This window comes from Moschus berezovskii, chromosome 21 (assembly GCF_049115385.1).
Source record: "Moschus berezovskii isolate FMDL1 chromosome 21, NW_MosBer_1.0, whole genome shotgun sequence".
NCBI lineage: Eukaryota > Metazoa > Chordata > Mammalia > Artiodactyla > Moschidae > Moschus > Moschus berezovskii.
The window spans coordinates 40,268,908-40,557,265 of NC_142480.1; the positions used below are offsets into that span (position 1 = coordinate 40,268,908).

Genomic DNA, 288,358 nt, shown 5'->3' on the forward strand with positions numbered 1-288,358 from the left:
ATGATTCAGCTCTTTGTGTCAGGTGGCCAAAGTATTGGAGCTTCAGCTTTATTATCAGTCCTTCCAGTGAATATTCACCAGGAAAGGGTCAGTCTCCAAGACAGAAAGGTCTAGACAATAACCACCCTACTTCAGCCCAACTTTACAGAAAGACTTGAAGGTCCCGGTAACCCTTGAAGGCAAGGGCCAGGTACTGGGCCTAGCCTTCCATGCTTGCCCAGCTGCAACAAGATGACACACATGCTCCCTTACACCTGTGTTGTATTGGAGAAGGCCAAGTGGGAGGCCAGGACTTCAGTCACTAACCAGTGCTAATAAGGTCCGGTCCCCTTGAGGTACCAGTGGAGACCACATGGGTTCATAACAAGGCACCTTGCCTCTCTGCCGGTGATATCAGTGGGCATCATGAGAAGCTGAGCCTCCCACCACTACTAAGCAGTAATGAAGAATCCTCCCCTTCAGGAGTGAAGATTGGCCAAGGTAGGAATCTGAACTTCAACCCCTACCTGGCACTAGTGATGCTGAACCTTCTCCATCCATAGAAGTGATGTCAGAAGAAACCTCTAAACAAAAGATTTAGATAAGATCCAATTTCACAATATAATATTTCAAATATTCAGGTTTATTCACCCATCATACCAAGGGCTAGGAAAGTCTCAACTTGAAAGAGTACGAATGATCAGTAGACATCAACACAGAGATGACAAAGATGTTAGAATTTTCTGACGAGGATTTGAAAGCAACCATCATAAAAACACCTTGAATGAAAAAAGAATTGCCAACATCAGGAATGAAATGAGGGATATCAACATGGACCAAACAAATGTCTTAAAGATAATAAAGAAATATTATAAACAGTTCTACATACATAAACTTGACCTTAGATAAAATGGACAAATTTCTTGAAAAGCACAAATTACTACAATCTACCCAAAATGAAACAGATATTTAAATAGTCCCATAAATATTAGGGCAATTTATTTTGTAATTTGAAGCTCTCCCTCCCAAACTCTTTAGGTCCAGGTGGTTTCACTAGGAGAATTTTATCTAAAGTTTGGGAAGAATTAGATTTTCCAACTAATTTTACCTGATCAGTATTACCCTGATATCATCTAGACAATGGCAGTACAAAAAAAGAGAAAACTACAGACCAATATCCATCATAAATATGAACACAAATGTCCTTAAAAATATTAGAAATAGAATCAATGCATAAAATAAATTATACAGCATAACCAAGGGGGATCTAGATTAGAGATGCAAGGCTGGTTCCATAATCAAAATCAATTAATACTAAAAAAAATCAATACCATTGTCACAAGCTAAATCAGAAAAATTACATGATCATATTAAATGATGTAGAAAAAAGCAAGTGAAAAATTTCAACACTCTTTATGATAAAACTCTCAGCAATCTAGGGAAAGAAGGAAGTTCCTCAACATGATGAATATATACAAAACCCCTCCAGTCAATAGCACATTTAATGATAGAGGAGTGAATGCTTTCCCCCTAAGACTGAGGATGAGGCAAGAGATCTCCTCTTGCCATGTTACTCAGTAGTCCTGGAAGCTCCAGTTGATACAATCAGGCACATGAAGGAAATAAAAGGCAGATACATCATAAGAAAGAAACCTGTGTCTATAATTCAGATGACAAGGTGGACGAGGTAGAAAATTCTAAGGGACTTGCCAAAAAAAATACCCCAAAACCCTTCTAGAGTAAGAGAGTTTAGCAAGTTTGCAGGAAAGAAAGTTGATACACACGCAAAAAAAGCAGTTATATTTATATATGCTAGCAATGAACATGTGGAAACTGAAATTCAAAATAAAATACTAATTACAGTCACTGAAAAAAAAATGAAGTACTTAGATGTGACACTAACAAAGCACATGCAGGACTTATACTGAAAACTAAAAAAAATCACAAAATTACTAACACTGAACACAAACATGCCAGACATATGTAAGTTGTACATATAACCTAATCTGAAGAAAAACTTCTGTTTCTTGCTGTACATATTTTGATTTTTTTGGTGAATTCAATACATTGTACTATTGTATTTATAACATAAATCTTTAAAAAGTGTGATAATGCTAAGGATGGTTAAGAACATAGTTGATAGAACTTCTATTGCAACTCACATTGGTTAACCAATTTAGAGAATAGTTGGTATTACCTTTTAAATGACTAAATTATATTTAAATTGACTTGACAACGTGAATAAAGCACTATTTTGTGCTATTCACTGTTCTAAGAGCTTTCCATAGTCTGACTCATTTAATTCCTCCAATCCTCTGAAGAACATACTGCTTACAGCGCTACTTCACAGTTGAAGAAATTGAGGCACAGAGGCATTAACTGTTTTGCCCAAGATACATCAAATAAGTGGCAGAGTCAGCATCCAAATGCAGGTCCTCTTGATCTAGTATCTATCTATTCCTCTGTTGACTCTGCTTTGTGCACACTGACCTTACGACCATCAGACTCCACTCCTAGGTCATGTCTTTAAGACTTCGTTCTAGAAAGCATACACAAAGATGTGCATTGCAGCATTGCTTGTGATTATGTACGCACAATCCAAATGTTTATGAACAAAACAACAGAAGATGTATTACGACTTTCACACAATAGAATTTTGCTGTTTTTGTTCAGTCACCAAGACTCTTTGTGACCCCATGAACTGCAGAATGCCAGGCTTCCCTGTCCTTCACTATCTCAGAGAGTTTGCTCAAATTCAAGTCAATTGAGCCAGTGATGGCATCCAACATCTCATCCTCTGTTGCCCCCTTCTCCTCTTGCCCTTAATCTTCCCCAGCATCAGGGTCTTTTCCAGTGAGTCTGCTCTTCCGATCAGGTGGCCAACATATTGGAGCTTCAGCTTCAGCACCAGTCCTTCTAATGAATATTCAGGGTTGATTTTCTTTAGGATTGACTGGTTTGATCTCCTTGCTGTCCAAGGGACTCTCAAGAGTCTTCTCAGCACCATTGAAAGCATCAGTTCTTTGGCGCTCAGCCTTCTTTATAAGTTCAAATCTCACATCCTTACGTGATTATTAGAAAAACCATAGCTTTGATCATATGGCCCTTTGTTGGTAAAGTTATTTCTCCGCTTTTTAATACACTGCCTAGTGTTCTCATAGCTATTCTTCTAAGGAGCAAGTGTCCTTTAATTTTGCTTCTTCAGTCAAGAGTCTACATGGATTTTGGAACCCATAGAAAAGGAAATCTGACACTGTTTCCACATTTTCCCCATTTATTTGTCTTGAAGTGATAGGAATGGATGCCATGATCTTTGTTTTTTGAATGTTGAGTTTTAAGCCAGATTTTACACTCTCTTCTTTCACTTTCATCAAGAGGCTCTTTAGTTCCTCTTCACTTTCTACCATTAGGGTAGTGTTATCTGCATATCTGAGGTTATTGATATTTCTCCTTGAAATCCTGATTCCAGCTTGTGCTTCATCCAGTCTGGCATTTTGCATGATGTACTCTGCATATGAGTTAAATAAGTAAGATGACAATATACAGCCCTGACATACCCCTTTCCCGACTTGGAACGAGTCCGTTGTTCTATGTCCGGTTCTAACTGTTGCTTCTTGACCTGCATACAGGTTTCTCAGGAGGCAGCTAAGGTGATCTGGTATTCCCATCTCTTTAAGATCTCTGGGTCATTAAGATCTTTTTCTGTACAGTTCTTCCATGTGTTCTTACCACATTTTCTTAATTTCTTCTGCTTCTGTTAGATCATTGCTGTTTTTGTCCTTTACTGTTACTATTTTTCATGAAATATTCCCTTGGTATCTCCAATTTTCTTTAAAAGATCTCTAGCCTTTCCCATTCTATTGTATTCCTCTATTTCTTTGCATTGTTCACTTCAGAAGACTTTATCTCTCCTTGCTATTCTCAGAAACTCTGCATTCAGATTCAACATACACTAGATCATAGAAAAAGAAAGAGAATTACAAAAACCATCTACTTCTGCTTACTATGCTAAAGCCTTTGACTGTGTGGACCACAACAAACTGTGGAATATTCTTAATGAGATGGGAATACCGGACAACATTACCTGCCTCCTGAGAAAATTGTGTGCAGGTCAAGAAGCAACAGTTAGAACCAGACATGGAACAACAGACTGGTTCAAAATTGGGAAAGGAGTACATCAAGGCTGTATATTGTCATCCAATTTACCTTGATTCATGGACCTAACATTCCAGGTTCCTATGCAATATGGTTCTTACAGCATTTGACTTTACTTTTACCACCAGACACATCCACAACAACACATTAATTTTACACAGCAGTTAAAATTAATGTACTAGAATTACATGAAACAATATACACAAATCTCAGAAACATAATGGTAAGTGAAACTAAGAAGATAGTTTCCAGTAGAGGAGTACCTAAAGGCTTCCCAGGTGGCTCAAGTAGTAAAGATTCTGCCTGCCAATGCAGATGTGGAATTCGATCCCTGGATCAGGAAGATCCCGTGGAAGGGGAAATGGTAACCCACTCCAGTATTCTTGCCTGGGAAATCCCTTGGACAGAGAAGCCTGGATGTTTCAATGTGAATTCCTGGAGGGCTTACAGTTCATGGGGTTGCGAAGAGTTGAACACAGCTGAGCATGCACACACAGAGGAGTACTTAGGTAAAGCTACAAAGAAGTAAAACTAAATGGCATGTGATCTAGAGATACATGCTTTATGGTAAGCACTCTTTTAAGGAACAAAGGCTAAAAATAGTCATAATAGTGCTTTCCTCTGTTTGGAAGGAGGAAGCAGTAGACAGGGAGGAGCCAAGTTTACTTTGCCTGCCTTGTTTCTTAAGTTGGCAGGTTGGTTCACGGTTCAGTATTGGTTTGATTATCATTTGTTAGTCTTTGGCTTGTGTCAGTATAATAAAATACAAAATTTTTTAAAAAAATTAAAATACAAACATGAAATTAAAAAAAAAAGAGTAGAGGAAAAAATAGTCAATAAGATAAAAAACTGGCTCTTGGAAGGATTCCCCCCACCCCCCAAAAAAAATCAAACTAGACCCTGGCAACCTCGATCCAAACTAATAACAAAAACAACAATAATAATACTGCAACAATGACCACACTGGAAAAAAGGAAATATACTATAGATAAAAGGAAATATATTAAATGTATACAATATATAGGTGTTATTTCAGCAAATTTGAATTTATACAAAACTGGTTTTATAAATTTTAAGTGCCCAAAATTGATTCAGGAAATAGGTTTAAAAAAAAAAAAAAACCTACAATAAGCTAATATTTATCAAATGTTTCCAAGTAACCAGGCAACAAATCCTGGCCCATTTGGACTGCATGTTGGGTCTGTTTCCCAGTACTACAGGCATTAGGACTCACCTGATCCTTTCTATCATCCTCTGAGGTGGGAGCTGCTGTTTCCTTTACAGATTTTACAGGTGTGGATACTGTGGGGGAGGAGAAGTAAGGTAGCTTCCCACATTTAATCAGCTTCTAATTGATGGGTGCAGACTTGAACCCAGCCAGTTTTACTCCAGGTGGGAACTGGAACCTAGCTGGTCTGGCTCCAGAGCCTGACGTTGTGATGGCCCTGCTGGGCTGGTGATGACCTGCAAAGTCTCTCCAAACTCCCCAGGAGATCCCAGACCCAGACATTACGTGGTGTCCTGGGAGCGGTGATACCTGTGCGGATAAACCGCCAGGGCAGAGACAACCCCCCGCCCCCAGCCCTGAGGTGATGAGGATGCCAAGGAGCAACAAGGGTGGGGACATCCTGGTGTGTTTCCTGAAGCAGATGGGGAGGCTGGGGATTGGCCTGCTGGTGTCGAAATTCACAGAGCTTGAGAGCTTACCGTTTACACTCTCCGCTTCGGTTCAGTCCCACTGTTTCCACTGGCCCTCAACAGCCCTGCACCGGACACTACTCTGACCCTCATTGGAAAGGTGATCAGTGCCCCCTGTCCCAGTGACACTGAGCTACAAAGAAAAGTGACTCCTGCTCCCAGAAGGGCTGGGCTGCGGTTCAAAAATCTGGACCCCACAGCCACATTTCCAGTAAAAATAAATAGACAGTGTCTTCCTCCTGCATTAAAAAAACAAGCAGAACTTCCTCCAGACTGAACATGACTGATTATATAAAACTGTCCAGGAATGATGTCCCTCTTGTACCCATGCCTGTTTAGGAGCAGATGCAAAATGTGACATGGAGGCTGCGTAAGGGTACTTGGCCTTTGTATTCTACACGCTTCTGTTGTCTGTTATTCATCCCAGCAACGAATTCAGTTTATTATCCTGATACCAATTCCTATGTGTGGATTTTACCCCCACACCACAAAGCAATTCTTCTATACCAGCTGGGTGTCCTACAATTCAATCCAGTTCTGATACTCTTTACCTGGAGAAGGCATCTGGTCCCACAGGGAGAGGGCTCAGTCCTACAAGTCTGCCCTCCCCCTGCTCCGACACACATTTCAGATGCCAATCAAGTCCAAGTTGTCAGCTGTGCTTCTGATCCATTGGCTATAATCAGAGGTCCCGAAGGCTCCCCCACCTTGGGTTCAACTAATTTGCTAGAGTGGATTAGAAAACGCAGAGAAACGCTTACTAAATTCTTCAGTTCAGTTCAGTTCAGTCACTCAGTCGTGTCTGACTCTTTGCGACCTCATGAATCGCAGCACGCCAGGCCTCCCTGTCCATCACCAACTCCTGGAGTTCACTCAAACTCATATGCATCGAGTCGGTGATGCCATTTAGCCATCTCATCCCCTGTCGTCCCCTTCTCCTCCTGCCCCCAATCCCTCCCAGCATCAGAGTCTTTTCTAATGAGTCAACTTTTCGCATGAGGTGGCCAAAGTATTGGAGTTTCAGCTTTAGCATCAGTCCTTCCAATGAACACCCAGGACTGATCTCCTTTAGAATGGACTGGTTGGATCCCCTTGCAGTCTAAGGGACTCTCAAGCGTCTTCTCCAGCACCACAGTTCAAAAGCATCAATTCTTTGGTGATCAGCTTTCTTCACAGTCCAACTCTCACATCCATACATGACCACGGGAAAAACCATAGCCTTGACTAGACAGACCTTTGTTGGCAAAGTAATGTCTGTGAATTTTAATACACTGTCTAGGTTGGTCATAACTTTCCTTCCAAGGAGTAAGCGTCTTTTAATTTCATGGCTGCAATCAGCATCTGCAGTGATTTTGGAGCCCAAAAAAATAAAGTCTGACACTGTTTCCACTGTTTCCCCATCTATTTCCCATGAGGTGATGGGACCAGATGCCATGATCTTAGTTTTCTGAATGTTGAGCTTCAAGCCAACCTTTTCACTCTCTTCTTTCACTTTCATCAAGAGGCTTTTGAGTTCCTCTTCACTTTCTGCCATGAGGGTGGTGTCATCTGCATATCTGAGGTTATTGATATTTCTCCCGGCAATCTTGATTCCAGCTTGTGCTTCTTCCAGCCCAGCATTCCTCATGATGTACTCTGCATAGAAGTTAAATAAGCAGGGTGATAATATACAGCCTTGAGGTACTGCTTTTCCTATTTGGAACCAGTCTATTGTTCCATGTCCAGTTCTAACTGTTGCTTCCTGACCTGCATACAGGTTTCTCAAGAGGCAGGTCAGGTGGTCTGGTATTCACATCTCTTTCAGAATGTTCCACAGTTTTTTGTGATCCACACAGTCAAAGATTTAGGCATAGTTAATAAAGCAGAAATAGATGTTTTTCTGGAACTCTCTTGCTTTCTCCATGATCCAGCGGATGTTGGCAATTTGATCTTTTGTTCCTCTGCCTCTTCTAAAGCCAGCTTGAACATCTGGAAGTTCACAGTTCACATATTGCTGAAGCCTGTCTTGGAGAATTTTGAGCATGACTTTACTAGCGTGTGAGATGAGTGCAACTGTGTGGTAGTTTGAGCATTCTTTGGCATTGCCTTTCTTTGGGATTGGAATGAAAACTGACCTTTTCCAGTCCTGTGGTCACTGCTGAGTTTTCCAAATTTGCTGGCATATTGAGTGCAGCACTTTCACAGCATCATCTTTCAGGATTTGAAATAGCTCAACTGGAATTCCATCACCTCCACTAACTTTGTTCATAGTGATGCTTTCTAAGGCCCACTTGACTCCACATTCCAGGATGTATGGCTCTAGGTGAGTGATCACACCATTGTGATTATCTGGGTCATGAAGATCTTTTTTGTACAGTTCTTCTGTGTATTCTTGCCACCTCTTCTTAATATCTTCTGCTTCTGTTAGGTCCATACCATTTCTGTCCTTTACTTGCCCATCTTTGCATGAAATGTTCCCTTGGTATCTCTAATTTTCTTGAAGAGATCTGTAGTCTTTCCCATTCTGTTGTTTTCCTCTATTTCTTTGCATTGATCGCTGAGGAAGGCTAGATTCTTAGTTTGTTATAAAAGAATATAATTCAGGAACAGTTAGATGGCCCAGGACGAGGTGTCAAGAAAGCACAGAGGGTCCAATGCCTTTTTTTGAGCCTTGCTAAGTCACTTCAGTCGTGTCCGACTCTGTGTGACCCCATAGATGGAAGCCCACCAAGCTCCGCCGTCCCTGGGATTCTCCAGGCAAGAACACTGGAGTGGGTTGCCATTTCCTCCTCCATTTTTTTGAGCCTTAAATATGCCTAAAGTCTCCACACGATCACCACATTGGAAGCTCCCCAAACCCAGTCCTTTGGGTTTTTATGGAGGCTTCATTACAGTGATTAAAATCACTGGTTACTGGAGATTGATTCAACCCCCAGGCTCCCTCGCCTCCCTAGTGGGTGGAGCTGAAAGTTCCAACCTTCTAATCACAGGATTGGTTCCCCACCTCCATCTTTAGGGGCTTTCCAAAAGTCACTTCATTAACATAAACACATGCGTGTTGAAAGGGGTTTGTTATGAATATCAAGAGACCTCTATAGCTCCCATCACTTAAGAAATTCCAAAGGTTTTAAGACCTCTGTGCCCAAAACAGAGATGAAGACCAAATACATATTTCTTATCATAATTCACAGTGTCATCAAATATATATTTCTAATTATAAGTCACAGTGGATTGTACAGAGTTTTTACAAATATTAAAAAAGGTCTGGTACCATTGACACAGCAGAACTGTTACAAAGGATCAAAATTAACTTAAATGTTGCATGGTCTAGAGCATAGCAGATGCTCAGAAAGAACATTATTTCGACCCCTTAAATTGCTTTATGGAAGTAGATTAAGTGAGATGATGGACTTTCAGGCCCTGTGCCCTTCTGGGAATCAGCTACAAAAGATATGGGGATTGGGGAAGGAAGAGAGGGCTTCAGGGAGTCAAGACACCTTCCCCAGATGGATGTGCTGTGTAGCTGAGGTCATCACCTTCTTGTTTGAAACAGCCGCCTGCACTCACCGTGGGCCAAGCACCTGAACAACAAACAAGATGGAGGAGGGGACGACGCCAATATTACCAGGAAGAAGAAAGGAGGGAGCAGAGGCTCGGCAGGAAGGCTCAGCTGCTGGGCTTGCGGGACCTTACTTAAGTACCTGTGCTGAGCCAGGAACTTCCTCCTTGTTTGGGAAACTGCTTTTATCTTTTCACCCACGAGGAAACTGAAGCCCACAGGCTGAACTCCAGCTGCCCAGTTTTCTGGTTCGAGGCTCCTGCTCCCTCAAGCGGGCCTGTGCCCTTGGCTGTTGCCTCCCTCCCAGTGCTGCACAGTTTGCAGGGCTGAGAGAGAAAGGCCAGACCAAAAACCACCAGATAGTTCTGTAGAGTGTGAGGTCTGCAACACCCGCACTAAGAATTTTTTAGGCCCCTGTCATGAATACCTGAGCAATTCTAGAATTGCCCTGGCCTGGGGGGAGCGGTTAGGGGCTGGTACTCAGACCCTGGCAGCCTTCTCACATCTGAGAAGGGTGTGGCTGGGGTGCTCAGCATCTCCCCCTTTCGTCTGTTCTGGGAAACTCCAACAGGTCATGCAGGTCAAGCAGTGTGCAGCCTGGGCCTAAGGAAGGGAATTTGAAGTTCTGCTGTCTGGCTTTGGCCTGCCAGGGGTCTGGCTTTCCTGCTCTCTCTGAAGTCATGTAGAGAGGTCCCTCAGGGACTCACTGAGGATGCTGTTGGTGCTGCCAGAGCTGAGGAGGGTGCAGAGATAAGGCCGCGATGCCCAGGGCCTGCCCCGAGCACAGCAAGCCTGGACTCTCCTCCCTGAAACCCTGCAGGTCCATGGCTGCTTTGCCAAGAAGAAGCTGTGTGCTGGGGGAGTTGCTCAAGAAAGGATGTTTTAAACAGTTTTACCCATCTTCTCATGGATTTAGTAAACATTTGCCAACCACTAGTTCTCCTTTACACGGGTGCTGGGTAGGAAACAAGGTCACTCGGCCCTGAAGGGTGAATGGTGATCTGCAGAGGAGTCTATGTTATTGTATTTCTCATCAGGGAAAGCAAAGATTTGTATACAAAGCATTTCGAGTTGCTTGAAGATGTTGCCATACTTGCCAGATTCTAGAGGTGCAGTTTTCCTTGGGGCTAAATTTCAGAATCTTCGGGAGGAAAAGAAATCTCTGGAGAGGAAGGTCAAAGGCATCACATTGCTTAAACAGTTACTTTGGGGCGCCACCTAATGGCAAAAGGTCCAAATTGCTCATCTCAAGGTCCAGGGGATTTAGGGGTAGGGAGGGCCAGAAATGGGGAGAGGAAGGGGAGGCAGAGAGATGGGAGGGATGGTGGCTTCTGGGATTTGGGATTTGGGACCTGGGAAGAGCACAAGCTCTGAATGTCACTACAATTCTAGGCCGTTCTACTGGGCATGCTCTGCCTTTCCGGGTGGAAATGCAAAGGAGCATAGCTCAATGGAGATAAGTGGCAATATCGAGCAAAATCACGTGTGCTTTTTATAATTTTATTTAATTTTTGCTGTGCTGGGTCTTCGTTGCTGCATGGGCTTTTCTCTAGTTGTGGCGAGCAGGGGCTACTCTCTAGTTGCGGTGTGTGAGCTTCTCTCTGTGGTGGCTTCTCTTATCGCTGAGCAGGGCTTAGGGCAGGCAGGCTTCAGTAGCTGCAGCACATGGACTCGGGTCCGGAGTACAGGCTCAATAGTTGTGGCGCATGGGCTCAGTTGCTCTGCAGCATGTGGAATCTTCCAGAATCAGAGATCGAACCTGTGTTTCCTGCACTGACAGGTGGATTCTTTACAACTGAGCCACCAGGGAAGCCCCAGAGTCACGTGTTTTTGTCCTTTGCCCTGGTATTCTAGGGAACCAAGCCAAAAATTATTTGGCAAAAAGATAATAATATATAGACATACTATGGAGAAGGAAATGGCAACCCACTCCAGTATTCGTGCTGGAGAATCCCATGGATAGAGGAGCCTGGTAGGCTACAGTCCATGCAGTCATAAGAATCGGACATGACTTAGTGACTAAACCACCATCATAGACATACTAGGCACTGCATGATTTTTCGTTATAGCAAAGGACTCAGAATGACTCACATTCCCATCACAGGAGTCTGATAACATACATCCACGCAAAGAATTCCAACCAGTTGTTCAGGCTCTGCAGTGGTGACCAATGACACTCAGACCCCAGGCGGGAGTGGGGCTGGTCCCTGGGGTAGTGGGTAAGGAGAGCAAGGCTAGCCCAGAGCCCTGGGTGAATAATGAGCCTTCTGCTCACACCTCATTCCTCACAGCCAGCTTTGAGTGCCAGTTTAGTGTGCCCACCGTTGTGTCTCCTACGTCTGTGGCCAGTGCGTTCCTGCTGCACACCCATCATGCGTCCTGATTCTGTGTGTCTGACTTGCCACACTCATACAATGCACCTGGTATTTGGCACTGGGCACTGTGTGTCTGATTTTGTGTTCACAGCACTGCATGCTGGCTGTTGTTTGCCCAGCTCCATATGCCTGGCAGCGTGTGTGTGGTTCTGTGTGCCAAGTTGTGTGCTCAGCGTTATGCATCTGACACATGTTGTATGTCCGGGGTGTGTATCTGGCATGTGTGCTCAGTATTTTGCTGTTGGTGTGTGTGCATGCCCGGGCTTGTGTATTCAGCGTTGTGTGCCATGGGCTGTGTGCCTAGTGTTGTGTTCTCAGAGTCTCTGACTGGTGTTGTGTGTCTAGTTTTGTGTGCCCAGCATTATATATAGTATGGTGTTGCCTGATGTTGCATGTCTGGCATTGTGTTCCCAGAGTCTGGACCTGGCATTTTGAGCTGAGAGTGTGTGCCCAGCATCGGGTGTCCAGCTCTGTGTTCCCAGAGTTTTGGTCCAGCTGTGTGTATCAGATGTGTGTACCTGGCCTGTACTGCCATCTTGTGAGCTCAGCGTTGTGTTCCCAGAGATTGGGCCTGGTCTGGGGTGCCTCCCAGGGGGTGTCTGATGTGTGTGTCTATCAGCTGGGGTCTTGTGCATAGTGCCAGACAGTGTGCTAACTGTTGTGTTCATGTATATGTATCCTATTTGATTTTCTGGCATACTCTGAGCATGTGCCAGGCTCGTGTGCCCTGAGTGTGTACCTGACACGTGTGTCAATGTTTTGTGCCCCTGACAGCATTGTGTTTTGGCATGTCTGGTGTGTGTTATTAGCATATGCTCTTGCCATGTATACCTGGCACTGTGCATTTGCTTCGTGTCCCTGGGGTGTGTATCAGCTTCTGTTCCTGCTGTGGGTGCCAGGCATGACCCTGGTGTGTGTGCAAGTGTGTGTTCTTGGCATGTGTGCCTAGCTTGCCAGGCTGCCACTGTAGGCCTTAATTGTTTGCCAAGAGCTGTGTGCGAGGGTTGTGTTGCCGGTGCTGCCTGTGTGGCAGTGTGTTCTTGGCATGTGTGTCCACTCTCCCGTGCCTGGAGTGTGGGCCTGTAAGTGTGGGGCCAGTATTTCCTGCCCAGTGTATGTGCCCAGCGCTGTGTCCTGGCGACGCATGCCCTGTGATGTACACCTTGTGTTTCCCAGTGTGTGTTCACAGCCTGGGCACTGGCAAATGTGCCCAGTGTTGTGTGTCCAGCCTGGTACGTGTACATAGCATTGTGTGCATGGCACCCAGCAGCCTTGACTCACACCTGCTGTGGGCACCTGTGTGGGGGTGCCCTCCCTCCGCAGAGCGGGATTCAGGGCCCATCCTGTTCTTGGCCTCTTGAGGGTCCCTGCATTCCCTCCATCTCAATGAGCTCATGTCCCTGTTAGCACATTCCGGAAGACTCCCGAGTTTAGCCTCTCTGAGGGATCAACCCCCACCTCAAAAACACCCCATTCATGTGGGGAGTCCCAGCAGGGTAAGGCACCCCAAGCAGGCCTCGTCTCCTGGGCCTGGGGAGGCTGCAGACAGAGCCAAGATCCTGGAGAGGCCACAGGCCCTGTCAGGTGCTGCCATCCAAGCCTGAATGTGGAGGAGACTTGTTCCCCCAATTCGACGTTGTCCCCAAAGCAGCACGACTCCCAGCTCACATCTCACAGACAGCGCTCCCAGGACCTCCTTGGGGAGTGGTTCCCTGCTCTTCTCCCAGCCTCCTTCCTGACCCCATTTTCCCACACACGCATGGGCTTGGACAGGCCTCCAGTTCCCAAGGGTGACGTTTGTCCTGCCAAAAGCCCGCGTGCAGGGTGTCCACCCTGTGGGGTTCACCAGCTCCGTGGGGGTCTAGTCCTGCAGGCCCAGCCACCCGGGAACAGCAACAAATCCAACACCAAGGCTAAGGACAGACTATGAAGCATGTCAGGTACCAGGCCTTGAAATTTTGAGGTGATTTTAGATTCCTGTGCTGTCAAGATGTCTAAATACTTGAACTCAATCATATATTTTTAAAAAATTTTTCCCAACTATTTTGTTGTTCAGTCACTCAGTCATGTCTGACTCTGCAACCCCGTGGACTGCAGCACGCCAGGCTTCCCTGTCCATCACCAACTCCCGGAACTTGCTCAAATTCATGTCCATCAAGTCAGTGATGCCATCCAACCATCTCATCCTCTGTCGTTCCCTTCTCCTCCTGCCTTCAATCTTTTCTAGCACCAGGGTCTTTTCTAATGAGTCAGCTCAGGTGGCCAAAGTTTTGCAAAAATGAGCCATTGTTACATTGAGAGTCATAAGAGGGGCACTGTAGAAACGTTAGTTAGTTGTCTGAAAGTTAGGGACACTAATTTCGTTAAGCGCCAACTATGACGGGGATCATGATTAAGATGAGGGATTAGAAGCACCATCTGCCTACGAGCAGTCTGTTTCCCATCCATGAAACTTTTATTCTAAAATGTGAATTTGTAACAAAAATGTCTCAATAAAAAAGCAAGCGGCTTCCCCTCCTGCCTTGTGACTCCCCCCCGCCCCCACCCCGCTTTGACTGAGCCCAGTTCCCAGGTCTCCTGGCTGAGCACGGCATATCCTGATTCGGCCACCAGGTGGCAGAGCTCCCTCTGTCCAGGAAAGCAGGCCCTTTGTCACCTCTTCCACAGCTGGATAGGGACTATTGCCTGTTGCAAGAGCCTATCTCATCTCGGATCTCTTCTGAATAGAGATGGAGATGTAGACACCAAAGTTACTCATTGACCTAGATCTCCAGACAAGCGGAAGGCATGAACATCACTAGAAACAGGGAGATGATCATACTTAGTGAGATAAGCCAGACAGACAAAAACAGATGTGTGATTTTGCTTACATACGGAATCTAAAAAAATGATACAGATAAACTTATCCATAAAACAGAAATAGACCCCACGGACATAGAAAACAAACCTATGGTTACCAATAGGGAAAGGGGGAGGATAAATTAGGAGCTGGGATTAGCAGACACAAACTACTATGTATAAAACTAGATAAACAACAAGCACTTACTGTATAGGTAACTATACTCAGTGTTTTGTACTAACCTACAAGGAAAAAGAATCTGAATATATATATATATATTCCTTTGCTGTACACCTAAAACTAACACAACACTGTAAATCAACTATACTTCAAAAAATTAAAATAAAAGCAGGGAGAGCTTTAAAATGCATAGAAAAGCCCAAACCCAACTATACAACAAACATTTACAAAACTTTTGTGTGTGCATGTGTGTGTGTGTGCTTTCACATGATTACAGAGCAAAACAGCTAACTTGGGCTATAGATGCTTTAATTTTAATTTGCTGTTTTAAATTAAATCAGGACTTGCCTTTGTTTTACTGCTGGCCATTGGAGGTGTCCAGTGCTCCATCTCTGTTTGTCTCCTTAGGACAAGGGTCTGGGTGGGAAGGGGCTGAGTAGCTGCATTCTCTGGGACCCTCTGACTGAAAGGAAGTCAACCAGAGACATCCCCTCCGGAAACTCCAGGACAGTTCAGGTGTGAAGCAAACCTGACGTTTAGGTGCTGTTGTCTGGAGCTCAGTTCTCTGGATCCTGCAGCATCCAGACCACAGTCCTTCCTGCTGGGTGGCTGTGCTATGGTCCTGCCCTGGCTCACAGGTTCCCTGCAGTTCCTGAGATGCTGATGTTATTCTTCTCATCAGTGTTCTTATATATCTATTTTCTTCTCCTTTCTAAGGGATTTCTTCTCCTTTTCATGGGGTGCAAAGATGTGTGTTAGGATCATCACTGACCAACACCCACCCTGTCAGGCCCAGGACAGTGCCCTCTGTTCTGGGAAACCCTCAACACTCCCAGGGGGACCCCCCAGCCACACTCATGACCCAGAACCCAGGGAGCACATACCCCTCAGCCCCGTGCCACCCTTGGCTCTGGGGAGTCCAGGAAAGTGCCTCTTCTAGAGGGCGAGGGTGGGGACTTGCGTGTCTATTCTGAAACATGTCAGAAACTAAATCTCACAATGCATTTTGCAGCTAATTATGTCCATGCCCTATCTTATCTGGCTCAGCTTAAATGACCAAAGTCCTCCAAGTCCCTGCTGCCTTGGGGGAACTCGTTCTATGGTCCATCCCCCTTGCGCATCTTCTGGAAAGGACATTTAGGAAAATAGCCTTTTGAATTTTTAAATTTACATTTAAAAGTAGTTATTTGATATCTGAATATAGTCAGTCAGGCTCTGAAATTGTGTGTTTTAACACAGAATGAGTGGAAAGTGGTCAAATAGAGGGCATTCAACTAAGAGATGAAGAGAGTGACAGCCAGTTCATGACAAGGTCACTGCCACCAGCCTTCCAGTCCCCATGATTATCTGCCCTGAGACAGCTTGTGTGAGGACGGGGACCTTCAGGCTGGGATCTTTGCCTGAGGCTATCGTGGAGGGCAGAATTGGGCCTTGGAGAGTGCCTGTGAGTCTGAGAGTCTCAGACTGTTTGCTATTTGAGACTCTTATTATGTCCAAGTCTGGGCCATTTCTTAATCTTTATTTCACTCCAAACAGTTCTCCACGTTCTCAGAAAGGAGAGTGAGCTGAGTAACAACCTTCAGTTTTGGGGATCCCACTGGAGCCAGGCTGTGACTCTGGTATCCAACCAGGCATTTTAGGACATGTCCTATGTAGTTTCTGTTTGATTTTGGGGGGAGACACACATGAAGCCTACCGTGATTATCCAGTCTGTTTACTGGGTGGCAGGGAATTCATGGGTCATGGGCACAAAGTATCTTGCTTCTCTTGGGGAGTTCATAGAGGAAATGGGATCCATTTGTATCTTGAATGGGCTTGGGGACTCACAGATGGGACCTTGTTCACAGAAGGAAGGTTTTCTTTTCAGGCTACAGTAGACGCATATGTTGAGGCTGGAGGTAGGGCCAGCCCTGGATTTTAGTAGGTGGTGTAGGATTCCTAGTGCTGATGGGAATGACACAGGTAGGATTAGAAAAGGTGGACAGGAGCCAGATCCTGAAGGCCTTGATCGAATCTGAGATCACAGAAGGGTTTAAGTCTTTAAGTAGCTTGCTTGATTTTTTGTCCTACACCCAGCAATCCAAGTGGGGAAAGACTGTAGAGCAATCACCGTGCGCCAGTCCCAGAGGGAGGTGAGGCAGGGCTGGATAGCACATGGGATGCGAGGCTTCCATGAAACCAGGTTCCTGGCTGGTCAGGGAGTGGAAGAGGGGTCGGGGCTCCTGGGCTTCCATGCAGGATCAAGTAGCTACTCAGAGCCTGAGAGTCTGGCTGTCTCCTCTGTTCCGTGGTTCATCTTGAATTCATGTATTTAGTCACATCTTTCACCTGTGTATGAAGAGCAAGAGGACCTTTTCCCAATTAGATGAAAATAATATTAATAATAAGGTTTTTTTTTAACAGCTTGCCTTAATGGTTACCTTTAGGACATAGTATGTCAGCCTAAGGCTCATAATATCATTAACTTGAAAATATTACCATATGGACAAAATGCAATGTGAAGCCACTTGTACATTTCATAGCTTGACATTGCTGAATGTAATCAGGAAATATTTCCTTAGCATTTTGACCTGGTTGTCTCGCTTAGGGAGGGTCAAGGGGAAAGGCATGCCAGTGGGTATCAAGTGTGCAGATATAAGTGAAGACTCAGGCGGGCCTCGCTTTGGCAAATTGCTTCCAAGCTCTTCTGTGCAGGTTAAGATTGAGTAGGGAATTAAGATGGTCCAGAGGCAAGCCTGCTTCCCTGAGTGCTATGGAAGGAGTGGAAAGGCCCTGGGGACTCTTCAGGGTTGAGTGCCACAAATTTTTGCTGTAGTCTGTTCCCTGGGGTCCCTACCAAGCCCTCTTCCTGGTTAGAGAATGCTGCATGCCCAGGGACATCCTGACACTGGCTCATAATTAGGAAGGAAATGCTGACAGAATTCCAACTATAGACATGCAGGGGATCTTGGCCAGCTATGCCTTTTAGCGATCAACAGAATAGCCCCGGGAAAGTCATTAGGAAATTACAGGCTGAAGATTAGCTGAGAAAAGGCAGGAAATTGAATGAAGTCAGTGTGAGTGCACAAAGAGGCATTTTTCTAGCTGTCTGCTCAGAAAGGTCTTTGAAGGATGGCACACCAGTGTCGCAGAGACTAAATTGGGCCCTGAGAGTAGCCCCTGCAAACAGCCCGTGAGAAGGATGCTAACTTGCCAAATATGTAGCCTTCCTGGATACCTTTCCTTTTCCACTGCATGTTTGTGGTCAGCTGAGAATCTAGGTGCATATATCCAGCTAATTTACAGTGGACAGAAGAAAACACGCAACAGCTCACTTAGAGGGTTGCACACACGGGTGTGCAAATCAGTCATAAACGCTGCCTTGGGCCTCCATCCCTGTGCCCAGGAAGGACAGGCAAAGCACTGTCAGGTCCACGCTGCTTAGCTAGATCCCCAGAGGGAGGCTTTACCCTGTCTAGGGAACTCTACTTATATCTGCCAACAGAAAAGTTCCCTGCCAGTACAGTGGCTACATGAGATTTCAGGTGAGCACAGGATGATAGAAAATCAGGGCAGAGTGCATGATGCTGTGTTTCCCAGGCCTTCTGCCAGGTGCCTCCTAAACATCTCTGCCCAAAAGCAGAGGCTGCCTCTCGGTAAAGGCTGGAGTGATCCTAATTCCAGCTTTATTGCTAAATGTTCTGTTCTCTTTCCTCTATGTTCAGGGTTTCTTTCTTTTAACCAAAAGCACTTCTCTCTTAAGATGTGCCCAAGCCACAAACATATGGAGAGATATACCATGTTCTTGGATTGGAAGAATCAATTCTGTGAAAATAACTATACTACCCAAAGTAATCTACAGATGCAACGCAATCCCTATCAAAATACCAATGGTATTTTTCACAGAACTAGAACAAAAATGTTCACAGTTTGTATGGAGACACAAAAGACCCCAAATAGCTAAAGCAATCTTGAGAAAGAAAAAGGGAGTTGGAAGAATCAACCTTCCTGACTTCATACTATACTACAAAGCTACAGTCCTCAAGACAGCATGATCCTGGCACAAATATAGAAATATAAACCAATAGAATGAGATAGAAAGCCCAGAGATAAATCCATACACCTATGGGCACCTTATCTTTGACAAAGGAGGCAAGAATATACAATGGAGAAAAGACATTCTCTTCAATAAGTGATGTTGGGAAAACTGGACAGTTATATGTAAAAGAATGGAACTAGAACACTTCCTAACACCATACACAAAAATAAGCTCAAAATGGATTAAAAACTTAACTGTAAGGCCAGAAACTATAAAACTCTTAGAGGAAAACATAGGCAGAACACTCTGACATACATCACAGCAAGATCCTCTTTGACCCACCTCCTAGAGTAATGGAAATAAAAACAGAAGTAAATAAATGGAATTTAATTAAACTGAAAATCTCTTGCACAGCAAAGGAAACAATAAACAAGATTAAAAGACAACCCTGAAAATGAGAGAAATGAATAGCAAATGAAACAACTGACAAAAGATAAATCTCCAAAATATATAATCAGCTCATGAAGCTCAGTACCAGAAAAAACTGGGCAGAAGAACCAAACACTTCTCCAAAGAAGACATATAGATGGCTAATAAACACATGAAAAAATGATCAACATAGCTCATTATTAGAGAAATGCAAATCAAAACTACAATGAGGTACCATCTTACACCTGTAAGAATGGCCATCATCAAAAAAATCTATAAACAATAAATCCTGGAGAAGATGTGGAGAGAAGGGAACCCTTTTGAACTGTTAGTGGGAATGCAAATTTGATGCAACTACTGTGGAGAACAGTATGGAGATTCCTTTAAAAACTAGGAGTAAACCTATCATATGGTCCAACAGTACCACTACTGGGCATATTTTCTGAGAAAACCAGACCTGAAAAAGACACATGTACCCCGATGTTCATTACAGCACTATTTACAATTGCTAGGACACGGAAGCAACCTAGATGTCCATCAACAGATGAATAGATACAGAAGTTGTGGTATATATACACAATGGCATATTCCTCAGCTATAAAAAGGAATGCATGTGTGTCAGTTCTAATGAGGCAGATGCACCTAGAGCCTATTACACAGAGTGAAGTAAGTCAGAAAGAGAAAGACAAATGTATGTCAATGCATATGTATGGAATCTAGACAGGCGGTACTGATGACCCTGTTAGCAGTTCAGCCAAGGAGATACAGACATAAAGAACAGACGTTTGAACACAGTGGGAGAAGGAGAGAGTGGGATGATGTGAGAGAGTAGCGTTAAAACATATCCATTACCATACATGAAACAGACAGCCACTGGGTATTTTCTGTGTGATGCAGGGAACCCAAAACTGGTATTCTGTGACAACCTAGAGGGGTGGGATGGGGAGGGAGTGGGAGGGAGCTTCAATAGGGAGGGGATATATGTATAATTATGGCTGATTCACGTTGATATATGACAGAAACCATCACAATATTGTAGTCATCGTCCAATTAAAAATAAAATGAAATTAAAAAAAAAAAAAAGACGTGTCCAAGCAACAGGCAAGACACTGTCTGTGTGAGTGTCGGGGGAGCCTGCCCTCCTCCTGCTCAGGTCAGGCTCAAGGCAGTTCCCACAGCAGTTGTGAAGCTATTTGGTCAGTCCTTCCCTCCACATTTGTTCTCCTCGTGGGCATTCTGCCACGTGTGTTAACAAAAGGACAAGAATGGCCAGAGCAGATCCCAGGAAATCAAGTGTGGCCAGCCCTGTCAATCACCCCAGAGAACAACTCCTCCCTGGAGAAGGTGTGTAAAGCAAACACATTTTGGGTCAAATCAAATAGCTGAAGCATTCTGCAAAGCTGCTTTTTATAAGGCTTCACATGTGCATATGTGTGTGGGTGCCTGGGGAAAGGGGTGGTGTGCACAGGGAGGAGGAGACAGAATGGAAGCAGGATTGAGACAAAGCTTCCTTTTTTTTTTCTGATTGTCTACTAAGAATGATGAGCATCATTATCAGGATCAGAAGTGGGATCTCCAAGCTCACTCCCCCGACTTTACCCAGGAAGTGGGGAGCAGAAGGGGACACTGAAAATCCAGAAAAAGTCACAGGACTCACATTCCAGCCTCCTGAATCCCACACCCCTCTTGCCACCTCAAGTCCTGGGGATGCAGATCCTGATGGCAAACATCCACTCTGCATTTTGCACAGTGGCATTTCCTCTGCTGCTCTGCTCCTTCCAAGATGAATTCTGCATGGGCCACTGAGCAGGGTGATTGGGGTGCCATCAATGTGCACAATCCCCCAGCCTGCCGATGAGAACTTAACTGATTCCAATTTTGTTAAGGAAGCAGAAGATAACTCGAAGTTATGTTGGATTGAGTCCTTTTCCAAAGTAAAGAATATTTAAGTAGATCACAATTTTATATTCTTGGCCATTTTCTGTTGACTGGTAGAGGGATTGGAGGGAGTGAATAATAGAGTCACTTCCTAGGGCAGAAAATGGCTTGTTTCTGGCTCATAGAAAGTTCCATGGCTTTTGAAATATGATTAAACATGGTATAAACAAAGCCTTGGGGCTTTACAGATGGCTCAAGTGGTATCTCAATGCAGGAGATACAGGAGACTCGGGTACGATCCCCGGGTCGGAAAGATCCCCTAGAGGAGGGCATGGCAACCCACTCCAGTATTCTTGCCTGAGAATTCCATGGACAGAGGAGCCTGGTGGGCTATAGCCCATGGGGTCCCAAAGAGTTGGACACAATTGAGCGACTGAGCATGCATGCACGCAAACAAAGCCTTGGCGCATGTTCACTGTGACAACGTTCCTCTGCAAATCTGTTCTGCCCCAGGTCTGAGCTATGCTCTTGGAATATAAAACTGAGTGAGGCTTGCCATCTTCCAGCCTCACTGCAAACAAAAAAGACTTCTGGTGTTGTGAGAACACAGAAGACAGAGCCATTGACACTTCCAGGAGGTGGATGAACTGGAGGAAAGCTGTAGGGGTGAGGCAGAATTGGAGTGAAGCTTGAGGCAAACCAGGTCGGGGTCCAGGACAGATGCGGCAGATGGCCATGAATCCCGGGGCTTGTTTGGGCAGCCAGAGTCTTGGCACTTGCCCCTGGAAGGCCGACTACCTGGTGGAGGTGGCTGGACTTAAAGGAGGACTGGCAGGTGGGTGTCCAGGAGCACAGTGCCTTGAAGAGCGGTGTAAGGCAGGAAGAGGAAGGGTGTGGTCTGTTTCAGAACAGGGACCTGGACAGCAGTAGGAGGACGGGGCCGCGCTGCCATCATTGCAGAAGTGCTGGGGGTTTTGTGTGGATGACATGGGACTGAGCCTGGCTCTGTGGAGGAGGGGAGGGACAGGAGCAGTGGACCTGTCTGGGGCAGAGTGGATGGGACCGGGGGGCTGGAGGTGAGGGAAGGAAGACTTGTTTCACAGCTGAGGTCCACAGCTTGGATACTGGAGAAGGATGGCACCCCTTGGTGACACAGGGCACTTGGCAGAGGAGACAGGTTCAGGGAGAAAAAGGATATACTCATTTATTTTTCACTTTTTATTTTAGGATAATTAGACTTATTCTAATTATCCTATAATTAGAAGTGTGGAAAAAGCAGTGCCAAAAATTCTTATAGACACTTCACCCAGTTTCCCCTAATTGTTGATAATGGTACAATTATCTAAAATAGGATGTGAACATGGACACAATACCATTAATTGAGCTACAGATGTCACAGAAATTTTATCAGGCATTGTGCCTGTTTTTTGGGGGTTTCTGAGTTGAGGTGTTAACAGACAAACTCTGTCTGTTACTCAGCAAAGTAACATGAATAATAAGATCTTTGTTTCCTTTTTCCATGAGTGCTCTGTACTTTGCTTTTTTTGGTCGCTACACTCTTAACTATTTTTCAATCCCCTTGATGACATTTTATTTTACATAGGTATACACATACATACAATATATACACATATGCCATATTGAATGGTATGTCTCCCTCCTCTCCACTGTCTCAGAATTATTTTTACTTGCAAGACTTCAGCCCCCTTACCTGTATTGTAAGAACTGCCCTAGAAGTGTCAGCTACCTAACATCACTACGTGGCCCCATGGCACTGTCTGCTCCATCAGCCCTGCAGGAAGAGGCACCAGCTCGAGGTGGGGCCCGCTGAGCTGAGTCCTCCAGCCACGAGGCAGGTGTGAATGCCAAGCCCTGCTTCTGAATGTCTGCCCGCCCATACACAGCATCGCGTTACGCTGCCACTGCCTTCCTTACTGTCTCTTTTGGTTTCTCTATTTTTTTTTTTTCTATGCAATGTTATCATGTGCTCTTTTTCGCAGTAAAGAATCTGCCTGCAATGCAGGAGACCGGGGCTCAATCCCTGGGTCAAGAAGGTCCCCTGAAGCAGGGAATGGCTACCCACTCCAGCATTCTTGCCTGGAGAATACCAAGGACAGAGGAGTCTGGCAGGCCACAGTGCATGGGGTTGGAAAGAAGTGGGCACAATTCTTTAGTGTTAGTGTGAGCTACTAACACTAACACTTAGTGGTGTTGAAGGAGACATTCTCTTCGAGCTCCTAGTGGTTGCCTTTAGGTTGATGGAAGTCTCCTGCGGGTTCTCACTGAAGGTCTCCATGCTGTCCCACCCAGGGAACTCCTGTGGCCCTCAGTCCACCTGCCTTTCCATGACTCTCTCCACAGGACACTCTCAGGACACGCATGTGCGCTGCTCCCCTGACTGCCCCTCTCCTGCTTCACTCTGAGGTTAGATTGCCTCGGGCCTGGGATGTTTCCTTTTCTCTCTCTGCATCTGTCCCAGTGACTTGCCTCATCCTATGCTCGAAGTTCCATTTCCCACCCGCATCTCCAGCTGAGCTCTCTCTTCTGGGGTTCAGACTTACGTAGTTGACTAGAGAGCTCAGCTTGGATGCCCCACAGAGAACCCAAACCTAACAGGTTCCTAACGCGCTCAGGATCCCCACTGCTCTAGTGGCCCTCAGTGCTTGTGGCCATTCCTCTTGTTTGCCTTTTCTTCACTTGTCACAACCTAACCATCCACCAAATCCTGTAAATTCTATGTCTACCTATCACTTGTTCATGTCTCTCTGGTTCCTCATCACTCACCAATAACTCGTTTTCTGAACAATTGTAAAAGCCTTCCAAGTGATCTCATTCACTTCCCAAAACATTCTCTACTCAGAGGGTGGACTGGACTCTTGTAATTGCAGGCCAAATTATGCCACTTCCTTGCTTAAAGAAGCACAGGCTTTATCTGTTGACATCAGGAATACAGAATGTTACATTACAGAATGCAGGGCAATTGTGAATTTATATCAAAATGATACAATGCACTTAGCTTTTGATTCAGCAGTACCTTCTGGGAATTTGTCTCCTGCGTGGGTTTTTACATATGGGCAGTGATATACATAATAAATACAAGCTTATCCTCAGCTACATTGAAACAGCAAAGTATGGCAAACCACTCAAAAGCCCACCAGGAGGAAACTGGATACATAAGCTGTGGTCTATCACCACAACAGAATTCCTTGAAGCAGCAAAAGAAATAAAGATTGAGGAAGGTCCCATATGCTGCTATAAAAATATCTCCAGAAAATCCTGTTGCATGAAAAAAAGCAAGTTAAAAATAATATTTTATAGTATGTCATCTTTTATATAAGAAAGAAGGGAAAAGAAGAGTTTATATTTGCTTGAGGTTGAGGTTGGTAGGGTAGACCGGAAGGCTCTTCATTGGGTTAAGAATTAAAGTGTTTTGATTTTTGAACCTTCTTGAATATATCATTGACACACACACATACACACACACTCTCTTCCTGCACTGACTCTCCTGCCATCCGGTGGAGACCCATACCCCCTAGCACAGGCATCATCAAATTTCCCTCTTCTTCCTCTCTGCTATGGGATGGGCTTCCCCTGTACTGACTGCTCAGTTCTCCACCGACCTCAGTTCTCTTCAAAATTCAGGGCCTGCCTGAAACACACATTACCCTTTTCCTGCAGCTGGGTTTTCTCAGATTTCAGCGTGCAGTGTACATGCCACCCTTTCAGAAAGGACCTTGCTGACCAAGCACACAGACACACAGGAGTTTGTCTCGTAGCATTGTTTGCTCTTAAAGCCCTGAGAGCTACAGTTTGCAATTTCCTACTTTGCTGTTAGTTTATCTCCCCTGCTTATCAGTTAGTCCAAGAAAGAAGATATCACTTCTTCTCATTCAAAATCCCAGGCCCTCAATATATTTCTTGAAGAAATGAAAGGACATGCTTATGCCTATATTTATCTGATCAGATTTTTCTAGCAAAATCATGAACAAAATTACTTTTATCCCTCATATTCAAGGAAGAATTTTGCTCCCTTGACATACTCTTAGTCTGTCAACCCTGCTTTAAAGTTGCAAGACTGATTAATATTTAAATGTTAATATTTAATAACATTCAAGTGTTAGTATTTAAATGTTAATTTTTTAAAAAGAATTTTGAATTTTGCATGCAGCTTTGTTACCATACTTACATTTATTTATACCCAAATCCATATGTTCAAACTGTTTCGATGTTCAACTTCCAACTCTTCTATGACATTTTAGTTCTTTGTTTTCATGCTTTTTCTATTTTCATGTTTCTCTCACTCTGCTGGAATAAACCTTCAAAGTTTTTTTTACCCCTCAGGAACTGTATGGGAGTGGTGGATTTTCTGAGACCTGGTAATGCTGCCTTTCCTCATGGCCCACAGATTGTCTAACGTTTTCACTCTTTCTTCTCCACATATTCCTCCCAAGGCTCATAGACACTCTAGAGCATCTCTGACATTGGCTGGCACAGAGTTTTTAGCTTCTTTCTTGTTAAAATTAAAAAAAATTGCTATGGTTTCTGGTTGTTCTCTGGGCATTAATTTTATTTGACAAAAGGAAGACTATCATAAATGTGGATTAAAATCTCGGCAATTGCAGCAACATTGATGAACCTTAAGATTATCATACTAAGTGAGGTAAGGCAGAAAAAGAAATACAAATGCCGTATGACATCACTTGTATGTAGAATCTAAGAAAAATAATACAAATGAACTTATATACAAAACGGAGATAGACCCACAAGAATAGAAAACAAATTTATGGTGACTAAAGGGGAAAAGGGTGGGGAGGGATAAATTAGGAGTTTGGGATGAATATAAACACACTGCTATATATAAAATAGATAAGCAACAAGGACCTATTGTATAGCACAGGGAACTCTGTGATTTGTAACAAACTAAATGGGAAAAGAATTTGAAAAAGAATTAGATACATGTATATGAATCACTTTGCCTGTACACTTGCCTGAAAGTAACACAATATTGTAAATCAACTATCAGTTCAGTTCAGTCGCTCAGTCCTGTCCGACTCTTTGCGACCCCATGAATCCCAGCACGCCAGGCCTCCCTGTCCATCACAAACTCCCAGAGTTCACTCAAACTCATGTCCATCGAGTCGGTGATGCCATCCAGCCATCTCATTCTCTGTCGTCCCCTTCTCCTCCCGCCCCCAATCCTTCCCAGCATCAGAGTCTTTTCCAATGAGTCAACTCATCGTATGAGGTGGCCAAAGTATTGGAGTTTCAGCTTTAGCATCAGTCCTTCCAATGATCACCGAGGACAATATAAAAATGATAGAATTAATATAAAATGAAACTAAACAAACGGTGGGTTATTTTGTTCATTTTTGTTTTACTTAGGAAACATTTTTCTCCTATAATACCAAGAACTATTATTTTAACTGGCATGGGAGGGAATAGGTATTATTAAGTTTTAGTTTTAAGGAGTTAATTTTAAAATTTATTTTTATAGGGCTTCCTTGGTAGTTCAGCTGGTAAAGAATCTACCTATAATTCAGGAGACCCCGGTTCAATTCCTGGGTCGGAAAGATCACCTGGAGAAGGGATAGGCTACCCACTCCAGTATTCTTGGGCTTCCCTGATGGCTCGGATGGTAAAGAATCTGCCTGCAATGCAGGAGACCTGGGTTGGATCTCCAGGTTGGGAAGATCCCCTGGAGGAAGGCATGGCAACCCACTCCAGTATTCTTGCCTGAAGAATCCCTGTGGACAGAGGAGCCTGATGAGCTGCAGTCCATGGGGTCGCAAAGAATTGGACATGACTGAGTAACAAAGCGTGCACGCATGAGTAAAGTATTAGAAGTTAAATTATCCTATGTAAATTCAGCCCGAGAGTCAATGCCGTGCAACTAAGCTGCTTGTTTAAATATAAGAATGTGGCTGGTTCCACCCTACATGCTTCCCAGGAATCGATTTCACTTTAATTTTTACATCACCCTTGTGAGGCCTGCAGTGTGAACATGTAGCAGATCTAGTTGTCAAGCTGCTTGGATAATCTTGGAGTCAGGAGATCGCCAAATCTTATTTGTAAGACTCATTGCTCCCAGCTGATGCTGCAGAAGCAAGTAAAATCCTTCTAAAGTGAGCAGTAAAAACAGTGCTGTACATCACTTACAGCAATAGAGAGGCAGAATGACTTCAAATTGATGGCGTATTTTGAACCCTTCGGAAATCTGTGGTCACAGAACAACTAACCACCCCAAATCTAAGGAGGGTCAGTGCCTGCAAGGGAAGATGTGATGCAGGTATTCACTCCCCTGAGGTCTATTCAGCTGGACCCTGATAAGAAAACTTCAGCTAGTATCATTGATAAATTAGTTACCACCAAATGGGGGCTGGTGAGACAGTGTGGAATCTCTAAGAGGCCACAGAAATTGGGATACCAGGGTCTGTTCGTGGGCTCTTTCTCTGTAAAGACTACCAGGCACTTGGAGAAAAGATCAGAAGAAGATCTGAAGTACCTATTGTTATGCAGTGAGCCAGTGGATGAGCAACCATGTGAGGGGGCAAGAAATTCCACCTGAATCCTCCTCCTCCATCAGCACCCTGGAAAAGAGCCTTCATTTGTGGGCAGAAGGGCAACAAATGGTTCTTCTAGAGCATTAGTAGGAAGGGAATAGGGAGTCAGGTGCCACTTAATTCGGGGGGTGAGTGTGGTGGTACAAGAAAACCAGGAGAGCCACACATCTGAGACCCAGGGTCCCAGTGCAATCCAATGACAGAGGCTTAATCAGAACAACAGAGGCTTCAATTCCCTTTCCACTGCTTTGATGACGTTTAAATGAGAAGTGATAGCAAAACGCTCCAGGAGAATGTGTGTTAAGACACTTCGTGAGTCAAAGTTCAAAAGGAAGAGCTTAAACTCTGAATCAGACACTGTTCTGAAAAAAAAAAACAAAGATTTCCCTTATACAAAAAGAATATTTACTGGAATTTGAAGCTTGGGTTTCAATGAGAGTAACCACAACAACCCCAAATTTAAACCAAGCCAAATCTAGATTAATTAAAATCCCCACACAAAAGGTGTATCAAATAAGAAAAAATTTACTTGTATCCAGGCATGAAAACTATTGAACATAAGATGTTCACCTTTTGGTAAAAAATTTTGAGGTAATGAAAGGGCAAGAAAATAATACTCAGAAGACATAAAAAAATCATTAGAGCCTGACGAATATGGCACAGATGTTGAGACTATTTGAAAGGTAATTTAGTATAATTATGATTAATATATTTAAGGTGGACATTATAAAAGATAAGACGAGTTATTTGAGCAGAAAGATTGAAGCTAAAAAAAAAAGAATTAATGGAAATAGTAGAAAAAAAAAACAAAAAATAGTAACAGGATAAAGAAAGCCTTATGAACCATCCATGCTGAGAAAAGAATTAAAGAACTTGTAGATAGGTCAATAGAAATTTTCCAAACTGAAGGGAGACAGTGAAAAAGTTGGAACAATCAAACTTTCTAAACTACATGCTGTTGGAATCCCAGAAGAAAGGAGAGAAAATGGAGAAATAAAAAATATTTTAATTAATAGTAACCAAGAATTTTCCAAAATTAATTACAGACACCAAAACATAAATACAAGAAGCTCAGAGAACCTCAAGGAGGATAAATATCAATGCACATGCACACGCAAACATGCCTCTGTTCATATTACACTAAAACTACTGAAAACAAAGGAAAAATAAACTATAAAAGGTAGCTGCAGAAAAGAAACACCAAGTGTAAGGAACAAAGTAAAGAATTGGAACAAAGTCAAGAATAGCAGTGGACTCATCAGAAACAAAGCAAGTTAGAAGGCTATAGAGTGACGTTTTAAAGAGCTGGGGGAAAATACCATCAACCCAAAATTGTATACAAAGTGAAAATACCTTTCAAAATTGAAGAAAAAAATAAAGATATGCTCAAAGTAAAGCTGAGAGAATTTACTGCCAACATATTTGCACTACAAAAGAAAAAAAAAGTGATCAAGCAAAAGAATATGACCACATATTTAAACACAGAACCTGTGCAGAAATGAGGACTTCTGTAAATGGAATGGTTGAAGGTAAATTAAAAATATGCATATTTTTAATGTTTAATTGAATAAGAGATAAATGCCTAAAGCAGGGTTGGGAAACTTTTTTAAGGGGTCACATTTTTGATGGCTTGTGAATTCTAGGGTGTGTGTTGAAACTATATTTGACCTTTGAACAACAAAGGTTTGAAGTGTGATCATCTCCTTATATGCAGATTTTTTAAAAATAGTAATGCTAAAGTATTATATCATCCTTATGTTGAATGTATGATTGAATCTGTGGATGCAGAGGAACTGCATATACAAAGGAATGACTATAAATGGATGGATTTTCAACTGCATAGAGAGTCAGTGTTCCTAAGCCTCCTATTGTTTAAGGCTCAGCTAAACTTAGCTCTGCTGCTATACTACATCCATAAAAAATACATAAATGAGTGGGCATGGTTATGTTACAATACAGCTTTACCCACAATGAGATCCTTTATCCTGTAGTGTGTCAACCCCTGCTCTAAATTAAAGCATAACAATGCAGAATGTGTTTATAGAATATGCAAAAGTAAAAAGTAAGACAACAACATTGCAATGAATAGTATGAAGGAATTGGTAATATACTACTGTAAGTACATTATTTGTGGAGCAATATAATATTACGTTAAGGTAGACTGATTAAAAAATAAAGCCTAAGGCAATGCTAAGATTTTCAGTTCAGTTCAGTTCAGTCGCTCAGTCGTGTCCGACTCTCCGCGACCCCATGAATCACAGCACGCCAGGCCTCCCTATCCATCACCAACTCCCGGAGTACACTCAAACTCATGCTAAGATTTTAAAGAGGTGTAAATAAAATAAATAAATAAATAAAGAGGTGTAAATAATAAATTAATAGAGATGGTAAATTGAAATCATATAATGCTCTGAATTAACAAGACAGAAGATAGAAAAAGAGGAAAAGAAAAACAAAGAACAGACGGATCAAGTAGAAAATAGCAAAGAGGATAGATTATAATCCCCAAACACAAAAAATGATACTAAATGTGAAAAGTCCGAAACCACTAATTAAAATATAGAGATTTTCAGAATAGATATAAAATAAAGACCTAAGTACATGCTGTTTTCTAGAAGCATACCTTAAAAATAGCTACATAGATAGATAAAAACTAAAAGAATGGAGAAAGATATACAAGTAGTACCGCCCAGAGAAAACTCTAAATTAATGAAAGCCAGAGTAGTTATATTAATTTCAAGAAAAGCAGATTTCATAAAATGAGTGATTATCAGTAATATGAAACCCAAATCAGTTCAGTTCAGTTCAGCCCCTCAGTCGTGTCCAACTCTTTGCGACCCCATGGACTGCAGCACACCAGGCCTTCCTGTCCATCACAACTCCTGTAGTTCTACACAACCCAAATAGATCTATGCTTAATTTAAAAATCAAATTCACAGTTTAAAATATTCCCAAAGAGAAACACTAGGCAGAGATGATTTCTCTGGGATGAATTCTACCAAATATTTAAAGAAAAATTGATATGAGTTGTATAGAATTTTCTCAAGAATAAAACTATTATTGATTACTTCCAAACACTTAATGATGCCAGCATTATCCTAATAACAAAACCAGACAAAGACATTACAAGAAAAAAGTACTGCTGATCAGTATCCCTAATGAACATAGATGTGAAATCCTCAAGAAAATGCTAGCAAATAAAGATTATCAATATATAAAAATAATACCTCACAGCCTAGTGGATTTTATCCCAATATGTAAGATCATCACCATTTAAAAAAATCTATCAAAATATTTCACGTTATTAACAGACTAAATAAGAACAGTATTTGATCTTCTCAATAGATATAGTAACAGCATTTGACAAATTAAACATCTGTAATACTGTCTGACTCCATTTACAGTGTTTGATATTTACTCTTTTCAACTCCATCATTTCCCCTTTTCCTTCTGATTCACATCTTTGAAAGCTGATAAAAAAGCCTGTGTGTTCCTCCCATTGGTGTCAGTGAAAAGTCCAAACAATGCAAGCACTGGCCAGTTAAGTGTGAATTCCCACCATAGCCCCATGCCCTAAGCACAATAAAATTCCCAAGCCACTTAAGGACCTGCTTGGGAGCCTGCTCTGTTCTACCCAGAAAGCCTTCATTATGCAATTAATAAATTTTTCTTACTCTTTTGATATATGTTTGGCATCATCTGAACCAAATGATAAAATTTTGATATATGTCTGACATCATCTGAACCAAATTTTGGTTGGAATCTATCTCCTTTATATAGAGTATCCACAATGACATCCATTCACGATAAAAACTCTCAACTAACTAAGAATAAAAAGGATACTTTTCAAATGAAGAATAAACAAACAACAACAACAAAACATAGAGCATCATATTTAAAAGTGAAAGAAAAAAAATGTCCTTTCCCTTAGACTGGGTACAATGCTTGGATGGCCTCTTTCACTGTTCCTAGTCAACATGAATGAAGAAGGAAATGCAACCCACTCTAGTATTTTTGCCTGGAGAATCTCATGGACAGAGGAGCCTGGCGGGCTGCAGTTCATGGGGTCACAAAGAATTCGGACATGACTAAGCACACATAGTCAACTTGAAAAGTTTTAGCAAATGTAACAAAGCAACAAAGAGGGATAAAGATGGAGGAGATGAATAAAACTATTCCTTTTCATAGGGATATATGCAAGGAAAAATATCAAAGAATCTAGAAAAATCACCTAAAACTAATAAATGAGCTTCTCAAGTTCACAGTACAAAAAGTCAACCTTAAAAAGTTAGTTGTGTTTCTATATAAAAGCAATGAATGATTGAAATTTGAAATTTAAAAATCAATACCATGTACAATAACACCAATAATAGAATATTTTAATATGAATCTAACAAAATATGTTCAAGATCTGCAATTTGAAAACTAAAAAATGTTGATGAATCAATGAAGACCTAAACAAATGGAAAGATATACCATGTTCATGGGTGGGGAAACATAATATTGTTTAAGATACCAATTTTCCAAATTTGAACCATATATTCAATGAAATTAAAAACAATAATTACAGCAAGTTTTGGGGATGGATATTAACAAGCTTATTCTAAAGTTTATACAAAAAGCAAAGAAACTAGTTAATTCAATTTCGGGGAAAAACGAACATAGACTACTCATACTACTGTATTTCAAGGATTACTATAAAATTACAATATTCAAAATAGTGGATGTTGGTAAAAGGATGGACATATAGATTAATAAATAGGATAAAGATATGAGATATATTAGACAAAGATATCAGAAATAAAGCCAGACAAATACAGTCACCTGATTCTTAAAAATATAAAGGGCAATTCAATGTAGAAAAGATAGACATCTTACACACAGGTTTTATAAAAATTTTATGTCCATATGCAAAAAAGATATGTCTTCACTCACATCTTTCTATTAAATAAAGCTGTTCAGATAGTGAAAATAAAAACACAGATTCAGTTCAGTTCAGTTCACTCAGTCGTGTCCGACTCTTTGCGACCCCATTAATCACAGCACGCCAGGTCTCCCTGTCTATCACCAACTCCTGGAGTTCACTCAAACTCATGTCCATTGAGTTGGTGATGCCATCCAGCCATCTCATTCTCCGTCGTCCCCTTCTCCTCCTGCCCGCAATCCCTCCCAGCATCAGAGTCCCTTGCAGTGAATCAACTCTTCGCATGAGGTGGCCAAAGTATTGCAGTTTCAGCTTTAGCATCAGTCCTTCCAATGAACACTCAGGATTGATCTCCTTTAGAATGGACTGGTTGGATCTCCTTGCAGTCCAAGGACTCTCAAGAGTCTTCTCCAACACCACAGTTCAAAAGCATCAATTCTTCGGCGATCAGCTTTCTTCACAGTCCAACTCTCACATCCATACATGACCACGGGAAAAACCATAGCCTTGCCTAGACGGACCTTTGTTGGCAAAGTAATGTCTCTGCTTTTTAATATGCTATCTAGGTTGGTCATAACTTTCCTTCCAAGGAGTAAGCGTCTTTTAATTTTATGGCTGCAATCAGCATCCACAGGATTTTGGAGCCCCCCAAAATAAAGTCTGACACTGTTTCCACTGTTTTTCCATCTATTTCCCATGAAGTGATAGGACCAGATGCCATGATCTTAGTTTTTTGGAGGTTGAGCTTCAAGCCAACTTTTTCACTCTCCTCTTTCACTTTCATCAAGAGGCTTTTTAGTTCCTCTTCCCTTTCTGCCATAAGGGTGGTGTCATCTGCATATCTGAGGTTATTGATATTTCTCCCGGCAGTCTTGATTCCAGCTTGTGCTTCTTCCAGCCCAGCGTTCCTCATGATGTACTCTGCATATAAGTTAAATAAGCAGGGTGACAATATACAATAAGCACAGATTAGGAGAAAAATATTCACTATCACATTTCTGACAACAGACATGCATTCAGAATAGAAAGAACTCTCAAAACCCAACAATAACAAAACAAACAACCTAATTTAAGTTGACAAAAGTTCTGAAGAGATATTTCGCTAAAGAAGATGTGAGGGTGGCAAGTAAACATGTGAGGTTTACTATCTTTATCCACTAGTGAAATTGAAATTACAACCAACCCTCCCTATCTGAGAATTCAAGAAGATGGAAAATACAGCACATGGAAAACACTTTGCAATCTGTGGTTGGTTGAATCTGCCCATGCAGAATTAAGCACCAACTGTAAGGGATTTCAGCATGCAGGAATGGTGGTATCTTTAGAGGCCCTGAACCAAACCCCTGTGGATACCGAGTGATGACTATAAAATCACACACACCAAAAGATGGCTATACTTTGTGCTGACAAGGATGGAGAGCAACTGAAACGCATACACATTGTGGGTGAAAATGCAACTTTGGGGAAAAATGTAACAGGTTTATTATTTTTATTGAAATTTTCATTGAGATAAACATAGATTCACATGCAGTAGTAATAAATAATAAAGAGATATCCCTCATATGTTTGCAGGAGTTTCCAACATGGTGACATTTTGCATAACTATAGTGTAGTATCACAACTAGGATATTCACCTTCATACAAACCACTGACATTGTTTAGATTTTCCATCTTACTTATTCTCATTTGTATGAGTGTGTGCTAAATTCAGGGGAATTTTATCACCCTTGTATGCTCTTTATCCATGGCCTTCATCAACACACTAAGAAATCACAACACAACAAAGATGCCTTCTGTTGATCTTTTAAAACCCACTTATTTCCTCACACCCTACTTTCATCTCTAAATTCTGGTAACAACTAACATGTCCTTCATTTCTAAAATGTATTATATTTTAAAAGTTATATAAATGTAACCTCATACATAACCTCCTACATAACCTCAGGGGATTTCTTTTTTTATTCAGCATAATTTCCTAGAGTTTGTAAATTGTTACATGTGCTAATAGTCATTTCCTCTTTATTAGCAAGTAGTATTCCATGGTATACTTATATCAACCACAGTTTATTTAACCTGTTGAAGGGCATCTGAGCTGATTCCAGTTCTTAGCTGCTTTAAATAAAGCTGCTCTTATTATTAGAGGTCAGTGATCACGTTATTGTGACTCTCTTGATCATGAAGATCTTTTTTGTACAGTTCTTCTGTGTATTCTTGCCACCTCTTCTTAATATCTTCTGCTTCTGTTAGGTCCCTACCATTTCTGTCCTTTATCGAGGCCATCTTTGCATGAAATGTTCCCTTGGAATCTCTAATTTTCTTGAAGAGATCTCTAGTCTTTCCCATTCTGTTGTTTTCCTCTATTTCTTTGCATTGATCACTGAGGAAGGCTTTCTTATCTCTCCTTGCTATTCTTTGGAACTCTACATTCAGATGTTTATATCTTTCCTTTTCTCCTTAGCTTTTTGCTTCTCTTCTTTTCACAGCTATTTTTAAGGCCTCCTCAGACAGCCATTTTGCCTTTTTGCATTTCTTTTCCATGGGGATGGTCTTGATCCCTGTCTCCTGTACAATGTCACAAACCTCCGTCCAGAGTTCATCAGGCACTCTATCAGATCTAGTCCCTTAAATCTATTCCTCACTTCCACTGTATAATCATAAGGGATTTGATTTAGGTCATACCTGAATGGTCTAGTGGTTTTCCCTACTTTCTTCAATTTAAGTCTGAATTTGGCAATAAGGAGTTCATGATCTGAGCCACAGTCAGCTCCTGGTCTTGTTTTTGCTAACTGTATACAGCTTCTCCATCTTTGGCTGCAAAGAATATAATCAATCTGATTTCGGTTTTGACCATCTGATGATGTCCACGTGTAGAGTCTTCTCTTGTGTTGTTGGAAGAAGGTGTTTGCTATGACCAGTGCATTCTCTTGACAAAACTCTATTAGCCTTTGCCCTGCTTCATTCCGTGCTCCAAGGCCAAATTTGCCTGTTACTCCAGGTGTTTCTTGACTTCCTACTTTTGCATTCCAGTCCCCTATAATGAAAAGGACATCTTTTTTGGGTGTTAGTTCTAAAAGGTCTTGTAGGTCTTCATAGAACCGATTAACTTCGGCTTCTTCAGCATTACTGGTTGGGGCATAGGCCTGGATTACCGTAATAATGAATGGTTTGCCTTGGAAACGAACAGAAATCATTCTGTCGTTTTTAAGATTGCATCCAAGTACTGCATTTCGGACTCTTTTGTTGACCATGATGGCTACTCCATTTCTTCTAAGGGATTCCTGCCCACAGTAGTAGATATAATGGTCATCTGAGTTAAATTCACCCATTCCAGTCCATTTTAATTCACTGATTCCTAGAATGTCTATGTTCACTCTTGCCATCTCCTGTTTGACCACTTCCAATTTGCCTTGATTCATGGACCTAACATTCCAGGTTCCTATGCAATATTGCTCTTTACAGCATTGGACCTTGCTTCCATCATCGGTCACATCCACAACTGGGTATTGGTTTTGCTTTTGCTCCATCTCTTTATTCCTTCTAGAGTTACTTCTCCACTGATCTCCAGTAGCATACTGGGCACCTACCGACCTGGGGAATTCCTCATTCAGTATCCTATCATTTTGCCCTTTGATATTGTTCATGGGGTTCTAAAGGCAAGTACACTGAAGTGGTTTGCCATTCCCTTCTCCATTGGACCACGTTCGGCTGTGGTCCATGTGATCAGATCAACTAGTTTCCTGTGATTATGATTTCAGTGTGTCTGCCCTCTGATGCCCCCTCGCAATACCTACCGTCTTATTTGGATTTCCCTTACCTTGGTGGTGGAAAATCTCTTCACAGCCGCTCCAGCAAAGTGCAGCCGTTGTACCTTACCTTGGGTGAGGGGTATCTCCTCAAGGCCTCCCCTCCTGACCTTGAACGTGGAGTAGATCCTCTCGGCCCTCCTGCGCCCGCGCAGCCACCCCCTGTTTGACGTGGGGCAACTCCTCTCGGCTGCTGGGCCTGGCCTCAGGCGTGGGGTAGCTCCTCTTGGCCACGCCTCCCTGCCTGATCGGTTGCGCCGGGGCCGGCGTCTCTCGCGTCTGCAAGATCTTCACGAGCAAGATAGTCACGATAACGTGATCACTGACCTAGAGCCAGACATCTTGGAATGTGAAGTCAAGTGGGCCTTAGAAAGCATCACTACGAACAAAGCTAGTGGTGGTGATGGAATTCCAGTTGAGCTATTTCAAATCTTGAAAGATGATGCTGTGAAAGTGCTGCACTCAATATGCCAGCAAATTTGGAAAATTCAGCAGTGGCCACAGGACTGGAAAAGGTCAGTCTTCATTCCAATCCCAAAGAAAGGCAATGCCAAAGAATGCTCAAACTACCACACAATTGCACTCATCTCACACGCTAGTAAAGTCATGCTCAAAATTCTCCAAGCCAGGCTTCAGCAATATGTGAACTGTGAACTCCCAGATGTTCAAGCAGGTTTTAGAAAAGGCAGAGGCACCAGAGATCAAATTGCCAACATCTGCTGGATCATGGAGAAAGCAAGAGAGTTCCAGAAAAACATCTATTTCTGCTTCATTGACTATGCCAAAGCCTTTGACTGTGTGGATCACAATAAACTGTGGAAAATTCTTCAAGAGATGGGAATACCAGACCACCTAACCTGCCTCTTGAGAAACCTGTATGCAGGTCAGGAAGCAACAGTCAGAACTGTACATGGAACAACTGACTGGTTCCAAATAGGAAAAGGAGTACATCAAGGCTGTATATTGTCACCTTGCTTATTTAACTTATATGCAGTGTACATCATGAGGAACACTGGGCTGGAAGAAGCACAAGCTGGAATCAAGATTGCTGGGAGAAATATCAATAACCTCCGATATGCAGATGACACTACCCTTATGGCAGAAAGTGAAGAGGAACTGAAAAGTTTGGCTTGAAGCTCAACATTCAGAAAACAAAGATCATGGCATCTGGTCCCCTCACTTCATGGGAAATAGATGGAAAAACAGTGGAAACAGTGTCAGACTTTATTTTTTTGGTCTCCAAAATCACTGCAGATGCTGATTGCAGCCATGAAATTAAAAGACGCTTACTCCTTGGAAGGAAAGTTATGACCAACCTTGATAATATATTAAAAAGCAGAGACATTCCTTTGCCAACCAAGGTCCGTCTAGTCAAGGCTATGGTTTTTCCAGTGGTCATGTATGGATGTGAGAGTTGGACTGTGAAGAAAGCTGATCGCCAAAGAATTGATGCTTTTGAACTGTGGTGTTGGAGAAGACTCTTGAGAGTCCCTTGTACCGCAAGGAGATCCAACCAGTCCATTCTAAAGATCGATCCTGGGTGTTCATTGGAAGGACTGATGCTAAAGCTGAAACTGCAATACTTTGGCCACCTCATGCGACGAGTTGACTCACTGGAAAAGACTCTGATGCTGGGAAAGGTTGGGGGTGGGAGGAGAAGGGGACGACGGAGAATGAGATGGCTGGATGGCATCACCGACTCTGTGGACGTGAGTTTGAGTGAACTCCGGGAGTTGGTGATGGACAGGGAGGCCTGGCGTGCTGTGATTCATGGGGTCGCGGAGAGTCGGACACGACTGAGCGACTGAACTAAACTATTATTAGAGGACAGGTTTTTGTATGAACACTAATTTCCATTTCTCTGAGATAAAAGCTCAATTTCTGGGTCATATGGAAATTGTACATCTAGTATTCTGAGAAACTGCCAATGGTTTTTCAGAGTGGCTGTACCATTTATATTCCCACCAGCAAAGTATGAGTGAAGCAGTTTCTCTGCATTCTCAACGGTATTTTGTGGTATCACATTTTATTTTTTTTAATTTTTTAAAAATTTTTATTGGGGGCTAATTATTTTACAATATTATATTGGTTGGTTTTGCCATACATTGACATGAATCCGCCCCGGGTGTATATGAGTTCCCCCTCCCGAACCCCCCCCGCACCTCCCTCCTCCCCTTATCCTCCCTCTGGGTCATCCCCGCATACCAGCCCAGAGCATCCTGTAACACGCATTGACCCTGAACTGGTGATTCGTTTCACATATGATAATATGCATGTTTTAAATTTTGGACATTTTATAGTTCTATAGTGATATTTCATTGTGGTTTTAATTGGCACGTCTCTGATGGCTGGTGAGGCTGAGCATCTTCTCATGTGCTTCATTGCCATGTCTGTTCATACAGTTTGCCAATTCTCTAATTGGATTTTCTTTTGACTGGTGAGCTTATATCTTCTAGCTACTAATCTGTTGCAAGATATGTGATTTGGAAACGTTTTATCAGTCTGTTGCTTGTATATGCATTCTCCTTAGAGGGGTATTTATCTTGCCCATTTTTTTTTTTTTTTTTTGGCTTAGGACGAGATAGAAACCTTCATTTAAAAACATTCTGTTCCTTTAAAAATATATACAGAGTAAAGGATTTGGATAAGATATGATAAAATCACAGGAAGCAAAGCCAAATTCTGATACAATAGAGGAGAAACTGGTGACACTTAGAAAATCAAAACCAGTTATAGCAGTTACAAGAGGGTCAAAGCAAATAGATATTGGGACAACAAACCACATCAAATTTCCCTCAAGCCCTCCACCTGGTGTTTTTGTTCCATAAGTTAATAGACAGCTCATAAATTTCAAGTTATGTAGAGTCTTATTTCTACCCACCTCACATAATGGTGAAGTCATTTATTTAATATCAGAGAAAAGGGATTGTCTCCACTCAGAGAATACAGTAGGAGAACCACTTGCTCAAAGTGACTGAAAATTCTTTGGGGAATAAAATCATCTAACCTAGGAAGCATAGTTGATATCCAGGCATGTGAAAGTCAGGTGTTACCTCAACTCAAACAAAACTGAATTCCTTTCTGTTTGCCAGGAGTGTCCCTGGGATCCTTGGTAGGTAGGTAAGCAGCCTTGTAATCCTGCATGGGGTTTCTCTCAATCCAGAAGCCCATGCTTTCTTGTTGTGCATCAAAAATCTGAGGAGTGAACTGTTGACAGGTGGTATTAGGAATGTAGCAAGAGAGAAGAGAAATGGCTGCCAGTGATAATACCTGTGACCAGTGCTGCTAGGAAGCACTGATCTTGGCTGAAAATACTAAATTAGGAGTGTTTTTCGAAATCTCTGGCACCCAAGACCATTGGTTTCTCCCTTTACAAGAGAAACGTTGACACGGTCAGTATCTATCTGGGGGGACAAAGGAGAGTTGGTGTGAAAGGAGTTCTTAAGAGGAAGCCTGCGCCAGTGAAACTTGATTTGACACTCTTTCCTCCCAGAAGGCCTATGGTGCTTCTTGACCCTGTGGGGGTCCCAGTGACCCCTGGGACTCCGTGGCATTTCTTGAGGGACCAGGCCAGCTGGGCTTCTTTCAGTCCCCTTTCCAGTGTGACTCTCTTGAACCTTTCCAAGCTCAACTGCTGCTGAAGCTCTTCTGTTTTCCCCCAGATGTGCTCTCTGATGGATCGGAGTGGATCATGTTCTTAAGTAGTTTGTGAAATTCTTTGCAGAGCTCCTGAGAAATGTCCAGAAGATTCCCCTCATGGATGTGATGCCTCATGGTGCCAATGGTGGGTAATGACTCTGCTTCTCCAGCCACTACAATGGTCAATCCCAAGACAAATATTTCTGCTTTAGAAAGGTGCTGATAATTCTTTTGCAAAATCTCATTATCCAGGAAGTGATTGTGTCCCTCTTCCACTTTGGATTTACTTATTGATGTCACATGACCCAAGTCACCAATTCTATACATCACATTGGCAGAGAGAAACCAATCAGCTTAATTTTCAACCTTTTTATGGGACTATGAGAAAGTCACTTTGCATCTTATGACAAAGGAAGTTGTTACTAGGTATGATGTCCAGGTGCACCATGCCAGAGTTGTGGATGTACTGAAGCTCAAGGGAAATCTATAGAAGGATATCCTGGAGTTTGGGCTCTTGGAAATGATTGCCAGACTCTGCATTTTCAGATATAGCAGCCGACAAGCTCCCACCATTGCAGTATTTATTCTGAATGATCATGTGGTCATCTTGTGCTGACGCAGAGTAGTAAGGTACCATATGGAAGTGATACCCCAGCACCGCATGGGCATAAACTTCACGCATAGCCAAATTCTCATCTGATAATCCTCCCACAGTTTTCATGGAACATTTTGTTGTATAAACACATCCATCCAGCCTCTTAGTGCACTTGTGGACTGTTCCAAATTCCCCAACCCCATTTTTTTCTACCTCCAAGAAATCTTTTTCATAGCGGGAAGCCATATTGGTTTCTCATACAACACATCTCTTGGCAGGGAACACTTGTTCTACCTTGTCTTCTCTTCTCTGGACCAGCTTCCTCTAGATCACCTTGGGTTTTCCTCTTGCCATTGAATTTAAGGAATTGTTTTCTAGGACTCCAGGGTGAAGGGATTAATGTTGACCAGAGACATTGAGGTCATCTCACCAGTGAAGGGGCCAGATGTGAGCTTCAGATGCTTAGAGCTTCAGGAGGGGAGCTTCCCTGTTGAAGAAATCATAGGCTGGCTCACCTGGCCTCTGGGAGTGAAGAGGTTCTCACAGAGTGGTGGCTTGCCCTTGTCTGGTGGGTCCGGTGCTTCAGGATGTGTGAGAGAGTGATCTGGACTCACTTGGTCTTTTCCCTGAAATATACTGAAGTCACATGCATTACTAAGGGGCAGTTCTAGAGGTATAAGCTTTGCCTTTGAATACTAAACTCCAGATTTCCCTGGGGTTTGACTTGGAGCCGCCTTTCTCGCTTGTATTTCCTTCTGCCCTTTGTTCTCATGCTCCTCTTCACAATAGAAGTTTAATCTCTGCTTCGGTTCTTTGTTCTCACGGTTGTCACTCTTCTCAGCCAAAGAACTTCACAACCTAGGCAAGAAGAACTATCAGGAGGAAACACTACAGAACTGCAGAAATGCGAAGAAAAGTATGTAAGCTGTCAAGTTCCCCAGTGCTAGCCTGGCTTTCCTTCTTCCAACTAACAGCTACATCAAATGTATTTAATTTTGATAAGCTCTGAATTATCAATGTTTTAGTGTCAAGTCAAAGAAAACTTTGCCTAGCCCTAGATTCAGAAGTTTTTCTCCTATATTATTCCAAAACCTTTATAGTTAGCATTTTACATTTAAGGCTATGAAGAATTTTGAGTTAAAGGTCCATTTCTCCCCCTATGGATTTCTCATTGCTCCAACACCATTTGTTGAAGAGGCTATCCCTCCTCCATTGAGCTGTTTTTGCACTGTTGTCCAATCAGTTAAGCATATTTTTGAGGGTCTGTTTCTGATTCTCTATTCTGTTCTGTTGATCTATGTTCATCTCTCCCCAATAACACAATGTTTTGATTACTGTATAGTGAACTTTAATATCAAGTACAATGTTTCTTCTCATTTTATTTCTCTTGTCAAGGTTGTTTCAGCTATTCTAAAGCCTATGCCTTTTTACATCAATTTTAAAATAAGTTGTTTATATCTACACAAATTATTACTAGGGTTTTTACAGGAATTGCATTAAACATATAGATCAATTTTGGGAAAATTGACATTTTTACTATGTTCAGTTTTTCAACACATAAATGTGATACATGTCTCCATTAATGTAGGTCTTCTCTATCTTTCAGCAGTATTTTGTAATTTTAGGCACATAAATAGGACACGGGTTTTGTTATGTGCATGCCTAACATTTCATTTTATTTGGAGTGATTGTCAGTGTTATTGTGGTTTCTACAATTGTTAGTACATAAAAATATGATTGATATTTGTGTGTTGACCTTGTAAACTGGGACCTTGTTGAACTAATTCATTCTAGGACTTTTTTAAAGAGAATCCTTGGGATTTTTACATAGATAATCAGATCATTTACAAATAGAAATAGTTTTATAGCTTCCTTTTTCTGATTAGTGTGCTATTTCTTTTTCTTGCCTTTCTAACAAAATTAATTTTTATTTTATATTGGAGTATAGTTGATTAACAATGTTGTGTTCAGTTTAGTTCAGTTCAGTCACTCAGTTGTGTCCAGCTGTTTGCAACCCCATGGACTGCAGCACTCTAGGCTTCTCTGTCCATCACCAACTCCTGGAGCTTACTCAAACTTGTGTCCATCGAGTTGGTTATGCCATCCAACCATCTCATCCTTCTTTGTCCCCTTCTCCTCTTGCCTTCAGTCTTTCCCAGCATCAGGGTCTTTTCCAATGAGTCAGTTCTTCTCATCAGGTGGCCAGAGTATTGGAGTTTCAGCTTCAGCATCAATCCTTCCAATGAATATTCAGGACTTATTTCCTTTATGATTGACTGGTTGGAATGTTGTGTTAGTTTCAGGTATACAAGCAAATGACTCAGTTATACATATACATATATCCATTCTTTTCCCAGGTATATTATTGCAGAATATTGAGTAGAGTTCTCTGTGCTATACAGTTGGTCCTTGTTGATTTAGTAAATGGCTAGAACTTTCAGTACTATGTTAATAAGAGTGGTGAGAGCTGGTATTTTTGTCCTGTTCCTAATCCTAGGGGAGTAGAGAAGCATTAAGTATAATATTAGCTATAGTTGTGGGGTTTTTTTTTCTGTAAATGCTTTTTATAAAATTCAGACAATTCTTCCCAGTTCTCAATTGCTAAAAAAAATTCTTAACTCATAAATGAGATTTGTAAAATGTATTTCCTGTGTATCAATTAATAAAATCATATGACTTTCCCCCCTTAACTTGTTGACATGATGGTTTGCATCAGTTGATTTCAAATGTTGTACTAAGATTGCATCCTGGAGTAAATCTCACTTGGTCATGGTATATAGTTCATTTTACACTTCGATAGATCCAGTTGCTAATTTTTTTGAGGATTTTTGCATCTAAATTCATGGGAGATATTGGTCTGTAATTTTCTTTTCTCTTATACTATTTTTGCCTAGCTTCAGAATCAGGGTAATACTGTCCTCAAAAAATGAGTTGATAAGCCCTTCCTCTGCTGTTTTCTGAAATGGATTGCATAATATTGATTTATTTTTTTTTAATGCTTTTTTAGAACTCTTCTGTGAAACCCTATGAACCTGGAGATTTCTTTTTCCAGACATTCTAAATTGCAGACTCAATCCCTTTAATGATTGTAGATATATTCAGATGACCTATTTCATCTTGCATGAGTTTTGTAGTTTGGGAATTTTATTTGGAATTGGTCTATTTCTTCTAAGTTGTCAAATTTATGAGTAATCGCACAAACCTTCCCACTGTTATCTTTTTAATGACTGCAGACTGCATATTGAATAATAATATCCTCAGTTTCATTCCTAACATTGATGATTTGAATTTTCTCCCTGTATTTTTTACAGACTTGCTAGAGATTCATCAATTTTATTGATTTTTTCCCCCAAAGAACCAGCTACTTGTTTCATTTATTTTTCCCATGTCTGAAATTTCACTGATTTATCTTATCTTTATTATTCCCTTCATTTCTCTTGCTTTGGATTTATTTTTATCTTATTTTCATAGCTCTTGGGTAGGAACTTAGGCTATTTAGACCTTTCCTAATTTCTAATGTAAACATTTAGCAGTATACATTTCTCTCAATGCTGCTTTGGCTGCAACCCACAAACTTTGATATGATATTTTCACTTTCATTCAGTTCTATGTGTTTTCCAATTTTCTTTCAGATTTCCCTTTTGACCCAAGAATTATTTAGAGTGTTGTTTACGTTCTGCATGTATAGAGATTTTCCTGCTGTCTTTCTACTATTAATTTCTAGTTTGAGACTCTTATGGTTCTATAATCACAGTACACTCATATTGAACACACACTCGATACAACTTTGGTTCTTTTGTATTTAGTGAGTCTGATTTTTGGCCCCAAGATAAGGTTTATCTAGGTGAAACTTCCAAGGGAACTTGGGGAGGGGGTTGCTGTGTGTATTCTTTTCTGTTGTTTTGTGGACTGTTCTGTGTGTCAGTTACATCCTGTTTTTTGTGTCGTTCAAATCTTGTGTCTCCTTCCTGGTTTCATAGTCAGTGGGGATGGGTGTTGAAATCTCCAACTATAACTGTAGATTAGTCTCGTTCTCCTGGCACCTCTATTAGTTTTTGCTTCATGTACTGTGAAGCTCTGTGATTGGCTAATTCACATTCAGGATCACTGTGTCTTTTTTGGTGGATTATAAATCCACCAATTATCATTATGGGATGTCCTTCTCTGTCTCTGGAAATTTTCTTTGCTCTGGAGTCTACTTATATATTAACCTACTCAATCTTTCTTTTAAAAAATATGTTTACATGGCATTTTTCCCCCTCATTTCAACATACCTATGTCATTGAATTCAAAGTGAATCTCTTATATAAAAATTTGTAGTTGGGCCCTGTTTTTTCTTTTTTTATTTCCACTCTACCAAACTCTGTCTTTTCATTGGTATATTTAGACCACTTGTATGTAGGGTGTTTATTGATATGATAGATATTAAGACTGCCTTTTAAAAATGTTTTCTGTTTGTTTCCTCTGGTTCCCATTCCCCTGTCTCTTTTCCTGCCTTCTTGTGGATTTTGAACACTTTTTAGGATTCTACCTTGATATATTTGTAGTGCTTTTGGGAGTAACATTTTATATATTTTTCATTCTAGTTGCTCTGAGTAGATATTACAATACAGATATGTGACTTATCATAGCTACTGATATCACTGTTTTACAACTTGGTGTTATGTGTGGAAACTTCAATTTCAGTTAGGTACTTTGCCCCATTTTTAAAAACCATTGTCTGGGTGTCAGATGGTGTTACAGTTTTTGTTTCAATCATAAAATATGATTTATAAAGCTCATTAAGGATAGAAAAATAATGTCTATATTTTTACTTTTACCATTATTTACCTTCATTTATCATTTCCTTCCGTTTGATGTACTTGCTTTAGTGAGTGAATGAAAGTCGCTCAATCGTGTCTGACTCTTTGCGACCCCATGGACTATACAGTCCATGGAATTCTCTACGCCAGAATGCTGGAGTGGGTAGCCTTTCCCTTCTCCAGGGGATCTTCCCAACCCAGGGATCCAACCCAAGTCTCTCGCACTGCAGGCAGATTCTTTACCAGCTGAGCCACAAGGGAAGCCCAAGAATACTGGAGTGGGTAGCCTATCCCTTCTCCAGTGCATCTTCCCAACCCAGGAATCGAACTGGGGTCTCCTGCATTGCAGGTGGATTCTTTACCAACTGAACTATCAAGGAAGCCTTGATATCAGGGAAGTACTTGCTTTAATCCCTCTTTAAGAATAGGTCTGCTAGCACCAAATTCTTGTTTTCCCTCATCTGACAATGTTTTCATTTTTCTGTATTACTGAAGGATATCTTCAATAGATACAGAATTCTTGGTTTTTGACAGATCGTTTCTTTCAACTTGAAAAATCTTGTGCTACTTCCTTATGCCTCCATGATATGGGTTCCAATAAGAAGGGTGAGGGTGGGATGATTTGGGAGAATGGCATTGAAACACGTATGTTGTCATATGTGAAACGAATCACTAGTTCAGGGTCAATGCATGTTATAAGATGCTCGGGGCTGGCATGCGGGGATGACCCAGAGGGAGGATAAAGGGAGGAGGGAGGTGGGAGGGGGGTTCAGGAGGGGGAACTTATGTAAACCCGGGGCGAATTCATGTCAATGTATGGCAAAACCAACCAATATAATATTGTAAAATAATTTGCCTCCAATAAAAAATTAATTACCAAAAAAAAAAAGAATTGTGTTGTTATTTGAGTTGGTGCTTCCTTATTGATAATGAATTGTTTCTCTCTGCTTGCTTTCCAGATATCTCTCTTTGGTTTACAAAAATTTCATTATGATGTATCTTGAAATGATTATTTGGATTTATCTTGTTTGGATTTTCTTAGCCTTATGGGGCGTCAAGTTTGTCACTTTTGCCAAATCAGAGAAATCTTCAGCCATGATTTTATTTTTTCAAAAAAAAATTTTTTTTTTTATGTGGACCATTTTTAACGTCTTTATTTAATTTGTTACAATATAGTTTCTGTGTTATGTTTGGGGTTTTTTGGCCATAAGGCATGTGGGATCTTAGCTTCCTGACCAGAGATTGAACCTGCACCCCCTGCATTGGAAAGTGAAATCTTAACCACTGGACTTCCAGGGAAGTTCAAGCTATTATCTTTTCTAAATACTCTTTCTGCCCCATTATCTTTCTTTTCTCCTTCTTGGACTTTGATGAAATGATTGTTGGATTCTATGTTATTTTCCCACACATCTCTGAGGCTCTATTCACTTTTTTCCATATATTTTCTCTTTGATGTTCAGATTGGCTGAATCTTATTGGTACATTTTCAAGTTCACTGATTCTGTCCTCTGCAATTTCCATTCTACTATTGAACTCATCCAGTGAGTTATTTTTTTCTCTGTCCTGTATTTTTCAAATCTATAATTTTCACTGGGTTATTTTTGTAGCTTTTGTTTCTTTGCTGAAAACTTCAATTTTTTCCATTTGTTTCAAAAGAATTTGTAACTGATTATTGAAACATTTAAATGACAACTGCTTTAAAAGTCCTCTCAACTAAGTTAAAGAGCTGATTCATCTCGTTGGTGGTGTCAGTTAGTTGTCTTTTCTCATTTAAGGTGATTCTTAGTATGACAGGTGAACTTCAACTGTATTCTTACTATTTTCTCATTAGATTAGGAGGCTCTGACCTATTTAAATATTTTGATTTAGCATGCTATCACCCTTTGGAGATTTAGTGTGGGGTTCTTATTCTAATTTTGTGAGTTGTGGTCCCAGTGGCAGTTTAGTGTTCAGAGACTTAGCAGTGTTATTTTCCTGTTTGGTTTATTTGGTCCCCTGAAGATCCTAGTATTGTCAACCAGTGCTGCCTGAGGAGCAGAAGAGGTCTCCCCAGGTGGGACACATAGGCATTTTTTGGCAAGGGAGGGCAGTACCATGTTTGCATACCTTATACACTTCCTCGGTGTTTTTGGGTGAGGAAAACAGTCTTGTGCTCACAGAGACAAAGAGGTTTCAAGGGCCAAATCGCTTGCTGTGACTGGGGCCTGTTTACTTTTTCTACCTATCTCTGGTCTTAGATTGAGGAGAATTGGACAATTTTGTATAAAATTAATCATACACCTACTCTATGACAAAGAGTCCTACTCCTGTGCATTTATCCGAGAGAAACGAAAATGTACATTCACATGAAACCCTGTAATGAGAATGTCCTTGACATGATGAATAGATAATTAATCTACGAAACATCCATCTAATGGAGTACCTTTCATCAACAAAAAGAAGCAAATTATTCATGCATGCCAAATTATAGATGACTTTTAAAAGCATTTTGCTAAATGAAATAAGAAAGATCCAAAAGATAACCTATTGTGTAATTCAATTATATATAACACTGGAAAAGGTAAAATTATAGAAAGGAAAGGAGATCAGAGGTTGTTTTGCATTGGAAGAGTGTTTATTTAAAAGGGTAGCACAGGGGAGCTTTGGACATAATAAAACTGTTTGATATGAAATGGTTGAGGTGATTATGTGCTGGTTGATACAAGACTCTATTCATTTGTCAAAATTAAACCTCATACTGGCCAGAGATGCTCTGAGGGTGCAAACAAAACTGTTGTGTGCACCAGGACCCAGGAAAAGGAACAGTTACTCCCACAAGAGACTGAGCCAGACCTGTGTTCGAGTGTCTCCTGTGGAGGCACGGGTCAGCAGTAGCCTGACGTGGGGACGGGGTATCTGGCTGCAGCAGACCTGGGAGGTGTGGTGTGTGGCTCAATTCTTCAACAGATAAATTGTTTAAAACAGAAGAAAGGAATGAAGAAAAGAAAGGAAGAGATGAACACATGACTTCCAGATTGAAAGAGAAGAGAATATTGGAGACACAGTTAGATGGTAAAATCACAGTTAGATGGTAAATCCCCAGTTAGATGAAGAAATGCAAGAAAGTGCCTATTATAAAAGGTCCTATCTGAAGTTATTTATATTTCTCCTGGCAATCTTGATTTCAGCTTGTGCTTCATCCAATCTGGCATTTTGCATGATGTACTCTGCATTCATTTAAGTTAAATAAGCAAGGTGACAATATACAACCTTTACATATTCCTTTCCCAATTTGGAACCAGTTTGTTGTTCCATGTCCAGTTCTAACTGTTGCTTCTTGACCTGCATACAGGTTTCTCAGGAGGCAGGTAAGGTGGTCTGTTATTCCCATTTCTTAAAGAATTTTCCAGTTTGTTGTAATCCACACTGTTAAAGGCTTAAGCATAGTGACGCAGAAGTAGATATCTTTCTGGAATTCTCTTGCTTTTTCTATGATCCAATGGACGTTGGCAATTTGGTCTCTGGTTCCTCTGCCTTTTCTAAAACCGGCTTGAACATCTGGAAGTTCATGGTTCACATATTGTTGAAGCCTAGCTTGGAGAATTTTGAGCATTACTTTACTAGTATGTGAGATGAGTGCAATTGTGTGGTAGTTTGAACATTCTTTGGCATTGCCTTTCTTAGGGATTGGAATGAAAATTGACCTTTTCTAGTCCTGTGGTCACTGCTGAGTTTTCCAAATTTGCTTGTATATGGAGTGCAGAATCCTCTGTAGGAGCCCCATCTACTTATTTCTCCAAGTCCCAGAAACAGTCCTATTCTTTTGTGGTACAGTTGCTATAGATTTAGGTTTATTAATATGCTTTCTGTGTACAGATCACCAAACAGAAAATCAGTGTCATAATGTCAGAGAATCACTGAATAATGGATTTTGAATATCTATGAATAGTGTAATTTTAAATTTGTTGAGTCATGATATTTGGAGATTATGTTCACTTGAAGGTTTGGATTTGTGCTCCAAAATCACCGCAGATGCTGACTGCAGCCATGAAATTAGAAGACGCTTACTCCTGGGAAGGAAAGTTATGACCAACCTTGATAGTATATTAAACAGCAGAGACATTGCTTTGCCAACAAAAGTCTGTCTAGTCAAGGCTATGGTTTTTCCCGTGGTCATGTATGGATGTGAGAGTTGGACTGTGAAGAAAGCTGATCACCGAAGAATTGATGCTTTTGAACTGTGGTGCTGGAGAAGACTCTTGAGAGTCCCTTGGACTGCAAGGAGATCCAACCAGTCCATTCTAGAGGAGATCAATCCTGGGTGTTCATTGGAAGGACTGATGCTAAAGCTGAAACTGCAATACTTTGGCCACCTCATGCGACGAGTTAACTCACTGGAAAAGACTCTGATGCTGGGAAAGGTTGGGGGTGGGAGGAGAAGGGGACGACGGAGAATGAGATGGCTGGATGGCATCACCGACTCTGTGGACATGAGTTTGAGTGAACTCCGGGAGTTGGTGGTGGACAGGGAGGCCTGGCGTGCTGTGATTCATGGGGTCGCGGAGAGTCGGACACGACTGAGCGACTGAACTGAACTGAACTGAACTAGGGAAGAACAAATCTGATTCCATTTGGATCTATTCCTTTAGCTCTAACACTTGTCCTCTGCTGCCCATGCTTAGTCATACTGGCTCTGTATCTTTCGTAAAAGAATGTTGCCCATAGCCTGAAATATACATGATAGCACTTTCTCAGGGCTCTGACCTTTAAGAGTCCATTCACATAGAGATAAAAAGTTGCAGAACAGAGAATAGCATTTCTTTCGTTGGAGGTTTACAGGAACATTGTGACCTGACCTATGTAGACAGCTAGAAGAACAAAGGACTTCCATACTAAGAAGTTGGTAACAACTAACCACGCCTTAACCACGCCTCTCCCTCACCTGGCCTTTGGAAATGTTTTACTGAAATCAAGCAGAGAGTTCAGGGTGTTTCTTGGGCACAAGTCACCCATTTCCTTGCTTGGCCCTGCAATAAACCTTTCTCTGCTCCAAACTCTGATGTTTTGGTATTTTTTTGGCCTTACTTTGTGTGAGACACAAGAACTTTCCTCTGGTAACACTTGCTGAACATCAGAATCACTACTGTGGAAACCCACAGTCACTCTCACCAAAACCTTAAGCTTTGATTCAAATGTTTCATGACTGCAAACTCACAAATTCCAAGAAATGAGGCATCATGGAATCGTAATGTCTTAAAGATGCAGGTAGGAATGCTAGAACAAGCTGTGAATGCACAAATTGAGAGCATTTGTCTGCCACCCACAGCAGAAATGCCCCGTTGTTAAAGGAAGTCCCCGAGGGGGACTCAGATATTCAAAGTGGTGAGAAAGAGGGAAATATTGGAGTGACCAAAAAGTTTATTTGGGTTTTTCTGTAAGATGTTATGGGAAAACCCAAAAGAATTTTTTGGCCAACGCAATACTAATGTCTTACTCTGTAGTAACCACACAAAGATCATTCACAACATGTGGTGTTATCCTCATTTGTGCGTGCTAAGTCCCTTCAGTCTTGTTCAACTCTTTGAGACCCTATGGACTGCAGCCTGCCAGGCCCCTCTATCCATGGGATTCTCCAGGCAAGAATACTGGAGTGGGTTGCCATGGCTTCCTCCGGATCTTCCCAACCCAGGGATCCAACCCACGTCTCTTATATCTCCTGCATTGGCAGGCAAATTCTTACCACTAGCACATCCTCATTTGAGGGGAGAGGAAATTAAAACCGAGAATGATTTAACGTAGAAAAGTCAGCTGATACTTGCCAGATCCAGGACATTAACTGCTCATGTGTCAGAAGCCTTGATAAATTGCTGTGACAGCCTGGGGTGGGAGTGAGACTGAGGAAGACTCAGCTTCGAACTGGTCAGGGTCCCATTTCAGAAGCCTGCAAAATCTCCCAGGTCGTAATCCACCTGCACCTGCTCACCCTCACTCTCCTGGCAGTTGACTAACTCATGAGGTTTGCAAATAGTCCCTTGTTTACCTCTCTGAAGACTCAATATACCCACAAATCCTTACTTTTCCCCTGCTCAAATCCCAGTGCTCTTCTGAGAGATGATCAGAATTGAATCGCAAATTTGTCTGCACATTAGAAACACCTGCTGATGTTTAAAACCACCAAAAGCCCTGGCCACACCTAGACAAGTAAAACCTTTGTCTCCAGAGAAGTGGAACACTGGTGTCAGTATTTTAAAAACTCACCAGATGATTGCATTGGAAAGACAAGTTAAGGAACCTAAGGGTTATTCTGTTATTCACACAAAGCAGTGGTTTAAAATAAGAAATAAGGGAGATTTAAAAAAAAAAAAAACTTTCTGAAGCTGAAGTTCAATCTCAGACCAGTGAGAACAGAAGTTCTGGGGGAAATCTGGGCATAGATTTTTCTAATCTTCTCAGGCTGATAGAGATGAAATCCTGAAAGCTTAAGGCAGGAGATCCCTGAAATGCATAATCTTCCTGGGTCTTTTCAAACTCAGTTTTAGAGCTTCCCACTCCATGGTTTGACCTTGTGAGTCAACAAATTACCTATTTTTCTTAACTGGTGACTCTATCTTCTGCAAGTTCTGGAGTTGACTAAATATCTCAGTTTGCTCAGAACCCTCTGTTTTGCCGAAAATTTTCACTTTTGTCTCAGGCTCAAAGGATCTGTTAACAAAATAAGCCACTCGTTATATACAAATAAATAATACAAATATTTATTAGAGAACTATAGAGTTTATTTTCAATATACTAACATTAAAAGAAAAGAAAAATAGAAACAGCAGAGGATACATCACCAAATTGGGTTTTGACCAACATCCAGACTTAAACAGTGCTGGTAAGTCACATCTAGAGTCCCAACTGGGAAAGTGTCCCAGGTAGCACATTAGCTCCATGTGTGAGACTTCAAAGATTGCAGTTCAGGATTCCCATTTATAATCCCAGGATATAGGCAATCTGATATTCTTATCAATTTGTAACCAAATTGCAAGCCTAGTTTCATGTTAATCCTATTTGTTTTGTCTTGTAGAACTTGGAATGTTGCTAAGCCTGGGGCTTGGATGGCCAGGTCCCCTTCAGGGGCTCAACAATCTCAAGATTTCTCCCCCATCTTATCTACGGTGCTGCAAGTCTTGCACTCACAGAAGGCACTCACAGTCACACAGTAGTCCAGGGAGGTTACAAGCAAGGTCAGAGGCCTGCTCTGCTTTGTCTCTGAAGCCTAAACAAGACTATTTAATTTCCCTAACCCTTCCTCCCTGATGGCTCAGACAGTAAAGCGTTGGGAAGATCCCTTGGAGAAGGAAGTGGCAACCCACTTCCGTACTCTTGCCTGGAAAATCCCATGGACAGAGGAACCTGGTAGGCTACAGTCCATGGGGCTGCAAAGAGTCGGACACGATTGAGCAACTTCAGTGACCCTCTCCTGGTTTTAGCACTGAAAATTAAACTTCCTAGGAAACTCTTCAGTCGTAGGCAAACCAGTATAACTTTGTTACCCCACTTGGAATCAAAGCATCCTGACATTTAACTTCATGCTGGATTTCTTGGAATGAGCTCTCTTCACCCTCCTAATTAGGGCTCACAAATGAACCACCATCATAATTTATCTCAATCACATCGATCTCTGAGTCCATTCCCTGCATAGATACCGAGATGTCATCTTAGCCTTCACTGGCTCACAGTCTTGTCACATGACTGCCTCTCACTTCTGTGCCTTACCCAACACTATCCCTGGACCCTGATTCACTGACACCCCTACCCAACTGTGCCTCTATAAATCACACTAGGACCTCCCCTCCATGTGTGACTTAAGCTGTTGGAAACTGAAATATGAAGCTAACTTCCAAGATGTCTCTTCTCACACTTGACTGTTTGGGTCTCCTTCGTCAAAGCTGAAGGCCACTTTCTAGAAAATTAAGAAAGTGAACTATGATTCATTTCGGCTACTTTTCTTCATGGAACAGATGTGCCAACTCATGTAAATGGGAGAAGAGCTTAAGAATACATTGAAGAAATCAGAAAACAGTAATCTTAACTGTGTCTTCACAAGAACCCAGAGAAAACAGAACAACCATGCCTCACTTCATGGTCAGGAAGTCCAAGTTAGCCACCAGCAAGACCTGAACAGAAGAGTTTCCTAAATCCAGGGCATCTCCAGCCTCAGCTGCAGGAATCCAAGAACCACTCCAAAGCCACTTAACTAGCCACTAAACTAGCCCTCCTCTCTGGATCAGCTTCCCTTGGCCTACCAAGGAATTCATGGTTGCCCAGCCTCCTCCTTTGAATTCCAGAGAAGACTCTTGTATCTTATTCAATAGATATCCATATTACCTGCCAGGAAAAAATATTTCTCTAAGCTTTGTTCACCTTAGGCCACTGACTTTTGCAGGTATTACCTTTAGGTCATTGCAAGTCCCTGGTCAATCATCTGTGAACTAGGAGGGGGGCCATGATATGACTACCTACGGCTGGGTTCACAAAAGGGCCTGTGGTCATAGCAGTTTATTATAGGAGCCATGAGAAACCCTACAACTGTCATATCTAGTAAGATAAAATCTTACTGTTGGATGAATGCTAATGAAATTCAACTTATGGGTGAAGGTAAAGTGCTATATGGACGGGGAGGCCTGGCGTGCTGTGATTCATGGGGTCGCGGAGAGTCGGACACGACTGAGCGACTGAACTGAACTGAAAGTGCTATATATTGAAAACAGTCAGAAATGTCTGGGTTTGAACCTCAGTCAGTTTTTACCAGTTGACCTTGTAAAATTTACATCACTTCTTTTGATTTCATCTGTAAAGTAAAAAAGAATACTTGCCTTTTATGTTTGTCACAAAGACGAATTAACATTGCCTACCTAAGCTCCTGGAAAAACTTAATACTGGTTTCCAGCATGGACTTAGGCACTTCATCCTCCTGCCTTTTGTCCTTAGCCATCACACCCAACGTGACACAGCACAATAAGGCTCTTCAATCAGCAATAAGTTCTGCTTTAGATGGAACACAAGCTGGTTGGATTTGGGCATCCAGTTGTGCTCCATCAATTTCAAGTCTCTTATGTAACCAACGCACATGATCAAAGATCCTATACTTCAAACCTGAATCATCAATCTCAGTGCTAATGGGATATAGAAAAACGTTTTTTCCTGGAAGATCACTAAAAGGTCACAGTCTTGTTTTCTCCAGATAGATTTTCTGTCATATTATATAGTAATGTTCAGTTGGGTGTCAAGATTACTGTCCTCCTGAGAATAACAGTCATCTTTATAGCTGTTTTACCCAACTCTCAAACTGGTCTGTGAGTTTCTCTTGAGATGACTTTTTGATTACTGGCATCTAATTTTTAATTAGTTTTGCTTTTTAAACCACAGACAAACAAAATTTACCCGACCATATTCTTCAGTCTAGGGTACACTTACCATTAGTCTTCCCTACAAAGTCCATTTTGTGTGACTTCATTCATTTTTTATTTATGTTAGTTATTAATTTTCCCCTTCATTCATCATCCCCATTCCTATTCCACTCGCCAGCCTGACCTTCACAATGTACACACACTGTACCCAAAGTTCATTTAAACCATTTTCGCGCATTCACTCAAACTACATGTGATGTATTTCATGTGTATGTGATTAATGTAAGTTAATTTTTTTCATTAACCACACACAAACTGATATAAGTAAATCTAATTCTGACTGCTGCTGAGATCTTCCCCTTGCACACACACAACCTCATCTATTTCTTTTAGGAAAGGTCGCCCGGATCATCTCCCGCACTTGCTCTCGTGATCAAGGCTGAAGGCCCCAGCATCATCAGTCTTTTTGACCACCACTGACACCTTCTTCAGGATACATGCCCTAGAGACCGATTGCTAGGTGGGAAGGTATACACATACTAATTTCACCTGTTTGCCCTCCAGAATGGCTCCACCAGTTTTCACTTCACAAAGTAAACAAATGTTCCCATTTCACCTAAAACTCCAATAGCATTTAATGCTATCAAACTTTCTATATTTTGCCAATCTGTTAGCAATGCTGTAATATGATGTTTAAATTTGAATATCCCAGAATATTAGTGAGGTTAAGTGCATCCTCATTTAGTTAGCAGCTATTCTGTCTGATTTTCCAACTGAAACACTTCCTCATGTGTCTTGCCCATTTTTTCCTACTGGATTTTTTATCTTTCCCTTGATGGTTTGTAGGAGTTCTTCGTATATTCTAGGTACTGAAAGGAGTAGAACTCAGCATGGCACTCATATGTTAACTTAAACTTTGCTAAACAGAAATCACAAATTCTGAATGGATCAAGTCCATTAGTCCTTTCCTATGTATGACTTTTGGGTCTTAGTTAAGAAAGACTTCTCCATCCGAGTTTACAAAGACATTCAGTATCTTCTCCTGTTTGTTTCAATAGACTTACTTTTTAAAGTGGAACTTTAACCTATTAAATGTTACTGTGTAGGCATGTGTGTGTGTGTGTGTGTGCGTGTGTGTGTGTGCCTGCACATGCACATAGTGTAAAGTAGGGATCCAGCTTTCTTTCTCTGTAGAAGTAGTCAGCCTGTTTATGCAACACCATTTGCTAAGTAAAAACCCTTCCTTATGGACAATATCATATACCATATCCCTAAATACACATGTGGCTCCGTTTGGACTGTCTAGGCAATTCCATTGCTCCTCTCCTAGTAACATATTGCTTTATTAAAGAATTTTAAAATGTGTATTATTTTAAGGTAGGTTAATTACTCGGAGAAGACAATGGCAAGCCACTCCAGTACTCTTGCCTAGAAAATCCCATGGATAGAGGAGCCTGGTAGGCTGCAGTCTGTGGGGTCGCTAAGGGTTGGACATGACTGAGCGACTTCACTTTCACTTTTCACTTTCACACATTGGAGAAGGAAATGGCAACCCACTTCAGTGTTCTTGCCTGGAGAATCCCAGGGACGGGGGAGCCTGGTGGGCTTCTGTCTATGGGGTCACACAGAGTCAGACACGACTGAAGTGACTTAGAAGTAGCAGCAATTACTCCATATTGTGTGCTTCATTTTCACAATTTAGTAGGTTATGCACTTCAAAATCAGTTTATTGATTTTCCCTAAAGAAGATGATTACAAAATAAAGTCTGGCTATTAGAAGTTGATTATATAGACTAATTTATGGTTATTTCACAAAAAATGCAAATAAATAGAATATCAACTGAAAGGAAATTAGCATTAATATACTAGAGGATTTTTTAATGAACAAAATTTTCTTTTAAACATGACAGATTGAGATTACATTAAAAATTCTACTGGAATTGAAATAAAGAAGAAAAACATAGCATCAGCGCAGAAGGGCAAAGCAAATAAGATTACATCAATTAATCAATCTTAGGAACTTTTAACAGTGGCAAAGTAGAAGAACAAATGGTCAGAGTTACCAGACCAGGGAAAGCTAATTGTCTATGAGGAGTGCAGCCAATGGTGATAACAGAAGATATTGCATCCATGGGGTAAAAACATGATGCTTTTAAAAAGCACTCGGTCGGAGAGCAAACATTATCAAAACTTAAAAATATAATGGGAAAGTATATATTCAGTAAAAGGGCTGGAAGATGAAGTGGAGTTATTCTCTAAGAATGTAGAGCAAAACAATAAACAGACAACATGTAAGAAAAACAAAAGATCAATCTAGGAGGACCACTATGCAAATAATTGGAGTTCCAAAATATGAGCATATATAAAAAGCAAAGAAGAACAATAACAAAAAATTAATACTAGAATTCTTGGAATTTTAGGGAATGAGTGTCCAGATCAAAAGTTCTCACTGAACACTTGACACAATGTAGGAAACTAAATCATAAGAAACCATTGATATATAATGGGCAGATGACAACAATATGGACACAAAGAGATGAATACAAAAGATGAGTCATTGCAATTACCTCAGGCTATAAACAATGCCTCCACCTGCCTAAAGAAAAATGATTCCAAATCCAGACTTCTATGCAAACTATTCAATTATTCTTACGTAAGGATATAACGAGGATACTTTTAGAAAGTAAGGTCACAAAATGTGATTGCCATATACCCGCTCTTCAGAGGATTTGTTCTAAAATGTAACAGTAATAAAAGAAGGAAGAAAGTGTGAGATCTTAAAAAAAACTAGCTATATCAGAAAATAAGCAGAAATAATCTTAGTATGATGATAAGGCCTTAGTATGACAATTGCATAAGAACATATCTAAACCTGGTTGATAATTCCATGGGAAGAGTTTCTGGGAAGAATGGGAAATTATTAGTATCTTGAAAGTATTGGAAAATTTACCCTTTTTTACTAGAGAGTGTTTACTCGATATGAATGTTAAAAGCTATTTAATTTAAAGTTTATTGACAAGAATATTATGAGCAACTATGGAGGACTAAATATAAAGATCTAGGGGAAGTGGAAAATTTTCTGAAAAAACTTAAAAAACTAACTTTGGTGCTAGAAGAAAAAATGTGATAATCAATAACAAATGAAAATATTAAAATTGTAGACTGAGACTGTAGAATTCACACAGACAAATTCTACCAAACTCTCAAAGAATATGTAACCCCTATTTTACACAATTTGTTGAAGAAAGTAGAACTTGAAGATAAGCTTCCAAACTCATTATATGAAGTGAGTTAATAACCCTGTTACCAAAACAGAGCAAGAAAATTACAAGGAAGGAAAATGACAGACGGATTTCACGGGTGAACATAAACTCAGAAATGAGAAAAGGAATGTTAGCTAATTAAACTCTACAGTATATTTTTAAATTAACAAAACAAAAATGATTGTGTTGAGTTTATCTCAGGAAAGCAAGCATGCCATCAGAAAACATTTAACATTAGATTATTTCATTATCCAAAAGTCTACCAGTGTAATTTACTACTGAACACAGCAAAGGAGAAAAATCACATGGTCTTCTCAAAATGTTATCAAAAGCCATTTAACGAGTTCAATGCTGCTTACATTGAAAACTCACAGGAAAAAAAGACAAAACATATAGTCTATCAGATAAATAAGAAAATACAGCAAAACTGCCAGATATGAGATCAGCATATAAAAATGAATTTGTTGTTTACTCTTTAAGTTGTGTCTGACTCTTTTCTGGCCCCATGGACTGTAGCCTGCCAGGCTCCTCTATCCATGGGATTTCCCAGGCTAAAATACTGGAGTGGGTTGCCATCTCCTTCTCCAGGACATCTTCCTGACTCAAGGATTGAACCCACGTCTCCTGCACTGGCAGGCAGATTCTTTACCACTGAGCCACCAGGGAAGCCATGCCGCTAAACCAGTAATAACTATCGGGAAAATATAATAGACTACAATATTCAATTTACAATAGAAAGAAAATCTGCAATATATTTAGGATAGCTTAATAAAAAGATTGGGTGAACTCCGGGAGTTGGTGATGGACAGGTAGGCCTGGCGTGCTGTGATTCATGGGGTCGCAGAGAGTCGGACACGAATGAGCGACTGAACTGAACTGAGCTGAACAAAAAGCTCATGAGATCTTTACAGAGAAGAAGAATCACTCTAAGGACTTTTTTTCTAATTAAACTTTTTTATTTTGAGATAACTGAATATTCACATACAATTGTGGGAAACAATACAGAGAGATCCTGTGTATCCTTTGCCCAATTCCCTCCAATGATAAAGTCTAGCAAAACTACTTTACATCGTCACAAGCAAACATTGATGTGTTCCACCTACCTTATTTGGACTACCCTCAAACTAGAAACAAGGCAGACATCCTTCAATGGGTAAAGGATTAAATGCTGCTGCTGCTGCTGCTAAGTCACTTCAGTCGTGTCCGACTCTGTGTGACCCCATAGACGGAAGCCCACCAGGCTCCCTCGTCCCTGGGATTCTCCAGGCAAGAACACTGGAGTGGGTTGCCATTTCCTTCTCCAATGTGTGAAAGTGAAAAGTGAAAGTGAAGTCGCTCAGTCGTGTCCGACCCTTAGTGACCCCACGGACTGCAGCCTACCAGGCTCCTCCATCCATGGGATTTTCTAGGCAATAGTACTGGAGTGGCTTGCCATTGCCTTCTCCGAAAGGATTAAATAAACTACCGTAAAATCCACTTCACAGACAACAGGCCAGCTGGGGACTCGGATACAGGAGGAGCACAGCAATGATACCCCTAGGCTCTCTTTCTGACTCACAGATCCCAGACTGGACAGTGGAGAAACCTGTGTTTAAAGATTGTCGACAGGTGCAGACAGAAAATTCTCCATAAACACTAGCTCTCTCAAGCCAATAGACCAGGAAAGGTACAACATAGCAAGATGGAAAACTTTTATTAGAGTTAGACTGCCCCATGCCGACCTTACCAGTAAAGCCTAAGTTCCACTCTCTGAATGTGAGTGGGCACTACTGGGGTCCATCACCCCCTCCCCATCACATAGGAAGAAATAGGTAGTTGGGATTTTCACCCCTACTTATGGTACTGACACCTCCCATTTCACAGTGTCAATGGGGTCCATGTGGAGTCTTGAACTTCTATCCCCCACCAAGTGGTAGTGGGCCTCCCTTATCTCATAGTACCAGAGTGCCCCTCCTGTTCCAGGCCAGGGTGGAGCCTGATGGGAATTCTATATCCCACCTCCACCCAGCAGGACCCTGTGGAATCATGACTTCAAAATGGTTGAAAGTAAACAACTGTTAAAATCAAATTTTACATAAGTTGTCACCCTGCTTATTTAACTTACATGCAGAGTACATCATGAAGAACGCTGGGCTGGAAGAAGCACAAACTGGAATCAAGATTGCAGGAGAAATATCAATAACCTCAGATATGCAGATGACACCACCCTTATGGCAGAAAGGGAAGAGGAACTCAAAAGCCTCTAGATGAAAGTGAAAGAAGAGAGTGAAAAGGTTGGCTTGAAGCTCAACATTCAGAAAACTAAGATCATGGCATCTGGTCCCCTCACTTCAGGGGAAATAGATGGGGAAACAGTGGAAACAGAGTCAGACTTTATTTTTGGGGGCTCCAAAATCACTGCGGATGCTGATTGCAGCCATGAAATTAATAGACACTTACTTCTTGGAAGGAAAGTTATGACCAATCTAGACAGCATATTAAAACGCAGAGACATTACTTTGCCAACAAAGGTCTGTCTAGTCAAGGCTATGGTTTTTCCCGTGGTCATGTATGGATGTGAGAGTTGGACTGTGAAGAAACCTGATCGCCGAAGAATTGATGCTTTTGAACTGTGGTGCTGGAGAAGACTCTTGAGAGTCCCTTGGACTGCAGGGAGATCCAACCAGTCCATTCTAGAGGAGATCAGTCCTTGGTGTTCATTGGAAGGACTGATGCTAAAGCTGAAACTCCAATACTTTGGCCACCTCATGCGACGAGTTGACTCACTGGAAAAGACTCTGATGCTGGAAGCGATTGGGGGTAGGAGGAGACGGGGACGACAGAGAATGAGATGGCTGGATGGCATTACCGACTCAATGGACATGAGTTTGAGTGAACTCCGGGAGTTGGTGATGGACAGGGAGGCCTGGTGTGCTGTGGTTCATGGGGTCGCTAAGAGTCAGATACGACTGAGCGACTGAACTGAACTGAACTGAACGCATATATATGGAATTTAGAAAGATGGTAACCTTAACCCTGTATACGAGACAGCAAAAGAGCCATAGGTGGTCTTTGGGACTCTGTGGGAGAGGGTGAAGGTAGGATGATTTGGGAGAATGGTATTGAAGCATGTATATTATCATATGTGAAATGAATCACCAGTCCAGGTTCGACACATGATACAGGATGCTCGGGGCTGGTGCACGGGATGAACTGGAGGGAGGATATGGGGAGGAGGGAGGTGGGAGGGGGGTTCAAGAAGGGGAACACATGTACACCCGGGGTGGATTCAGGTCAATGTATGGCAAAACCAACCAATATATTATTGTAAAGTAATTAGCCACCAATTAAAAAAAAAAGTTCTTGGTAAAAATGAAAGAAAAAAAAAAGATTCAGAGAAGCAGAACCACTTGTGTGTGTGTGTGTGTGTGTCTCATCAAGGGTTCAGTTCAGTTCAGTTCAGTCACTCAGTTGTGTCTGACTCTTTGCGACCCCATGAATCACAGCATGCCAGGCCTCCCTGTCCATCACCAACTTCAGGAGTTCACTCAAACTCATGTCCACAGAGTTGGTGATGCCTTCCAGCCATCTCATTCTCTGTCGTCCCCTTCTCTTCCTGCCCCCAATCCCTCCCAGCATCAGAGTCTTTTCCAGTGAGTCAGCTTGTCGCATGAGGTAGCCAAAGTATTGGAGTTTCAGCTTTAGCATCAGTCCTTCTAATGAACACCCAGCACTGATCTCCTTTAGAATGGACTAGTTGGATCTCCTTGCAGTCCAAGGGACTCTTGCTGCTGCTGCTAAGTCACTTCAGTCGTGTCCGACTCTGTGTGACCCCATAGACGGAAGCCCACCAGGCTCCCCCATCCCTGGGATTCTCCAGGCAAGAACACTGGAGTGGGTTGCCACTTAGGACTCTGTAAATCTGACATCCTTGCACGTGAGTCTGAGATTTGTGGGGCAGGCAGTCAGGAAGGAAGGAGGCATGTGCAGTGGGGAAGAAAAAGAACCAGCTGGAAGTTTGTCAAATGGACTGAAACCCATAAAGAGTTGCCTTTGAAACTGGTAGTGTGGGTGTCCTGCAGAAGCCAAGGCCCTGTGTCATGAGCTGGAGTTGAAGCTGAGGGAGGGTCCAGGAGAAAGTGGGACCCAGCCTCTGCTTCACACAAACTAAAGTGAGTCATCATATCAGGAACAACACACAAGAGCTCCAAACTGGTTCTTGTTTCACCCTCACTTTCCCAGTCTTCCCCAAGTTTCTCCTTGTTGTAACAGGAAAATGAATGAAGGGAATTCTAGGAAACAGTTTGGCCTTGTCAAGTAAACATCTTAAAAGCCACCACAGTACTTGAGGGCTGTGATATTCATAAACCTTCTAACCTTCCCCTGTTACTGTGTTGATTTCATGTTGCTTTCATGTCTACACACTAAAAGGGAAAGGATAAGTCAGACAGTTAATACGTAAAACACAAATCGAAAGGTTACCAGAAAGACATTTTCATAAAAAGTTTAAATATATACAAGCAGACAAATTCTATATCTTAACATTTAAAAATAAATAATTAAGAAAATGATATATGAGATGAAAGAGCATAAATTCAAGGTATAATATTTTTGAAAGCGCATCTTATAAATAAACATGGCACAAATAAATATAGCAGGTTATGTCTTAGGAGAAATGGGAAAAGAAAAGGATAATTTAACATTTTAAAAAGAAGATATATAAAGGATTTGAGTGAAAGTGAGATTATAAATAACCACCACCACAAAAACCAAACATGTAGACCAAAGGAGAAAAACCAATAAAGGGGTCTAAAACAAATACTAAGGACTGTACTTTAAATATATTTAAAAAACAGGATTGAAAAACAAAATGCAAAGATATACTACCTACCTGAGAAGGCCAACTCAGAACAACCAAAAAGACTTAGGCTAAAGTGTTGGACTTTAAGTAAAAGGAAATATTCTTTGGGTACCTAGGAAAAAAGAAGATATAAAAAAGTTGACATAAAACAGAAAGAAAATTATATTATCATCAGAACTTTTAATATTAGCATCTATTGTCAGAAGAAAAGGAGTAATATATGTAAAGATATGCAAATTTTTAAAAATTTGAAGGATTTCTCTGGTGGTCCCTTAACACTCTGCACTTCCAATGCAGGTTTAATTCCTAGTTAGGGAACTAAGATCCCATATGCTGCAAGGAGCAGACAACAAATAAATAAATATTAAAAAATTTTGAGCCAACAATTATATATCGAGGCAAATTGACTGTCAAATAGAAAAAAATTGTCATAAATATGCAAAAATTTTAGAATGTTCTTCCATGAGTCCTTTCTTAGGAATGGACTGTATAATGATATTTAGATAGTAAATATTACTGGAGAGATACTGGCATAAATACTGGGGATGTGTGTTATTTCGTATGCAGAACTAAGATTAAATAAGAGATTCAAAGGAGAGAGTATAGCATGTAATAGCTTTCAGTTCAGTCACTCAGTCGTGTCCAACTCTTTGAGACCCCACGAATCACAGCACGCCAGGCCTTCCTAACCATCACCAACTCCCAAAGTTCACTCAAACTCATGTCCATCAAGTCGGTGATGCCATCCAGCCACCTTATTCTCTGTCGTCCCCTTCTCCTCCTGCCCCCAATCCCTCCCAGCATCAGAGTCTTTTCCAGTGAGTCAACTCTTCACATGAGGTGGCCAAAGTATTAGAGTTTCAGCTTCAGCATCAGTCCTTCCAATGAACACCCAGGATTGATCTCCTTTAGAATGGACTGGTTGGATCTCCTTGCAGTCCAAGGGACTCTCAAGAGTCTTGTCCAGCACCACAGTTCAAAAGCATCAATTCTTTGGCACTCAGCTTTCTTCATAGTCCAACTCTCACATCCATACATGACCACTGGAAAAACCATAGCCTTGACTAGACAGACCTTTCTTGGCAAAGTAATGTCTCTGCTTTTTAATATGCTGTCTAGGTTGGTCATAACTTTCCTTCCAAGGAGTAAGCGTCTTTTAATTTCATGGCTGCAATCAGCATCCGCAGTGATTTTGTAGCCCCAAAATATAAAGTCTGACACTGTTTCAACTGTTTCCCCATCTATTTCCCATGAAGTGATGGGACCAGATGCCATGATCCTAGTTTTCTGAATGTTGAGTTTCAAGCCAACTTTTTCACTCTTCTCTTTCACTTTCATCAAGAGGCTTTTTAGTTCCTCTTCCCTTTCTGCCATAACGGTGGTGTCATCTGCATATCTGAGGTTATTGATATTTCTCCCGGCAATCTTGATTTCAGTTTGTGCTTCATCCAGCCCAGTGTTCCTCATGATGTACTCTGCATATAAGTTAAATAAGCAGGGTGACAATATACAACCTTGACGTACTCCTTTTCCTATTTGGAACCAGTCTGTTGTTCCATGTCCAGTTCTAACTGTTGCTTCCTGACCTGCATACAGGTTTCTCAAGAGGCAGGTCAGGTGGTCTGGGATTCCCATCTCTTTCAGAATGTTCCACAGTTTATTGTGATCCACACAGTTAGACTTTGACAATGTACATCCAGTAGAACTTTTCTGAAGGGAATAAAATATGGAAAAAACACAAAAAAGCAATTTAAAAATGTTTATAGTAACAGTGTTGGTATCCTCTGAATACTCTTTTTGAGTACTTATTTATCTTTCTAATTTTATTATCCCTAGTGCTTCTGTGAACTAGGTTTCCTAGGAGCTGCAAACGTAAGATAAAAAATCTTAAGTAAACACCTTACAATCTTGAATGTTTGAACTTGAGGCATTTTATCATAGATATAGATTAGTTGAGTTCAGTTCAGTCACTCAGTCGTGTCCAACTCTTTGCAACATCACAGACTGTAGCATGCCAAGCTTCCCTGTCCATCACCAACTCCCGGAGCTTGCTCAAACTCATGTCCATCAAATCGGTGATGCCATCCAACCACCTTATCCTCTGTCATCCACTTCTCCTCCTGCCTTCAATCTTTCTCAACATCAGGGTCTTCTCCGAGGAGTCAGACTTCATATCAGGCCAAAATACTGGAGCTTCAGCTTCAGCATCAGTCCTTCCAATGAATATTCAGGACTGATTTCCTTCAGGACGGACTGATTGGATCTCCTTGCTGTCCAAGGGACTCTCAAGAGTCTTCTCGAACACCACAGCTCAAAAGCATCAATTCTTCGGCCCACGGTTTCTTTATAATCCAACTCTCACATCCATACATGACTCCTGGATAACCATAGCTTTGACTAGACAGGCCTTTCCTGGCAAAGTAATATCTCTGCTTTTCAATATGCTGCCTAGGTTGACTATAGCTTTTCTTCCAAGGAGCAAGCATCTTTTAATTTCTTAGCTGCAGTCACTATCTGCAGTATTTTGGAGTCCAAAAGAATAAAGTCTCATTGTTTTCCTTTGTTTCCCCGTCTATTTGCAATGAAGATGTGGGACCAGATGCCATGATCTTCTTTTTTTTAATGAATTTTAAGCCAGATTTTTCACTCTATTCCTTCACCCTCATCAATAGGCTCTCATTTCCTCTTCACTTTCTGCCATTAGGGTGGTATCATCTGCATTTCTGAGGTCTCTGATATTTATCCTGCCAATCTTGATTCCAACTTGTGCTTCATCCAGCCTGGCATTTTGCATGATGTACTCTGCATATAAGCTAAATAAGCAGAGTGACAATATACAACCTTGATGTTCTGCTTTCTCAATTTGGAACCAGTCTGTTGTTCCATGTCTGGATCTAACTGTCTCTTCCTAAACAGCATGCAGATTTCTCAGGAGGCAGGTCAGGTGGTCTGGTATTCCCATCTCTTGAAGAATTTTCCACAGTTTGTTGTGATGTACATAGTCAAAGGTTTTGGTGTAATCAATAAAGCAGAAGTAGATGTTTTTCTGGTATTCTCTTGCTTTTTTATGATCCAACGGGTGTTGGCAGTTTGATCTCTGTTTCCTCTACCTTTTCTAAATCCAACATGAACATCTGGAAGTTCACAGTTCACGTACTGTTGAAGCCTGGTTTGTAGAATTTTGAGCATTAATTTACTAGCATGTGCTGCTGCTGCTGCTAAGTCACTTCAGTCGTGTCCGACTCTGTGTGACTGCATAGACTGCAGCCCACCAGGCTCCTCTGTCGCTGGGATTCTCCAGGCAAGAATACTGGAGTGGGTTACTAGCGTGTGAGATGCATGCAATTGCATGATAGTTTGAACATTCTTTGTCATTGCCTTTCTTTGGGATTGAAAAGAAAACTGACCATTTCCAGTCCTGTGGCCACTGCTGAGTTTTCCAAGTTTGCTTGCATATTGAGTGCAGCACTTTAACAGCATCATCTTTTAGGATTTGAAATACCTCAAATGGAACTCCATCACCTCCACTAGCTTTGTTCCTAGTGATGCTTCCTAAGGCCCACTTGACTTTACACTCCAGGATGTCTGGCTCTAGGTTAGTGATCACACCATCATGGCTATCTGGGTCATGAATTTTTGGTTTTTTTTATAATTCTTCTATGTATTCTTGCCACCTCTTCTTAATATCTTCTGCTTCTGTTAGGTCCATACCATTTCTGTCCTTTACTGTGTCCATCTTTGCATTAAATGTTCCTTTGATATCTCTAATTTTCTTGAAGAGATCTCTAGTCTTTCCCATTCTATTGTTTTCCTTTATTTCTTTGCATTGATCACTGAGGAAGGCTTTCTTATCTCTCCCTGCTATTCTATGGAACTCTGCATTCATATGGGTATAACTTTCCTTTTCTCCTTTGCCTTTAGTGTCTCTTCTTTTCTCAGCTATTTGTAAGGCCTCCTCAGACAACCATTTTGCCTTTTTGAATTTTTTTTCTTGGGGATGGTCTTCATCCCTCCCTCCTGTACAATGTCACAAACCTTCGTCCATAGTTCTTCAGGCACTCTATCAGATCTAATCCCTTGAATCTGTTTCTCACTTATACCGTATAATCATAAGGGATTTAATTTAGGTCATACCTGAATGGTCTAGTGGTTTTCCCTACTTTCTTCAATTTAAGTCTGAATTTGGCAATAAGGAGTTCATGATCTGAGCCACAGTCAGCTCTCAGTCTTGTTTTTGCTGACCGTATAGAACTTCTTCATCTTTGGCTGCAAAGAATATCATCAATCTGATTTCAGTATTGACCATCTGGTGATGTCCATGTGTAGAGTCTTATCTTGTGTCGTAGAAAGAGGGTGTATGCTATGAGTGCATCCTATTGGCAAAACTCTGTTAGCTTTGCCCTGCTTCATTTTGTACTCCAAGGCCAAACTTGCCTGTTATTTCAAGTATCTCCTGACTTCCTAATTTTGCATTCCAGTTTCCTATAATGAAAAGCACATCTTTTTGGGGTGTTAGTTCTAGAAGGTCTTGTAGGTATTCATAGAACCATTCAACTTCAGTTTCTTCAGCATTACTAGTTGGAGAATAGACTTGGATTACTGTGATATTGAATGGTTTGCCTTGGAAATGAACAGAGATCATTCTGTTTTTTTATAGATCGCACCCAAGTACTGCATTTCAGACTTTTTTGTTGACTGTGAGGGCTACTCCATTTCTTCTAAGGGATTCTTGCCCACAGTGGTAGATATAATGGTCTTCTTAATTAAATTTGCCCATTCAAGTCCATTTTAGTTCACTGATTCCTAAAATGTTGATGTTCACTCTTGCCATCTCCTATTTGACCCCTTCTAATTTATCTTGTGGTCCACAGTTTATTGTAATCCACACAGTCAAAGGCTTTGGCATAGTCAATGAAGCAGAAATAGACGTTTTTCTGGAACTCTCTTGCTTTCTTCATGATCCAGCGGATGTTGGCAATTTGATCTCTGGTGCCTCTGCCTTTTCTAAAACCTGCTTGAACATCTGGGAGTTCAGGGTTCACATATTGCTGAAGCCTGGCTTGGAGAATTTTGAGCATGACTTTACTAGCGTGTGAGATGAGTGCAATTGTGCGGTAGTTTGAGCATTCTTTGGCATTGCCTTTCTTTGGGATTGGAATGAAGACTGACATTTTCCAATCCTGTGGCCACTGCTGAGTTTTCCAAATTTGCTGGCATATTGAGTGCAGCACTTTCACAGCATCATCTTTCAAGATTTGAAATAGCTCAACTGGAATTCCATCACTACCACTAGCTTTGTTCATAGTGATGCTTTCTAAGGCCCACTTGACTTCACATTCCAAGATGTCTGGCTCTAGGTCAGTGATCACGTTATCGTGACTATCTTGCTCGTGAAGATCTTTTTTGTACAGTTCTTCCGTGTATTCTTGCCACCTCTTCTTAATATATTCTGCTTCTGTTAGGTCCCTACCATTTCTGTCCTTTATCGAGCCCATCTTTGCATGAAATGTTCCCTTGGAATCTCTAATTTTCTTAAAGAGATCTCTTGTTTTTCCTATTCTGTTGTTTTCCTCTATTTTTTTGCATTGATCGCTGAGGAAGGCTTTCTTATCTCTCCTTGCTATTCTTTGGAACTCTGCATTCAGATGCTTATATCTTTCCTTTTCTCCTTTACTTTAAAGAGATGGGAATACCAGACCACCTGACCTGCCTCTTGAGAAACCTGTATGCAGGTCAGGAAGCAACAGTCAGAACTGTACATGGAACAACCGACTGGTTCCAAATAGGAAAAGGAGTGCGTCAAGGCTGTATATTGTCACCTTGCTTATTTAACTTCTATGCAGAGTACATCATGAGGAACGCTGGGCTGGAAGAAGCACAAGCTGGAATCACTATTGCTGGGAGAAATATCAATAACCTCAGATATGCAGATGACACTACCTTTATGGCAGAAAGTGAAGAGGAACTCAAAAGCCTCTTGATGAAAGTGAAAGAGAGTGAAAAGGTTGGCTTGAAGTTCAACATTCAGAAAACAAAGATCATGGCATCTGGTCCCATCACTTCATGGGAAATAGATGGAAAAACAGTGGAAACAGTGTCAGACTTTATTTTTGGGGCTCCAAAATCACTGCAGATGCTGATGGCAGCCATTAAATTAAAAGACGCTTACTCCTTGGAAGGAAAGTTATGACCAACCTTGATAGTATATTAAAAAGCAGAGACATTATTTTGCCAACAAAGGTCCGTCTAGTCAAGGCTATGGTTTTTCCCATGGTCATGTATGGATGTGAGAGTTGGACTGTGAAGAAAGCTGATCGCCGAAGAATTGATGTTTTTGAACTGTGGTGTTGGAGAAGACTCTTGAGAGTCCCTTGTACTTCAAGGAGATCCAACCAGTCCATTCTAAAGGAGATCGAGCCTGGGTGTTCATTGGAAGGACTGATGCTAAAGCTGAAACTGCAATACTTTGGCCACCTCATGCGATGAGTTGACTCACTGGAAAAGACTCTGATGCTGGGAAAGGTTGGGGGCGGGAGGAGAAGGGGACGACAGAGAATGAGATGGCTGGATGGCATCACCGACTCTGTGGACTTGAGTTTGGGTGAACTCCGGGAGTTGGTGATGGACAGGGAGGCCTGGCGTGCTGTGATTCATGGGGTCGCGGAGAGTCGGACATGACTGAGCGACTGAACTGAACTGAACTGAACTGAATTTACCTTGATTCATGGACCAAACATTTCAGATTCCTATGTAATATTGTTTTTTACAGCATCAGACTTTACTTCCATCACCAGTCACATCCACAATTGGGCGTTGTTTTCACTTTCGCTCCTTTTCTTTGTTCTTCCTGGAGTTATTTCTTCATCCTTCTTCAGTAGCATATTGGGCACCTACAGACCTGGGGAGTTCATCTTTCTGTATCATATCTTTTTGCCTTTTCATACTGTTCATGGGGTTCTCAAGGCAAGAATACTGAAATGGTTCACCATTCCCTTCTCCAGTGGACCACATTTTTTCAGAACTTTCCACCATGACCCATCTGTCTTGGGTGGCCCTACATGGTATGGCTCATAGTTTCATTGAGTTAGACAAGGCTGTGTCCACGTGATCAGCTTGATGGATAGATAGAGATAGATAGGTGACATAGCTAACTAGCTAGATAGATGGATGATAAACTGATGATAGATAGATGTTAGGTAGAGAAGGTAGCTGATATAGATGGATAGATGATAGAGAGACAGACCATAGATGATAGATAGGGAAAGATAGATCATAGATAGATACCCTAAATATGTTCATTGAGTAAGTCTAAAAATATTTCCAACTATATGACACCAGGGCTTCATAGAGAAATGTTTGAAATGAATGATTCGATTTCTGGGACAGGAAGAGGACAAGATGAGCATGTGAGTTTAGAATACCTTGTTGTAACAGGGACCATGGGCATTATCAAAGACTAGAAAGGTTCTTTTAAAGAGACTTGGGCATCAAGCTGGAGGATCTCCCACTTAGCAAAGATAGGGCAATTGGAGCATCAGTAAGGTTACGCCATAGATGGATAGAGACAAACCGAAGAGGTGCAAATCATCTAGGTCCTCCAAGAAGCAGATGCTGAGGCAGAATAAAATGTGCAAGGGTTTGACTGGAAGAAATGGACAAGTGAGGGAAAATGTATAGTGAAGGAGGAGTCTGGGAGAGCTATCAAACTGCAATGTAAATCTGATCCCAGGCGCAAGGAGAAGGGAAGAAAGTTGGGTGGCAGAGTTCTAGACTACCATTCAGGAAGGTTCAGCAAGCCCACTGGGAGACCTCAAGACAAATGCTGTCCAAGGATTTCAGTGTCTCCCAGGATAGGGTCTTATAGGAGCGAGGAACAGTCTATCAGAAGCTTGTTTTCAGCACAGACAGGGAGACAGAATGCATAGCTCTTGTAGCTGGAACCCTTGGTGAATTATGCTACCTAATCTTGGAGGTCTGCATGCGCTCTCTCTCAACCTCTCCCTCTCTTTCCATTTCTTTCTCTCTTACCTAATTAACTAACTCTGTAGAATATGAAAGAAATCAGTTATTTTGCAAACTCATTTAAAAAAGGAAAGACTTAAACACATTTACTGCCTAGGAAACCAAAGGACAGAAACGGGAATATATTTAAACAAAGAATGAACAATAAAATTAGAGCATCTCCATCTTTCAACACATTCAAGATCTAAGCACTTCCCACTAAGAATCTATGACTGTCAACCACAATAAAGTAGATAACTAGATCACAAGATGCCCCTTGACAATGAACTCCACAGTATCTATGATGTAATCTTCCTCCTGAAGTAAAATCTGAGTCAGATTAAGTTGATACTCATTTATCACTTTGCAGGAAATCTAGAGGACAAATAAAATGTGAAATTAAAGCATAGAAATGCAATCAGCAAAATCTTAGCTGCCCAGAATTGATTTTGTCAAGGTTAAAAAGATACAGAGGGGTAACACATATTTTCGAAAATCAGGCTAAGCTATACTATAGTGTTTAGTATACTCAACTAGGGCTCCTCAACTAGGTAATAAAACTACAATTAAAAGTAATAAAAGAATTTCCATAAAATCTAGAGCAGTAGTTATTCTTGTTACGGGAAGGCGGTGCTCACTTTGAGGAAGAGGTTTGAGGCTTCTGGGGTTGCTGCCAAGTTCTATCTGACTTATGGGTGTGATTAAAAGGACATTCATCTTATAAAACTCTTTAAGTGGTACATTTTCTCCAAGTTTTTTTTCTGTATTTGTGCTATTTTGATCAAAAAATTAAAAATTTGGTAGGAAAAGAGAGATGTATACTTAGTTGGATCTTACCACATACAGACACTCACTAAAATAAGTATCAGTACTAAAGATGTATATTCATAAAAGTAGTAAACATAGAGGGAAAGCAATTGAACTAAGAAACAATATGTTGATAAAATTAACTAAATATTGCCTACATAAATTATGTTGATAATATTAAGAGTAGGTGTGAAAATAATTTTCTAGATCCAGTTCCAGGCAAGATGGAGTAAACACAGGCTCATCTTCCCATCTCACTTAACACCAATTATAAAACCTGAACAGAAGGAACAGGCAGCATTCTGAGAACTCTGAAAAGTAAACAACAACAGGCAAATCAAAGGGAATCTCCAGAATTCAAAATACCAATAAACTGGCAGTGAGTTTACCATTTTCCCTTGGATATTCCCAGACCGAATTGGATGCACTTTGAAAATCTGGCTTAAGCATTGTAGTGCATACAGAGAGCCCAGCATAACCCTCCAGCTGGGCTCAAAGAACAGAAAACAGAAATGCATGAAAACAAAGAGAAATCCCCCCATTTTCTCTAACTTTCTGGTTCTTGCACTCTGCTGCTGCTGCTAAGTCGCTTCAGTCATGTCCGACTCTGTGCGACCACGTGGACTGCAGCCTACCAGGCTCCTCCGCCCATGGGATTTTCCAGGCAAGAGTACTGGAGTGGGTTGCCATTGCCTTCTCCATCTTGCACCCTAGCCCCCAGGTAATTGTGAAACGGAGGTAGCAGCAGCAAAAGGACCCAGCAATGGAGAGCTGCAAGAGTTAAATCTCTGTAGGAGGGAAGCTTCCCCTAGCATGCTAGGGGAACCCCTTCTAAGAGGGCAGGGTTGTTGTTTTTCTCTCCGTTATCCATTATATGGGCCTTGTATGTGGAATCAAGGAACAATCATAGAACTGGGCGGTTCTGGCCTAGGAACTGAAAAAGGGACCTGTAGGGACCAGAAAAAGTACTGGAGAGATAGCAGAGAGATGAGCTTGGTAAAGTGAACCCATCAATCTTTTTATGACTTCTTGTACTCACCTCTAACCTACACATTCATGAATTTGATCCTAACCAGCACACCAACCCTGAAAAGTAAGATAGCCAGTTGACCTATACCCAGGTCCTTGATGACCACTGGGCAGCACAGTTCCAGGACAAATTTGAATAGCACCAAAAGGCTTGCAAAACTGACCTGCCACTGAAACCACAGCCTATAGAGGGCTAAAACATACATATCTTCTTTCTTCAAAGGATTTAAACAAGACCGAAGGTCTCACAAAACATTCAAAGTTTATAGGATAAAATCCAAACCTATTCAGAACATGAAGAATCACACAAAAAAACCTCAACTTGCATTAGAAAGGACAATAAACAAATGATAATAAGGTGTTGGCATTATCTGATAAGTCTTCAAAGCAAGTATTAAAAATATAAGATAGATGAATGGATAAAGAAGATGTACATATATACAGTGGAATACTACTCAGTCATAAAAGGATGAAATATTGCCATTTATAGCAATATGGATGGACCTAGAGATTATCATACCAAGCAAACTAAGTCTAAGAAAGAAAGACAAATACCATATGATACATGTATATGTGGAATCTAAAATTTGACACAAATGAACTTAACTACAAAACAGAAAGAGACTCACAGAGAAGAGACTTGTTGCCAAGGAAGCATGGGGAGGTATGGGTGGAGAGTTTGGGATTAGCAGATTAAAAACTATTACATATATGGTGGATAAAAAACAAGGTCCTACTCTATAGCACCATGTTTTTAAAGTATTTTAAGAAAGAACTATTAACCAGAATTCTATAGACAATGAATATACTTCAAATATAAATAAATGACAGGGAACAATTATCTTTTATCCAGAAAATGAATTATTTCTTCAGTGGATATAGCGTTATTGACTTATATTTACTTCATATCAACAGAATGGAGATGATTCCTCTTTTAGAGTTTCCATTTAATATGTATTCTATTTAATATGCAATATGTGCATATGATAAACATTTAATAAGTTTACCATATGTAACTTATATACCAATTAAAAAGGTAAGACACAAAACAAAAAAGTAGACCAGTAGATTGTTTTAAACATTAAAAATACTAGATTTAGATGGCAAATGCTAGATGTCAAAATACTACACATAATTGAAAAACGTACCAATTGAACTTATGAAGGCCAGTAAATTTTATTTGTCAAACTCTGTCTTCAGACGGTGAAGAGGAAGCCACAGAGAGGAACAAAGGATCCATATCCAGAATAAATAGGAAATTCCTTCAAGTAAATAGGAAAGATATATCTATTCACTAAAAATGGGCAAAAATAAAAAAAATAACCCACCTCTGAACAGGTGCTTCATGAAAGGGGATATTTAAGTGGTCGATAAATTGATGAAAAGGTTCTAAACCTCATTAATTAGCAGAGAAACTGGTAACTAATACCATCAAAAATGTTTCCAACAAAAGTGATAAAGGAGATGGAGTAACCATATTCAACAACATAAACACATCCACTGAAAGATCAGTTATAAAAATGTTCACAGAAGTATCATTTTTAATTGCTCTAAACTGGAAAATACTCCAGTTTGCTGTTGTTCTGTCACTAAGTCATGTCCAACTCTTTGAGACTCCTTGGACTGCAGCATGCCAAACTTTGCTGTCCTTCACTGTCTCCCAGAGTTTGCTCATATTCATGCCCATTGAGTCAATGATGTTATCTAACCATCTCATCCTTTGCCACCCCCTTCTGCCCAATTAACATTAGAAGGATATTTGGTATAGTCTCTTGATGAAATACTACGCAGTCAAGGAATCACACTGTTCATGGAGTTCTCAAGGCTAGAACAGTGGAGTGGTTTGCCATTCCCTTCACCAGTGGACCACGTTTTGTCAAGTCTCCACCATGGCCTATCCAGGTGGCTCTGCATAGCATAACTCATGGCTTCATTGAGTTACACAAGGCTGTGCTCCATGTGATTATTTTGGCTAGCTTTCTTTGACTGTGGTTTTTGTTCTGGAGGCTGTGGGATTGTAGTTCTTGCTTCTTTTGTCTACCGTCTGATGGATGAGGATAAGAGGCTTGTGCAAGCATCCGGATGGGAGGGACTGGCTGTGGGAAGAACTGAGTCTTGCTATGGTGAGCAGGGCTATGCTCAGTAAATAAATATCAACAACCTCAGATATATAGATGATACCACTTTAATGACAGAAAGTAAAGAGGAACTAAAGAGCCTATTGATGAAGGTGAAAGGGGAGAATTTAAAAGCGGGCTTAAAACTCAACATTCAAAAAATGAAGATCATGGCATCTAGTCCCATTACTTCACAACAAATGATAGGGAAAAGTGGAAACAGTGACAGATTTTATTTTCTTGGGCCCCCAAATCCCTGTGGACAGTGACTGTAGCCACAAAATTAAGATGCTTGCTCCTTGGAAGAAAAGCTATGACAAACCTAGACAGAGTATTAAAAAGCAGAGATATCAGTTTGCTGACAAAAGGTCTGTACAGTGAAAGCTACGGTTTTTCCATTTGTCATGTACAGATGTGAGAGTTGGACCATAAAGAAGGCTGAGTGCCAAAGAATTGATGCTTGGTGCTGGAGAAAACTCTTGAGAGTCCTTGGACTACAAGGAAATCAAACCAGTCAATCCTAAATGAAATCAACCTGAATATTCATTGGAAGAACTGATGCTGGAACTGAAGTTCCAGTACTTCGGCCACCTGATGCGAAAAGCTGACTCATTGGAAAACACCCTGAGGCTGGCAAAGATTGAGGGCAGGAGGAGAAGGGGATGACAGAGAATGAGATTGTTGGATGGCATCACTGACTCAATGGACATGAGTTTGAGCGAACTCCAGAATATAGTGAAAGACAGGGAGGCCTGGAGTGCTGCAGTCCATGGGGTCACAAAGAGTCAGATATGACATAGCTACCGAACAACAAAAAGAGAGTCAATGAACTACAACTGCATGCCAAAAGATATAGGTGAATATTACAAATACAAAACTGAGCAAAAATTACCAGACAAAATGAGAGTTCACTAGTCAATCACATTTATACAAAATTCAAAATAGGCAAAACTATCTATGACATTAGAAGTCAAGATGATATTACCCTTTGATGGATAGAAACTGGAATGCAGCAGAAAAAAGTTCTTTTGGGGTGCTAGCAATATTTTTTTTTCTTAACCTCAATAAGGTTAAGAAATCTTAACTTTATTAAGGTTCACAAATATGATTTTTTCTGTTTTTATTTTGTGTTTTCACTTAAAAATGAAATTTTCCTGACGGATAAAACACAAAACTGCATGGCTTCACCAGCAATTTTTTCTAATGATTTGGGGAGAAAATAACAGAAAGCTTACACATATTCTGAAATGGGGAATAATTCCTGACTTACTTTGTGAAGCTGACATAATATATATGCCAAAACCATACAACTTTACAGGAAAATCCTTTGTTAAAATTTCTAAAGGAAATATTCAGTAAAAAAAAAAATTCAACAGTATTTTAAATAATAACAACTAAGATTAGGTCACTTTTCTGGACTAGAAAGTACGAAGGAATATGCTAATGGTGTGTCTTTATGTTTTTATAGACACACACACTCCTACTTGTGAAGCAGTTTCAATTCTAAAACTCTGCTAAGAGCTGATGAAACTCACCAGCCATAAGATGAATAAAGATTCAGCTGAGGGTAATACAGCCCATTCTGATTATTGATCTAGGAGCATTTTTAGCATGATATACCTGGTTTGTATGAAGAGGGCATGGCAACCTATGCCAGTACCCTCACCTGCAGAATCTCATGACAGAGGAGCCTGACGGGCTATAGTTCATAGGGTTGCAAACAGTCAGACACAACTGAAGGAACTGAGCACGCATGCACACTTGGTTTGTGTATCATGTTTATTATAAATAAATCTGCAATTGATAGGCTGCATCTTTAATTGAACAATGTAAGTTAGTCACATAGCCAGAATGAAGCCACCCAAGTTGCAGGATATAAAAGCTGAGTGATACACAGCTATTTTCCTGTGCTGACTTGTCCCTATTCATCACTCTGAAGCTAGAATTCATGCTATACAGGAGAAGAGTGCTCAGGGGACTGAGTGGAAGGAGTCAGGGCCTCCAGATATTGCTGCACTGTATATCATAGCTCTTGCTTCGCATCTTCTATAGTCATTAGTAAACCTGACACTGGACAAGTAACTTAATATAGGTTTGATCATACTATGGGCCTTTGTATTAGGAATAGGGTTACTTTAACAATAAAGTAATATGAATGCCTTTGGCTGATCATGTTAATGTATGGCAGAAACCAGCACAAAATATTATAAAGCAACTATCCTCCAATTAAAAATGAATGAATTAAAAAAACAATAAAAAGTCAGTGTACTTCAAAACATTAGCAATAAAGGAGAAAACAATACCAGCTTAATAAATGCTAAACAAAGATATAATCCCATACCAATATACTATTTTAAAAAAAAAATCTTATCTAAGTAGGAATAGAAGGGAATTTTCTTCTTGTGTAAAGGATGATATACATGTATAACAAAGGAAACACAATGAAACAAAAAGCAACAAAAACAGATAACATTTTCATTAGTGGTTGTTGTGAGTTGAATTCTGTCTCTGAAAAAGATACGTTGAAATCCTAACCACTATCCAACTTGCAAATGTGACATTATTTGTAAGTAAGGCCTTTGCAGAAGTGACAAAGTGAAAATGAGGACACTAACGTAGGGCCTAATCCAATATGATTACTGTCCTTCTAAGAAGAGGGAAATCTGGACACAGACACCAGAGGGAACACTGTGATGACACAGGCAGAGACTGGAGTGATCAGTTGCAGGCCAAGGGACACCACGGCGGCCAGCCACCACAAACACCCAGCTTAGCGCCACCAAGACGCAGGGAGGATTCTATGGAGAATTTCAGGGGGAACATGCTAACACCTCAGTTCAGTGTTCCCGCATCCAGAACTACGAGTTAATCGATTTTTGCATTTCAAGTTACCCAGTTTTTGGTGCTTCGTTGTGAAAGTCCCAGAAAATTATTGAGGGCCTCTGCTCAAGCTCAGGAATGAGACCAGACACTGTGTTCCCCCTTGCATTAAATATTGAATTGGGGGGTCCTACCTAGTGAAATGTGTCAAGAAAAATATATAGAAGAATACGAATTTACGAATTAGAAAGAAAAGTTTAAAACTGATTTGGCAGTTGTTATGGCTATGTCAACTTGAAAAAAATCTACAAAAAAACTGCATGAGACCAATATGAGGATATCAAATATATTTCTACACATGCCACAATTATACAATGAAATTTTAAAAATATTGCTTTAATAGCATAAAACATCAATATTTATTATGAATGATTCCTGTAAAGTTTTCCAACTTTTATACACTGAGAATTATAAAATACAGTTGATGTTTAAATAACATCAGTTTCAGCTGTGCAGTTCACTGAGACATAGATTATTTTTCAGTCCAAACTACAGCCTTACACCATCCACATTTGGCTAAATCTGCAGATGGGGAACCAAGACTAGGGAGGGATAATTTTAAAGTTATATACCAGTTTGTGATTCTCAGGAGGGTTTGTACCCTTAGCCCTCATGTCGTTCAAGGGTCAGCTTATTATTATTGAGAAAAATTAGAGAAGATTTAAATAAATGGTAGAAAACATCATGTTCACAGATAAAGAACCATATAGTAAGACACAGATTTGGTCTAAATACTCCACAGAATTCCCCCCAAATTATAAAATGAATCACAATTATATTAAAGTTAAAAGGGCCAGGAATACCCAAGGCAATGTAAAAGTATTTCTAAAAGGGTAGAAAATGTATGCTACCAAGTACATAAACCTAATCAACATTAGAACGGTTGAGAAAGTGATGTTGGTACAAGATCGGAGGCACACTTATACACTGTCGTCTTATGCACAACAGTGGTGTGGCAATACAAGAAGAAAAATTACCTTTTATTAAATGGTATTGGGTCAGTTGCATATCCATATAAAATTGTAAATCTCTTTTCCTACCCTGGACTTCCCTGCTGGCTCAGTGGTAAAGACACAGCCTGTATTGTAAGAGATGTGGGTTTGATTCCTGGGTCAAGAAGATCCCCTGTAGAAGGAAATGGCAACCCACTCTAGTATTCTTGCCTGGAAAATTCCATGGACAGAGGAGCCTGGTGGGCCACAGTCCATGGGGTCACAAAAGAGTCGGATGTGACTTAGCAACTCAACAACAACAATACTCCGACCTTACATCATAACATACACAAAAGTTAATTCCAAATGGATAAAAAAATATTTAAAAGAAAACGCTGGATGATATCTTTATGACCTTGGGATAGGCAAAGAAAGCGAAAGCAGGACACCAAAAATGCAAACTGTAGTTGGAAACGTTGATAAATTAGACCACACTAAGATTAAGAACATCTGTTCCTCAAAAGATAGAACTAAGAAACTAAAAATGAAGCCACAGAGTTGTAAGAAATGTTTGCAATATAGATGTCTAAGGACTCATATCCTGTACAAATAATGAATTCCTACAATAACTAAGAAAAGGCAGACAATCCAATAGAAAAAGGGGCAAAAATCTTAAAAGTTACTTCCTAAAAGGATATTCAAAATATCAATAAACACATGAAAAGCTGTCCAACTTTCTTAGTCATCAAGAAAATGCAAATTAAAAGCTGCAATGAGATCAAATTATCCATAAGCCAGAATGTCTGAAATTAAATTAAAGACAAGTGGATGAGTATGCAAAGTGAGTAGATCGCCCATGCATTGTGGTAGGAGTATAATTATACTAAGCACTTTGGGAAATTGACAGTATCTAGTAAAGCTGAACATTTGCAAATTCTGGGACCTAGCAGAGCTCACCAGAGAAATAGAATCAATAGGAGATATCTCCATTTACATATATATCTAATCATATGAACCTGTTATATGTATCATGTATCTCTGTATCTATCAAGAGATTTATATGCATATATAAAGAGGTCTATTATCAGGAACTGGCTCATACGATTATGGAGTACAACAGGTTCCAAGATTTGCAGGGTGATCCAGAAAACTGGAGACTGATGACAGCCAATGAGATAGCTATAATCCATGGGCCTGAGAACCAGGAGAGCCGGAGGTAGGCTCCAATCTGAAGGCAGGAAAAAGCCAGTCTCTCAGCTTGAAGGCCTTCAGGCAGGGGGAATTCTTGCTTATTTGGGGGAGGGTCAGCCTTTTTATTCTACTCAGGCCTTCAACTAACTGTATGAGTATCATTCCCATTATGGAGGGCAATCTGTATCACTCAGTTTACCAATTTAAATGTTAATCTTATCAAAAGCACCCTCATAGAAATACCCAGAATAATTTTTGATATATATAAAAACTCTGGGTGTCTGTGGCTTAGTAAAGTTAACACATAAAATTAACTATCACAGTATCCGGTGGAAATATGAACACATTTCCCCAAAAGACATGTTCAAGAATATGCATGGAAGCATTATTCACAATAGCTTCACAATGGAAACAACCAAATTTTCATCAACAGTGGAATCCTGTAGTATATTACTATAATCAGATACTATATGACAATTATGATGAATAAACTAAAACTACATCCAGCAACATGAATGGATCTCAAACATAATGCTGAGTGAAAGAAGCCAGATCCAAAAGAATATGTAAGATTCTGTTCATAACGGAACAAAAACATTCAAACCTAACCTCTAGTATTAGAAGTCAGGTTACTCATGACTTTATTGGGGAGCGGTTAGAAACTGGAGAGGATCTTCCTGCTTGTAGTTAATGTTTTGTATCTTGATCTAATTTCAAAGTGTTTTAATTGTGTGTATTGATCCAACTATAATTTTATAATCTGTGCCTTTTCTTTATTATGTTTTCCTTTAAAAATATATCTTAGAAATGGAGCCCAAATAAAGTATATTTAGAAAACAAAAGCTGGAATGATTTTTAAGTGATTATATCTTAAGTGTGGTAATGTCACAGAGAGGTTTCAAAAAAAGTTTATAAAAAGCCTGTGATGCAAAAAGAAATGACGTTTAAAATAAGAAGTAAATATGAGAGAAATGTAAACATGGATTAGAATAATAACAAAAAACCTGAACAGTAATAATAATGCCTAAAGAATCAGACACGACTGAGTGACTGAACTGAACTGAACTGAAATTTAGGAGTAAAATGGCAAAAAAGAAACAAAACTTCCAATAATGATAACATACAATACTTACTGGGTACAATAACATTTAAAGTGTACTAAGCAAATTGTATTGAAAGCACATATAATGCTTAACTTTAAAGTATGGAATGTATCTAGAGAAAACCATAGTTTGAAATGATAAATGCTCCCCAATGTTCACTGCAGCACTATTTACGATGGTGAAGATATGGAAGCAACCTAAATGTCCATTGACAGAGAAATAAAGAAGATGCGGTACATGTATACAACAGAATATTCCTCAATCATGAAAAGAATGAAATCATGGCCATTTGCAGAAAAACGGGTGGACCTGAGTTGTCATACTAAGTGAAGTAAGCCAGACAAAAACAAATAGCATATGGTATCACTTGTATATGAAATCTAAAAGAATGTTACAAATGAAAAGAAAGTGAAAGTGAAAGTCAGTTCAGTCATGTCTGACTGTTACCGTATGGACTGCAGTCTGCCAGGCTCCTCTGTCCATGGAATTCTCTAGGCCAGAATACTGAAGCGGGTAGTCAGTCCTTCCTCCAGGGGATCTTCCCAACCCAGGGATCGAACCCAAGTCTCCCACATGGCAGGGAGATTCTTTACCATCTGAGCTACCAGGAAAGCCCAAGAATACTGAAGTGGGAAGCCATTCCCTTCTCCAGGGGATCCTCCCAACTCAGGAACCTGAACTGGGGTCTCCTGCTTTTCAGGTGGATTCTTTACCAGCTGAGCTACCAGGGAAGCCCTTATATACAAAATAAAAATAAACCCACAGACACAGAAAACAAACTTACAGTTACCAAAAGGGGAAGGGGAGAGGGATAGATTAGGATAGGGAAGCTATCTGCTTCAAGTCATGAAGGAGTACCTGCTACCATAAACAACTATAAAACCGGATAAAATGTATCAGGAAACTGTTTTTGAATGTTGGACAAAGGCAGTATAGGACTGTGATCCCACAGTTTAGAGGAGAAAAGGGAGCCCTGCATTCTCCTTCACTTTCTGTCAGAGGGGAATTTTGGGATCTTGGGTGGAGAGATGGAACTCAAGCAGGCGAAGCAGTATTACTAAACGGAGGAGGCAAAGTGGAATTTCTAGGTTGAAAAAGTGGCTGGAATTTGTGTCAGCATACCCAAGAGGCGGGTGTAATGCAGAAAGTGGTGGTCCAGAAATCTGTGAGTTTTTCATGAGCTTTTTTGGTCACGAACTAGGCTGAAAATGTGAAAAGAAAGAAAGAAAAAAAAAAAAAAACCTCACAAGGTCTAAGAGAAATTGCCTGTTATGGGGATAAAACCTGTAGAGAGATGCCAAATATTGTGCTGAAGGATGTTTGTTTGAACCAAGTAGAATGGAGAGATCTTAGTCACCTTGGTCATTCAGTTGAGATCCCAGAAAAACCACAGTCTAGGATTAAAGATCACACCTTAGAGTAAGGGCTAGGCCTGGAACTAAGTTTATAGCAAACATACTACCCCCAAGCAAAGTATAAAGCCAAGCTGGACAGGACTGGAATGGTACGTGTTAGTAACAGCCTACCAGAACACGACTCAATATTCTTTAACGCACTCCCTGCCATGTATCACCTATGATGTTTAGCACACATTAAAAATAGACACGTGAAGCAGAAAAAATTGAGCCCCGTACTTAAGGGAGAAAGACAGCCAATAGAAACCGAATCTAGGGTGACCCAGATGTAGGAATTAACAAAGACATTCAAGCAACTCTTGAATGTTTAAAAAGCATAAATAAAAACATATTCATAAGGAATAAGCTAACTGGGAACATCAGAGGTGAAATTAAAACCACAAAACATAAACAAATATAAAATCTAGAAGTAAAAGTACATGAAAAATTTCACTGGATAGGCTTAACACCAGATTGCAGTCTTCAGAGAAAAGGATTATGGAATTTAAGGGCAGATGAATTGAAATAATCCTATCTGAAGAACAGGGGAAAAAACAGATGGGAAACAAAATAAACAGAGCCTTTTTAATATGTAGAATAGTGGCAAGCAAACTGACACGTACAAGCACATTTATCACCAGCACATGTTCTATAAAGACTACCAAAAGGAAGTTTTACAGGGTGTAGGATATGAGATAGAAACTTGGACTTGAACATATGAAGACCTCCACAAATAGGTAATTTTAATTATAAAATATGGCTTTTCCCTAATTATTTTTTAATTGAAGTGTAGTTGATTTACAACATTATGTTAGTTTCAGGTGTACAGCATAGTGATGCAATACTTTTATGGATAATACTCTTATTTTCTTAAAAATTCAACTGCATTGAAACACAAAATTAATAACATTGCAATGTGGGGTTTATCACCCATGTGGTTGTAAAATATATGATAACAATAAAAAGAATAGGAGCGGTAAATAGAATTTTACTGTTATAAGATTATTACATTTTATCAGAAGTAGTACAATAGTAACCATAGTAGATATTCATAAGTTAATGAAGTATATTGCAATTCCTTGAACAAACAATAAATGCAAAATAGTGTAACTAAAAAAGACAATAATGAAATTAAAACAAAAATATCAATAGATGCATAAAAAGTGTTCACTACCATTCATAGTACCAATTTAAAAAATACTGGTAGTAGAAGAGAATGGCTTTGTTCATGTCAAGTGGCTATATGAAAAATCTACAACCAATATCATAATTAATAGTGAGAACTAAACTCTTTTACTGTAAGATCAGGAAGAAAACAAGGATGTCTGCTCTCGCCACCCCTATTCATTATCATCTTGGAATACAAGAAGAAGAAATAAATGGTACACAGATTGGAAAGGATAAAATAAAACTAGTATCTTTAGTCTCAGATAATATGTCTGCTTATGTAGAACACACCAAAGAATCCATACACACAGAAAACACCCCCTCAAAACTTGTTAATTAAATAAATGAGTACAGCAGAAGAGCAGGATGTAAAGTCTATATACCAAATTAAACTGCTTTCCTATATACTAACAATTGGAATTTAAATTTCAAAAAGCAATAACATTTACAACAGCACCAAAGGAAATTATGTGCTTTGGCATAATCCAGCAAAATATTTACAAGGTATGTTATGCAGAAAACTACAGAATGAGAGAAAACTCAATGAAAGAAATCAAAAGAGGTCTAAATAAATGGAGAAATATTCCATATTCATGAATTGGAAGAAACAATATTTTTAAGGTGCCAGTTCTTCCCAATTTGATGCATAGATTCAGCATAATCCCTATTAAAACCTGTTCCCTGGTGGCTCAGCTGGTCAAGAATCCGCCCACAATGAGGAGACCTGGATTCGATCCCTGGGTTGGGAAGATCCCTTGGAGAAGGGAAAGGCTGCCCACTCCAGTGTTCTGGCCTGGAGAATTACATGGACTGTGTAGTCTATGGAGTCACAAAGAGTCTGACATGACTGACCGACTTTCACTTTCACAATCCCAATTAAACCTATAGGAGAAAACTGTAGGAAAAAAATCCATGTGACCTTAGGTTTAGTCTCTTTTAGACACAATATCAAAAGCACAATTCATGAAAGAAAAAGTTCATAATTTGGATTTTACTAAAACTAAACCTTTTGCTCTGTAATGAACATTGTTAAGCGAATGAAAAGACAATTCCCCAATGAGGAGAAAACATTTACAAACTACATGTCTGATAAAGGACATCTATCCAAAACATAAAAAGACTATTTAAAGCTCAACCATAAGAAAGCAAACAAACAAAAAAAGAATTTAAAAATGGATAGAAGATCTGAATAGATACCTCAGCAAACAAGATATATAGATGGCAAATAAGCATATAAAAAAAAAAAGGCTCGACATCATTTGTCATTAGAGAAACACAAATTAAAACAACAATGAAGTACCAGTCTCAGAATGGCAAATACCAGTTCTGGCAAAGATACACACAATAGAGACTTCTAATTTCTGGATGAGAATGCAAAGTGATAAAGCCATTTTGGAAGATAATTTGGCAATTTCTTAAGAAACTAAATGTTATGGGTTGAACTGCAGCACCACCCCCCTCCCAATCCCATGTTGAAATCTTAAACTCTAATACCTCAGAATATGACATTAATTGGAAATAGGGTCATTCATTGCAGATATATAATCACACTGGAGTTGTATACTGGAGTTATAATACTCTGACTTGCCTGGTGGCTTAGACAGTAAAGAATCTACCTGTGATGCAGGAGACCCCAGGTTGATCCCTGGGTTGGAAAGATCCCCTGGAGAAGGAAATGGTAACACACTCCAGTATTCTTGTCTGGAGAATTTCATGGACAAGGGAGCCTGGTGGGCTAGAGTCCATGGAATCGCGAAGAGTGGGACATGACTTAGAGACTAACACTTTCACTTATCACTTTCATTAGTTGGAGTAGTTCAGTTCAGTCACTCAGTCGTGTCCAACTCTTTGCGACCCCATGAATCACAGCATGCCAGGCCTCCCTGTCCATCACCAACTCCTGGAGTTCACTCAAATTCATGTCCATCAAGTCGGTGATGCCATCCAGCCATCTCATTCTCTGTCATCCCCTTCTCCTCCCGCCCCCAATCCCTCCCAGCATCAGAGTATTTTCCAGTGAGTCAACTCGTCGCATGAGGTGGCCAGAGTATTGGAGTTTCAGCTTTAGCATCAGCCCTTCCAATGAACACCCAGGATTGATCTCCTTTAGAGTGGGCCCTTAATTCGATATGATTAGTGTCTTTATGAAAAGGAAATCTGGAGACATATACACAGAGAAAGCCCATCATGCAGGGATGAAAGCAGAGATCAGGGTCATGCTGCTCCCTACCAGGGAAAGTCAAAGATTGCCATCAAACCACCAGAAGATAGGAGAGAAATATGAAATAGATTCTCCCTCACTGCCCTTGGAAGGAATCAACCCTTGCTGGTACCTTGATACTTCTAGCTTCCGGAATTGTTACACAGTAAATGTTTGCTGATTAAGCAACTCTGTTTGTGGTTCTTATTATGGCAGCCCTAGAAAACTAACACATCAAACATAGTCTGATCCTATGACAATCACATTTCTGGGTATTTATCTAGTGATTTGAAACCTTACACACACACACACACACACAAATCTGCACTTGAATGTTAATTACAGCTTTATTAATAACTACCCAAAACTGGAAACAATTAAGATGTCCTTCAATAGATGAATAGAAAAATAAACTATCTTACGTTTCCCTGATAGTTCAGTTGGTAAAGAATCTGCCTGCAATGCAGGAGACCCTGGTTCGATTCCTGGATTGGGAAGATGCGCTGGAGAAGGGATAGGCTACCCACTCCAGTATTCTTGGGCTTCCTTTGTGGCTCAGCTGGTAAAGAAGCCACCTGTTTCAAATTCCTGGCCCAATAGCTATTCTTCGTTTTTATATGTTTACATTTTCTATTTATTAATTCTTTTTTTGAAAAATATTTTATTTGTTTTTCGGTTGTGCTGAGTCTTTGTTGCTGCTCCGGCTCTTCCCTAGTTGGTGGTGAGCGGGGAGGGTACTCTCTAGATGCAATGCACAGGCTTTTCATTGCAGTGGCTTCTCTTGTTGCAAGCTTCCCTTGTGGCTTAGCTGGTAAAGAATCTGCCTGCAGTTTGGGAGACCTGGACTTGATTCCTGGGTTGGGAAGATCTCCTGGAGAAGGGAAATGCTATCCACTCACTCCAGTATTCTGGCCTGGAGAATTTCATAGAGAAGTCCATGGGGTCACAAAGAGTCGGACATGACTGAGTGACCTTCACTTTCACATATATGGAATGGTATAGTATTCAGCAATAAAAAGAAATATGCTATCAAGCCATGCAAAAACATGGATGAATCTTAAAAGTATATTGCTACATGAAAGAAATCAGTCTTAAAAGGCTACATACTACATGATTCCATTTATATGACATTTTGTAAAAGGTAAAACTATAAAGAAGATAAATGTATTCATGGTTGCCAGGCATTTGGGAAGAGAGAGATAAACAGATGAAGCACAGGGGAGTTTATGTTGTTACTGCTGTTCAGTTGCTCAGTCATGTCCCAGTCTTGGCTGTAGCATGCCAGACTTCCCTGCCCTACATTATTTCCAGGAGTCTGCTCAGGATTCAAGTTCATCGAGTCAGTGATGCCATCCAACAATCTTATACTCTGTCACCCCTTTCTCCTCCTTTCTCAGCATCAGGGTGCTTTCCAGTGAGTCAGTTCTTCGCATCAAGTGGTCCAAGTATTGGAGCTTCAGCATCAGTTCTTCCAATCCTAAAGATTCCTTTAGGATTAACTGATTTGATCGCCTTGCTGTCCAAGTGACTCTCAAGAATCTTCTCCAGCACCACAATTTGAAAGCATCCTCACAACCATACATGACTACTAGAAAAATCATAGCTTTGATCAGACAGACCTTTGTGGGCAAAGCAATGTCTCTGTATTTTAATAGACCGCGTGCATGCTAAGTCACTTGAGTCATGTCCGACTCTTGGCAACCCTATGGACTGTAGCCCTCCAAGCTTCTCTGTACATGGGATTCTTCAGGCCAGAATACTGCAGTGGGTTGCCATGCCTTCATTCAGGGAATCATCCCAACCCAGGGATTGAAACTGCATCTCTTAAAGTCTCCTGCATTGGCAGGAGGGTTCTTTACCACTAGTGTCTAGGTTTGTCATAGCTTTCCATCCAAGAAGCAAGTATCTTTTAATTTCACAGCTGCACTCACTGTCTGCAGTGATTTGGAGGCCAAGAAAAGAAGATCTGTCACTCCTTCCACTTTTGCACCTTCTGTTTGCCATGAAGTGATAGGACTTAATGCACCACGATCTTAGTTGCTGAATACTAGTTTTAAGCCAGCTTTTTTACTCTCCTCCTTCACCCTCATCAAGAGGATCTTCAGTTCCTCTTCACTTTCCATTAAGGTGGTATCACCTGCATTTCTGAGGTCACTGATATTTCTCCTGCCAATCTTGATTCCAGCTTGTGCTTCAACCAGCCCAGCATTTTGCATGATGTACTCTGAATATAAGTTAAACAAGCAGCATGACAACATACAGCCTTGATAAACTCCTTTCCCAACTTTGAATCAGTCCATTGATCCATGTCTGGTTCTAATTATTGCTTCTTAATTTGCATACAGGTTTCTCAGGAGGCAGGTAAGACGGTCTGGTATTCCCATTTAAGAATTTTCCAATTTGTTGTGATCCACGCAGTAAAAGGCTTTAGCATAGTCAATGAAGCAGAAGAAGATATTTTTCTGAAACTCCCTTGCTTCTTCTATGATCCAACAGAGATTCCAATTTGATCTCTGATTCCTCTGCCTTTTCTAAACCCATCTTGTACATCTGGAAGTTCTTGGTTCACACACTGTCTATGCCTGGCTTGAAAGATTTTGAGCATAACCTTGCTAGCATGTGAAATTGTATGGTAGTTTGAGCATTCTTTGGCATTGCCCTTCTTTGGGACTGGTATGAAAGCTGACGTTTTCTGATCCTGTGGCCATTGCTAAGTTTTCCTAACTTGCTGACAAATTGAGTGCAGCACTTCAACAACATCATCTTTTATGATTTTAAATAGTTCAGCTGGAATTCCATCACCTCCCTAACTTTTTTCATAATAATACTTCCTAAGGCCACTTGACTTCACACAGGGGAGTTTATAGACAGTAAAGTATTATACTATTCTGTATAATGGTCAAGCTATGATATTTTGCATTTTTAAAAATCCATAGAATTTTATAACAAAAAGAATGAGCCTCACTTGATGCAAATTTTAAAAAATCACTTAGGGCTTCAGAGGAAACCCATGATGAACTATTGATTGTGACAAAAATATCTAAAATATCCTCAGTGAAGTTGCTGAGGGAAAAATGTACTGACCTAAGTAACTATGGCAATGCATGGAGACGTAAAGGCAAAAAAAACCCTATATAGGCACTGTACTCCAGTCATCAAAGCATATGTACATCACCTAAGCGTTCAGGTTAAGAATTCTGAAACCTTTATAGATGTATACCAAAATTCAAAATTCAGTAGGTAAATAGATGCAATGGTATGACACAGGCTTTTCACTATAGGAACTGAGGGTGGAGGAGGCTGGGATAATCCATATGATATTACAGTTGGAGACTTTGGTGTGGAGCTATGTGTGGCTTAATATGGATATAGATAGGTTTACGCATGTACATGGGTTAAATAAACATATACCTTCTTCTGACAGCTTTAGAGGTCCCAGAAGAAACATCCCCCCCAGTACCAACATGCACACCCAGGACTCAGATATTCATTTCTAACACCATTTTTAAACAAAAGGAAACAGGGATCCTTGGAGAAATGTCTGATTCTAGGACTGGGGCCAGAAATATAAGTATGAGGAATCATGTAGTGCTAGAAAGAATGCAAGGACTGAAAGCAATCCACAAGAGAGGGTATCAGAGCAATGCAGGAGTCAACTGAACAAGCTCCCAATGACTGAAGAATCTGGTCAACAAAATAAAGTTGTATTCAATTATAACCCAGAGTAGAAAGTAAATGTTCATGAGTCTATACTGACATAAAAAAATGATTAAATACATAAATAAATGTGGGAGAAGAGATGAATGCCCAAGTCGAATAATTTAAGATAATTTATGTAAGTTTGTACTTTCAGTTCAGTTCAGTTGCTCAGTCGTGTCCGACTCTCCGTGACCCCATGAATCACAGCACGCCAGGCCTCCTTGTACATCACCAACTCCCAGAGTTCACCCAAACTCATGTCCACAGAGTCGGTGATGCCATCCAGCCATCTCATTCTCGGTCGTCCCCTTCTCCTCCCGCCCCCAACCTTTCCCAGCATCAGAGTCTTTTCCAGTGAGTCAACTTGCCGCATGAGGTGGCCAAAGTATTGCAGTTTCAGCTTTAGCATCAGTCCTTCCAATGAACACCCAGGATTGATCTCCTTTAGAATGGACTGGTTGGATCTCCTTGCAGTACAAGGGACTCTCAAGAGTCTTCTCCAGCACCACAGTTCAAAAGCATCAATTCTTCAGTGCTCAGCTCTCTTCACAGTCCAACTCTCACATCCATACATGACCACGGGAAAAGCCATAGCCTTGACTAGACGGACCTTTGTTGGCAAAGTAATGTCTCTGATTTTTAATATACTATCAAGGTTGGTCATAACTTTCCTTCCAAAGAGTAAGTGTCTTTTAATTTCATGTCTGCAATCAGCATCCGCAGTGATTTTGGAGCCCCCAAAAATAAAGTCTGACACTGTTTCCACTGTTTTTCCATCTATTTCCCATGAAGTGATGGGACCAGATGCCATGATCTTTGTTTTCTGAATGTTGAGCTTCAAGTCAACCTTTTCACTCTCTTCTTTCACTTTCATCAAGAGGCTTTTGAGTTCCTCTTCACTTTCTGCCATAAGGGTAGCGTCATCTGCATATCTGAGGTTATTGATATTTCTCCCAGCAATCTTGATTCCAGCTTGTGCTTCTTCCTTAGGGCGTATTTAATTTGTATGTAAAAACTTCAGGTGGAGCTTAACTCCCAACTCCTTAAAGTGGGGTACACATTTTGCCATCCTTCCAAAGTCCACAGAACAGAGAGGGAGGTACAGAAGAGTAACTTCACAAGGGAGAAATACAACAAACACTACATCCACACAAGTGATCAAGGTCAACGTCACCTGGGATAAGTGATGTTGATAGCATGTACACTTGATATGATGTGATGAAAATGGCATTTTACCTTTGTAGTCTTCTTCCTCCAAACTCACAACCTCAGTCTAATCCTGAGTAAACATCAGTAAATCCAAATTGAAGGACATTCTACGAAATAGCTGATAGGTAGTCCCAAGAACTCTCAAGATCATCAGTAAACAGGCATGACCGAGACACCATCACAGCCAGGAGGAGCCCAAGGAGACACGTGACACAGCTAATGCGATGCGGTGTTCCGACAGAATTCTGGAACAGAAAAACAGTGGCAAAAACTAAGAAAATATGAATGAAGTGTCGTCGTTAGTTCATATATTTATATTCGTTCTTTTGGGCTTCCCCCATGGCTCAGTGGTTAAAATAATTTGCCTGTAATGCAGGAGATGTGGGTTCAATCCCTGGATCAGGAAGATCCCCTGGAGGAGGGCATGGCAACCCTCTCCAGTATTCTTCCCTGGAGAATCTCATGGACAGAGCAGACTGGTGGTCCATAGGGCCACATAGAGTTGGACACGACTAAAGCAACTAAGCACATTCTTTCTTTAGTTGGAAAAATATACCATACTGATGTTAGATGTTAACAATAGTGGGGACTGCGTACTGACTGCATAAGAATTCTCTGTATGTCTCTATAACTCTTTTTGTAAACCTAAAACTATTCTAAATTTAAAAATTTAATCAAACAGAAAAACAAAATCATGACCTTTGATGTAGTCTTTTAGAAGATACTCTTGATCAGGTTAAGATAGTTTCCTTTAATCTTAGGTTGGCTGTGTACTTTTTAATCCTGAAAGGGCTTTGGATTTTATACAATACATTGAATTTTATTATGTTAGAATGTGTTGTTGACATGATAATTTTATTAGCCTGTTAACATGGTGATGAGTATTTTGCCTTCATGGGATAAATTCTCTGTAGCATGCAATCCGGAGAAGGCACTGGTGACCCACTCCAGTACTCTTGCCTGGAAACTCGCATGGACAGAGGAGCCTGGTAGGTTGCAGTACATGGGATCGCCAAGAGTCAGACATAACTGAACAACTTCTCTTTCACTTTTCACTTTCATGCATTGGAGAAGGAAATGGCAACCCACTCCAGTGTTCTTGCCTGGAGAATCCCAGGGAAGAGGGAGTCTGGTGGGCTGCCGTCTTTGAGGTCGCACAGAGTTGGACACAACTGATGTGACTTAGCAGCAGCAGCAGCAGCATGCAATGCTGTTTGATAGCATTTTACCCACATTGGAACTTCTTTCAAAACTGGAGTTAGTCCACTGAACACCTGCCACTACTTTAGCAACTAAGTTTATGTAACATTCTAAATCTTTTGTTGTCATTTCAACAATCTTCAAAGCATCTTCACCAGGAGTATATTCCATCTCAGGAAACCACTTTCTTTGCTCATCCATAAGAGGTGACTCCCCCTCTATTCAAGTTTTATCATGAGATTGCAGCAATTCAGTCACATCTTCAGGCTCAACTGCTAATCCTACTTCTCTTTCTAAGCAATCTTCAGTTACTTCTTCCACTGAAGACTTGACTCCTCAAAGTCATTCATCAGGAATGGAATCAACTTCTACCAAAATCTTGTCAATGTTGATATTTGACCTCTTTCCATGAATTGTAAATGTTCTTAATGGCATCTAGTATAGTGAATCTTTTCCAGAATGTTTCAATCTACTTTGCTCAGATCCATCAGAGGAATCACTATCTATGGCAGCTGTAGCCTTATGTAATGTATTTCTTCAATAAGAAGACATCAAAGTTGAAATTACTCTTTGATTCATGGGCTACAGAATGGATATTGTGTTAGCAGGCATGAAAACAGCATTCATATTTTTGTCCATCTGCATCAGAATTCTTGCATGACCAGGTGCATTGACAATAAGCAGTACTATTTTGAAAGGAGCCTTTTTCCCCCCCTGAACAGTAGGTCTCAACAGTGGGTCTAAAATACTCAGATAAGCATGGTGTAAACAGATGTGCTATCATTCAGACTTTGTTGTTTCATTTAGAGAGCAGGAAGAGTAGATTTAGCATAATTCTTAAGAGCCCAAGTGAGCTTCCCTGGTGGCTCAGATGATAAAGAACCTACCTGCAATGCAGAAGACCTGGGTTCAATCCTTGGGTCTGGAAGATCTCCTGGAGAAGGAAATGGTAACCCATTCCAGTATTCTTGTCTGGGAAATCCCATGGACAGAGGAGCCTGTCCATCTTCAGTCCACGGGGTTGCAAAGAGTTGGGCATGACTGACTAACACTTTCATTTTTCACTAAGGGCCCAAGGAGTTTCAGAAAGGCGAATGAGCATTAGCTTCAAGTCACCAGGGGCATTAGTCCCTAACAAGAGAGTCAGTCTGACCTTTGAATCTTTGAGCAGGGCTTTAACTTCTCCTCTCTAGCTATGAAAGTCCTAGATGGCATCTTTTCCCAATAAGGGCTGTTTCATCTACATTGAAAATCTGTTGTTTAGTGTAGCCACCTTCATTGATCATCTTACCAAGATCTTTTGGATAACGCTGCAGCTTCCATGTCAGCACTTGCTGCTTCACCTTGCACTTGTATGTTATGGAGATGGTGTCTTTCCATAAATCTCATAGACAGATCTCTTCTAGCTTCGAATTTTCTTCTGCAGCCTCCTCACCTCTCTGTCTTCACAGAATTGAAGAGAGTTAGGGTCTTGCTCTGCATTAGGCTTTGGCTCTGCATCAGGCTTTGGCTCTAAGGGAATGTTGTGACTGCTTTGATCTTCCATCTAGTCCACTAACAGTTTCTCCATATTAGTAAGAAGGCTGTTTCATTTTCTTATCATCCACGTGTTCACTGGAACAGCACTTCAAATTTCCTTCAAAAATTTTTCCTTTTAATCTGCAACTTGGCTAACTGGTGCAAGAGTTCTAGCTTTTGACCTTTCTCATTTTTTGACATACCTTCCTCACTATGCTTAATTATTTTTAGTTATGATTTAAAATGAGAGATGTGTGACTCTTCATTTGAACACTTAGAGGCCACTGTAGGGTATAAATTGGCCTAATTTCAACATTGCTGTTTTTCAGGGAATATTAAGGGCCAAGGAGTGGGAGAGAGACAGAGGAACTCCTGATCAGTGGAGCAGTCAGGACACAAGGGCATGCTAATTCACTTCAGTCGTGTCTGACTCTTTGAACCCAATGGATTGTAGTTTGCCAGGCTCCTGTCTATGGGGATTCTCCAGGCAAGAATACTGGGGTGGGTTGCCATGACCTCATCCAGGGGATCTTCCCAACCCAGGGACTGAACCGAGGTCCCTGCATTGCGGGCAGATTTTTTTTTTTTTTTTAACCATCTGAGCCCCAGGGGAAGCCCACAGATTTTATCAAATTTGCCATCTTATATGAGTGTGGTCTGTGGTGCTCCAGAACAACTTGAACAGTGATATCAAAGATCACCAATTACAGATAACCATAAAGAATATAATTTTAATGAAAAACTTCAAAATATTGTGAGAATTAGCAAATGTGACACAGTGGCATGAAGTGAGAAAATGCCGTTGGAAAAATTACGTCAATAAACTTGCTCAATACAGAGTTGCACCATAGGCTAATGTAAACTGATGTAAGTGTTCTGAGCATGTTCAAGGTAGGCTAAACTAATCTTTGATGTTTGGTAGGTTAGGTTGTATTCAATGCATTTTCAACTTATATTTTCAACTTGCAATGGGTTTATCCAGATGTAAGCCCAATGTAAGTTGAGGAAGATCTGTACTTATTGACCTGCTGTCCCACTGGAAAATGGTTTAACTTGAGATTTCTGGCATTGCAAAGTACAGGGGAGGCAAGGAAATAGTTATGCTTCCAGGACCTTGATCCCCACGACCATACCACACATATATGAAGTTCCTTGGCCCCTCTGGGCTCATATGTCTCTAGGATGGAAGGCAGGACTTTTAGGTACTTTCAGGTAATGTGTAGGTGAGTAAGAGCTGTGCTCATAGGGCCAGTGGAGGTGGTGTGTCACTGCCAATTTTCCAATTGATATTTATCTCTCTATTCTGTTGGGTTTTATTTCCCTTATGTGACTTCTTTTTTGCCAGCAGCCAATACTGTGTAGCTCATTCCTTACCACATGCCAATTCTGTGTGTATCCTGTCTGCCACAGATGGTGTAGAACTCAGGATCCAGATGAAGTGAAGACGACGCCAGTCTGCTCACCAGGAATCCCTGCTCTGGTGTTCCCAATCAAACACCTCCTCTGAGGCAAGCCCAAGTCAGCAGTCACCTTTTCTAGGAACCATTCTCCGGAAAGAATGAACCCTTCCTTCTTTTAGGATCTTGGTACAGTTATCAAAGCCTATACTGATTATTTATATATGCATCATGTCTAAATATGTATATAAAGCGGTTTCTTTTTTTGGTACAAGACACTTCATTGCAAGGTTGGCATATTTCTTTATTTTTCCAAATCAAAGAACTGATTCAGCTACCCATTCCCGATGTTGGGGTAAATTCATGGGCAGGCACATTTTGGTAAGCTTACCCCTAGTTTTGGTGCTATCCAAGAATTCTGGGCCTTATGCAATTCAGACATACAGGCATTGCCTCTGCTGGTCCACAGTGATCCTAACATCTGGTGGAGCTCGGATTCTCTGGAGCCTAAGGAAGCTGAGCTGCAGACCACCTAACTTCAGACCCTTCTGCTCTCAGCCTTCTGCAACATGCGTGCTGAGGGCTAAAGGCAGAGTTTACCCACCACTTTTGAAGGCTCTCCTCAACATTCTCTCTTCCATCCTCTCCCAGAATCAGGCCCCCTCTTCAACATCTGGGATATGATTAAACCCCTGATCTCTTTGGTGTCTGCGCAGCAGCTTTCCTTGGTAATGACCTTTCGCTGGCTTAAAAAAAAAAAAAAGCCTAGATCACACCACCAACTTTTGCCTGTCCTCTGGCAAGGAGCTGAGAGTTAACTTTTTCCCCCCAACCTTATGAATTGCCTTTAAAAGAGAACTAAACATAAAGAAGATATACACTGGGAATTCCATCACACACTTATGCAGCGTCTCCTCCTTGAATAATGCTTCCCTGGCAGATTTCGGCTGTCCTCTGGACACCTCCAGAACCATGTGAGAATCAGGCCGGTGATGCCCAGCAAATGGTTGCTGGAAGAACATCCACCACGGCTCGCGGGGGTAGGAGGGACCCGTCTCGTCTGTCTCCTCTCCTTTGGGTCGACTCGCGAACCTGTGAGAGCCTGGTTCCTGAGCTTTGCATCCTGTAGCTGGCGTGGAGGCAGGGCCCTGGGGAGCCAGATTCAGAAGGGTCCCACCGTTCTCCCAGCAACCCGGCGTGGCTTCTGTCTGAGAGTGACAGCGAGCGGACCGGGGACAAAGGACAGAAGAGAAAGGCAGAGCCCGGCCGTTGACAGCCTCGGGCACGCGGGTACCGCTCGGTGGAGACGGACGCGGGGAGGCGGCGCGCCTCTCCTGGACTTCTGGGCGACCGTCTCCCCCGCGGCCGCCTGCCGCTGGGGTCGGGCGGCGGGCTGGGGGAGGGGCGCGGGGACGGGGGCGGGGCTTGTCACGTGGAGAGGCGCGCGGGGGCGGGCGGGGCGTGGGCGCGCGCTGGGCTCTTTACAGGCGCGCCGGCCGAGCCGAGAGAGGCGGCTTTGCGGCCGTAGGCGCAGGCCAGGGCTGGTTTCCGAGACGCGCAGCTCCGGCTCCCAACATGCGCGGCTCGCTGTGCCTGGCGCTGGCAGCGTCGATCTTGCACGGTAAAGCCGCCGGGCTCTCCACCCACCACTCTTGCTCCGTGGGATCCCAGGCGGCTCGGGGCGCCCCGCGCCGCGGACGGGATTGGGGATTCGCGCCCGCTGCTAAGGGCGGCGGGAGGCGCTGCGGGTGGAAGGCGAGCCCGGCACTTCTGGGCGGCGCTGCTTGGGCGGCTGGGGGTGCAGGCAGGGGGCGCATCCCCTCCGGCTTTCGCTGAGCAGCCCGCGCGTCTCTCCTTTCCTCTCCTGAAGTGTCCCTGCAAGGCGAGTTCCAGAGGAAGCTCTACAAGGACCTCGTGAAGAACTACAACCCCTTGGAGAGGCCGGTGGCCAACGACTCGCTGCCGCTCACAGTCTACTTCTCCCTGAGCCTCCTGCAGATCATGGACGTGGTAAGTTCCGGCCGGGCCTGGGCCTGTCTGCCGCCGTGTGCCTCGGTTTCCCCAGCCGCCCAGGGAGGAACCTGGCGTTCCCAGGCCACCTGTGCGCTGGTACTTCAGACCTGACTGGCCCTCGGATTAGAAACTTAGGGTGAAAGTATCTCCATCCTGAGTCAGGAATCGTCAAGAATAGGTCCGAATGGTCACACATTAGTACCCCTTCTGGTATAAGTATTGGCATGCACTCTGACATGGGTGTCAATTTAGGCATTTCTAGACTTTTCTGTTGCTTCCCTGGGTACGGGTCTGGCCCTGGGCTTTGCAGCTGACTCGTCTGTCCAGGCAGAGAGCCAGCTGTGAGCATTTAGACCCCCTCCCCAGTTCCAATAATAGGCATGGTTTGCTTTCCTGGGGAGGTTAATGCAGGTGGTTCTGCTCTGAAGATGAGCAAGGCTCCGCTGCCCGGATACACTTGTCTGCTTGTTCAGGCAACTGCTTCCAGCCCCACGGACTTCTTGCAGACTTATTAGTGCTCACTTCAATTGGCAGATCTGTGTAAAATCTGGATAAGTTTGTTTTTCTGCTCTTCTAGATTGCTTTGGATATTCAATTTTCATTGGCACATCCTTCATACAGTACAAATATTTAATGAAAGCATTTAAGTCATTATAAGTGAGTTTCAGTGTCTAGCCTGTACAAAGCATTGGACTCGGCTCTGGAGCAGTATGCAGGGATGATGGTATTCCAAGGAGGGGAGAATGTGGTAGGAAAGGGATGTGAGAAAAACTACAACAGGTGGAAAGTGCTAAGAGCCTCCAGAAGTGTAAGAAGACAGGTGAGATTTCATAATCCTGCAAATAAAGAGCGCCCGTTCTATTAAACTGTTGTGTGTTGCATCATTTAATCTAGTTACAATTGCTAAGATGAATGGCTTCTTTTCCCACAGGATACCTGCGTTAAATGTGTAGTTCCTCCTATTCCACAGTTAGACCTATGCTTCAAAATATTCAGTGTGTATGCAGTGACATGGACAAACTATCACACTGGAGAGCTGTAAAAGCCAATAAGTGCTGTCCTGTGGGTTACCAGGGCAAAAATTGCTGTTTAGAGAGCTTGGACTGTAGGAAGAAGGAAAGGACAGAGATGTGGGGTTAGGGAAAGAGGTGCTGAGAAAGATGCCCTGGTGTTGAGCAGAGTCAGGGCAGAGAAATGGAATCTCAGAGGCTTTTGGGGATGGGTGGGGTGGGCACAAGCCCTGTGGAATTTGGGGAGGCAGACTTTATGGAGCAGCTTCTCTGTTACTTTAGGAATCATAGGATTTGTCCTTGGGAGCCTTGGTAGGTTCTGGCTCCATTCATTTCTGGATGATTGGTCTTAGGTGTGCGTGTTAAGTTGGTTCAGTCATGTCCAACTCTTCAGTGCTATGGACTGTAGCCTGCCAGGCTCCTCTGTACATGGGGCTTCTCCAGGAAAGAATACTCGAGTTGGTTGCCGTGCCCTCCAGAGGATCTTCCCAACCCAAGGATCGAACCTGTGTCTCCTGTGGCTCCTGCATTGCAGGAGGATTCTTTACCGCTGAGCTACAGGGGAAACCTGGTTGATCTTTGCTAAGTTTCTCAAGCATTCTGAGTCTGTACTTTCCTGTTAATACCTTGGACCGGATAGCACTTCAGCAGTCATTGTGATTACCTGAAGACTGTGGAGGTAACTTTGAGAGACTGCAAAGTTAGATGACAGTGGTCATTTTCATCTAAATAAAACAAAATCACCCCCCACCCCCAAAACACATACACACACGCACATTACAGAGGACTAGGTGAGCTAGCACACTCCAAAGTGGTGAGAAAATGAAAGCCACCCCAATGCCATTTGCCTGGGGTTGGCCCCAAATGGACCTCACTGTGGGTATGTGTGTGTCACAACTCCCAGTCTTGGACTAGTCCTTGTGCTGGATGCTTGGGATGTGGAGGGGCAGTGGCTACTCAGCCAGGGAGCAGGAGCAGTGACCAAGGGGAGCAGGTGCCGTAGGTTGTGGCAGTCTCTTTTGGAGAGAAGACCACTCACCAGGAAGCTCCAGGCTTCTTCCTAGTACCTCCATCTCTTTAAGAGACCTTTCAGGAATCAAATTGCATGAGAGATTTTGGCTTTTATGAAAAGTTTGGGTATAAATTAGGGTTACATGATGTGACAGCTAAAAAAATAGTGAAAAGCAAGCATTTGTCAAGTTAGAAGATTTTAAGAATAATAATAATTATAAGCAGTGTGTGTCATCAACATTGCAATACCAGAGAGAAGGGCTCGTGAAGACCACTGTCAGCAGCCAGAGGTCACAGGAGGGTGGGAGGGGAGAAAGCTTTGGTCTCACCTTGACCATGGATTTAGCTGTGAGTGTGTTGAACTTCCCAGCTTGCCAGTACCGTGAGCTCATGGAGTGGCCTTCAGCAAATTTACTTTCTAAGCTCTGTTTCCTCATGTGTAAAATGAGAATAATGTCCACGTCACAGGGTTTTGAGAGGATTAAATAAGAGAAAGGACTTGCCACACACTGGTAATTCACTGAAGATTTGCTTTATCTTCATTATGTAGCTAGTCAAAGGTTGGGACATCAATGCCTAGAAAGGTGTGGTCTCTTGGCCAGGATTGCTCACTGGTTAGAGGCAGGGCTGTGCAGAACACGCACAGCTGCCTTGCAAGTCCTTTGTATGTCCGGCCTCCTTTAGAATCCTTAACTTCTTTTGTAGAAAAATAATCAGCTTAATTTATTTAAACCACTTGAGTGTAACTGATTGAATGTGACTGTCCTGAGATTACAGTGAAAAGGAAGTCTCTCTATCAGAAATAATGAAATATGCAAACATTTGTATTCCAGCCAGACTTGAGTCTGTCTGGTTTTGAAACAGAGCCAGGGCTTTCCAGCCGGACTCTCGGGACCTTGGACAGAGATACAGTGACTCATAACTGATTCATGTGGCAAGGCCTATCTGGTATCAGGTTCTCTTTACAAATTCAGTTCCAGAGGTCCTTTGCCCATTCTGATTGGGCTGTTCTAGAGACCATTTTCCTTCAAAATCTTGTTACTGTTCCGCTTTCTGCCAGCAGAGATTTTCCAACTGGAGTAACAGGGAGATAATGTATGATTCTACATGTCTTATTTCCATGGAAGATTGTTTACCTGTTCATCAGCTTATTCAATACATATTTTTTATTGAAATCTTGTGGACTTTGCTAGGTTCTGGGAATTTATACATGGTTAAGGGATTATTTCTACTTCTGTAATTCACAGTCTTATCTATGGAGACTGACATGTAAATTCAGGAGTATCTCACATATACCTGCAAATGTGGTACAGACACACCTTGGAGGAAATATTTACTTCCAGCCAAGTGGCTAGGAATTAGATTTCTAAAGGTGAGTAGGAGTTTGCCAGTTGGAGCAAACATGGAGGGTTTTCCCAGTGAGGCGAACACGGTGAAGAGAGAGAGTGGGAGGACACCATCCCCTCAGCAAGGTGTGTCCTGTGGGGCACTGGCTCCCAGTTGATCTTGGCTGCCGTTGTGCTGCAGAGCTTTACAGAAACTTGAATGTGCTTATGTGTGTTGAGAATTTTTAAAAGAGGGATGTCATACTAACCAAACTACTAACTTTCTCTTACATACCCTTTTGTAAGAATGATGTTCTAGAAACACACCTTGCAAGATGAAGGACGGGGGTTATCTTTTGGTAGGAGGGCTAAGGTGAGTTCATACCATGGACAGAAGAGATGTTGAGCATAAGGTATGTCGAGTGGCTCTGCAGAGTTTAGATTTCGTCTTGTGCCCTCATCAGGGTATATCTCCCAGGATATGAGGAGGTGGTGGTGGTGTGCCAGAGGATTCATGAAGCTGCAAGATTAGCTTGCCGCTGCATATTTTTCTAGAAATGGAAGCAGTCCAAACCACAATATTTGTATTAAACCCAGCAAGTATAAATTATAGACGAATGAAAAAAATGTACTTAAACTTTTAAAGACAAAGCATGTGTTTTCAGAGGGATAGTTTTACCTGCTGTGATCTCCTCTAGCGAGCTATCAGGCCCCCTTGGTGAGGCACGGGGTAGAGAGTGGGAGGGTGTTGGATTTTTAATCAGAGGTGGGACGTTACTAGATCTGTGTTTAGATCAAGGATGCTGAGGGCAGTGTATGTGTGGGACAGATTAAAGAGATGAGAAAAGGTAGGCAAAGAATGAAGAGATCAAAACTGTAATGGTCAGTGTGGAAATGTGGAGACAAGGACAGATTCCAGAGACCTTTTGGGCGTACTGTCTATGATATATAACTGTGTAAGAATTCTGTGTAGGTACATAGATAAATTTGTTAACTGAAGGTACCTAAATTATTCCTAACTGCATAGTCTGACTTAACGGTGATTATTAATTTACTACATGGGCTTGTAACTGGGCTGGGAATGAGATAATACCTAAGAAATCATTTTGAAGTGATGCAAGTGTAAGATTCTAAACTACCAACAGTTTCCACAATATTTCTCCTTTTTGCATTCCATTTAGTCATTTTTCTGTACACACACATCTAAAGTCCATTCTGAGTGTTGATTTGCATAAAGTAAATGTGCATAGTTAGGAAAACATGTCCAGAAGGCAAGGTATTTAAACTGAATAATAAGAATCAACACATAATTATACAGAAATGTATAATGCATAATGATGCAGGGATGATTTTTGCTGTTTTATACATTTGGGATTGCAGATTCAACTTTTTAGAAACTTTAGTCACAAGACAGCAGAACTAAGTGACTGTGCATTTGGGGTTTGCTACTGCAGAAGGTAGGCATGGATGTGGAGTCCAGTGTCTGAGGGCTTGTGTGTTATCTGAAATCCCTTGGTGGCTCTGCTCTGGTTTGTCAGACTTAAGATTTTACATTTACTGGCCACTATGTGAAATGCTACAACTCAAACTTAACATTATCAAATATTTCCTATAAAAATTGCACACCTTGAAGACAGTCTATGAAGAAAATCCAAGGTGCACTTATTTAATTATCCTAATAATGTATTTATAAGTGATGTTTCTTACAGCTACAGATATATTTTTTGTGTAGGAAATCAAGTTAAGCAAAAAAAGGACAGCAGGGGGATAAAAGTCATCCAAATCACCATTACTCAAGGCCTTCTGGTGCATTTCAGTCTTTTCTCTATGTTCATAGGTTGTTTAGAGAAATATTTAAAAATTAAAATGGCATAACACCATTATGGCATCTTAAACAATATTAACAGGCAACCCACTCCAGTATTCATGCCTGGAAAATCCCATGGACCGAGGATCCTGGTGGGCTACAGTCCATGGGGTTGTAAAAAGTCGGACACGACTGAGCGACATCACTTCACTTTTAAAGTGACACAAATAGGCCAAGTGGTAAACTGAATTTTAAAATAAAATTGTGTTCTTTCCCCACTATTATGTAACTCTCACTACCACTGTATATTTGATTCCTATTTGTATTTTTATCTTAGAAATCTCTTATAAAGTATTTATTGAAATGATTCATGATGTTACTTCAAAGCTTGGTTTTGTTTTATGTTGTCTCAGATATTGTATGTGAAAAATCACAGAGATAATTTGAAGATCTTGACACTTGACAATACCTCCCTCCAGTTTTACATTTGCTTCTGAGCAGCACTCAGGCTGTAGGTACCGGCAAACACAATCACCTTCGTCCAGTTAGTGACTGAGAAGAGGAGGATCTGGGCTTCCATCCTGAGAGGGCTGGTTTGTTTCTCAACTTTGCATATACATTCTAGAGCGTGAATCCAGAGAACTCAGCAAGGTCTTCCCTCTGTTCTGTAGACCTTGAACCCCACTATGTCCTGCCAGCTCTTGAGTCTGCCAAGGTTTGCTTTAACTTTTGGCTTCCTAGGCATTGCTTTAGAAATCATCAGATAGTTCTGGAAAAGTGGCCCTGGACCCTGTTATTCTCTAAGCTTCCCTCCCTTTCCTGGACCTTGGCCCTGCTATCCCTCATTGCCCTATTCTTTCTCTGACTGTATTTCTCATTGTATTTTCCCAGTTGTTCTCACTGCAGAGTGGGTGAGAACTACCTAGTTCATCACTGCGGGTTCAGTTCAGTCATTCAGTCGTGTCCGGCTCTTTGCGACCCCATGGGCTGCAGTATGCCAGGCTTCCCTGTCCATTACCAACTCCCAGAGCTTACTCAGACTCATGTCCATTGAGTCGGTGATGCCATCCAACCATCTCATCCTTATCCTCCCGCCTTCAATTATTCCCAGCATCAGGGTCTTTTCACATGAGTCAGTTCTTCGCATCAGCTGGCCAAAGTATTGGAGTTTCAGCTTCAGCATATGTCCTTCCAATGAATATTCAGGACTGATTTCCTTTAGGATGGACTGGTTGGATCTCCTTGCTGTTCAAAGGACTCTGAAGAGTCTTTTCCAACTCCACAGTTCAAAAGCATCAGTTCTTCGGCGCTCAGCTTTCTTTCATTTCATTTCTTTCATCGTGGGTAGCAGAAATGAAATTCTAAATTAAAACTTGTTTGTAATGCATCTTTATAATTGATCTAGATTTGTTATGGTAGAAACTGTACCCCTATTAAACCTCTCTATGGCTCTGGGACATAAAGATACAAAATTCTTTTAGCTTTATAGACTGGGGATTATGGGCACTTTCACTAAAGGACACTTTCTTTTAAATGTTGCCTTTCAAGCCTACCCCTAAAGATATTCCCCAAAGGCTTAGTTCTCTCAGAACTCCTGATTCATCCCTGACATGCTGTTAAAGGAAGAGAAATGATCTTGTCATGGAGAGATGCTAGTGAAAATCTCTGCTCACTTATTGATTTATCAGGATTGCTGCTGCTGCTAAGTCGCTTCAGTCGTGTCCGACTGTGTGACCCCAAGGATGGAGCCCACCAGGCTCCCCTGTCTCTGGGATTCTCCAGGCAAGAACACTGGAGTGGGTTGCCATTTCCTTCTCCAATGCATGAAAGTAAAAAGTGAAAGTGAGCCGATCAGTCGTGTCCGACTCTAAGCGACTCCATGGACTGTAGCCTACCAGGCTCCTCCCATGGGATTTTATCAGGATTAGGTAGAGTTTTACTCCTTAGAGAAGAAGAAACTAATTTGAAACTTCTCATTCTCATTCTCTTTATATCAGTGATTTCCTTATTTGCATTCCATATCAGTTATAAACTCTTTAGCAAAAGAGCCCTCAAAGTAAAAACCAAAACCATTTAAAAAAATAAAAGCTTGCATGTGCCCTTTATGTGTGTATAAACACATACACACCTGTTACTCTTATCTCTCTTTGTTGAATGTTTTTCTTGATATCACAAGATAAGACATCACATAATATGCTTGTTAAGTTTCCAAGAGAAAAAAACTAGAAGTTATAGCAAAAGCCTCAGAGTCACAACTTCCAGAGAGCCAAACAAGTGACTGAAACTAATGTGAAATTAAGTAAGAAATTGTTTAAAGTCCAGTGGGGTAGTGGGAGAGGCCTGGATATGGGACTGACTCCGGACTCAGAGTCAGGCTGTAGAAGAATGGGCTGACCAGTGCCCCCCTGCAGGTGAGAGTGGGCAGGGTAGGGGGGTGACATGGTTGCTGCCATGGTTAAGGAGGGCCACCTGTGAGATGATTCCCAGCATGGAAAATTTATTCTGGGATCACTGAGGGCAAATTGTCAGTAAAGATTCTTGTCTTGGGGGTAAAAGAGGTATTTCTGAGCAAGAAAAAAATGTGTTTGTTTTATTTTGTGGAGAGAAGGCAAGTGGTCAGGTTGAGCTCCAGGTGTTTTGAAACTTTAGAATCATAAAACAGTTTTTTATTCTGCTGCATCTGTCTTCAGAAGCTCACACATACAATGTGTTATATGGAGGGGGTCAGACTAAGCAAAGTAAGCCAAGGCTGCTCACTGATTGATTAAACTCAAATTGATACCATTTACAATTGAAATTACTGGTCCAGAAACATTCATTTATTCACTGTTTTCCTTAAGATGTTTTATTGACATTTGAAGTAACCTTTAATACGCTGGCTAGCTCTTAGACAGGTTTCATTTGAGAAGTCATTTTGAACTTTAAATTGCAGTGTAATACGGGTCCCCTGTGTGGCAAAATATCAAAACCAGCTCAATGAATTGTCACAGTGAACCCATGCAGGTAACCGCCACCCAAGATGACTCTTCTCCCCCTTTTTGTGTACTGGAAAACCACAGCATAATGTCAAGTATCAGAGTTTAATTTTGCCCTTCTCTGGGACTCTGCGTAGATGGAATCACACAAGAACACAGTATGTATTCTTTTGTTTGCTTTTGTTCACTTTTATTTTTGTGAGAGTCACCCAAGATCTTGCCTGTTGCTGCAGTTTATTCATTTTTATCGGGTGGATGTAGCATGATTTGTTATTCTGTTGATGGAGGGTTTTTAAGTTGTTTCTAGTTTTCGGACTCTTGTGAAGTACACTGCCATGAATATTCCACCAAACCCGTCTTTTGATGCACATGTTTATATATCTCTATCACGTGTATATACATAGGAAGGGACTAGCCAGGCCCTTGGATGGCATGTCTTTAACTTTTCCAGATGAAGCCAAAACCTGTTCAAAATGATTATACCAATTATCATTCTCACCAGCAGTCTCTGAAAAATTCTTCTTGTTCTGCATAATCACCCACACTTTATATTTTAGTCTTTTAAATTTACCATTCTAGTGGGTGGGGAGTGATATTTCCTTGTGTTTTTAATTAGTGGTTTCCTGATTACCAATAAAGTTAAGGACATTTTCATTTCTTAATTTTCCACTTGGAGATCATCTTCTCTTGCAAAGTGTTTATTTATGTCTCTTGCCTATTTTTATCTGTGTGTGTATGTGTGTGTGGTTTTGTTCTTTCCTTGTTAGGATTTGTATGTGTTTTTCTATTTTATGGACTTGAGCCCTTTGTAAAATGTTTTTGCAGGTATCTTCTCTGACCCTGGCTGGTCTTTCCACTCTTTTCGTGTTTTTTCTCTTTTTCATAAACTCAGTTGAAGTAGAATATGCTTGTGGCTCAGCTGGTAAAGAAGCCACCTGCAATGTGGGAGACCTGTGTTTGATCCCTGGGTTGGGAATATCCCCTGGAGAAGGGAAAGGCCACCCACTCCAGTATTCTGGCCTGGAGACTTCCATTGACCGTATAGTCCATGGCGTCACGAAGAGTCGGACATGACTGAGCAACTTTCATACTTCACATGCTTACAGATGGGTTTCCCAGGTGGCGCTAGTGGTCAAGAACCTGCCTGCCAATGCAGGAGATGTGAGAGACAGGGGTTCGATGATCCCTGGGTCAAGAAGATCCCCTAGATGAGGGCAGGGCAATCCACTCCAGTATTCTTGCCTGAAGAACCCCATGGACAGAGGTGCCTGGCAGGCTACAGTCCATAGGGTTGAAAAGAGTTGGACACGACTGAAGTGACCTAGCACGCACACACATGCTTACAGATAAATTGTATCTTTAGATGAACAGAAATTCTTAATCACCTGATTTTGTAATTCTTTTCTTTTGTGTTTAGTGCTTATTATATTATCTTTAGAAAAATATTTCCCTTCCTCAAGTTCATGAAGATACTTTTTACATTTAGAGGCTTTTTGTTGTTACTTTACCTTCACATGGAACTTTAGACTGATGATTATTTCGTTTTTCAAGGCTAATTAAAGGATTGTTAGTATAATGATTGCATGATTGGTGAACTTTGTTGCTTTAGGCATTGTAGTATCCACTTTGTCTGCCCCCAGTGAGATGTTTCAGTTATTTTAGTGTGTACATGTTAGGAGAAAATGCCAGGGCTATGACATTTTTATTATGACACGTGACCCTATCTACGAAACAGAAACAGACTCACAGACATAGAGAACAGACTTGTGGTTGCCAAGTGGGGTGGCGGATGGATTGAGAGTTTGGGGTTAGCAGGTGCAAAGTAGTAAAAATCAAATAAAGCAGTGATTACAAACTATAGCCTACAGGTTAAAATCTGCCCACTGCCTGTTTTTGTAAATAAAGTTTTATTGAAATACACAAATAAATGCCAATGAGATGCAGCATTTACAGAGCCAATAATAAAGGATTTCTGAAAAGCCCTGGGCCCTCTCCATGCTGACTCTTACCCAAATACATTTTGTTGCCTCTGTTTGTGGTTATGACACCATTATGACGCTGTTTTAGTAATCTTATTGTCCTCTTCCTGGATTGATCAACTTTACCCATTTCTGTGACTTCCTATTATGATAGATATGAACTCAGCTCATTCACAGTTCTCCTCCCCTCCCCTCTTAGCTCTGTTCTCACTTCTTCCACTGCTCACGTGTGCACCTTCAAAAGTACAAAACAGGTAAAGGGGGTCAACAGATGGTGGCAGATGGAAATTAAACTTCTAGTGGTGAGCCTGCTGGAGTGTGTATAGAAGTGGAATGTAATGTTGTATGCATCAAACTTATATAATGTTATAAAGCAATTTTGTGACATCACTTATATGTGAAATCTAAAATACGGCACAAGTGAACATATCTAAGAAACAGAAACAGTCTTACAGACATAAAGGACAAACTTGCCAAGGGGGTTCGGGTTGCCAACGGGGAGGGGTTTGAAACTGTTATATATAGAATGGATAAACAGCAAGATCCTACTGTATAGGATAGGAACTGTAGTCAATATTGTGTGATAAAACATAATGGAAAAGTATGGTAAAGAATTCATATGTGTATAGCTGAATCACTTTACAGTAGAAACTAACACAGCATTTTAAACCAAACTATACTTAAATTGAAAAGAAAACCAGTGTTAATTTAAAAAATTATGGTAATCTTAATATTATCTATAAACTAACTTGTTGGGGAAAAAAAGAGCCTCTTGTCATTTCTGTTGCCTGGAATCCTGGAATTCGGCTCTCCTTCTCTGTAATCACTCCTGTTCTGCCCCTACTGCTCTTGAAGTCCTTCCATGTCCACATTAGTAACATTTGTATTCTATTCTGTGTATGTGTGTGAGTGTGAAAGTCACTCGGTCATGTCCAACTCTTTGCAGCCCCATGGAGTATACAGTCCATGGAATTCTCCAGGCCAGAATACTGGAGTGGGTATCCTTTCCCTCCTCCAGGGGACCTTCCCAACCCAGGGATCGAACCCAGGTCTCACACATTGCAGGCGGATTCTTTACCAGCTGAGCCACAGTCATATTTAATTTCTTTGTAACTTGACAGTAACTTGGTTTGACTTGGGGATAAACAAAACAAAACAAAAGACAGCCCGCACGATTTTGTGACAGTGTAAGCACTGTTCTCTGCAAAGCCATTTTCCTAAGCCCCTATCTCCTCCTCTGTGGGTTCAGTGCTGTGTTTCTGTGTCATTCACTGGGGTCGTGTGTGCCTGGTGTCAGCTGATTTGGGGTCAAGCTCAGATGGTCTCCTCTTTACCGTCTTCTCCAAATCTTATTGTGCCTTCTTATCTCGATGTCTTTGGTCATGGTGTCCATCCAGTAGGTCCTCCTTTCACCGTTCCTGTCTTTTGTACACTGGGCCCTCTTTCTCTGGGAGTACTGGTTGGAGGGCTGTCCTTTCCTTCTTTACTTTTGTAGTTCATTTGTTTTAAACTAAGCAGTGTTATTTCTTCTAGGGTAATTTCCCTCCCCTTCTTTTAATTTTGCTTATTTATTTACTTTGCCTTTCTATTTATTTTTACGACGTATTTGTCAAGACTTTCTAAAGTTCCTCTGACTCTTAGTATCTCTTCTTATTTTTATGTTAGGGAGCAGAAACATTAGTAGAAGCGCTGTATCAGAGGGGGCCTATTACATTTTTGAGGACCCAGAATGCTCAAGGACTGAATACTTTGCTCCAAAGGCATCTCTTTTCACATGAGCTGCTTTGTTTCCTAATTCAGGGCTGTCCAATAGAAATGTAATGTCAGCCCCAGATGTGATTTTACATTTTCCGGTGGTCACGTTTAAGAAGTAAATGGTGCAGGGAACATTGATTTTAGTAAGATACCTCACTTCACCTAGTATTCCTCGATTATTCACCGACTCTATGGACATGAGTTTGAGTGAACTCTGGGAGTTGGTGATGGACAGGGAGGCCTGGCGTGCTGTGATTCATGGGGTCGCAGAGAGTCGGACACGACTGAGCGACTGAACTGAACTGAACAAGTAGCAAACATTAAAAAACATTAATGAGATAGTTTATGCTTTTAGGGGAGGGCACAGCTAAGCCTTGGGAATCCCATGAATGTTAGGCTCATAACACCGGCCACCCATCCAGGACTTAGGAGGCAGGTTTTGGAGTGACTACCATGTTGTTCTGTACAGCACTCACTGATCAGATCAGTTTGTTTGAGTTTTGACTCTATGGAGTGAGGAAAAACCTGGTAGTTTGTTAATGTCAGGAGGGAGTTAACAAAGCTTTCTCTGAATTCACCTGTGACAGCTCCACTCCATACTCCCTGCCTTCCTCTGGACTCAGGGCACTTCTGAACTCTGTGGGCTTCTACATGGCAGACCTGCTCCCTCCACCCTGCAGCCCCCTACTCAAAGTTGAGCACACGTTTCCTTCGTTGGCTTTTGCAGTCACCAAGCCTCTGTGTGTGTGTGCTCTCTTCTTGTGGTGTGTTGAAATATCTTGTCTTTTTATGGCCTCATTCCCATTCTCTTTCTTTTGGGGAGTTTATACCTGTTATATGGGGAGGGGGGGGAATGTACAACCTGAAAGTTGAGAATTATGCTTTATTTGGTGGATAGGTTGGAGGACTTAAGTCCAGAAGACAGGATCTCATCTGTAAGGGACTTTTCCAGAGAGGTAAGGGAGAAGCCACCCTCTCCAGTACTCTCGCCTGGAGAATCCCATGGACAGAGGAGACTGATGGGCTACAGTCCATGGGGTCACAAAGAGCTGGACACAACTGAAGTGACCGAGCACAGCACAGCAAGGGAGGAGCCAAGGTTTATAGGAGTTTTGCAACAAAGACCAGGTAGTCAGTGCATCAGAAGATTACTGTTTACTAAGGAGAACCAGACACCTCAAGTTAAGGAATTAGCACTTTTCTATGTACGGGAAGATGCAAGAGTCTGGGCTCACTGAAGTCATTCCTTTCATATGCACCTCAGCTCTCTGGGGCCAGGATCCTGGGCTTTCTCATCCAAAGTCCCTTCAGGGTACACCCCTGGGGGTGGCTGCAGTCACTGCTTAATAGCAGGCATCCCGTTTCCATTCCTGAATTCCCTCATGGCTCACCATCAGGGGTGGCTATAATGAGGTGGCTTGAGAGCTGTAACATCTTTGTTTACTGATACAGCAGGCAACGTTTTTTTCATTGGCATACCATTTCCCTCCTTTATTTTAATTTCAGTAGTCTTGAGGGCAGAGGGGAAATAGATGGGTATAAGCTGACATCTTAAGCTAGCACCTTACAGGATACTCTTATCAGCAACTAAGCCAGTGGGCAAAAATATGTTATTTTGTATTTTTAATTCATTATTTGATTCACAGATCCATGTCTGCATTTCTGCAATATCATTTTGATATTTGTGTTCCTTTAAACTGATTGAACAGTGGACACCTGGGCCATCAAAAGCTGAGAGAATGAGCATTTTTATATGCATCTTGCATCTATGATTATTTAAATGTAGATGAATGTTTTATTGATTGTGGCCCCTGTAGAAGGAGAGGCAGTTATTGTAAGACACCTATTAAAATATCAAATACTTTTGGACTCTTGTTAGGATTAAAGTCCAATTATTTGGAATCTTTTGGTAGAGACAGTCTTTTCAGGATGAGCTTATTTATTGCGGCTAGCAGGTATTCCTCAGGGCAGGGTCTCATGATGGATGTTGATGGCTCTCAAACAAGACGGAGATGGATTTTCTGTTTTTATTTTTGTTTGGATGTTTATAATCTGACACTGGAGAAAAATAATATTTCCCCAAAGTGTCTTAAGCAACTTAAAACAGTTCTCTACTGACTGTTTTCAAAAGCAGCCTTTGTGAGGTAGTGAACTTTTGGGTGTGTTAACTTGAAAAATCTTGACTTTATACTAATGGCTTATATAGTAAATGAAACATTGTATGGGTCTTAAAAATCAATTGGTCAAAAGCTTTAAAACACTTAAGAGAAAACATTAAAAAACTTCTTCACAAGATTTTTTTGTTTTAAATAAAACCAAGAATGTTACTTTTTAAAACTTTATTTTTGCTTTTAAATGTTGTGGTTACTCATCAAATTGTGAATGAATCATTTAGGATAATATTTTGTATTTGCCTGAAATATCTGGAGATTGAGGATCAACAAAATTCCTTGATGGAAACTAAAGAATAACAGACACAATAAAAACAGACAAAGCCTAGAGAGTCGCAATATTTTCAAACATTCAAGTGCTTCTGGCTAGTCTTCAGGGGCACATCCTACAGACAGTTGGAGGTCAGGAGATGCTTTTTATTTTTCAGCTGGGTGAAATGCATGCAGCATAGATATTTAAACATAGGGGAATCTCTCTGAATCGGGTATGTCCTTTGTATTCATGGTCTTGTGTTTTACAGTCCCAGAGTGAATGGAAACTGCACCAGAGGCTTTTCTCTGAAAGGAGTGGTCTGTACTGACATCTGGTCTCAGGAGTGAGAAGCATTGAAGGTGGCTCTCTGTCCCAGGAGCTGGACTGGCACTCAACTGCAGGAAGGTCCCCCTCACCTCCTTTCTTTCCTTCCTTTGGAGGGCATCAGACCAGTTGGACCCCATTTCCTGTTCCATGTGTGGAACAATTAATGTGATGGCCACGGACCAGGACGCTCCTTTGTCAATAACCACTGAGCAGGCATTAAAGCAACAATGTGCAGATGGCACCTTCATTGTTGATGACAGGGGAAATTATAGGCAGTGGATTAAATTAAAAACTGAAAGGGAATGAATACTCATGACAGGAAATGTGTTTCCTTTCCAGTGGCGGTTTGCATCCGCACAGGGAGCAGGTGGTCATTGATGTGTTACCACAAATCAGCTTTCCACTGGCTCCCTGCATTTTTTTTAAATATCACTTTAAAAGCACACAGCATTAGAAAGAAATACTTTTAAAGGGCTTGAAACTTGTTTTAGATAGAGGAAAGGAATAGCAAGATGGAATACATGGTATGGATTTGTCTGGATTGGAAAGACTGCACCTATTTCAGAAATGCTGCTCTTTTGGAGGAAAATGAGACTCTTGAGTTTATCATCATGTCTGTAAGAAATCTAGAAAGGGTGGTAGATGTAACCTGTGCTAGGGAGATTCAGGGCCTGTCTCCCCTGCTAATAGGTAGTTTTTTGCTGCTACTGCTGCTGCTGCTAAGTCACTTCAGTCGTGTCCGACTCTGTGTGACCCCATAGACGGAAGCCCACCAGGCTCCCCCGTCCCTGGGATTCTCCAGGCAAGAACACTGGAGTGGGTTGCCATTTCCTTCTCCAATGTGTGGAAGTGGAAAGTGAAAAGTGAAAGTGAAGTCGCTCAGTCGTGTCCGACCCTTAGCGACCCCACGGACTGCAGCCTACCAGGCTCCTCCATCCATGGGATTTTCTAGGCAATAGTACTGGAGTGGCTTAGGTGTGTATAAACATGTGTGGTCCTATGAACAAAGTGCTGTATTATTAGGACCATTCTTGTCTAAGCTGAGAAGATTTGGGGACTTGAACCCAGGCATTTTTCATATTTTTATTCGGGGATTTTTGCTTGTTTTTTTTTTAATTTTTGAACGTATTATGCAGTATTGAAGATACTCAAATAGTAGATGAGCAGTGAGATTTTATTATAATGATTTGAATTATTTTGGGGGGTATTTGATATGTATTATTTCATTCCACTTATTTTTGTTTCTGATGCTCAGATTATCAAGGTGACTCCTATGTCCTTTTGGTAAGCTCTCTCTGATCCTTGATAGTTACTCTGTTTTCTAGAACAAAATAAAATGAGATGTCCCAAGGCTGTCTTGTACTGCTCCCTCCAGACTTGAATCTGCTTTTACGAAGAAACCCTTCAGTGGGAAACTCTATTCAGAAACCTTTGATTGACAGTAGGCATTGGGATAAATTCCGACTTGAGTCTAGAAAATATTTCAGAAAGAGATAACTGACCAAATGGAAAGTAAAAATATAAAGGAAGGATCTTTTTTTAAAAAAGCTTCTAGAGTTCAAGGAAAGCATGAAAAACTTAATGACCCATACTTTTGACTCATTGAACACTTCAATTTCAGTGTACCAGGGATAGGGGAAAAAAACCTTAAATTCATCCAGGAGAGAGGGAAAATCACTTGCTAAAAATAATTGCCAAAATAACATCTGTGGTCTTATCAGAAAAATCTGGGATTTGAAAAGACATGGTCTGTAATATCATAGCTCAGGTGAGAAATTATTATCCCCACATCTCTGCAGAACCAAGTAGAAAAACAGAATTTTCAGATATGCATGGATCCAGATTTTACCACCCATATATTATCTGAAAGCATTGCTAGATAATGTATTCCAGTTATGAAAAAAACCAAAACAAACCCGAAACAAAGTAAGTGGGATATAAGAAAAGCTTGTAAGAGATCAGAAAAAATGTCCATCAAGCCTAATTGTCAAACAGCCATCCCTGAAATGCTGATCGTAGTCTGTAACCCACATATACGTATCTTTCTATACAGGTTGTTCTTGTTGATGTTGTTCAGTCACTCAGTCATGTCCAGCTCTTTGCGACCCCATGGACTGCAGCACGCCAGGCTTCCCTGTCCTTCACCACCTCCTAGAGTTTGTTCAAACTCATGTCCATTCAGTTGGTGATGTCATCCAACTATCTCATCCTCTTTTGTCCCTTTCTCCTTCTGCCTTCAATCTTTCCCAGCTCAGGGTCTTTTCCAATGAGTCAGCTCTTTGCATCAGATGGCCAGAGTATTGGAGCTTCACCTTCAGCATCTGTCCTTCCAGTGAATATTCAGGATTGATTTCCTTTAGGATAGACTGGTTTGATCTTCTTTCAGTCCAAGGGACTCTCAAGAGTCCATCACCATAGTTTGCAGGCATCATTTCTTCGGCGCTTAGCCTTTTTTATTGTCCAGCTCTCACATCTGTACATGACTACTGGAAAAACCATAGCTTTGACTGGACGGACCTTTGTAGGCAAAGTAATGTCTCTGCTTTTTAATGACTCTGTATACATATGTTTGTATGTATGTGCGTGTATATGTAAATGTAAGTGAAAATATGTGTTTTCAAAATTTTTAAATAACCACTATGCAAGTGGAAAGAGATTCTGAAATTTTCAAATCTTGAAAATGAAACAAAAAATTTGAACATTCCAATAATATTTAGAAATGATTTTAAGAAGCACAACAAAATGCTGTGGGGAAATGGCAACACATGATGACAGAAACAAGGCCAGTCTCATCCCTAATCACTCTGTTGTGAAATGGGTCAGTTCAGTTGCTCAGTCATGTCCAACTCTTTGAGACCCCATGGACTGCAGCACGCCAGGCCTCCTTGTCTATCACCAACTCCTGGAGTTTACTGAAACTCATGTCCATTGAATCAGTGATGCCATCCAACCATCTCATCCTTCTCCTCCCGCCTTCAATCTTCACCAGCATCAGGGTCTTTTCACGTGAGTCAGTTATTTGCATCAGGTGGCCAAAGTATTGGAGTTTCACCTTCAGCATCAGTCCTTCCAATGAATATTCAGGACTGATTTCCTTCAGGATGGACTGGTTGGATCTCCTTGCTGTCTGAGGGACTCTCAAGAGTCTTCTCCAACACCACAGTTCGAAAGGATCAATTCTTTGGTGCTCAGCTTTCTTTATAGTCCAACTCTCACATGCATACGTGACTACTGGAAAAACCATAGCCTTGACTAGACAGACCTCCGTTGACAAAGTAGTTTCTCTGCTTTTTAATATGCTGTCTAGGTTTGTCATAGCTTTTCTTCCAAGGAGCAAATGTCTTTTAATTTCATGGCTACAGTTACCATCTGCAGCAATTTTGGAGCCCAAAAAATAAAGCCTCTCACTGTTTCCATTGTTTCCCCATCTATTTGCCATAAAGTGATGGGACCAGATGCCATGATTTTAGTTTTCTGAATGTTGAGTTTCAAGCCAACTTTTTCACTCTCCTCTTTCACTTTCATCAAGAGGCTCTTTATAGTTCTTCTTCACTTCCTGCCATAAGGGTGGTGTCATCTGCATATCTGAGGTTATTGATATTTCTCCCAACAATCTTGATTCCAGCTTGTGCTTCATCCAGCCCAGCATTTCTCATGATGTACTCTGCATATGAGTTAAATAAGCGTGGTGACAATATACAGCCTTGAGGTACTCCTTTTCCTATTTGGAACCAGTCTGTTGATCCATGTCCAGTGGGTATGGCATAAGTCCTCTTGTTGGAGGTTGCCTTTAACCCCACCACAGAGCTGCCAGAACTTACACAGGACTGGGAAATAGACTCTTGGAGGGCACAGTAGAACCTTGTGCACCAGGACCCAGGAGAAAGGAACCGTGACCCCACAGGAGACTGTCCCAGATTTGCCTATGGGTGTCCAGGAGTCTCCCGCGAAGTCGTGGGTCAGTGGTGTCCTGATGCAGGGTTGGGGGCATGGACTGTAGCAGTATATGCATGGGATCTTTTGAGGGAGGTCACCAGTATCTTCATTACTTCCACCATAGTTTGGCCCCAGGTAAATGTCAGGGAGGGAACACAGCTTCACCCATCAACAGAAAATTGAATCGAAGATTAACTGAGCATGGCCCCGCCCATCAGAACAAGATCCAGTATCCCCCTCAGTCAGTCTGTCCCATCAGGACACTTTCATAACCTTCTTATCCTTCTCCAGCAGAGGGCAGACAGACTGAAAACCACAGTCACAGAAAACTAACCAATCTGATCACATGGACCACAGCCTTGTCTAACTCAATGAAACTATGAGCCATGCCATGTAGGGCCACCTAAGACAGACGGGTCATGGTGGAGAGTTATGACCAAACATGGTCCACTGGAGAAGGGAATGAATGGCAAACAACTTCAGTATTCCTGCCTTGAGAACCCCAAGAACATTATGAAAAGGCAAAAAGAACATTGAAAAGATGAACTCCCCAGGTCGGTAGGTGCCCAATATGCTGCTAGAGATCAGTGGAGAAATAACTCCAGAAAGAATGAAGAGATGGAGCCCAAGCAAAAACAACACCCAGTTGTGGATGTGACTGGTGATGGAAGCAAGTCACATGCTGTGAGTCCGATGCTATAAAGCAAGCAAGCCTGATGCTGTAAAGAGCAATATTGCATAGGAACCTGGAATGTTAGGTCCATGAATCAAGGCAAATTGGAAGTGATCAAACAGGAGATGGCAAGAGTGAAGGTCAACATTTTAGGAATCAGCGAACTAAAATGGACTGGAATGGGTGCATTTAACTCAGATGACCATTATATCTACTACTGTGGCCAAGAATCCCTTAGAAGAAATGGAGTAGCCATCATAGTCAGGAAAAGAGTCCGAAATGCAGTACTTGGATGCAGCCTCAAAAACGACTGAATGATCTGTTGGTTTCCAGCCATTCAATATCATGGTAATCTAAGCCTATGCCCTGACCAGTAATGCTAAAGAAGCTGAAGTTGAACGGTTCTATGAAGACCTACAAGACCTTCTAGAACTAACACTCAAAAAAGATGTCCTTTTCATTATAGGGGACTGTAATGCAAAAGTAGGAAGTCAAGAGGCAAATTTGGCCTTGGAGTATAGAGTGAAGCAGGGCAAAGGCTAATAGAGTTCTGCCAAGAGAATGCACTGGTCATAGCAAACACCCTCTTCCAACAACACAGGAGAAGACACTATACATGGACATCATGAGATGGTCAACCCCGAAATCAGAATGATTTTATTTTTTGCAGCCAAAGATGGAGAAGCTCTATACAGTCAGCAAAAGCAAGACCGGGGAGTTGACTGTGGCTCAGATCGTAGAAGAGATTAGCATGTGAATTGATTGAGTAAAGATCATCTTTATCCAAGCAGGTGGGCCTCATGCAACTCACTTAGGTCCTGATAGAACAAAAAGGCAGAGCAAGGGCTGATTTGCTCATCTTCTGCTTCCTCACATCAGAGCTTATGGTTCATGGGCCTTCCAGATTCATAATCCTGGGGGGCACTGACACCATTGGCCTTTGGACTTGGACTGAGTCATACCAACAGCTCTCCTGGCTTTCCAGATGGTGGATTATAGGACTGTGCTGCCAGTTCTGTGTGAGCCAAGTCTTACAAAAATGTCTGAGCCAATCCTTATTAAATTTTTTTTTTAAATTCCCTGGTGGTTCAGTGGTTAGAATTCGACACTTTCACTGCCATGGTCTGGATTTAATCCCTGGTCAGGGAACTAAGATCCTACGAGCCATGCGGCACCCCTCCTGCCTCATTTTTTACACACACGCACACACACACATATATATATTCATCCTATTGGTTCCTTTTTTCTAGAGAATCCTGACAATGCAAAGTCATCATGCAAAGCCATCTGCAGCTCGCCTGGGAGGGAGAGTGGCTTCATGGAGGCATGAAAGTATTGAATCAGAGTCTAGGGGGAGGATGGAGCATACCCGTCAAGAAGTGATGGGCAGAGCTGGGCATCCTGAGGGGCACTGTGGGCCTCAGACTGTGAGTCCTCCATGGGTTGTATGATCCAGTACCAGTGCCTGGCTCTGTGCTGAGTGTGATACCAAATATAGTACTTGCAGCAGCCCTGTCAGATGTACTGTTATTCATCTTATTCTGTTGATTGCATACCAACATTGGTGCAGTTCATAGGAGCTGTAATAGTGGGGCCACTAGGTCCTGAGAGAGTGTAGATGGTTTACAGACCGTCAGGAGCTCATCAGACACACACATCAGGATCATGTGGTTGGTAGACTGCAAGAGCTTCATGCTTCCCCAAGCCCAGACAGGAAGCCAGGTAGTAGTAGGAGAGGAGGCAGGCATATGGTCCAGGCACTTTCCCTGCCTCCAGGGAACAGCCTGAGATGTCTCAAAGCCTAGTCCAAAGGATACTTTTTATAAAGAGATTCCCCAATCCCTGCCAATCAGAATTAATATTTTTTTATTCCTGTGATATCAAAACACGTTTACTGATTGACAGGTTGATACTAGGAAGCTCGAGAGAGAAAGACAAAATTTGGGATCATAACAACAATTTCAAACTGGATCCAACCCTCCATAATTGTGTGAGCTTGGGAACCCTGCCACACCTCTGATTCTGCCCCTTAAAATATGCTGCTGCTGCTTACTGTGATCACATCATAGTGCCATTGTGGCTGTTGATATGTGTTTTGTTAATATGGTTCTTGCACATAGGTTCAATGCTTATTTATACCCCTGCCTCTGTTTACATTTCCCAGAAGCATCTAATTTCAACTCTGGATATTTCTTTGAGATTTGCATTGTCTCTAAATTTGCTTTGTATCTCTAAATAAAATGCTTATAGTAACTACTGCTTTTTGGTTTAGAGTTATGGTCAATATCTAAGGACTTTCCAGTACTGAAGATGAGGAATTAGTTGTCTCTTCAACCCCTGCCTCCAGATAATACACTTCTTTTTTTCTTCCCTTATCCTCCCAGTGAAATTATATCATAATTTTTGGTTAAATTAATATGCAATATATGTATTAAAATCATTTTGAAATCACAGTTTGCATGAGCCTATCATTGTGGCTATGATTACATTTATTTTCTAGTGTAACTACTTATTTTTCCTCAGAGTTAACACTATTTATTGTCTTTCTGTAGTTGTTGAATTTTTCATGTAACCATCATTGTTTCCTTCCCATACCTTCCAGAAGAAGTATAAATCGCTGTCCTTATGTTCAGAAACATGTGGTTTTTATGGTCCATGTTTTTAGAGGTGCGTGCTCAGAAACATTTGTCTTGCCGATTGTAACTAAATTAGTTACTGTTGAACTGGAATTTTCCTTCACTGTCGGGTTCTGTCAACAAATCTCTGACACTGACTGAGTGTCCTACAGTTCAATTCAATTCTGACCTAACCTACTCTGTGCTGGCATCAAACCCTTCGAGATGAAGGCACGATTCCCAACAGGGTGCTCTTGCTTCAGACTCAAAACAGGGTCTTCAGGCTGTCTGCATGTCTATCTGACTGGCTGAAAATTTGAACCTTCTTCAAATCCCAGGATGGATAATTCACTGGAACAACTCACATAACTCAAGAAGTTGCTATACTGACAAGGATCATTTTGTTACAAAGGGTACAAAATAGCAGCCAGATGAAGAGTACATAGGGCAAGGTGGAGGAAGATCCAGAGCCCAGGAGCTATGCTGTGTTACTCTCCTGGCATACTATGCCACCCTTCCAGCCAGGAAGCTCTCCTAAGAGCTAACATAAAAACAGAGCTAAAAATATAAGCAGGGAAAAAAGGGATTTGAAGAAACAGACAATACAGGGAGCAGATGAAAATTTCCGAAACTTTCAAAGAAAAAAAAAAAACACTTCAGAATTTAGTTCCCAAGCTTCATCCTCTAGAGTTTTTATTGAAATCCCCCTTTGTGGCTAGAATTGATTAGATTATTGGCAACGTTATTGAGCTCCATCTCCAGCACTCCCTCACCTCCCTGAAGGTTGAGCCAAAAATTCCAGCCCTCTAACCTCCCCCCAGGGTTTTTCTCCTGACCAGTACCCTCCTGAAGCTATTCTGGGTAACCCATGCCACCAGTTACTTTTTTAGCATGATGGAGACATTCCTTTCAGAAAATTGCAAGCATTTTTGAAGCTTGTGTCATGTCAGGAACCTGGGACAAAGGGAAAAAAAATATGTATTTTGTACTTTAATACAAAACTCAAGTAGAGAATTCCTGTTGCTTTTTTCCTTATGTCCTTTTCAGGGTCCTATGTTGTTTCCTTTCTAGATTTATGTTCTCATTCTGGAGTATGGTGCCCATCAGTAGTAGTCTGAGAAAGGGAGCGTAGAAGAATATGGTTTCTAGCTTTTTTTTTAAAAAAAGTTTGAATTTATAGTATTATGTTAGTTTCAGGTGATTAACACTGCTAAAACTTTGTGTTAGCAAAGTGATTCAGTTATACAGAAACGTATATTTACTCTTTTTCAGATTCTTTTCCCATATAGGTTATTACAGAATATTGAGTAGAGTTCTGTGTGCTTTATAGTAAGTCCTTGTTGATTATCTGTTTTATGTATAGTATAGTAGTGTGTATATGTTCATTCCAGACTCCCAATCCAGCCCTCTCCCCACCCAGCATTCCCCTTTGGTAACCATGTTTGTTTTGAAATCTGTGAGCCAGGTCTTATGTGGCTTTATTTTTTCCCTTCTACTTGATGGATTGTAGTATCTGCAATAGCAGAAAAATTTTCCCTCTGAATTTTGTTGTTTCTTTTTCTTTCAGTGTTCCAGTTTCCAAGAACTCTCTTGCACTCTGATTGTTCCTTCTTCATAGCCATCGCATCCTGATAAACCTAGCTCTTTTTACATTGATGCAATAGCTTCTCTTACATTTCTGAAATTATTTTTTTTTACGTTTTGGATGTTTTTATCTGCTCCCGGTATTGTCTGTTTCTTCAAAGCTCCTTTATTACTTGCTTATATTTTTGACCCTGTTTTTTATATTAGAAGCTTTCCTATAGTGCTGTGTGACTTTGATAGGAGTTGCATGTCTATGTGTGAGTGTATGAGAGTCTCAGAGAGATTGGTGGTGTAGGCTTCACTCCAGCACAGTCTGGCTCAGAAGGTATTATTTTGGAGATGTTAGTATGATTAGATCTTTTCTCTCAGGCTGATGAGTTTGGCCAGAGAAAAATTTTCCAGTCTGCCATCTAGGCAGCCTGAGCCAGGGAGTCAGCGTTCTGAGAGCTGAGAGGGGATAAGGGCTGGAGGAGTCGGTTATTCTTAAACCTACCTCTGTTTGTAGCGTCATCACTGTAGCTCTGCCAGTGTCTGGCATGCAGAATCGTTCTGGTCTGTCTTCTCCAGAGAGTCAGATTCTAATATCCTGCCAGGGCAGGAAGAAGCAGCTGCCAGTCCTGCATATGAGTATGTTGGGGCATCTAAGTGATTCTTATAAACACTTGATGCCAGTCCTCCCGTTTTAATCTCCTCTACACTTGTGCTTTCATGGTTACCTGCTCCTTCTCACTCGTGAGCTGTCCTGGGCTCCGTCTCAGCCTCCTCCGTGTGGACTTAGATCTGTATTTGGAGGGCTTTCTCAGTCATCATTTCCCATCCGTTTACTATCCAGATCAAGTTATTGTTTGTGTTGTCTCCTTTCATGTTTGTTTTGGTAAGACTGAATTTGTTCCTCAACACATTACTTATTGCACTTATTTTTAATTTTGGGAAGAAGAGGATGTGTGCTTGTGTCCAAATCATGTTTTTGTTTTTAAGTTTCATGATTATTTAATTTTTTTTTTAGTTTGCCTTAGTTTATTTATTTACTCATTTTAATTGGAATATAATTGCTCTACAGTATTGTTAGTTTTTGCAGTACAATGAAGTAAATCCGCTGTATGCATACATACATCGCCCCCACTTTGACCCCTCTCCCCCATTCCATCCCTCTAGGTCACCCCAGGGCACTGGGCTGAGCTCCCTGCGCTTTGCAGCAGATTCCCACTAGCTAGCTGTTCTACACGTGGTAGTGTATATATGTCAATCCCAATCTCCCAGTCCATCCCATCCCCCCTTTACTAATCTGTGTTCATGTCTGTTCTCTGTTTCAGTGTCTCTATTCCTGCCTTAGAAATAGGTTCGTTTGTACCATTTTTCTAGTTTCTATATATATGGGTTAATATACGATATTTGTTTTTCTGACTTCACTCTGTATGAGAGTCTAGGTACATTTATATCTCTACAAATAACCCTATGTCATTTCTTTTAGTGTCTGAGTAATAGTCCATTGTATATATATAACTCCTCCTCTTTAGGTATTTTCCATGTCCTGGCAATTGTAAATAGTACATCTACTGTTTTCTTAGTTCTCTGAGACTGTCTTTAATTCTTTTTCTTTCTTCTTTTTTCTTGTTCTGCTCCTTGGCAATTACTTCCACCATTCCATTTCTCAGCTCACTTATTTGTTCTTCTGCCTCAGTTATTCTGCTATTGATACCTTCTAGTGTATTTTTCATTTCATTTATTGTGTTGTTCATCCGTGCTTGTCCTTTAGTTCTTCTGGGTCCCGGTTAAACATTACTTATATTTTTTCGATTCGTGCCTCTGTTCTATTTCTAAGATTTTGGATCATCTTTAGTATCATTACTCTAAATTCTTTTTGAGGTAGGTTCCCTATTTCCTTTGCATTTATTTGGTGCTGTAGGTTTTTACCTTGCTTCTTCATCTGTACTGTATTATTTTGCTCCCCAGGTAGTGCTAGTGGTAAAGAATCTGCCTGCCCACGCAGGAGCCACAAGAGACACGGGTTCAGTCGCTGGGTTGGGAGGATCCCCTGGAGGAGGAACTGGCAACTCACTCCAGTATTCTTCCCTAGGAAATTCCCTGGACAGAGTTAACCTGGTAGGCTCCAGTCCATGAGGTGGCAGGAATGAGTATGCACAATACAAGTTTTTGACGGGTGGAGCTTTGTTCCTGTCTTACTGGTTGTTTGGCCAGAGATTTCCAGCACTGGAGTTTGCAGGCAGTTGGGTGAAGCTGGGTCTTGGTATTGAGATGTAGAACTTCAGGAGACCTCGCTCTGATTAATATGCCCGGGGTCTGAGGTTGTCTGTTAGTCCAGCCATTTGGACTACGTGATGCTACCACAGGAGCTCAGACCCAACCTCTGGCTCATGATCCAAGATCTGCGAGCTGTGTAACAAAATAAAACAAGAAAAGAGACCAAAATGGAGAACAATAACAAAGAATAAAAAGTAAAATAAATTTAGAAAACTAATGATATATTCAGGAAAAAAAAAAATGAAACAACCATCAGAGGGTAAAACAGAACCCCAGTAGCAAAAGCAGAATAAATCTGGAAAAAGCCTTGACTGGGCGGGGGAGGGAGCTCAGGCAGAGGTGCAGTTTAGATGGGGTAGGGTCTAGGCTCAGGACCTAAGCAGCCAGGAAAGGCCCTAGGGGCAGGGCTTAAGTAGAGGTGGGGTTTGCTCAGGACACACCCTCTGCATCTAGCAAAGGCCCTAGGGGTATGGAGGGTAGGGGATAGGCTCAGCCTGGCCTGGAGGGGCCCTAGAGTGCCTGCCTTGGAGCACAGAGGATCAGGACTGCTAGCAAGCTCACTGGTGTCTGGCTGGGTGGGAGAAATGCTAACTGCACTCCCCCTGATGCTCCAACCGCTGAAAGTCCCTCCTTACCTGGCTCTGCTCTTCCTAACCCTCTCTCATGCCCCTAGGCCCACCTGGGTGGAAAATGCCTTGGAGGGTGGAGGACCAGGCCCACGACCCTAGTAGGCCTCTCAGGGGCCAAGTGTGTGGGGGAAATACTAGCCGTGTTCCCCTGTGATACACCAAACCCCCGAGGGTCCCTTCCTATCCTCACTGATCCCCTTGAGGTGAGTGTGCCTGTCCAGGCATGGGAACCCCTTTCCTCCGCTAGCTGCCCCTAAGGGTCACTGGCCCCTCCCACCTCCACCTATCCTTAACTCCTCTTCCTCCATGTCCTACCTGGACATGCAGGGATTCCTAAAAGGCTTCATATTGAATGATTCCAACCATACGACATTCTGGAAAAGGCAAACCATGGGGATAGTAATAAGATCAGTGGTTACCAAGGGTTAGGGAAGGGAATGATGAATAGGCAGAACAGAGGATTTTAAAGACAGTGAAACTGCTCTCAATGATACTTAAATGATAGATGTGTGTCATTATAGGTTTGTCCAAGCTCATAGAATATACAGCACCGAGAGTGGACAATAGTGTCAACTATGGACTTTGGTTGGTAATGATATGTCTCTGTAGGCTCATCAGTTGTAAGAATTCTATCACTTTGGTGGGGGAGGGGTTGTCAATAATGAGAGAAGCTGTGCATGTGTGGAGGATGGTGAAATCTCTTGTCCTTTCCCTCAATTTTGCCATGAATCTAAAACTGATGTTAAAAAATAAACAAAAACAAAAAGCTGAGGTAATTCTTGCTAGTAAACTTACCCTACAGGAAATAATAAAAGGGAATCCTTTAGTTGAAATGAAAAGCCAGTAGACAGTAACTTGTATCCACATACATAATAAATAAAGAGGAACAGTAAGATAACTAGGTAAATATAAAAGACAGTATAAATATTCAAAAGATTCGGTTTTCTTCCATAAGATAACTCTCATAGCACTTAGTTGTCTTTAATTTCATTCAAAACAATTTTGTTAGATTGTATTGTGACAACTGTTATATCAGTGTGCTTTAAAAACTTATCAAAATTGGTGAATTTTTGTGTAGTCATTTTAATATTGAAGATGAGAGAATAAAAGCAACATTTTTTTGCATATTGTGCTTTATTATTTCAAGAAAGGTAATGCAACTGAAATGAAAAAAAAAAAAGATTTGTGCAGTATATGGAGAATGTACTGTGATCAAATGTGTCAAAAGCAGTTTGTGAAGCTTTGTGCTAGAGACTTCTCGCTGGACAGTGCTCCATGGTTGGATAGACCAGTTGAAGTTAATAGTGATCAAATTGAGAACCATCAACGTTTATACCACACAAGAGATAGTGACATACTCAAAATATCCAAATCAAACATTGAAAATCATTTGCACCAGCTTGGTTATATTAATTGCTTTGATGTTGGAGTTCCACATAAATTAGCAAAAAAGAAACCTTCTTGAATGTATTTCCACCTGTGATTCTCTGAAATATAACAAAAATATTCTATTTATAAAACAAATTGTGACGAGTGATGAAAAGTGAATACTGTACAATACTGTGGAACAGAAGAGATGGTTGGCCAAGTGAAATGAACCACTACCATCCACACCAAAGGCCAGTCTTCATCCAGAGAAGGTGATGTGTATATGGTGAGTTTGGAAAGGTGTCCTCTATTATGAGTTCCTTCCAGAAAATTTAACAATTAATTCCAACAAGGAAGCAGTGTTCAATAAAATGCATCCAGAATTAGTCAGCAGAATGTGCATGATCTTCCATCAGAATAATGCAAGACCTCTGTTTCTTTGATGACCAGGCAGAAGCTGTTAGAGCCTGGCTAGGAAATTCTGATTCATCTACTGTATTCGCCAAACATTGTACCTTCGGATATTCATTTACTTCAGTTTTTACAAAATTCTTTTAATGAAAAATATTTCAATTCTTTGGGAGACTGTAAAAGGCACCTCAAACAGTTCTTTGCTCAAGAAGATAAGTTTTTGGAAGATGGAATTATGAAAATGGCAGATGGTAATGGAAAAAACCAGTGAATATGAGTTCAATAAAGCTTTTGGTAAAAATGGAAAAAAAGTTTATTTTTATTTTAAAAAAATCAAAGGAACTTTTTGGCCAACCCAATATATGTTTTATTTATCACTTTTTTCTTCCCCTTTCATTTGAAAGGCAACCCTGTAAAGCAGTAATTATAAATATGTATTGATATGCACACTGCATAGAAAGTTTGTGTGTGCTTCACCAGAGGAAGCAGAACTACAGAAAAGCAGAGTTTTTAATATTTATTTACATTCATATCAATCCAAAAAGGATTGTAATAAGTTAATTATTAAAATAAGTTAATTATAATAAATATATGGTAAATGAAATAACACGGAGCTTAAAATAGTACTCTAGATAAAGTTTTGATTTAACACATCATAATGCAGTAAAAAATGGGAAAAGGTGGAGGGAGCCACGTAAGACATATCCTATTTTTATCAGAAATTATATTAAATTTAAATAGTTAAACATTCCACTTGAAAGACAGATACTGACATAATGGGGTAAGAAAAATGGTCTGACTGACATACATCTCTCTATGAGAGTTTCCCTTTAAATTCCAAGGCAAACAACTGTCATTTCAGTTGCTTTTACCCTATAGATAAGGTAATATTTTTCTCTTACTGTTTTTAAGTTTTTTTTCACTGTCTTTAACTTCTGGATGTTTGAGTGTATCTTGGTAGGGATTTCTTTAGGTTTATCTTGTTTGGTATTTGCTCTCTTTTCACATGCTAGCAAAGTAATGCTCAAAATCCTTCAAGCTAGGCTTCAAAAGTATGTGAACTGAGAACTTCCAGAGGTACAAACTGGATTTAGAAAAGGCAGCGGAACCAGAGATGTTGGCAGTCAAATTGCCAATATCCATTGGATCATAGAAAAAGCAAGAGAATTTCAGAAAAACATCTACTTGACTATGTTAAAGCCTTTGACTATGTGGATCATAACTGTGGAAAATCCTTAAAGCGATGGGAAAACCAGAGTAACTTACCTGCCTCCTGAGAAACCTGTATGCAAGTCAAGAAGCAACGGTTAGAACTGGACATGGAACAATGGGCTGGTTCAAATGTGGGAAAGGAGTATGTCAAGGCTGTGTATTGTCACCCTGCTTATTTACATTCTATGCAGAGTATATCATTCGAAATGCTGGGCTAGATGAATCACAAGCTGGAATCAAGATTGCCAGGAGAAATATCAACAGCCTCATATATGCAGATGGGGTCGCAAAGAGTCGGATATGACTGAGCGACTGAACTGAACCATGCTAATGGCAGAAAGTGAAGAGGAACTAAACAGCCTCTTGATGAGGGTGAAAGAAGAGAATGAAAAAGCAGGCTTAAAACTCAACATTCAAAAAACTGAGATCGTGGCATCAGATCCCATCCCTTCGGGGAAACAATGGAAACAGTGATTTTCTTTTTAGGGGTTCCAAAATCACTGCAGACAGTGACTGCAGTCATGAAATTAAAATAGGCTTGACTCCTTGGATGAAAACCTATGGCAAACCTAGATAGCATTTTAAAAAGCAGAGACATTACTTTGCTGACAAAGGTGAAGTGAAGTGAAGTGGCTCAGTCGTGTCCAACTCTTTGCGACCCCGTGGACTGTAGCCTACCAGGCTGCTCTGTCCATGGGATTCTCCAGGAAAGAGTACTGGAGTGTGTTGCCATTTCCTTCTCCAGGGATCTTCCCAACCCAAGGATCGAACCCGGGTCTCCTGCATTAGAGGCAGACACTTTAACCTCTGAGCCAACAAAGGTATATATAGTCAAAACCATGGTTTTTCCAGTAGTCATGTATGGATGTGAGAGTTGAACTGTAAAGAAGGGTGAGTGCTGCAGAATTGATGCTTTCAAACTGTAGTCCTGGGGACGACTCTTCAGAATCCTCTGGACAGCAAGGAGATCAAACCAGTCAATACTAAAGGAAATCAACCCTCACCTTTCATTGGAAGGACTGATGCTGAAGCTCTAGTACTTTGGTTACCTAATGCAAAAGCCTGGAAAAGACCCTGATGCTGGGAAAGATTGAGGGTAGAAGGAGAGTGGGGTGACAGATGGTTGGATGGCATCATCAATTTAGTGGACATGAGTTTGAGCAAACTCGATAAGATAGTGAAAGACAGGGAAGCCTGGTATACTGGAGTCCATGGGGGTAGCAAAGAGTTTGACATGACTGAGTGACTGACCACCACCAACAATAGCAACATTTCTTGAGTCTATAGATTCAGTTCAGTTCAGTTCAGTCGTGTCCGATTATGTCTCATCAAATTTGGGATGTGTCAGTCATCTTCATGCACTTTTTTAAATTTCATATTTTTCATCCGTGTCTACAATTACAGATTTATTATCTAATAAATAACAAAGTCCCATAGGTCCCTGGCCTCTGTTCACTATTTTCCAGTTTTTGTTTTCTGTTTATCAAATTGTGTAATCTGTGTCTTCCATTTCACTCATTCTTTCACCATTCTGCTATTAGGCCCCTCAATTAAGTTTTTATTTAGGTTATTTTGTTCTTCAGTTCCAAGATTTTCATTTGAATCTCCTTTATATCTTCTATTTCTCTGCGGGGACTTTTTATTTTTTCATTTATTTCTGTCATGTTTGCAATTGCGCTTTGAAGCGTTTCTTGATGTCTACTTTAAAATCTTTATTAGATAATTGTAATGTCTCTTGGTTATCATCTTGTTGACATCTGCTGATTGTCTTTTAGATTCAGTTTGTCTTTTTAGATTCATCTTCCCATCTCTTTGTCTGGTGAGTGGTTTTCAATAGGAGCCTAAACCGTTTATTTCGTTATGAGACTCTGAGTCTTATTTGAACTTTGTATTTAGCTGGCTGTCAGATACCACTCTTGTAGAAGGAGGAGGGTAAAGCTTTGTTACTTCATTTGAGTGTAGAGTTCCCTGCTTAACTTCTGTTCACATGGGAGAGGGGAAGGACGATCTGGGTCAAGGTGGGATTCCTCCTCCCTGCCCGCTGAGTCTCCTGCTACCATCCTACCATCTTGAGCCTCGTTACTGTTCTCCACATGGCCTTCACTAGCAATGTGTGTGTGTGTGTCCTCGTGACTGCTGGGCAGTGGTTAAAATTCTTACTCTGTCATATGTTTTATGACATCATTCCAAGGAAGAGGAAGGGAGATGGGGGAGGGGATGTTTGTTGTCTCTTTACTGCCAGGTGAGGATAGAAGTCCAGGCTCCCCACACCGTCTTCAATGTGTGATTCAGTTTAGTTCAGTCGCTCAGTCGTGTCCGACTCTCCGCGACCCCATGAATCACAGCACGCCAGGCCTCCCTGTCCATCACCAACTCCCGGAGTACACTCAAACTCATGTCCACAGAGTCGGTGATGCCATCCAGCCATCTCATTCTCCGTCGTCCCCTTCTCCTCCCGCCCCCAACCTTTCCCAGCATCAGAGTCTTTTCCAGTGAGTCAACTCGTCGCATGAGGTGGCCAAAGTATTGCAGTTTCAGCTTTAGCATCAGTCCCTCCAATGAACATCCAGGATTGATCTCCTTTAGAATGGACTGGTTGGATCTCCTTGTAGTATAAGGGACTCTCAATAGTCTTCTCCAACACCACAGTTCAAAAGCATCGATTCTTCGGCGATCAGCCTTCTTCACAGTCCAACTCTCACATCCATACATGACCACGGGAAAAACCATTGCCTTGACTAGATGGACCTTGGTTGGCAAAGTAATGTCTCTGCTTTTTAATATACTATCAAGGTTGTGATTGGACATAGCTTATTAAACGAAAGTCACTGCTCCCAAACTGGCCTTCTCTGACCTAACCCTGGTGGGAGTATCAGGGTGTCTGTACTTGAAGACAGTACAAGTCTGGTGTTTGTGGACCTGATTAATCATGGGGCCATCTTTTTTTCCATGGTGTCTGTGTAAAGTGTCTGTAATATAAAACTCAATTTTTCTAGGATGCTTACTTCCTGGCTTTTTGATTAGAGAAAGCAGACTTTTGTTGGCACTTTTTTTTGTTTGCGCCTGATGTCTTTCTGGGTGGCCAGCTTCTTTGTTTCTAAGTCTGGAACATATAAATAGAAAAGAAAATCCAGAAAGTTCACTGCGGTGTTGTCTCTTGACTCCTGAGGCTTCCTTTGCACTTTTTAGAGTCTTCTTATGTTTGGTTTATGTATACCATCTAAGGGGTTTAGTTGTTTTTCATTGTATTTAGTGACAGAGATAGGGAAAACTGTATCTACTCTGTCTGCCTGGAACCCATACATTCTTATTGCTCTTGAAATGATCACTTAAAAATTCTATAATAAATAAAAATATATAGTATTGAAACAAAATGAAATCAAGATGTATTTAAAATCATAAGTCATATAGTAATGTGTATCTTAAGGTCACTGTTACATCCTACCTATATTTTTCTTAGTAAAGTGGGTTGACTATAAGAGAAAATTTACACAGAGAGGTTCAGTATTGAAATAATCAGTCAGACCATATTCACGACTGGAGATGAGAAATAATGACATCACAGAACAGAATTTAAACAACTCTTAAAACAATCAACTTGGAGAAGGAAATGGCAACCCACTCCAGTATTCTTGTCTGGAGAATTCCATGGACAGAGTAGCCTGGCAGGCTCCATGGGGTTGCAGAGTCGGACACAATTGAGCAACTTTCACTTAACAGTTAACTAATGCTATAAGTACAATTTTATGGGATGCTTTTCTCCCACTTAATATTTTATTGTGTTATTCACATGACTATATTCTTTTGAAAATATTTTAATAATTTCATAGTGTTTCCTTTCATGGATATGTCACAGCTTATTATTTGTCACTTAGCTCTTTATAATTGGCACTATAACATTTTTAAACTTTGATGTTTATTCCAATGTCTGATTATTCCTTTAGGATCATTTCTTAGATATAGAATGTAGCCCCAAAAGTTAATATATTTTTTCGTTTCTTGACCTAAAGTAACTTAAAAGTTGCTATGAAGAAAGTATGTATTAGTTTATATATTGACTCATAGTGTTAGAAAATGCTAGTTTCACTAAACCCTCACTAGCTCTGAGGCTTTTCGTTTTAAAATACTAACAGGTGACTTGGCTTATTATACACACACCTTTGTATGATACAGATTTAAGGAAATGGTCCACAGTTGTGGGAACCATTTCTTTTGCTTTCTCAGCATCATTTTCTACTATCTGTCTGTGGTGAAAAATCCATGAGCCCACACCCAGAGGAGGAAGAAACCAAAAGTGGAAATGTAGCAGCAGTTGGCAGTTCAGTGCATTATTTATGATTGTGATGTTCGAATTAATCCAGTGAGATGAGAGAAGACAAATGTATTGAATGCCCTTCTGTCACTTGTTTTCCCGTTGGATATTTTGAGGATCCTCATTTGACTATTTCTGGCCAAAGCAGTGCTTTCTATTGAATTTTTTTATAATATTAGTCCTATCCTCTTTATCCATCCATTTATTGGACAAGATTTTCATTCTTACTAGTGTGTTGTATTCAGTTTGCAAGACCCAGGAGAGAAGGTATGTTCTTTACTATCTTAAAATCCTTTCCCAGTGCCATTCTGATGCAGAGAGAAATGACTGGTGAAGAAGCTTAGGTGGGATCTTGGGAAACTCTCCTAAGGGCAGAAGGGTAGGTGAGACCCAGGGCATGAAGCTGCTCAGCAGAGGTTCAGTTCAGTTCAGTTGTTCAGTCATGTCTAAATCTTTGCGAACCCATAGACTGCAGCACGCCATGCTTCCCTGTCCATTACTAACTCCTGGAGCTTGCTCAAACTCATATCTGTCAAGTTGGTGATGCCATCCAACCATCACATCCTCTGTCATCCCCTTCTCCTCTTGCCTTCAATCTTTCCCAGCATCAGGGTCTTTTCTAATGAGTTAGCTCTTCATATCAGGTGACCAAAGTATTGGAGCTTCAGCTTCAGCCTTAGTCTTTCCAGTGAATATTCAGGATTGATTTCCTTTAGGATTGATTGATTTGACCTCCTTGCAGTCCAAGGGACTCTCAAGAATCTTCCCCAGCATCTCAGTTCAAAAGCATCAGTTCTTCGGCACTTAGCCTTCTTTATGGTCCAGCTCTCACATCCATACATGACTACTGGAAAAACCATAGCTTTGATTTAACAGACTTTGTTGGCAAAGTGATGTCTGTGCTTTTTAATACACTGTCTAGGTTTGTCATAGGTTTTCTTCCAAGGAGCAAGCATCTTTTAATTTCATGGCTGCAGTTACCCTCTGCAGTGATTCTGGAGCCCAAGAAAGTCTGTCACTTTTTCCCCATCTATTTGCCATGAAGTGATGGGACCGGATGCCATGATCTTTGTTTTTTGAATGTTGAGTTTTAAGCCCTCTTTTTCACTCTCCTCTTCCACCTTCATCAAGAGGCTCTTTAATTCCTCTTCACTTTCTGCCACTAGGGTGGTGTCATCTGCATATCTGAGGTTATTGATATTTCTCTCACAATCTTGATTCCAGCTTGTAATTCTTCTAGCCTGGCATTTTGCATGATATACTCTGCATAGAGGGTAAATAAGCAGGGTAAATGTGTACAGCCTTGATGTACTCCTTTCCCAATTTGGAACCAGTCAGTTGCTCCATATAAGGTTCTAACTGTTGCTTCTTGACCTGCATACAGGTTTCACAGGAGACAGGTTAGGTGGCCTGTATGCCCATCTGTTTAAGAATTTTACAGTTTGTTATGATCCACACAGTCAAGGCCTTTAGCATTGTCAGTGAAGCAGCTGCTGCTGCTGCTAAGTTGCTTCAGTCGTGTCTGACTCTGTGCAACCCCATAGACGGCAGCCCACCAGGCTCCCCCATCCCTGGGATTCTCCAGGCAAGAATACTGTTTGGGTTGCCATTTCCTTCTCCAATGCATGAAAGTGAAAAGTGAAAGTGAAGTCGCTCAGTTGTGTCCGACTCATAGCGACCCCATGGACTGCAGCCTACCAGGCTTCTCCGTCCATGGGATTTTCCAGGCAAGAGTACTGGAGTGGGCTGCCCTTGCCTTCTCCGCAAGGAAGCAGAAGTAGATGTTTTCCTGGAATTCCCTTGCTTTTTCTATGATCCAACAGATGTTGGCAATTTGATTGCTGGTTCCTCTTCCTTTTCTAAATCCATCTTGTACATCTGGAAGTTCTCAGTTCACGTATCATTGAAGCCTAGCTTGAAGGATTTTCAGCATTACTTAGTTAGCATGTGAAATGAGTGCAGTTGTGTGGCAGTTGAGCATCCTTTGGTGTTGCCTTTCTTTGGGATTGGAATGAAAACTGACCTTTTCCAGTCCTATGGCCACTGCTGTGTTTTCCAAATTTGTTGGCGTATTGAGTGCAGCATTTAACAGCATCATCATTTAGGATTTGAAATAGCTCAGCTGGAATTACATAACCTCTATTAGCTTTGTTTGTAGTGAGCTTGTTTGAGCTTCCTAAGGCTCACTTGACTTCACACTCCAGGATGTCTGGCTCTAGGTGAATGAACACTATCGTGGTTATCCAGGTCATTAAGACCTTTTTTGTACAGTTCTGTGTATTCTTGCCACCTCTTCTTAATATCTTCTGTTTTTGTTAGGTCCATACTGTCGTTTCTGTCCTTTACTGTGCCCAACTTTGCATGAAATGTTCCCTTGGTATCTCTAATTTTCTTGAAGAGATCTCTTAATCTTTCCCATTCTATTATTTTCCTCAGTTTCTTTGCATTGTTCACTTTAGAAGCCTTTCTTATCTCTCCTTGCTGTTCTTTGGAACTCTGCATTCAGATGGATGTATCTTTTCTTTTCTCCTTGCCTTTTACTTCTCTTCTTTTCTCAGCTGTTTGTAAGGCCTCCTCAGACAACCATTTTGCCTTTTTGAATTTCTTTTTCCTGGGGTTGGTTTTGATCACCATCTCCTGTACAGTGTTATGAACCTCTCTGTCCAAAGTTCTTTAGGCATTTCATAACCTGAGCCTCTGGAATAATGTATCTATGGAATCAAATTAGGGCAAATGCATTACTACTTTACACTGAACAGTGACTGGTGGTTGTTCTGGATGATAATGAATATAAAAGTAGGTGCAGATTAGTTTTGATCGAGAACTATGACCATTGATACCTGATGGGAAGAGGTTGGGGGTTGTGGGATAGAGATTCAGCTGTATCTGTTGTACAGATATAAACTCAGGCACCCCTTACATGAGCACTTTTTGCCTGCCCCTGCTCTCCCAGAGTTTATAATGAAGTAAATTTCCCTGACATATTAAGGGTCTCACACTTAACCAAAGGTCATTTATGAAAGAAGAAATTACTTTGGAACTTTATCCAAGCTATTTAATCACCTGAATTATGAAAAAGTTCTGAAGTAATTCCCTTCCTAATTCTGTGATAGGAACATTTTTCTTGGTAATTGGTGTCATGTGCTTTATGGTCCGAGGCACTTCACTGTACTTCTCAGAGGAAACAAATAGGTCTGTGAATAGTCTGAGTTTGGGTTATTTAGCTTTTCATTTTTTCCTATAAAATAGGAGTCTGAATATGTTCTGAATTAGACGGAAAATGGACTTTGGGACTGGGGAAGGAAGAAGTGTCGAATTTTCCTTTCTGACTGTTCAGGCTCTGTGGTGATTAGATAGAATGGATTGACAGATTATTTCTGGGCATCAGTCACTAGTTTTCTACAAGTCTGTAAGAGAAGGAATAAAGCCTGAAGATCCATAGGGGACTCATTATGTATAGATTTCACAAAAAAACAGAAAGGATTCTGTAAACCCATTTGGGAAGCATAGGCTTAATCAGGTTCTCCAAGACCTCTTAGAGCCCTTGTGATAACTGTGTGAACTAGGAATCTGAGAGAGCATCATAGTACTTTTGAAATGGAGCATAACCCTATGGGCCTCCCCACCATGTCCTCAGCCTTCCCTTTGTCTATGTAAAAACTTTAACCAAAGAATTAGTTTAATCAGAGAAGTGAGAAAATGCAGAAGCAGTGGAAAACAGTCCAACAGGACAAAACAATAATAGTTTAGTCATCAAGCAATCTTGAGGGCTTTTCATTTCTCCTCAAGGATTATAGATAATATGCTGAGCTGTGTCCTTTGAGTGGTTTTATAGATACTGAAACCCCCACCAGGTGAAGGAAGTTAACTACATGATGACCAGACTATAGCCATGACATAAGCTGCCACAGTTCCTAGAACTGGCCTCAAAGAAGTGGGAACAGACCAACCCTGAACTAAAGATTAACTGTACTTAAAACAATCAAGATGATGCTGATCAGACCACCTTATGACTAATTTTAAGATGACTGTCAGAGCTGATTGTGCTGTTTCTGTGTGTCTCTCCCGCTCTCTATGAAAGCTCTTGCCTACTGATTATTAGTGGGGGGAGTTGGCCTGTGGACAGGAGTTCACTCCCCTAATGCCACCCCAGTTTCCAGCCTCCAAAATAAAGCAGAACTTTCCTCTTACCAGCTTTGCCCCTTTATTGGCTTTTGAGCAGCAAACGACTGGACCCCACTTTCAGTGACACTTTCATTTGGACAGTATTCTTAACCCACAGGTTTCCAAGATGACCCTGGCCAGGTTTCACAAGGGCAGGGCTTTAAATGCAATTTTCTCTGCCACTGTGTTCCTGGGTTTGGAGTTAACACTGCCTAGGTAACATGAGAACAGCCACAAATGGCTGTGGGCAGAGCTCCTTCCCTGGGTCGTAGTCGGATGTGTAGAAGGTGAATATTGGCTGATAACCCTCATGCTTCTGCCTCTCTCTCATCTATCTGCATTGCAGAGAGTAGACTGTTAATAAAAGGGATTCTCTGGAGTGGGTATTAGATCCCAGAATTAGCTTAGAGAGGAAGATGCTCTGGGTCAGCTGCTATGAGACACTCCTCAGGGTGCTTGCATTCAGCACCACTGACTCCTGACCCTCCGAAGGGGGCCAGGGACACTGACTTGTCTTCCCCCAGGAATCCCACCATCTTGCCTCTTCTTTACTATCAATATATCTTTGATTGCTTTAAATGCCTGTCTTTTTCTTTTCTTTGTGTTCCTGTTGAAGTATTTGAAGAGGAAATGTCCCATTGTGTTCTTCACATCCTTCTTGATTAAGGTGTGCTGGGTAATGTGAAGCCAGGATATTTGGAAATGGTTGACAGTGACTCTTGACTTTTTTTTTTTTCCTAAGTTGAAGTCCTTAATGCCCTGATATCACTGCTATGAAGATCATTCCTTTCTCTCTCATTTTTGTAGTGTAGCAACATGTTCCTATAGGTGATTCCTATGAATCTTCTCTGTTTAAAAGACTTCAAGAGTTTCCGGAAACTTAGACATTTTTATATTTTTCAGATAATTTATAAAAATCTCAGTGTTAATTCTGGGAGAAACCCCTATTTATACTGTTTGTACCCCAGTTTGTTTTGCAAACATTAAAGTGAAGGACATTAAGATGGATCATTAGAAGTCTCTGCTGCTGCTAAGTCACTTCAGTCGTGTCCGACTCTGTGCAACCCCATAGACAGAAGCCCACCAGGCTCCCCGTCCCTGGGATTCTCCAGGCAAGAACACTGGAGTGGGTTGCCATTTCCTTCTCCAATGTGTGAAAGTGAAAAGTGAACTGATCACAAATCTTCTTTAACTTTAATTATCTATGAAGTTTGCATCATGGTCTATCAGTTTTAAAGTGTGCATTTTTTCATATTTTAACTTTAAAAAAAATAGATGTCTTACAATTGAATGGCATCTTAGATTTGATGCAGTATGAAACTAGAATAAATCTTTAGTTGGCGGATAAACAATAAAATTGTTTTTCTTTATAAACTCAACAGTCAGAAATAATCTATAAAGAATTGGTATTTATCTTTAAGTATTTTTGGAGTTTCAACTACAATAAGTCAAAATTTTGCATCACTTTCTTTTCTTCTGAATCCGATTTATTCTTCTGCCAAGAATACACCTGATAGTAAAACCATAGGTGTGGTGGTGTCGGTAATAAACGAATTGTTTAATCTAACTCCAACTCTGTCAGGGAGGCTCTTACCTTTGTAATATGTTTACATCAGTTTCTCACGTTTTTGCATTCCATCTTGGAACCTCTGACTTCTGAAATGATTTACTTTCAAATTTGTATACATTAAGATTTGTTTTTTGTGCTGTAAAGTTATATGGGTTTTCACAAATGCTTTATGTCTTGTGTTCATATTGCAGTATCATACCAAATTGTTCCCCTGCTCTAAAAATCCCCTGTGCTGCATCTATTCATCCGTATAACCTCACACACACACAACTGATGATCTGTTTACCAGCCCTAGTTTTGCCTTTTTTAAGAATGTGTTATAATTGTAATCATAGAGTATGTAGCCTTTTCAACCTGGCTTCTTTCATTTAGCAATATATAGTTAAGGTTTATCTATATCTTTCATGGGTTGATAGCTCACTTAATTTTATCCCTGAATAATAATTCACTGTATGAAGGTACCACAGTTTTGTCTGTTCGCCTACTTTAGGGCTTCTGGGTTGCTTCCAAGTTTTGGCATTTATGAATAAAGCTGCCATAAACATTCACATGAAGGTTTTTGTGTGGATATCAGTTTTGAAACATTGTCTAAATATCTAGGAGTGCAGTTGTTGGATAGTCTGGTGGCACCTGGTTCAGTTTTGTAAGAAACTACCAAACTGCCTTCCAGATTGGCTGTGCTGTCTACACTTCCACCAGCAGTAAATCAGATTTCTTGCTGCTCCACACCCTCCTAGCAATTGGTATTGTCAGTTTTTTAGATTTAAGTCATTCTGATAGACACGTGGTAGTATCTCACCACATTTTGTTTGAAGTTTTTATCTTATGTTGAAGTGCAGTTGATTAACAATGTTGTGTTAGTTTCAGGTGTATGGCAAAGTGATTCAGTTACACATGTACATGTATCTATTCTCTTTCAAATTATTTTCCCATTTAGTTTATTAATTTATAATTCCTTAATGGCATGTTGAGAACCTTTCTGTATGCTCGTTAGCCATCTGTATATCCTCTTTGTTTAAGTGTCTGTTCACATCTTTTGCCTACTTTTTAGTAAGGTTGTTTGTTTTCTTATTGTTGACTTTTTCTCCTATGTTTCAGATTCAAGTTTTTTATCAGAGATGTATGTTGCCAGACTGTCTCCCAATATGTAGTTTGTCTTTTCATTCTGCTCCGTGTCTTTCACAGAGCAAGTTTAATAAAATCCAACCCAGAGCTTTATTTTTCACATGGATCGTCATCCCTTTGCAGTTGTATTCAAAAGCTTCATCACCAAATGTGAGATCATGCACGCGTGCCAAGTTGTTTCAGCCGTGTCCCACTCTGTGTGACCCTGTGAACTGCAGCACGCCAAGTTCCTCTGTCCATGGGATTTTCCAGGAAAGAACACTTGAGGGGGTTGCCATGCTCTCCTCCAGGGGATCTTCCTGACCCAGGGATCGAACCCATATCTCTTGTGTTGGCATTCTTAACCACTGGACCACCAGGAAAGTCCCTTAGTTTCAGAAGTTTCTATGCCATATTTTCAAGCCTGTTAATTATTTCTGTGGCTCTCTCCAATCTACTCATGAGCCCATCAAAGACTTTCTTTAATTTAAAAATATTTACATTGAATAGAATTTTGTACATTTTTGACAAAATATTTTCAAATTTCATGTAGGCATTCTTTATTTTTGTTACTTTTTAAAAAATTCCTAGTATTTCCTTTAGATTCATCCTTAGAATTTCCATATTCTTGCTGACATTACCCATCTGTTCTTGCTTGTTGTTTATTTCTCCTTTAGAGCCATTTAACACAGTGATCATATTATTTTAAATTTCATGTCTGATAATTTTAACATCTGTGTCATATCAGAGTCCTTTTATGATTCTTGCTTTGTTTCTTCAGACTTTTTTCTTATTTTTAATTGCCTTATAGCTATTCTGTCACAAAACAGAAGTGTCCTATAAAATAATAGAAATTGAAATAAATACACCTATCATTTGAGAATTTATGTTAGTTTGACTAGTAGTTGGGCTGTAATGTTTGCTGAAGCTTTTGGTGCCAGAGGCTTCAGATTCTTCTATTGTCTATTTTTGTCTCCCCTCTTGACTTTGATCTTTGCTCAGTACCCCTACTCAAAGGTGATCTGCAGCTCTTTTGGGGAAACCCACTGTCCTCTTTCTGGAGGGTTAGTGTGGTGGAAAGATGTGGGAGAGGGGAGGTGTTCTGTAGATTCTGTGGTGTTAGGATTAAATCCCAGTCTTTCAGTGGGCCTGTGCTCCTGGGCTGTGGCCTTCACAAGTGTTTCTGCCTTATTTTAGCTTGTATGATCTACCTACCAACCTCCCCCACCCTGCCCCAGTGAAACAGAAAGGCTACAGAGTGCTGGTGTGGGAGGAAAGGTGGGGATCCAAGTGCTGGAAACCTTGGAGAGTGGCCTTTGCTAAGGTGAAGCCTCTGGGTGGCCTGTTTTCCAAGAGTTACTCTTCCTTCCCCATGCCAGAGTTATAAGGGGATCTTTCGGGATCTTTCTTGGACATTTATCATGAGAACTTAATGGGGATCCTGGAGATGAAATTCATGAAAGTGTAGGTGTCCACATGATTGTGGGATCCTGGAGTTTCTTACTTAAGTTCATCCTCAGCAGACTCATCAAAATGACCATGTGGGCATTGCTGCAAGTTTATGGCTCTAATGGCATCTGCTCCAACTAAGTAGATCTTGGCTGTAACTCTCTGAATTCGCCTGTTTCCAGATTTCTGTGTGGCACTTTACCCTGCAGTATCAAACTCTCATGGGTCCAGCTAAGGTCATTGATTTTTCAGTATGTTCAGTGTTGTTTGTTGTTGTTAGGTGAAAGTGTTAGTTGCTCAGTCATGTCTGAGTCTTTGGAACCCCATAGACTGTAGCCCACCAGGCTCCTCAGTGCATGGAATACTCCAGGCAAGAATACTGGAGTAGGTTGCCATTTCCTTCTCCAGGGCATCTACCAACCCAGGGATCAAACCCGGATCTCCTGGACTGCAGGCATATTCTTTACTGTCTGAGCTACCAGGGAAGCTATAAGTGTGGCAGTGATTAAGTCTAAGCTCTTTACATATCAGTTCAGTTCAGTTCAGTTGCTCAGTCGTGTCTGACTCTTTGCGACCCCATGAATCACAGCACGCCAGGCCTCCCTGTCCATCACCAACTCCCGGAGTTCACTCAAACTCGTGTCCATCGAGTCAGTGATGCCATCCAGCCATCTCATTCTCTGTCATCCCCTTCTCCTCCCGCCCCCAACCTTTCCCAGCATCAAAGTCTTTTCCAGTGAGTCAACTCGTCGCATGAGGTGGCCAAAGTATTGGAGTTTAGCTTTATTTAGCATCAGTCCTTCCAATGAACACCCAGGATTGATCTCCTTTAGAATGGACTGGTTGGATCTCCTTGCAGTCCAAGGGACTCTCAAGAGTCTTCTCCAGCACCACAGTTCAAAAGCATCAATTCTTCGGCGATCAGCTTTCTTCACAGTCCAATTCTCACATCCATACATGACCACTGGAAAAACCATAGCCTTGACTAGACGGACTTTTGTTGGCAAAGTAATGTCTCTGCTTTTTAATATGCTATCTAGGTTGGTCATAACTTTCCTTCCAAGGAATAAGTGTCTTTTAATTTCATGACTGCATCAGCATCTGCAGTGATTTTGGAGCACAAAGAAATAAAGTCTGACACTGTTTCCACTGTTTTTCCATCTATTTCCCATGAAGTGATGGGACCAGATGCCATGATCTTTGTTTTCTGAATGTTGAGCTTCAAGCCAACTTTTTCACTCTCCTCTTTCACTTTCATCAAGAGGCTTTTTAGTTCCTCCTCACTTTCTGCCATAAGGGTGGTGGTGTCTGCATATCTGAGGTTATTGAATTTCTCCCGGCAATCTTGATTCCAGCTTGTGCTTCTTCCAGCCCAGCGTTCCTCATGATGTACTCTGCATATAAGTTAAATAAGCAGGGTGACAATATACAGCCTTGAGGTACTGCTTTTCCTATCTGGAACCAGTCTGTTGTTCCATATCCAGTTCTAACTGTTGCTTCCTGACCTGCATACAGGTTTCTCAAGAGGCAGGTCAGGTGGTCTGGTATTCTCATCTCTTTCAGAATGTTCCACAGTTTATTGTGATCCACACAGTCAAAGGCTTTGGCATAGTCGATGAAGCAGAAATAGATGTTTTTCTGGAACTCTCTTGCTTTCTCCATGATCCAGCAGACGTTGGCAATTTGATTTCTGGTTCCTCAAACCTACTTGAACATCTGGAAGTTCATGGCTCACATATTGCTGAAGCCTAGCTTGGAGAATTTTGAGCATGACTTTACTAGCGTGTGAGATGAGTGCAATTGTGGGGTAGTTTGAGCATTCTTTGGCATTGCCTTTCTTTGGGATTGGAATGAAGACTGACCTTTTCCAGTCCTGTGGCCACTGCTCAGTTTTCCAAATTTGCTGGCATATTGCGTGGAGCACTTTCACAGAATCATCTTTCAGGATTTGAAATAGCTCAATTGGAATTCCATCACCTCCACTAGCTTTGTTCGTAGTGATGCTCTCTAAGGCCCACTTGTCTTCACATTCCAAGGTGTCTGGCTCCAGGTGAGTGATCACGCCATCGTGATTATCTTGGTCGTGAAAGATCTTTTTTGTACAGTTCTTCTGTGTATTCTTGCCACCTCTCCTTATTATCTTCTGCTTCTGTTAGATCCATACCATTTCTGTCCTTTATCAAGCCCATCTTTGCATGAAATGTTCCCTTGGTATCTCTAATTTTCTTGAAGAGATCTCTTGTCTTTCCTATTCTGTTGTTTTCCTCTATTTCTTTGCATTGATCACTGAGGAGGGCTTTTTTATCTCTCCTTGCTATTCTTTGGAACTCTGCATTCAGATGTTTATACTTTCCTTTTCTCCTTTGCTTTTCGCTTCTCTTCTTTTCTCAGCTATTTGTAAGGTCTCCTCAGACAGCCATTTTGCTTTTTTGCATTTCTTTTCCATGGGGATGGTCTTGGTCCCTGTCTCCTGTACAATGTCACGAACCTCCGTCCAGAGTTCATCAGGCACTCTATCTATCAGATCTAGTCCCTTGAATCTATTTCTCAGTTCCACTGTATAATCATAAGGGATTTGATTTAGGTCATACCTGAATGGTCTAGTGGTTTTCCCTACTTTCTTCAATTTAAGTCTGAATTTGGCAATACGGAACTCATGATGTGAGCCCCAGTCAGCTCCTGGTCTTTTTTTAGCTAACTGTATACAGCTTCTCCATCTTTGGCTGCAAAGAATATAATCAATCTGATTTCGGTGTTGACCATCTGGTGATATCCATGTGTAGAGTCTTCTCTTGTGTTGTTGGAAGAGATTGTTTACTATGACCAGTGCGTTCTCTTGGCAAAACTCTATTAGCCTTTGCCCTGCTTCATTCCGTGCTCCAAGGCCAAATCTGCCTGTTACTCCAGGTGTTTCCTCACTTCCTACTTTTGGATTCCAGTCCCCTATAATGAAAAGGACATCTTTTTTGGGTTTTAGTTCTAAAAGGTCTTGTAGGTCTTCATAGAACCGTTCAACTTCAGCTTCTTCAGCATTACTGGTTGGGGCATAGGCTTGGATTACTGTAATATTGAATGGTTTGCCTTGGAAACAAACAGAAATCATTCTGTCGTTTTTAAGATTGCATCCAAGTACCACATTTCGGACTCTTTTGTTGACCATGATGGCTACTCCATTTCTTCTAAGGGATTCCTGCCCACAGTAGTAGATATAATGGTCATCTGAGTTAAATTCACCCATTCCACTCCATTTTAGTTCACTGATTCCTAGAATGTCTACGTTCACTCTTGCCATCTCCTGTTTGACCACTTCCAATTTGCCTTGATTCATGGACCTAACATTCCAGGTTCCTATGCAATATTGCTGGAGAAGGCAATGGCAAGCCACTCCAGTACTGTTGCCTAGAAAATCCCATGGATGGAGGAGCCTGGTAGGCTGCAGTCCGTGGGGTCGCTAAGGGTCGGACACGACTGAGTGACTTCACTTTCACTTTTCACTTTCACACATTGGAGAAGGAAATGGCAACCCACTCCAGTGTTCTTGCCTGGAGAATCCCAGGGACGGGGAGCCTGGTGGGCTTCCGTCTGTGGGGTCGCACAGAGTCAGACACGACTAAAGTGACTTAGCAGCAGCATGCAATATTGCTCTTTACAGCACCAGACCTTGCTTCTATCACCAGTCACATCCACAACTTGGTATTGGTTTTGCTTTGGCTCCATCCCTTCATTCTTTCTGGGGTTATTTCTCCACTGTTCTCCAGCAGCATACTGGGCACCTGCTGACCTGGGGAATTCCTCATTCAGTATCCTATCATTTTGTCTTTTGATACTGTTCATGGGGTTCTCAAGGCAAGTATACTGAAGTGGTTTGCCATTCCCCTCTCCAGTGGGCCACATTCTGTCAGACCTCTCCACCATGACCCGTCTGTCTTGTGTGGCCCCACATGGCATGGCTTGGTTTCATTGAGTTAGACAAGGCTTCCAGTTGAACTATTTCAAATCCTGAAAGATGATGCTGTGAAAGTGCTGCACTCAATATGCCAGCAAATTTGGAAAACTCAGCAGTGGCCACAGGACTGGAAAAGGTCAGTCTTCATCCCAATCCCAAAGAAAAGCAATGCCAAAGAATGCTCAAACTACCGCACAATTGCACTCATCTCACACGCTAGTAAAGTCATGCCATATGATCCAGCAATGGCATTCCTGGGCATACACACCGAGGAAACCAGAATTGAAAGAGACATATGTACTCCAATGTTCATTGCAGCACTGTTTATAATAGTGAGGACATGGAAGCAACCTAGATGTCCATCTGCAGACGAATGGATAAGAAAGCTTTGGTACATATACACAATGGAGTATTACTCAGCCATTAAAAAGAATGCATTTGAATCAGTTCTAATGAGGTGGATGAAACTGGAGCCTATTATACATAGTGAAGTAAGCCAGAAAGAAAAACACCAATACAGTATACTAATGCACATATATGGAATTTAGAAAGATGGAAATGATAACCCCGTATACGAGACAACAAAAGAGACACAGATGTATAGAACAGTCTTTGGGACTCTGTGGGAGAGGGTGAGGGTGGGATATTTTGGGAGAATGGCATTGAAACATGTATATTATCATATGTGAAACAAATCACCAGTTCAGGGTCGATGCATGATACATGATGCTCGGTGCTGGTGTGCGGGGATGACCCAGAGGGAGGATAAGGAGAGGTGGGAGGTGGGAGGAGGGTTCAGAAAGGGGAACTCATATACACCTGGGGCGGATTCATGTCATTGTACGGCAAAACCAACCAATATAATATTGTAAAATAATTAGCCTCCAATAAAAAAAAAAATTAAACAAGAAAATAAATAAATAAAGTCATGCTCAAAATTCTCCAAGCCAGGCTTCAGCAATATGTGAGCCATGAACTTCCAGATGTTCAAGCAGGTTTTAGAAAAGGCAGAGGAACCAGAGATCAAATTGCCAACATCCACTGGGTCATGGAGAAAGCAAGAGAGTTCCAGAAAAACATCTATTTCTGCTTCATCGACTATGCCAAAGCCTTTGACTGTGTGGATCACAATAAACTGTGGAACATTCTGAAAGAGATTGGAATCCCAGACCACCTGACCTGCCTCTTGAGAAACCTGTATGCAGGTCAGGAAGCAACAGTTAGAACTGGATATGGAACAACAGACTGGTTCCAAATAGGAAAAGGAGTACGTCAAGGTTGTATATTATCACCCTGCTTATTTAACTGATATGTAGAGTACATCATGAGAAACGCTGGGCTGGAAGAAGCACAAGCTGTAATCAAGATTGCTGGGAGAAATATCAATAACTTCAGATATGCAGACGACACCACCCTTATGGCAGAAAGTGAAGAGGAACTAAAAAGCCTCTTGATGAAAGTGAAAGAGGAGAGTGAAAAAATTGGCTTGAAGCTCAACATTCAGAAAACTAAGATCATGACATCTGGTGCCATCACGTCATGGGAAAGAGATGGGGAAACAGTGGAAGCAGTGTCAGACTTTATTTTTGGGGGCTCCAGAATCACTGTGGATGCTGATTGCAGCCATGAAATTAAAAGATGCTTATTCCTTGGAAGGAAAGTTATGACCAATTAGATAGCATATTAAAAAGCAGAGACATTACTTTGCCAACCTACATCTGTCTAGTCAAGGCTATGGTTTTTCCCGTGGTGATGTATGGATGTGAGAGTTGGACTGTGAAGAAAGCTGATCGCCGAAGAATTGATGCTTTTGAACTGTGGTGCTGGAGAAGACTCTTGAGAGTCCCTTGGACTGCAAGGAGATCCAACCAGTCCATCCTAGAGATCAATCCTGGATGTTCATTGGAAGGACTGATGCTAAAGCTGAAACTCCAATACTTTGGCCACCTCATGCGACGAGTTGACTCACTGGAAAAGACTGTGATGCTGTGAGGGGTTGGGGGCGGGAGGAGAAGGGGACGACCGAGAATGAGATGGCTGGATGGCATCACTGACTCGATGGACATGAGTTTGAGTGAACTTCGGAAGTTGGTGATGGACAGGGAGGCCTGGCGTGCTGTGATTCATGGGGTCGCAAAGAGTCAGACATGACTGAGCGACTGAACTGAAGTGAACTGTGGTCCATGTGATCAAATCAACTAGTTTTCTGTTATTATGATTTCAGTGTGTCTGCCCTCTGATGCCCCCTTGTAATACCTACCGTCTTATTTGGGTTTCTCTTACCTTGATCGTGGAATATCTCTTCACAGCTGCTCCAGCAAAGCGCAGCCGCTGTACCTTACCTTGGGCATGGGTTAGCTCCCTCTGGCCACGCTTCTGCGCCTGGTTGGTTGCGCCGGAGCCGGCGTCTCTCGCGGAGCTGAAAAAAATGATTAAACCTTGATTAGATTTTGAGTCGTACTTATCTTCTGGAGGAACTTGTCAAAATTTCTTAAACTGAGAGTTAGTGCAGCAGTTTTGGTAATTTCTCAGTCATTATCTCTTTAAACTTTCTCTTTCTGAAGCTTTTCTAGATGTGTATTAGGTATTTTCATTTCATCTTTCATGTCTTTTAAGCATTCATGTCATCATGTATTTTAGGCCACCTGTTCAGGTCTGTCTTCATTTTACTAATTATTGTTTCAGGTCTTTTTAGTCTGTAACTTATCCTGAGTGTTTATTTCAGTGACTACATTTTTCACTTTGCAAAACTTATGCTTTTGTTTTGTCTTGTTTTATCCCTGAATATCTTTTTCTTCTCTTGTGCTTTTGTTATCTTTATGTATTTTATCATTTTTAAACATATATATTCAGTATTTTCCCTCTGATATTTCTCTAGTCTGAATTTTGGGCAATTTGTTCCTGCTGACTTGGTTTTCTGTCTCTTGGTCATGGGAGATTTTTCACTTACATATTTTATATTTTGTATCAGGAGGACATGATCATGGTTGTGGTTTCTAAACACTTTTTTTTGCCTTTTTTTTTTTTTGCTTAGGTGTTTATTTTATCTACTTTTGTCTGGTACCTCAAGTTTTACTGCTGTGGAACAACTTGTATGCTACTTTCTTAGTTTGCAGAGTCCCCAGGCATTGTGGATTGTTTATATTTGAATTTTCCTTCTGAAAGAAGACCTACACTTTCCGAGGAATTATAAAAAATGAAAGTGAAAGTTGCTCAGTCATGTCTGACTCCTTGCACTTCCATAGAATAGTCCATGGAATTTTCCAGGTCAGAATACTGGAGTGGGTAGCTGTTCCCTTTTCCAGGGAATCTTCCCAACCTAGGGATTAAACCCAGGTCTCCCACGTTACAGTTGGATTCTTTACCAGCTGAGCCACCTGGGAAGCTCAAGAATACTGGAATGGGTAGCCTATTACTTCTCCAGGGGATCGTTCCATCCCAGGGTCAAACCTGGGTCTCCTGCATTGCAGATGGATTCTTTACCAGCTGAGCTACCAGGGAAGCCCTCAGTGCTGCCTTTTCTCCTCCACTGTCAGACCAGACTGAGACAGACTTGCCTGTGTTTCCTTCTGGCAGTGGAAAGATCTGGCTCTTCAAGATCTTTGTGTCCCGTGACTGGATGAATGGGTATGGGATTAGCTCCCCTCACCTGTGGAGTGGGAGTTTAGCGTTCAGTCCCACGGAGGCTTTGTTCAAGCTCTATGAATATAACTGGCCACCACTTTCCCTACACCAGCTTATGCACTAACAGTGTCATTTTCAGTTCCTTCTTGGATTTTTTGTTTTTGAAGATCTCTATCCTTTTTTTGTTTCTGTTTACATTTAAAAAGATATTTGTGTAATTTCCTCTAGCATCTCTAGGTGTTTGGTAGCAGGACAGTGTTCAGGTCCTGGATTCGGCTGTTTTGCTAGAACCAGAATTACGTCTCCTGTGTATGCTCCTGGTACACTTTCTGCTTCCCACATGCGTGTTCTCCATTTCAGCTCAAGTTGTGTTTTCCTTTTGGCCCCTCTGTGTCCTCTTTCCTAATTAATCTCTGTGTTTTTCCTCTGCACACACTGTGGTTATTTCATGCCTTGCTTTCATGCCATTAACTCACTTTTCAGCTGGGTCTGTTTTGTTCCTTCCTGGTTCTAATTCATTAGCCATGTAACTGTGTTGTTTTGGCTCTCAGTTTATTTGTTTAGCTCTTCAGTCTCACTTTTATTTCATTCAGGTCTTTTATAGTATCATCTTTGAAATCATGTTTAATTTGATCCAAGGTTTTATTGAGTTATATAGTAGAAAGAACTCACAGGAAGCATGATTGTCTTAACTTGGCTTTTTTCCAGATTAAACTTTGTATTTTTTGTGTTCATCTGTTTGCCTTTTCTTTCTTGTATTTGCTATTTTAAGTTATTTGTGTATTCACTGATTCATTCACTTCCAAACTGTATTTATGAATCTGTCATTCCAATTTTTGTTTTTAATCTTGCCCATGCCTTACGAGGGTATGTTTACTCATAATTTTTAATTTTCTGTGGTATAATGGTATAAACTTTTTTCTGTATTATTCTTTCCTTTTATGTGATTTTTACTTTTTCTTAATTTATTAAGCCAATTAATCTACATTGCTTGTGGAAATATTATATATGTCAAATAATATCAACAACAAAAAACATTACTGCTTTCAATTCTGGCTCCTGCCTTCTTTTATGTATATCATCTCCTTTCCTTCCCTTCCTGCAAGTTCCACACAAGGGTTCTAGTGACCAGAGTCTGCCTCTCTCCCCCTCTCTCCTCTGAACCCATAATCCCCCAGCCCCTCTACCCCTTCCTCCACTTTCCAGCTCTGCTGACTCAAGATGGAGCTGCTTTTCTGGTTCTGCTCTCCTTCTCCATTTCTTAGGCTTCATTCCTCTAGATTTGAGTCCTAGGCTGTTCCTCTAACAGTAGCAGAAAGAATGTCTTTCAGTCCTAGTTAAAAGTGCACCCCTGAACCCCTCATCCCTCCCTGGGGAGGTTGGGGCAGGCCTTTCACACTGAACCCCCAAGATACAGACCTAGGCAACCTGCAAATGAGCACTGAGATGGCACCAGGCCCTTGGGTCCAAGAACCAGGATGTATGAAGAACACCAGACCTGCACCAGTGACTTTCAAACTTCTGAGCTTCAGGACCCCTCTCCTCTCATAAAAGTTATTGCAAATTCTCTCTCTTCCCATTTATTTTTGTTTGTTTGTTTGTTTACATGTGTTATATCTATCAATATTTGTTACCATGTTTGAAATAAAAACTAAGAAAACATTTTCAAGTCCATGAATCAATTTAAAATTATCGTAAACCTGTACCTTGTAATCATAACTAATATTTTAAGAAGAATAACTATATTCTCAAGCAAAACACATTTATTGAGAAGGGTGGCATTGTTTCATATTTTTTGCAAATCTCCTGAAGGCCCAGCTTTACAGAAGAGTGGATTTTCTGATCTGCTTCTGCAGTCAGTCTGCTGCATTGTATGTCACGTGGCTCTGCAGAGCTCTACCAACTGCTCATGGGATGAGGGCGAAACAGGCTAATAACTTCTGATGGTTGTGAAAAATTGTGGCTTCACTAATCCTCTGAAAGCATCTCAGAAACTCAGAGGTTTCCAGTCTACACTTTGAGAATTTCTGTGATGTACAGAAATCAAAGGGAACCATTTACTGTAACCATCACCAAAGTGTTTCTTGTTAGGAAGAACATTGGGAGCAGAGTTGCCTGGTGGCTGAAACACAGGTGTTCAGCTAAACTGGTAAGGGTCTGGGTCTCAACTTCTGCATGAGCTGTGAGACCTAGGGCCATGGGCTTGTTTGGTTTCACAGGTGCTATCTTTATATATCCCTCCCTCTTGATTATAAAGGTGATACAGGCTCACTGCAAAACACTCAAACAGAACAATGATGTATTCAGTTAAATTTGGGAACTCTTCCTCTAGTTCCCATTATTAGGTGAGAATAATAATAACACTGACTTTGTCAATTTCCTAAGACTGTAATGAGTTTGAAAAAAAAAAAATGTGTCTGTGTGTGTGTGTGTATGACATTCAGAAGACTGCGGATCTTGAGTTTAGCTATGTTCTTTTCAGATGACATTTCCTGGTATCCTCTGTGATGAAAATCATGGGCTTGTTCATCTTTTGCCCTTTCTTTCTGTTGGACAGAATTTTCTGATTGTGTGCCTTTTTCTTACTGATATGTAGGCGTTTATTTCTTATTCTGGATGTGAATCTTTTCTCAACCTAATATCTTGCTGACTCAGGGAAAATCACAGCCTCTCAATTAATTTTTCTGTTAAAAACAGGACAAAAACATGGCTGGTGTAAAGATTAAATTAGATAAGAGAAGTAACCCTTTTTATTAACTACAGAGGACTACAAAAATAAGGATTTATGTTATCCAGCAACTTTCTCTGCAAACAAGAATTGAGACACATCTATTATTACCTGTTTTTTTCCTCAGCATCTACACAAAAGCAAAAAAAAAAAGTGTTGGAAGCTCTGCAAAATAAAGTTGAATAATGTCACCCTGTAAATTCTTAAAGAATAATTGCTGTTGGAGTGCAGGATGGCACATGAGACATCATTAGAGTGGTCGTGCTGTAAAGCAGCCATGTGATTATCCCAAGAGATTGATTTTTAAAAAGCATAAAGTGTACTTTAAAAATCCCTTTATTGAGGTATGATTGACACACCAAAAGCTGTACGTAGTTAATACATACAATTTGATGTGTTTGCAAATAAGCATACATCCATGAAACTCTCACCACAATCTATGACATAAACATAACCGTCAGCTCCCAAAGTTTCCTCCTACTGTCTTTTTAAACTTATAGTTAGAATTATTATTTCTATGATAAGAATACCTAACATAAGGTCTACCCTCTTAGCAAATGTTTAAGACTACCTTACAGCATTATTAGTTATAGATTCTGTGCCTCACTGGGGGTCTCTGTGGCTTGTTCATCTTATAGACTGAAACTTTGCAGCCTTGGACAGAGACACCCTCCCCATTCCCTTTCCCCCAAGTCCGGTCTCTGGCAGCCACCATTCTGCTCCATGTTTCTATGGGTTAGGTTATTTTAGATTTATTATGCAAGCGGAATCATGCAGTCTGTCTTTCTGTGTCTGGTTTCTTTCATTTAATATCATGTCCTCCAGGCTCATCACACTGTTGGAAAGAGCAGGGTTTCCTTCATTTTTGAGACTAAATACTATTCTGAAGTGCTCAGACTGAAAAGCAAAGGAGAGGTTGATTTTGGAAATGCTTTGTGTGCTGGTTTTTGTGGTTCCATAGCAGCCAGGGGTCCTGTGTCATCCAGTGAGATCCCAGGGTCAGGAAGGAGCGTGGGTCTTGTTGTGTGTGTGTGTGTGTGTGTAAGAGAGAGAGTAAGAGCCACCACATGGGGATGCCCTGGAGTTGAGTCACGTGTCACAGCCTATGTGACACTGCCCTCATCCCTCCCACGCTGGGAGGTTGTGAGGGCAGCTGCTGTCTCTCCATTTCCCAGGAGTAAACACTGAAATAGTGGACAGTGAATGCTTAATTAAGGAGTTGATTGGAGCCCAGGAGGTTTCCCAGCAGCCAGTGCGAGCTCTGCCCTCTGTGCAAGCTGGCCTGGCTGGGTCAGGGCCACGATGGACAGACAGTTGTTGAGGGTCTGGAGTCCCTGGAACCCATGCCCGGACCCTGTGCTATTTGCTCCCAGAAAGTTGTTGTTCCTCTGTCACTCAGTCATGTCCGACTCTGCAATCCCATAGGCTGCAGCATGTCAGGATTCCCCGTCCTTCACTGTCTGCTGGAATTTACTCAGACTCATGTCCATTGAGTTGGTGATGCATCCAACCATCTCACCCTCTGTTTGATCTCCTTGCAATCCAAGAGACTCCCGAGAATCTTCTCCAACACCACAGTTTGAAGGCATCGGTTCTTTGGCACTCAGCCTTCTTTATGGTCCAACTCCCACATCCATACATGACTACTGAAAAAACCATAGCTTTGACTAGACAGAACTTTGCTGGCACAGTAATGTCTCTACTTTTTAACATACTGTCTAGGTTGGTTAGACTTTATTTGGGGGGGCTCCAAAATCACTGCCGATGAGGACTACAGCCATGAAATTAAAAGGTGCTTGCTCCTTGGAAGAAAAGTTATGACCAACCTAGAGAGCATGTTAAAAAACAGAGACATTACTTTGCCAACAAAGGTCCATCTAGTCAAAGCTTTGGTTTTTCCAGTAGTCATGTATGGATGTGAGAATTGGACTATAAAGAAAGCTGAGTGCCAAAGAATTGATGCTTTTGAACTGTGGTGTTGAAGAAGACTCTTGAGAGTCCCCTGGACAGCAAGGAGATCCAGCTAGTCCATCCTAAAGGAAATCAGTCCTGAATGTTCATTGGAAGGACTGATGCTGAAGCTGAAACTCCAATACTTTGGCCCCCTGATGCGAAGAGCTGACTCATTTGAAAAGACCCTGATGCTGGGAAAGATTGAAGGTGGGAGGAGAAGGGGATGACAGGATGAGACAGTTGGATGGCATCACCGACTCAATGGACATAAGTTTGAGTAAGCTCTGGGAGTTGGTGATGGACCAGGAAGCCTGGTGTGCTGCCACAAAGAGTTGGACACAACTGAGCAACTGAACTGAGGTTAGTCATAGCTTTTCTTCCAAGGAGCAAGCGTCTTTTAATTTCATGGCTTCAGTCACCATCCGGAGTGATTCTGAAGCCCAAGAAAAAAAGTGTCACTGTTTCCATTGTTTCCCATCTATTTGCCACAAAGTGATGGGGCCGGATGCCATGCCCTTCAATTTTTTGAATGTTGAGTTTTAAGTCTGCTTTTTCACTCTCCTCTTTTTCACTTTCATCAAGAGGCTCTTTAGTTCCTCTTTGCTTTCTGCCATACTGTGGTGTCATCTGCATATCTGAGGTTATTGATATTTTTCCTGGAAATCTTAATTCCAGATTGAGCTTCATTCAGCCCAGCATTTCATATGATGTACTCTGCATATAAGTTAAATAAGGAGGGTGACAATATACAGCCCCAGGGGGTTGTGCCTGCCTGTTTCAAATCCCCTGGGCCTGGGTCTGGGGTCAGGGTTTGGAAACCCCTTTCTCACCCCTTCCCCCACCAAGAGTCCCAATGTTGGACCTCTGTGATTCCAGCCTCTGTGGGACATGACCACTGAGTTCAGCTTAATTTGCCGATAACTGATTTCACACAAGTGCAAGGGCAGCATGGGAGGCTGGCAGCTTCCGTGTCAGTGGAGGAGGACGAGGAAAGAGAGGAGACGCTTCCCTCCCAACTCCATAGGAGTCAAGGCTGTGGGTGGTGAGGACAAGGCTGGGAAGATGTGACGGGGCACTGGGTGGGAGGGGACGTTGCTGTGCAGACCTTGCAGGTCCTGGTTACCTGGCTGTGCCTTTGGGGGCCAGCCCAGGGTGGACTGGGAGGGTGGCCATCTTCTGTACTCACAACTTGAAAACTGGTGGCTAGGTCTCTTTTTATGTAACATAGATTTATTGTACATGAAATGATGTTCAGATAACTCGTTATCCTTGTGGGAAGAAAAAGAAGGTAGAGCTAAGTGCCTTCTGATGCAGCTGGACCACTGGCAGAAAGGTTTCTCCTCGGGTTGATTGCCCTTTGTCTCCCTGGTGCCCATAGTCCAAGGCCACAGGTCTGCCCAGGCTGCAGCTTCCTTCTTGGAGCCCCCGGGCTTGAGGAAGAGGAAGGAGGAGGGGGTGAGGCAGAAAAGGCCCCCGGGAGTTGAGGGGGAGCAAGGTCTTGGAAGGTGGAAGGTGCGTACGGTGGGTGTGAGGGCTCTTGGCTTTGGTGTTGCGGAGTCGAGGGAGCAAAGGGCATGTCTCATTCTTGGGACCCCATCTTCATCCCTCTGGTGATGTTTATCTCCCTGTCATCCTTTCTGAAGGTGCCCTCTTCCTGTCCTCCATGACTTGTCACCGTTTGTAATTACAGGCGTGTCATTGTCAAATTATATTATCCCACCGTCCACCCAGATTTTATATTCTGTGAGCTTGGGGACGATGTCTGTTCAGTTCACCGTGGTGTGTGTCAGGCTGGCATAATGCCCAAAACAGGAAGTGCTTCACAATTATTTTGTCACATGGGTATAATAAATGAACACTTGGTTGGACTACGGCTTATAGAAGGGGCTGTGTGCTGCCCTAAGGACCTGAGACTGCATTCTTTTAGCAGTGCAGCTGGAGGAGGGCAGAGAGCTATTCTGGAACTGAGCAGAGGTCAGACTGTGAGGGTCCTTTCTTGGCTGCTGTAACCAGCGTACCACTCAGTGGCTTAATGACACACATTTATTGCTCACAATTCTGGAGGCTGAGGAATCCAAGATCAAGACACCTACAGCTCTGATGTCTGGTGAGGGCCTACTTGCTGGTTCATAGAGGGCTGTCTCCTTGCTGGGTCTTCACATGGCAGAAGGGGTGAGGGAGCTCTTTGAAGTCCCTTTAATAAGGACAACAGTCTTAGTTCTGAGGGTGAACCCATCCCCATGGCCTAAACACATTCCAAAGACCCCACCTCCTAATACCATCCCAGTGGGGGGTAGGTTTCAACATAGATTTGGGGGTGACACAGGCATTCTGTCTTTGGAGGGGAAAGGACATGCTTCACTTGGGGATGGGAAGGAGATGCCACCGTGCCTTGTCACCATGCAGACAGAGAGCTGAGACTCAGCCAGCGGGTGGCCTGGGATGGGAGGTGGGGGCCCACCTTGGAAACACAGACAGGAGCCTCTCTGCTGGTCCTGCAGGCGTTTCCTGGGTCTCTGTGGAGGCCTCCCTACCCGCGTCGCTGCTCCCTCCGTTGGAGGCTGGCTGCGGCTCTGCGTTGATTACAGTTTGAAATGCTTGCTCAGTCCCATGCCACCTCACACCACAGAAATCCCGTTTCCCTCTAATGAGGTTTCAGCTGGCGTGTTGGAAAGAAGAAAGGCTTTTAATTAGATTGGTCGTAATTGAGCTCCCAAACCACAGAAGGCTTTCTCTCAGAAGATAAAGACACAGATGCAATTAAGAGAAAGAAGCCACCTGAATGGAACACTGGCTAATTTTAAGTCCATTAAAAACAACAATTCCTTAATAAGTTGAGGCAAGGGACATATGTCCTGAAAGAGTTTATCAGTGCTTTCAAATAGCACTGGGATCAGACTGGAACTAGAGCCCTCATGCACTGCAGATGCATGGCTTTGTCAGGGACTGTTCACTCTGCACAGAGGGAGGTTAGCTCCACAGATTTTTCTACCCAAACCCCTGGCAAGTGTTATTTTGCAAAAGGAGCATGTATTTTTCTTGTGACCAGACTGGCAACTTCTTCTGGACATAGCCCCTGGCCTGAGGTCCCTGGGATGTGGTCCCCTGTCTTTCTCTGGGTAGCCTGATCCCCTCTATGAGATTTACCTTCCTGCCCCCACTGTCATCTCTCAGAGGTGCCCAGGCCGAGCTGCTGGGGCAGGGACATTGATGTGTCCAAGAATCTCTGCCAGCTCCTTACACGTTCAACACATTTGTATTTTAATGAGAAGCAGCATTCATTTCTCACTTGCATCCCTGCCCTGTGACCACGCCCCAGCAGATGGTGTTCTTTCTGCCACTGGGTCTCTTTATGTGAATGCTACCAGGGAGCCAGGCCAGGTAGTTCCTGTTGAAGGAGCTCAAGGTCTCAGCCTCAGGGCATCTCAGCATTAATAAGCACTTTCTCCTGGAGGGGGTGAAATTGCTAGTTTGTGGAGTCTTTTTCAGTGGGAATTGAACACGAAATGCTGAACAACGACATTCTTAGTAGAATTACTACAGGAAACTTGCTCATTTTTCTCCGTGCCCACCCTGGCTTTTGCTAGCCACTTTTGGGCCTTGCCAGTCATGATAAAAAAACTGATTGCATCCCAGTTGGAAAGGCGTGAAGTTGGCTAGCATCTTCTTTGGGTGCCCAGTGCAAGGGCGAAGCCACTGTTGATATGCTGCCTCACACTCCCTGGACAGAATGCAGACTTGGCACCCTTCTGGAGCCCACACTCAGGTTGGAAATGTGGAAAGAGGGCTCTTGACCCAGATCCAGGTGTGAATGTTTCCTTCATAAAGTCAGCTCAACTTTCTGACCCTTAGTTTGCTCACCTGGACAGGATTTACCTTGCTTGTTTGTGTTAAGGGCCTGTTGTGCTGCCTGGTTGAGGAAGGATGGAAGAGAAGGGAGGCAGACCCAGGGAGAAATGGGGCTCACACAGCGTGTTAGCAAAGGGCAGCAGCTGTCACAGGAGGGCTCCCTTTCCTGGGGGAGGGAAGCCTAAAATGTTTCAATTTGCTTAAAACTCTATTCATTCTTGTAATAAACTTGACTTTAAATGATTGGAATTTGCACCCAGTCTCATGTTTTTTAAGTACACTAGTGATTTTAAAAAGTTTAAGTAAAAATAAGTTAAACTGTTAGCAGGTATCATCTCTGGATGGTGGGGTTGAGGGGTTTTAATTTCCTCCTCTCTACTTTTCTATCTTGTGTAAGAGCTCTGTAATGAATGTGTAAATAGAAAAGCTTCGCTCCAGGGAAATGCTGGAGTATATTTGGAAGTGCTTGATGAATTCTAATTTCCACACACACCAACCATCCCAACCATCAGACTGGTGCATGAATAATGGTATCATTTTCTCGTAGGTAAACTATATAAACCGATCTTTGACTTTTTTTATTTTTTTCCTTTAAAGGATGAGAAGAACCAAGTGTTGACCACCAACATTTGGCTACAAATGGTAAGTTGCAACAGTGGCGGTCCTCGCCCATGGGGCTTCCTGCTCTTGGATCCGAGATGCCTCAGCTGCAATTGCAGGCAAGGTCCCTGAGAGTATCCAGGACTGTCTTGCCTGCCTCCATGTTTGCCAACAGCAAAGGAGACCACCCTACCTTTGCATGTCCTGCACTACACCCTGCAAGGCTTAGTGCATGCTCTTGCTTCATAACAGACTTGGGGACGTTTCAAAAGCGGAAACATGCACGTAAGTTGTAAGTTTCAGGTCTGCATGTTAATGTCCACAGCATGTACATAAATGATCCCCAGAGCTCCAGAGTGCCTGCCCAGCTCCCCCTGTCTCTCTCTGTGCATGTCTGAATATGGCAGAGCAGTGCTCAAGCCAGAAGCCTTCACACTTCCTGCTCTAGTGATCTCTGCAAGAGTTTTGAGATGTTGTATTTTTTCATTCATGGATTTTTTTACCTTGCCATCTAAAGTTCTAACCTAGATTAACTAACTACAAAATATGTCACTTCCATCCAGTTGTAAATTTAAACATTTTAAAGGAAAACTGTCAGTCTCTATTTTAAATTGAATCTATTTAAATTCCATATAATTTGACACACCTATCATTAATCAAAAAACATATACAAACATGCCCTTCTTTACCTGGTGGATATTTTACATAGTCCCTTTTTCTCTCTGCACTTACCTTTCTTTTCCACACAGAATTTTATCCTTGAACGTCCATTTATTAATGATTCGGACTAGGTTCTCTCCAATGTAAATATTTACATAAAAATTATTCCTTCAGAAAAGTGTTAAGAATTTTTCTTCTGGATTGACTTAGGATTACAGTGATTATTGGTACATAATTCATCAAGGTGAAACTAATTATAAATTTTAATAATTATTAAACAAAAAATTGGAAATCTACCTCTCTACCAAAGATGGGGCTTTGTTTTAAATTCATTAATACGTTCATAGATGACTGGTTTTTATTGCCAAAATTGAGACATAGATACAGATTTCACCATCAATTCTATAACTTTAAAAAATAGAAGTAGTAACATGTACAGTTCAGAATGAGGGGCAGTTTGTGATAGCAGCATTACTCATTTCCTTGAACTTCTTACAGATTATATGCCAAAAATAATAGAGTTTGAGGGTCTTCACTGCAGGATTTAAAGCAGCTTGCCTCAGTGCGTGGATCCCACCTGCACACCTGTGTCCTCCAACTCCAGCTTCCCTCCTTTTGCCAAGGGCGCAGGGTCTGTCCTCCCATGGAAGCCAGCCCTTCCGCAGTGGATGTCGTCCTGTCTCCTGGCACCTGCTGAGAGCAGGGCTTTCACAGCTGCCCCTGTTGCCTCAAGCATCACAATAGTGTCTGTGTCACCCTCAGTATACAAATATACTGCCCTCTGGGGCTTCCCAGGTGGCGCTAATGGTAAAGAACCTGCCCATCAGTGCAAGAGACAAAAGAGACGTGGGTTTGATCCCTGGATTAGGAAGATCCCCTGGAGGAGGTCATGGCAACCCACTCCAGTATTCTTGCCTGGGGAGTCCCATGGATCGAGGAGCCTGTCCATAGGGTCACACAGAGTCGGACACAACTGAAGTGACTTAGCATGCACGCATACTGCCCTCTGTCCCCATGAACCCGCCTAGTGACTCCCTGGTTTTCTCTCACTTTTACAGCAACATTCCCCTGAGCAGTGCCCTCCCACCCCAGCTGTCCTCAGTCTCTCCCTTTGCATTCTCACTTCAACTCACCTTCATCTGGCTGTGTGTGCAGGTGTGCTCAATCGTGTCTGACTCTTTGCAGCCTCATGGACTGTAGCCCGCCAGGCTCCTCTGTCCATGGAATTTTCCAGGCAAGAATACTGGAGTGGGTTGCCATTTCCTTCTTCAGGCTGTGTGTGAGCAAATCATTAACCCTCACCCAGGTTACTACATATTATGAGTAATATTTTTCCCCAATTTTTTAATGAGAATTTTCAGCTATACCAAGAAGTTGAATTTATACTGAGCACCCATATACTTGCCTCCTGGATTCTATAACTGCTTTTACTATACTTGCTTTAGCCCGAATCTGACCTTCTATTCATCTAGTTTATTTTTAAATTAAGCTAAAAAGTAGAAGAGTGAGCAGTGGTGTCCTTTCATCCACATATTTCACAGAGATCTCAGAGTCCAGAGGTATTTTTCTTTCTTTCAAGGTAAAAGTATTTGCATACAATGCAGTGCACAAATCCGAAAAGTATATCTGACAGTGAATTGACAATAATACCTTCAGATCTGTGGCCCCCACCCCTATCCCATGCAATCAAGACTGTCATATAGCTCTGGGAATTCTGAGGCTAATGCAAATGCTTTCTTTTTGACATAAAACCGTCCATTTCCCATGCCCTCTGAAGTGCAGAGCTGATGTGGACATTTTTCTCCTGGAAGGAGAGACACACTGAATTTGCTCCTGACATGTCAAGTCATGTTTCTCTGAGCCTCTATTTCTTAGTCCTCAGTAAGTGATTGGTCTTCAGCAATGAATGTGATTTGGCATTTTTTTTTTTTTTTGTTTAACAGATGTTGGTTTCCAGGAAAAAACATAACTGGATTATTACTTACTGTGTTGAGTTCAGGTGCTCCATAAATAGACACCCTCACTTTGGAGGATGTCAGCAGAGGCCTCTAAATTTCTTTCAAGCACAGCATATTTCTAATTAAGACTTGCATTTGCGGAAGCATCTGCAGCTTCATTTGTTTTAAAACTCACCTTTTTATCTCATGTACCTATTCAACTAATCTTTTCAAGCACCTGCTTTGTGGAAAAGCATTGCAAGACTATGCATGGGGGGCCCAGAAAAGGATGAAACCCATTTTCTACTTCCAAACCATTTCCAATCTGGCTGTGTAATTTACACTCTAAAGAAGGTTCAGATATCAAGACCAAGTACCTACCTAGAGAATTGGCAGGAGGCAGGCTGGCTGTGTAGACTGTGGAGTTGGCAGCCGGGGGGATTCTCCTTGATTTACAGAAATCAAAGGGAGAAGAGGAAAGGCACGGACTCTGTGTATGTGGTGATGGGGAGCCCGAGTGTTTCTAGGGGTGAGCTCAGTAATTAATGCTTCTTTCCAGGTGCCTACCCTGTGGAAAACAAGCTGGGCACCTTTGTAATGTATGTCCTTATAAAGCTGGGTGGAACATTTTATCTGGCACCTGCAGCTGTAATAACAGCTCCCAGCTGAATTTTAAGGAATCACAAGAATCTTGGATTTAGAACAGACCTGAACAGTTATCTAATCAAAACCTCTGCCCTACTTTGTTTCCATCTGGAAAGCCTTGGTATTCCTACTGTGGCCTCAGCATGGACCTGGGGAACTTAGACGCCACTCCAACAGGCCTTGGAAGCTGCCCCAGAGCCATTTATAAGACAACCACGTTGGTTCCTGCTCTTTGTGTTTCCCAAACTTGTGAGCAGCCTGGCCTGCCCAGCCTGGGTAATGGGGACAGAGGAGAAGTGAGGCTCCATGCTGAGGAGGGTCAAGGCAAGAGTCCCTCGGGAGGGAGGGAGAAACCTAGACAGGAAGGGACAGAGGGTCCAGGAAGTTGCTCTCAGCAGTTGGTTTTACTCTCCCTTATTTCATGTTGCTGAATTCCTGTTCTGAAAAACTGAATCCACATAATCTTTTCTCTAGGTATTTAAACTCTGAGGTCAACATCCTACAAATGATAGGTTCCCTATACATTCAGAGAGAAGAGGCAGAAAGAATTCTCTTTGACATACAGTTTGTTGATTGTGTTTCCTTTTCTCTTACCTGCCCTTGATTTGTAGGAATTTATAGTTATTTAGAGAACCTGACGGAGAAGGCAATGGCAAGCCACTCCAGTACTCTTGCCTAGAAAATTCCATGACAGAGGAGCCTGGTAGGCTGCAGTCCATGGGGTCGCCAAGAGTCGGACACGACTGAGCGACTTCACTTTCCCTTTTCACTTTCATGCATTGGAGAGGAAATGGCAACCCACTCCAGTGTTCTTGCCTGGGGAATCCCAGGGACAGGGGAGCCTGGTGGGCTGCCGTCTATGGGGTTGCATAGAGTCGGACACGACTGAAGTGACTTAGCAGCAGCAGCAGAGAACCTAAAGGAAGAGAATGGGTTTGATCTCTCTATTTACTTCTTTAAATACCTAGGAGGAAGCAGCTAGTGTATTTTTTCTCCTTATTAGTTTTATCATTTGGGGAGTCCTGTCAGACATAATCTGATTTAATCTATGAGAAGAACTGACAGAAGCCATTTCAGTTTCTAAAGAGATGTTTGAGCCATTCAGAGACTTAAAAGAACTTGCTTAAAAAAAAAAAAAAACTATCTTCTTTAATTTTGAATTTTTGAAATTTTGACCATTCTTCTGGTTTCAGATTTCCCATCCTTCTGCTTATTTTCCACCTCCTAATTCTAATTATGGAATTAATAGCATCATAGAATATTAGATTCTAAACCGTATTTATTTCTGAAATGCTTACCTTCTTCATTTTGCATTCTTTATCAAAATAGAAGTGCTACATATGTTGCTTATAGATGAGAGGTCAGTGGCTTGCTTAGGGCCATAAGAGCAACCCACCATTAAGTAAAACCTATGTCCACTGAGAGAAGAAAGCTTTGGGACAGAAGAAAGGAGGAGGCCCGCTCTCTTCCTCCGAGATCAGAACAGTTGATGGAAGAATGTTCAGAGCATGTGTGTGTGAGGTGTTACCTGACACCAACAGCTTGGCTCTATTCTGAGTTAGCATTTGATCCTTCAGGTACGGGCTCATTCCCATAAACTGCCTCCATTTGAGACACCGATTGCAGATGGGGGCCGAGTGACCCACGCTTCTGTCCAGCTGAGTTCAAATTCAGACACTCCCATTCCCTGCCTCACATTCAGTACTTTTCCTTGAATAGCTCCTGGAACTCAAGAGAAACCTTTATCTTTGTTTAAAATTTATTATTTTATGTAATATAATATAAAGGATGGGCTTCCCTGTTGACTCTGGGAGGATTGGCACTTCTAGGTTCATGCCTGTTTCCAGGTGCCTGCATGTGGTAGCCGTGCCCACTGCTGTCTATACACAGATTTTGCTCAGCACCTCTGCCCTCAAGGCTCTGTGATCTGAGCAGGCAGGAGTACTTTGGAGGATAGAACCCTACCCCCTGCTTGTTTATGGGCCCTTTTCCACATCCATTCTTAGGAAATCTTCATGAAAACCCAGGACAATGCTGCACTGAGGTTCCTGCTCCAACTCCTGACACTGAGCTGGCCTTTGCTCTCTCCACCTTTGGCTGAAGCTCAGTTGTTACAGCTCTCATGTCCTCTGGGATGTTGTGAAAGGGAGGATCCCTTTTCCTCTCAGAGTCATTTTTTATCACACGCCTCCCAAGGCCATGTGACTTACTTGCTTCAACACTTTATCTCTTTGAATCCTTATAGTACCTGATAAGGTGCTGCTGCTGCTGCTGCTGCTGCTAAGTGCTTCAGTCGTGTCCGACTCTGTGTGACCCCATAGACGACAGCCCACCAGGCTCCGCCGTCCCTGGGATTCTCCAGGCAAGAACACTGGAGTGGGTTGCCACCTCTACACACGAGCAAAATGCAACTCAGAGAGGTGGTTTACCTGCTAGAGCTGACACAGCTCTTCTCTGCTAGAGCTTTGGGTACAAACCAAAGTCTGTTTGATCCTAAAGCTCCCAGTGGTCCTCTGTTTCTGCTGAGAGGATGATAGAGACCAAATTTGGCTTTAGGCTAAGGGAGACCCCTAGAAGAGCAGCCCACCTTGTTGGGATGCAGGTTTTCCCTGTGCAGACAGGTTAGTGGGGAAGAACCAACCACAGTAGAGCCTGGGAGTCACCCAGCTTGAAGTCAAAAAATGAAGTTCTGAGTCTTGACCCCAGTGACCGAAAAAAAGTTGTCACTTCTCCAGGCCCCAGTTTTCTCTTGTAAATAGGAGTAGGCATGCTGGCATCCCGGTGTTCTGGTGAGCATGGTACACATAGAAGACACTGAGCAAGCAGGCTGGCTGAGCATGTCCTGGGGCACATGAGGCTAAGTAGGAGCATAGGTAGGGGAGATGGGAGGGGTGAGGAATTGCCAGGGAGGCTCCCTGCAGCTCAGACCTGGTACCCTTAAGAGAGGTTTGTGTTTGACCAACAAAGTGCTCCCTCTTCCCTGCTTCTCCTCTTGCTGTGGCCATCCTATCAGCAGGCAGAATAGATGGGCATCTATTTGCCACACCTACCTTCCTGGGCAGTTCTGGGAGTCCTGGGGCCCTGAGCAGGGTAGTGGGGAAGATGAATACCAGACTCTGTGCTAATCAGCTGCCGACCCAGAGGAGCATCCGGATATGAGAACATGGTCAGGAAAGCACAGGTGTTGGGCATGGAAGGGCTTATGCCCAGAACATGGGAGAGAAAAGAAGGGAACACTGGGCAAAGGGGGCAGAGCTGGAGCCGCTGGAGCAAATACAGTGAGGCCTTCCTGCAGAACTTGAACGAGATTGGCTCTTTCTGGGTGCTGTGCTGTCCTGTCCTCCCCCAGCCACACACTTCTAATTTAGAAACATCAGCCAGGTGGGTCACCATCCTGAATGCCCCCAATGATACTGCAGCATGTTGTTGTTGTTTAGTTGCTAAGTTGTGTCCTACTCTTCTGCAACCCTGTGGACTGTAGCCTGCCAGGCTCCTATGTCGATGAGATCTCCCCAGGCAAGGGTCGCCATTTCCTTCTCTAGGGGATCTTCCCAATACAGGGGTCAAACCCACATCTCCTGCATTGCAGGCGGATTCTTTACCAGTGAGTTACCAGGGATACTTCAAATATTTAAGTATCAATATATCCTCCTTCTCATGGTCCATGACTCTGAAGTGCTGATCAGTTAGTTCAGTTGCTCAGTCATGTCTGACTCTTTGTGACCCCATGGACTGCAGCACGCCAGACTTGCCTGTCCATCACCAACTCCCAGGGCTTGCTCAAACCCACGTCCATCGAGTTGGTGATGTCATCCAACCATCTCATCCTCTTTCGTCCCCTTCTCCTCCTCCCTTCCATCTTCCCCAACATCAGGGTCTTTTTCAGTGAGTCAGTTCTTTGCCTCAGGTGGCAAAAGTATTGAAAGTAAAGAAATACTGACACTTACCTGCATATTCCCTCTTCTCTGACTAACTGGGATGCTTGTCTGCCCTTTCCAGAGAATGGTGGGATCTCTGGGGCATGCCCTTTGACCGCTATTGCCAGTTTCAGTAGCTCTGGACCCACAACCCCTTGACAGCAATTCTCAAATTTCAGCAGCTCTGAACATGACAGGGTTTTTTGTTTGTTTATGTTTTTATGACTTTACATCAAACTGAGCAGGTCTAAAATCAAACAAATTGATATGCAGTTGAGGCATTTATTTTCAGTATAAATATGCATGTTTTGCTGCAGAAATAATGATTAATTATGAGGAATTGCCCCTGGGCCAGCTTGGAGTGTTGCTTCACATACCTTTTTAAATCTGAGAAAGTTTGCACTCGGAGCAGGTGACTCCAGGGGGACTGAATACAGGATGGGGGCCTTTATGGCGTCTGCTCTGATTATGCACACCTGTAGGAGCTGGTAAGTCCAAACTTGGCAGCCTTGCAGTCCTGGCTGGGTGCTGCTGGTTGCCCAGCAGTGCAGGTGGGGTCCTACCTGAGCAGTCTTTACAAAGCCAGTGGACCTCAGGTAGCTCTGGGGTGCGTGGTCTGGGGGCAGAGAACTCCAACAACTGACCTTCCTCTTACAAAGAGCCCTCAAGAACCAGTTTCAGGTTTAGCCCAGAGAGACACACTCATGTTCACATGCTTATAAATATTTCCCAAGTCTTACTTTGTACCCTCGTGTCCTGATTCAGTGTTTTTAGTACCAGTGCCCATGTTTGCATTTTTGAGTTGTGGTGTCAGAAGCAGTATTTCTACCTGAAAATAATAATTAAAATCTAAATATAGGCCCTTAGATATTTCTGAGAGGTACCCCTGCAGCTACATGAAGTTTTTTTATGGCAATAAATCTACATTTTTCCAATCTAGTTCTTATTCTAACTGAAATAATGAATTTATTTGTCCAAAGTGCCCTAAAACTTTGAAAGCAAAACAGTTTTTATTTGGCTAGGAAAAAAACCCATCTGCTACAGGAGAGAAGGGCTTGGGGGCATGCAGTAGACTGGAATTAACTTTAATGCTACCCTCTGACTGTGGTCATGGTGACAGCAGGATCTTAAATGTGATTTTTATGCTATTCATGGTCATTTAGTAAGGGATTATTTAATTCCCAGTTTCCATATATTTTACAGATAGCAACTCAATTATGTAAATAAGTGTCTGGAACTCTTTTTGGTTTTGAACTTGTCTAATAATCTCTCATAAGATATATTAGCAGGCAAGAAAGCACAGTGCTGCTAGTGCTGCCGTCTGTGTTTGTCAGGCTTGGACAGATCACTATTTACAGTGGAATGCGTCCGAGTATCCAGGCGTGAAGACGGTTCGTTTCCCAGACGGCCAGATCTGGAAGCCAGACATTCTCCTCTACAACAGGTAAGCCCAGTGGACAAAAGGGAAAGAAATGAGTTTATTGTTGGATGTGTTTTAACAGTCAAGCATGTTTGAGTATTTTATAGAAATGCTGGGTACGTTATCTATAATTTGGGATTGTGGATTCCCATGAGGCTTTGTGGGAAGCAGCTCTGTCCTGTGTCCGGCATTCTCTGTCCCAGCACACAGGCCTGAAGCGTCCAACACGCTGCCCTCAATGGCTGTGTCCGCAAGGCTGTGCGTTACAGATTTGTAGGGACTTGTGTACATATTGGCACTGAGACATTTTTGCATGTAGTCATAACTTTGCCTCTGAATGACAGCAGTTACAGTCACAGCAAGAGAAATTGCTGGTCAACAGGATACATGGCTGGAGTCCACTGTCTGGACTCAGGTCCTGATTTAATGCACTGCCCATTGTGTGAGAGCACTGCGGGGCGGCTGAGCACAGGAGACGCTCATCTCTAGCCACACTTGGAAGCCTGTACCTGATGGGAGAGAGACAGTCGTCATCTTCTAATAGTCCTTCTCCTGAGGTCAGGAAAGGAAGGATTTGTCAGTCAGCCAAGGCCATCTGATTTGTGGAGCGGAAGCCCAGAAGGCGGGTATCTATCCAGGCAGATTAAATTTCTTGAAGCACTAAAATTGCTTGCTAAACTATATAGTAAAATAAGGGAACCCAGAGCCTCTCTTTCCAATAAAATACAGGATGTGATAACTGTCTTAATACTCACAAAAGCTATTTCCTAGTGACGGCTGCTGTCTCTGGTCCCACTCTGAAAAAAGGAATCCCAGCCCCTTTGTGACTCACGAAAACAGTGCTACCATCAGCTGCTCCCTGTGATCCCTCAGCTGATGGGTTTGTCCTACGAGGACTGCTTCCAGAAGGCTGAGTGATTTTATGTCCTGTATCCACTTTTAATTCTCTGTCTTTCTTCCTGGTATCACATTTCATTTGAGTCCTTGGGCCTGTCTCTAGAAAATTACCTTTGCTGATTTGTCACCACTCTCCAGTGTCTTAACTTGGTTCCAGCAGCCGAGTTTTGCAAGGTGTCTCAGGTCAGAGAAAGCAGTCAGTCCCCTGTTGAGTACAAGCACATGAGCTCCCATGCCTCCTCCTTGGCTCCTGTTTCCTAGGGGCTAGATTAGTTGCCTAGAGCTGCCAGAACAAAGTAACCACTAACTGGGTGACTTAAATAACAGAATTGTGTTTTCTCTTGGAGGCTGGCGGTCCCAGACCCAGGCGTCTGCAGGTCCGCAGGGTTGATTTCTTCTGAGGCCTCTCTCCGCGGCTTGTCGATGGCCGTCTTCTCCCTGTGTCCTTGAATGGTCTCCCCGTGTGTGTCTGTGTCCTCATCTTTGCTTGTGAAAACTTTAGTCACGTTGGATTACGGTTCACTCTGATGACTCCATTTTACCTTAGTTTTACCTCATTTAAAGATTCCGCTTCCAACTGCAGTTTCACTTGGAGATACTTGAGCGTGTGAATTAGTTAGGGGTTCAGCCTGTGACTTTCAGGGGGAGACAGTTTAGTCTGTAACAGCAATTTTGCCATTGACTGCTTAAGGACAAGGGTTTGGATGGACTAAGTGGGTGTAAATCTTAGCCGTAATGTTTACTATGTCTGTAAGTCTCATATGCCCCCTTTGCCCAATAGGGTAAGTGCCAACCTCACAGTCTGGAACAATGAACTGCAGATGTACATAGCATGCTTGGTGTGGTACTCAGTAAAGAGTAAACAATCTGTAAAGGTACTTGTGTGCTCAAAGGCATGGGGATGAGAACCTCAGCTTTAAGTAAGATGGTTTGACATTTTAAAAAGAAATGCCAATAATGTTTTTCACTGTTCCCAATGCAGTTTTTTCATCTGAAATCAAAAATAAATGTGGTAAAAATTTTAACAATGAGGCTTTAAATGATGGTTCTTATGACTTACCTGAAGATCTTAAATGTAAATGTTTGGCATTTCTGACATTCTAACTAATGAAGAGTTTCCAAGTATTCTATACATACTTGAATTTCAAGGAACAAAGATGCAGCCATCTGTCTGACAGATACCACCAGGGACCAGGCCCCCAGGAATAATCCATCCCCTTCTTCCTCTTGTGTTTCCCCTGGAGCTCCATATAACCATCTACCCTCTTCTCCTCCTTTCCATATACCTGTTGGCTGCCTCCAGCAGCCTGCTGCGCAGTGTCCATAGAGACTGCCTCCTCTCCTGCATTAATTTTCTTCTGAGAAGTGAGATGTGGGGCTTTTTACCTAAAGTAACTGTTGGCTGCATGGATGGTGTGTCTGCATTAGCACGGTGTGGACTAGGAAGGTTATAAAAGTTACCGAAGCCAGCTGTAGACACGGCATAAGTTATCTTTCACTGCTTAAGTGATTCTGAATTTAGTGGCTTAAAAAAAAACCCACTAGGCCTTTTATTTCTCACCATGGGAGCTGGCTAGGCCCGTGTGGCTGCTTGTCTGTTCTGTGAGATGTGGGCAGCAGGCGGTGTCTGGGGCTCAGATGAGCTTGCGTGTTGGGGTACACCCCCTGGAGCTGGTGGTGGTGATGATGGTGCTGTGGGTGTGGGCTCAGCTGGGGCTGTACCTGTATCACCTGGAGCGCCTCTTCACTGCTTGAGCCTTTTCCACCTGGTCTGGTGACTCCAGGAGAGGCGTGAAGTGGGGGCTGCCTGGCCCTTAGGGACCCAGAGTAGGAATTCAGACCAGCCCTTCACCTGGTCCTGTTGGGCAAAGTAGGGAGGGGCCCAGAGAAGGGAGGAGAAATCAGTCCCCTTCTCCAGGGCACTAGGGAGGGAGGCAGGGAGGTTGCCTTGGGGAGATCAGCTGTCCAGACTGAGCGGGGACAGTGATGACACAGGAAGGTCAAAGTGAAGACTGCGGGGAGTGGAAGGACCAAAGCAGGCATACGTGATAATGAAGGAGCGCTCAGTTCAGGGCGCCTGTGGGGCCAGGAGGACAGGGAGATGCAGGGTGACCCTGCTATCCCTGCCTCCGGGGGCTCCCTCTGCTGCCACTCCTCCTGCCCCAGGTATGTGTGGATTCCAGCACCCCAAACTCCGCTGCCTCCTCTTCCACCTGCTGTTGGTCAGTTCAGGGATGTTCCCCGACTCCCATCATTTATCCTTGCCCCACTTCAGAGAAGGTTCTCACCTCTTGACTCCAGACACCTCTGTCTGTCACACCCTCTCCTGGAAAGAGGTTCCTGTGCCCCACAGCCCTTAGGTGCTGCCCCCCTGCGTGGGCTCCTGGAAAGCACCTCACAGCTATGTGTGTACAGACAAGATGGAGGGAGGGTGGGGTACAGGCATGAGACGGAGGGGCGAAGGGGATGACCTGTGTGATGCTGGTGCTGCTGAAGCCAGCAAGGGAAGAAAGAGGAGGAGGGAAGTCACATTGGCAGCCTGGAAGGTATGAGCCTAGGTATCTGAGTCTAGAAATGAACACAGGAAGTAGCAAAAACAGGCCTGAGTTTAGTGAGATCCTGACTTTCTGATATCCTGTTATGGGAGATTTTGAGAGATGTTGAGTTTAGTACTTCCCACCAGCCAAAGATTCTCAAACTGATGTACCTCCTCAGAGAGCCCATGCGATGTTTCATTACATCTGTATGGCGAGGGTGGGGGCACTTCCCTGAAGGAGGGGACTTGCCGCCCTTCTGTGGGAGCCATGGTTTGGAGGGGAGCATTGATTCACATCAGAGGAAACATCACCAACATGTATGTCACATTTCTCCTTCTATTACAGCTCAATTTTGTAGTCCAGGTGTGAGCCCCACATGGTTTTTGAGATAGAATCCATTTTCTGTGCTTTGAAGAGGCTGGGTCACTGCATAATAGGGTCTCTGCATCCTTTCTGGGATGGGCTGCTTTATTCTGCTGATGGATGGTGAACAAGTTTATTGCCCACTGGCTGCTGGCTGGCTCTGAGGGAAGGACCGGGGCTAATAGCAGCAACCCTGGTGGGTGATGAACCCAGTGGTTTCTTGTTTGCTTCATTCAGCTTTAGTTTAAGCCTGCAGTTCAAGGATTTGTCTGAACACAACCTTACTCAAAGTGAGTAGCAATTCTGGATGGTTTGTTACCATTTTCCTGCCTCGTTTTTGGCTTTTAATCTTCTGTGTGATTACATTTATTGATGTTCTAGAATAGGGGATACAAATCAATAAAATGGTTACCTCTCGGGGGGGCGGGCAGAAGAAAGGGGCATGAGGGAACTTTCTGAGATAATGGGAGTGTCTATATCTTGACTTTTTGGTGGTTATAGTTACATGAATATAATCTGCATCAAAATTCAGTGAAAACCACACACGAAAAATCTGTGTTTGTTGCTTGTAAATTACATATCAGTTTGAACAGTGTAATAGGTTAAATGGCAGATGGTTCACAGTGAACTGAAAGACACAATAAGCTGTCAATACAGAGCATAGCAAAGAGATGCACAAAGATGAAAAATAAGTGAAATGCTGTGACTTGCAGAATAGACTGAGATGTTCTTAAACTGTTTAATTGGAGTCTAAGATAGAAATAGTAGAGAAAACGAGGGAAGTGCAATGTTTAAAGAAATAATGGCTGGGAATTTTCCAGAAATTATAAAAAATACCAGTCATCAGGTAAAGGAATCCCAACCAATCCTAATTGGGACAAATGGTATTTACTGTAGTTCCTGTCTTTGTAGGACAAATCACTCCAAAATTTAAAATAAGAAGAGTTGTTGTAACCTCTCCCAGTTGCTGTGGCTCAAGGATTTGGGGAGGGGTCCAGTAGGTGGTCTGGCTCCAGGTCTCATGAAGTTTCAGCCCAAGATTGGCTGGGGCTGCAGTCAACAGGGAGCCTAACTGGGTTGTCCAATGAGGTGACTCACCCCAATAGCTGGCAAGTTGATTTTGGCCCTGAGGAGCCTTAATTCTTATGCACATGGTCCTTTCTATGAGTTGAATGTCCTCATGGTGTGATGAATGGTTTCCCTCAGTTTGAGTCATGACCTAGGAAAAGCTACAATGCCTTTTGGGTGGAATGAAAGGCCTAACTGATATCAGCGTCGCTTTGCAGAGAAAAGTCTGAACCCCAGCAACATCTCAGCCACCCCTGCGTTGTACAACCCTGGGTGGCTGCCTCAGTCTCTCTGGACTTCTCAGTTCTTGAGCTGTTTCATCAGAAAATCCTGTGACAGTAATGGGATCTTTGTTGATGAATGTAATTTGCTGATGTTTTTGTTGACTCTATTTTTAGGACTGTGTGGGGTGTCAGCCATCTTCTTTTTGCATCTTTTTTTTTTGCAACCATCTTGGTTTTGCATCTTCTGTGCAAAACCACATTCACACATCTGCAGGCTCCTGTCTGGCTCTGAGGCTGCAGGCCTCTGGCCCCAGCCCTCTTTCTGTCACATATTCCCCTGACCCTGTGGCTAATGGCAGAGCCTGGAGGGAGGGGAGAGTGGTACACAAAGGACACATCTGGGTGTGATCTGACCCCCAAGGGTTCGCAATTGTGGTGATCAATGAGTCACCAGTGACATAGAATTTATTCTCTTCCCTAAGTGTCTTAGGGTCCCTTGGACATCAGCCCAGGATGGGAATTTGAGTACACATAATTTGAAAGACTAAATGGGACAGGGGAGGGAGGGAAAACAATACAGGATACTTTAAAAAGCTGCCGCTATGGGCAGTGGGGATGTCCAGGATGCTTATCTGCCAACTTTCTTCTGTGATAGATGGACAGCTGCTTCCAGGAATGTCATTCTGCTTGCCTGTCCCATGCATGAACAGGAGCCTTGGGCAGCGATGCCCTCCTTGCCTGGGCAGCTGTCAGGGCCTCGGACATGGGCAGGATGACTGTCAGCATGGTCAGCTCAGTGCAAGTGAGCTGCCCACTGAAGTTCCAGTCGTTTTCGCCTTGGCCTGATTGGAGATCCCATACTGGTTCCTGGCGGGGAGGGCAGCAGTGATTGAGTGATGGGGAAGCATCCTGGAACTCAGGCAAAGTGGAGGAGGCAGGTAGGTAGCAAAGGTGATAGAGATGAGCAGGGACCTGCATCCTTGTGAGTGGCAGTTGCTCCCCTGGGTCAAATCATGGTATCATAATGGTCCGTGTATGGAATGGGATCTTAGGGAGTGAATATCTTAGACGCAGTGCTGTCGCTGCCTTTGGCTCCAGAAGGGGGTTCTGGAGTTGGTGCTCCCAGGCCCATCATGCAGCTGTGGCTGGTCTGGGGTGAGGGTCAGGGTGGAGGCATCACTGAAAGGACATCGTGTCTCTTGATGGGGACAGGAATCTCCAGGTGAACAAAGGTAACTTTTCAGCTTTGGCTCTTAGAGAAGGAGGCTTTAGGGAATGCTGTGATAGCACCTCCATTATCAAATCTGACCTTATCTGGAGGGAGGCTGTTTGTGAATAACGTGATGAGGCAAGAGGGCAAAGCAGTTTTTAGAAAGTGAGTGGAACCTGCCGAGCTGTGTCCATCCAGACCTCCCCCTACTCACCCCTGCTGCTGTTGATGTTTGTTTTCCTTTGTCTCTTTGCTCAGCCAATATTTAATGAAGGCTTCCATGATGTTGTCACATACTGTTCTAGGATCCCAGGACACCGCAGCTGTTAAGATGGACAAAACTCCCTGCCCTCGAGAGAAAGGGAGAGAAAGGGGGGAGAACACGCACCCAGTTCTGGGGGCTGTAAGAATTGGGGAGGGAGCCTCACACATGCTGGAGCCAGATGTGGGCTGTGAGACCGGAGAGGGAGGCCATGGAAAAAATCAGAGCATCAGGGAGGCGAACACTCTTGGCAGAAAGTACAGGCACCTAGGCTTGTCAGGAAAGGTGGTGAAAGGCTTTGAAATGCAAAACATCATTACCATCATAAAATAAAATGGTGAAGGGGAGAAAGATAAGCGGGCATCTGTGGCATCTCCGTGTGAAGTCACCTGCACCTCCCAAGTTATCAGATGCTCTAGTAGTCAGTAGGCCATGGTCCTTGAACCACCTTTCAGCTTTGCAAGTTCTCAGACTGGAAGTGATGGAAATGATTCCAGTCCATTGATAAGCAAATGGATTCTGTCTGATGGCTGGACTTCTCTGTAAATAGATGGGATCAGCGTTCCTGGTCGCCTGTGTCCATGTCTGCCCTTTGGATGCTCCTCAGAATTGGATTTTCATGCCTTGCTGTTTCCCTCATTAATTAATGACTTAAAAAACATCTTTGACACAAATATGTTCATTTTATATTTGTGTGTCATGATTTTATCTTTACAAGATGTATCTTTTTTGGATTACCCTGAGGCAGGGACTTGTCATCTAGATCTGTCCTTGGAACAGAAGGGGCCAGATTGGTGGGCATGAGTCAGGTGAGAGGATCAGAGATACAACAGGTGCTGCTCAAGTCTACCAGGTTTTTGCTTTTACTTTGAATGAGACAGGAGAACCTCTGTAGGTTTGCATTTCCATTTTTGCTCTCAGTAACAGTCAACATTCGAAAGCATATTCTTTCTCTGACTTGCTAGCAGCTGATTTCCATCCCATGGTTATCTTGTTTGGAAGTTACTATTGCTTCTTTCCTGCTTGTACACTCCTCCCAGCTTACGGCAGTGGTTGTGTTTTATCTGAGTTGGTTCCTCCAGTATCTTGGTAAAATCAGGGGATGGAGGGCACGTGGATATGCATACTCATCCAGCCACCGGGAGCCCCGAGACCTGGCTGTGCCATCCTGATTTGGAGCCTAGCCTCTCCTCACAGCATGAACTGCACTTGCAGATCCATAGTGCCCTTGCTTTGCTCCACTCTTTCTGCAAAGGGCTGAATGGCTTCAAAGTCTGCATTAGCATTCACATCTCAGGGCAAGAAAGTGTGTGTGCTTAGTTGCTCAGTTGTATCCGACTCTTTGTGACCCCATGGACTGTAGCCCACCAGGCTCCTATGTCCATGGGGATTCTCCAGGCAAGATTACTGGAGTGGATTGCCATGCCCTCCTCCACGGGATCTTCCCAACCCAGGGATCGAACCCACGTCTCCCACATCACAGGCAGATTTTTTTTTTTTTTTACCATCTGAGCCACCAGGGAGGCCCAAGTGCAGGAAACCAGTGCACAAAGAAGTTCAGCCACTTGCCTGAGATCACCCAGCAGGACATGCCTGACCCCAGAGTACTTGCCTCTAGTTGTGCTTTTAGAACACTTGTGTTTTATTTTTCCACAAGTTAGACAAATTGAAATCACTCCTCTCTCTCCCTCAGAATAGACTCCATTTTCAGACCTTCTCTGGCCGTTCTGTCTCAGCCTCTCTTTATTTCTGGAAGGAGTGAGCCTGGCTTCTCCCAGTTTCAGAGCCACTGAGGGATTTTCAGACTATCACTTCTTGATAATCTTTCCTCATCATGGACAACCAACTTTTCCTTGATTAAAATCCCTTGCTGGCCAGCTAGGAATGATGGACTGCAAGCTACTGGGTGAGAGCTGGAGCAGAATTTCAGAGAGCCAGGCACTGCAGCCAACAGAGTCTTCTAGGGACGGCTTTGCATCCAGGGTGGCCCTTTAATACCGTCTTCCTACCCGTGGTGCCAGGCTGCCTCAGGAAGCCCCCTGCTCCCTGCACCCTGAGGGCTGTAAGATCCATCCAGCCCAAGAGACTGGCTTTGGCAGATGAGTTTATTGATCTTCCTGACATCAGACACGGAGCCAACTTGGCTGTAAGGGTCTGTGTAGTAAATACATGAGACAGGAATTCGATGGGGAGTGCAGTCATCCTCCGAAGCCTCCTGCGGGAATGGAGGGGCCAAGGTCAGCCCTCACCCTGCCCTCTCCCCAGCCTGCTATGGGGGTTCCTACAGGATTTCCACTGCCTACCCAGGCCATAGCTACACTCCATGGGGTAACAAGAGTTGGACATGACTAAGGAGTTTAACACACACACAACCCCACACACACACCCAGGCTATGCTCACTGGCTGCCCACACAGAGAAAGGAGAGAAGAGGAAGTTGTGATTGGCAAGGATAAGACTTGGTAGGAGGGGGTGTTGATAAGACTTGGTAGGAGGGGGTGTTGGTTCTCTTCCGAAGCCCTCAGGACCTCAGCTGTGCAGGGGCCAGGTCAAGCTGAGTGTGTCCACGGCATGCCTTGAAATCTGGAGGAACCAGGCTGTGGCGCAGGGCCTCCAGGCGGTTGTGTAGCTGATGCTGTCAGTTCTGCTCAGGGGAATCATCTGAGGATACACCTTCACTGTCCTTGAGGCATTTGTAGTCAGTCACACATGGCTGTATCCTGGTGGGCTCACCTGATCTGAATTCTGACTGCAGTGAAGTCTTGTGGAGTTACTCTCCCTCGCTCACAATTAGAGAAACTGTTTCTGAAACACAGAACCAAGGTGTTGGTGTGTGTGAAACACAGGACAAACTCCCAAACCTTTGACTTTGCAACATTTGATGACCTCATCATGGGTCTAAGACAAGGGCTCATCTTATAGAAAAGGTCATCTTATAGAAAAGATAATGTGAGTCAGGGGTCTGGCATCTTAGAAGGCTCTGGAGGAGAGAGATCGTCATCTAGTGAGAGGGGGGAGAGGTTGTTTCTGGGAAGGGGCCAGAGAGGACCCGTCTGCTGGGGGCAGTCCTGGCACAACTATTAACTGTATCCCTTTCACTTTTAAGCGTGGCCCAGCTTAGCTAATAATGTATGTGGTCCTCCCAGGACAAGTGGCTACAAGGAGACAACAGTTAGATGAAGGCTTGGAAGCCAACAGGACAGGACACCTCATGCGGAAACTCTAGATGAGGCCATGGCTAGGGGCTCTTAGAGCAGACAGTGAGTGACAATCTTGGGAGGGAATGAATGTTGCAGGACCCCCAATGCATTGCTCTAAGTTCAAGGAAGGGGGTAATGAACAGGATATTAGGCCAGGATAAAGTACAGTAAGGCATTCAGATCCATCCAGCTGGACTTCCCCTCCGGTACTCTGCCCTTGACGCCCTGTGCCGTCTCTGCCTCTGGGATGCGGTGGGTCTCAGAGGACTTGGTGTTTCTCAGTATCACGTCACATGGCAAATACAGTTTAACACTCAGATTTCTCACCTCTGGCCAGTGAGGTTTGTCAAAGGGACCACGTTCTATTCATATGTTTTGGGGTTTTTTTTGCCAAAAGTGAATGTGGCAAAAATCACATGGAAGGCAACAAATTCGAGTGGATGCAGTGTTGGTGGCCATGACCCTGGTTTAGTGGGGGATTGCTGGAGGCCTTAATGCTTGGCACTCACAGCTCTAGATGGAAAGATTCAGTCCCAGCATCAGTAATTCTGGCTTGTTTGGGGCAGCAGTGTGGGTTATGGGTCATAACCCATAGAGTTTATCATTTTCTTTTCTCCTTCACATTCCATACCAATCTGTCATGAAGGAGTATCCAATTTAAACTGCTCCAGTTATCTTTTAGCATGATGTATAGTCTTTTATTGAAGATAACAGTGACATGGAACAATAGACTGGTTCAAAATTGGGAAAGGGGTATGTCAAGTCTGTATATTGTCACCCTGCTTATTGAAGTTATCATGCACAGTGCCTGCTGGTTGAATCACAAACTGGAATCAAGATTTCTAGTAAAAATATCAATAACTTTAGATGATTCCACTGCAGTGGCAAAAAGTGAAGAGAAATTAAAGAGAATCTTGATCAAAGTGAAAGATGAGAGTAAAAAAGCTGGCTTAAAGCTTAGCATTCACAAAATTAAGATGATGACACCTGGTCCTATCACTTCATGGCAAATAAATAGGGAAAAAGTGGAAACAGTAACAGATTATTTTCTTGGGCTCCAAAATCACTGGATGGTGACTGCAGCCATGATATTAAAAGACAGTTGCTCTTTGGAAGGAAAACTATGACAAACCTAGACAGCATATTAAAAAGCAAAGATACTACTTTGCTGACAGAAGTCTATGTAGTCAAAGCTACAGATTTTCCAGTAGTCATGTATGGATGTGAGAGTTGGACCATAAAGAAGACTGAGCACTGAAGAATTGATGCTTTCAAATTGCGGTGCTGGAGAAGACTTTTGAGAGTCCCTTGGACTGCAAGAAGATCAAACCAGTTGATCCTAAAGGAAATCAACTCTGACACTTCATTCAAAGGACTGATGCTGAAGCTGAAGCCCTGATAACTTTGCCACCTGATACGAAGAGCTGACTCATTGGGAAAGACCCTGATGCTGGGAAAGATTGAGGGCAAAAGGAGAAGGGGGCAGCAGAGGATTAGGTGGTTGTATGCCATCATTGATTAAATGGACATGAGTTTGAGCAATCTCTGGGAGATAGTGAAGGACAGGGAAACCTGGCGTGCTGCAGTCTGTGGGGTTGCAAAGTGTCCGACATAGTGACTGAACAGCAACAACCAAAGAGAAGTTACAAATAAGCTGAAAAATACACTAGAGGAGTTCACCACAGTAGACACAAAAAACCTAAGGAAGTTTGAAGTTTGTAAAGACTCAAGTCATTTCAGTTCTGTCTGAAAGCATTACTCAGGGATGTATTTCAGCAAAATAAGAATAAACCAAGGAAGATTTTGTTGCCTCCCCCAGGTAGCTGGAGAGGGTTGGGAAATTCTGGGAACAAAACTCCTCAGGTAGAGCTAGAGGCAGAGGGAGTCCTGTGGTGCTGGCTCCATGGTCAGGAGTGGGTCTCCAACTTGCTGAGCTGGGAAAGAAAAGGGAGAGAAAATCTTGGTTCAAATACTGACTGGAGTACAGTCAAAAATTGTTAACAAAGGACCTCTGAAAATCATAGTTAAGTTTAAATATTTGATACTATTTTAAATACAAATAATAGAGATTGGGTTGGTAAGAGATGGAGACACATGAGCAGTAACAGTAGAAGTTTGCTGTGGGGCTTTTCTGGTCCATGAATGATATGCATACCTTAGTTAGATGCACAAAGGCACATTTTAAATAGAACAAGTGAATCAATGTGTTAAATATCTGAGTAGCTAACAGAGGAAAAGAAGTGGTAATAGCTTCCAAACCACTAGACACAAAATAAGGAATAAAAAATTGTCAGTGCACCTAATGCATGAATAGAAAAATAAGCAATATCTATAGTAAAAAAGACAACTTACAGAATAGCAGAAAGTAAAACAATCACTAATTAGAAAAATGCAAGTAGGTTTAAGTCCCATAACAATTCCCAAAACAAAATAGACTCTCTAATTGGTTGAAAGCAAACAAATAACAACCAACTTTATGTCATGTTCATAAGATAGATTTTAATCAAAATGATTGAACATAATGAAAATAAAGCCATCGAAGAAGGTATATCTGTAAAATGCCACAGAAAGCAGATTTAGCAGTTCAGGACCACATTGTTTTCTCAGTAAACTAGCCTTTAATCAATACAAAAGATACTCATTTTGTTTCTTTTTTTGTCCTTTGTCTTTAGTTTTTATTTGTTGAATAAGAATACTGCTAAATCTGATATCTTTCCAAGGCTAAAACAAAAACACATACATTATAAAAAAGGAAATTCCTAATGAAAATCTAGTTCTTTGAAAACATCTAAAAAGTGAATGAATGAAAGATCATATACATAAATTGAACACCTGATGGTAGCAGGTGATTTTGTAGGGAAATAAAAATTACTAAACATGCCTAAGGAGTATAAAATCAGAATAGACTTAAAATACATAAAATTGGAAAAGTTTGGAAAATATTTACATTTTAAAAGATACATTTTTTACACAGCATCAAGGAATAGATAAATATATGTTGAATAAATTATTCTGAGACATGGATTAAAGAATGGAAAATTTATAAAGCTAACATATATTAAGGGAGCATGGTAAAGACATCTCAACAGAAGGGAACAGCTGACAGATCTTACATGTAAATAAGAATGCAGATACCCTAAAAGAATATCACCAGATTAATTCCAGCAGCACGCTAAATGAAAAATACCACATAATTTTTATCCCAGGTAGGCAAGGATGGATTAATTTGGTAGGTTTAGTAACAGTTCATGTTAGTTTGTATCCATGTTGAAAAAAGGAAACAAATTAACAGAGTCAGAAAAACAATATTAAATTCAGCTCCGATTCTTCATGGAACACATAAGGGAAAACTAAAAGGAAACTTTAATGATACAATCCACAAGAAAACTGCAGCAAACATGAACTTGCAGTTGAGAAGTTAGATCCACGTCCAAGTCAAACAGAAGGCAAAGATAACAGATATCTCTTCTGTCAGCAGTCTGCTGGAGGGTGTAGCCAGAGCAGGGACAAGAAAAAATGAAAAGTAAGAGATCTAAATATAGCAGGAAGACACAACGGCTGCCTGTTACTTCTAGTTGATTATCGGCTTAAAAATAGATTCTGCTGACAGACTTGGAGCTAAATAGAGTTGAGTAAGGAAGATGAAATAATAGCTACACATCAGTGACTAACAGGGAAGCAAAATGGAAAACTGTGAGGAGGATAACCGTGAAATATTGAGGGGTAAATCTGGGACAAGTGCACCAGCCCGTGAGAGCTGAATTTAACAGTTGTTCTGTCTCTGTTAAGATTATGTCTTTGCTTCCTTGTCTAACATGAGTATATAGGAAGTAAGTGAATTTCATCCATCTTTGCCTATCTGGGATCAAAAACTCACCGAAGCACATAAGAAAAGTAAAAATGTTAGTTGCTCTGTCTTGTCCGACCCTTTGTGATCCTGTGGTTATATATAGCCCACCAGGCTCCTCTGTCCATGGGATTCTCCAGGCAAGAATACCAGAGTGGGTAGCCATTCTCTTCTCTAGGGTAGCTCCCCAGCTCACAGAACGAACTGGGGTCTCCTGCTTTGCAGGCAGACTCTTCAGTATCTGAGCTATCGCACCTAAAAGAGTATGTAACCAGAAGCATCATTTCTGCAGGGAAGTTCCAGGGCCAGGATCTAGAACCTAGAACTGCTCTGCCCCCATGCTAGCAATATCTGCAGTCCTCCTGCACCAGGTCAGAAGGTTCCTGAGGAGACAGTCAGTGAGCTTTAAAAATTCCCAGGCTGCTCAGAGCTTTCTTCGGGGTAGTCCTCTGAGTCCTTGCAGCCCATATGGGTACTCTCGATCCTCCTACTCATTTTGACTTTTCTGATTTGATTTTATGACTTCTACACACACAGACACACACACACACAGACACACGCACACACACACACACACACACACACGAGTTGGGGATGGACAGGGAGGCCTGGCATGATGCAGTCCATGGGGTCACAAAGAGTCAGACACAACTGAGTGATTGAAATGAACTGAACTGAACTGATGTTTATATAATTATGGCATTTCAGTAATATTATATAAATGAACTCTTAACCTTTTGAGAGTGGCTAAATAACATTCCATACTATAGATGCACAACATATGTTTAAATACCTATTCATTGAGGGACATTTGTGGTGTTTACAGTTTTAAGCTATTCTAAATGTAGCTACTATGAACATTTATGTACAGGTTTTTATGTGAACATAAGTTTTTATTTCTCTGGTATAAATTAGACAAGATTACAGTTGCTGGGTTGTATAATTCATAGCTGTTTAGTTTTATAAGAAACTACCTATCCATTTCAGTAGGCCTATTCCATTTATATTCTCCTCAGAAATACATGACTCAGCTATACTGTATCTTCACAAGGATTTGATGTTATCATTATTTATTACTTTCGTCATTCTCATAGGTATATAGTAATATTGTGGTTTTAGTTTGCATTTCCACAATGACTAATGATTGGAAAATGTTGAACATTTTCCTATGTATTTATTAGGTATGCATATCCTCTTTAATCAAGTATCTGTTCATTTATTTTGCCTTTTTTCTAATTTGATCATTGCTGATTTTATTTATTTTTACTCTTGCATTTTGATAATTCTTTATATATTATATTCTAACTATGAGTCTAGTTGACTATCTATTGAAAATACCTTTTATTCTTCTGTAGTTTGTCTTATCACATTCTTAACTGGGTTTTTCACAGAGTAACATTTTAAATATTTTAAATTCATCTTCTTGATGGGTTGTGTTTAGGTATCAAGTCTAAGAAATCTTAGCCTATCCCTGTGTCCTGAAGATTCTCTCCTGTTTCCTTCTGAGTTTTATAGTTAAGGATTACATATAAGTCTGTGATTCATTTTGACTTAATTTTTGTGAATTCTTGTATAATGTGTGTGACTTCATTCAGAATTCTTTTTGCCTATGGTTTTCCAGGTTGTCCAACTCCTTTCTTTGAAAAGGTTATAATAGTCCTCCTTTGAATTGCCTTAAGTCTTTGTCAAAGTCAATTGGGCATATCTGTGTGGGTCTGCTGTTGGGTTTCTCTGTTCTGTTCTTTTGATCTGTGTCCCTCCATCAACGAGTGAGATGTTGTCTTGCTTGCTTTAGTTTTAAGTAAAGCTTAACATTAAATAGTGTTTTTCCTCTCAGTTTATTCTTAATTTTCAAAATTGTTTTAGCTCTTTCTGTTCGTTTACCTATGTCTCTATAAATTCAGAGTGACCTCGTCTATGTCTACAAAAAAAGCTTACTGGAAATTTGATAGCCACTTTGTTAAACCTACAGATTATTTGGGGGAGAATTGACATACTACATTGCCTCTCCCAATGTGTGATTGTGGTTTAACTCTATGATTATTTTTATGGGTATTTTGTAACTTTCAGCATACAGGTTCTATAAATGTTTTGTTAAATTTATATTTAAGAGTTTCATTTAATTACAGCAATTTATAATATTGAATTTTCACTTTCCATGGTTGCTTATAGATATCAGTTCAGTTCAGTCGCTCAGACTCTTTGCAACCCCATGGACTGCAGCACACCAGGCCTTTCTGTCCATCACCAACTTTTGGAGTTCAGTCAAACTCAAGTCCGTCAAGTCAGTGATGCCATCCAACCATCTCATCCTCTGTTGTCCCCTTCTCCTCTTACCTTCAATCTTTCCCAGCATCAAGGTCTTTTCAAATGAGTCAGCTTTTCGCATCAGGTGGCCAAAGTATTGGAGTTTCAGCTTCAACATCAGTCCTTCTAATGAACATTCAGGATTGATTTCCTTTAGAATGGACTGGTTGGAGCTCCTTGCCGTCCAAGGGACTCTCGAGTCTTCTCCAACACCACAGTTCAAAAGCATCAGTTCTTCAGTGCTTAGCTTTCTTTATAGTCCAACTCTCAGATCCATACATGACTACTGGAAAAACCATAGCTTTGACTAGATGGACCTTTGTTGGCAAAGTAATGTCTCTACTTTTTAATATGCTGTCTAGGTTGGTCATAACTTTTCTTCCAAGGAGTTAGCATCTTTTTATTTCATGGCTGCAATCCCCATCTGCAATGATTTTGGAGCCCAAATAAATAAAGTCTGACACTGTTTCCATTGTTTCTCCATCTGTTTGCCATGAAGTGATGGGACCAGATTCCATGATCCTTGTTTTCTGAATGTTGAGGTTTAAGCCAACTTTTTCACTCTCCTCTTTCACTTTCATCAAGAGGCTCTTTAGTTTTTCTTCACTTTCTGCCATAAGGGTGGTGTCATCTGAATATCTGAGGTTATTGATATTTCTCCCAGCAATCTTGATTCCAACTTGTGCTTCATCCAGCCCAGCGTTTCTCATGATGTACTCTGCATATAAGTTAAATAAGCAGGGTGACAATATACAGCCTTGATGTACTCCTTTTCCTATTTGGAACTAGTCTGTTAATTTTGGGTATACATTATAATCTGACATCTGTATATACTTCAAAGTGATGACCACTACAAGTCTAGTTACCATCCACCACCATATAGTTGACCCATTTCATTTATTTTACCCATCCTCTAAACCATCTTCCCCTTTGGTAGTCACTAATCTGGTCTCTGTACCTATGAGTTTGTATTTGCTTTATTTTGTTCCATTATTAGTTTTTATAGACTCCACACATGAGTGAAATCATACAGTATTTGTTTGACTTATTTCACCTTCAAGGTCCATCCATATTGTTGCAAATGGCAGGATTTCATTCTTTTGAGGACTGAGTAGTATTCCATTGTGTGGGTGTGTCTTCTTTATCCATTCTCCATCAGTGGACACTTAGGTTGTTATGATGTGTTGATTATTGTAAATTATGCTGCAGTGAACACAGAAGTGACTGTATCTGATCAGATTAGTGTTCTTGGGTTATTTAAATAAATGACCAGAAATAAAATAGCTGGACCATATGGTAGTTCTAGTCTTAATTTTTAAAAGAGTTTCCTTACCGTTTTCCATAGTGGCTGTACCAATTTATAGTCTGACCAACAGTGTAAGAAGATTGCCTTTCATCCATATCGTTTCCAACATTAGTTATTTCTTCTCCTTTGGATGATGGCCATTCTGGAAGATGTGAGATGATATGTCTTTGTGGTTTTGATTTGCATTTCCCTAATAATTAGTGGTGATCGCCGAAGAATTGATGCTTTTGAACTGTGGTGCTGGAGAAGACTCCTGAGAGTCCCTTGGACTGCAAGGAGATCTAACCAGTCCATTCTAAAGGAGATCAATCCTGGGTGTTCATTGGACGGACTGATGCTGAAGCTGAAACTGCAATACTTTGGCCACCTAATGCGAAGAGTTGACTCACTGGAAAAGACTCTGATGCTGGGAAAGGTTGGGGGCGGGAGGAGAAGGGGACGACGGAGAATGAGATGGCTGGATGGCATCACTGACTCGATGGACATGAGTTTGAGTGACCTCCGGGAGTTGGTGATGGACAGGGAGGCCTGGCATGCTGTGATTCATGGGGTTGCAAAGAGTTGGACACGACTGAGTGACTGAACTGAAATGAACTGAACTGAACTGAATAATTAGTGATGCTGCACATTTTTTTTTCATGTTCCTGTTGGCCATTTTTATGTTTTCCTTAGAAAAATATCTATTCAGATCCACTGCCTATTTTTGATTGCATTGTTTTGTTATTGTTGATTTGTGTGAGGTCTTTTTTATTTTAAATTATTTTTTAATTGGTGGAAAATTGCTTTACAATTTTGTATTGGCTTCTGCCATACAACAACACAAATCAGTCATAATTGTATGTGTGTGTATGTGTGTGTGTGTATATCTATTATTCCATCACTTTATGGCAAACAGAAGGGGAACAAGTGGATGCAGTGACAGATTTTATTTTCTTGGGCTCCAAAATCACTGCAGACTGTGAGTGCAGCCATGAAATTAAAAGATGCTTGCTCCTTGGAAGGAAAGCTACAACCAACTTACACAGCTTTTTAAAAAACAGAGATATCACTTTGCCGATGAAGCTCCATATATTCAAAGCAATGTTTTTTTTCCAATAGTCATATATCAATACAAGTGTTTGACCATAAAGAAGGATGAGCACTGAAGAATTGATGTGTTCAGATTGTGGTGCTGGAGAAGACTCTTGACAGTCCCTTGGACTGCAAGGAGATCAGTCCTATGGAGATCAACCCTTAATATTGATTGGAAGGACTGATGCTGACGATGAAGCTCTAATACTTTGGCCACGTAATACGAAAGGCCAACTCATTGGAGAAGACTCTGACGTTGGGAAAGATTGAAGGCAAAAGAGAAGGGGAGCAGCAGAGGATGAAGTGGTTAGATAGCATCATTGACGCAAGGGACATGAATTTGAACAAACTCTAGGAAATGGTGGAGAACAGAGGAGACTGGCATGCTGCAGTGCGTGGGTCACCATGAGTCAGACACGACTTTGTAACTGAACAAAAAGTAGTAGGAATATTACCCTGTGATGTCAGCTGTCCTCGCCACACAGTGTGCGCCAGTCAATCTACCTACTCAGAAAATCCTCCAGTATTTATTGTACAGTCTCTGGACCTGCTGTGGGCACTGTGGGGTCATCTCCTACTCAGATCTGCAGCTTGTTCACAAGGTTCACAGTTGCCCTCAAAGTCCATGGTCTCAAACTAGTTGTGGGGATAATCCACTGCACCTGCTGCTGCAGGAGTGAACTCCCTTCCTCTTCTTGGTCACACAGCCCCTTGGTGCTCCGCTTTTGTTATGGCCCCACCCCTCGTTGTAGGCTGCCCTGTGGTGTCTGTTCCCTTACCAGACAAGGGAGGGCAAAGGCTGAGGCTTATTAGGACTCGCATGCTCAGTTGGACTGGGGAGAGGGAGGGATAAGATAGCCACAGTTGGGATGTTCGGGGAGTGCCTCAGGTGGTAGAGGCCTGCTGGATGTTGCTACAGGCTGAGCCATGTTGTGTGCTCTCCCAGATGAATTGGCCTTGGGTTGTGGGTCCCTAGGAAGAGCCAAGATGCAAAGTCTCTCTGAAAGTTGTGGGTAGTGACCTGCCCCTGCGTACAGCTTGGCAGTTGCTGAGGTGGCCATCATGCCCACCTCTGCAGTCACAGACCACAGCCAGCTCATCCCACCTACAGCACTCTCAAAGTGGTGCTCCTGTGGTCTGGGAGTACATGCAGTTAGAGGGTTCCCGGGACAATGATCTCTTGCCTCTCTGGCAGACCCAGGTTTTCCCCTGGACTCCCCCGGCTGTGTTGTATTAACCCCTTCAGAGTATCTCCACAGTTGTCAACCCCTTTCCTCTCCCTGGAGTCCAACCCCTGAAGGAAAGTCTGAGCCTCAGCACCCAGCCCATACTCGCCATTTGAGTGTGCAAACAGCTTCTCGGCTGAGAAGTGCTGGTCAACTTTGACTGAATTCCCTCTGCTTTGTCTTGCACGCACTTGTTGCTGTGCGTCTCTGTGAGGTTCTGTATCTCCCTCCTGTCCCTGCCCCTGAGGAGGTTTCCAAGTATATAGAAACTTTTTCACCTTCACAGCTCCCTCCCTCCCCAAGGTGCAGGACTTGTCCGTTTTGTCTGTATTTTCTTACTGCCTTTACCCTACTGCTTTATATGGAGTTTAGCTTGCCTTTTTGGAAGTCTGAGGTCTTCTGCCAGCTTTCAGCAGGTGTTCTGTAGGAGTTGTTCCACATGCAGATGTATTTTTGATGTATTTGTGGGGAGGAAAATGATCTCCATGTCTTACTTCTCTGCCATCTTCCCTGTGAGTTCTTTATATATTTTTTATATCAACTCCATATCAAATATATAATTTACAAATATCTATTTGCATTCAGGAGGTTGCCTTATTTAGATGGTAATTTTCTTTGCTCTTCAGAAGCCTTTTAGTTTGATGTAGTCCTTTGTTTGTGACCCTGTGGACTGCAACCCACTGGTGGCCGCTAGTGGTAAAGAACCTGCCTGACAGTACAGGAGACATAAGAGATGTGGGTTTATTTCCTGGGTTGAGAAGATCCCCTGGAGAAGAAAATGGCAACCTACTCCAGTATTCTTGCCTAGGGAATCCCATGGTCGGATGAGCTTGGCAGGCTACAGTTCATAGGGTCACAAAGACTCAGACACAACTGAAGCCACTTAGCACACACATAGATGGTGTAAGATAGTAGACTAGTTTCATTGTTTTGCATGTGTCTGTCAAGTTTTTCCACCATTTATTTAATAAACTATCATTTCTCCATTATATGTTGTTTATTCCTCTGTTGTAAATTAATTGTCCATGTATGTGTGAGTATATTTTGGGACCCTCAAATCTGTTCCATTGACTTGTGTGTTTGTCTATGTGCCAGTACCATACAGTTTTGATTACTATAGCTTTGTATTGTAGTTTGAAATCAAGGTGCATGGTACCTCCAGCTTTCTTCTTCTTTGTCAAGATTGTTTTGGTTGTTCATGATTATTCATGATGGAAACTTAAGTTATAGCTATATAGTATCATGTCATCTGTAAGTAGTGACAGTTTTACTTTGTTCTTTCTAAATTGAATGCCTTTCATTTCTTTTTCTTCCCTAATTGCTCTTGGTTAGGACATCTGAAACTGTGCTGAATAAAAGTGGCAAGAAGTGATGCCCTTATCCTGTTTACTGATCTTAGGGGAAAATCTTTTGGCTTTTCACCATTGAGTATGATGTTAGCTGTGGGTTTGTCATATGTGGACTTCATTGAGTTGGGGTATATTACATCTGTGGCCACTTTGTTGAGAATTTTTATCATCAATAGTTGCTGAATTGTGGCAGATTCTTTTTATGCATCTATTGAGGTGATCATATGCTTTTTATTATTCATTTTGATGTATCACTTTGATTGATATATGGACTTGAACTGCTGTTCCATCCTTGGAATAAATCTCGCTCGGTTATCATATATGATCGTTTTCATGTATTGTTGGATTAGATTTGCTAATATTTTATTGAGGATATTTACATAGTTTATCAAGTATATTGGCCTTTATTTTTTTCTGTCATGCCCTCATATGGTTTTGGTATCTCAGTAATGCTTCCTATGTAAAATATATGTGGAAAGTTTCTCTTCCCTTCAATTTTTTGAGAAAGATGGTTATTAAATTTTCTTTAAATACTTTGTACAATTAGCCAGTGAACCATCTGATCCTGGGTTTTTTTTAATTACTCTTTTAGTCTTTTTGCTATTGATTGGTCTATTCAGATTTTCTATTTTATTAAGATTCAGTGTTGGAGGTTACATCTTTCTGTGAATTTATCCCTTTCTTCTAGATTATCCAACTTGTTGGTACATAATTGTTTGTTGGATCTCTTATGATCCTTTATATTTCTGAGGTTGTAGCATTTTTGTTTCATTTCTGATTGATTTATTTGAGTCCTCTCTCCTTTTTTCTGGCTACTCTAGCTAAAGGTTTGTTAATTTTGTTTATCTTTTCAAAGAACAAGGTCTTCATTTCGTTGATCTTTTCTACTAGTTTTTTCTCTATTCCTTTCATTTCTGCCCTAAGCTTTATTTCCTTTCTTCTACTAGTTCTGAGCTTTGTTTGCTCTTCTTTACCTAGTCCCATTATGTGTAAAGTTAGATTACTTTGGAGAAATGTTTCTCGTTTTATGAGGCAAGCCTGTATTGATGTGAACTTTTAAAGTTGCTTTCAGTTCACTTCTGACATTCAGTCGTGTCTGACTCTTTGCCAACCCATGGCAACCCATTCCAGGCCTCTCTGTCCAACAACAACTCCCAGAGATTGCTCAAACTCATGTCCATCAGGTCGGTGATGGCATCCAACTATCTCATCCTCTGTTGTTCCCCTCTCCTCCTGCCTTCCATCTTTCCCAGAATCAGGGTCTTTTCCAATGAGTCAGTTCTTCACATCCAGTGGCCAAAGTATTGGAGCTTCAACCTCAGCATCTGTCCTTCCAATGAACACCCAGGACTGATTTCCTTTAGGATTGCTGGTTTGATCTCCTTGCTGTCCAAGGGACTCTCAAGAGTCTTCTCCAGCACCACAGTTCAAAAGGATCAATTCTTAGGCACTCAGCTTTCTTTATGGTCCAACTCACATTCATACATGACTATTGGAAAAGTCATAGCTTTGACTGTATGGACCCTTTGTTGGTAAAGTAATATCTCTGCTTTTTAATATGCTGTCTAGGGTTGTCATAGCTTTTCTTCCAAGGAGCAAGCATCTTTTAATTTCATGGCTGCAGTCACCATCTGTAGTGATTTTGGAGCCCAAGAAAATAAAGTCTCTCATTGTTTCCCCATCTATTTGCCTTGGAGTGATGGGACCAGATGCCATGATCTTAGTTTTCTGAATGTTGAGTTTTAAGTCAGCTTTTACACTCTCCTCTTTCATTTTCATCAGGAGGCTCTTTAGTTACTCTTTGCTTTCTGCCGTAAGGGTGGTGACATCTGCATATCTGAGATTATTAATATGTCTCCTGGCTGTCTTGATTCCAGCTTGTGCTTCATCCAGTCCAGCATTTCACATGATGTACTCTGCATATGAGTTAAATAAGCAAGGTGACAATATATAGCCTTGACATACTCCTTTCCCAATTTGGAATCAGTCTGTTGTCCATGTCCAGTTCTAACTGTTGCTTCTTGATCTGAATACAGATTTATCGAGAGGCAGGTCAGGTGGTCTGGTGTTCCCACCTCTTGAAGAATTTTCCACAGTTTATAATGATCCACACAGTCGAAGGCTTTAGTGTAGTCAGTGAAGCAGAAGTAGTCTCTTGCTTTTCCTATGATCCAGCAGATGTTGGCAATTTGATCTCTGGTTCCTCTGCCTTTTCTAAATCCAGCTTCAACATTTGGACATTCTTGGTTCATGTACTAATGAAGCCTAGCTTGGAGAATTTTGAGCATTACTTTGCTAGTGTATGAAATGAGTGCAATTGTGTGGTAGTTTGAACATTCTTTTGCCTTGCCTTTCTTTGGGATTGGAATGAAAACTGACCTTTTCCAGTCCTGTGGCCATTGCTGAGTTTTCCAAATTTTCTGGCATATTGAGGACAGCACTTTCACAGCATCATCTTTTAGGATTTGAAATAGTTCAGCTGGAATTTTACCACCTCCACTAGCTTTGTTCTTACTGATGCCTCCTAAGGCCCACTTGACCTCGCACTCCAGGATGTCTGGCTCTAGGTGAGTGATCACATCATCATGGCTATCTGGGTCATTAATATCTTTTTTGTATAGTTCTTCTGTGTATTCTTGCCACCTCTTCTTAATATCTTATGCTTCTGTTGTGTCCTTGCTGTTTCTGTCCTTTATAGTGCCCATCTTTGCATGAAGTGTTCCCCTGGTATCTCTAATTTTCTTGAAGATATCTCTAGTCTTTCCCATTCTATTGTTTTCCTCTATTTCTTTGCATTGATCTCTGAGGAGGGCTTTCATATCTCTCTTTGCTATTGTTTTGATCTCTGCATTCAGATGGATGTATCTTTGCTTTTCTCCTTTGCTATTTGCTTCTCTTCTTTTCTCAGCTGCTTGTAAGGCCTTCTCAGACAACTGAGAAGACATGCCTTTTTGCATGTCTTCTTGGGGATGGTTTTGGTCACCACCTCCTGTAGAGTGTTACGAACCTCTGTCCATAGTTCTTCAGGAACTCTGTCAGATCCAATCCCTTGAATCTATTTGTCACTTCCACTGTATAATTGTAAGGGATTTGATTTAGGTCATACCTGAATGATCCAGTGGTTTTCCCTACTTTCTTCAATTTAAGTCTGAATTTGGCAATAGCAAGTTCATGATGTGAGCAACAGTCAGCTCCTGGTCTTGTTTTTGCTGACTCTATCGAGCTTCTCCACCTTCGGCTGCAAAGAATATAATCAGCCTAATTTCGATATTGACCATCTGGTGATGTCTATGTGTAAAGTCATCTCTTTACAGTAGCCCACAGAATTTCAGTTCAGTTCAGTCGTGTCCGACTCTCCGCGACCCCATGAATCACAGCACACCAGGCCTCCCTGTCCATCACCAACTCCTGGAGTACACTCAAACCCATGTCCACAGAGTCGGTGATGCCATCCAGCCATCTCATTCTCCGTCGTCCCCTTCTCCTCCCGCCCCCAACCTTTCCCAGCATCAGAGTCTTTTCCAGTGAGTCAACCCGTCGCATGAGGTGGCCAAAGTATTGCAGTTTCAGCTTTAGCATCAGTCCCTCCAATGAACATCCAGGATTGATCTCCTTTAGAATGGACTGGTTGGATCTCCTTGCAGTATAAGGGACTCTCAAGAGTCTTCTCCACACCACAGTTCAAAAGCATCGATTCTTCGGCGATCAGCCTTCTTCACAGTCCAACTCTCACATCCATACATGACCACGGGAAAAACCATAGCCTTGACTAGACGGACCTTGGTTGGCAAAGTAATGTCTCTGCTTTTTAATATACTATCAAGGTTGGTCATAACTTTCCTTCCAAGGAGCAAGCGTCTTTTAATTTCATGGCTGCAATCAGCATCTGCAGTGATTTTGGAGCCCAAAAAAATAAAGTCTGACACTGTTTCCACTGTTTTTCCATCTATTTCCCATGAAGTGATGGGACCAGATGCCATGATCTTTGTTTTCTGAATGTTGAGCTTCAAGCCAACCTTTTCACTCTCCTCTTTCACTTTCATCAAGAGGCTTTTGAGTTCCTCTTCACTTTCTGCCATAAGGGTAGTGTCATCTGCATATCTGAGGTTATTGATATTTCTCCCAGCAATCTTGATTCCAGCTTGTGCTTTTTCCAGCCCAGTGTTCCTCATGATGTACTCTGCATATAAGTTAAATAAGCAAGGTGACAATATACAACCTTGATGTACACCTTTTCCTATTTGGAACCAGTCTGTTGTTCCATGTCCAGTTCTAACTGTTGCTTCCTGACCTGCATACAGGTTTCTCAAGAGGCAGGTCAGGTGGTCTGGGATTCCCATCTCTTTCAGAATGTTCCACAGTTTATTGTGATCGACACAGTCAAAGGCTTTGGCATAGTCAATGAAGCAGAAATAGATGTTTTTCTGAAACTCTCTTGCTTTCTCCATGATCCAGCGGATGATGGCAATTTGATCTCTGGTGCCTCTGCCTTTTATAAAACCTGCTTGAACATCTGGGAGTTCACGGTTTACATACTGCTGAAGCCTGGCTTGGAGAATTTTGAGTATGACTTTACTAGCGTGTGAGATGAGTGCAATTGTGGGGTAGTTTGAGCATTCTTTGGCATTGCCTTTCTTTGGGATTGGAATGAAGACTGACCTCTTCCAGTCCTGTGGCCAGTGCTGAGTTTTCCAAATCTGCTGGTATATTGAGTGTAGCACTTTCACAGCATCATATTTCAAGACTTGAAATAGCTCAACTGGAATTCCATCACCTCCACTAGCTTTGTTCTTAGTGGTGCTTTCTAAGGCCCACTTGACTTCACATTCCAAGATGTCTGGCTCTAGGTCAGTGATCACGTTATCGTGACTATCTTGGTTGTGAAGATCTTTTTTGTACAGTTCTTCTGTGTATTCCTGACACCTCTTCTTAATATCTTCTGCTTCTGTTAGGTCCATACCATTTCTGTCCTTTATCGAGCCCATCTTTGCATGAAATGTTCCCTTGGAATCTCTAATTTTCTTGAAGAGGTCTCTTGTTTTTCCTATTCTGTTGTTTTCCTCTATTTCTTTGCATTGATCACTGAGGAAGGCTTTCTTATCTCTCCTTGCTATTCTTTGGAACTCTGCATTCAGATGCTTATATCTTTCCTTTTCTCCTTTGCTTTTCGGCTTTCTTCTTTTCACAGCTATTTGTAAGGCCTCCTCAGACAGCCATTTCGCTCTTTTGCATTTCTTTTCCATGGGGATGGTCTTGGTCCCTGTCTCCTGTACAATGTCACGAACCTCCGTCCAGAGTTCATCAGGCACTCTATCAATCAGATCTAGTCCCTTAAATCTATTTCTCACTTCCACTGTATAATCATAAGGGATTTGATTGAGGTCATATCTGAATGGTCTAGTGGTTTTCCCTACTTTCTTCAATTTAAGTCTGAATTTCGCAATAAGGAGTTCATGATCTGAGCCACAGTCAGCTCCTGGTCTTGTTTTCGCTAACTGTATACAGCTTCTCCATCTTTGGTTGCAAAGAAGATAATCAATCTGATTTCGGTGTTGACCATATGGTGATGTCCATGTGTAGAGTCTTCTCTTGGGTTGTTGGAAGAGGGTGTTTGCTATGACCAGTGCATTCTCTTGACAAAACTCTATTAGCCTTTGCCCTGCTTCATTCCGTGCTCCAAGGCCAAATCTGCCTGTTACTCCAGGTGTTTCTTGACTTCCTACTTTTGCATTCCAGTCCCCTATAATGAAAAGGATATCTTTTTTGGGTGTTAGTTCTAAAAGGTCTTGTAGATCTTCATAGAACCGTTCAACTTCGGCTTCTTCAGCGTTACTGGTTGGGGCATAGGCCTGTATTACTGTAATAGTAATTACTGAGTGAAAGTGCTGCACTCAATATGCCAGCAGATTTGGAAAACTCAGCAGTGGCCACAGGACTGGAAAAGGTCAGTCTTCATTCCAATCCCAAGGAAAGGCAATGCTAAAGAATGCTCAAACTACCACACAATTGCACTCATCTCACACGCTAGTAAAGTCATACTCAAAATTCTCCAAGCCAGGCTTCAGCAATATGTGAACCGTGAACTCCCAGATGTTCAAGCAGGTTTTAGAAAAGGCAGAGGCACCAGAGAGATCAAATTGCCAACATCCGCTGGATCATGGAGAAAGCAAGAGAGTTTCAGAAAAACATCTATTTCTGCTTTATTGACTATGCCAAAGCCTTTGACTGTGTGGATCACAATAAACTGTAGAACATTCTGAAAGAGATGGGAATCCCAGACCACCTGACCTGCCTCTTGAGAAACCTGTATGCAGGTCAGGAAGCAACAATCAGAACTGTACATGGAACGACAGACTGGTTCCAAATATGAAAAGGAGTTCTTCAAGGCTGTATATTGTCACCTTGCTTATTTAACTTATATGCAGAGTACATCATGAGGATCGCTGGGCTGGAAGAAGCACAAGCTGGAATCAAGATTGCTGGGAGAAATATCAATAACCTCAGATATGCAGATGACACTACCCTTATGGCAGAAAGTGAAGAGGAACTCAAAAGCCTCTTGATGAAAGTGAAAGAGGAGAGTGGAAAGGTTGGCTTGAAGCTCAACATTCAGAAAACAAAGATCATGGCATTTGGTCCCATCACTTCATGGGAAATAGATGGAAAAACAGTGGAAACAGTGTCAGACTTTATTTTTTTGGGCTCCAAAATCACTGCAGATGGTGATTGCAGCCATGAAATTAAAAGACGCTTACTCCTTGGAAGGATAGTTATGACCAACCTTGATAGTATATTAAAAAGCAGAGACATTACTTTGCCAACAAAGGTCCATCTAGTCAAGGCTATGGTTTTTCCCGTGGTCATGTATGGATGTGAGAGTTGGACTGTGAAGAAAGCTGATCGCCGAAGAATTGATGCTTTTGAACTGTGGTGCTGGAGAAGACTCTTGAGAGTCCCTTGTACTGCAAGGAGAGCCAACCAGTCCATTCTAAGGGAGATCAGTCCTGGGTGTTCATTGGAAGGACTGATGCTAAAGCTGAAGCTCCAATACTTTGGCCACCTCATATGAAGAGTTGACTCACTAGAAAAGACTCTGATGCTGGGAGGGATTGGGGGCAGGAGGAGACGGGGACGACAGAGAGTGAGATGGCTGGATGGCATCACCGACTTGATGGACGTGAGTTTGAGTGAACTCCGGGAGTTGGTGATGGACAGGGAGGCCTGGCGTGCTGTGATTCATGGGGTCACAAAGAGTCAGACACGACTGAGTAACTGAACTGAACTGACTAACTCTTTATCAGATAGAGTGCTTATTTCCACTTTATTTAGTTATTTTCGACATGTTGTCTTATTCTTCCCATTGGAGCATATTCCTTGTCTCCTTGTTTTTCTTAATTCTCTGTGTTTGTTTCTGTGTATTAGGTGAATCAGCTATCTTTCCGAGTCTTGAAGGAGTGAACTTATTTAGGAAATGCCCTGTGGGGCTCAGAGGTGCATTTCTGCCTGGCCACTAGAGCCAGGCATTCAGGTGACCTCTATGTGGGCTGGATGCACCCCACTTTCTTGTGGGTCCATAGCTGCTTCTGTGGCAGGCTAGTGAGTTGGGCTGACCCCTCGGATGGCTGAGGGACATAGCCACGGATGCTGTGCTGTGCTGGTGGATGAGGCACACCCTCCAGACTTGCTTTGAGACCTTCCTGCAAGGGCTGCACCACTGGTAGGCGAGGCTGTCACTTGGCTTATGTGCAGGAGTGGATGGGACACACTCACTGGTGCTATAAACTTGGAGAATTTCAAAATGGTGCCTGCTAATTAGCAAGGTACTCTGAAATGGCAAAAATGGCTCCTGCCAATGTCTCCTAGTCCCCCAGGGAGCATCTGAACTGGTTCCTGCCTCTTTGGTGATATTTCGAGCTTGGTAAGTGGTTTCCCTTGACCTGCAATACATATGCTTTTTAATCTGGTGTTTTCATGCAGGTTTTGGAGTTGGGTGAGTCTGCATGTGGCCTCTTTAAGAGCAAGTCTTCTATTCTCTCACTTCTGTGGTTTTCCTAGATGCATTCCCTTTCAGCTTTAAAAAAAAAAATTGAACTGTAGTTGATTTATAGTGTTGTGTTGATTCCAGGTGTATAGCAAAGTGATTCAGATACGTATATATATATATATATATATTCCTTTTCAGACTATTTTCCACTAAAGGTTATTACAACATATTGAGTATAGTTCCCTTTGCTACACAGTAGTTTCTTGTGTTTATTTTATATACAGTAGTATGTATATGTAAATCCCCAAATCCTTATTTATGCCTTCCCTCCCTGTTTGGTAGTCATAAAATTATTTTCTATGTCTGCAAGTATGTTTCTGTTTTGTAAATAACCCAAAAAATAAGGAATGCTTCACAAATTTGTGCATCATCCTTGTTCAGGGACTGTGCAAACCTTCTCTGAGTTGTTCCAGTTTTAGTATTTGTGCTGCCAAAGTGAGCACTCTCTTTTGGTTTTTAAAATCAGGTGTTTGGGGGACTCATCTCTCCTGTGCAGGATCTAGGAGTCAAGGTACGTGATATGGAACTTGAGTCCCTTACTCCTTAGAGAAAAGATCAGGACCTTTGTGATCCTTCTCAGCTGTGGATCACTCCAGCCAGATGTGATTTATTCCTTTCTTGGTGAGACATCTCTGTGCTATCCTTTTACCTTTTGTTGTAGAGGCGCTGTTCATCCAGGTTTCAGGCCCCTCTATGAGGAGATTATCCCATATGTAGTTGTGGATCTGTTGTGTCTGTGGAAGGAGATGAGTTCAGAATCATCCTATGCCACCATCTCAAACCCTCCTTCACAATTCTTTTTTAATATTGATCTTGTATCTTAACTTTGCTCCACTCATGTATTAGTTTTTGGACTTGCGGGGTTTTGTTGTTGCTGTTACAGATTTCTTGGGGCTGTCCACATAGTCATGTAAATGATTTCTATCATCATGTTAACTGCAAATAAGACAGTTTTGTTTCTTTCTAGTCTGTATGCCTTTATTTCCTCTGCTCTCCTGGTGAGGACTCCAGTATTATTTTGAGTAAGACTGTTGAAAGCAGATATCTCAAGATCTTAGAGGGAAGGCACTCAGTCTTTTTACCATTATACTAATTTTGTGGTTTTTTTTTTTTCTTTGTAGATGTTCTTTATCAGGCTGAGGAAGTCCCTCTCTAATTCCAGTTTTCTGACAGTTTTCATTCTGCATGAATGTTAAATATTATCAGTCCTTTTTTTTTTTTTTTTGCATCAGTTGATATAAGCATGTGCTTTTTATTGTTTAGCCTGGCATGGTGTCACAGAGTTGGACACCATGTATTTGCTTATTTCTTGTTAATAATTTTTATGTCTGTTTATGAGGGAATGTAGTCTATACATTTCTAGCTTTTTTCTTATTATTTTTTCCATATCATCTTTGTGGTTTTGTTTTCAGAACAATATTAGCTTCTTAAAATGAGTGGATAGATACTCTCTAATTCTCTACTTTCTGTTAGAGAGTTTATAGAACTGGTATTAATCCTTCTTAATTGTTCAGTAGAATTTTCTAGTGAAATTATCAGGACCTAGTGAATTTTTTTCAGGAATTTTTAAATTATTAATTCAATTTGTTTAATACCTTTGTGACTGTTCAGTTTATTTTCTCTCATTTAAGTTTTAGTAGGTTGTGCTTTTCCAAGGAATTGGTTTATTTCATCCACAATGTGAAATGCATATGTGAAGAGTTGTTTTCAACATTCCCTTGTCATTTTTTTGATGTGTATAGGGCTTGTAGTAATATACTCAGATTCATTCCTGATATTGGCTTGTCAATTTAATTGATCTTTTCAAAGAAGTAGATTTTTGTTTCATTGATTTTCCCTATTGTTTTTATTTTCTTACTTTCATTGATTCTTCTTCCTATAGTTATTATTTCATTCTCTCTGCTTTTATAGGTTTATTTTTTGCTTCTTCTTTCTTGTTACTTGAAGAGTGAGCATGGAGTTACAGACTTGAGATTTCTTTTAGTGTAAGCATTTACTACTATACATTTTCCTCTCTGGTCAATACCAAAATCAGATTGATTGTATTCTTTACAGCTGAAGATGGAGAAGCTCTATACAGTCAGCAAAGAAAAGACCTAGAGCTTACTGTGGCTCAGGTCATCAACTCCTTACTGCAAAACACAGGCTCAAATTGAAGAAAGTAGGGAAAACCACTAGGCAATTAATTAAGACCTAAATCAAATCTTTTATGATTATACAGTGGAGATGACAAATAGATTCAAGGGACTAAATCTGAGAGATGGAGTGCCTGAAGAACTATGGATGGAGGTTCGTATCATTGTACAGGAGGTGATGACTAAAACCATACCCAAGGTAAAGAAATGCAAGAAGGCAAAGTGGTTGTCTGAGGAAGCCTTACAAATAGCTGAGAAAAGAAGAGAAGTGAAAGGTAAAGGATCAAAGGAAAGATAGACCCAACTGAATGCAGAGTTCCAGAGAATAGCAAGGAGAGATAAGAAAGCCTTCTTACGTGAACCGTGCAGAGAAATAGAGGAAAACAACAGAATGGGAAAGACTAGAGATCTCTACAAGAAAATGAGACATACCAAGGGAACATTTCATGCAAAGATGGGCACTCTAAAGGACAGAAATATCAAGGACATAACAGAAGCAGAAGATATTAAGAAGAGGTGGCAAGAATATATAGAAGATCTGTACAAAAAGGTCTTAATGACCCAGATAACCATGATGGTGTTGTCACTCACCTAGAGCCAGACATCCTGGAATGTGAAGTCAAGTGGGCCCTAGGAAGTACTACTATGAACAAAGCTAGTGAAGGTGATGGAATTCTAGCTGAGCTATTTCTAACCCTAAAAGATAATGCTGTTAAAGTGCTTCATTCAATATGCCAGCAAATTTGGAAAACTTGGCAGTGGCCACAGCACTATAAAAGGTCAGTTTTCATTCTGATCCCAAGAAGGGCAATGCCAAAGAATGTTAAAGCTACCTCAGAATTATATTCATTCCACATGCTAGCGAGGTAATGCTCAAAATCCTTCAAGCTAGATTTCAACAATACATGAACTGAGAACTTCCAGATGTACAAGTTGGATTTAGAAAAGGCAGAGGAACCAGAGATCAAAATGCCAACATCTGCTGGATCACAGAAAAAGCTCTAAGAAAATTAAAAAAAAAATCTGCTTCATTGACTACGCTAAAAACCTTTGACTGTGTGGATCATAACTGTGGAAAATTCTTAGAGAGATGGGAATACCAGACCACCTTATCTGCCTCCTGAGAAATCTGTATGCAGGTCAAGAAGCAGCAGTTAGAACCAGACATGTAACAGCCGACTGGTTCAAAATTGGGAAAGGAGTACGTCAAGGTTGTATTTTGTCACCCTGCTTATTTAACTTACATGCAGAGTTCGTCATGTGAAATGCCAGGCTGGATGAAACACAAACTGGAATCAAGATTGCCAGGAGAAATACCAACAGCCTCAGATATGCAAATGATACTATAATAAAGGCAGAAAGTGAAGAGGAACTAAAGAGTCTCTTGATGAAGGTGAAAGAGGAGAATGAAAAAGCTGGTTAAAACTCAACATTCAAAAAACGAAGATCATGGCATCCAGTCCCAACACTCCATGGCAAATAGATGGAGGGGAAAGTAAAAACAGCGAAAGATTTTATTTTCTTGGACTCCAAAATCACTGCAGACTGCAGCCATGAAATTAAAAGACGTTTTCTCTTTGGAAGAAAAGCTGTGACAAACCTAGACAGCATATTAAAAAGCAGAGACATCACTTTGCCAACAAAGGGCAGGATAGTCAAAGCTGTGGTTTTTCCTATAGTCATGTACGGATGTGAGAGTTGGACCATAAAGAAGGCTGAGTGCCAAAGAATTGATGCTTTTGAACTGTGGTACTGGAGAAGGCTCTTGAGAGACCCTTGGACAGCAAGGAGATCAAGCCAGTCAATCCTAAAGGAAATCAACCCTGACTATTCATTGGAAGGTCTGATGCTGAAGCTCCAATACTTTGGCCACCTGATGCAAAGAGCCAACTCATTGGAAAAGACCCTGATGTTGGGAAAGATTGAGGGCAGAAGAAGAAGGGGACAACAGAGGATGAGATGGTTGGCTGGCATCGGACAGGGAAGCCTGGCATGCTGCAGTTCATGAGGTCACAAAGAGTCATAAATGGCTTAGTGACTGAACAACAAATCTCCCTCTCTCTTCTTTACCTGCACTTCACAAATTTTGGTATGTTGTATTTTTATTTTCTTCAGTTTATCTTTTGAGTTCTCTATAGAGTTTGTTTTTGACTCATAGATTATTTTAAAAAATGGTGTTTATATTCCGAGTGGCAATTCTCCTATCTCCTTTTTTCACTTGTTTTTAATTTGATTCCATTGCAGACACAAATCACACATTCTGTATGGTTTAAATTCTTTTAAATTAGTTGAGGATTTTATGGCACAAGTTGTGATCTGTCTAGCTTATGTTCCGTGGGGACTTGAAAACATTGTTTTTGCTATGTTGGGGAAGTGTTTTCTGTCCGTTAGGTCCTATTTGTTGATGGCATGTTCTCTATGACTTTCCTAGTTGTCCTCTTATCAAGTATTGAGGAGGAGTGTTGAAGAATGTGGATTTGTCTCTTTCTTTTTTTTTTTTTTTTAACTTTTTTCTGGTTTCAGTTCATATATTTTTTAGCTTGTTTGTTTGGGAAAGAAGGTATGATTGCTGTGTCTTCTTGGTAGATGGAATTTTTATCAGTATGTGAATTTATTACCTGCCCTTTGTAATTTTCTTTCGTCTAAAGTCTAGTTTATCTGGAAATAATGTAAATCTTGTTTGTTTTAATAACATTTGCTTGGACTATGTAATTTGCTTGGCAGCGTGCAGTCCACAGTTGATCAGGTTGGTGGTAGAATGGGAGGTTTTCCTTTAGTGTTTAGCTGAGATGGGCCTTTTGCTTATTTTGTCTTCTGTCTCTCTGGTTGCCCTTTCCTGGTCATTTGGCTTTTCTCAAGATGTTTTCGTTGTTTTTGTCTGCACTTTTGATGTTTCTCCAGGATTCAGTTTGGAATATGAGACAAATGGAAAGCCCGGGGTCCTAGTGTCAGTCCTTCTACTTTCTTCTCTGCACTTTCACAGTGGCCTTATGATTGTTTATATATTGTGTTAAGAGTTTTAAGCATAGTTAATGGAAGTAATAGTGCTGCAAAATACTAATAAAAATATATCATACTCTGGGCATTTTTTTCCCTGAAGTAGGTGTTTATTTGGGGCAGAATACCCAGACCATTGCACTTTATTTCTTATTTATCCATATATAGATAAATATATATATTTTGTGGAACTGTTGTTGTTCCACAAAACTCTTAAGTGACTGTAATGAATACTTAAAAATGGAGACTTATTTTTTCCCAGATCAGGAGGCTGGAAATCCAATATCAATAGCCAGCCAATTCTTTTCCTGGCGAAATCTCCCTTCCTGGCCTCCAATTGTGTCCTTGTATGGAAGAGAAGAGAGAGAAGATGAATACTAATTTAGCCTATTTTTATAAGGCTACCAGTCCTATTGGATTAGGACCCCATCCTTACGACTGCACTTAGCCTTAATAACCTCCTTAAAGGTCCTTTTTCCAAATATAGTCATACTAGGGGTTAGGACTCCAGCAACATATGAATTTGGGTAGGGGGCAGTTCAGTCCATGCAAATAAGTAAGTGTCTATTCTATCCATAACTGAAAGTCTGACCTCTAATTTTTGGTTTTTTGAAAATGATAATAAACATATTTGTGACTGTATTTATTTTAATCATATATATTTTTCCAGATGAAACATGGGCTTTTTAAGGTTCTTAAATCCTCTTATTCCACTTTACAAAATTTCTTTCCAAACACATTATACCAGCCTGTTTACTTTACTTATAAGCAAATTAGGTCCCTGATGATATGTTCCACTTAATCTAAATCAAGTTTTTGTTTTTCATTATTAACGTTCTTGCTTCAGTTTTTTGGTGGAAATATTTTGTATAACTTTAGGCAGGACATTTTTAGATTAACTTCTTGAAGGTAAAAACAATGTTTCTGTGTTATCATTTTTAGATTTTATTTATACTGTCATAGCAAGTGGTATTTTTCAAAAACATGCTTAGTTTATTTAGATTTCATATTTATTCAGATTATTGTTGATTAATTTCTTTATATTCTTCACCTAAAGGAAAAACTCCCTTAAAAATTAGTCTGGTCAGTTTTCAGCCAATTACTGGCGAACTTCAGGCATGGACTTGGTGGACCCAGATAGGTGGGAGGTTCTCACGGTAGTCTGCATGCCTGCTCAGAGGCCACGAGCCCAGGTGGGCAGAGTGCACAGTCAGCACCTTTCCCTCTGTATTTTCTGGTCACCTTCACTCCTGTGAGAGTTTCCACACCTGATGGACAGTCCTTAGTGCACAGCAACCAAGGGCACCAGTGGTGGAAGCTCTCGCTTCCCTGGCGGAGGTGGCTAGCTTTCTCTTGTTCCCTTTTTCATGGCCCTGGAAAAAAAGGGTGTCACAGATTACACAGCTTAGAAATGGAGAATTCACTTTTACTTCATGGCCTCACTCACTTTCATAAAGTAGGCTGCCCCACCTCTGTGTTAGAGGAACTGCAGGGGCTCTGAGCAGCCCAGGAGGGCAGAGGCCAGTGCGTTCCCCACATGTAGCCCTGGGAGCTCAGGGAGCAGTCCTGTGTCCCAGGTCACAAAAAAGCTCTCCTAGGGAGGCAGCTTCCCTGTAGGGAGCTTCCTTGCAGCTCAACCGATAAAGAATCTGCCTGTGATGCAGAAAACCCACATTTGATCTCCAAGTCGGGAAGGAAGATCCCTGGAGAAGGAAATTGCAACCCACTCCAGCCTTCTTGCCTGGAGAATCCCAAGGACAGAGAAGCCTGGTGGGCTACAGTCCCCAGGGTTGCAAAGAGTCGGATATGACTGAGCAACTAACACCACAGGAAAACTAGGAAGGCAGGGGTGAGACCTGGGCCCTGCCCTCTCACCTAGACGAGGTGGGCCGGGACTGAGCAGGTACTGCCTTTGAAGCACTGCCTCTCTGAGAAGGGGGCCAGAGGAGTATCTCCTTCTCAGTGCAGGAAGGTAAACAGGAAGCTAACCTGTTTCTGGCTATGTGAGGGAAAGTTCCATGTCACAACCAGGGGCTTGGAGACTGAAGATTCATTCCAGTCTGTGGCATCTAGAAGGCAAGATATGTGCTGTCCAAGCTCCTTGGTGGTGCATCGGTGTTTGAGCCTTGAGTTTTCTGCCACCTGACAAATAGCACAAACTGCGGTGGTTGGTGTCCTGGAGTGGGGGCTGGAAAGCTGTGAAGGAACAGCCACAGGGCTCTGCTCTTCCCCAACCTGTCCTTTGCTTCCACCAACACTGTGGCTGCATTTGCATCTCCTAAGCTCTTTGCATAGGCCTTCATTAGATTTTACCGCAAATTTTGCAAAGACCCTCAGGGTTGAAGGCCTATAGATACCAATGGAACTCACAGGCCAACAAACACGCACAAATAGATGAGTGGAAAATTAAGCTTACAAAAAAACATATAAAGAAACAGCAGCTCTCTTGGAGCAAATATCAGCAGATACAACAAACTGCAGATCTGGATCTAAATTTTAGATAATAGAAACTGGTAAATAATGTTTAAATAATGAAGCACAAGAATTGAAAATGCAGGAAAATAGCAAATCACTCTTTGAATAGCTGCTTTGAAAAAAATCACCTAAAATTAATAGAGATGAAAATTATAGACGACAAAATAAAAAAACTCAATTTATCTAAAAAACAGAAATAAACTCATGGACATAAAAAAAACTTAACAGTTATCAAAGGAGAAAGGTGGAGGAGGGATAAATTAGGAGTTTGGGATTAACATACACTCAGTTCAGTTGAGTCACTCAGTCGTGTCCGACTCTCCGTGACCCCATGAATCACAGCACACCAGGCCTCCCTGTCCATCACCAACTCCTGGAGTTCACTCAAACTCATGTCCACAGAGTCGGTACACTACTGTATATAAAATGCTCAAACTACCGCACAATTGCACTCATCTCACACGCTAGTAAAGTCATGCTCAAAATTCTCCAAGCCAGGCTTCAGCAATACGTGAACTGTGAACTTCCAGATGTTCAAGTTGGTTTTAGAAAAGGCAGAGGAACTAGATAGCATATTAAAAAGCAGAGACATTACTTTGCCAACAAAGGTCCGTCTAGTCAAGGCTATGGTTTTTCCAGTGGTCATTTATGGATGTGAGAGTTGGACTGTGAAGAAAGCTGATCGCCGAAGAATTGATGCTTTTGAACTGTGGTGCTGGAGAAGACTCCTGAGAGTCCCTTGGACTGCAAGGAGATCCAACCAGTCCACTCTAGAGGAGATCAATCCTGGGTGTTCATTGGAAGGACTGATGCTAAAACTGAAACTCCAATACTTTGGCCATCTCATGCGACGAGTTGACTCACTGGAAAAGACTCTGATGCTGGGAGGGATTGGGGGCGGGAGAAGGGGACAACAGAGAGTGAGATGGCTGGATGGCATCACCGACTCGATGGAGGTGAATTTAAGTGACCTCCAGGAGTTGGTGATGGACAGCGAGGCATGGGGTCGCAAAGAGTCGGACACGACTGAGCAACTGAACTGAACTGAACTGTGTTTAAGCTAGCTAAACAACAAGGACGTACTGTATAGCACAGGGAAGTATTCTCAATATTTTGTAGTAACCTATAAGGGAAAGGAATCTTAAAAAAGAATATATGTATGTGTGTTTGTGCACGTGCTCAGTCATGTCCAACTCTTTGTGACCCCATGGACTATAACCCTCCAGGCTCCTCGGTCTAAGGAATCTTCCAGGCAAGAATACTGGATCCATTTCCTCCTCCAGGAGATCTTCCTGATCCAGGGATCAAACCTGTGTCTCCTGTATCTCTTATATTTGCAGGTGGATTCATTACCACTGAGCCACCCAGGAAGCTAGTATATATACACACACGTACACTCCCATACTGTTATACATATATATGTGTATAACTGAATCAGTGTGCTTATACACATTATCAATCAATGACACGCCAATGAAATTTTTTAAAAAATTGAAATCTTGGTAGAAGTATTGAGTGTCAGATGAGACAGTGGAAGGAGTAGAAGCAATTTCCTGGGTTGAATCATAGCCAGTAAAATATGAAATCATATTTTCATATTTGGGAAATATGAAAGAATAGTGAACAGTCGTGAGAATATCTCACACTTCTTGGGTGCTTCTCCGTACCAGGTCCTGCAAATATTTTACATCTGTTTACAACATTGCTGAGAAGGGTACTGTTATTATTCCTATTTTTCAAATAAGTCAAAAATAGGAAGAGTCATCAAAATAACAGCACGTTATATCTGAGGTCTGGCAGAAAGCAATATATGTGGATGCATGAACCCCACCCAGGAGTGACCCCACACTTATTAACCCTGAGATAGGGCATATGAGTTCCTTTCATGTGAAGGTGCTCCCACACGTAGTGGCTGTTATTGTAGAAGGAAATAATAGAACATGGGAGAAGTGTTGCTGCTGCTGCTGCTAAGTCACTTCAGTCGTGTCCGACTCTGTGTGACCCCATAGACGGAAGCCCACCAGGCTCCCCCGTCCCTGGGATTCTCCAGGCAAGAACACTGGAGTTAGGAGATGATTTTTCAGTGAAAAGGTAAAATTGTGACCTGTATACAGATACGTAAAAATGGGCATGTGCTGAAGAATTAATTTTACTCATAAAACTGAGGCAACCAGGCAGATGTTAGACCCAATTAAAGGAAAAGTCAAACGAGGACAAATGTATGTGAAGTAAAGGAGGGTTGAGATGAATTGTAAGTGGACATAAAATGTGTTTATTTAGAGAGCACAGGAAATCAAATCAACAGCAGTGAAATCACTCCCAGACAACACATAATTTATACATCCTGCCAGCTTATAAAGAGCTTCCAAAGATCTCAGATGTAGTCCCAGACCTCAGGTAGCCAGCTCGGTGCTGTGTGCTTGTAGAGGATGCAGTTTTCCAGTGAAATATGATACAGTGTTTTTCTCCAGAAGCCATGTTCCAAAAGAATGGCTGAGAATTTAATAATATTGATGAACAACATAAATCCTCAGTTTCAGGAGATACAAGAAGTCTGAGGAAAGATAAATAACAAGAATGGGCACCTAGACAGCTTTGCGAAAACCTGCAGAAGGCAGGAAGCTAAGGAGATGCTGGAAACACTGAAAGAGCAAAAGATAGTTTGTTACAAAAGCATGAAGGTTAGACTGACTGCAGGCCTTTTAGAGGCAAAAGTCAGAAGCAGAAAAAGATAAGAGTAACATTAAAATTCGAGAGAAAATAATTGCCGATTTAGAATTCCGTACCTGCTAAACCTTGTTTACATGAGGGGCAAAATCAGGATATTTTCAGGAAAAAAAGGACTCAAGAATTATTGTTGCCATGAAGAGGTGAACTGCCATAATGAAACTATCAGAGTATAAATGTAGGAACAGGGTCTGAGAAGAAATACAGTTAAAAATTCAGGTAAATATAAACAATTTTGAACATATGTAATATTAACAGTGAACTTGAGGGTGGGGGTAAAAACAAAGTGAGATTAAAATGCTGAAAATACTAAAGCACTGTATGGATGGTACTTGGAGGCAAACCACTTAGTTGGATGTAAGTTGCTCTAGCAGAGCATAGAGTTACCAACTTTGAGTAAGATATACATGTTAAAAATGTAAGAATCAAAACTATCTGAGATACATTGCTAAGGTGCGGGGGGGAACAAATTCTAGATTATTGTATGTAAGGTCCAAAATTCTGTTTAAAATATCTGTGTGCATGCATGTGGCGTGCATTGTATGCAACCAGTGTATCCACATCCATAGAAGAAGTTCAGAAAAAAATGGTGAAGAGGTTACCTCTGAATTACAAAACTATGGGTAATTTTAATTTTTATTCCTTTAATAATTTCATTAATTATTTTGTAGCTACCAAGTGATTTCCGTTTTCCCTTTTTGTGAATATGCTTTATTTCTGTAAATGTTCACTTTAAAGGGATAAAAAATGTAAGAATAACTATCAGAAGCATAAGAATATTTTTTTAACTTTTTAACTTCCATTCAGATGAGAAGCTAGTAGGAAAAGAATAAAGAAAATATGAGAAGCCTTAAGAAACAAGGGAAGTGCAATCAAAGGAGAAAGAACTAAAGAGGGCAAAATTAAAGAGTAAGAATAAACCAAGCATTGGAAGAGACAAGAGAAGAGAAAGGATTAGGCAGTTAGTTAAAAAAGACAGATTCCCCAGTTATCTGTCTATCTGCTCTCTATCAGAGGCTTCTCAGGTGGCATTAGTGGTAAAGAACCCACCTGCCAAAGAAAGAGACATAACGGGTTCAACCCCTGGGTCTGGAAGATCTGCTCTAGTAAGAAATGGCAATCCACTCCAGTATTCTTGCCTGGAAAATCCCATGAACAGAGGGGCCTGGAAGGCTTCATCAGAGTCGGACACAACTGAAGCAACGTAGCCACCACACATCTATCTATCTATCTGTGTCTATATCTATCTATCTATATTTATATATATATATTTAAAAATCCAGCTATACGTTATTTGGATGGAAATAAAGTGTAAGTACACAGGAGGCAAAAAAGAAAAGGAAAAGATGTATGTGATCAACAGGAACAAGATAAAATTAAATGGCTATGTTTACAACATGAAAACACACACATATACACACACACAATCATGTGCATGCACACTTGCTATAAGAAAAGAAGTACAATTAAGGTTAAAGTTCAAGTAGTAATGAAACTTCTAAAAATATTTAACAAATTTCACATGTATACATCTAATAAAATGACTTTGATACAAATGAAGAAAAATTGGTAGATAAATCCATAATTATGATAGAAGATTTTAGTGTACTTTTTTAGCACTTGATAGTTCAAGAAGGGGAAAAAGTGTGTATCAGTAGAATTCCACAGTTAACAAGCCTCAGCTAATGTAGAGAAATAGATACAGATAGACACAGAGATGTGTCCTCGTTCTATTGAAAATGCATATCTAGAGAACTAAACACCCAAAGTGAATAATAAAAAACGTTAGCGGGTGTGAATGTGTAAGAGCATGTGTATATGTATGTAAGGAGAAATCCATAGCCTTAAATGCTTACATTAGACAGTTCAGTTCAGTCGCTCAGTCATGTCCAACTCCTTGCAATCACATGGACTGCAGCACGCCAGGCATCCCTGTCCCATCACTAACTCCCGGAGCTTGCTCAAACTCATGTCCATCGAGTCGGTGATGCAATCCAACCATCTCATCCTCTGTCGTTCCCATCTCCTCCTGCCTTCAAACATCAGGGTCTTTTCTAATGAATGTGTTCTTTGTATCAGGTGGCCGAAATTGGAGCTTCAGCTTTAGCATCAGTCCTTCCAATAAATATTCAGGACCGGTTTCCTTTAGGATTAACTGGTCTGATCTCCTTGCAGTCCAAGGACCTTTCAAGAGTCTTCTCCAACACCACAGTCCAAAAGCATCAATTCTTAGGTGCTCAGCTTTCTTTTTGGGTCAACTCTCACATCCATACATAGCTACTGGAAAAAACATAGCTTTGACTGAATGGACCTTTGTCGGCAAAGTAATGTCTCTGCTTTTTAATAATGCTGTCTAGGTTGGTCATAGCTTTTCTTCCAAAGAGCAAGCGTCTTTTAATTTCATGGCTGCAGTCACCATCTTCTGTGATTTTGGAGCCCAAGAAAATAAAGTCTGTCACTGTTTCCATTGTTTCCCCGTTTGCCATGAAATGATAGGACTGGATGCCATGATCTACATTGTACATTTGAATGTTGAGTTTTAAACCAACTTTTTCACTCTCCGCTTTCACTTTTATCAAGAGGCTCTTTAATTCCTCTTCACTTTCTGCCATAAAGGTGGTGTCATCTGAGTATCTGAGGTTATTGTTATTTTCCCCAGCAGTCTTGATTCCAGCTTGTGCTTCATCCAGTCCGGCATTTCACATGATGTACTCTGCATGTAAGTTAAATAAGGAAGGTGACAATATAAAGCCTGACGTACTCCTTTCCCAAGCTGGAACCAATCCATTGTTCCATGTCTGGTTCTAACTGTTGCTTCTTGACCTACATATAGGTTTCTCAGGAGGCAGGTAAGACAGTCTGGTATTCCTAACTCTTTAAGAATTTTCCACAGTTAGTTGTGATCCACAAGGTTTTAAAAGTAAAATTTAGTTGGTTTTGCCATACATTGACATGAATTCGCCCCGGGTGTACATGAGTTCCCCCTCCTGAACCTCCCTCCCACCCAATATAATATTGTAAAATAATTTGCCTCCAATAAAAAAGAAATAAATTTAAAAAAAAATAAAATGAAAAAAAAAGTAATCCTCTTAAAAAAAAAGTAAAATTTGAATTAATTATTAATACCAATCACAAGAACTTAGAAAAATATTATATAAATAAAAAGAGGAATAAAAAAAGAGTACAGATTTATTAAATGAAAAAAATAAGATAGAAATCAAGAAGGAATAAATTGGTTTTAAGAAGAACCAATAAAATGAACATGCCTCTGGGAATAATTATCAAGAAAGTAAAGAAGATACAAATAAATGTTTATTAGATACAAAAGAAGTCTATAACCATAGATGGCATTTTTAAAATAGAATATTATGGACAACTTTATGGCAATAAATTTGGAAATTTAGCCAGGATTTATTTTTTCTAGAAAAATAAAAGCTGATTCTAGACAAAATAGAAAAAGTAGTTAACATAATTGAATCTATTTATTTATCTATCTTTAAAATATACTTTAGAGTAGTTTTACATCCCCAGCATAATTGAGAAGGTTCACAGATTTCCCATATATCCCTGCCCCCACACATGCAGTGCCTACCCCATTATGAACAGCCCCACTAGATGGTGTATTAAGAAGCAGAGATGTCACTTTGCCGACAAAGGTCCATCTAATCAAATCTGCGGGTTTTTCTGGTAGTCATGTATGGATGTGAGAGGTAGACCATAAGGAAGGCTGAGCACCAAAGAACTTATGCTATCAAACTGTGTTGCTGGAGAAGACTTGTAACAGTCCCTTGGAGAGCAAGGAGGTCCAACCACTCGATCCTACAGGAAATCCGCCCTTAATATTCATTGGAAGGACTGATGCTGAATCTGAAAGTCCAATATTTTGGCCACCTGATGCAAAGAACTGGCTCATCAGAAAAGACCCTGATTCTGGGAAAGATTGAGGGCAAGAGAAGAAGCAGGCAGCAGGATGAGATGGTTGAATGACATCACTGACTCAATGAGCATGAGTTCGGGCAAATCCAAGAGATACTTAAGGACAGGGAAGCCTGTTGTGCTGCAGTCCATGGGATCGCAGAGAGTCAGGCATGACTTAGTGACTGAACAACGTTTGTTTGTTACAGTTGACGAGCCAACATTGACAAATTTATCACTCTGTGGGGAGAGAGCAAATTAGCCAAGATGACATGTTCAGGCTCTCTTGCCCCACGTCTTGTAAATAATGACTGTGTATCAGCTGAGGTCATTTATACCACCGCACATGCGCATCACAAAGTACTTGCTTGGTCACGAGCTACTTTGTGCTGTAGGGATATGTGAACTCCACCTGGAAAGTGGCAGCATTACTGCTGCATCATGGCTGGCTGTTGGGTCAGCCACAAGAGGAGAGAATATAGCTTGTCTACTGCTACAGCTTCCGTGTCAGCTAAGAGAGAATACTGTTTTGGCTGCTGTGTCAGCCAGGAGAGAGGTTGTGTTGTGTTAGGTTATGTTGCCAGAAGAGAATACATGGGTCTGCATTTCCTACAGATCCTCAAGTCTTCTTCCAGCCTCTTAGCTTGTGCCTCGCCTACCCTGGGTTCAGTGAACAATGTGGACAGTGTGAACAGGATCAGCGATATACACCCAAAGTACGTAGTTTACCCTAGGGCTCACTCTTTATGTTGTACATTGTATTGGTGTGGACAAAGGTATAATGACATGTATCCAGCATTATAGTAGCATGCAGAATAGTTTCACTGCCTTAAAAATCTTCTGTGTTCCTCCTATTCATCCCTCTCTCCCTCCAACTCCTGGAAGCCACTGAACTTTACTGTCTTCATAGTTTTGGCTGGTCTAGAATGTCCTTTAGTTGGAGTTATACAGTATGTAGCCCTCAGACTGGCTTCTTTCACTTAGTAATGTGCATTTAAGCTTCCTCCAAGTTTTTCATGGCTTAATAGCTCGCTTCATTTTAAGACTAAATAGCGTTCCACTGCCTGTATGTATCAGTTTATTTATTCACTCACCTACTCAAGAACATCTTGATTGCTTCAAAGTTTTGGTAATTATGAGTAAAGATTTCTGTAGACATCCATGTACAGATTTTTGCCTGGACATAAGATTTCAACTCCTCTGCGTAAACACCAAGGAGTGTGATTGCATGATGTACTCATCATGCAGAATTGCAGGCTGCATGAATCACAAGCTGGAATCAAGATTGCTGGGAGAAATATCAGCAACCTCAGATATGCAGATGATACCACTCTAATGGCAGAAAGTAAAGAGGAACTAAAAAGCCTCTTGATGAAGGTGAAAGAGGAGAGTGAAAAAATCAGCTTAAAACTCAACATTCAGAAAGCTAAGATCATGGCATCCAGTTGCATCACTTCATGGAAAATAGAGAAAAAATGGAAACAGAGACAGACTTTATTTTCTTGGGCTCCAAAATCACTGCAGATGGTGACCGCACCCATAAAATTAAAAGACGTCTGCTTCTTGGAAGAAGAGCTGTGACAAACCTAGACAGGTGTATTAAAAAGCAGAGACATCAATTTGCCTACCAAGGTCTATATAGTCAAAGCTATGGTTTTCCCAGTAGCCATGTATGGATGTGAGAGAAGGCTGAGCACCAAAGAATTGATGCTTTTGAACTGTGGTGCTGGAGAAGACTCTTGAGAGTCCCTTGGCCAGGAAGGAGATTGAACCAGTCAATTCTAAAGGAAATCAATTCTGAATATTCATTGGAAGGACTGATGCTGAAGCTGCAACTCCCATACTTTGACCACCTGATGCGAAGAGCCAACTCATTGGAAAGACCCTGATACTGGGAAAGATTGAGGGCAAGAAGAGAAGGGGACAACAGAAGATGAGATGGTTGTATGGCATCATGAATCAATGGACATGAACATGAGTTTGAGCAAACTCTGGGAGATAGTGAAGAACAGGGAAGCCTGGCGTGCTTCAGTCCATGGGGTCACAAAGACTTGGGACACAACTGAATGACTGAAAACCAGCAACAATGGTAAGAGGGTGGTAAGTTTTGTGAGAAACAGCCAAACTGTCTTTCAAAGTGATTGTTCCATTTTGCATACCCATCAGTAGTGAATAAAAGTTGCTCTTGCTCTATATCCTCGCCAGATTTGGTGTTCTCAGTGATCTTGGGTTTGACCATTTGATAGGTGTGTGATGACATCTGGTTGTTTAAGTTTACATTCCCTCATATCTTCATTGTTAATGTACCTGTTCGAGTTTTTGACCCATTTTTGATTGGGTTATTTTCTTACTGTGAAGAGTTATTTGGATAGCAGTCTTTATTAGAAATATCTTTTCTCAAGTATTTTCTACCAGTCTGAAGCTTGCCTTTCATCCTCTTAATCGATACATTTTTAAAAATACATTTGAAAAAGTGTATTTTGCAGTCAAGTCCCACCTAGCATCACTTATGAGCATGTATGTATACATCTTAACTAAAGTATTAACTCACTAAATCTAGCAGTAATTTTTTAAAAAATTATTTAACAAATTTAGTTTTCTAATAAGAATACAAGTTTTAACTTTAGAAAACTTCATTGCTATAATTCACTCTGTAAACAGAATGAAGGAGAGAAATCATGTGATCATCTTGGTAGTTAGAGAAAAATCAATTGATAGTATTTAATTCCCCGTTTGTGAAATAGAAGAAAACTTGTGTAACCTTAAGTAAGGTCTTTACCAAAGGATCATTTAATGCTGAAACATTACAGGTTTCTATATGTAGAATGAAATAAAGATCACTTATGAGGAACACTCGGCTGGAAGAAGCACAAGCTGGAATCAAGATTGCTAGGAGAAATATCAATAACCTCAGATATGCAGATGACACCACCCTTATGGCAGAAAGTGAAGAGGAACTCAAAGGCCTCTTGATAAAAGTGAAAGAGGAGAGTGAAAAGTTTGGCTTGAAGCTTAACATCAGAAAACGAAGATCATGGCATCTGGTCCCATCACTTCATGGGAAGTAGATGGGGAAACAGTGGAAACAGTGTCAGACTTTATTTTTCGGGCTCCAAAATCACTGCAGATGCTGATTGTAGCCAGGAAATTAAAAGACGCTTACTCCTTGGAAGGAAAGTTATGACCAACCTAGATAGCATATTCAAAAGCAGAGACATTACTTTGCCAACCAAGGTCCATCTAGTCAAGGCTATGGTTTTTCCAGTGGTCATGTATGGATGTGAGAGTTGGACTGTGAAGAAAGCTGATCGCCGAAGAATTGATGCTTTTGAACTGTGGTGCTGGAGAAAACTCTTGAGAGTCCCTTGGACTGCAAGGAGATCCAACCAGTCCATTCTAAAGGAGATCAGTCCTGAGTGTTCATTGGAAGGACTGATGCTGAAGCTGAAACTCCAGTACTTTGGCCACCTCATGCGACAAGTTGACTCACTGGAAAAGACTCTGAAGCTGGGAGGGATTGGGGGCAGGAAGAGAAGGGGACGACAGAGAATGAGATGGCTGGATGGCATCACCGACTCAATGGACATGAGTTTGAGTGAACTCCGGAGTTGGTGATGGACAGGGAGGCCTGGCGCACTGTGATTCATGGGGTTGCAAAGAGTCGGACACGACTGAACGACTGAACTGAACTAAAAATATCCTAATAATGGCATTAAGATTTTCTTAATTTTTTAAATAATAAGAAAAGTAAAAGAACAAAACATTGAGAATTAGAAAGGAATATGTTTCAGTGATAAAGAATCCACCTGCAATGCAGGAGACACAAGTTCAATTCCTGGGTTGGGAAGAGCCCCTGGAGAAGGGAATGGCAACCCACTCCAGTATTCTTGCCTGGGAAATCCCATGGACAGAAGAGTCTGGTGGACTATAGTCCATGGGGTCGCAGAGAGTCAGACAAGACTTAGCGACTAAACAACAACAAAGTAGATTATCACCATTCACAGACTATATGACTTTTTTACATGAAGAACTCTTAGAGACTGTCTAGACAAAATATTTTGGATATAAATATGAAAATATGAATGTATATCTTTACTCTTGCAACATTTAGAAAATGTAATTAAATCTTATTTCTGATATCTGCAGGTGTTAAAAAATGTCAATTTAAAAACCTAAGACCAAAATAAATGATGAGTTCTATATTTATTTCTGGAAAAACTCAATATCATAAAGATGTCAAAATCTCCCAGGCTAGTCTGTAAATTTTATATGATTCCAACTGAAGTCTCCACTCAGTCTTCATGGGATTGGACATGAGTAAAGGGCCAAGGGATAGGTAAGATAATTTTTAAACAAAGGACAAAGTTGGAGGACTTAGCCTGCCAAATACCAATGTTTCCATTCTGTTGTAGTGATTAAAATGATGTTGTCCTGGATCAGAAATAGTCGTTTGTTAATCAAGAAACAAAATTGGGAACCAGAAACTTGACATATTCCATGGTAACATTTATCCCATATTATTTATAACACTGTTATTTGTTGTTCAGTCACTCAGTCGTGTCTGACTCTTTGTGACCTCATGGACTGCAGCACGCCGGGCTTCCCCATCCTTCACCATCTCCTGGAGCTTGCTCAAACTCATGTCCGTTGAGTCAGTGATGCCATCCAGCCATCTCAACCTCTGTCATCCCCTTGTCCTGCTTTCAGTCTTCCCCAGCATCAGGGTCTTTTACATTGAGTCAACTCTTTGCATCAGGTGGCCAAAGTATTGGAGCTTCAGTTTCAGCATCAGTCCTTCCAATGAATATTCATGATTGATTTATTTTAGAATTGACTGGTTGGATCTCCTTGCAGTCCAGGAGGCTCTCAAGGGTCTTCTCCAACACCACAGTTCAAAAGCATCAATTCTTCAGTAGTCAGCCTTTTTTATGGTCCAGCTCTCACATCCATACTTGACTACTGGAAAAACCATAGCCTTGACTATATGGACCTTTGTTTGCAAAGTAGTGTCTCTGCTTTTAAATATGCTGTCTAGGTTTGTCATAGCTTTTCTTCTAAGCAGCAAGCATCCATTACTATGTTATATTATTTGTAACACTGTTGTAACATTGTTTTAATCATCTGATTGTTATCATCACATCCATGTTATATACCATGTAACATATAAATTGGTGGTTAAAGAAAAGATATTGATAAATTCTTCTGGAAGCCTCCTGCTCATGCCTAGATGTCTGCCTCCTGGGATCTCTGAAAGGTAGAAACAACCGTGAAATTTCAGTTCTGCTCAAGACTTTTTGATCACAATCTATGACAAGTCACATTGCTATAATTTGAACCTGTCCTAACACTTTAGAATAAAATATAAAGCAAAATAAAAATACCCAGATAAAGGACTTAACTACTCATTTTTGAAACAAAATTGATCTTTTCTCTACAGATACTTTTCCTCTGAAATCCAGGCATCAGTGGTGTCTTAACATTTAATTGTCAACTTTTTTTTAATTAAGAAATTTAAGATAAATGACTCCTTCCATTGATAGTTGTTTCAGATAGATGGATTTCCTCTTTTTTCTTCACATACTTTTTTCTTACAATATTTTAAACTTTATTATTTTATTGAGATATAGTTAAGGTATATATAAAATATTGTATGTTTACCACGTACAGTGTTGATTTGATACACATGTGTGTGCCGTGTGCTAAGTCACTTCAGTTGTGTCTGTCGCTTTGTGACCCTATGGACTGTAGCCTGCCAGGCTCCTCTGTCCATTGCCTGCCAGGTTCCTCTGTCCATAGCCTGCCAGGCTCCTCTGTCCGTTGCCTGCCAGGCTCCTCGGTCCAGGCTAGAATACTGGAGTAGGTTGCCAGATCCTCCTCCAGGGGATCTTCTCCACCCAGGCAGCAAACCTGCACCACCTGCAGCTCTTGCAGCTCCTGCATTGCAGGCAGATTGCTTACCGCTGAGTCACCAGGGAATCCCTGATTCACATTTATATTTCAATGTAATTGCCACTGTAGCATTACTGACATCTCTATCCTCATCATGTAATCATAATTTCTCTTTTTGTGTTAGGAAAATTGGGATCGTTTTTGTCTTTTCTGCTCCCCCTCTTTCTGTCTTTTGAGCACTGTGTGACCTCAGGGGAAACAGGTCTGATGGTTCCCGAGACCCTATTCATTACAGTCCTCACCCCAGGAGCCTGCAGTGTGCTCTTGGCAGCAGTTTATCGTACCTGGGTTTTTGTTCAGAGGTGGGGGTTGGTGCTGCCAGGTGACATAAGCAGAGGCTGCACTGAGCTGGGATTGGAGGACTCTGCTTCCAGTGCCAGGAGCACTTCCCAGGGCTGGATCTGGCATTGTGTTACACCCTGGGGATGAGGAGGAGGGAGCAGTCTTAGTCCAGATCCCCAGGGTTCACTTGTGCCCCCTGGGCTCTGCCTGCCTGTGCTGCTGGGACATCTGAGAGCACAGTTTGAAATCCTCCCGTAAGGATGGGCCATTGGGTCCTGCAGCCACACCACTGGTGGTTTGCTGTCAAGCCCCGGTAGTACTTGCTTGCTGCCAAGGGCAGCATGCCACTCACCCCTGCTCCAACCACACCTTACCTTCGTGAAGCCTCCCTTCGTCCTATCTCCAGGTGTGTGGCCAGACTCCGCTTTCTGCTGGCAACACGCTCACCTTTCCGCTTTTGAGCCTTCTCCACATCCTTAGAGCCCGTCCAGAAGTCCTCTGACTGATGATGTAGGACCCGCGCCTTCAATATTGGGATTAAATAACCCTCCCTCTCCATGAGCGCCTCTCGGTGGGGATGCCCAGGGCTCTCCTCATACTAAGTGCAAGCTCGTCTATCCATCACTAGCTGGACGGGGACCATGGTAGCCAGAGAGAAGAGCTTTTGAGGGCAGTGAAGAGCCATGTGCCAGGGTTGTCAAAAGCTCTGAGGGTACACCCTGTTTTCCAGTAGTCAAGAAAAAATATCAATGTTTGACCAGTTCCTAAAAGTTTAATACAGAAGGTTTCATACACACACCAGCACAGAGAAGGAAAATGAGTTGAGTTATATGGGCCCACCCAGCCTCCAGGGTGAGCAGAGTCTGCTGGCTACAAAGGCTGTGATGCCATGTGTCCTGGACATTCCTAGTATTGTCGCCTGTCAGGTCCTTGACATAATTTTGGTTACTCATGTTTCACAGGGTTTCAGACTCAGATTTTAGCCCAGGACCCCTTTTCCAAGTTTATCTCCAGCCCTAATGGTGAAAACAGATAAAGTGGTATTAGCACATAATTATTACCAGAATTACTTTTATATCATTTACCTATAAAATCAGTTTGCCTCTGGGAAAGAACCTAAAACTTCCACAGTGAGTATGAAGATTTGAATTTTGATAATGACAGTGGTACAGTTCCATTTATCTCAGTATTCTATTTTGGTTGAACCATATTCAGAAATCACTGAGTCACAAAGGTTAGCTGTTGCTCATAGTAACAGATTTTTATCTTGTTTTTACCCACTTGTCTTGTGATCTCTAGAGTCTCTTCAGTTAAACTGATTCACATCCGTGAAGAAGGAGCTGTGTGTATGGTTTTCAACCAAAATTAATCACTAACAGTTGCCCACAGTCTTTATTATAACTATAAACATTAGACAAGACAACACCCAAGCTATGCCAGCATCACACTGTGCTTTCTGCCTTTGTTGCTACAGAGGTGGGAAGAGATGTCAAGACAGATGCAGGTTCTGTGCTGGAATTGCAGGATCAAATGTGAATTGTTTTAATAGAGTAATACTGCAAACCTGAAATCTTACTGGGTGACTCATTTCCAAGAGTTCCAAATACGTGCAATAGTCATGGCAAGAGGAATCTTAAGCTAAACTTTACCCAGTAAAGTAGTGAAATGGGCCACGTTAATTAATTAGTACATTGAGTGTCTGAAGAGTTAAGATTTTGGAAACAATTGTTTGAGTGTGTTTGGACTTTTATTTGTATTTTGAAACACAAGAAAAAGAAACTTGGACTCAAACACTTGTAGAAACCTGAAGCACCTCCACAGAATCTTGGAGTTCCAGAGACCCTAATTTAAAAAGCAGGGTATGAAATGGTATCTCATTGTGGTTTTGATTTGCATCTCTCTGATTATGAGGGATGTTGAGCATTTTTTCATGTGTTTGTGAGCCATCTTTATGTCTTCTTTGGAGAAATGTCTGTTTAGTTCTTTGGCCCATTTTTTGATTGGGTCGTTTATTTTTCTGGAATTGAGCTGCAGGAGCTGCTTGTATATTTTGGAGATTAATCTTTTATCAGTTGCTTCAATACAGTATACTAACGCATATATATGGAATTTAGAAAGATGCAAATGATAACCCTGTATACGAGATAGCAAAAGAGACACAGATGTATAGAACAGTCTTTGGGACTCTGTGGGAGAGGGTGAGGGTGGGATGATTTGGGAGAATGGCATTGAAACACGTATGTTGTCATATGTGAAACGAATCACTAGTTCAGGGTCGATGCATGTTATAGGATGCTTGGGGCTGGCGTGCGGGGATGACCCAGAGGGAGAATAAAGGGAGGAGGGAGGTGGGAGGGGGGTTCAGGAGGGGGAACTTATGTAAACCCGGGGTGAATTCATGTCAGTATATGGCAAAACCAACCAATATAATATTGTAAAATAATTTGCCTCCAATAAAAAATAAATTAATCACTTAAAAAAAAAAAAAGCAGGGTAAAATCCAGGGTGAGTCTGTGAAGGCCCACATGCTCAGCTGTTTGGCACCCAGTCACTTGGTGTCTCATTAGGACACTTGGGTACAGGCTGCTGTCAAGCAAAGAATATTTACATCTTGAGCCTTCCTCTTCCCCTCTCCCTGGATGTGTTTACAAGTGAGGGAGTGGACGTGACCACCTTCCTCTCGGAGGATTATCATTTTGTCACAGCTTAGTCTTTCTCCTTCCTTTCAGCATCATGACATTTTTTATCTTCAAACCAAAGCTTACTTGTACAGTTTTTCCTGAAGTTTCTGGTGCTGTTTTTTAATTAAAGATTTTTTAAAACAATGAGTCCTTCATCAAATCTGGTGTTTTCCAGCGTGTGTTTCTTCTGTTTATTGCTCTGAATCCACTTTACTCTCTTCAGAGACCCCTCATATCTTGCTGTAATTTGGACCCCCAACTCTTTTTACCAGACCCTCTACACAGTTCATCCTGAAAATCCCTTTTCTGTATCTTTAGTCTGAAAGTTTGCTTCTTCTTCTTTAGTGTTTACCCTCATTTTTCTGGAGCTGATGATCAAGTCCAAGGCCAAGAAAATACACTTAAGAAACACCTGAATGTTCTTGAAAACACCTTTTTTTGCCTTTATACTTTAGGGCTTTCCTTCAGCTCTAAAATGTCTCCATCTGATTTCTCTCCCTCCCACTCCCCTGATGTTTCCTCTACTTCTGTTGCGTGAATTTCCCCAGCCTTTACTTTGAGACCCTCATCCCTTCTGTCTTCTATTTCATCTCAGTGATTCTTACCAGCCAAACCTCCCACCCATTTTTAAAGATGTATTTCATAGATCATATTTGACTTCTATATTGCCCTCTGTTTTTCTAAACGCAATATCCATTTGAATTTTTATGAGGGTATTACTTTTTTTAAGAGGTGATTTTTCATTCCTTTCGTTGACAGTTTCTTCTTGGATCCTTCTTGTCTCTATCCTTGACTCTGTCTCTCACAATGAAGCCTGTCCTCAGACATCTTGTGATGGTGACTTTCCCCTTTAGAGAATGCTGGAGACAGAAAAGACTGCAGAGACTCTGGAGACATGGGCAGCCCACAGCAGAAGTCCTCCAGTTGCTAAAAGGAGGGGGATGACTGGCTGCCTACATTTGCTTAAGGCCGTTTACTTTTTATTCACCCATAGGGCAGTATTTTAAGGATATGTTTTAATCAGGTATGGTAAGATGCAGACACAGAAATGATGAGGGAAGGAAGTTTATTAGATACTCACAGTTCCCTAGAAACAGGAGGCTTGTTCGCCACACAGAGCCACACAGGGAAGCACCAGGGTCAATCAGAAGGCAGAGGGCTTGGGGAGAAAATGTGCTCAAAAGCCTTTATTGTGGTTTCCACAGAATGAAAGCGGTGAGGCAAGGTAAGCATAGCTAGAACTTGGAATGCTTTCAGCAGGCTCTGATGCATATGGCTTGTTGCTATTTGTCTGGTGTCTACCCCTGGGGTGGTTAAGGTCGGTGGATGGTGGCCAGGAGATGAGCGCTCCATAAAGAAGCTGGTTGGGGTGTGGGCTCTGGATTAGTTGGTTTTCATTTGATTGAGTTGTTTGCTATCTCCGGGAATTGGCTAATCTGGAGCAGTGGGGTGATGGGGACAGTCCCTCCAGGGTTAGCAAGGCCCCAGATGTCAAAGTGTCAGAACACAGAAAGTGAAAGACCTGGATGTTAAGGGCTGTTGGTCTTAATTATTTTTTCCTTCCTGTTTTGTGTGCCTTCTTTTAACCAGGTTGGTCACTGCTGTCTGGAGGAGGTTCTGAGCATGGTTGGGGTGGGGCTGGGGTGCATTTATCTTAACTTGAACCTGATTCTGTGATCTCCACCTGTCATCACCAGTCCTGGAGCCTGGTACCCCTAAAGGCTGCCCAGCTCCTCTGGGCACCTGCAGCCTCAGTCACTCAAGATGGATTTATCAAGCGCCATCTGAGCTTTGGACCCGTTCATGGGGCTGAAACTAGAGCCTTGAATACAGTGGGTCCAAATCCCACTCTTTGGACTGATAGAGAGGCACTTTGCTCCCCCCCACACACACACTCTGTCTCCTGCAGATAAATTGAAATGTCTCATCTATAATGTCCTCCTAAGTTGTCTTCAGGTTTTATTTTTGTTAAGAGCTTTGTTTTACACACATATGGAAAAGATCAGCATCCCAATGAAATGGAGGAGGACATTGGCCCCATCCCCGTGTCCTCTGGGAAGACCTTCCAGGTCAGCCCCACATGGGGCTTTCACTGCTGCCAGCTGCCCCACCTGAAAGCAACAGCCCTTCTCAGAGCTTCTCAGATCACGGGAACAACCACCCCAAGGGCACAGGGAACCCAATGCCTGGCCGGCTTGGCTTATGGATCCTTCTCTTGTTTCTAGTGCTGATGAACGGTTTGATGCTACATTCCACACCAACGTGTTAGTGAATTCTTCTGGACACTGCCAGTACCTCCCTCCAGGTAAGCACCACTCCCTTTGTCCCCTCATTTAGACAGCGTGAGTGAGGTTGGGGTGCCCAGTGGTGCCCCCAGGGGCAGCAGCTAGCTCTGTGCTCTGGGCATCCCTAGCTACCTCACATGCCTGCTGCCCCTGTCCTCTTATCCTCCACGCCCCCATATATTCCCTGAATGTGGCAATGCTGTCTTCCTGTTTGTTTGTTTGTTTTTGTCTTGGGATCATGGCTCAAGCTGTCTTTGCCAAAACATGCCCTCTGTCCTTATTGTCTGTCTTGTGTTCTTTAAATTTCTTCCACAACTAAAACAAGTCTCCCTTGTTAGGTCATTCCCATCCTCCTTACAATCTGCAGGCCAATCCCTTGGCCCTTTCTTCCGTCACAACCCCAATTTTCCTTCCCACTGCACTGGATACCTGGGCAGGTGCTGCCTTCCAGGTGTTGACCTTGCTGGGCTGGCTTCCTGAGTGTGCACAGTAAAGCCCAGCGCATCTCGCTGATTAGAGGTGAGATCTGATGGTTTCTTCCTGAAAGCGTGTCTCTCCTTCTCAGGAAGCTGATGGATAACTGCTTCCTTAGATTGAATCTCCTCTCACCAGCCCATCATTGCTATCACTTCACAGGGCTCTGGGCCACTCATGAGTGAGCCAGGTGGTGGAGGACTTGGGCTTCATGGCCTTGAGATACTAACAGATTTTTTAAAAACCTTCTGAATGGTTTTTCACATGTTCTTTCCCAGAGTTATTTCCCCCACTGCAACCGTTTTAACTCCCTGCTCCCAGGCAGCCTACAGCCACCTCCCACCTCACCACCAGCCCACATACCACACACACATACTGCGTAACACATACACACACACCCACATGCATACACATTACCCACCATACACATACATGCACACACCACACCAGACAAATAGACACATCACACGAAAGCATGCCACACTCTACACACTCTACATATCACACACACACACACAGCGCTCACAGTAGGGCTGGCTTTGCCTATTGTGTGGTTGTTTTTGAGCTGTCCCAGGTTAGCAGAGGATAAATGCCCCAAAGGAAGGATCTGTGTTTATTCCTGTTAGAACCACTACTCATCAACCAGGGCCCAGGCCCACTTGGAGGTAGACAGATGCGTGAGGGACTGAACCCATCACAGGCAGACACCATCCACTGTTGTCTGCGGAGGTGGAAAGACTTCAGACTTTCAGGTTTTCTGTCTTACAGCTTGCACTTCCTTGCTTCTTCCTCAACCCCTCCTCGCCTCCCTCAGGCCTTGCAAACCTTCTTCCTAACACAGAGCCCGGAGAGGGTCTTCCATCACTGGTACACTCTTTTCCAGCAGGCCTAGAAGTTGCATCCTTTATCATGAGGGCTATTTTGGAAAATGATCTCCAGCAGTCATCCATGTAGAAGAATATGGGGCTGTGGGTTGTATTGAAGGTTGGGGCCATTTTCAGCCACAGGAGCAGCACTCCTGACCCACGAGTCCTCTGTACTCCAGCCCCTCTGGGCCCCATACCTGTGTTCCAGTTGTTCCAGTTTCCACGGCCCCTGGAGTCCGTCAGGAGGGCACACTGAGCTTTGACTGTGGGAGTCTCCCCTACCCTGGCTGGAGAGTGTGGGGCAGTCTGGTTCGGGGCAGCAAGCCTGTACCTGGGGTCACATAGACCTGTCTGGGAAGCTGTTCTGCTCTAGCAACTGAACAGGCAAAAGGTATTTCAAGTGGAAGCTTTGAAATAGACTTGGTTATGAAATGACTTTTTTTCTCCTGTCACATTTTTATTTTTTAACAGCATTATTGAGGTATTATAAATTACATTATTGATATGTATTATAAATTACATATCATACAGCTGACCCATTTTAGGTACATGATTCAATGATATTTAGTAAATTCACAGAATTGCAGGACCACGACTGCAATGTAGTTCTAGAACATTTCCCATAACCCCCCTAAATATCCCTTTTGCCTGTTTGCAGTTAATCCTCACCCTCACTCCCAGCCGCCGGCAACCACTGACCTGCTTTCTGTCTCTAGAGAGTCTCTTTTTCTGGTCATTTCATAGAAATGGAATATTACAGTTACAGAGTTCATTTTCTACCGGCAATGAGGGTTTCAAAGGATCTAGCCCAATAATGAGAGGGCAGTGTCTGTAATGACTTCCAGATTCCTGCAGACATTGGATGTGATGCTGCAAATCCTGTTTAAAGAGACTTGAGGAGACAGGAAATCTATTATCCTTTCACAGTTTGGTTGTGGGTGAGGGGGTCCCTGAGTCCCTTTCTCCATTCACTTTTTTTTTTTTAATTTGGTAGCAGATTTATAGAGCACCTGCCCTGTCCCTGAGAACACTGGAACCCTTAGCTATTTGTGCCAGACTGCCTTCTGGTCCTTCTCTGGGCAGCAGGGAGCACTTGGGCATAAATGGGCATAAGCCCACTGGAGTGGGCTTGTCTCAGTGACATGCTGGGAAACTCCCTGCCAACTTGTCCTGTCCTTTTCAGTGGAAACTAATTTTTATTCAAACACTGCCTCCTCAGAATTCAAGCGAGTTAAAATTATCTTCCACATATGTTTCTAGATAAACCAAATAGTTCCTCAATTTTTAACATAAAGAAAATGCTCCTTCCACTCCTCACCAAACTCACACACACACCCCTTTCAGAGTCTGTTTCTAAGCTCTTCATTATTTTTATCAGCTTGTAATGGATTTTTTAACATTCTTTACATGTTTCTTACTGTTTAGAATTTGGAGGTGCACGTGCATGGCATGAGAAAGTTTACAGAGCATTTAATTTTTTGCACAGAAATCTCAGAATAGAAAATATCAGTATAGTCTTTGAAATGTAAAAGACAGTAAAGCCTCAGCTGAACTTCTTTTCTAGAGATTTTTCCAAAAAGACCCAGCTTGTTCTGTACAGGTCTAGCTAGTTTGGGTGGGCAGAATGGACCGAAGCCTCTTTGGTACACCCAGGTGAGAGACCCTGGCATCCACACCTCCTCCTCCTAAAGGGAGCACAAATGGTCTAGGGAATGTGTGCAGAGCATTGATCCTGAGACATGCAGAGTATCTGTAAGGATGCACCATTTAACTTGCCAACCTTTGATAAGGCTAGCAAGAGTTCCACTCCATGAAGAGCAGGCTGTGTGTATTATGAACAGTGTATGAGATAGAGACCAAGGAATTGCTGTGTATTTTTTTCCCCAGCATTATTGAGGTGTAGTTGACAAATGAAATTGTAATGTATATATCATATATACATTCACACATATATACACATACATGTGTGTGTATGCACACACATATGTATGTATACATATATACGTGTGTGTGTATATATATGTGTCACATATATATGTATGTATATACATGGGTTCGATCCCTGGGTTGGGAAGATCCCTTGGAAGAGGGCATGGCAACCCACTCTAGAATCCCATGGACAGAGGAACCTGGCAGGCTACAGTCTATAGAGTTGCAAAGAGTTGGACATGACTGAAGTGACTTAGCATGAATGCACGTATGTGTGTGTGTGTGTGTGTGTGTATGATTTGTATACACACACACACCCCCATATGCATACATGTTGTGAAACCATTTATTTCCATGATCAGATGAATTAACATACCCATCACCTCACATAGTTCATTTCAGGCATACTTGAAATATTAACTGTAGTCACGGTGCTATATGTTAGATCCTCACAGTGAATCCTCCTCTTACAACTGAAAGTTTGTACCCTTTGATCAACTTCTCCCCCATTTCCGCCACCCTCCAGCCCTTGGCAGTCACTATTCTGCTCTCTGTTTCAGAGTTCAAATTTATTTTTTTCAAATTCTTCATGTAAATGATATTACGCAGGATGTGTCTTTCTGTGTCTGACTTATTTCACTTAGCATAAGGTCCTCCAGGTTCATCCATGTTGTTGCAAATGGCAAGATTTTCATCTTTTTAAAGGCCAAATAATAATAATCATCAGGAATATATTATATTGCATATAATCCATATAAATTTAATTATAGATACATATATATTTTATCTATTTATCTATCAACAAACACTTAGGTTGTTTCTATGTCTTGACTGTTGTGAATAATGCTGCAGTGAATATGGGGTGCAGATAGCTCTTTAAGATGCTGATTTTGTTTCCCTTGGATGTATATGCAGGAGTGGGATTACAAGATCATATTTAGTTCTATTTATAATTTTTTGAGGAGCCTCTGTACTGTGTCCATAGTGGCTGCACCAATTTGCATTCCCACCAACAATGTGAGACAGCTGTGTGTCTAACACAGGTCTTGGTCTGTCTTATTGCCCATGCAGGCATCTTTAAGAGCTCCTGCTACATCGACGTGCGCTGGTTCCCCTTTGATGTGCAGCAGTGCAAACTGAAGTTTGGGTCCTGGTCTTATGGAGGATGGTCCTTGGATCTGCAAATGCAGGAGGCAGACATCAGCGGCTATATCCCAAATGGAGAATGGGACCTTGTGGGTAAGCCCAGCAAAGATGCAATACTGGCAACCTAGAAGGAAGCTGCTTTATTACTGTGCTGGCTTAAAAAATTTGGGATTTTCCACTCTGCTTTTCAGCATGAGCGTTTATTGAACCCTGCAGCATTCTCTATGATTTACTGAGAGCTCTAGGATTAGACGCAAAAAAAACCAACTGAAAAATTCAGTGCTTTCCATGAGGAACTCACAGTTATGGTAAAGTCAGTGCAAGTATGGGCGTCTGTATATCACTCAGTTTTGCTCCATCCCTAAATCAGGTGGGACAGCAAATTGCAGTTGATGAGAACCTGTATTTAGTGATTTAAATAGAAAAACAATAATTATGTTTATAATGGTATTGAGTTTACAGTGTATTGGAGAAGGCTATGGCACACCACTCCAGTGTTCTTGTCTGGAGAATCCCAGGGATGGGGAAGCCTGGTGGGCTGCCGTCTATGGTGTCACATAGAGTTGGACACGACTGAAGCGACTTAGCAGTTACAGTGTATTATTTATTATCATGGTGTCTTAGTCCATTCCGGCTATTGTAACAGAATGCCATAGACCAGGTGGCTTATAAACAACAGACATTTATTTCTCATAGTTGGGAAACTAAGGGTTCAAGATCAATGGGTTGGCAGACTCAGTATCTGGTGAGGACCTGCTTCCTGGTTCATAGACAGCTGTCTTCAGGCTGTGTCCTCGCATGGCAAAAGGGACAGGAGATCTCTCTAGGGTTCATTTTCTAAGAACACTAATCCCATTCTTGAGGCTCCCTCTATAACCTAATCACCACCTAAGGCCCTCACCTCCAAATAACCATAACTATGGAGGTTAGGATTTCAGCATGTGAACTCTGGGGGGACACATTCAGTCAGTAGCACGTATAATTCAAATATGTAAAAAAATCTGCCAGTTCGGCAGTGGAGCTATGTTGAGAGGGCCACTTTGACATGGTTGCAGAAATAGACATGTCTAATACTGCCAAAGCCAGAAGTACTGCCCAAAAACATATTGAACCCATAGACACCCCCAAACCTACTATTGGACACTGCACCACCCTTCAGAGAGATGAAATCCAGCTCCATCAACCAGAACACAGGCACAAGCACCCCCAACCAGGAACACATAACAGGACACTAAACCAGCCCCATCTGTGGGGGCAGACTCCACAACCTTGAGAACTATTTTTTTTCTTATAAATCACACTGTTTATTCCCCCTGCATATTTCTACCTTCACATTAGCCTTCTGTGGTGCTGTGGTTTTCCACACCTGGAAAAGTGGTGTGCTTTTCCTCTTTGTTTTCCTCATTAAAAAATAATAATAATTTTAAGATTTTTAAAAATTTTTTTCTTTTGGTGATGTTTCTGATTTTGTTTTTGATATATTCAACTGCTTTTCTTTATAGTTCTTTACCAGCTGTAGCTATTTCTGAATATATAGAAATCTTTCTCACATACAACCATTTATCTTTGCTTTTCTATTTTTTCTCTTCTCTTTCTCTTTTTTTAACCCTCTTTCCATCCCTTTTCTCTTTTCTCTCCCTTCTCCTTTTTTTATTTTTCTCTTTTTTTCCTTCTCCCTTTTTTCCTACACACTTTGTTTTTTCACCAAGTAAGTTAAATTATTGAGCTCTCTTTGCTATATTCCTCAGTTGGTACTCTGCTCAGGCCCAGTTTTCCAGATTGAGCGTTAGTTAGCTCTGCTTTTAATTGGTCAATATCACTTTTGGTTTCACCTGCTCAAGTCAATCTCCTGTACTCTTCTTCAGAATACTTTGGTTATAACTATGTGTGTGGAAGTGTTTGTATATGTCCCAGTATTTCTGTAATTACCTGCCTGATCTGCTTGATCTCCTCCCAATAGAACACAGGCACAAGTCACCCCTAACAAGACGTCAACACAAATTACTCAACCAACTTTTCCCTGAAAGGGCAAAAACCCAAAGGAAGAAGGAATACAACCCTAAAGCCTGAGAAAAGGAGACCTTAAGTGGAGCAAGTTAGGAAAAAAAAAGAAAAGAGAAATACAGCACAAATGAAAGAACAAGGCATAAACTCACAAGGCCAAATCAGTGAAGAGGAAATAGGCAGTCTGCCTGAAAGATAATTCAGAATAATGATAGTAAAGACGCTCCAAAGACTTGAAAATAGAATAGAGAAAATGCAAGTTACAATTAACACAGTTAATACAATCACCGAAGACATAGAGGAAATTAAGAATAAGTAAATAGAGATGAATAACACAATTACTGAAATTAAAAATACTCCAGAAGGAAACAGTAGCAGAATAACTGAGGCAGAAGAATGAATAAGTGAGCTGGAAGATAGAGAGGTGGAAATAACTGCTGAAGAGCAGAATAAAGGAAAAACAATGAAAATAATTGAGGATAGTCTCGGAGACCTTTGGGACAATATTAAATGCACCAACATTTGAGTTATAGGGGTCCCAGAGGAAGAAGAAGAAGAAAAGAAAGGCACTGAGAACATTTTTGAAGAAATTATAGTTGAAAACTTCCCCAGCATGGGAAAGAAAATAGTCAAGTCCAACAAGTGCAGCAAGTCCCTTATAGGATAAACCCAAAGAGAAGCACATCAAGACACATATTAATCAAGCTACCAGAGATTAAGCACAAAGAAAGAACATTAAAAGCAGCAAGGGAAAGGCAACAAGTAACACACAAGGGAAAACCCATACGATTAACAGTGGATCTTTCAGCAGAAACTCTGCAGGCCAGAAGGGAATGGCAGGATATATTTAAAGTACTGAAAGAAAAAAAAATCTACAGCCAATATTACTGTACCTGGCAAAAATCTCATTCAGAATTGATGAATAAATCAAAAGCTTCACAGACAAGCAAAAGTTAAGAGAATTTTGCACCACCAAACCAGCCTTACTCCTGCAGTGGGTTGCCATTTCCTTCTCCACAATAGGAATAGATATATCAGTAATTATCTTAAATGTAAATGGATTAAATGCACTTCAAAAAAATGGACATAGAAGGAACCTACCTCAACATAGTAAAGGCCATATATGATAAGCCCACAACAAACATTATTCTCAGTGAGAAAAACTAAAAGCATTCTCTCTAAGATCAGGAACAAGACAAGGGTGTCCACTCTCACCACTGTTATTCAACATAGTCGAAGTCCTCGCTATGAGAATCAGAGAAGAAAAAGAAAAAGAATCAAGATTGGAGAAGAAGGAGTAAAACTCTCACTGTTTGGAGATGACATGATACCATTCATAGAAAACCCAAAAGAAACTATAAGAATATTACTAGAGCTAATCATTGAATTCAGCAAAGTCACGAGATACACGGTCAATACACAGAAATCACTTACATTCCTGTATACTAACAATGAAAAATCTATACTAACAATGAAAAATCCAAAAGAGAAATTAAGGAATCAATTCCATTCACCATTGCAACCAAAAGAATAAAATATCTGGGAATAAACCTACCTAAGGGCTTCCCTGGTGGCTCAGAGGTTAAAGCGTCTGCCTCCAATGCGGGAGACCCGGGTTCGATCCCTGGGTCGGGAAGATCCCCTGGAGAAGGAAACGGTAACCCATTCCAGTATTCTTGTCTGGAGAATCCCATGGACGGAGAAGCCTGGTAGGCTACAGTCCACGGGGTCGCAAAGAGTCAGACACGACTGAGCGACGGAACTGAACTGAAGGAAACATAGAACTGTATATGGAAAATTATAAGACACTGATGAAATAAATCAAAGACAACATAAACAGATGGAGAGATAGTCCATGTTCCTAGGTAGGAAGAATCAATATTGTGAAAATGACAATACTACCAAATGCAATCTACAGATTCAGTGTGATCCCTATCAAATTACTAATGGCATTTTTCACAGAACTAGAACCAAAAATTTCACAATTCATATGGAAACACAAAACCCTAATAGCCAAAGCAGTCTTGAGAAAGAAGAATGGAGCTGGAGAAATCAACCTTCCTGACTTCAGATTATACTACAAAGCTACAGTCATCAAGACAGTTTGGCACAAAACAGAAATATAGACCAATGGAACAAGATAGAGAGCCCAGAGATAAATCCACACACCTTTGGGTACCTTATTTTTTTTAAAGGAGGCAAGAATATACAATGGAGCAAAGATAGCCTCTTCAGTAAGTGGTGCTGGGAAAATTGGACAACTACTTGTAAAAGAATGAAATTAGAACACTTCCTAAAGCCATACACAAAGATAAGCTCAAAATGGACCAAAGACCTAAATGTAAGACCAGAAACTATAAATCTTTTAGAGGAAAACACAGGCAGCACACTTGCTACCATAAATCAAAGCAAGATCTTCTATGATCCACCTCCTGGAGTAATGGAAATAAAAATAAAACAAGTGGGACTAAATTAAACTTAAAAACTTTTACACAGCAAATGAAACTACAAACAAGGTGAAAAGACAACCCTCAGAATGGGAGAAAGTAATAGCAAAGGAAACAACTGACAAATGATTAATTTCCAAAATATATAAGCAGCTCATACAGCTCAATACCAGAAAAACAAACAACCCAATCAAAAAGTGGGGAAAAGACCTAAATAGACATTTCTCCAAAGAAGACATAAAGATGGCTAACACATGAAAGGATGCTCAGCATTGCTCATTATTCAGTTCAGTTCAGTTGCTCAGTCGTGTCTGATTCTTTGCGACTCCATGAATCACAGCACGCCAGGCCTCCCTGTCCATCACCAACTCCCGGAGTTCACTCAAACTCATGTCCATCGAGTTGGTGATGCCATCCAACCATCTCATTCTCTGTCGTCCCCTTCTCCTCCTGCCCCCAATCCCTCCCAGCATCAGAGTCTTTTCCAGTGAGTCAACTCTTTGCTCATTATTAGAGAAATGCAAATCAAAACTACAATGAGATACCACCTCACACCAGTCAAAATGGCCATCATGAAAAAGTCTATAAACAATAAATGCTGGAGAGGGCATAAAGAAAGGGAAGCCTCTTGCATTGCTGGTAGGAATGTAAATTGATACAGCCTCTATGGAAGACAGTATGGAGATTCCTTAAAAAACTAGGAATAAAACCACCATGTGACCCAGCAATCCCACTTCTAGACATATACCCTGAGGAAACCAAAATTGAAAAAGACACATGTACCCCAGTGTTCATTGCAGCACTATTTACAATAGCTGGAACATGGACACAACCTAGATGTCTACTGATGAATGAATCAACAAGCTATGGTACATATATACAGTGGAATACTACTCAGCTGTAAAAAGGAACACATTTGAGTCAGTTCTAATGAGGTGGATGAACCTAGAGCCTATCATACAGAGCGATGTAAGTCAGAAAGAAAAATGTAAATATCATATCCTTATGCATATATATGGAATCTAGAAAGATGGCACTGATGAATTAATTTTAAGGGCAGCATTGGCGAAACAGACAAAGAGAAAAGACCTATGGTCATGGCGGGTGGGGAGGAGGAAGAGGGTGAGATGTATGGAGAGGGTAACCTGGAAACTTACAATACCATACGTAAAATAGATAGCCAATGGGAATTTGCTGCATGACTCAGGGAACTCAAACAAGGGCTCTGTGACTATCTAGAAGGGTAGGATGGGGAGGGGGAGGGGACATGGGTGTACCTAGGGGTTGATTATTGTTGATGTTTGACAAAACAAAATTCTGTAAAGCAATTACCCTTCAGTTACAAAATAAAGTGACAAAAAATAAAAAGATCATATAATCTGCAGTCAAAAAAAAAAAATCTGCCAGTTTGTTCAAATATCACTAAGGTACCCTTAAATAAATATATATTAAAACTAAAGCATTTATTCAAACAGCCAGTTTTCTGCACTTAGCAAATTCCATGCCTCTATGTGTGTGTTATAACCCCTTAAAACCAACAGGGTCCCATTATTTCAATGGTGGTTCCTTCCTCTCCCCCCTCCTGCCCCCCGGAAATGAAGGGATCTTGGGCAAGCGGAGTGAGAAGTTCTACGAGTGCTGCAAAGAACCCTACCCAGACGTGACCTTCACGGTCACCATCCGCCGCAGGACTCTCTACTATGGCCTCAACCTGCTCATCCCCTGTGTGCTCATCTCTGCCCTGGCCCTCCTCGTCTTCTTACTCCCTGCAGACTCTGGAGAGAAGATCTCCCTGGGTGAGTACTGGGTCTGAGCTGGGCTGGGAGGGGTCTGCTTTGAGGGTGGCAGTCAGGGGTCCATTGCAGAGCTATCCAGGGTCTGCTCAGTACATCCCAGCCCAGGGTGACTCCCTGACACCGCAGCCCCCTGGGCGGGGTGGCTGGGCCCTCCTGAGATTCCATAAACTCCTCTGATCCTGCAGAAAGGATGGGAATGCCAAGGGAGGAACCAGTTCTTCCCTGAGGGGCCTGTGCCTTCTCCCCTCCTGGCACCCCTCCCCACCCCTTGGTGGCAGCCAGCTGGAATATGTTGTGAACAGAACACCATTAAGTTTAATATAGTATCAGCTTGCATTTCTGTATTGTCACACACAATGTAATTCCTTACCATCCTCCAATAGGAAGATAAGAAAACTATGATTTAGATTGGTGAAATGAGTTCCTCAACATCTCAAAGAGTTACTAAAGATTGTGTTTGATACACATAGAAATCATTCTCAAAACCATAACTTCTGACTACAAGTGTCTGACTACTGCAGTCGACTTTCTGACTACAAAGCTCAACCAAAAAGTGAAATTATGTTTTATTTGGTGGACTTTCTAAGGACTTCAGGCTCGGGATGTAGCATCCCAGATAGCTCTGAGGGACTGCTCCAAAGAAGTAAGGAAGAAACTAGGATATATATAGGAGCTTTTGCCACAGACAGAGTAGTCGAAACATCAAAAGATTACTATTTAAAAATCAGACTTCTCAAGTTAATAAATTTAGTGCTTTCCTATGCTTGGGAAGTTGCAAAGAGTCTGGGTTCACTGAAATCATTCCTGTGATGTATACCTCAGCTCTCTGAGGCCAGTATCCTGTGTTTTCTCATCCTGAATGCCCTCAAGGTGCACCATCTGGGAGTCTGCAATGTGATGGCTTGATGGCTGCAACATCTATTGTTTATTGATATAGCAGGTGATATTTTTATTCATAGGGCTCAGCTTGGGGACATAAATGACTTATCCAAGGTCGCACAGCTAGTAAGTAGCAAAGTCAAGACCAGAAGCTGTGTCTTCCAACTGTATCTCTTGTTTTTCCTGCTGCTTGGAAATTACCTCTAGATACTAATGCATTAATAATAAAAGAGATATGTGTGCTGAAGTCAATGATTTATTTTGAGATGTTCTAAGTTCTGGCTTCTAAGTTTGTCTCCCCAGGGATTTCTCTGGAATTCTGGTATATAACTCAAACAGTCCTCAGAAAAATGCCCATTCCTGTGAATATAGAAAACCAGGCATTCCACTTGGTGTTGGGAATGTTAAGGCTACCACCCTCATACCTCCTTTGAATCTCAGGTTGCCTGGAGTTCAGGCCTTACGTTCTTTTCTGTCTCAGGAATCAGTGTATGTCTCTGTTTCAGGAATCACAGTTTTACTCTCCCTCACCGTCTTCATGCTGCTGGTAGCTGAAATCATGCCTGCGACTTCTGACTCAGTGCCCTTAATCGGTAAGCAAGCAGCCAGCTCCTCTAAAGACTTGGGCTTAGACAGTGCCTTGGATTTCCCAGCACAGGCAGAGAGCAGAAACATGTTCTCCAAGACCCTGGAGAGCTGCACACCACCCCTTTCTGTTGTGAGGGGATGATTGCTTTAATTACTCAGAGTTGACTCATGGCCTCTGCTTACCTGGGCACGCAGAAGGGGACAGGGAATCCAGCTTTGTGGTTTGGCCTTAAGATGCAGAAATGCCCCCTTTCCTCCCACAATGCACCTTTCCACACACTTGTTATGGAGCCAGAGATTTTTACCATCAGAGATTCATTATTTTTAGCTTGAGTCACTGTTTTTCCACAAATTCATTGTCACACTTTAACTCTTAGCTGTTGTTTCCCAAGATAACTTGACATCTCTGTAGAAAGTTAAAGCTTGTGAGAGAAGGTGAATAGGACAATATATTTTGGCCACATGTTGGGCTACACCCCACAGGCCTGCCAGCCCTGTACTTGCCCAGACTTTAGACAGAAGAAAGAGCCCAGAGACACCAGTGGTTTGATAGATGGGAGATCTTACACATCTGAAGCAAAAGGGTCATGGAGTGACACCCCACTGATTACCTAAGAGAATTGAAGTCAGATTGGCCCATTGGTTACCAGGGAAACCAGTGAAGGAGCACAGCCCTCTTAGCCCCTTGGGCTGAGTACCTTCAAGGTGCAGAGGTCTTCCCTTTGTTAAATTATGAATCAGGAGCCATTCTAATCTAAAGATTTAAACAGTCACTAGCTGGCTGTGGGGGAAAAGTCTGTAGGTATTTACTGATTAGCTCTGTGATTAGGGAAACAGTCATGTGAGCGCAGTGTAGGTTAAGCAGGGACTGGTCCAGCACAGGTGATGTAGAGAGAGCAAACAAACCACACACAAAGGCAGGTGTAAAGATGATCTTCTGCCCAGGGAGAGATAACAAACACAGGAGGCAGCGTCACCTGTTGCTATGCACCCCACTGGACTGGACTGAACTGGAATAAACAGGAACATGCAGAGCGGTGGTGCTCAGTGGCCCAGAGGTTAGGGCCCAATACCTTGGCTACTGCAGTCAAGGTTCAGTTCCTGGTCAGGGAACCAGACCTCCAAGACAGTTGTGAGGACAGGAAGCAAACATTCTGCTAGTAGATATTAGGTTTGATGAGAGTCCCCACTCCCACTTGACGGTGGAGGTCAGAAAGAGGAAAGCAGTTTATACAGTGGCAGTCCTGTGTGGTTAACCAGGGGTAAGTAGGAATAAGGGTCCTTACATGATATCCTCAGGCTTCACTTCACAAATTAAGAAGCCAAGGCCCTTCTTATTGGAGCTTCCTGGATGTGTAATATTTGACCAGAGAGCCTGTAGGTATAAAGAGCCTCTGTGGGTGTCATGTTTTTCCCAGAGCCATCCCGGAAACAAGGATGCTTCAACCTGACATTCTGACCCCATCCTTTCACTTTTAGTAGAGACCTGCAGCAGAAACCACCCTTAACCAGGCAGTCAGCAGGCCCTGATGTCTGATGAACCCACAGGCGTGGCGGGTGCCTAGCCCACGTCTAGAAGAATGGAATGGCCTTCTGGAAGACCTTCTAGAAGAAAGACGGCTGTTGGCCTTTGACCTCTGTTGTCGAGATTTCAGCTGTGGGATCCAGTCACCCTGGATCTCTGTAGGTCACTGTATGAGTCTGCTAAGGCTGCCACAATAAAAGTCCACAGACTGAGTGGCTTCCACAGGACAAATTTATTTGTTCCCGGTTTTGGAGGCTGTGACTCTAAGATCAAAGGGCCAGCAGGGTTGGTTTCTCCTGAGGTCTCCCTCCTTGTCTTGCAGAGAGGTACTCTCTGCTGTTCCCTGACATGGTCTTTCCCCTGTGTTTTCACATCTCTGTGCCCTCACATCTCTGTGCCCCTTTGAGCACCCAGATTTCCCCTTTTTATAAGGACATCAGCCAGCTCCAGTACTCTGGCCTAGAAAATCCCATGGATGGAGGAGCCTGGTGGGCTGCAGTCCGTGGGGTCGCTAAGGGTCAGACACGACTGAGCGACTTCACTTTCACACATTGGAGAAGGAAATGGCAACCCACTCCAGTGTTCTTGCTTGGAGAATCCCAGGGATGGGGGAGCCTGGTGGGCTTCCGTCTATGGGGTCACACAGAGTCGGACATGACTGAAGTGACTTAGCAGCAGCAGCAGCAGCCAGATTGGACCAGGTGCCACACTAACAATCTCACTTTAATTAATCTCCTCTTTGAAGGCCCTCTCTTCAAACAGTCACATTCTAAGATACTTGTTATTTAGAACTTAAACACACAAATTTTAGGGGGACACAGTATGCAGCCCATAACAGTCATGGTTTGGTCCCCCTTCCCTCCCCTTCCCAGAGGTCCCTGATGCTGATATCAAGTCTCAAATGTCCTCGTCCAGTAGCTCCTTGTATGTTCCTCTTGGTCTCCATAGGAAAGCAGTGAGTTCCTGCCTGCCTGGAGAGTAGGAGGTGTTTTTAACCAAGTGTGATTATGACCAACCTTGATAGTATATTAAAAAGCAGAGACATTACTTTGCCAACAAAGGTCCGTCTAGTCAAGGCTATGGTTTTTCCCGTGGTCATGTATGGATGTGAGAGTTGGACTGTGAAGAAAGCTGATCACCGAAGAATTGATGCTTTTGAACTGTGGTGTTGGAGAAGACTCTTGAGAGTCCCTTGTACTGCAAGGAGAGCCAACCAGTCCATTCTAAAGAAGATCATCCTGGGTGTTCATTGGAAGGACTGATGCTGAAGCTGAAACTGCAATATTTTGGCCACCTCATGCAACGAGTTGACTCACTGGAAAAGACTCTGATGCTGGGAAGGGTTGGGGGCGGGAGGAGAAGGGGACGACGGAGAATGAGATGGCTGGATGGCATCACCGACTCTGTGGACATGAGTTTGAGTGAACTCCGGGAGTTGGTGATGGACAGGGAGGCCTGGTGGGCTGTGATTCATGGGGTTGCAGAGAGTCGGACATGACTGAGCAACTGAACTGAACTGAACTGATGGTCTCATATTTAGCTTTGTACAGGATATCTGTTTAAGAGCTCAGCCCCTTGGGTGGGTAGCCACAATGAAGGTTTATCTATTTATTTGCATTTATGTCAGGATAATTTATTGTTTTGCTTGTTTAAGGAGGCGTTGACCATACATATTTTTGTTTCATTATTTTTAATACTCTTTTTGCCCTTGAATCCATGCTTCTAATCCCTTTTTTATTTTTTGAAGTATAATTGATTTACAGAATCTTGTTGGTTTCAGGCATACAGCACAGTGGTTCAGTTATATATATATATATATATATATATATATATATTCTTTTATTTTTTTTTCAGATTTTTTTCCCTTATAGGTTATTACAAAATGTTGAGTAGAGTTCCCTGTGCTATACAGTAGGTCCTTATTGGTTATCTATTTTATATATAGTAGTGTATGTGTTAATCCCAACCTCCTAATTTATCCCTCCTCCACACTGAAGGTTTAATAATCATAGTTGACAGTTAAAGAATGCCCACCTGTGCCAACTTTTTCCTATACCCTTGGCCCATAAAATTGTTAATCTCTGCACCAACCCTGCAGAGAAGGCATTTCTGTCCCTGTTATACAGTAAAGAACCTGAGGCCCGGAGAGCCTAAGTGGCCACCTAGGCTCACAGATGACAGCCAGTGTACCAGGAGGGAGCTCCATGCTGCTTCTCACCTGGGCCAAGGTAGAGAAACGCATCCTTACCATCAAAGCTGAAGCTGATGTTCTCAGCCTGAAAGGACACTGCAGCTGACCTCTTCCTCGGACTGGCCAGCTGGCACTCCCCACCCCCATGGCTCTTGGTTGATGGAGCCAGAGCCTACTGTAAGTAAAGTCATTTTCCAGGCCTGAGGAGACAGCTGTGTGGCACCCAGATCTGCCCTTGCTGGACCTCTGCAGCCTGCCCAGGGCCTGCAGTCATAACTGTTGTGACCACCTCCTCTGTGTCCCAGTGGCTTCAGTTCTAACACTGATGCTTCTTTATCAGACAACCTTATCACCGTCCTGTGATGTGCACTTAACTTTCACCGAAAGAAGCAGTCAGGGTTCCCGAAAGTTCAGGCAGCTGGTGAGGCTGCTCACCAGGACTGGAGGAAGCAGGTCTGTATGCTGTGGGGCCGGTCTCTGCGGGCTGCAGGCCTGGAAGGGGTCATGCTCTTCTCTTGGGCCTCACTCCCCAGCCCCTGGTGGTCAGGGTTCCCCGCACTGTGCTGTGGTAACACTCCTGCATCTGTGCTCTCTGCAGCCCAGTACTTCGCCAGCACCATGATCATCGTGGGCCTCTCTGTGGTCGTCACGGTGATCGTGCTACAGTACCACCACCACGACCCCGATGGTGGCAAGATGCCCAAGTGGGTGAGTTCCTCCCCAGCACCTCCACCAGGAGAGGGTCGGGGTGCCTTCCCCAGAGAGGGCTCCGAGGGTGACTCATCTATTTTAAAAAACCCCCCAAAAAACTTGGATTCTGAAACAAAAAGCCACAGTTCCTCACATGTCTGCATATCTCTGCATCCAGGGCAGTAGGGTGAGTGCTGTCAGGGTCCCACAGGGCTGTCCTTACTATCTGACATCCCAGAAATGGGCTTAGGCCACCGCTCTGCACCTTTCACTGAACAGTATTTTTAAACCTCCTTTCTGCACATACAGCGTGAGAAGCAACACGAAGATGAACACACAGCTGCTGGTTGGAGATTCAAAACAGAATGAGGAGTGAAAGGAGTAAGAAACAGAGTGATCTGAGTACATATATACATTCAATTGTCTACAAAATATAAACAATAAGAAAAGAAAGGAATTTTATTTGAATCAAACTGAGGGATAGCCTGGAAACCAGCTTCCCAGATGACTCTGAGAAACTGCTCTGGAGAAGCAGGGTTTTCAGCACGGTTTTATATCTTGTCAGAACAAAGAACATTAAACAAGTCAGGGTTACATTTCTTCAAGGTAAAAAAAAAAAAAACAGATCAGCTTATACGCATTGATTCAGCATGGCCTTGGTGCCTGAGAGAGGAGTCTTATCATCAGAGGACTAGCACTGACATCCCAGGAAGAGAGGCATTTAATCTTTTATTTTTATCATGGACATACTTTACTTTGGGTCAGTGTGCCCTTTCCTTTAATAATTAAATCAGATGTACAGTGTATGTTTGATAGGCCGTAGGCTATTTTAGTTAGCATCAAATTCAAGTTAACTCATGCATAAGCCAGAATGACTTCCCTGTATCTCAATATATGAAACTTTCTTTTATCGCAATACACATAAGAAAGTCATTTAACCAAAAGACTATAAAATAAAAGTAGGTGGTTAACAGTGGTGAAGGGGGATGCGATAAAAGGAAATGGATGGAAAATAAACATCTGTCATCGTAGCCCAGGTCAGGCCACATGGTCCCCACATTTCCCAGCACTGATGCCTTGTGATGTGTGCTGATGCTTCCCAAGTCACGGCTGTGCTCCATGAAAGTCCAGCATCCAAAACACTGTACCCACTCTTGCTTAACACTTGGCAAACCTTGGTTGGGGGCTGAGCAGGGCCTGGACTTTTCCCACCTCGTGTGACGATGTGACCAAACCCCCAGCCAGAGAAGAGCTGACCCCCAACCCCTCACCCCACTTGTTTTTGGGGCCCCGCAAACCTTGCAATCTTCCCATCCAGAGAGCAAGGCTTAGGGACCACTGGGAGCTAAAGAAGCCCTCTGATGCCAAAACAACCCTGTCTTTGCTGACCCGTAATCTATTTTTTTTTTAAGGTGTCAGCTTTTTATTTTTTTTATAAATCAACTATATATTAATTAAAGTATCATATTCTATTCTGTTGTCTTTTTTTTTTACTTTACAGTATTGTATTGGTTTTGCCATACATTGACATGAATTGAGTCCAAGTTCAGAGTCAGTTAGGACTGAATGCAACTGCAAGATGTAAAATGCATTTCCTTAATCTCCAGGAACAGGGAGTTCCTGGGCCTTCTAAAAGTATCCATTGCACAATAATTTACAGTTACACAAAAGTTAACTTAAGAAAGACCTTTTTTTCTTTCTTTTTTCTTTAATAAAGGAATTGGCTTTGCAGAGTGACTGCCCTTGAATTCTTTCCCACAGCAAGTCCTTATACTTGATAACTCTCTCATGGCATCAGCAATGGGCTCCCCCAAATGATACAGCCTCTCACATAGGTCATGTCATCACAGTCTGCGGGCTTGTTTTGACAAGTTCCACTCCCCACCCCTCAAAAAAAAAAAAAGGCTGAGACATATTTGTGTACATTCACCTACATTCTTTTCTGACTTAGAACCTTGAAAGACTTTCTTGTCTATCCACCCATCTGTTTGAAATAACATTTCCAAGTATCAGAAGTCAAAATCAAAGAATTATACATAAGAAAATTCTGCTCCCATTCATTCCTACCCCTACTTCCACCACCAATTGATAACCATTCTGATTAATTTCTTTTTCCTTCCAGTGTTTATGCAGATGCCAAAATATAAACACAAATTCTTATTTTTTCTGTTTTGACTGTTGTACAGAGAAGGAAATTAAGGCAGTAAGATACAAAACCATTTTTAATGATCTGGTAGCACTTTACTGTTCCAGAGAAATCTGAATTAGAGCATATGCTGATTATTCACCTCTCAGCACAAGACTGTGTTAAAGCAATGGTGCAAAGCAAATATGAAATTTGTATTTTTGTTTCATTTTATATAACAGGCTGCATTTTTTTTCTTTCTTTCTATGTGTTTTTGAAACATAAACAACCTCCAAGGGGCTTTCATTATAATCTGTTACCATGAAGAAAACACTGCCAGTGCGGTGGCATTATGTGACATTTGCACAGCCAGAAACAAAACCATAACCTAACAGGAGAGGGCACAAGCACAGACTGAGAAGTGCCAAGAGGATCATCTCATCTTCTGAGATGCTTTAGCCTTAAAAGCGAATGAATCAGGCCATAAAATTCAAAATAGATTTAGCTTGAACTGTGCCCCAGGCCATGTGCAGACCCCCACGTGTGGGGCAAAGCAAAGCCCTGGATCTGAGGCTCAGCTCTCCCTGCACCGCTGCCTCTGGGTTTGGCCACATTCACGACGCTGTGTACTTCCTTGAGTTCTGGCTCTGGCTTTCTGGTGCCTTCCCAGTGGGAGTTGGGCTAAAGTCACGGGGGCTTGCAGAGAACCCAACAGACAGACCTTTTTATGGATGAGTCTGCGGAAGTCAGAACACATTAGGTGACGCAGACTCACTGTGTGACCTTGAGCCAGTTTATTCACCTCTTTGAGCCTAAGATTCTTTTTTTAAATTTATTCAAGTATAGTTGATTTACAGTGTTATGTTTTGGTGTAGAGTGATTTATATATATACACACACACGTATAGTGCATCTATGTGTGTGTATATATCAGCCATAAATTCAAAGGATTTGGGCTGATTTTGCACTCCATCAGCAAAGCTAAAATATTTACCATCTGGCCCTTTAAAGAAAGTCTGCCAACCCCAGCTTCAGACTTTCCACAGCACTTTGTCTTATATCATCATCAGTCTTCACTGCAGCCTAATAGATTAGATTAGAGGTTCCTCAGCTGCCATGGTTCACAGCACCTTTCATGAGTCAGGGTTTTGTTTTTTCCAGAGAGCACATAGGACAGAAGGAATACCTAATGGTTCTATAAATAAAACAGGTCAAAACAACTTACTAAGTACTTATGCCCTGACAACTTAGCACCTTTCGGCACAGCAAACCTCACACCTTGTGAGCATGCTACCCTGCTTGTCTGTTCCACGATGACTTTCTTGGCACTTGCCTTTTATCAGGACGAGTTCCAAAATCTGCTTTGCAAGGGTAGGATATCATGCAAGGAATGCAGTGATCTAATGTAACAGTCTGGACTGCTTCAGGCTAGGGAATTACACGGTGTCTCAAGTGTCACAGGGTTGCCCCTTAAAACTTAACATCTCCAGGGGTGCCTTGTGAATGATCTAATGTAACAGTCTGGATTGCTTCAGGCTAGGGAAGCACACGGTGTCTCAAGTGTCACAGGGTTGCCCGTTAAAACTTAACATCTCCAGGAGTGCCTTGTGAGTTCGCTGCTGCACACTGGGGTACCTCACACAGAGCTAAAGATGACGTTCCCAAATTTCAGATGTAAAAATGCTCTGTTCCCTGGCTCAGGACTCCCTTTAGAAGACAGCCCTCTTCACCCACACAGGCTGTCTTCCCTGAGATGGCACTGTGCCCATAGCTTCTTCCCAGGGTGATTTTCCACATTGCTTTATCGTCACCTCACGATTAAACCATTGTACCCCGTTGGCACTGCTTACCTGTGTAAACTCACCTGGGAAGGTGTGGTAACCTGTCACCCCCAGGGTCCACCCCCACGAAGTCTAGTAGGTATTACAGTTGTATCCTCCTTGCTGTCAGGGTCAGCCGTGGGCCCTGCCCAGCACCTCTAAGACTGTGCTGTCTCCACAGACCAGAGTCATCCTCCTGAACTGGTGCGCCTGGTTCCTTCGCATGAAGAGGCCGGGGGAGGACAAGGTGCGGCCGGCCTGCCAGCACAAGCAGCGCCGCTGCAGCCTGGCCAGCGTGGAGATGAGCGCAGTGGCAGGGCCGCCAGCCACCAATGGCAATCTGCTGTACATTGGCTTCCGCGGCCTGGACAGCATGCACTGCGCACCCACCCCTGACTCAGGGGTCGTGTGTGGCCGCGTGGCCTGCTCCCCTACCCATGACGAGCACCTGCTGCACGGCGGCCAGCCCTCTGAGGGGGACCCGGACCTGGCCAAGATCCTGGAGGAGGTGCGCTACATCGCCCACCGCTTCCGCTGCCAGGACGAGAGTGAAGCCGTGTGCAGCGAGTGGAAGTTCGCAGCCTGTGTGGTGGACCGACTCTGTCTCATGGCCTTCTCCGTCTTCACCATCCTCTGCACGATCGGCATCCTGATGTCGGCGCCCAACTTCGTTGAAGCCGTGTCCAAAGACTTCGCTTGACCCAGCCCAGGCTCCCAGCGTGCAGGACATACGCAGATGCGCGATGATGATGGCTTAAAGAGAACTTGGGATGGCTGATCCCATAGCAGCATTAAACCCTGAAAGACGCACATGTACCCCATCGCTGCCACGTCGGTTTCAGTTTCCTTGTTACTTTCAGTAATGGGATCTCACGTTTCAGTTTAACCCTCTTTAGTGGGCCACTTGATATCCTTGGAGCCATCCTTATAGTCAGCAGGACTCCCGAGAGGTAGTTTTGTCCATCCCACATTGCCTGGTGAGCTCTTCAGAGGTTAGGGTAGCTCAAGACTGACTGCCAGGGGAGGCCTGGACAGCGGGTTTGCATGCCTGCATGTCACTTGCCATGAGGGCCTACATGAAAATTCATAACCTGCTTTTGCCTGTGTACAAACCTAGATTGAAGTTAATCACAATAATAAACCACATTCAGTTAACCCATCAGATGATTAATGAAACAAAGCTAAACTTAAAACCCAACTACTTGTTTTTATTCAATTTAGACTTTAATTTTCTCTACCAAAGACAGTTGATAAATACTATGCTATCTGCACTTTTAAAAAGAGACAGTAATATTTGATCTTGTAAATTATGCTTTTGCCAGCCTGATTTTTGCCATCCTCTTGGGAATCAGGATGGACACAGGTGTGTGTTGATTCTGAACCGGGACCAGACTCAGTCAAGTCAGGGGAATTTCTGTAGATCCCAGACACTCTCAAGCTTCCTTTGCTGCCCCTAGGCACCAGGCAGTTGAGTGAATCTGTTCTATTCTCCAAAACCCAGAGGACAAGTAGAATTCTATTAGAATTACCACCCAATGTAATAATAGCTGAAGCTAAATTAAACCATCTATTTTTTTAACTGTATTAAATGTTTCACGTATATTGGAGTTGGTTAGCCTTATAAAATTTGTGGGTCCATACAAATGCACAACATAAAGTCACCAAGGTATTCCATACATTTTCTCCTTGTGTCAGGGCTAAACGGCAGGGACTTGGGCCTCTTTTGGCTCCCTGTGTTGCAGGAACTGGGGAGGGGGTGGTGTGGCTGATGGCTCTCCTGAATGGCCGGCCAGTGGTGGTTAGCAGGAGAGGCTGATAGACTAGCAGTGGCTGCATACCCAGTAACTCTGGTTTCTGGTTTGGCAGGGCTCAGCTTATGCACCCCAGCTTCAGCCCAGAGAGCTGGCTGAATGAGTTGATTCACTGGAAGCTTATGTTTTGAAAGCAAGGGGGACTTTCTTTTAAACCCAAGTGGTGACGCGGTTCTCCACTTAGGTTTTCTCCCTGACAGTCGTCACTTTGCTTCTCCCTTCCTTACTGTCGAATGTGATCAGAGGAAGACACAGGAAGAGACAGTCTGTCCTGTTCTGTCATTTCATCTAGTAAACTCGCAGAGCTCAAAACTGCCGAAAATGTCTGAGCGCCTGGGGATCTTTAATTTGCTTCTAACCCCTGAAATGGTTACTTTATGAGGGAAGATTTGATTTTTCAGAGCAAAGGAAATTGTATGCCCTTCTGCAGCCATTGAGTTCACTCATTTCTGGGTGGATTTGTGTGTACTGAGGAAGATGGAGGCGTGTGCCTGCTCTCTGTGTGTGTGATAACGTGTGTGTGAGAACCTTCAGAAAAGGTCCCTGATTTACAGTAAGAAAGCTGATAAATAAGGGCATGCCAACATTATGCTGTTTGGAGCAGGGTTGTCCTCAGAGTACACTCATTCTACATGGAGTGGATGAAAAATGCACATTTTTTTTTCTATTAAAGTGTCTTTAGAAACAATTAGAAGTGTTTTGATATGTAAAGAGAGTACTTCATTTCTTATAACAACATATACGATCTACCTCATTCTTAACAGCTGCTTAGCCTTCCATTGTCCCTGTGCACTATTAATTTCTTTAATTAGCTTTTTATTAGTGAACCTATAGAATATTTCCTGTCTTTATTTTTGTACACAGATCTAGAAGTAGCATCCTTGTACTTATATCATGGCATACTTTTGTGACTGTATCTTGATATCGACTGGAACTTGGAAAATGGAGTTGCTGAATTTAAGATTATATCTATTTAACACTTTTGTCAATTATTGTCAGATGATTCTTCAAAAATTGATCTGTGGTTATACTTATCAAGAAATGATCAGTTTCGCAGTTTTCTCAAACAGCTTCTATTCCAGTCTAGTGAAGAATAATATTATAATATTATTCTGACTTAGTTCACTTTATTAGGAGTGAAGTTGAACATCTTTTCAAATGTTTTCTGATCACTTTTTGGTAAATTTGTGTCCTTACACAGTTTTGGCTTTTTCTTAATTAGTTTGGGTGTATATTTGAAATTTTTCTGTCTTATGTCTTGAAAATATTTTTGTCTTTTGAGGTTCTCTATTGATTTTCTTATTTATTGTCACATATATAAAATTTAACGTTTTATGTTGTCAATTTATCCGTATTTTTCATTTTAGATCCCAAAATTTGTTTCCGATTCTAAAACACCTTTCCCATTCTGAGATTATAAATAAATTTACTCATATTTTCTTCTAAATCCTTATGGTTTCATCTGTTTATCTTTACCTACTCTTAACTCCCAGGAATTCATTTATTGCAGAAAATGAAGGTAAAGATGTGATTTTTTCCCCTCTAAATGGTTAGTAAGTTGTGCTAGCAAAATATATAACAGTGCATTCTGGTATAAAATTATATAGTCTTTTCCCCCTTTATTCAAATGCCACCTTATTTGTAAACAAAATTCCTCAAAGTGTTTGAATCTTCTTCTGTTTTATTGATTTATCTCCCTATGAATTCCTTTAATTTCTGAGACTTTATTCCTATTAATATAAAATATTCATATTAATATAAGTATTTTCAGGTCAAGGCTCCTCAGAATACTTGCCTCTCTTTTTTCCCTTTAACTCTATTTTCTCATAAACACACACATAACTTTTTTAAAAAATGGGGCCACAGTGAATTTATAGATTAATTGTTTTCCTATCCAAGAATGCTGCCATCCAACTTATATTCAAATCTCATGTCACTCATAGAGTTTTATGGTTTTGTTCAGATAGATCCTATGAAGTTGTTATTGTCTATTACTAGATATTTTATCATTTGGCTACCATTTTCAATGGAATAATTTTTTACATTTTGTATTCTTACCAGATATATAGGATAGTAGTTGATTTTGTATATCATTGTTATAATCAAACACCCTAATTGTAATTTCTTACTGTTTCTAAGATTTTCTTTTGCCTCCCCCTTTCCACCAATTTCCCTTATTTCTTTCTCTTAGCCAACTGCATTTGAGAACAGTATTAAAGAATAGTGACTCAGGCAGCATACCTGTCTTGTTCCTGACATCAATAGGACAGTTTAATGTCTCACCATTTAACTTGAATGAAGGCATGTATTTTCCTTATAATAAACAGTATCTGTGTGTTCTCAAAGTGTTAAGGCTTTCTGGGGGAAATACAGATGCTGGGTTTTTTTTGTGGGGGGAGGGTTGTCACAACTTTCTCAGTATCCATGGAGATGATTAGAAGGGTTTCCCTTTGCTCTTGTAGGACATGGTATATTAATAGATTGCTTCAGACCAATCTATTACTATGTTCCTGAGACGATCTCTACTTAACGTTTTTTGCTATCGATTTTGTATAGGAGATGAATCATTCTGCACCTTGCTCTTGTGTGCAAAACAAAAAGAAACCAAAGAATGCTGTATATTCTACAATCATTTACTGGGTTTTAGAATCATCTTCTACTTAAGTGTCAGATGTCTCACCAGGGTGGGGAGCTCTCTGGGCATACACTGGGGTGCTTCTGGATTTTTCCCACTGGGCACGTTAGGTCCTAGGGCATTTCTGAAGTCAATTTTGGAACATATATTTTTTTTAGAAAATTAATTTTACTCCATTTTCAGTATATCTACATAGTTTTGCAATATGGGAACTTAGGATTTTAAATTTTCATAATAATGTCTCCATTTTTCATTTCTAGGTATGTACAAGTCTCCTTTTGTTTTCACTGATTTGGCTCACTGAGGGTTTTATTTTTCTATATTTTCAAACACTGAAACCATAGACTTATTCATTAGTTTGGGTACCTGACCTGATTATATATCTCCTATTGCCCCCAGGCTTACCTGACCCTTCCTGGGACAACAGACAAGCAGTACAGGTGGGAGTCACATCAAAGCTCTGGGGCCAGGACCAAAGCTTCATTTGACAGCAAGAGCCAGAGGGTCAAACCAGGCCAGGCCGTGGGGATGTGTCTGATGCAACTGATCATGTCACCACTGTGACCACAGTTAGTTGGAGAACAGACCCACCAAAGCTTTGACCACAAGCTTTCTTGAGGCTCTGACTCCCGAAAGTGATCTTTTATCACATAATAAATTCTGTTCCCTCATTGCTTCATTCTTTCTGGCCCAGTCCTTCCTAGACCTGACCTCACTGCTCCTGGCTCCTTTTTAAATTATCACTTACTTCTTTTGAGTGTGGGTTTGACTTTTTAATATTGAAGCTTATTGTGTGACGGGGAGAGGACTGTATGCAGTTTCAGCTTTATGAACACATATTGTCATAATTTTTGTGGTCAAATTTTGCTGTGTCTGTAGCGCACCCCACTTTGGGAATCACAGGAATGCAAAACATTCTCTCATTCTGCCCAGTTCTTCACCCCCTCTAGTCTGTTTCTTCAATGTCTCACTTACATTCTTCCCTAATATTTTTCCTACTTAAACCTTATTGTCAACCTTTTCTTTGCTGTGTTCCATTCCGTCGCTCAGTCGTGTCCGACTCTATGCGACCCCATGGACTGTAGCCTACCAGGCTTCTCCGTCCATGGGATTCTCCAGGCAAAAATACTGGAGTGGGTTACCGTTTCCTTCTCCAGGGGATCTTCCCGACCCAGGGATCGAATCTGGGTCTCCCACATTGAAGGCAGACGCTTTAACCTCTGAGCCACCAGGGAAGCCCTAGCTGTGTTAGATTTCTGTAAATCTCCCTTCTGATAAATACTACCCATCAACAAATTCAGCTGTTGTATTTTGAAATTCTTAAATTTCTGCTTTGGTGTTTATTATTTCAGTTCTCCTCTACTCTTTATTTTTGTATTTTTATATTTAAGGCTCTATTTTTTAGAGCAGGTTATAGAACCACAGCAAAATTGAGGAAGGTACAGCGATTTCCTGTGTACTCCCTGCCCCCCAGATGCCTAACCTCCCTTATGGTGAAGACTTGTTACAAGTGATCAACCTACAATGACACATGGTTAACACCCAAAGTCCATAGTTTACAGGAGGGTTCAGTCTTGATGCTGTGCATTCTGTGAGTTTGGACAAATGTGTAAAAACATGTACCCACTATTATAGTATCACACAGAGTAGTTTCGCTGCCCTAAAAATCCTCTTATGTTCCCATCTACTCATTCCCCACTCCCAGCCCCTGGCAATGATTGATCTTGTCTGCATAGTTTTGCCTGTTCTAGAATGTCATATAGTTGAAATCACACAGTATGTAGCCTTTTCAGATTGGCTTCTTTCACTTAATATGTATTTAAGGTTCCCCCATGTCTTTTCATGGCTTGATAGCTCATTTATTTAAGCACCGTCAGTCCATGGTCTGTATCATTTACTTCATGATACTGATCCTTGCTCCTTTTCTAATTATCATTTACTTCATTTGCATGTGGATTTGATTTTTTAATATCAGAGCTTATCATTCCATAGTTTACCTATTTACCTACTGAAGGACTTGGTTGCTTCCAAGTTTTGGCAGTCATTAATAAAGATGCTATAAACAACCATATGCAGATTTTTGCCTAGAAATAAGTTTTCAGCTCCTTTTATATAACTACCAGTAAATATCAAGGGATGTGATTACTGGACTGTATGTTAAGAGGATATTTAGTTTTGAAAGAAATCGTCTTCCAAAGTGGCCATACCATTTTGCATTCCCACTGGTAATGAAAGAGTTCCGGGGGTGCAAGGGAAGATGGCGGAGGAATAGGACAGGGCGGCCACTTTCTCCCCAACAAAATCAACAAAAGAACATTTGAATGCTGAGTAAATCCCACAAAAAAACTTCTGAATACCGGTAGAGGACATCAGGCACTCAGAAAAGCAGCCCATAGTCCACGAAAGGAGGTAGGAAATAGATAAAAAGAGAGACAAAAGAGGGAGGGACGGAGCTCCGTCCAGGGAAGGGAGGCTTTAAAAAAAAAAAGAGAAGTTTCCAAACACCTGGAAACACTGGCGAGTGGAATCTTAGAGGGCCGCATAACTGGGAGACAAAAGACATAAATAATTAAAACTCACAGACTAAGTGCACAGAGGAAACTCAGTGGAGAAGCGGCGCAGACGCGCCCACGCCCCTCACTAGCAGGAGGGTGCGGGCAGGGAGGCGCCAGCGGTGGGCTTAGAGGGAGAACCGGGTTTGAACGCCCCAGGGCAAACTGAGGGCTCGAACTTAAGATACCAGAGCAGAGGTTGCAGCTGAAGGGCGAGAGTGCTGGAAAAAGCCTGCGAAAAGCCCCAAGCCAGGACTCCGCCAGCCCCGCCCACAGAACCAGGCACTGAGCAGAGCAAGCCAGCAGCGGGCAGCCCAGCCCCCAGCCCCCACCGACGCCGGCGGGGAGGGCAGCCCGTGCCTGGGCGGGGGCAGCCGCGGCCCCAGAGAGGCTTCCCCTGCCAAGCTGCAGGCAGACTTCCTTGCTGGCCAGGACTTCTTGGGTTCCAGCCGGTCGATATCCGCGGGAGAAAGTGCGCCGGTTGTACTCCCAGAAAACCGAGCGGCAGGGACTGGGAAGGCAATAAGTCGCAGCGACCGTGCTCGCCAAACGCCTGGTCACCTGAGCTGCTCGGACCGGGGAAGGCACAAAACGCAGGCCCAGCCAAGTCTGCGCCTTTGTGGAGTACCCGAGGACCTGAACCTGAGCCACTCAGACCTGGGGGGTGCATGCAACCCAGAGCCGGCCACAGACAGCTCCCAGCAGAGTAACCTAGAGCCTAAGCAGCATAAACAGGGAAAGCACAAACGCCTCGAGCGGGAGCATTCCCAGTGTAGCTGAGACACTGGGAGCACTCCCCACAGACGCCAAGGATATTTGTTAGCTGCGTTCCTCCCTCCCCACAACAGGACTGAACAGATGAGCCGGGGGAAAAAAAAAGTGTTCACCACCGCATCCTGGTGTCAGGACGGGAATTAGGCACTAGAGACCAGAACACAGAAGAGCTTTTTCAACAGAAGGAACTGCCTTGGAAGTAACAGAGGGAGAAGCCTTGAGCCTACTGCAAGAATCAGACTGAAAACCAGATGCAGAGGCTTAAAGGCAAATCCTGAGAACACCAGAGATCTCCTGTTCCAGAGAACATTAATTGATAGGTACTCATCAAATGCCTCCATACATACACTGAAACCAGGCACCACCCAAGGGTCAACAAGTTTCAGTGAAAGACATACCACGCAAGCTATCCAGCAACACAGGAGAATAGCACTGAGCTTCAATATACAGGCTGCCCAAAGCCACCCCAAACCCACTGACATCTCAAACTCATTACTGGACACTTCATTGCACTCCAGAGAGAAGAAATCCAGCTCCACCCACCAGAACATCGACTCAAGCTTCCCTAACCAGGGAACCTTGACAAGTCACCCATCCAACCCCACACACAACGAGGTAACTACATAATAAAGAGAACTCCACAAACTGCCAGAAGACAGAAAGACCACCCCAAACACAGCAATATAAGCAAGATGAAGAGGCAGAGAAATACCCAACAAGTAAACGAACAGGATAAATGCCCACCAACACAAACAAAAGAGGAAGATATAGGGAACCTACCTAATAAAGAATTTCGAATTCTAATTGTGAAAATGATTCAAAATCTGGAAAGCACAATGGAGTTACAGATAAATAAACTGGAGAAAAGGACTGAGCAGATGGAAGAAATGTTCAATAAGGAATCAGAGGAAATAAAAAAGAGTCAATATATAACGAATAACACAATAGATGAGATCAGAAACACTCTCGAGGGCACAAACAGTATAATAACGGAGGCAGAAGACAGGATAAGCGAGCTAGAAGATAGAATTGTAGAAATAAATGAAACAGAGACGGAAAAAGAAAAAAGAATTTTAAAAAATGAGGACAATATTAGAGACATATGGGACAATATTAAACGCCCCAACATTCGAATCATAGGAGTCCCAGAAGAAGAAGACAAAAAGAAAGACCATGAGAGAATACTTGAGGAGATAATAGTTGAAAATTTCCCTAAAATGGGGAAGGAAATAATCACCCAAGTCCAAGAAACACAGAGAGTCCCTAACAGGATAAACCCAAGGCAAAACACTCCAAGGCACATATTAATCAAATTAACAAAGATCAAACACAAAGAAAAAATATTAAAAGCAGCAAGGGAAAAACAACAAATAACACACAAGGGGATCCCCATAAGGATAACAGCTGATCTTTCAGCAGAAACTACAGGCCAGGAGGGAATGGCAAGACATACTTAAAGTGATGAAAGAAAATAACCTACAGCCCAGATTACTGTACCCAGCAAGGATCTCATTCAAATATGAAGGAGAAATCAAAAGCTTTACAGACAAGCAAAAGCTGAGAGAATTCAGCATCACATAACCAGCTCTCCAACAAATACTAAAGGATCTTCTCTAGACTGGAAACACAGAAAGGGTATATAAACTCGAACCCAAAACAATAAAGAAAATGGCAACGGGATCATACTTATCAATAATCACCTTAAACGTAAATGGGTTGAATGCACCAACCAAAAGACAAAGGCTGGCTGAATGGATACAAAAACAAGACCCCCATATATGTTGTCTACAAGAGACCCACCTCAAATCGAGGGACACATTCAGACTGAAAGTGAAGGGCTGGAAAAAGATATTCCACGCAAATAGAGACCAAAAGAAAGCAGGAGTAGCAATACTCATATCAGATAAAATAGATTTTAAAACAAAGTCTGTGAAAAGAGACAAAGAAGGAAACTACATAATGATTAAAGGATCAATCCAAGAGGAAGATATAACAATTATAAATATTTAGGCACCCAACATAGGAGCACCGCAATATTTAAGACAATTACTAACAAATATAAAAGGGGAAATTAACAATAACACAATAATAGTGGGAGACTTTAATACCCCACTTACATCTATGGATAGCTCAACTAAACAGAAAATTAACAAGGAAACACAAACTTTAAATGATACAATACACCAGTTAGACCTAAGAGATATCTATAGGACATTTCACCCCAAAACAATGAATTTCACCTTTTTCTCAAGCGCACACAGAACCTTTTCCAGGATAGATCACATCCTGGGCCCTAAATCTAGCCTTGGTAAATTCAAAAAAATTGAAATCATTCCGAGCATCTTTTCTGACCACAATGCAGTAAGATTAGATCTCAATTACAGGAGAAAAACTATTAAAAAGGCCAACATATGGAGGCTGAACAACACGCTGCTGAATAACAAACAAATCATAGAAGAAATCAAAAGAGAAATCAAAATATGCATAGAAATGAATGAAAATGAAAACACAACAACCCAAAACCTCTGGGACACTGTAAAAGCAGTGCTAAGGGGGAAGTTCATAGCAATACAGGCACACCTCAAGAAACAAGAAAAAAGTCAACTAAGTAACCTAACTCTACATCTAAAGAAACTAGAAAAGGAAGAAATGAAGAACCCCAGGGTTAGTAGAAGGAAAGAAATCGTACAAATTAGGGCAGAGATAAATGCAAAAGAAACAAAAGAGACCATAGCAAAAATCAACAAAGCCAAAAGCTGGTTCTTTGAGAAGGTAAATAAAATTGACAAACCACTAGGCAGACTCATCAAGAAACAAAAGGAGAAGAACCAAATCAATAAAATTAGAAATGAAAATGGAGAGATCACAACCGACAACACAGAAATACAAAGGCTTATTAGAGAATACTATCAGCAATTATATGGCAATAAAATGAATAACTTGGACGAAATGGACAAATTCTTAGAAAAATACACCTTGCCAAAACTGAACCAGGAAGAAATAGAAAATCTGAACAGACCCATCCCAAGCACGGAACTAGAGGAAGTAATCGGAAATCTTCCAGCAAACAAAAGCCCAGGTCCAGACGGCTTCCCAGCTGAATTCTACCAAAAATTTAGAGAAGAGCTAACACATATTCTACTCAAACTGTTCCAGAAAATTGCTGAGGAAGGAAAACTTCCAAACTCATTCTATGAGGCCACCATCACCCTAATCCTAAAACCTGGTAAAGATCCCACAGAGAAAGAAAACTACAGGCCAATATCATTGATGAACATAGATGCAAAAATCCTTAACAAAATTCTAGCAATCAGAATCCAACAACTCATTAAGAAGATCATACATCATGACCAAGTGGGCTTTATCCCAGGAATGCAAGGATTCTTCAATATCTGCAAATCAATCAACATAATACACCACATTAACAAACTGAAAAATAAAAATGACATGATTATCTCAATAGATACAGAGAAAGCCTTTGACAAAATACAACATCCATTTATGATAAAAACTCTCCAGAAAGTGGGAATAGAAGGGACATATCTCAACATAATAAAAGCTATATGTGACAAACCCACAGCAAACATTATCCTCAATGGTGAAAAACTGAAAGCATTTCCCCTAAAGTCAGGAACAAGACAAGGGTGCCCACTCTCACCACTACTATTCAACATAGTTCTGGAAGTTTTGGCCACAGCAATCAGAGCAGAAAAAGACATAAAAGGAATACAAATTGGAAAAGAAGAAGCAAAACTTTCACTGTTCACTGATGACATGGTCCTCTACACAGAAAACCCTAAAGACTCTACCAGAAAACTACTAGAGCTAATCAATGAATACAGTAAAGTTGCAGGATATAAAATCAACACACAGAAATCCCTTGCATTCCTATACACTAATAATGAGAAAATAGAAAGAGAAATTAAGGAAACTATTCCATTCACTGTTGCAACGAAAAGAATTAAATACTTAGAAATATATCTACCTAAGGAAACAAAAGACTTGTACATAGAAAACTGTAAAACACTAGTGAAAGTAATCAAAGAGGACACTAATAGATGGAGAAATATATCGTGTTCGTGGATTGGAAGAATAAATATTGTGAAAATGAGTATACTACCCAAAGTAATTTATACATTCAATGCAATCCTTATCAAGCTACAACGATACTTTTCACAGAACTAGAACAAATAATCTCACAATTTGTATGGAAATACAAAAAACCTCGAATAGCCAAAGCAATCTTGAAGAATGGAACTGGAGGAATCAACCTGCCAGACTTCAGGCTCTACTACAAAGCCACCGTCATCAAGACAGTATGGTACTGGCATAAAGACAGAAATATAGATCAATGGAACAAAATAGAAAGCCCAGAGATAAATCCACGCACCTATGGACACCTTATCTTTGACAAAGAAGGCAAGAATATAAAATGGAGAAAAGACAGTCTCTTTAACAAGTGGTGCTGGGAAAACTGGTCAGCCACTTGTAAAAGAATGAAACTAGAACACTTCCTAACACCATACACCAAAATAAACTCAAAATGGATTAGAGAGCTAAATGTAAGACCAGAAACTATAAAACTCCTAGAGGAGAACGTAGGCAAAACACTCTCCAACATAAATCACAGCAGGATCCTCCAAGACCCACCTCCCAGAATATTGGAAATAAAAGCAAAAATAAACAAATGGGATCTAATTAAAATCAAAAGCTTCTGCACAGCAAAGGAAACTCTAAGCAAGGTGAAAAGACAGCCTTCAGAATGGGAGAAAATAATAGCAAATGAAGCAACTGATAAAGGCTTAATCTCCAAAATATACAAGCAGCTCCTGCAGCTCAATTCCAGAAAACTAAGTGACCCAATCAAAAAATGGGCCAAAGAACTAAACAGACATTTCTCCAAAGAAGACGTAAAGATGGCTAACAAACACATGAAAAAATGCTCAACATCCCTCATAATCAGAGAAATGCAAATCAAAACCACAATGAGATACCATTTCACACCAGTCAGAATGGCTGCTATCCAAAAGTCTACATGCAATAAATGCTGGAGAGGGTGTGAGAAAAGGGAACCCTCTTACACTGTTGGTGAGAATGCAAACTAGTACAGCCACTATGGAGAACAGTGTGGAGATTCCTCAAAAAACTAGAAATAGAACTGCCATATGATCCAGCAATTGCACTCCTCGGCATACACACCAAGGAAAACAGAATTGAAAGAGACACATGTACTCCAATGTTCATTGCAGCACTGTTTATAATAGCCAGGACATGGAAGCAACGTAGATGTCCATCTGCAGATGAGTGGATAAGAAAGCTTTGGTACATATACACAATGGAGTATTTTTCAGCCATCAAAAAGAATGCATTTGAATCAGTTTTAACGATGTGGATGAAATTGGAGCCAATTATACAGAGTGAAGTAAGCCAGAAAGAAAAACATCAATACAATATACTAACGCATATATATGGAATTTTAGAAAGATGGTAACCTTAACCCTGTATAGGAGACTGCAAAAGAGACATAGGCATATAGAACAGTCTTTGGGACTCTGTGGGAGAGGGTGAAGGTGGGATGATTGGGGAGAACGGCATTGTAGCATGTATATTATCATAAGTGACCAGTCCAGGTTCGACGCATGATACAGGATGCTTGGGGCTGGTGCACGGGGATGACCTGGAGGGAGGATATGGGGAAGAAGGAGGTGGGAGGGGGGTTCAAGAAGGGGAACACATGTACACCCGGGGCGGATTCATGTCAATGTATGGCAAAACCAACCAATATATTAATGTAAGGTAATTTGCCTCCAATAAAATAAATTTAAAAAATAAAAAGAAAAGAAAGACAGTTCCTGTTTCTTTTCTTCCTTGACAGTATTTGGTGGGTCTGTCTTCCAGATTTTGGCCATCTAATAGATATATATGGTATTGATACTGAACAGGGTTCTTGGTATCCCCCTATCAATAGCAATTGACTAGAGGGTGTCAGACTTTATTTTTTCGGTTCCAAAATCACTGCAGATGCTGATTTCAGCCATGAAATTAAAAGACGCTTACTCCTTGGAAGGAAAGTTATGACCAACCTAGATAGCATATTAAAAAGCAGAGAGATTACTTTGCCAACAAAGGTCCGTCTAGTCAAGGCTAAGGTTTTTCCAGTAGTCATGTATGGATGTGAGAGTCGGACTGTGAAGAAGGCTGATCGCCGAAGAATTGATGCTTTTGAACTGTGGTGCTGGAGAAGACTCTTGAGAGTCCCTTGGACTGCAAGGAGATCCAACCAGTCCATTCTAAAGGAGATCAGTCCTAGGTGTTCATTGGAAGGACTGATGCTGAAGCTGAAACTCCAATACTTGGGCCACCTCATGCGAAGAGTTGACTCATTGGGAAAGACTGATGCTGGGAGGGATTGGGGGCAGGAGAAGGGGACGACAGAGAATGAGATGGCTGGATGGCATCACCGACTCAGTGGAGGTGAATTTGAGTGACCTCCGGGAGTTGGTGATGGACAGGGAGGCCTGGCGTGCTGTGATTCATGGGGTCGCAAAGAGTCGGACACGACTGAGCAACTCAACTGAACTGAACTGTATATAAGCTAGCTAAACAACAAGGACATACTGTATAGCACAGGGAAGTATTCTCAATATTTTGTAGTAACCTATAAGGGAAAGGAATCTTAAAAAAGAATATATGTATGTGTGTTTGTGCACGTGCTCAGTCATGTCCAACTCTTTATGACCCCATGGACTATAACCCTCCAGGCTCCTCGGTCTAAGGAATCTTCCAGGCAAGAATAATGGATCCATTTCCTCCTCCAGGAGATCTTCCTGATCCAAGGATCGAACCTGTGTCTTCTGTATCTGTTATATTTGCAGGTGGATTCTTTACCACTGAGCCACCAGGAAGCTAGTATATATACACACACATACACTCCCATATAGTTATACATATATATGTGTATAACTGAAACAGTGTGCTTATACACATTATCAATCAATGACACGCCAATGAAATTTTTTTAAAAATTGAAATCTTGGTAGAAGTATTGAGTGTCAGATGAGACAATCGAAGGAGTAGAAGCAATTTCCTGGGTTGAATCATAGCCAGTAAAATATGAAATCATATTTTCATAGTTGGGAAATATGAAAGAAGAGTGAACAGTCGTGGGAATATCTCACACTTCTCGGGTGCTTCTCTGTACCAGGTCCTGCAAATATTTTACATATGTTTACAACATTGCTGAGAAGGGTACTGTTATTATTCCTGATGGTAGGACTGATGCTGAAGCTGAAACTCCAGTACTTTTGCCACCTCATGCGAAGAGTTGACTCACTGGAAAAGACTCTGATGCTGGGAGGGATTGGGGGCAGGAGGAGAAGGGGACGATAGAGAATGAGATGGCTGGATGGCATCACCGACTCAATGGGCAGGAGTTTGAGTGAACTTGGGAGTTGGTGATGAACAGGGAGGCCTGGCGTGCTGAGATTCATGGGGTCGCAAAGAGTTGGACATGACTGAGTGACTGAACTGAACTGAGACGCCAGAAAAAAATTCAGACAAGGCTCTATTGGGGCTCCTGAAGCAGCAGCAGGAAGCAAATGCAAACCACTTCTTATTTGCTTGCTTGCTGAGGAGGGGGCTGAGCTCGTTCTTCATAAGGGTTGAGGGTAGGAGTGTGTCCAAGGATCTGGCTGGAGGGGTGGCTTAGGTGCTTTGCCCACCCCTCTGGTGGTGTTGAGTGCTGGGGGCATGCTTAGTACCCTGCCTTTGCTCCCAATACCGTTTTTGCTCCTGGCTCTTCAGAAGTGGCAGTAGGGATTTTTTGGTCTTTTTGTATCTTTTTGGCCACAGTTTTCCCCACTGCATATGGATGCAGTTATTTTTAGTTCCATATAGTTTCCTTGTATTTTATTACTGGAGGAGAGATTTGTTCAGGGGCAAGCACTGCAGCACTGCAGCAAAGGGTCCCATGTCCCCACCTGTCTCAGTATCTCATTGTGGTTTTAACTTTAATTTCCCTGATTGCATATGTTATTGAGCATCTTTTCATATGCTTATTTGCCATTTTCTTTGATGAGGTGTTTGATAAAGTCTTTGGCCCATTTTAAAATCAGGTTGTTTGCTTTCTTATTGTTGGGTTTTATAAGTTCTTTGTATCGAATATATATTGGATAGCAGTTCTTTATCAAATGTGTCTTTTTCAAATATTTTCTCCCCATCTGTGACTTGTCTTTTCAGTCTCTTGATATTGTCTTTCAAAGAGCAGAAGTTTTGCATTTAAATGAGGTCTAGTCTATTATTTATTTTTTTATTTTGTAGATCATGCTTTTCCTGTTGTATCTAAAAAGTCATCTCCATACCCAAGGTCATCTAGATTTTCTGTCATCTCCCAGAAGTTATATAATTTTATGTTTTAAAGCTAGGTCTGTGAACCATTTTGAGTTAAATTTTTGAATAGTGTATACTCTGTGTCTAGATTTATTTATTTTTATATGTGGATGTTCAGTTGCTCCAGGATTAGTTGCTGAAAAATAGGTGGGAGGGGGGTTCAGGATGGGGAACACGTGTACACCCGTGGCAGATTCATGTCAATATATGGCAAAACCAATACAATATTGTAAACTAATTAACCTCCAATTAAAATAAATAAATTTATATTTAAAAAAGAAAAAAAAATATTCTTTCCCTATTTAATTGCTTTTGCTGTTTGTCAATGGTCAGTTGACTATGTGTGTCTGTTTCTAGGCTCTTTATTCTCACATTGGCTTCCATCTGGGTTCTCTATCCTGATCTATTTGTCTATTCTTTTTGTTAATACCATGCTATCTTGATCACTACATATTACAGTAAAGTCAGTTCTCTATTAACTTGATGTCAATCCTCTATTTTAAAAAAAAAAGTTATATATATTTTTAATTGTGAAATATAGCATATGACTTGAAAGAAAGTGAAAAGTGAAAGTGAAGTCGCTCAGTCGTGTCCGACTCTTTGAGACCCTGCGGCTTGTAGCCTACCAGGCTCCTCCATCCGTGGGATTCTCCAGGCAAGAGTACTGGAGTGGGTTGCCATTTCCTTCTCCAGAGGATCTTCCCAACCCAGGGATCGAACCCAGGTCTCTGGCACTGGAGGCAGATGCTTTAACCTCTGAGCAACCAGGGAAGCCAATATGGCTTACCATCTTTAAATATATTGTTTGGTGGCATTAATTCACAGTTTTGTAAAACCATCACCACCATCCATCTCCAGAACTCTTTTCATTCTGCAAAAGTGAACTCTATGCATTAAACACTAATTCCCCATTTCCCATCCCCCCTACCCTGGCAACCACCATTCTACTATTTGTTTCTATAAATTTGATTATTCTTGGTACCTTACAGAAGTGGAATCATACAAGATTCGTCATTTTGTGATTGGCTAATTTCACTTTGTGTAATACCCTCAAGCTTCATTCACGTTGGAGCCCCTCTTCTATTTTTATTGTTTATGTTATTGTTGTGGTGGTTCTAACATATTCGGCCAATACTTAGATTGTTTATCTCTATTTATTCTGATTTAATCATATAAGTACTTCTGCTCCAAAATTTCTTCTCATCAAAGCTTTAATACCAACCTATATGATAAAGAATTTACCTACAATGTGGGAGTTCAGTTCAGTTCAGTCGCTCAGTCATGTCCGACTCTCTGCAACCCCATGAATCACAGCACACCAGGCCTCCCTGTCCATCACCAACTCCCGGAGTTCACTCAAACTCATGTCCATCGAGTCGGTGATGCCATCCAGCCATCTCATTCTCCGTCGTCCCCTTCTCCTCCCGCCCCCAACCTTTCCCAGCATCAGAGTCTTTTCCAGTGAGTCAACCCGTCGCATGAGGTGGCCAAAGTATTGCAGTTTCAGCTTTAGCATCAGTCCCTCCAATGAACATCCAGGATTGATCTCCTTTAGAATGGACTGGTTGGATCTCCTTGCAGTCCAAGGGACTCTCAAGAGTCTTCTCCAGCACCACAGTTCAAAAGCATCAGTTCTTCGGTGATCAGCCTTCTTCATTGTCCAACTCTCACATCCATACATGACCACGGGAAAAACCATAGCCTTGACTAGACGGACCTTTGTTGGCAAAGTAATGTCTCTGCTTTTTAATATACTATCTAGGTTGGTCATAACTTTCCTTCCAAGGAATAAGCGTCTTTTAATTTCATGGCTGCAATCAGCATCTGCAGTGATTTTGGAGCCCCAAAAAATAAAGTCTGACACTGTCTCCACTGTTTTTCCATCTATTTCCCATGAAGTGATGGGACCAGATGCCATGATCTTTGTTTTCTGAATGTTGAGCTTCAAGCCAACCTTTTCACTCTCCTCTTTCACTTTCATGAAGAGGCTTTTGAGTTCCTCTTCACTTTCTGCCATAAGGGTAGTGTCATCTGCATATCTGAGGTTATTGATATTTCTCCCGGAGACCTGGGTTCAATACCTCAGTTGGGAAGATCCCTGGAGAAGGGCATGGCAACCCACTCCAGTATTCTTGCCTGGAGAATTCCATGGACAGAGAAGCCTAGAGGGTTACAGTCCATGGGGTGGCAAAGAGTTGGACACAACTGAGCGACTAACACACACACAAATGTTTTGATATATAGCATTTTGATATGTAACATTTTTATCTTTTGCACTCATTTCACATGCAAGTAAGATAATGCTCAAAATCCTTCAAGCTAGGCTTCAACAATACATGAACTAAGAACTTTCATATGTACAAGATGGATCTAGAAAAGGCAGGGAACCAGAGATCAAATTACCAACATCCATTGGATCATAGAAAAGGGAAGAGAATTCCAGTAAAACATCTCCTTCATCGACCACACTAAAGCCTTTGACTGTGTCAGTTCAGTCAGTTCAGTTCAGTTGCTCAGTCGTGTCCAACTCTTTGTGACCCCATGAATCACACCTCGCCAGGCCTCCCTGTCCATCACCAACTCCCGGAGTTCACTCAGACTCATGTCCATCGAGTCGGTGATGCCATCCAGCCATCTCATTCTCTGTCGTCCCCTTCTCCTCCCGCCCTCAATCCTTCCCAGCATCAGAGTCTTTTCCAGTGAGTCAACTCGTCGCATGAGGTGGCCAAAGTATTGGAGTTTCAGCTTTAGCATCAGTCCTTCCAATGACTGTGTAGATCACAACAAACTGTGGAAAATTCTTTAAAAGATGGGAATTCCAGACCACCTTACCAGTCTCCTGAGAAATCTTTATGCAGGTCAAGAAACAACAATTAGAACCAGACACAGAACAATGGACTGGTTCAAACTTCGGAAAGGAGTACATCAAGGCTGTGTACTGTCACACTGCTTATTTAACTTATATGCAGAGTACATCATGTGAAATGCCAGGCTGGATGAAGCACAAGCTGGAATCAAGATTACCAGGAGAAATATCAATAACCTCAGATATGCAGATGATACCACCCTAATGCCAGAAAGCAAAGAGGAACTAAAGAGCCTCTTGATGAAAGTGAAAGAGGAGTGTAAAAAAGCCAACTTAAAGCTCAACATTCAAAAAACTAAGATCATGGCATCTGATCCCATCACTGCATGGCAAATAGATGGGGAAAAAATGCAAACAGTGACAGACTGTATTTTTGGGGACTCCAAAGACACTGTGGATGGCAATTGCAGCCATGACATTAAAAGATCCTTGTTTCTTGGAAGAAAAGCTATGACAAACCTAGGCAGCATATTAAAAAGCAGAGACATCACTTTACTGACCAAGGTCAATCTAGTCAAAGCTATAGTTTTTCCATTAGTCTTGTACAGATGTGAGAGTTGGACCATAAAGGAGGCTGAGTGCCAAGGAACTGATGCTTTCTAACTGTGATGCTGGAGAAGACTCTTGAGAGTCCCTTGGACAGCAAGGAGATCAAACTGGTCAATCCTAAATGAAATCAACCCTTACTATTCATTGGAAGGATTGATGTCGAAGCTGAAGCTCCAATACTTGGGCCACCTGATGTGAAGCGCAGACTCATTGGAAAAGACCCTGGTGCTGGGAAAGATTGAGGGCAGGAGAAGAAGGGGACTACAGAGGATGAGACGATTACATGGAATAATTGAGTCAATGGACATGAGTTTGAGCAAACTCCAGAAGATAGTGAAGAACAGGGAAGACTGGCATGGTGCAGTTCATTGGGTAGCAAAGAGTCAGACAGGACTGAGTGACTGAACTACAACAATTTTTGTCATGACTTTCCAAATATTCTATAAGTTCAGCTTTGAAGTCTTTTTTGAATTGGTATCTTTTGACTATTTTAAAATTTTCAAAACTTTTAAAATTTAAAAGTCAATGTCTCATTGTAATACATTATGCTTTGAGTATCATGTATTCTGTATTACTTCTAATATTTATAATTTATTGAGGTATATTTTTAGTTTTTTATTATAATCATTTTGTGCAAATGAGCTCTTCCCAGAGTATGCTCTTGGAGTTCTGGTATTTGACACTGACCAGTGAGAGCCAGGCAGGAGGGACTACACTCCTTACGAGCAGTACTTCTTCTTTAGCTTTCCTGCCTTTTACTACATGACATTTAACAATTGATATCATTTGTTGATTCTACGTTTTCCTTTAATTCACACCTTAAAATCAGGACCCCGGATTTTTTTTTTTTTCTGAGCTTATGCCTGCTGCTGCTGCTAAGTCGCTTCAGTCGTGTCCGACTCTGTGCGACCCCATAGACGGCAGCCCACCAGGCTCCCCCGTCCCTGGGATTCTCCAGGCAAGAACACTGGAGTGGGTTGCCAGTTTGTCCTTAACCATAATTTTAACTTTTTTGAGTCACTTTGTTTTAAGTTTGTCTTGAATAGGCATATATATTTTAATATAACTGATATATTTGGTTCTCATATCTTTTTTCTTTAAATAATTTCTGTATATGAAGCTCATATTTCCTTTGCATCTTTTGTTTTGGGTTTTCTTTCTTTTTCCTCCTTTGGTGTATATGTATTCCTTTGGTTAAAATGGAAGACATTGTAAGTATGTGTTTCAAGTGGTCACCTATGTACTTTTACGTAATGTAATTAAACCTTTATTTCATGATTTATCAGTCTGAACATGTTCTCAGTGTTTTCACATGTTCTGAAATAGTAATATTTTGGTCCTCAGCTTGTTTCCAAAGCTCTGCAACTTACCATTTATTTTATTTGTCCATCTTATCTTTTAACTCTTGTGTTATTGAAATACAGTTCTTATTCTCATACAACATTTTGGAGAACTTTCTTCTGTTTATTTCATTCTTCCTTTGCAGAGTGGAAACTTCACATCTCTGCCACATACAGAAGTCCACTCTCTCTCTTCTGTGTTCCCATGGTGTGTTTGCATGAATGCCTTGCCATTTATTTTCTTTTTTTTTTTTTAACATGATTTCACATTTTTAATGCAGAGACTCTTCCAGCCTGTGATCAGCTTCCAGTGTTTTACAGGTGAGTAAAGTGAAGTCGCTCAGTCGTGTCCGACTCTTTGCGACCCAGTGGACTGTAGCCTACCAGGCTCCTCCGTCCATGGGATTCTCCAGGCAAGAATACTGGAGCAGGTCATCATTTCCTTCTCCAGGGGATCTTCCCGACCCAGGGATTGAACCCGGGTCTAATGCATTGCAAGCAGATGCTTTAACCTCTGCTCTATCAGGGTTTTACAAAATACCCCTTTAATCTCTGAAGGCAGAGGTCGTGGGTTGGAATTCTGGCTCCATCACTTACTGGCTGTGTGATCTTGGACAAGAGACAATCTCCGTATTGATACTTTCACTTTTCTCGTCACCCTTGAGGCATCAGCAAGAGGTAGGAATCATCTGCATTATTTATTTATCCCTATGAATCTTTCAGAAACCTGTCCTTCAGGAGAAATTTCTGGGCTCTTCAGGAACTGTGAGTGGCAATGTCAGGTAAATCTGAGACTTCCATAACGGGCTTCTCCCATTCTTCAGAGTCTTGTTTTTAGCTGAAGATGGCATGTAAGTGACTTTGGACATTTCAGGGAGTGACTCAGGTTTCTTTGGTAGCTCCCCTGTATACAGAAGCTATTTGTTGTTTTAGTCACTAAGTCGTGTTCGCCTCTTTGTGACCCTGTGGACTGTAGCCCACCAGGCTCCTCTGTCCATGGGATTCCCCAGGCAAGAATACTGGAGTGGGTTGCCATTTCCTTCTCCACTTGCCATTTATTTTCATCTTCTGCTTATTGGGCAGCTCTGTGTGGACCTTCTTTATCCTTCCTCTGAGCCTCTTTCCAAACTCTCTATCCTCTCATTCAAGCTGGAGGTGAAGGCACAGGCCTCTCTCTTCTTTCTACTCTTTTGTCCTGAGGTTCCGGAAGAAAAGTTGAAGGATTTGAGTTTTTCTTGTTCTTACTCTTTTGCTGTAGTTTTTGGTCTATTAAATGTCCCTAACATTCAGGTAGAGGAGACCTGCCTTGGCATTTATTTCTCTAATTCAGCATGAAACCCTGGGGCTTCCCATCAGCTGTTTCCCCAGCATCATTGCCAACCCCTATCCTTAACCTACCACCAGTCAGGACAGAAAGAAGATAACCAGTTCATGCTGTCAGTTCATACGATGGGGGAGCTTTATCCTTTGTTCTGATTGTGCCTTGGTAGTGGCTAAAATCACACCCTTCTTTCTGTCTTCCCACCTGGGAAAGAAAAAGATGAACCCCAGGTGGGTTTCCTGCTTCTGCAGAGACACTCAAGGGCTTGGTAGGAAATTCTGCACTTGTGGGATTTCTATAAACGTTCACCTCCAGATGACAACTTTCCTTCCCACTCATCTCACTCTATGTTGGTGGGGGATGGGGTGTTCAGAGCACAGTCAGGTCCCTCAGTAGGATGTAAATGTAAGGTGTCCCCCTGAGGCAGGGTTTTCCACACCACAAATGACTTTTTTTTTTTTGGCTACAATATTTTGAAGAGTGGCATGTGGCAAGTCACTTGTTTCACTGCTCCTGCTTAGTATTTTTATTGTTTGGAGCAGGATCAGCTCTGGCGTTTCTTTCCTCCACCCATGATTTTGAAGACCATTGACTTATGTTTAAAAAGATGACTATCAGTGGTCAGTGATATACTCAAACACTAAGGTGCTAGTGGTAAATTATACTATCAATAATTTGAGAGTATCATGGCAGATGTTTTAACTTTATGTTGAAGCTGTTGATCTTTATGTTGAAGGAGCCTTTTGTGAGTTGTGAGCTTAGAATTTCTCCACCTTTATTTGCCCATTTTTCTCTCTATGATAGATGAAAATAACCAAGCATCAGCCATTTCTTTGTAGTATGTCTTTTTATTAATACTAACTGCAGAGCTATTTTCTAAAGCATGTTGCTTTGAACTATCACTTAAGATAAATAAAGTCTGGCAGAAATAAATACTGTAGAGTTAAGATGAGTGTTATGTTTCTGCCTGTGCATTTTGGTCGTTACTATACTGCAGGCACTGCTATTATACTTTTCAAACATGACAAGGCTCAAAAAACCACCACCCACTCGAATTGACATTCTGACCTTGTCCTGCCCACACTGGATTGTGCTCCCTAAATATATGCTGTCATCCTCAGCCTCTGGCTCCTATGTGACTTGTAGTTCAGTCGGTAAGGAATCTGCCTGCAATGCAGGAGACCCAGGTTCAATTCCTGGGTTGTGATGATCCCCCAGAGACGGAAATGACAACCCACTCCAGTACTCTTGCCTGGAGAATCCCCATAGACAGAGGAGCCTGGCAGGCTACAGTACATGGGGTCACAAGAGTCGGATACAACTTAGCAACTAAACCACCACCAGCACCTTTTTTTACAGAGCCCAACATACTGAGACAGACTGGGACCTGGCACCTGGGATCCTTTGCTGCAGTGCTTGCACCTGGACAAAAATCTCCTTGAGCAACAAAATACAAAGGAACTATAAGGAACCCCCAAATTACTGTACACGTGTGCAGTTGGGGAAAATTATGAATAACAAGATACAAAAAGATCAAGAAAACCCAACTGCCACTTCCAAAGAGCCAGAAACAAAAGCAGGGCACATGTACCCTGCATGTAATACCACCAAGGGAGTATGCAGACCTCCTTAGCCACACCTTCTGCCCAAGCCTTGGATCCAACCCTACCCTCATCCCATATAAGGAACCAGCCCTGCCATCCCCCCATGCCCCCACCAGGGAGCAAACAACGGAAACTGTTACTTGTTTTCCCTCACTTCTACTGCAGCCTGAGTCCCAGTATAGCCTAGCTTGAATTTCTTGTCTAGCCTCTTATAAATTTCTGTTGATTACAGAAGCCAAGAATCCTGGTCAGTAACAATAATGTTTACAAAGGGAGACCTGGTGACTCATTTGAGTCACTCATTGCCTCAAATCCTTTACAGATAGGGGCATGTTCACTATGTTCAATTAGATTCAGAATTTCCAATATAGACAAATGCTTAGAGATTATCTCAACCGTCCGTTTTCAAACTTAAAGATAAAAAGAAGAGGGAGGGGACTATGTCTTCAAACTGAAGTGATCAGGCTGTCAGTTCCAGAGTCAGAGCCCGGTGGGGGTGGGGTGGGCCGGTTTGCCCCTAAAGAGAATCTGTGAAGGAAACATTTTCAAAAGGGTCTTGGTAAGCACTAGGTCACGAGCCAAAACAATTTGACCAATAAGGGGTCATGGGGTCACGTCCATGAGTTTGTGTTTGTGTAAAGCGAGGGGACCTGGCTCTCAAGAGGGAGCAGTGGGAGTAGCCAACAGCTGGTGCTTTGCTTCAAGAAGGCTTCCTGGGTTCTCCTGAGAGTCCTCTAGACTCCTAGAAATAAACAGAGAGACAAAGCCCACTGGCTGAGACTAACCCACCTCTTAAATTGAGATTTTGTATCGACGTGACCCCATGGGAACCACAGGCTGAGATTCAATACGCTTACTTAAAGTATGTTGAGCCCTGTTACTGGCTGAACTGTGTCCCACCTCCCCTGCCCCTGCCCCAACCAACCCATATGTTGAAGTTCTAATCAACCTCCCAAGACCTCAGAATGTGACTGTGTTTAGAGATCGGTCCTTTAAAGAAGGGATTACATTAAATTGGCTTTTACTGAGGGCGCCTAATCCAATATGACTGGTGTCCTGACAAGAAGAGACTAGGACACAGATGAGCACAGAAGGGAGACCACGTGAGGATTGCAGGCTGGTGTTACAGGGAGAAGATGGCTACTTGAAAACCAAGCAAAGAGGCCCTAGTGAAAAAAAAAAACTAACCCTGCTGACACCTCGATCTCAGGCTTCTAGCCTCCAGAACTGTGAGCAAACAAACATGCATTGTTTAAATCACCCAGCCTGTGGCAACCCTCAAAGACCAATGCAGCGCCTACAATAGGGCATCTCCTCTGCCAGGCACTGGGTGGGCTTGCAGACACAGTCCCATGGAATAATGACTCAGCTGTGGTGAACTTTCTCTCAGTAAGGGGCTTAAATATGTAAAGAGGAGCACGGGAAGATGGCGGAGGAATAGGACAGGGCGGCCACTTTCTCCCCCACAAAATCAGCAAAAGAACATTTGAATGCTGAGTAAATCCCACAAAACAACTTCTGAATACTGGCAGAGGACATCAGGCACTCAGAAAAGCAGCCCATCATCTTCAAAAGGAAGTAGGAAATAGTATAAAAGATAAAAAGAGAGACAAAAGAGGGAGAGATGGAGCTCCGTCCCAGGAAGGGAGCCTTAAAAAAAAAGAGAGAGAAGTTCCAAACACCTGGAAACACTGGCGAGTGGAACCTCAGAGGGCCACATAACTGGGAGACAAAAGACATAAATAATTAAAACTCACAGACTAAGTGCCCAGAGGAAACTCTCAGCAGAGAAGCGGCGCAGACGCCCGCACCCCCCACTAGCAGGTGGGGGCTGGGCAGGGAGGCGCCGGCAGCGGCATTTAGAGGGAGAACCGGGCTTGAACACCCCAGGGCAAACTGAGGGTGCAAACTTAAGATAGCCAAGCATACGCTGCAGCTAAAAGGCAAAAAGCCTGCGAAAAGCCCCAACCCAGGACTCCACCAGCCCCGCTCACAGAACAGGGCACTGAGCAGAGCCAGCCGGCAGCGGGCGGCCCATCCCCCAGCCCCCGCCGACCTGGGATGGGCGGGGCGGGGCGGGGGGGGGAAGGGGGGGCGGCAGCCACGTTCCCAGAGAGGCTTCCCTGCCAAGCTGCCGGCAGGCTTCCTTGCTGGCCAGGACTTCTTGGGTTTGGGCCGGTCGATATCCTCCTGAGAAAGTGCGCCGGTTGTACTCCCAGAAAACCAAGCGGCAGGGACCGGGAAGGCGATAAGTCGCAGCAACCGCGCTCGCCAAACGCCGGGTCACCTGAGCTGCTCGGACCGGGGAAGGCACAAAACGCAGGCCCAGCCAAGTCTGCGCCTTTGTGGAGTACCCGAGGACCTGAACCTGAGCCACTCAGACCTGGGAAGTGCATGCAACCCAGAGCCGGCCGCGGACAGCTCCCAGAAGAGCAACCTAGAGCCTAAGCAGCATAAACAGGGAAAGCACAAACGCCTCTAGCGGGAGCATTCCCAGTGTAACCAAGACACTGTGAGCACTCCCTAGAGACGCCAGGGATATTTGTTAGCTGCGTTCCTCCCTCCCCACAACAGGACTGAACAGATGAGCCGGGGGGAAAAAAAAAAGTGTTCACCACCACATCCTGGTGTCAGGACGGGAATTAGACACTGAGGAGACCAGAACACAGAAGAGCTTTTTCAACAGAAGGAACTGCCTTGGAAGTAACAGAGGGAGAAGCCTTGAGCCTACTGCAAGAATCAGACTGAAAACCAGAGGCAGAGGCTTAAGGCCAAATCCTGAGAACACCAGAGATCTCCTGTTCCAGAGAACATTAATTGATAGGTACTCATCAAACGCCTCCATACATACACTGAAACCAGGCACCACCCAAGAGTCAACAAGTTTCAGTGAAAAACATACCACGCAAATTCTCCAGCAACACAGGAGAATAGTACTGAGCTTCAATATACAGGCTGCACAAAGCCGCTCCAAATCCACTGACATCTCAAACTCATTACTGGACACTTCATTGCACTCCAGAGAGAAGAAATCCAGCTCCACCCACCAGAACATCGACTCAAGCTTCCCTAACCAGGGAACCTTGACAAGTCACCCATCCAACCCCACACAAAACGAGGTAACTACATAATAAAGAGAACTCCACAAACTGCCAGAAGACGGCAAGGCCACCCCAAACACAGCAATATAAGCAAGATGAAGAGGCAGAGAAATACCGAACAAGTAAAGGAACAGGATAAATGCCCACCAACACAAACAAAAGAGGAAGATATAGGGAACCTACCCGATAAAGAATTTCGAATTGTAATTGTGAAAATGATTCAAAATCTGGAAAGCAAAATGGAGTTACAGATAAATAACCTGGAGAAAAGGATTGACAAGATGCAAGAAATGTTTAATAAGGAATTAGAGGAAATAAAAAAGAGTCAATATACAATGAATAATGCAATAGATGAGATCAGAAACACTCTCGAGGGAACAAACAGTAGAATAATGGAGGCAGAAGATGGGATAAGCGAGCTAGAAGATAGAATTGTAGAAATAAATGAAACAGAGACGGAAAAAGAAAAAAGAATTAAAAGAAATGAGTACAATATTAGAGACATATGGGACAGTATTAGACGCCCCAACATTCAAATCATGGGAGTCCCAGAAGAAGAAGACAAAAAGAAAGACCATGAGAGAATACTTGAGGAGATAATAGTTGAAAATTTCCCTAAAATGGGGAAGGAAATAATCACCCAAGTCCAAGAAACACAGAGAGTCCCTAACAGGATAAACCCAAGGCAAAACACTCCAAGGCACATATTAATCAAATTAACAAAGATCAAACACAAAGAAAAAATATTAAAAGCAGCAAGGGAAAAACAACAAATAACACACAAGGGGATTCCCATAAGGATAACAGCTGATCTTTCAGCAGAAACTCTTCAGGCCAGGAGGGAATGGCAAGACATACTTAAAGTGATGAAAGAAAGTAACCTACAGCCCAGATTACTATACCCAGCAAGGATTTCATTCAAATATGAAGGAGAAATCAAAAGCTTTACAGACAAGCAAAAGCTGAGAAAATTCAGCATCACCAAACCAGCTCTCCAACAAATACTAAAGGATCTTCTCTAGACTGGAAACACAGAAAGGGTATATAAACTTGAACCCAAAACAATAAAGAAAATGGCAACGGGATCATACTTATCAATAATCACCTTAAACGTAAATGGGTTGAATGCACCAACCAAAAGACAAAGGCTGGCTGAATGGATACAAAAACAAGACCCCCATATATGTTGTCTACAAGAGACCCACCTCAAATCGAGGGACACATACAGACTGAAAGTGAAGGGCTGGAAAAAGATATTCCACGCAAATAGAGACCAAAAGAAAGCAGGAGTAGCAATACTCATATCATATAAAATAGATTTTAAAACAAAGTCTGTGAAAAGAGACAAAGAAGGAAACTACATAATGATTAAAGGATCAATCCAAGAAGAAGATATAACAATTCTAAATATTTATGCACCCAAAATAGGAACACCGCAATATGTAAGACAATTACTAACAAGTATGAAAGGGGAAATTAACAGTAACACAGTAATAGTGGGAGACTTTAATACCCCACTTACATCTATGGATAGCTCAACTAAACAGAAAATTAACAAGGAAACACAAACTTTAAATGGTACAATAGACCAATTAGACCTAAGAGATATCTATAGGACATTTCACCCCAAAACAATGAATTTCACCTTTTTCTCAAGTGCACACAGAACCTTTTCCAGGATAGATCACATCCTGGGCCCTAAATCTAGCCTTGGTAAATTCAAAAAAATTGAAATCATTCCGAGCATCTTTTCTGACCACAATGCAGTAAGATTAGATCTCAATTACAGGAGAAAAACTATTAAAAAGGCCAACATATGGAGGCTGAACAACACGCTGCTGAATAACAAACAAATCATAGAAGAAATCAAAAGAGAAATCAAAATATGCATAGAAATGAATGAAAATGAAAACACAGCAACCCAAAACCTCTGGGACACTGTAAAAGCAGTGCTAAGGGGGAAGTTCATAGCAATACAGGCACACCTCAAGAAACAAGAAAAAAGTCAACTAAGTAACCTAACTCTACATCTAAAGAAACTAGAAAAGGAAGAAATGAAGAACCCCAGGGTTAGTAGAAGGAAAGAAATCGTACAAATTAGGGCAGAGATAAATGCAAAAGAAACAAAAGAGACCATAGCAAAAATCAACAAAGCCAAAAGCTGGTTCTTTGAGAAGGTAAATAAAGTTGACAAACCACTAGCCAGACTCATCAAGAAACAAAGGGAGAAGAACCAAATCAATAAAATTAGAAATGAAAATGGAGAGATCACAACCGACAACACAGAAATACAAAGGCTTACTAGAGAATACTATCAGCAATTATATGGCAATAAAATGAATAACTTGGAAGAAATGGACAAATTCCTAGAAAAGTACACCTTGCCAAAACTGAACCAGGAAGAAATAGAAAATCTGAACAGACCCATCACAAGCACGGAACTAGAGGAAGTAATCAGATATCTTCCAGCAAACAGAAGCCCAGGACCAGACGGCTTCCCAGCTGAATTCTACCAAAAATTTAGAGAAGAGCTAACACCTATTCTACTCAAACTCTTCCAGAAAATTGCTGAGGAAGGGAAACTTCCAAACTCATTCTATGAGGCCACCATCAACCTAATCCCAAAACCTGGTAAATATTCCACAAAAGAAAGAAAACTACAGGCCAATATCATTGATGAACATAGATGCAAAAATCCTTAACAAAATTCTAGCAATCAGAATCCAACAACTCATTAAGAAGATCACACATCATGACCAAGTGGGCTTTATCCAGGAATTTATCCAGGAATGCAAGGATTCTTCAATATCTGCAAATCAATCAACATAATACACCATATTAACAAACTGAAAAATAAAAATCATATGATTAACTCAATAGATGCAGAGAAAGCCTTTAACAAAATACAACATCCATTTATGATAAAAACTCTCCAGAAAGTGGGAATAGAAGGGACATATCTCAATATAATAAAAGCTATATGTGACAAACCCACAGCAAACATTATCCTCAATGGTGAAAAACTGAAAGCATTTCCCCTAAAGTCAGGAACAAGACAAGGGTGCCCACTCTCACCACTACTATTCAACATAGTTCTGGAAGTTTTGGCCACAGCAATCAGAGCAGAAAAAGACATAAAAGGCATACAAATTGGAAAAGAAGAAGCAAAACTTTCACTGTTCGCTGATGACATGATCCTCTACACAGAAAACCCTAAAGACTCTACCAGAAAACTACTAGAGCTAATCAATGAATACAGTAAAGTTGCAGGATATAAAATCAACACACAGAAATCCCTTGCATTCCTATACACTAATAATGAGAAAATAGAAAGAGAAATTAAGGAAACTCTTCCATTCACTGTTGCAACGAAAAGAATTAGATACTTAGGAATATATCTACCTAAGGAAACAAAAGACTTGTACATAGAAAACTGTAAAACACTAGTGAAAGTAATCAAAGAGGACACTAATAGATGGAGAAATATATCGTGTTCATGGATTGGAAGAATAAATATTGTGAAAATGAGTATACTACCCAAAGTAATTTGTACATTCAATGCAATCCCTATCAAGCTACCAACGATACTTTTCACAGAACTAGAACAAATAATTTCACAATTTGTATGGAAATACAAAAAACCTCGAATAGCCAAAACAATCTTGAAGAAGAAGAATGGAACTGGAGGAATTAACCTGCCAGACTTCAGGCTCTACTACAAAGCCACCGTCATCAAGACAGTTTGATCCTGGCATAAAGACAGAAATATAGATCAATGGAACAAAATAGAAAGCCCAGAGATAAATCCACGCACCTATGGACACCTTATCTTTGACAAAGAAGGCAAGAATATAAAATGGAGAAAAGACAGTCTCTTTAACAGGTGGTGCTGGGAACACTGGTCAGCCACTTGTAAAAGAATGAAACTAGCACACTTCCTAATACCATACACCAAAATAAACTCAAAATGGATTAGAGAGCTAAATGTAAGACCAGAAACTATAAAACTCCTAGTGGAGAACGTAGGCAAAACACTCTCCAACATAAATCACAGCAGGATCCTCCAAGACCCACCTCCCAGAATATTGGAAATAAAAGCAAAAATAAACAAATGGGATCTAATTAAAATCAAAAGCTTCTGCACAGCAAAGGAAACTCTAAGCAAGGTGAAAAGACAGCCTTCAGAATGGGAGAAAATAATAGCAAATGAAGCAACTGATAAAGGATTAATTTCCAAAATATACAAGCACCTCCTACAGCTCAATTCCAGAAAAATAAATGACCCATTCAAAAAATGGGCCAAAGAACTAAACAGACATTTCTCCAAAGAAGACATAAAGATGGCTAACAAACACATGAAAAAATGCTCAACATCCCTCATAATCAGAGAAATGCAAATCAAAACCACAATGAGATACCATTTCACACCAGTCAGAATGGCTGCTATCCAAAAGTCTACATGCAATAAATGCTGGAGAGGATGTGGAGGAAAGGGAACCCTCTTACACTGTTGGTGGGAATGCAAACTAGTACAGCCACTATGGAGAACTGTGTGGAGATTCCTCAAAAAACTGGAAATAGAACTGCCATATGATCCAGCAATCGCACTCCTGGGCATACACACCGAGGAAACCAGAATTGAAAGAGACACATGTACTCCAATGTTCATTGCAGCACTGTTGATAATAGCCAGGACATGGAAGCAACCTAGATGTCCATCTGCAGATGAATGGATAAGAAACTTTGGTATATATACACAATGGAGTATTTTTCAGCCATCCAAAAGAATGTATTTGAATCAGTTCTAATGAGGTGGATGAAATTGGAGCCTATTATACAGAGTGGAAAAGAAATGCAAAAAAGCAAAATGGCTGTCTGAGGAGACCTTAAAAATAGCTGGGAAAAGAAGAGAAGAGAAAAGCAGAGGAGAAAAGTAAAGATATAAGCATCTGAATACAGAGTTACAAAGAATAGCAAGGAGAGATAAGAAAGCCTTCCTCAGCGATCAATGCAAAGTAATAGAGGAAAACAACAGAATAGGAAAAACAAGAGATCTCTTCAAGAAAATTAGAGATACCAAGGGAACATTTCATGCAAAGATGGGCTCGATAAAGGACAGTAATGGTATGGACCTAACAGAAGCAGAAGATATTAAGAATAGGTGGCAGGAATACACAGAAGAACTGTACAAAAAAGATCTTCATGACAAAGATAGTCACGATAACGTGATCACTGACCTAGAGCCAGATATCTTGGAATGTGAAGTCAAGTGGGCCTTAGAAAGCATCACTACGAACAAAGCTAGTGGAGGTGATGGAATTCCAGTTGAGCTACTTCAAATCTTGAAAGATGATGCTGTGAAAGTGCTGCACTCAATATGCCAGCAAATTTGGAAAACTCAGCAGTGGCCACAGGACTGGAAAAGGTCAGTCTTCATTCCAATCCCAAAGAAAGGCAATGCCAAAGAATGCTCAAACTACCGCACAATTGCACTCATCTCACACACTAGTAAAGTCATGTTCCAAATTCTCCAAGCCAGGCTTCAGCAATATGTGAACCGTGAACTCCCAGATGTTCAAGCAGGTTTTAGAAAAGGCAGAGGCACCAGAGATCAAATTGCCAACATCCGCTGGATCATGGAGAAACCAAGAAAGTTCCAGAAAAACATCTATTTCTGCTTTATTGACTATGCCAAAGCCTTTGACTGTGTGGATCACAATAAACTGTGTAAAATACTGAAAGAGATTGGAATACCAGACCACCTGATCTCTTGAGAAACCTGTATGCAGGTCAGGAAACAACAGTCAGAACTGTACATGGAACAGCAGACTGGTTCCAAATAGGAAAATGAGTACGTCAAGGTTGTATATTGTCACCCTGCTTATTTAACTTATATGCAGAGTACATCATGAGGAACGCTGGGCTGGAAGAAGCACAAGCTGGAATCAAGATTGCTGGGAGAAATATCAATAACCTCAGATATGCAGATGACACCACCCTTATGGCAGAAAGTGAAGAGGAACTCAAAAACCTCTTGATGAAAGTGAAAGAGGAGAGTGAAAAAGTTGGCTTGAAGCTCAACATTCAGAAAACAAAGATCATGGCATCTGGTCCCATCACTTCATGGGAAATAGATGGAAAAACAGTGGAAACAGTGTCAGACTCTATTTTGGGGGGCTCCAAAATCACTGCAGATGCTGATTGCAGCCATGAAATTAAAAGACGCTTACTACTTGGAAGGAAAGTTATGACCAACCTTGATAGTATATTAAAAAGCAGAGACATTACTTTGCCAACCAAGGTCCGTCTAGTCAAGGCTATGGTTTTTCCCGTGGTCATGTATGGATGTGAGTGTTGGACTGTGAAGAAAGCTGATTGCCGAAGAATTGATGCTTTTGAACTGTGGTGCTGGAAAAGACTCTTGAGAGTCCCTTGGACTGCAAGGAGATCCAACCAGTCCATTCTAAAGGAGATCAATCCTGGATATTCTTTGGAAGGACTGATGCTAAAGCTGAACTGCAATACTTTGGCCACCTCATGTGACGAGTTGACTCACTGGAAAAGACTCTGATGCTGGGAAAGGTTGGGGGCGGGAGGAGAAGGGGACGACAGAGAATGAGATGGCTGGATGGCATCACCGACTCGATGGACATGAGTTTGAGTGAACTCCGGGAGTTGGTGATGGACAGGGAGACCTGGTGTGCTGTGATTCATGGGGTCGCAGAGTCAGACACGACTGAGCGACTGAACTGAACTGAACTGATACAGAGTGAAGTAAGCCAGAAAGGAAAACATCAATACAGTATACTAACGCATATATATGGAATTTAGAAAGATGGTAACCTTAACCCTGTATACGAGACTGCAAAATAGACATAGGCATATAGAACAGTCTTTGGGACTCTGTGGGAGAGGGTGAAGGTGGGATGATTTGGGAGGATGGCATTGTAGCATGTATATTATCATATGTGAAATGAATCACCAGTCCAGGTTTGATGCATGATAAAAAAAATAAAATAAAAAATAAAATAAAAAATGATTTGGTAGAGATGAAAAAAATAATATGTAAAGAGACAAGGGCCACCCACTGAGGAATCCAGGTGTTGAGAAATCATGGCCAGCTTCCCAGAGATTGTGGTACTTCATCTAAAACCAGACAGTGAAACTGAGGTCCACACAAACAACTTTCTCAGTCTCTCACAAATGGTTGTTTTGAATTAAGGTGAGAAAATGTCCTGACACTGCTCTCATTTACTTCAAACATCTCTGTCCACCTGTGGGTGCAATAGGGAACAGAGCGTGTTATCCCATCTTAAATGATCTGGAATGAAAGGGGAACTGGAGAGGTTGCTGTGTTCAGCCCAGGTCCGCTTTCATATCAATGTATGGCAGAAAACCACTACAATATTTAAAGTAATTAGCCTCCAACTAAAATAAATTTAAAAAAAAAGTATTGTCACTGCTAAGTGCTGTCTTCATTAGCTGTGAATGAAATTTTTGCTTGAAACAATTTTTCTTTGAAAGTTAACACTTCAATACCTTGATGGTGGGGAACACTCATGGTCCGTAAAACTGCTTGGAGAAGGAAATGGCAACCCACTCCAGTGTTCTTGCATGGAGAATCCCAGGGACAGGGGAGCCTGGTGGGCTTCCGTCTGTGTGGTCACACAGAGTCGGACACGACTGAAGTGACTTAACAGCAGCTGCAGCAGTCACAGCCTGAGTGGCAGGGGGCAGCTGAGAATGAATAGTCTAAGGATCAGGTGGTGAGAATTTCCTGAGTGTTTTAGGACTGTGTGAACCTACTACAAAAGAGTAAGCTTGGAAAGAATGACCACTTCGCTATACAGCAGAAATTAACACAATGTTTTACATTAACTACACTTCAATAAAATAATTTTTGAAAAGAGAATAAGCCTGGGTGGGCAGTGATTAAGAAAACCTCTCCAAGGCTTGCTTTAAGGTTGACAAATTTGTTCCCTCCACACACCTTTCATCCTTTCTCTAATGCAGAGATGAAAACTGGTTGCCCCAGGTTAGCCACCTCATCTGCAAATCTAACTCTGCCCCTACTGAACTACTGCACACTCAGTTTCCCCATCTTTCAAGAACAAACAACTAATACTAGTACCAGCTGAGGTGGGCTCTCCAGGTGGCACTAGTGATAAGGAGCCTGCCTGCCAATTCAGGAGACATAAGAGATGCGGGTTCGATTCCTGGGTCAGGAATATCCCCTGGAGGAGGGCATGGCAACATACTCCAGTATTCTTGCCTGGAGAATCCCATGGACAGAGGAGCCTGGCGGGCTACAGTTCATGGGGTTGAAAAGAGTCAGACACAGCTGCAATGACTTAGCATGTGTGCATGCACCAGCTGTCAGGAACCTAGATACAGCCTGGACCGTGGGAACACTCATTCAGCTGAGTTAATTTCCATCAGGATCAAATTTCAACCTTTCCACACAGGGGACATGCTATTCTTGTCTTAAAAGGCTGACCGACAAACAGGCTTCCCGATCCTGTCACAGGCATCCCTTTCAAGTTTAGCAAACTCTTCCCATCACTGTTGGCAATGATATCCAGCAATGAGTTCTCTGGTGAGAAAAAAAGAAAGCTTAGAGAGATACTCTCAATTGTCTCTTTCTAGTGATATTTTCTAGGACCCAAAACTGAAAAGCACAAGTCAAAAATGAAGAGAGAGACTTTAGCAGTGAGTCCTGGGGAAATCTGGTGGGGTCCTTAGGGAGGGACCATTACCCCTGGAAACCAGCAGAGACTCTTCACAGAATGGCTATCTGTTGAATGCCACCTATATGCTTGGTGTGTTCCCAAGATAAGTGAGGGAGGAGCTTATTCACAAGCATCTGGAGTCTGGTAGTTGCTGTTCAGTCGCAAAGTCATATCCAACGTGACATGGACACAAAAGTGACATTTTTTGAGTGAAGGGGTGAAGACCTGGGAGCAGTGGAGCAAGTTCAGGCCAGCCGCCCCCCCCACACACCTGGAGGCAGCAGACAGTGAGAGCTGATTAGAAGTCACCCAATTGAGTCAACTCGTCGCATGAGGTGGCCAAAGTACTGGAGTTTCAGCTTTAGCATCAGTCCTTCCAATGAACACCCAGGACTGATCTCCTTTAGAATGGACTGGTTGGATCTCCTTGCAGTCCAAGGGACTCTCAAGAGTCTTCTCCAGCACCACAGTTCAAAAACATCAATTCTTATGCAATATTGCTCTTTACAGCATCGGACCTTGCTTCTATCACCAGTCACATCCACAACTGGGTATTTGTTTCGCTTTGGCTCCATCCCTTCATTCTTTCTGGAGTCATTTCTCTACTGATCTCCAGCAGCATACTGGGCACCTCCTATCATTTTGCCTTTTGATACTGTTCATGGGGTTCTCAAGGCAAGTATACTGAAATGGTTTGCCATTCCCTTCTCCAGTGGACCACATTCTGTCAGACCTCTCCACCATGACCCGTCTGTCTTGGGTGGCCCCACACGGCCACCTCATGTGACGAGTTGACTCAATGGAAAAGAGTCTGATGCTGGGAGGGATTGGGGGTGGGAGGAGAAGGGGACGACAGAGAATGAGATGGCTGGATGGCATCACCGACTCGATGGACATGAGTCTGAGTGAACTCCAGGAGTTGGTGATGGACAGGGAGGCCTGGTGTGCTGTGATTCATGGGGTCGCAAAGAGTCGGACATGACTGAGCAACTGAACTGAACTGAACTGAATGGGAAGGTTAGGAAGGGTAAGGGCAGTGGCATATTTCCTTGCTGCTGTGCTTTCCTTCCTGGGGTCTCAAACTAGTCCTCCATTCTCTGACCAGCTTTCAGAGTCCTCTGATTGCTGCTTGTGATATTTGAGGTGTCTGACTGTGCTTGGAGCAGCAGGCAGGGGTGCCCCTATTTTGCTGGGTGGACAAGTAGTGAGATGGAGGCAGCTTTCATCTTTCCCATAGACTGTCCTTGAGGTGGGAGGATGCACTGCCAGGGGTTGCTGGGAAAACCTGAGAGTAAAGGAAGTGTTATGTAGTGGACAGATATCCACGGGGCTGTGGACAGATATCCATGGGGCTGTGGACAGAGGGACAGCAGAAATGAGGGGGCTGCCTATTGGCCTGATGAGAACAGACACAGCCTCCTGTGGACTCCTGGGGTTGGGTTTAGTGGCTGCCGCATGACAATTTCATCTTTGTATATTGCAAGATTAGACTGTCTTTAGCCCAAGACATTTTTGTTACTTTTCCTTTCTGCATCCCATGATTTGAAATAGTATATCTACTCCATTAATAACTCTATTCCAGTGTTTCTAAAGAAAGGAATGTGATGAAACATTATTCCATGATAACCCCACAGTAAACACGGACAAAACAATACTAAACTTGGTTGTATTTTGCAGTGGTAATTATTGTTTCGTAGTGAAAAAAAGGAGACCAAACTGAGCTGCAGAGCTGGCCCAGCGCTCACAGCTTGGTGTCTCCTGATGAACCCAAACAACTTCATAGAATGTCATCAGGCAAGGCTACCTGGTGAGATCAAGAGCAAGGTCACAGTGTCATCATGTCTGAACACAAATGAGACAGGAAGCCACACAAAGGGTCAAACATCCACTTAGCCGAGGGTAAAGGGAGAGAGGCTGTTTCTTTACAGTGAAGACTGCAGCCTCACTTTCATCTGCACTTCTTCTGTAGTGGTGGTGGTGGGTTAGTCGCTAAGTCACGTCTAACTCTTTGTGACCCCATGGACTGTAGCCCACAAGGCTCTGTCCATGGGATTTTCAAGGCAAAACTGGAATGGGTTGCCATTTCCTTCTCCAAGGGGATCTTCCCACCCAGGGACTGAACCTGGGTCTTCTGCATTGTAGGCGGATTCTTTATGAAGTGAGCTACTAGAGAAGCCTGCACTTCTGCGTGCATGCATGCTAAATCGCTTCAGTCATGTCTGATTGTGTGAGACCCTATGGACTGTAGACACAATTTATTAGGATGTACAAGCATAGGACTCCCCTCTTCCTGACAGCATCACAGCATCCAACCTAAAGCCCAGCTTCCTGGACCCCTCTCCCTAAATCCCCCAAAACAAGCCTAATAGTGAGTCCTTTCCAGTTCCCTTTTACTGGGATGAACCTGGCTCCCCCTGCGATGCCTTGTGTGTGGTCTCTCTTGCTCTAGCGAATAATAAACCCAACTTGTTTAATTGCAGTCCTGTTCCTAGGGGTCTTCAGTTGGCGGACATTTTCCAGATACAATATATTCAGATAGGATGGCATTCACACGCTAATTTCCATGAAAACTTTTGGAAACACACAAAATAGCTTATTTATTCCACCACCACCTGACCACCAACTCCATGATAGTATAACTTTTGCTAAACCCTAGTATTCTGGATCACAATATATTAAGTCCGAGCTGAGAACATCCTGGCACTTTTTGGTATCTGAATGACCCCAGGAGTAACTTCTTAAAACTGGAGATTGTATCTTTTCCATTCATTCATCTGATGAGTCTACTAGTGACAAATGGGAACAACCCAGGCCTTTAAACTTCTCTTCCCAGTACTCTGTCTGTCCCTAAGACACACATTCCATTAATTTTCAATGACTTGTATCTGCTTTCAAGAATGTCTTTCAGAAAACCAAAAGAGGAATTATAATGGATGTTCAGGACCAGTGTGGTTCATTGAATGGCATGAAAATTAACTTCACATTTAGTAGCATAATGGCTTCCCTGGTGGCTCAGACGGTAAAGCGTCTGCCTGCAATGCAGGAGACCTGGGTTCGATCCCTAGGTCAGGAAGATTCCCCTGGAGAAGGAAATGGCAACCCACTCCAGTACTCTTGGCTGGAAAATTCCATGGGTGGAGGAGACTGGTAGGCTATAGTCCATAGGACCTCAAAGTTGCACATGACTGAGCAACTTCATACACGCACACACAAAAATAGAGGCATAATGACAGAAAAATAAATAAATACAGTCTACTTACAGTTTTTGGTTACAGACTTTTAGCCAAATGGCACTCAAAGTATATTCAAAGCCAGGGAGGCTTTGCATATCATATGGAACCTTTGACCCATACATCTGTGTAACCTATGTGTCTCTTTGACTGGAGATGACGATGGAGTTTGGGAAGCTTCAAGGAGACATCTTACTGAAATCTGCACAGCAATTCTTTTCAACCTTTCTGGGAGTATAAGACATGGCAGAGACATATGATCTGAACCCATGTAATTCACACGATTGGATGACCTTGCCTCATGGAATTCATGGTGTGGGCAGGCTCCCTAAATAGTTGTCACATTATTCCATTTTACACATCAGTTTCAACATACACAAATATTTTATTCAGATTTTATAGGTATTGTACAATCTGACAGGATTTTGGATAACAGCTCCTTGAGTTTTGGGGAAAAGGAATGGGGGAAGGTAGGGCCAGTATATTTATGAAATAAAAATACAGATGAAATAAATATTGCATGAGACCTACTTATATCCTTCAAAAGTTGTTTATCTGAAATTCAAATTTAACTGGATATCCTATATTTTATCTCCCCACCCCAGGGAGGAGAGTGGGAAGGTCATCACAAAAATTAATATTAAAGAACTGGGTAGATTGAAGCAGAGTTCCAAATTAAGAGACTCTTGGCCTGTAATGAGATTCAAGGAGTGCTCTGCCAATGACCTAGGGGTTTTAGGCATCTGCCTTAGAATCCAGGATCTTAGTGGATGGCCCAAAGAGGAGTCATGGAGTGTGTGTGTAGCAGGGGATTGACGTTGATGGGTTGTAGAGAAGTGCTGACTACAGAAGGTCTAGTTATAGATCAGCGCCTAGAAAGCCCCAGGAGGCTGGGCTGCACGCTGGTCAGTTGCGTCAATTTCTTTGCTTGGGAAATCATCTGGCTCCAGTCCAGATGATGTTGTAGGAGGAAGGGAATGTGCTGTTTCTCTATCCCAGGAGGACTCATTCAATCCTCGGGGCTTCTGGAGGGTTCTCCTGGAAACTCAAGACAGCCACAAGCTTGTGTGCTCCATATGAACGAGGGAATATGGGAACTGGACTGACAGAGGGCCCACCTGCCCCTACTCTCCCTGCCTGGCTGTGGTCCCACTCCAGGCAGCAGTGCGCTGCCTTGTTGGAGCTTGCCTGCTCCATCAGATATGCAGGTTCAGGCCAGCAATGCTGCTTTGAATGCAGAAGTGTCCTGCTGTGGATGATAAATTATACGATCATCCTATTCTTAGCCCAGGGGCCTCTGTGCATTGAATTTTCTGCATCTGCTTTGTTTTAACCACAGTACCAAGCTTTACCATAGGTTGGCAATAGGATTCTGGCAGACAGAGTGAGGATGAGGAAAATGGAACAAAAAAGAAACAGATTGAGAACAGGTAACAGAGAAAATGGTAGTGATGGGGAGGAAAAACTTCTTCTACCCTTCCTGCTGGGCCTCCCGACCTAAGCAGACCCGCTAGGGAACAGGAGTGGACCCAAGAAACTTAACACACTATAAGGATTACAGGAAGCTGATTCTGAAGACACTGCGACCCGGCTCTGTGCCAGCCTGGCTCTATCCTAGATCTGCATTTAGCATTCTTCCCAGAGATGCTTGGTGCCCCCACCAAGTGAAGGTGGAGAAGGAAATGGGGACACATGTGACCTTAGATTGGTGTCAGACTGACCATGAGCTGCCCTGTGCCAGGCCCTTAGTGGGTGCCCTGTACACATATATATAATTGAATATTATTCAGCCATAAAAAGAATGATATAATGCCATTTGCAGCAACATAGATGGATCTAGAGATGATCATACTAAATGGAGTAAATCAGAAAGAGAAAGACAGATACCACACAATTTCACTTTATATGTAGAATCTAAAATATGACACAACTGAACTTTTTTGTGAAACAGAAATAGACTCACAGAGAAAGAAAACAAGATTATGGTTACCAAAGGGGAAAGAGGAAGGATGCATTAGGAGTTCCTATATATAAAACAGATAAACAGCAAGGTCCTACCGTATAGCACAGGGAACTATGCTCAGTAGTTTATAATAATCTATAAAAGAAAAGAACCTGAAAAAGAATATTATGCATATATGTATATGTATATATGTGTGTGTGCTCAGTCGCTAAGTCATGTCTGACTCTTTCGTGACTCCAGGGACTGCCTGGCTCCTCTGTCCATGGGCTTCCCAGGCAAGACTTCTGGTGTGAGTTGCCATTTACGTCTCCAGTATGTATACACACACACACACACACACACACGCAATTTTGCTATAAACCTAAAAGTAACACAACATTGTAAATCAACTATACTTTATTTTTTTATGACATGATAACACATTTATAATGCAAAGCACCTGGAAGTAATCAGCTGTTAAGAGTACAAGTTGCTCAGCTCACTGCAAGGTGAGTCAGGAGGGGACTTTAATCCAGAGTCGACTGACAGAGAAGAGGGGAGGGTAGCGCCTCAAAATAACCATCTTGTTGGGGCCAGGTTGGACAGGACCCGGACATCACGGATCAGTGGAGAGTTCCAAACAGTTTCTGGGAGAAATCTCCCAGCGGACGCAGGCTGGGAGACTGGCACTGACCTCACTGCTCCCCGGGGCAGGCCTAGAACCAGCCCTCAGCAACACCGGATCTTCCTGGACGCCCTGACTTCTTGCCCGCCTCGCTGTGGTTCTGTGGGCGGGTCAAGCGGAACTCGCGCAGTCCAGGGGTGGTTTGCCTGGGTCCTTTCGGGAAGTTCCCTTTCTTTCTCTGGTCCTCAGGGGCATCCCCCATAAGTTTCTCATCTATCTCGTCCAGTCCTCTGCCTGAAAACTGGGCAGGAAGGATAGACTCATCAACTATACTTTAAAATTAAAAATCTAGGTAGGATTGGTCCCTTCTGGAGGTCTGAAGGGAGGAACTGTTTCCTTGCTTTTTCTAGCCTCTGGAAGCTGCCTGCATTGTTTGGATCTGACTCCTTCCTTGTACACATGTCTTTTTCTCTCTCCACTGCCTTGTCACATTGCACCTATCCTTTGATAGTCAATCCTCCTTCTACATTTCTCTTACAGGGACATTTATGATTACATTTGGGGCCCACCTGGATGATCCAAGATGACCTCCCCATCTCAAAGTCCTTAATCACATCTGCAAAGTCATACAGGTTCTAGGGATTAGGATGTGGACATTCTAGGGGTCCAGTATTCATCCAGTTTACAACTCTCCTCTCAGATTGAACTGGTGGCCTTGTCTGTTCTTTCAAGACAGGGAAAGGAATTCAGGGCCCCTACTCTTCACAATGTTATCTGCAGAGACAGTCTCTCACTGTATCTAATATGGTCTTCAAACCAACCCACAAGCCAGAAGGCGACGTCATCATTAATTTGCAGGTGGGAAATTGGTAAATAACATGTACAGAATTGAGTCCAGTGTCAGTGGAGCATGACCCCAAACAAGATCCTATACTTTCATCACTTCATTTAATTCTCTTGCAATCTGGGAAGCAACTTTTTCTGGGTTTACTCTCAGGTAGAGAACGTGAAATTAGAGAGGTCAAATGCTGAAACTGAGACTGCAGAGTCAGAAATGGAGCCTCTGAACTTGAACCCAAATCTGTGCTTTCCAGCCCTCATAACTGATGAAGACGTTTCCCACTGTGTGTTCTCCTGACCACAGTCCTGTGATGGCCTGAGGATGCAGTGGCCAATGGCTTCAGGTGATTGTTTGTGGTACACACTGACATCTTTAGATATTTCCAGAACCACAGAACACTAGGGCAGAGATGAGTCTTAGTGCAAACCTACCCCAAGTGATTCTCAAAATACAATATGAACAGAAAGTTCCAGAGTCTCATTCTCAGAGATTTTAATTTAGCATGTCTGGAGTGAAAACCAGGAATCCAGTATTTAATGAGCGCAGAAGTTGATTCTGATGCAATTAGACAGAAAAGAAAAACACCTAAATCTAGAGGACGAGGGTAATACATTTTCTCTGGATTGTAGGCTTAACCTTTCTTTGTTGATGGTGGAGGGGCAAGTGTGTGTGTGTGTGTTAAGATGCCAACCACAGTGACACTATTAGAAAATGCCAAAGGATTCTTAACAGATTGCTGGTTCTTTCAGGAGATTTGGTCAGGTAAAGTGTTTTGGCTCAGTCTGGGCTCTGATTTGAGTGGGAAAAATAATGAAAGGTGGATTCTATGTTGCCGAGTAGAACATTTGGAGACGCCTAGAGTCTAAGCTTGTGCGTTTGCCAGAAAGAAATCCAGAGTGGTCCCTGCAATGTCTATGTTACAATCTATCTAACTGCACTTTCCAGAAAATAGGATCAACTAACTATTAAGAAACATTCCAAGTCTGGATGTAGATGGGCAACATGCATTCACCAGAGATGTTAACACAGACTTGACTGAGGTTTGTTTTTGCTTAGAATATTGAGAAACGGAGCATCAGAACGCATTATCAGCTGGGGGAAAGCATGTCCAGAACAGGTGCCTGGACATCTGGTGGTCTTCAGCAAATTTACTACATAGGCCCTGCTTTCTTTGGATTTATAAAATTACCAAGTTGTCTGTTACTCTGTGTTACAATTCCCAAGCCTAATTACCCAGGACAGATGCACGGTGAATTTGCTTGCCTGGCATATTTGTCACATTACAAACGAGATGCATGAGTGATGATTCATGGCTTATTGCAGATGATAATATAACTGTTATCACACTGGCGTCTGATTCTGCAGTTCACTTGGGCTTATTACCAGCTGATTTCCTGGAAGAGCTCAGTTTCCTGGCTCAGCATGCCTTTGCTAGAAGAGCATGCTCTGAATGGGAGAGAAGCAATAGTTACACATTTTTCTTGATGGACCACTTCTAAAGTAAACTCAGAGTTTTAATCAGGGTTTAGTGTCTCCCTTAAAAATTCCCCACTCTCCATTTTTCAGTGTGAAAGGACCCAGGGCCTGGTTTTTTCAAACAATATTTTTTGATGCCTAGTTCAGCAGATTGTGCTGTGTGTGTGTCCTGTGATCTCTGTAAAAAGGAATCATTGAATTTTCTGTCCACTTAGCGGTGTCTTTTGTTAATGATGGGCAGGGGACTTGCCTTATTTATGGAGCACTCTGACAACTCAGCAGTTAGTGGAGTATAGTATATGAAGAAAGGGAGCTCTTCATCATCTAATAAAATACTGCACTACGACCTCAGTATTGAACTTTTAAAGAAGGGATCCTGGATTATGGTGTATGCAAGTACAAAGATATACTTTAGTCTCACATTCAGGCTAACCTCCCAACCTTTGTGACTGTGTATGTCTATTGGCACAAGTGAGTTATTACTTCAAAGATAAGGAGATTTATTTTACTCATTATAAATTCTTCCCAAAGCAAAGAGCCATCTCATTAAAATGCTGTAAGTTCATCCATGTGAGATTTTGGTGAAGGCGATTTCGGACAAGTCACTGTGTACCAGTAATGAAAACAAAAATGAATTCAACTTTCTAAAGGGAAAGTGACAAGCAAATAAATTAGTCTCCAGGTTATCCAATTTTAGAAAATTATCTAAAGTAAAATATGACCAAAAATTGAAATAGGAAGTTAAAAAGAATCTCAAGGTTTCCGATGGATAATTTTTATTTAAAATTATTGGGGCAGGGTTGTGTCCAGGGCAAATCTGAATATCAGAATTTGTCCCCAACCTCTCTGTTTTGCTGCGTTGTACACTTTTACTGAACCGCTTCCTTCTCTACTTTCTCATATGTGTGGGAAAAATTCAAACGTGACTGTTACCACCATAAAGTAACATATTGTGCTTGATCTCTGACCCTGGCTAGAGAATGCCTTCAGTTCAGTTCAGTTCAGTCACTCAGCTGTGTCCGACTCTTTGCAACCCCATGAATCACAGCACACCAGGCCTCCCTGTCCATCACCAACTCCTGGAGTTTACCCAAACTCATGTTCATCGAGTCGGTGATGCCATCCAGCCATATCATCCTCTGTTGTCCCCTTCTCCTCCGGCTTTCAATCTTTCCCAGCATCAGGGTCTTTTCCAATGAGTCAGTTCTTCGCATCAGGTGGTCAAAGTATTGGAGTTTCAGCTTCAACATCAATCCTTCCAATGAACACCCAGGACTGACCTCCATTAGGATGGACTGTTTGTATCTCCTTGCAGTCCAAGGGCCTCTCAAGAGTCTTCTCGAACTCCACAGTTCAAAAGCATCAATTCTTCGGCGCTCAGCTTTCTTTATACTCCAACTCTCACACCCATACATGACTACTGGAAAAACCATAGCCTTGACTAGATGGACCTTTGTTGGCAAAGTTTTTTGATATGTTTTTTGATATGCTGTCTAGGTTGGTCATAACTTTCCTTCCAAGGAGTAAGCGTCTTTTAATTTCATGGCTGCAATCACCATCTGCAGTGATTTTGGAGCCCCCCAAAATAAAGTCAGCCACAGTTTCTACTGTTTCACCATCTATTTGTCATGAAGTGATGGGACCAGATGCCATGATCTTAGTTTTTCAAATGTTGAGCTTTAAGCCAACTTCTTCACTCTCCTCTTTCATTTTCATCAAGAGGCTCTTTAGTTCTTTGCTTCCTGCCATAAGGGTGGTGTCATCTGCATATCTGAGGTTATTGATATTTCTCCCGGAAATCTTGATTCCAGCTTGTGCTTCATCCAGCCCAGTGTTTCTTATGATGTTCTCCACATATAGGTTAAATAAGCAGGGTGACAATATACAGCCTTGTAGTACTGCTTTTCCTATTTGGAACCAGTCTGTTGTTCCATGTCCAGTTCTAACTGTTGCTTCCTGACTTGCATACAGGTTTCTCAAGAGGCAGGTCAGGTGGTCTGGTATTCCCATCTCTTTCAGAATTTTCCACAGTTTATTGTGATCCACACAGTCAAAGGCTTTGGTATAGTCAATAAAACAGAAATAGATGTTTTTCTGGAACTCTCTTGCTTTTTCTAGAATCCAGCAGATGTTAGCAATTTGATCTCTGGTTCCTCTGCCTTTTTGAAAACCAGCTTGAACATCTGGAAGTTCATGGTTCACATATTGCTGAAGCCTGGCTTCAGAGAATACCTTAGTTTTGTTTTTTACTTAAACTAGTTATCACCTCTGCTTAACCACAAGAAAAAAATAGATACTGTCCTGGAAATGTAACTAACATTAAGTTATTTCTTGGTGTTTAAGAGAAGGATGAGAAGCAGTCAGTACTGGGGAACATAATTAAGAATTCTCTTTTGCCTTTAGTAAGGAGGCTCCTTGAAAAACTTTAAAAAAAAAAATGGAGCTACCATATGATCCTGCAATCCCACTCATGGGCATATACATTCTGGAGAAAGCTATAAGTGGAAAAGATTCATACACCCCAATGTTCATAGTAGCACTATTTACAATAGCCAAGATGTGGAAACAACCTAAATTTCCGTTGACAGAAGAATGGATAAAGAAGATGTAGGGAGCTATACGATGGAATATTCCTCAGCCATAAAAAAAGAATGAAATAATGCCATTTTCAGCAACATGAATGAACCTAGAGATTATCATACTAAATCAAGTAAAACAGAGAAAGACAAATATATGATATTACTTATATGTGGAAACTAAAAAATAATAAGATGAATCTATGTAATAGAAACAGAGTCATAGCCATTGAAAACAAATTTATAGTTACCAAAGGGGAAGATGGGGAAGGGATAAATTATGAGTATGGGATTAATATATGTACACTCCTGCTGCTGCTGCTAAGTCACTTCAGTCATGTCCAATTCTGTGAGACCCCATAGACGGCAGGCCACCAGGCTCCCCCATCCCTGGGATTATCCAGGCAAGAACATTGGAGTGGGTTGCCATTTCTTTCTCCAATGCATGAAAGTGAAAAGTGAAAGTGAAGTCGCTCAGTTGTGTCCGACTCTTCGCGACCCCATGAGCTGCAGCCTACCAGGCTCCTCTGTCCATGGGATTCTCCAGGCAAGAGTACTACTCCTTAGAAAAGAAATACAAGGATTTACTGTATAACACACAGAACAATATTCAATATCTTGTAATAACCTATAATGGAAAATAACACATAGATATATATATATATAAAATCTTGTTTTGTATCAGAACCATACTGTTTGCAGTATCATAGGTTTGTATTGTAGCATAAAATTAGGGAGCTTGATACTTCCAACTTTGTTCTTCTTTTTGAAGATTATTTTGACTGTTCAGGGTCTTTTGTGTTTCTATACAAATTTTAGGGCTTCCCTGGAAGCTCAGCTGGTAAAGAATCCACTTGCAATGTGTGAGATCCTGGTTCCATTCCTGGGTCAGAAAGTTCCCCTGGAGAAGGAATAGGCTACCCACTCCAGTATTCATGGGCTTCCCTGGTAGCTTAGGTGGTAAATAATCTGCCCACAATGCAGAAGACCTGGATTTGATCCCTGGGTTGGGAAGATCCCCTGGAGGAGGGCATGGCAACTCACTCCAGTATGCTTGCCTGGAAAAGCCCCACTGAGAGAGGAGCCTGGCAGACTACAGCCCATGGGGTTGGAAAGAGTTGGACATGACTGATGGACAGAGAGGCCTGGCTTGCTGTGATTCATGGGGTTGCAAAGAGCCAAAAACAACTGAGCAACTGAACTGAACTGAACTCAGCAACAAAACATAATCAAGGCAAATTGGAAGTGGTCAAACAGGAGATGGCAAGAGTGAACATCAACGTTTTAGGTATCAGTGAACTAAAATGGACCTGAATGGGTGAATTTAATTCAGATAACCATTACATCTACTACTGTGGGCAAGAATCCCTTAGAAGAAATGGAGTAGCCCTCACAGTCAACAAAAGAGTCTGAAATGCAGTACTTGGGTGCAATCTCAAAAACATCAGAATGATCTCCATTCATTTCGAAGGCAAACCATTCAACATCACAGTAATCCAAGTCTATGCCCCAACCAGTAATTCTGAAGAAGGTGAAATTGAATGGTTCTATGAAAACCTACAAGACCTTCTAGAACTGATACCCAAAATAGATATCCTTTTCATTATAGGGGACTGGAATGCAAAAGTAGGAAGTCAAGAGATACCTGGAGTAACAGGAAAATTTGGCCTTGGAGTACAAAACAGAGCAGCGAAGAGGCTAACAGAGCTTTGCCAAGAGAACACACTGTTCATAGCAAACACCCTCTTCCAACAACATAAGAGAAGACTCTACACATGGACATCAACAAATGGTCAATACCGAAATCAGATTGATTATATTCGTTGCAGCCAAAGATGGAGAAACTTTATACAGTCAGCAAAAACAAGACCAGGAGCTGACTGTGACTCAGATCATGAACTCCTTATTGCCAAATTCAGACTTAAATTGAAGAAAGTAGGGAAAACCACTAGCCCATTCAGGTATGACCTAAATCAAATCCCTTAAGATTATACAGAGGAAATGACAAATAGATTCAAGGGATTACATCTGATAGAGTGTCTTAAGAATTATGGATGAAGGTTCATGATGTAGTACAGGAGACAATGATCAAGACCATCACCAAGAAAAAGAAATGCAAAACAGCAAAATAGTTGTCTGAAGAGACCTTACCATTAGCTGAGAAAAGAAAAGATATGAAAGGCAAAGGAGAAAAGGAAAGATATATCCATTTGAATGCAGAGTTCCATAGAACAGCAAGGAGAGATAAGAAAGACTTCCTCAGTGATCAGTGCAAAGAAATAGAGGAAAACAATAGAATGGGAAACACTAGAGATCTCTTCAAGAAAATTAAAGATACCAAGGGAACATTTCATGCAAACATGGGCACAATAAAGGACAGAAATTGTGTGGACCTAATAGAAGCAGAAGATATTAAGAAGAGATGGCAAGAATACACAGAAGAACTATATACAAAAAAGATCTTCACGACCCAGATATCCACGATGGTCTGATCACTCACCTAGAGTCAGACATTCTGGAATGTGAAGTCACGTGGGCCTTTGAAAGCATCACTAGGAACAAAGCTAGTGGAGGTGATGGAATCCCAATTGAGCTATTTCAAATCCTAAAAGACGATGCTGTGAAAGTGCTGCACTCGATATGCCAGTACATTTGGAAAACTCAGCAGTGGCCACAGTCCTGGAAAAGGTCAGTTTTCATTCCAATCCCAAAGAAAGGCAATGTCAAAGAATGCTCAAACTACTGCACATTTGCACTCATCTCACACGCTAGCAAAATAATGCTCAAAATTCTCCAAGCCAGGCTTCAGCAATACGTGAACCAGCTGTTCACGCTGGAACCAGATGTTCCAGATGTTCAACCTGGATTTGGAAAAGGCAAAGGAATGAGAGATCAAATTACCATCATCTGTTGGATCATCGAAAAAGCAAGAGAGTTCCAGAAAAACGTCTACTTCTGCTTTATTGACTATGCCAAAGCCTTTGACTGTGTTCAGTTCAGTTCAGTTCAGTTCAGTTGCTCAGTTGTGCCCGATTCTTTGCAACTCCATGAATCACAGCACGCCAGGCCTCCCTGTCCATCACCAACTCCCAGAGTTCACTCAGACTCACGTCCATCGAGTCGGTGATGCCATCCAGCCATCTCATTCTCTGTCGTCCCCTTCTCCTCCCGCCCCCAATCCTTCCCAGCATCAGAGTCTTGGATCACAACAAATTGGAAAATTCTGAAAGAGATGGGAA

At 41.8% G+C, this 288,358-nt stretch overlaps 1 protein-coding gene, 1 non-coding gene and 1 pseudogene across 2 annotated transcripts; 1 reads left to right on the top strand and 2 right to left on the bottom strand.

Annotated features, from left to right (window-relative positions):
- Positions 1-39,776: 39,776 nt before the first annotated feature.
- Positions 39,777-96,307, bottom strand: LOC129550069 (wee1-like protein kinase 2 pseudogene; annotated as a pseudogene).
- On the top strand, positions 96,230-242,116 carry LOC129550392 (neuronal acetylcholine receptor subunit alpha-7). The gene is made up of 10 exons (XM_055417998.2): positions 96,230-96,351; positions 96,601-96,740; positions 155,343-155,387; positions 163,839-163,948; positions 218,221-218,300; positions 222,621-222,788; positions 228,748-228,942; positions 230,328-230,414; positions 234,724-234,833; positions 238,941-242,116. Exons 1-10 carry the CDS (start codon positions 96,306-96,308, stop codon positions 239,457-239,459), a joined length of 1,500 nt encoding a protein of 499 aa, XP_055273973.1. The 5' UTR covers positions 96,230-96,305; the 3' UTR covers positions 239,460-242,116.
- On the bottom strand, positions 193,171-193,277 carry LOC129550842 (U6 spliceosomal RNA). Its single transcript, XR_008684964.1, has one exon. It is a non-coding gene; the product is annotated as a U6 spliceosomal RNA (small nuclear RNA).
- Positions 242,117-288,358: the final 46,242 nt, after the last annotated feature.

Excerpts from the sequence above, each read along its gene's own strand:
- LOC129550392 (XM_055417998.2), top strand. The coding sequence starts at position 96,306 with ATGCGCGGCTCGCTGTGCCTGGCGCTGGCAGCGTCGATCTTGCACG. Across the intron at positions 228,943-230,327 it reads TGGAGAGAAGATCTCCCTGG|GAATCACAGTTTTACTCTCC; the intron begins GTGAGTACTGGG and ends TCTCTGTTTCAG. Across the intron at positions 230,415-234,723 it reads TGACTCAGTGCCCTTAATCG|CCCAGTACTTCGCCAGCACC; the intron begins GTAAGCAAGCAG and ends TGCTCTCTGCAG.